General features: G+C 46.1%; 2 protein-coding genes across 4 annotated transcripts in view; one reads left to right on the top strand and one right to left on the bottom strand.

Annotated features, from left to right (window-relative positions):
- nrp1 (neuropilin 1) overlaps nt 1-41,483 on the top strand; it is a 265,706-nt gene extending 224,223 nt beyond the window's left edge. For both annotated transcript variants that reach the window (XM_033042001.1, XM_033041992.1), the window contains exons 14-18: nt 20,121-20,291; nt 32,932-33,203; nt 35,906-36,002; nt 38,052-38,105; nt 40,714-41,483. In XM_033042001.1, the coding sequence (XP_032897892.1) occupies nt 20,121-20,291; nt 32,932-33,203; nt 35,906-36,002; nt 38,052-38,105; nt 40,714-41,000 (881 nt within the window). In that variant the 3' untranslated portion in view covers nt 41,001-41,483. The remainder of the gene's footprint in view (nt 1-20,120; nt 20,292-32,931; nt 33,204-35,905; nt 36,003-38,051; nt 38,106-40,713) is intronic.
- Nucleotides 41,484-135,689: 94,206 nt separating this feature from the next.
- LOC116986433 (integrin beta-1-like) lies at nt 135,690-271,905 on the bottom strand. 2 transcript variants are annotated; one of them, XM_033041972.1, is made up of 15 exons: nt 271,770-271,905; nt 248,724-248,793; nt 242,984-243,069; nt 234,632-234,839; nt 223,604-223,774; nt 222,091-222,284; nt 214,711-214,866; nt 211,777-211,872; nt 196,644-196,730; nt 196,358-196,498; nt 175,055-175,263; nt 167,313-167,551; nt 163,364-163,586; nt 162,085-162,289; nt 135,690-135,929 (listed from the first exon to the last, which is right to left on the bottom strand). In XM_033041972.1, exons 2-15 carry the CDS (start codon nt 248,791-248,793, stop codon nt 135,864-135,866), a joined length of 2,151 nt encoding a protein of 716 aa, XP_032897863.1. In that variant the 5' UTR covers nt 271,770-271,905; the 3' UTR covers nt 135,690-135,863. The 2 variants fall into 2 exon arrangements, with proteins under 2 accessions (XP_032897863.1, XP_032897870.1); XM_033041979.1 differs by lacking the exon at nt 271,770-271,905 and adding an exon at nt 250,916-251,233.
- Between the last annotated feature and the right edge of the window lie 16,453 nt (nt 271,906-288,358).

The raw sequence follows: 288,358 nt of genomic DNA, 5'->3' as shown, positions 1-288,358 counted from the left end.
GACTTCCATGGCCCTATTTCTATCACCTATTAAAGTAGTTCATGGTAAGGCATCTTATGTTATTATTAAGCTTGTATACTGCTTCAACACAGCACAGTATGCAGTAGACGAGGAATCAAAGTTCAGGGCACATCACACATCTCTCTCTCTTCCCTCCCCCACCCAATTAATTGTACTAGATTCAAAATCGTCTTGTTGAGTCTCATTGTCTGTAACTCGTTTTCACCTAGCCCACAGCTAACAATGGCCTGTATCCTTTATCATCATTATGTGTTTGCACACCTTTCATTCATTTGCTCTATATCTCTCTACATCACCGTCTATATCTACTCATTTCCTTTTCCCCTGACTCTCAGTCTGAAGAAGGGTCTCCACCCGAATCATCCTTTTCTCCAGAGATGCTGTCGCTGAGTTACTCCAGTTTTTTATGTCTATCTTTGGTATAAACCAGCATTGGCAGTTTAGTTTATTTTAGTTTAGTTTAAAGATACGACACGGAAACAAGCCCTTCGGCCCATCGAGTCCGCACCGACCAGCGATCCCTGAACATTAACACTATCCTACACACACCAGGGAGAATTCTACACTTTTAGTTTAGTTTAGTTTTGTTTAGAGAGACAGCGCGGAAACAGGCCCTTCAGCCCACTGGGTCCGAACCAACCAGTGATCCCCGCCCATTAACACTATTCTACACCCACTAGAGACAATGTTTACATTTACCAAGCCAAACCTGTACATCTATGGAGCGTGGGAGGAAACCGAAGATCTCGGAGAAAACCCACGCAGGTCACGGGGAGAACGTACAAACTCAGTACAGACAGCGCCCGCAGTCAGGATCGAACCCGGATCTCCGGCGCTGCAAGCGCTGTAAGGCAGCAACTCTACCGCTGCACCACCGTAGGAGTTCCCTCATACACACTACAAGCGGTGTTGCCTTCCACTGTCCACTACTGGCTATTATGCCCGGGTTTCCTTCCTGTGTTTTGAATGATTTCCAATACGTATGGTTCTCTTTCATCACCTTTCACTGTGCGGGCTGCTCACGTTACTGGCTACAACTCAATGGAATGCAGCCAGTAACCTGATCCAGCCCAGTTGCAACACTTTTTTCAAAGGCCTGGCAAGGGGACAAGAGGTGAGCTCTGGTACGAAAAGTAAACATTGACACAGTAATGGTAGAAAGCTCAGAGGAATGCACTTCACAACGTGTTGCTGCCCCTGTCTGCCTTAAATGGAGCGCTTGTCACTAAGCTTATCTCTACACCCCTGGCCGATTCTCGCTCAGTGTTATGAATTCTTGCATTTAATTCCATCCACAGCCATTCGTTGATTGTGCGGAAGGCTACTTTAACCTGCTCTTCTTTAGAACAATAATGATAAAGAGCCTCGACTATCCTCACATGAAGCCATTCTGATCAGTTTAATACTTGCCAAAGATAGACACAAAAAGCGGGAGTAACTCGGCGGGTCTGGCAGCATCTCTGGAGAAAAGGAACGGATGACGTTTCGGGTCGAGACCCTTCTTCAGGCTGAGAGTCAGGGGAAAGGGAAACGAGAGATATGGACGATGATGTAGAGAGATATTGAACAATGAATGAAAGATATGCAAAAAAGTAATGGTGATAAAGGAAACTGGCCATTGTTAGGTGAAAACGAGTTAAGGGCCTGTCCCACTTGGCTGTTATTTGCGCACCATTTACGTGACCTCCAAAAATGTGGTTGTCGCGTTGTGCTGCACGGGTAGCGTGTGGGTAGCGCGGGACGGGCGCATGGAGAGGCGTGGAGGAGTGTGGAGTTGCGCGCGGTATCGAGCGGCGCTCCGGGATTTCGTGCTGCATGAAATCCTCGCCGGCCACCTGCGTGACGTATTGCGTATGCAAGCTGACGCATTGGCGGCACACGCTGGCGTCCCGACGTCTCACGTGTATCACGTGGTGACACATGGTTACGTCACCGTGTGCGTAACCATGCGTCGCCACGCGCCGCAGGGTATTCTAATCACGTCACGCACACCAGATGCGTGATTTGCGTGCGTGACAGATGCGTGATGATGCGTGATTTGCATGCGACGTCACGTGTAACGACGCGTCAACCTATTTTACATATAACACGTAAATGAGGCGCAAATGACAGCCAAGTGGGACAGGCCCTTTACAGACAATGAGACTCAATAAGACAACTTTAAAGCTTGTACATTGACTTGGGTGGGGGAGGGACGGAGAGAGAGGGAATGCAAGGGTTAGTCGAAGCTAGAAAATACCACCGATTATATATTCCGCTGGTTTTACATATTTTCTAAATGTTAAAAAACCCAGGCTGGCATCACTGATTCAACTGATAAGTACTTTCTTTAACGCTGATGTCTACAACAATGCTGTGAGACTTTTATCTAAGCTGTAAATCGGTTCAATAATGTTCCATTCATTTGGAGCAGTGTGATGCCTCAATCTCATTTTATGAGGCTGCCTTCCTCGGTTGGAAACCTGCTATTAGAAGCAGTAGGTGTGTGCTTCTGTGCAAATTGTTTCGTTGTTATCAGCACTGGGAATACAATGGTGCTAATAGACTGAAGATGACTAGTTTTTGTAGTTGAGGGGGGAGAGAGGGGGGTGGTGTTCCAGAAACTGCAGTTTAATTTCCACCGTGGCATGCACAAGTGAAGCCACATAATCTTTTGCGTAGGAAGGAACTGCAGATGTTTTTTTACACCGAAGATAGACACAAAAGGCTCTGGATAGACAAAACATCACCCATTCCTTCTATCCAGAGAAGCTTCCTCTCTCGCTGGGTTACTCCAGCATTTTGTGTCTACGGTGTAAACCAGCATCTGCAGTTCCTTCCTATACATGAATTATTCACATACTGGTTCAAGAAATGCTGTTGGTTGCACATAATAAATTCTGCCCCATCTAAGCCTCTTGCACTAAAGAAGTCCTGGTCAGTAGGCGTAAAATTAAAGTCACTCACTATGGCGACCTTGTTGTTTCTACATCTTTCTGTAATCTGTCTACATATCTATTCCTCCATTTAGTTTTTAGTTTTAGAGATACAGCACGGAAACAGGCCCTTCGGTCCACTGGGTCCACGTCGACCTGCGATCCCCGCACATTAACACTATCCTACACACACTAGGGACAATTTTTACATTTACTATGACTTTAGAGTGTGGGAAGATCTCGGAGAAAACCCACGCAGGTCACGGGGGAGAACGTACAAACTCCGTACAGACAGCACCTGTGGTCGGGATCGAACCCGGGTCTCGGGCACTGCAGCTCACCCTCTGTGGGTGAGCTCTTCAGTACGCTACTCACTGAGTGCAGCTCTGATATTCTCTCTGATTACTAATGCAATTCCGCCACCTCTTTTATCTCTCTTCCTCTATCACGTCTGAAATATCAAAACGCTGGAATGTTGAACAGCCAGTCCTGTCCCTCTCGCAACTAAACCTCTGTAATGTTCCCAATTTCATAGATCCAGGCTCTAATCCAGGCTCTATATTCATCCATTTCACCCATAAACCCCTTGCACTGAAATAACCACACTTCAGCGTCACCATGTTGTCAAGCTGGAGCAGGTACAGAGAAGATTTACGAGGATGTTGCCAGGACTAGAGGGTCTGAGCTCTCTAGTCCTGTAGGGAGAGGTTGAGTAGGCTGGGACTCTATTCCTTGGAGCGCAGGAGGATGAGGAGTGTTCTTATAGAGGTGTATGAAATCATGAGAAAAAAAGATTGGGTAAATGCACAGTCTCTTACCCAGAGTAGGTAAATCGAGGACCAGAGCACATAGGTTTAAGGTGAAGGGGAAAAGATTTAATAGGAATCTGAGGGGTATCTTTTTCAGACAAAGGGTGGTGGGTGAATGGAACAAGCTGCCAGAGGAGGTAGTTGAGGCTGGGACTATCCCAACGTTTAAGAAACAGTTAGACAAGTATGTAGATGGGACGGGTTTGGAGGGATATGGGCCAAACATTGGAAGGTGGGACTGGTGTAGCTGGGACATGTTGGCCGGAGTGGGCAAGTTGGGACGAAGGACCTGTTTCCATGCTGTATCATCCTATTACTTTATATAGGTTGATTATTGTCATGTGCCCTGAGAAACAGTTAAAAACATTTGTTTTGCATGCTCTCTGAGAAAATCGTATAATGCATGAGTACACCATGATCATAAACTTGTCCCTGCCCATCTTTCCTTTCAGACTTGCTTGTCATAAACCCGACCCTGCCTCCTCATGCTGACCGTATCTTGTTCGCACCCCCGCCCTTCCACTCTAGATTAAACCCTCCCAGGTAGCAAGAGCTTACCTCCCTTGGAGGATATAGGTATCTCGCCAGTTCAGGTGCAACCACCCCTCTTGTGTAGATCCAAGCTGCCCTCGAAGATGATCATACATCAGAAACCCCGCCCTCCACCCGCCCGCACCAGACCCTTATCCACATATTGAACTGCACTATCTTTTGTCTACTTGCATCCCCAGCTCGTGCCGTGGGCAGTAATCCTGAGACTAAAACAATGGAAACACTGCTTTTTCACCTGCTACCTCACACTCTTAGATTCTCCTTGCAAGTCCACATCCCGCTTCCCACCTATGTCATTGGTACCAATATGGACATGGCCTCTAGCTGCTCACACTCCCATCCTAGAGTGTGCTGTGCTTCTCCAGAGATATCCTTGGCCTTGCAACATACCATCCTGGAGTCTCGCTTGTGGCCACAGTCTGCACCTCTGACTATGGAGTGCCCCGTAACTATTGTGTGGGAAGGAACTGCAGATGCTGATTAACACCAACGATAGATACAAAATGCTGGAGTAACTCAACGGGACAGGCAGCATATCTGGAGAGAAGGAATGGGTGACGTTTCGCGTGGAGACTCTTCTTCAGACTGAGAATCAGGGAAGAGGGAGACTATAGATGATGATGTAGAGAGATATATAATGGAGAACTCTCATCAGAGAGAGGAGGAGAACTTCTTCAAAGTAGGCATACCTTGAGATTTTGTAGTGCTATATCTCTACATTATCGCCTATATCTCTCGTTTCCCTTTCCCGTGACTCTCAGTGTGAAGAAGGGTCTCAACCTGAAACGTCACCCATTCCTTCCCTCCAGAGATGCTGCCTGGCCCGCTGAGTTACTCCAGCATTTTGTGTCAATGAACTGAGCTGTTTTCAGACATTGCAGGTTTATGTTTGTCCATTGGCCAATTCAATCCCTTTCTTTGTAAGTAATGCCTCTCTGGATATTTGAAACTTGTAATAAAGACAGTCGTTGCATTAGTTCTGCAAGCTTTGAGCCTCGGAGGGGAGGGGGCAGGCGGCCATGGTGATGCACCGGTGGAGTTGCTGCCTCATAGTGCTTGCAGCGCCGGAGACCCGGGCTCGATCCCGACTACGGGTGCTGTCTGTACAGAGTTTGTACATTCTCCCCGTGACTACGTGGGTTTTCTCCTAGATCTTCGGTTTCCTCCCACACTCCAAGACGTACAGGTTTGTATTTTAATTGGATTGGTGTATGTGCAAATTGTCCCCAGTGTGTGTAGGATAGTGTTAATATGCGGGGATCGCTGGTCAGTGCAGACTTGGTGGGCGGAAGGGCTGATCTCTAAAACTAAAACACAAAAACTAAAAACTATAGGAGAAGACAAGGGTACAGGCTGGGCTGACGTTAATGCTGTCAAAGAATCCCTTGCAACTAATGAGGAAAGCTTACATAAAGATCTGTGCAGGCTGTACCACACAGCAGATAATATCACACTGTGCAATATTAATAATAAAGACCTATGAGTGAACAGGTTAATGTGCTCTCAGCCTGAGACATTTTACATCAGCTCATTTTATTGTTACCACTGCCATATATACAGGAACGTGGTGCCAAAGTGTGTGTTTGTCTCTATGAACCCCATTTGGGATGTAAAGGTTTATTAATTGTAAGAGAAATTAGCTTGATAACTGCCCCCTCCCCCCCAACTTTAAATGAGTCCAGGTCATTAAAGGGACACCGACGTGCCTTGAGGGAGTTCTGGCTTTGTTTATGGAGTTGCTGCCCAGTGGAAAATACAATTACAGCTCTCATGCTGAATGCCATGAGGACTCCTGCTGCAGCATATGCGGAGTCTGCTCCACACACACTGTTCCAGTCATCTGCCAGCCCTCACACTCTTAAAGCAATTAGGATTTTTAACGCGGCTACAGTCCTCGCACTGTGCATCTCAGTCTGCAGAAATGATCAAATGGTTGTAATAGTCCGTCCAAATCCATCCTGTCACCATTTCCGAAATCAGATACTTGGACAAAGTGGATTAAAAAACAACTTCTGTGGAATGCTAAGCAGATATGATTGGAAATAAGAAAAATATGCCTTTGTGCAGCAAATATTTCAAGTCATTCAAGTTCAAGTCATTCCAAAGACTCTTTTAAGGCAGAGATAGATAGATTCTTGATTATACAGGGCTTATAGGGAGAAGGCAGGAGAATGGGGTTGGGGGGAAGAGATAGATCAGCCATGATTGAATGGCGAAGTAGACTTGATGGGCCGAATGGCCTAATTCTACTCCTATTCCTTTTGACCTTGTGACCTCTTCAGCCAATGGTATATTTCTACTGCCACTTTGACAGAATACGCCATGTGGCAAAATGTGGAGGAAGGAACTGCAGATGCTGGTTTACACCGAAGGTAGACACAAAATGTTGGAGTAGCTCAGAAGGCCTGGCAGCATCTATGGAGAAAAGGAAAAGGTGACGTTTTGGATCGGAAGGGTCTTGGCCCAAAAGGTCATCTATTCCTTTTCTCCAGAGCTGCTGCCTGACCCGCTGAGTTACTCCAGCTTTTTGTGTCTATCTATGAAATGCAGCAGCCCATTTATGCGCAACCAGCCCCAAATACAGCAATTATGGATCAGCTAATCTTTTTTTAACTGAGGAATACACATTGACTGGCTTTCTCATTAAGCCACTGTATTTTAAAAATATCTTCTAATATCTCCCAATATCTTCTGCAAATGCATCCGAAACATCACCCTTTCCTTCTCTCCAGAGATGCTGCTTTGCCCCGCTGAGTTACTCCAGCATTTTTGTGTCTATCTTCAGTCTAAACCAGCATCTGCAGTTCCTTCCTGCACAATTCAATACCCTTTCAATACTCCATTACCCTATATCCAGGCTACTGTATTTACAGGCCCCTAACAGTAGCCTGGATATTGGGTGCAAGTTGCAGTAGGAGTTAAAATTGGCATGTAACAAAGGTAATGCCACTGTGGTTATGGGAGATTTCAATGTGCAGGTAGACTGGGGAAATCAGGTTGGTTCTGGACCGCACGAAAGGGAGTTTGTAGAATGCCTCTGAGATGGATTCTTAGAGCATCTTGTATTGGAGCCTACCAGAGAGAAGGCAATTCTGGATTTAGTGTTGTCTAATGAACCAGATTTAACAAGGGAACTCAAGGTAAAGAAACCGCTAGGAAGTAGTGACAATAATATGATAAATTTTAATCTGCAATCTGCAAAGGTTAAATCAGAAGTGTCAGTGCTGCAGTTGAACAAAGGGGACTATGAAGGCATGAGAGAGGAGCTGGCCAAGGTCGACTGGAAAAGGATCCTAGCAGGAATGACGCTGGAACAGCAATGGCAGGAATGTCTGGGCATAATCTGGCCAGAAGACGCAGGATCACTTCATTCCAAAGCGGAAGAAAGATTCTAAGGGGAGTAAGAGGCAAGCGTGGCTGACAAGGGAGGTTAGGGATGGTATGAAACTAAAATAAAAGGTGTATAACATAGCAGAGAGTAGCAGGAAGCCAGAGGATTGGGAAACTTTCAAAGGACATCAGAAGGTAACAAAAAGGGCAATACGGGATGAAAAGATGAAGTACGAGGGTAAACTGGCCAAGAATATAAAGAAAGATGGTAAAAGCTTCTTTAGGTATGTTAAGAGAAAAAGATTAGTGAAGACAAATGTGGGTCGCTTGAAGGCAGAAACAGGTGAAATTATTATGGGGAACAAAGAAATGGCAGAAGAGTTGAACAGGTACTTTGGTCTGTCTTCACAAAGGAAGACAACAAAAAATTCCCAGATGTACTAGAGGACAGAGGATCTAGGGAGTCAGAGGAACTGAAAGAAATTTGCATTAGGCGAGAAATGGTATTAGGTAGACTGATGGGACTGAAGGCTGATAAATCCCCAGGGAAGTATAGACCAGTTAGCCTGACATCGGTGGTGGGGAAGATGCTGGAGTCAATAACGATGCATTTGGATAGCAGTAAAATGATTGGTCCAAGTCAGCATGGATTTATGAAAGGGAAATCCTCCTTGGCTAATCTTCTGGAATTTTTTGAGGATGTGACAAATAAAATGGATGAAGGAGAACCAGTGGATGTAATGTATCTAGACTTTCAGAAAGCCTTTGATAAGGTCCCACAGGAGATTAGTGGGCAAAATTAGAGCACATTGTATTGGGGGTAGGGTATTGACATGGATAGAGAATTTGTTGGCAGAGAGGAAACAAACAGTAGGAATAAACTGGTCCCTGTCAGAATGGCAGGCAGTGGCGAGTGGAGTGCCGCAAGGCTCGGTGCTGAGGCCGCAACTATTTACAATATATATTAATGATTTGGATGGGAATTAAAATTAACACTAGCAAATTTGCAGATGACACAAAGCTGGGTGGCAGTGGGAACTGCGAAGAGGATGCTAGGAGGTTGCAGGGTGATTTGGACAGGTTGGGTTAGTGGGCAGATGCATGGCAGATGCAGTATAATATAGATAAATGTGAGGTTATCCACTTTGGCAGCAAGATCAAGGAGGCCGATTATTTCACCCAGAGAGCTGTGAATCTGTGGGATTCTCTGCCTCAGAAGGCAGTGGAGGCCAAATCTCTGAATGCTTTCAAGAGAGAGTTAGATAGAGCTCTTAAAGATAACGGAGTCAGGGGATATGGTGAGAAGGCAGGAACAGAGTACTGATTGTGGATGATCAGCCATAATCACAGTGAATGACGGTGCTGGCTCGAAGGGCAGAATGGCCTACTCCTGCACCTATTGTCTATTGTCAATTGCTATTATGTCAAATTAGGAAAAAGGGAAATGCAACAAGACCTGGGTGTCCTTGTACACTGGTTACTGAAAGTAAACATGCAGGTACAGCAGGCAGTGAAGAAAGCTAATGGCATGTTGGCCATCATAACGAGAGGATTTGAGTACACGAGTAAAGAGGTCCTTCTGCAGTTGTACAGGGCCCTGGTGAGACCACATCTGGAGTATAGTGTGCAGTTTTGGTCTCTTAATTTGAGGAAGGACATCCTTGCTATTGAGGCAGTGCAGAGTAGGTTCACGAGGATAATCCCCAGTATGGCCGGACTGTCATATGAGGAAATGTTGAAAAGACTGGGCTTGTATTCACTGGAATTTAGAAAGATGAGGGGGGATCTCAAGTTCAAGTTCAAGTGAGTTTATTGTCATGTGTCCCTGTATAGGACAATGAAATTCTTGCTTTGCTTAAGCACACAGAAAATAGTAGGCATTTACTACAAAACAGATAAATGTGTCCATATACCATGATATAAATATATACACACATGAATAAATAAACTGGTAGTGCAAATAACAGAAAGTGGTTGCTAATAGTCAGAGTTTTGTCCGAGCCTGGTTTAATAGCTTATAGCTTTATAGAAATGTATAAAATTATAAAAGGATTGGACAAGCTAGATGCAGGAAAAAATTTCCCAATGTTGGGGGAGTCCAGAACCAGGGGGCGACAGTCTAAGAATAAAGGGGAGGCCATTTAAAACAGATGAGAAAAAACATTTTCACCCAGAGAGTTGTGAATTTGTGGAATTCTTTGCCATGGAAGGCAGTGGAGGCCAATTCACTGGATGAATTCAAAAGAGAGTTAGATAGAGCTCTTGGGGCCTAGCGGAATCAAGACATATGGGGAGACGGCAGGCACGGGTTACTGATTGTGGATGATCAGCCGTGATCACAATGAATGGCGGTGCAGACTCGAAGAGCCGCATGGCCTCCTCCTGCACCTATTTTCTATGTTTCTATGATTGTCTGGGGACTTGAACCTATCTTCCTGGATGAGCACAATATTCGGGAGGTTTTCCAGTCTGGATTCAAGGCTATGCATAGCACAGAGTCGGCTCTGCTAAGGGTCTTCAACGACATCCTCCTGGCAAACGACTCAGGTAATTATGTGGTTCTTGTCTTGCTGGACCTATCTGCCGCCTTCGATACAGTGGACCATGGAATTTTAATTTCCAGACTACAGCACCAAGTGGGCATTTGTGGCAGTGCCCTGGGATGGTTCAGGTCCTATCTGGCAGACAGAACCATGCGGGTAAGCCTTGCTGGCTTTGAATCCTCCTCCACTCCCTTGGTATATGGGGTTCCACAGGGCTCAATTTTAGGGCCCCTGCTCTTCTCCTTATACCTACTTCCTCTGGGCTCAATTTTAAGAAGGCATGGCATCTCCTTTCACTTTTATGCAGATGATAGCCAGTTATATATGCCACTCAGGAAAGAGGAAGACTATTCTTTAAAATCACTTCTGTCTTGTCTTGAGGACATTAAGTCCTGGATGGCCTTAAACTTTCTGGGACTTAATGAAGAGAAGACAGAGTTGATTTTGTTTGGCCCCAATGGCTGCCGTGAACCTCCCTTTGTTGACTTGGGTCCACTGGCATTGTCTGTAAAGCCAACCGTCTTGAACCTGGGTTTTAGGATGGACGGTGATTTTAAACTAGACAAACAAATAGGCGCGGTGGTTAAGTCCAGCTTCTTTCACCTAAGGAAGCTGGCAAAGGTGAAGCCCATTCTCGAGCGGGAGCATTTTGAAACAGTAATCCATGCCTTTATTACATCTAGGCTGGATTACTGTAACGCACTCTACTCTGGAGTCGCACGAGCTTCATTGGCTCGTCTCCAGCTTGTTCAAAATGCTGCCGCTCGCCTTTTGACTGGAACTCGAAAGAGGGAGCACATTACGCCAATTTTGGCCTCCCTACACTGGCTCCCAGTGCACTTTCGAGTTCATTTCAAAATTCTTTTATTTGTTTTTAAATCGTTGAATGGGCTCGCCCCGCCTTACCTCTCTGAGCTGCTCCACCTATATGCTCCTGCCCGGTGCCTCAGGTCAGCTGATCAGCTGCTCCTTGAGGTACCAAGGTCTAAGCGGAAGCTCAGAGGGGATAGAGCCTTTTCTGTTGCTGCTCCGGCACTCTGGAACACCTTGCCGTTGCACATCAGACAGGCCCCCTCACTGTCCATCTTCAAATCCTCCCTAAAAACATATTTTTATTCTTTGGCTTTCGACACTGGCTGAGGCATTGCTCCTGTTTTTAGTGCTTTTAATGTCTTTTAATTTTTAGTGTGTTTTTTATAGTCCTTCGTTTTACGGTTTTTAATGGTTTTTAATTGTTTGTAATAGCTTTTTGTTCATGATTTCTCATGTACAGCACTTTGTGGCAACTGTAATTGTTTAAAGTGCTTTATAAATAAAGTTATTATTATTATTATTATTATCCTCTGGCTCAGAACACGAGTTCTAGCAAATGAACCAATGGCCAGACATTTCTTGCCACTTTTGCAAGTGATGATACTTGTGGTGTTAACCCCGCCCCCCCTGCCCCCCCCCCCCCCCACTTTAGGAACAGAGCGTAAACTGGTCCTTTGAGGCCACCGAGTCCGCACCGACCAGCGATCCCCGCACACTAACGCTATCGCTAACCTACACTAGGGACAATTTACATTGACACCAAGCCAATTAACCTACAAAACTGTACGTCTTTGGAGTATGGGATGAAACCGAAGATCTTGGAGAAAACCCAGGGGGAGAATGTGCAAACTCCGTGCGGGCAGCACCCGTAGTCGGGGTGGAACCCGGGTCTCTGGCGCTGCAAGGCAGCAACTCCACCCCTGCGCCACCGTGTTTTCATGGCGATGCGATGTGAACAGAATGGAATTGCATCACCAAAGCATCGGGGCACGGTCAATAATTACTACCAGGCTCACGGAACTGTTTGATTTAAGTGCTGCGGGAGTGTTAATCTGAGTCGCACCTTCTGAAATGCTTGAAATACTGACGCCACAAGTCGGGAGCATCACAGCTTTTAAGGAGTTAATTCTCTGCGCCAAGAAATGGTCTTTTAATTTGTTTTAGAACTCCTTGCTACTTGTCACACTTGTGCCAGAAGCATCAACTGTGTGGTAGGTGAGATTAAAGCATTTCTCCGGGCGCATTCAGATTTCAGTAAGCAAGACCCACCAGTAATGCAAAATAGCCTTCTCCCACATGTCTGGCTGCTTGTTTCACTTTGGGAAGCTGCTACGCATTGAAATGCGCAAGCACAGCCTCTGCCCAATCCTCATTCTTTCAGTGGGAAACCAGAGAGCTGCAGCTGGATGAAATGTGTGAGAACGAACTGCAGATGCTGGTTTAAACCGAAGATAGACACAAAAAGCTGGAGCAACTCAGCGGGACAGGAGAGAAGGGATGGGAGATGCTCCAGGTCGAGACCCTTCTTCGGACTCCAGGCCCTTCAGTCCGAAGAAGGGTCTCGACCCGAAACAGCACCTGCTCCTTCTCTCCAGAGATGCTGCCTGTCCCGCCGAGATACTCCAGCATTTTGTGCCTCCCTTCCACAGCTGCAGTCCAGCTCTCCATTGCCCCCTGGTGTACAGGGAAAGATGAGCCATAGCATGATCCCCCAAGGACATGGTTGAGCAACCCTGCTAATTTGGAAACCTATAACAAGATACATGCAATTTCCAGTGAAGAGTCAAAGTAACTGCCTTCACCTGTTAAGGGTCTCGACCCGAAACATCACCCATTCCTTCTCCCCAGAGATGCTGCCTGTCCCGCCGAGTTACTCCAGCATTTTGTGTCTACCTTCAATTTAAACCAGCATTTGCAGTTCTTTCCTACACACTTCACCTGTTAGCTATTGTGAATAAAACAATTCATTGAAGTCTCTTCAACATGTTGATGACAGTTACAATTAAGGGTGTCAAATATTTTCTTTGCAGCAAGAAATATACATTTACAAATGATCATTTCTGATAACTAGCAAACACATTTTGAACAGGTTTGCTGACATTTCTGTCTTCTATTCTTTCAACACCATAGATGGCATATCCACCCTAAATATAGGTTGCAGGTTCAAATGGAAAATTGCATTATGAACACTAACGCTGTAAACACTATGTAAACGGTGTAAACACTATGAATTGAGTAGTGTTGGTTACTTCAGGCAGTATATATACATATATATATATTGAAGTCTTGCATTGTTTTCAGTTTGCGTGTGTATCAGACATACAGATACGTGCCAATATGCTTCATGCCCCTGAAATCAAACCATTGAGATATTGGTGAAGTTTCTATTGTCTTATAAGAAGTATATATTTTCACCCAGCGATGCATTATCGTTAAACTCATAGTTTAGAGACCTCGAAACTGGGGCGGCATGGTGGTGCAGCATTAGAGTTGCTGCCCCAGAGACCCTGGTTCGATTGTGACCATGGGTGCTGCCTGTACAGACTTTGCACGTGACCTGTGTGGGTTGTTTCTGGGTGCTCTGGTTTCCTCCCACAGTCCAAAGGTGTACAGGTTTGTAGGTTAATTGGTTCTGGTAAAATTGCAAATTGTTCCTGGTGCGTGTAGGATAATGTTAGTGTGCGGGAATCGCTGGTCAGCGCGGAGTCGGCAGGCCGAAGAAATATAGAAACATATACAATTATCAAGGGATTGGACAGGCTAGATGCAGGGAAAATGTTCCCGATGTTGGGGGAGTCCAGAACCAGGGGTCACAGTTGAAGAATAGGGGGAAGGCCATTTTGGACTAAGATGAGGAAAGAAAATTTCACCCTGAGAGTTGTGAATCTGTGGAATTCTCTTCCTCAGAGGGCAGTGGAGGCCAATTCACTGGATGTTTTCAAGAGAGAGTTGGATATAGCTGTTAGGGCTAACGGAATCAAGGGATATGGGGATAAAACAGGAATGGGATACTGATTCTGGATGATAAGCCATAATCATATTGAATGGTGGTGCTGGCTCGAAGGGCCGGATGGCCTTCTCCTGCACCTATTTTCGATGTTTCTAAGCTAAACTAAACCTCAGTCTACAATGTAATCTCAGGGGTCATGAAGTCACCACTTTGTCTCTCTGTCATCAGGTCTCTGTGTTTGTTGACTTAACAGCTCCGTGTACTAATAGGGTCAGCTGGCAACAAAGCGACATTGCTATCATCAGGACAGCTAACTTTTGTTTTGGATGTTTGGACAGGGAGTTCTGGAATGTGTCAGTGTTTTGGAAAATTTAGCTATGCAAAGCTAAATTTGAAGGGCAGGTTGATGTGGTGTTCTCTCACGAGTCCAGAGGGTTGGAGACTTTAGTCTAGTTTAGGGGCACCCTCTGGTAAACATCATGTGTTGACTGGCTCAACTCACAGGACTACCCTTAAGTCAGTAGCTGGTGAATCTGCGGAATTCTTTGCCGCAGAAGGCTGTGGAGGCCAAGTCAATGGATATGTTTAAGGCAGAGATAGATAGTTTCTTGATTAGTGCAGGCATCAGGGCTTATGGGGAGAAGGCAGGAGAACGCGGTTTGGAGGGAGAGTTAGAATGGCGGTGTAGACTTGACGGGCCGAATGGCCTAACTCTGCTCCTATCACTCATGAACTTAACTCAGATGTGAAAAAAGTTCTGTATTTTGGAAGGTTAAACCAGGGCAGCTAAGCGTTTATGATGGGCAGCACAGGCTCGGTAGGCCGAAGAGCCTGTTTCTTTGCCGTACAGCTCCAAGACTCTATTTTAGTCCTGGCCAAGCTACATAGTATAATATTGGTGAATTAAACATATTACTTTATCAGTAAAGAATCTATTTAGATGAGATCAGAGAATCTTTGTCTTCATTACCATACATCACCACCTCAAGGGCAATTAGGGATGGGCAGTTAATGTTTATTCAGCATCTGAAGTCCATATCCCCTATACAAATAAAAAAAAGCTATGGAGGTAAAGGTAAATGAATACCAGATTATTTTACTGCTGGCAGCTCTCCAATGAAGAAAAAGTACACGGCTGTATCAGTTACAGTGATGTCTGAGGTTATGTGTAGGAAGGAACTGCAGATGCTGGTTTAAACTGAAGATAGACACAAAAAGCTGAAGTAACTCTGTGGGGCAGTTGGGTGGGCCCGGGGAAACTGGGCCAAAGGGAATGGTGACCATATCATGGCCTCGCTGGTTCCCTACACCTCACTGCCGGTCATTGCAAAAACGCAACCACACACTTTAGTTAAAGTTCCCTTATGGTGGTGCAGCGGTAGAGTTGCTGCCATGCAGCGCCAGAGTCCCGGGTTCTATTCTGACCATGGGTGCTGCCTGTATGGAGTTTGTACGTTTTCACCGTGATCTGCGAGGGTTTTCTCCGAATGCTCTGGTTTCCTCCCACGCTCCAAAGGCATACAGGTTTGTAGGCCAATTAGGGTGGCACGCTGGCACAGCAGTAGAGTTGCTGCCTTATAGCGCTTGCAGCACCAGAGACCCAGGTTCGATCCTGACTACGGGTGCTGTCTGTACAGAGTTTGTACGTTCTCTCCGTGACCACGTGGGTTTTCTCCTAGATCTTCAGTTTCCTCTCGCACTCCTAAGTATTTAGGTTAATCGGCTTGGCGTATGTGTAAAAATTGTCCCTAGTATGTGCAGGACAGTGTTAATGTGTGGGGATCATTGGGCCAAAGGGCCTGTTTCTGCACTGTATCCCAAAACTAAACTAAACTAAACTAATTGGCTTCAGTAAAGATTGTAAATTGTCCCCAGTGCGTGTAGGATAGTGTTAATGTGTGGGGATCGCTTGCCGACACGGACTCGGTGGGCCGAAGGGCCTGTATCCGTGCTGTATCTCTATAAACAACACAAACCTAGTTGTTAACACCAGAAGTCCACTGGAGGTGCGCACTGATCTCCTGGTCCGATCAACTCATTGTATAACAACACATTCAGCACAGGACACTTGGCTTGACTAGGCCTCTAAGCCTCACACTTGTTCTCAATTGGAGCTGTCGCTACGATATCAATGGGAAGTAAGGCAGTGATTACAAACCCCGTGCACTCCTTCTGTTGAAGCTGCTGCCAATGGTGATCTTCATATTCAATCTGCCTATCGATAAACAAAAAGCTTTTCAATGTACCCATGAATGCAGCGTAGGTTCACAAGGTTAATTCCCGGGATGGCAGGACAGTCATATGTTGAAAGAATGGAGCGACTGGGCTTGTCTACACTTGAATTTAGAAGAATGAGAGGGGATCTTATTGAAACATATAAGATTATTCAGGGATTGGACACGCTAAATGCAGGAAACATGTTCCCGATGTTGAGGGAGTCCAGAACCAGGGGCCACAGTTTAAGAATAAGGTGTAGGCCAATTAGAAGGAGACGAGGAAAACCATTTTCACCCAGAGAGTTGTGAATCTGTGGAATTCTCTGCCTCAGAAGGCAATGGAGGCCAATTCTCTGGATGCTTTCAAGAGAGAGTTAGATAGAGCTCTTAAAGATAGCGGAGTCTTAAGGGATATGGGGAGAAGGCAGGAACCGGGTACTGATGGTGGATGATCAGCCATGATCACAGTGAATGGCGGTGCTGTCCGGAAGGGCTGAATGGCCTACTCCTGCACCTATTGTCTATTGTCTATAATTGTACATGTGACAATAAACTAAACTGAACTGGAACTGAATGATCGGCCAAATGTGAGTGAGTACACTGCCTTCCTCCACACTAACGCAAGACGACAGCACCCTCGTGCTGCTGACTGACTAAGTTAACCCAGGTGCAGATGTTTTGATATAGATCATTTTTTTCATCTGAGGCAACATTAATCTTGACACCTTGAGCCCATCTGACCAAGTACTCATTCACACAGATCCTACGCTAATCCCACGATGTTCCCACCCCCCGCACTCCCCCACTGTATTCCCATTAACTGCTCTTCAGAATCTCCCACTCCTCCATGCACAGTGGGCGACTTATGGTGGCTATTTAATGTACTAACCAGCACGCTTTTATGGAGTGGGGTTAACCGGAGTATCCGACAAAACCCACATGGTCACACTCTGAAGGTGAAAACTCCACTTAGACAGGACCAGAGGTCAAAATGGAACCCAGATATGCACAAAATGCTGGAGTAACTCAGCGGGGATTAGACAGCATCTCTGGAGAGAAGGAATGGGTGACGTTTCAGGTCGAGACCCTTCTTCAGACTGAGAGTCAGAGGAGAGGGAGACATAGAGATATGGAAGAGTAAGATGTGAAGACGAGAGATCAAAGGGGATGAAGGTCAAGGAAAATGTAGAATAGGCCGTTGTTAGCTTGGGGAAGGTGACAACGAAGCACACAAAGATAACATTTAATCAGGAGGACAGTCAGACTGTTCGGAGAACTAGGGTGGGGAGGGATGGTGAGAGAGGGAAAGCAAGGGTGCTTGAAGTTAGAATCAATATTCGTACCAATTCGTAAGCCGCCTGTGCGAAATGTGAGGTGCTGTTCCTCCAATTTGCGTTGGGCCTCACTCTGACAGTGGACCCAGGCCAGAAAGGTCAGTGTGGGAATGGGAGGGGGTGTTAAAGTGTTGAGGAACCGTGATATCAGGTGGGTTTAGACGAACTGAGCAGATGTGTTCAGCAAAACGATCGCCGAGCCTGCGCTTGTTCTCGCCGACATATAGGAGTCCACACCTTTTTGTTTGTTTCTTATGGAGTTTGTACGTTCTCCCCGTAACCACGTGGGTTTTCTCCGAGATTTTCGGTTTCCTCCCACACTCCAAAGACGTACAGGTTTGTAGGTTAATTGGATTGATATAAATGTAAAATTGTCCCTAGTGTGTGTAGGTCAGTGCTAATATGTGGGGATGGCTGGTCGGCGTGGGCCGAAGGGCCTGTTTCCACGCTGTATCTCTAAACTAAACTAAAATTAAACACCTGGAACAGCGGATACGGTAGATGAGGTCGGAGGAGATGCAAGTGAACGTCTGCCTCACCTGAAAGGACTGTCGGGGTCCCTGGACGGGGTCGAGGGAGGAGGTATAGGTGTTACATCTCCCCATTGAAGATGAAAACCCCATATTGGCAGGACCAGTGGCCAACATTGAACCCATGGTGTTGGAGTTGTGAGGCAGCATCTCTACCAGCTGCACCCCCATGCCAACCCCATCCTATTACCTGTAGGTATCTGAATGTATTTACAATTTATCGAGCAGCAACTAACATGGAAAGTCTTCATAATCTTATTTACTTATCGAATGGAATTCACACCCTCAGTCCACTGGTGACTCAACGTGAAATTGTGGGTTAATGACACACACTTTCAGCAGTACCAGCAGACTGTTGAGTAATGAAACCTTCATCAACGTGTTCCACATAACGACCATATGAATTTTCATCCCAGCCTGTATATATACGGCTAATTTTCCTGGTGGTCCGTTAGCTAGATTGGTGGAGATTTATGAGTCTCCGCAACAGGAAAAGACTGAACTATCCTCACGGCGCTATCAGCAGCTCAGGGAGACTCGAGGAAGCTGTAATCGCCAAGGAGATAAGGTCAAGGGGGATCTAATTAGGTTCCGAGCAGAAAATGTGAAAGGTATTTTCCCCACTGATCAGTAAATCAGCAAAGGCTGGGTGGTATGTCATAAATCTGGCTCACTTCAAGCACTAAAGAGAAGGTTACTCGATATTTTCCTTTCACGCAAGCAGTTTTGTGGAAGCTGGATTGAATTAGCATCAGTGGCCATCACAGGCAGGAGGACATCACAACTTTTAGGAGATGATGAAACAAACAGCTGATGAAGAAAATTCATTCCCTGGTCTCACTTCTGTTTTTTTTAAAAAAGTTGTTATGATCTGGGACTCTTGGTTACAAAATATTCGGTTTTAGGTACAGAAAAAAGAATAAAATCAGTTTTTAAAACAGCTGTGACCACATTGTGGGTTGAATCCAGGCTTTTCGAGGTCTTGGCACAATGCAGCATTTAGACCGAAGCCGAGCAGAACACAACAAAGGTTCTCGCTGGCTAGTGTTAGCCTGTGACTGCCTCTCTCATGGCAGTCACATGTAACTCTCGGAGAGGAATCATTTTTTTTTTTAATAGCCTCGCACGTCAATGAAATAATGTGCATTGATGCAAGAAAAAGACAAGTTTAAACCTCCGATGAAAATCAATGAAAATCTATAACACTGAATTTGCACGGTAGACCCATTTGTGGTTGCCACGGCAACGTTTAACATTGAAGTCGCACGCAGCCCACATTCTTGTGAGGTGGCTAGAAAATCTTGCACCTTGATTGAGCACTGTTTACAAAGTAAAATCAATAGCTGCTGGAATCCTGGGAAGATCTCTGGGCATTCCCAATAGACTGCCTATCAAATAGAACGCCTTCACTTTGTATTCCAGGCTCTCTTTTCTTTTAACCAAAAATAATTATTTACAATAATATTTACAGTACAAAATTCCAGGACAAGGGGTCACAGTTTAAGGGTAAGGGGGAAATCTTTTAGGGCCGAGATGAGGAAAACATTTTTCACACAGAGAGTGGTGAATCTGTGGAATTCTCTGCCACAGAAGGTAGTTGAGGCCAGTTCATTGGCTATATTTAAGAGGGAGTTAGATGTGGCCCTTGTGGCTAAAGGGATCAGGGGGTATGGAGAGAAGGCAGGGATGGGATCCTGAGTTGGATGATCAGCCATGATCATATTGAATGGTGGTGCCGGCTCGAAGGGCTGAATGGCCTACTACTGCACCTATTTTCTATGTTTCTACAGTACGAAATTAGTCAAAGCCAAACCCACCACCATAATACAAGTCAAACAAATATACTAAATAAACTACGATACAACTTTATCACCATCCTTATTGAGGATGACTTCCACGCCCCGCGGTGCCCAGCGGTCCCGGGAATACCCCAGGGTGCCCGTGGACAGCGCCTAGTCCCTTGCCAAAACCGCCCGGGCACGGACGTAACCCCGGAAAAGGGGCAGGCAGCCGGCTCGGCAAGAGCCCATTGCGGGGGTCCCTTGATGTGTTGATCTGCTGTTGCTCTCGGTTGCATGAGCTGTGACGTTCTCTCTGTGTCTTGCAGACCGTCTCATTCCCATCAATGAGGTGCCCGGTTTCAACTGCAAGTTCGGGGGCACCACCCGGGAGAGCTTCTGCGACTGGCACCACGATGAATCCGCAGGCTTTAGATGGGAAGTCCACGTGGGAAACGAAGAATCCGCCGTCGCTGAGCCGGGAGGAAATCACACGATGGGTGAGAAATGCGGAAATTACGTTTGTTTGCACGGCGGGGACAGACGCAAAAACGCTGGGTTAATTCAGCGGGGTAACTCAGCATCATCTCTGGAGAGAAGGGACTGGTGACGTTTCAGGTCGAGTCCCTGCATGGCCTTCCATTGAAACCAACTTGTTACATTACTGGAGGATACATGAGAGGGGGGAATCCCAGGAACGTTGCAATTCAATTTGTGACCAAAACTATATATTGTCTGGAGGGAAGGAATGAGTGAAGTTTTGGGTCGAGACCTTTCTTCAGCCTGTGTCTGTCTTCGGTTTAAACCCAGCATCTGCATTTCCTTCCTACAACTGTTTAGTTTGGTTTCTGGGCGGGCAGATTCCTCGCTTTTAGAATTCTCATCCGCGTTTTAGGGCTTCCCTTTCTCCCCCGCTCCCGCGACTCTTCAAATCCAATCAGATTGGTATTTATGAATTTAATCGTCCACCTTTAAAATCTGCAGTCAGACTGGCAGAATCTGACATCCCGATGACCCTCCACACGCTCTCCTTTAAGATGCTCCTTAAAACCGTCCTGTTTGTTTAATCCATTGATCAGCACTCGTAATAGCTCCTTCCAGGGGGTGATGCCATTTGTATTAGTTTAGTTTAGTTTAGAGATACAGCGCGGATGCAGGCCCTTCAGCCCACCGAGTGTGCGCCAACCAGCGATCCCCGCACATCAACACAAGCCTACACACACTAGGGACAATTTACACTTATACCAAGTATACAGACCCAAGCCAATTAACCTACAAACCTGTACGTCTTTGGAGTGTGGAAGGAAACCGAAGATCTCGGGGAAAACCCACGTGGTCGCGGGGAGAACGTACAAACTCCAAACAGACAAGCACCCGTAGTCAGGATCGAACCCGGGTCTCCGGCGCTGCAAGCGCTGTAAGGCAGCAACTCTACCGCTGCGCCACCGTTATCAACGTTCTTCCCCAAAGAACATTTGTGATCTGGCTTTTCTTCAGTTTTTACTGTTACCAATATTGCTTTGAGCTTTTTATTGCAGATTTATTTAATTACATGAATTTAAATTCCATAGTAAGAAACTGTGTCTGTAGATCACTGGCCACTGTGGCTCTCACAGGTGTCGAACCGGTGTCAGAGGGCTGGTTGCTTCAACCTGAGTGGGATGCTGCTGGTAGACACAAAATGCTGGAGTAACTCAGCGGGACAGTCAACATCTCTGGAGAGAAGGAATGGGTCAAGACCCTTCCCCAGACTGAGAGTCAGGGGAGAGGGAGACTAGAGATATGGAAAAGGAGGGTGTGAAAACGACGGATCAAAGCAGATGGTGATCAAGGAAATGTGGAATTGTTCATTGTTGGCTGAGGGGAAGGTGACAACGAGGCATACAATAGGTAGAATTTAATCAGGAGGACAGTGAAACTAGTCCGCGAACTAAGGTGGGGGAGGGACGGAGAGAGAGGGGAAAAGCAAGGGTTACTTGAAGTTAGAGAAATCAATATTCATACCGCTGGGTTGCCCAAGCTGCCCAAGTTGCCTCTGGTCCTTCGGGCAAGGGTCACCTCAACGAGAGTCTCCCAATCTGCCTCTCACAAGTTGCTGGGTGTATTGCAGCTACTTTATTGAGATCCTAACACACCTCCCTGGATCAATGGTGATAATTAGGGTGGCATGGTGGCTACCTTACAGCGCCAGAGACCCGGGTTCGATCCTGACTACTAATGCTGTCCGTACGGAGTTTGCACGTTCTCCCCGTGACTTGCGTGGGTTTTCCCCGGGTGCTCCGGTTTCCTCCCACACTCCAAAGATGTACAGGTTTGCAGGCTAATTAGCTTGCATAAAACTGTCCCTAGTGTGTGTAGGATAGTGTAAGTGTGCGGGGATCGCTGGTCGGGGCAGAGTCGGTGGGCCAAAGGGCCTGTTTCTGCTCCGTACCTCTGAAACTAAAACTAAAATCAGCACCCTGCTGTACATTCCGTCAGCCCAGAACAATCAGGAATAATTGTGAATCAGGAATAGAATCTGTGTAATTCTCTGCCACAGAAGGCAGTGGAGGCCAATTGACCTGATGTATTCAAGAGAGAGTTAGATTTAGCTCATAGGGCTAACGGAATCAAGGGATATGGGGAGAAAGCAGGAACGGGGAACTGATTCTGGATGATCAGCCATGATCATATTGAATGGTGGTGCTGGCTCAAAGGGCCGAATGGCCTACTCCTGCACCTATTTTCTATGTTTCTAATTTTCACAACGTGCTCAACTTCATAATCCTCTCTGTCACATTTGTGACACCTGAATTGAGATGATTACAGGTTTTCAAACAGCTCGTTGCTGCTGACAACTATATGAAAAGAACATTACTCCCTTCTTTTTTTTAAATCCCGGTATTGAACTGAAAGGATCGTTATTGTGAGCGTTTGTCATGCATTCAGCTGGATAGGAAATTGTCTTGCTTCATGCAGGTGTCAGGTTAGATTTCTGCCCATAGAAACATAGACAATAGGTGCAGGAGTAGGCCATTCATCCCTTCAAGCCAGCACCGCCATTCAATATGATCATGGCTGATCATCCAGAATCAGTTCCCCGTTCCTGCTTTTTCTCCATATCCCTTGATTTCTTTGGCCCTATGTGCTAAATCTAATTGGCCTGTCCCACTTACGTGTCCTTGGCAAGCAAATTACGCGACCTCGTGGTCGCGTTGAAGCGTACGGGCATCATATGGCCGCGCGGGGCCGGTCCCATTGAAAAGTATGTAGTTGTGCGCGTAGTAGGGGTTCCGAAATTTTTGTAGCGAACGAAATCTTTGCGCGCCAACGGCCTGTCGTATAACTGACGGCCAAAGTGGGACAGGCCCAAGACCCTGGCGCGACGCGTCTCACCTCCAACAGCAGCAGAAGCAGCCGAACGATCGTCGAACTCAGCCTGGGGGTCACGGCCGTTGCGGTCCGGATCCGCCCCCACTTCTACTCCCAGAGCAGTACCAAGAAAATTGAAGATGGACACAAAATGCAGGAGTAACTCAGCGGCACTGGCAGCATCTCTGGAGAGAAGCAATGGGTGACGTTTCGGGTCAAGACCCTTCTTTTCAGACTGAAGAAGAGTCTCGACACTAAACCTCACCCATTCCTTCTCTCCAGAGATGCTGCCAGCCCCGCTGAGTTACTCCAGCTTTGTGTCCTTCTTCAAATGATGTCACGCGCTCCAGACGGCTATGCGTACGCATCAAATCGCGCGCGACCTTCGCAGGACGATCGCGGCTCAACGTAACCACGAGGTCGCGTAATTTGCCTGCCAAGGACACATAAGTGGGGCTGGCCCTTAACTCTCTCTTGAAAACATCCAGTGATTGGCCTCCACTGCCTTCTGTGGCAGAGAATTCCACAGATTCACAACTCTCTGGGTGAAAAGGTTTTTCCTCATCTCAGTCCTAAATGGCCTACCCCTTATTCTTAAATTGTGACCCCTGGTTCTGGCCACCCCCAACATGGGGAGCATTTTCCTGCAGTTAGCCTGTCCAATCCTTTAAGAATGTTATATATTTCTATAAGATCCCCTCCCATCCTTCTAAATTCCAGTGGATGCAAGCCCTGTCGACCCATTCTTCCTGCTTTCTCCCCGTATCCCTTGAATCCTTGCTCCCTTGCTCCAGCCAAAGTCACCTGAGAAAGCGGAAGCAAGGTATACGCCCGGATCATGAGGGCGGTAAATACCCAGCATGATGAGGAATGGTCAGCCATTGCTCGGATGCCCTCTCTCCCAACTACGCCAATTCATCCCCCAGTAGGGTTGCCAACTGTCCCGTATGAGCCGGGACATCCCGTATATTGGGCTAAATTGTTTTTTCCCATACGGGACCGCCCTTCTCCCGTATTTGACTGCTACTATTCAGGTCGAGGGTACTGTCGGGTCAGAGCGCCGCGTCCGGCCCCGCCTCACCCGTCCCGACGGAGTGCAGCAGCAGCAGCACCCCCAACCCCCTTGGCCCCGTCTGTCGGCAGCCCGGCCAGCTGTCCAACCTTCGGACCTTTGCTTTCCGCTGACACCACCACCCCTCCTTCGCTTTCCACCGACACCGGTTCATGAGTTGGATGGGGTGCTGGAAATTGCGCGCGTCGTCGTGTGGCCTGGGCCAGAACTCCTCAGCTGGCCCGCCTGCTGGGCTTGTGGGTGCAGTCCAGCACCCGGGCCAACTCATCATTCACCCAGCCACGGCCGAGTCGGTCAACGAATTGCCGTTGAGAATTTGTCCCGTATTTTGACCTTTTGTCCCTTATTTGGGAGTGAGAAAGTTGGCGACCCTAATCCCCCAGTGAACACAGTAGCTCACAGGTCACCAGCGCAGAATAATTACACGGGAGTATGTTTTCCAGAGAGGTCAGTTGCAACCAGTGGGACCGTAACTCAGCATTGGGTAAACCTTCGGGGACACGGGGAAGGAGGAAAAACATTTGTAAGAAAAATAAACGTCAAAAATAACTGGTCGATCCCCCTGTGGAAATGGCTGGGGGAGGGGAGGAGGCTTGTGTAGACAGGGATGGGCAGAGAGAAAGGAAAACTGCCTTCTGATGGGAAAAATACATTATTTAAAACAATAATAAATGTGGGATAGGGGCTTTGATCTATTTTGAAGGAATATAAGTTCACACCGTTTCTACACGTGTCCAAGTGCACAGTTGTAAGATCATAAGATGATGTGCTAGGAGCAGAATCCGGCCATTCGGCCCATCAATCTACACCGTCATTCGATCATGGTTGATCTATCTCTCCCTCCTAACCCCATTCTCACCCATAACCCCTGACACCCGTACTAATCACAAATTTATCTATCTACACCAAAAATATCCAATAACTTGGCCTCTACAGCCACCTGAGGCAAAGCATTCCACAGATTCACTACCCTCTGATGAAAGAAAGTCTTTCTCATCTCCTTGCCAAAAGGAATATCCATTAATCCTCTGGTCTTACACTTTCCCACCAGTGGAAACATCCTCTCCACATCCACTCTATCCAAGCCTTTCACTATTCGCTACCTCACAGGTTACGAACCTTCAACGGCCTAGTCCTGTGCTATACTGTTCTATGTTCTGTGTTTAATACTTGCTTTCACTTACCATAAAGCTTATTGTATAACTGAACTGTTTGCTTGGCAATTTTGAAGGGCAGCTAAGGGTCTACCACATTCCTTGGTCTGGAGTCACATATAGACTAGACCAATTAAGGATGGTCTATTTCTTCCCTGAAGTAGGGTGTCACGGTGGTGCAGCGGTAGAGCTACTGCCTTACAGCGCCAGAGACCCGGGTTCGATCCCGACTACGGGTGCTATCTGTACGGAGTTTGTACATTCTCCGTGACCTGCATGGGTTTTCTCCGAGATCTTCGGTTTCCTCCCACACTCCAAAGACGCGCAGGTTTGTAGGTTAATTGGCTTGGTTAAAAATGTAAGATTGTGTGCAGGGTAGGGTTAATGTGCGGGAATCGCTGGTTGGTACGGACTCGGTGGGCCAAAGGGCTTGTTTCCGCGCTGTATCTCAAATCTAAATTAACCTGAAGGGTATTAGTGAACAAAAAGTAAGAACTGTATTTTTTACAACAGCCCAGTAATTTCATGGTCTAATTGGTGCAAGTATCTTTTATTTTAAATTTCAGATTATTCAATTAACTGAATTTAAACTTCACAGTTGAATTTGCGCTCATATGTCTAATTTCTGAATTCGTCTCTGGATAATCATCTTATTAACTTTACCACTGATGTAATAACTGGCAATACAGATTTAGTTTAGTTTAGTTTAGTTTAGAGATACAACGCGGAAACAGGCCCTTCAGCCCACCGAGTCCATGCTGACCAGCAATCCCCACACACAGGGCTGCCAACATTGGGTGAGAGTTGAGAGTGAGAAATTGCGAGGGAGCGTAGCGACCCACGGTAGGGAGATTTTGTATTTTTCAGCTTGAAATTGTGCAATCTGGGGCATACAGTAGTGAGTCTTTTAACTAACACTTGAATGCAACATTTATGCTTTAAATTGGATTAGGTATGAATAAGGTTAGGCTAAATTACATTCCTAATTACATTCTACTGTAGAGCCAGGCTCTGATCAACAGGTACAGCACATGATTGACCTTAGTATATTCATGTATGGAAAACAGATTATAATTCATGCTGTTATGCATATATATAGAGAAAGAAACACAGAAACAAGGCAAGTCGGACTTCCATCATTGTTCTGCACAAAGAAATCAATCAACCTTACCCTTTGACTATAGAAATAAGACAAAACTAATGCCACATATTTAACCAAGTATATGGTTCAATGAAATTATGATATATATGTAAAACATATATATGGACACAGGCCCTTCGGCACACCAAGTCCACACTGACCAGCAATCTACCATACACCAGTTCTATCCTACACGCCAGGGACAATTTACAGAAGCCAATTAACCTACAAACCTTCACTTCTTTCGGATATGGGTGAAACCGGAATATCCAGAGAAAACCCATGTGTTCATAGGTAGAATGTACAAATACTGTACAGACAGCACCCGTAGTCAGGATCAAATCGACGTGCCACCCCATTAAATTATTTTTTCAGTAGTATATTTATTATGGTGTCACGTCAATAAAGATGAACACATGATTCTGATTTCTGCCCTTAGTTGGATAACACACATGTCCAGTCATTGTGTTTTACGGCTGATTTTCAACCTCATCAGTCTGAAGGTCTCGACCCGAAACATCACCCATTCTTTCTCTCCAGAGATGCTGCCTGTCCTGCTGAGTTATTCCAGCTTTTAGTGTTTATCTTCGGTTTAAACCACCATCTGCAGTTCCTTCCTAACTCTTTGTTAAGCGAAACGGATCCTATTCTCATAATAATATTGACCTCAACTAAGTATTTTCTTCACCTCCGTTGCTGCAGAGAATACAATCCCAATTATCAAATCTTTCTTCGAAGTGAAAAAAAAATTCCAGCCCCGCCAATATGTTCATAAATCGCCCCTGGATCCTCTCCAGAGCAATTGCACCCTTTGTACAATGTGTCATAGTCTTACAGCATGGAAACAGGCCCTTCATCCCAACTTGTTCATGCAGAGCAAGATGCCCCATCTAAACTAGTCCCATTTATCCGCATTTGGCCCATATCCCTTTAAACCTTGTGTGTGCCAGTGTGTGTGTGAGGGTGTGTGAGAGAGTGTGAGATTGTGTGTGAGAATGTATGTGAGAATGTATGTGTGAGGGTGTGTGCTTGTGTGTGCGAGGGTGTGTGTGAGAGATTGTGTGTGTGTCAGTGTGTGTTCGGTTGTGCGTGTCAGTGTCAGTGTCAGTGAAGCGGCGACAACACCCGGAGTGAGCGGAGACTTGGACATATCCGGGGAGTGTTTCCCTCCGGGGACCACCTATAGGTGTCTCACCTATCACACCATCTGCACGGGAGAAACTAAACTACATGCCCCCAAAATCATCCCGCGGGCCAGATTGGACCCCTTCTCGGGCCGGTAGTTTGACACACTTGTTTTTTTAAACAAATGCCCTCCAGTTCTTGAATCACATGTCCCGGGAAAAAGACTATGCATTCACCTTATATATTCACTTCGTGGTTTTTACTCACCTCTTTATTTTGAATTTCCAACACCTGCAGAGTTTGGTTCCATGAATGTCAAATGTACTGCAGTTTGCCATTTTAAATAGTGTGATTAAGAGTCTAAGACAATAAAATTGCTTGTTCTTTACGGGAAACCCGCCGATAGAAAACTATTCTCATTGGTGAGTGTGGAGGAGATCTGGAAGCCTTGGGCGAATTGAATTGTCCGCGACTTTATTTAGTTATTTATTTATTTATTTACATTTTGAACGTGAGAAATTTGTGATCAGCGTGAGAATTTCGTGAAATGCGTGAGTCTCACGCTCAATGTGTGAGAGTTGGCAGCCGTGCCACACATCAACACTATCCTACACACACTAGGGACAATTTACACTTACCAAGCCAATTAACCTACAAACCGGTACGTCTTTGGAGTGTGGGAGGAAACCGAAGATCTCGGAGAAAATCCACACGGGCCACGGGGAGAACGTATAAACTCCGTACAGACAAGCACCTGTATTTAGGATCGAACCCGGGTCTCCGACGCAGCAAGCGCTGTAATGCCCCTGTCCCACTTAGGAAACCTGAACGGAAACCTCTGGAGCCTTTGCGCCCCACCCAAGGTTTCCGTGCGGTTCCCGGAGGTTGCAGGTGGTTGCCGGAGGTTGCAGGTAGTGGAAGTAGGTAGGGAGACTGACAAAAACCTCCGGGAACCTCCGGGAACCGCACGGAAACCTTGGGTGGGGCGCAAAGTCTCCAGAGGTTTCCGTTCAGGTTTCCTAAGTGGGACAGTGGCTTAAGGCAGAAACTCTACCGTTACCCCACAGTGCCGCCCAAATTTATATTACAACACGTAATGCTGTTGATATTATATGCCTCGAACGCATTGCAGAGAGAATAATAGTAGACAAGAATCAAATTGGGACTGAAGAAGCAGTTAAAGGCTTAGGTTTTCAGGAAAACTTTAATAGTAGAAAAGCAGCCAGGCAGAGGGACAAGAGGAGCAAATTAGGAGCAGGAGTGAGCCTTACAGCTCCCTGGAGCCTGCTTTGCCAGTTAACAAGATCAAGGCTGATCTGACTTTAATGTCAACTCCACATTCCTGTTTACCTTCAGTAGCATTGCAGCCCTGGAGATCAAGTGCCTACCTACTTCTGCCTCAGAAATGTTCACAGGCTCTGTTTCCACCACCCTTTGAGGAAGAGAACTTTGAGGAAGATTCACAATCCTCTGAGAGAGAGAGAGAGAGAGAGAGAGAGAGAGAAAAAAGCTTCAGCTCTGTTTCAAATAAGCAACCCTTAAATTTAAAAATAGTGATCTCCCGTTCCTGATTCCACGACTGATTCAATTCAGTCCCGCTCACTCTTTGGAACTTCATCAGATACAAGTCTTGAACCTTCCCTCACGAGTCACTGCTCCAGTTTCAGGCTTTATTGAAGTAGATCTCCCCTGAAATGCTTCCAATGCATTCACAACCTTCCTGAAATAAGAAGACAAAAACTGTACGCAGTACTCCAGATGTGGTCTCACTGAAACATTATATAATGGAAGAATAATCTCCCTACCTTTATATTAAATCCTTCTTGAAATAAACAATAATATAGACAGACAGACAGAGAGACAGACAAACAGGCAGACAGACAGACAGACAGACAGACAGACAGACAGACAGACAGACAGACAGACAGACAGACAGACAGACAGATAGACAGATAGATAGATAGATAGATAGATAGATAGATAGATAGATAGATAGATAGATAGATAGATAGATAGATAGATACTTTATGGTACAGTGAAATTATTTGTTGTTTTGCATACCGAGGTGCCAACAAAGTTACATAAATATTGTTCGTCCCTTCTTCAAGCACCCCCCACCCCACCCCACCTTGTTCTTGGTGTCCCCCCCCCAGGTTCCCCCTTTATTCTGTTAGCTGATTGCTGTATCTTGCTACTCGCCTCTCACGAACCATGTGATGGCATGCTCAGATCCGTCTGTATCTTGGATCTTTGACAGATCTCACCATTTAGATAACAGGTCTCAATTTATTTTTCTTGCCAAAATACGATACGATAAGGATACGATATTACTTTATTGTCAGAGCAAGTCTGAAATTTGTTTTGCACCGCAGCAGCTCCATTTACAGCATCACAGAAAAAACAAAAGAGACGAGAGAAGACAAGCATTAAAACATCAAGACAGGACGCAAAAATACTTACATTCAACATAGCATTACAATAACAGAAGACCACATTTATGGCCCATCAGCGTGCATTTGATCTGGGAAAATAGTGCTTCAGTCTAACCTTATTAAATTTTGAACCCTATATCTCCGGTTTGATGGTAACAAATTGTCCTCACTGTTCAGAACGTGTTTGGGGTCAGAAGAAATGTTGTTAGCCATCCTTAGTATGTTTATATGGTAGGATGATTCATACCATTTCTGAAGTGGTTGATCTACAATCTTTGAGCAGATTTTTAATTGTTGGAACAGTTTTGATTTTGAAGTAGCAGGCAAACTCTTGTACCATGCAGTGTTACAGTAATGTAAAACACTCATTATCACAGCGGTAAAAAATAATAAAAGGATTTGTCTACTAGCTTCCGAAAGATCTAAGTCGGCGGAGAAACCAGATTCTTTGTTTTGTCTTGGGGAAATGGGGAATTCTGCAATTTTCCACATTATATCTTACTTGCCAGATATTTACTCTCTCACTTAACCTGTCTATATCCCTTCACAACTTAATTTCCTGTCTTTCTAGTAAGTAGGTAAGTAAGCAGACTCACAGTTCAGTTGATTCACAGCTTAGAATGTTAGTCGTGGCCTCTCCCTCGCTATCTTGCAGAGTGACTGAGTCATGTCCAGGCATCCGGGGTTTTATAGCATTGCCCCCCCCCTCCCCCAGAAGGGGCGTTACCTTCATTGCGGTGATTGACAGGCGAGAAGATCTCAAGGTTTTTTTAACACTCATAACTTTTTTATTTTTCATCGATGGGAAAAGTCCTCGGGGCCTGCTCAGCGGAGGAGGACTGAGTAAGATGGCCAAAAATCATAGCAATATATGGTAGTGTATTTTCTAAAATCAATATACAGTGCAGACAGGAAGTGGTCAAGATGAGACTTTTTATTATATATATATACACATATATATACATATATATATATATACACATATATATATATATATATATATATATATATATATATATACACATATACTGTATAAACACACATATTATACACACACATATATTATACACATACACACACATATGTTATATACACACACACATATATATTACACATACACACACACACACACACACACACACACACAGTATATATACTGTATATATGTAAGTTGTAAAAGTCGAGCTTTCTGCACTGATCTCTGTAATACGTCACTTCTTACCAAGCCTCTTTCTACCACCTTTCCTCATCGTTCTCTCCACACTAAGGATGAAGTAAATGTTTTGCATTCCTGGGACCAAAACCTGGTTGTAAAGGTAGAGCAAAGGCAGAGGAAAGGCACAGCAAATGCAAATCATGGAGGGCTGAAGATACTTGCAGAGATAAACAGTGTTGAAGCCGAAGAGAGATTTATAAGTTCAAAAGAGCATTGTAAAATCAATGCATTAGAGAAGCAGATTTAGAGAGGTGAGTCTAGGAAAGTCGGATTTAATGGAAAAAACAGCCAACAAGATACTGATTAAGTCATGATATTAGGTTGGGAGCGATGTTGAAATTTCCATTGAGAGAGTTTATAACTCCACTAAGCATTTTGAATTTATATCGCTGAGACAGAGAAAGTGGATTTTTTTCCCATGGCAAACAGTAGTCCTGGGCTGAGGGCGAAGAGTTAAACATAGAGAAGTGTTTCGAAAGATTAGGAATCATTTAGTACCTTCTACCAATGTCTTAAGTGTCGTGGGCTGGTTGGAGGATGAACCGGGGTAATGCCTCCAGCACCTTAAAGGTTGGCAGCAGGAGGCGCCCCACCCTCCCCCGGACACAAATATGGCCGGGCGAGGAGAGGAGACAGACGTCGGTTCGCGTGAACTGCTCCAGTACATCAAGCACGGGGGCCGACCAGACTATGGACTTTGAATAGTGGCGTCGCCCGCATGTGTAATATATGCAAAAATATTTTCACTGTGCAGTTGCCTCCGTGACAAATAAAGCACTATTCAACTATTGAGCTATTAATTAATGATATACAGGAATAATTGTTCAGCCACAGCCTTTTTTCCTTGTTCTATGCCACCGGGTGGCACGGTGGCGCAGCGGTAGAGTTGCTGCCTTAAGAGCCTGTCCCACTATATGTAATTCAAGAGTTCTCCCGAGTTTCCCCTGATTCGAACTCGGAGAATCACGGTAATAGCCGCTCGTGGGTACTCGGGGATCTCGTGGACATTTTTCAACATGTTGAATAAACTTCACGAGCTTATCGCGTTTCCCGAGTACCTGCCGTTAGCGTTACAGGCCGCTAAGAGACGTCCCGAGCTCCGACGTACCCGCTACGTACATTCTACGTGCATACCACGAGTTTGATTTTTTTTAAACTTGGGAGAGCTCTTGGGTAAACTTGTATAGTGGGACAGGCCCTTTACAGCGCCAGAGACCCGGGTTCGATCCTGACCATGGGTGCTGTCTGTACGGAGTTTTACGTTCACCCCGTGACCTGCATGGAATTTCCCCGGGATCTCCAGTTTCCTTCCACACTCCAAAGACGTACAGGTTTGTAGGTTAATTGGCTTGGTATAAAGGTAAAATTGTCCCTAGTGTGTGTAGGAAAATGTTAATGTGCGGGGATCGCTGGTCGGTGCAGACTCGGTGGGCCGAAGGGCCTGTTTCCATGCTGTGTCTCCAAACTAAACTAAACTGAAGTATAAGTAAAAACTGTATTAATCTGCAACAGTCCAGTAATTTCATGGTCAAATTAGTGCAAGTATCTTTTATTTTAAATTCCAGATTATTCAACTAACCAAATTTATACTTCACAGTTGGATTTCTCTCATAACTGAAGGCATTAAGTGTTTTGTTTTGTCCATGTAGGAAAAGACCATTTTATCTATACTGAAAAAATTGGAGAAAAGGAAGAGCAAGTAGCTCGACTATGGAGCCCTTCGTTACCACTTGCGAGTTATGGCCATTGTCTGGTCTTTTGGTACCAAATCCGCGGAACTCGTGGCAGCAGTTTCAACGTGATCCAAAGAAAACTGACAGGTGGCTTCCCTACAAATGTCCTGTGGTCCATGGGTGGACCTCAAGGAAGCCACTGGCAGGAAGGAAGAGTGCTCCTCCCACGATCCTCACATGTCTATCAGGTAATTTGTTCTACATCTTTCCACATCACCGTCTACATCTCTCGTTTCCCTTTCCCCTGACTCTCAGTCTGAAGAAGGGTCTCAACCCGAAACGTCACCTATTCCTTTTCTCCAGAGATGCTGCTTGACCCGCTGAGTTACTCCAGCTTTTTTGTGTCTTATGTTCAGCAGAAAAAGAACCATCCTCCTATAAAGCTCATCTACTTCTCTTCGGATGCCCAATTTCTAAGTATTTCAATATTATAGTTAATTTTAATGTCAATGAAGAAAAGGCAGTGATGAACAGGTTTAATAGAGCCTCAACTCGCTGGAGTTTAGAAGGTTGAGGGGGGACCTCATTGAAACCTACAGAATAATGAAAGGCAAAGATAGAGTGAATGTGGCAAGGATGTTTCCACTGGTGGGAGAGTCTAGGACCAGAGGTCATAGGCTCAGAATTAAAAAGAAGGTGAGGAGGAACTTCTTTAGTCAGAGGATAGTGAATCTGTGGAACTCATTGCCACAGAGGGCTGTGAAGGCCAAGTCGGCGAATATTTTTAAGGCAGAGATAGACAAATTTGTGATTAGAAGTTAGGGTGTCAAGAGTTATGGGGAGATGGCTGGAAAATGGGATTAGTAGGCAGAGATCAGCCACAATTGAATGGCGGAGTAGACTCGATGGGCCGAATGGCTTAATTCTACTCCTATAACCTGTGAATGTGAACATTCACAGCTAATTGAAGTGTGACACAATGACTCAGAGTGAGCTGTGAAGCCCACAAACAAAGCATATTGTGCTTTATCATTGGACAAGCATAATCGCATAACCAAAGCAAATTCTGTCATAATATCATAATATCGTTCAAATATTTGCCTGCTCAGATGTCAAAACTCTTCCGTTAATAGTTTTCAGTTCAGTTCAGGGCGACAGGGTGGTGCAGTGGTAGAGTTGCTGCCTTACAGCGCTTGCAGCACCGGAGATCCGGCTTTCATCCCGACTACGGGTGCTGTTTGCATGGAGTTTGTACGTTCTCCCCGTGACCGCGTGGGTTTTCTCCGAGATCTTCGGTTTCCTCACAAACTCCAAAGACGTACAGGTTTGTAGGTAAACTGGCTTGGTATAAGTGTAAAATGTCCCTAGTGTGTGTAGGATAGTGTTAATGTGCGGGGATCGCTGGCCGGTGCAGACTCGATGGGACGAAGGGCCTGTGTCTGCGCTAAACAAAACTAAACACTACGGACAATTTATACCACGCCAAATAACCTACAGATTTGTACGTCTCTAAACTAAACTAAACTAATTGAAAGGCGATCAGAGAAACGTCCAGTAGGTAACACTGGAATTTGCAAAAGATAGACTCTAAATGCTGGCGTAACTCAGCGGGCCAGCCAGCATCTCTGGAGTAAAGGAACAGGTGACGTTTCGAGTTGGAACCCTCCTTCAGACTGACATGTACCAGACTTTGGGATGTACAAGAATGAGACATGATGACAAGTCAAAAGCAGAAGCATAGATATTGGGAGGGTTGATTTAATTGTTATCATGGATGTGGACAACAGTTGCAAGAACAACATTTGTCGTCCGTCACTAACTAGATTGCTGCACCACTGCAGAATCAGCTGGAGTCAAACAATGACCGGAAGAGATAAGGATGATACATTTCCTTTCCTGAAGATCTTTAGTGAACCAGATGGGTTCCTGCGATGCCCTCATGAATTTGTGGTCTCCATTATCAAGTTTTCTCCGAAGACTGTGGAGGTCAAGTCAGTGGATATTTCTAAGGCAGAGACAGATAGATTCTTGATTAGTACGGGTGTCAGGGGTTATGGGGAGAAGGCAGGAGAATGGGGTTAGGAGGGAGAGATAGATCAGCCATGATTGAATGACGGAGTGGACTGATGGGCCGAATGGTCTAATTCAGCTCCTATCACTTATGAACTTAACTTTTTTTATTCCAGATTAATCTTTTACTTACATACAAATTCTGCAGCAGGGTGCATACTTACATTTCTGGATCAATAGACCACATTCAAGTCTAATAACTTAGCTGCTACATCATGAGGTCTGTGCAGGTCTGAAGGTAAAGCAAAGTCAAAAATGTAACTGGATTAGGAAGAAATAATTATTTTGTATAGATATGTGAAATAAATTGTGTAGGAAGGAACTGCAGATGCTGATTTAAATCGAAGATATACACAAAATGCCAGGGTAACTCTGCGGGACAGGCAGCATCTCTGGAGAGAAGGAATGGGTGACGTTTCGGGTCGAGACCCATCTTGAGCCTGAAGAAGGGTCTCGACCCGAAACGTCACCCGTTCCTTCTCTCCAGGGATGCTGCTTGTCCCGCTGAGTTACCCCAGCATTTTGTGTCTATGTGAAATAAATTGTCAGCTTGTTAAGACATTCATAAATTTTAAAAGTAAAATTTTAAATTAAACCCCAAAAAAATGAATTGAAGGTTACAGAAAAGACGTATGGAAAAAGGTGAAAGGTGAGGTGTCATTCCACTGAAATACAACCAGTTCAATTTGGAGTAACTTAAACTAAAATATTTTGCTGAATTTTTGCATTCGATTCAAGATTCGCCCTGAAAATGCCCCAGAATTGTCTATCAGCATGTGAAATGCAGTTTGAATGTGACAATTTGATTTTAGATGAAGCCGTCGGCTTGTGACTCTGGCGCAAACCCTGCTCATGCTTCTGAACCCCTCTGTCTCCGTAGGTGGGCTTGGAAGTAATAGTTGGGAAAGGGAAGCACGGAGAAGTGGCTGTGCACAATGTGGAGGTCGTCAGCAACCGGAATGCAAAGGAATGCAGGGGTGAGTTCCCAGCAAAGTCTTTCCTGAGCTTTGTGGTGAAATTATACCACTGGCTATCCAACTGCCCTAGTCTTGAATCTGGTCAGAAGTTCATTTGGGAAGCCACCATCAGTTTTCCGTTTACCAAATTATTTGTCTCTACTTAGGGTTTGCAGAATTACTGGTAATGCTGTCATTCATTGTTATGCCTGAAGTCCCAGTCAGAAGCTGGGCTGAATCACTTTCATATAATGGTGGATTGTTGGCCTACCACTTTCCAAAAGCTGTCCACAGCACACAAGTCTTGTGGCCACGGTCTGGTCTAGACTCTTGCTCCACCCACAGTTTACTGTAACCTTGCTCGCTTTCTTATTGAAAGATGACAAACAGATCATGAAACAGAGTTTTCACATTGTCTCTTATCTTCTGTCCTTACTGTAAAGCATGTAGCAAGAATTCAGATACATAGATAATCATAGTCAAAGAGTGATACAGTGGAAACATGCCCTTCGGCCCAACTTGCACACACCGGCCAACATGTCCCAGCTACACTAGTCCCACTTGCCTGCATTTGGCCCATATCCCTCCAAACCTGTCCGATCCATGTACCTGTCTAACTGTTTCTTAAATGTTGGGATAGTCGCTGCCTCAACTACCTCCTCTGGCAGCTTGTTCCATACACCCACCACGCTTGGTGTGAAAAAGTTACCCCTCACATTCCTATTACATCTTTTCCCCTTCACCTTGAAGCTATGTCCTCTGGTCCTCGATTCCCCTACTCTGGGCAAAAGTGTGCGTCTACCCGAACTAATCCTCTCATGAGTTTATACACCTCTGTAAGATCACCCCTCATCCTCCTGCGCTCCAAAGAATAGAGTCACATCCTACTCAACCTCTCCCTGTAGCTCACACCCTCTAGTCCTGGCTACATCCTCGTAAATGTCCTTTATACTCTTTCCAGCTTGAGAACATCCATATTCCAATTGATCTTCATTTACTTTGTATAGGGTACGCCAGCACAATCTTATCAATATCTCTTTTATAATTTATGGGACAAGGGTGTTGCTGTGAAGGCCACTTCCAATTGCCCAGTTTCCATTGTCCATTAGCAAGTGGTGGAGAGCTGTCATCTTGGATAGCTGCAGTTGCTATAACGATAGAGCACCCATAGAGCTTCAGTCCCAACAGCGATGAATTATCATCAATTAATTTCCATGTTAGGGTAGTGTGGGAGATGATATGGGTACTGGATCCTGAAGACCAAGACAAATAGGTCATGAGAACTGACTCCCAACACGGTGGCACAGCGGTAGAGCTACTGCCTTACAACGCCGGAGATCCGGGTTCGATCCTGACTATGGGTGCTTGGCTGTACGGAGTTTGCACGTTCTCCCAGTGACCTGCGTGGGTTTTCTCTGAGATCTTCGGTTTCCTCCCACACTCCTAAGACATGCAGGCTTGTAGGTTAATTGGCTTGGTGTAAATGTAAACATTTTCCCAGTGTGTGTAGGATAGTGTTGGTGTGCGAGGATCGCTGGTCGGCACGGACTCGGTGGGCCGAAGGGCCCGTTGCCGCACTGTATCTCTACACTTAACTGAAAGCAACGAGGTTGTAGTAGTTGAATGACATCCTCAAAGCACCAGGCTGGATGGGAAATTATGAATCTGGAGGACAGTGGGACAGATCTGAACCCCACGGAGGTAAGGCTCAATGAGAAATCCAGAACTTTGGTTTGAGAATCTTTGAGGATCAGGGAGTACTCGTGTAGAATCTCAAATCAATTATGTGGTAGCTGTGCTTCTGTGAATTATACATGAGCCACATATCAAAACAATTACTGAGTGAAGCCTTTCTCCAGCACTAATACAGTAGCTGGATCAGAGACTCAACCTTGTGGACTGTGTTTTGAATGGTGGACTATAAATAGAAGTGTATGTGTCTAATTATATTGATATGGATGTGTATGCCTGAATATATGCAGTGGTTTTTGCAGAAAGGAAATGTAGGTAAAAAAATAAAGCTTCCAGAAAACCCTGCGTGTGCTGATGAAGTGTTTTAACTTTCTGCAGCTCCCAATGATGCCTTTCCCGATTCAGATGGTTTTACATCCGTTTTTCCCACTGGTAAGTCTCTCTCGTAGTTGCTGTAGCAAATGAGGCAGAACATTAGCATGTTTATTATCACAAGCCGCGGGCGGAACAAGATGAAGATTTGCGCTTAGAGAACAGATTTGGATATTCCTCAACACATGGCCAGTTACGTTTTCTCCTTTCGCTCGCCAACCTTAACATTAGTTACAGGAAATTAATTGTAAGAGTAACCGTATTAGACATCTCAGACCTTGGGGGCTGATAGTCAGTAGGGTAGGAGAAAGTTCCAATGAGCCTTGCAGCAGTGGTACAAAACTACTTTAAAGAGAAGGCCACTTCTCAACAAGAAAAAACATTTCCACTTATGAGAAGCATGTTTTGCTTTCACCATACACATCCAAATACTTGCTAGTCCATTCATGACATTCTTGATATTCTTTTATACCTAAACTGCACCCCAGAGTTGGGCAGTGGTATATCTGAGCCCAGCAGTGCTCACCCTAATGTATAGTGACTGATCCATGCCATTCACACTGGTCCAGAGCTGGTTATGGATCTGCATCAGGTCCTCATAAGATCAGACTCAGCCTGACATGGCCCTTTGACTTATGATCCCTGGGAACCACATCCCTGGATGTCTGGTCGAAGAAGATCAGTGCTGAGACCTCAACAATTTACAATCCATATAATGGACATGGGAAAAGGGACTTGTAGCTAAATTTGCTGCTGATACAGAAACAGGCTAGAGAGCGATGGGGGTGAAGAAAAAACAGAGAGACTGCCAAAAAGTTATGTAAAAACAAAAAATGCTGGCCTCGGGTGCTGTTTATGTGGAGTTTGCATGTTCTCCCTGTGATTGTGTGGGTTTCCTCTGGGTGCTGTGGTTTTCTCCCACATCCCAAAGACGTGCAGGTTTGTAGGTTAATTGGTCAATCTGTAAATTGTCCCTCGTATATCGGGCGCGGATGAGAAAGTAGGATAACATAGAGTTAGTGTGACCTGGTGTTCGATGGTCGGCGTGGACTCGATGGTCCGAAGGGTCCGTTTCCATGCTGTATCTCAAAAATAAACTAAACTAAACTACTCAGCAGGTCAGGTAGCATCTGTGAGGAGTGATTAAGAATTAACATTTCAGGTCTCATCAGACCAAGCCCTTTAACCTGAAACTTTAAGTGTTTTCCTCATTCCACGAATGCTGTGCAACTCACTGAATTTTTGCAGCATTTCCTTTCTTATTTCAAACTTTCAATATAAAGTCATTTCTTTTACTTTATGCTTGACTCAATATTGGGAGTCCGAAGGGTCTCGACCCGAAACGTCACCCATTCCCTCTCTCCAGAGATGCTGCCTGTCCCGCTGAGTTGCTCCAGCTTTTTTGTGTCTATCTTCGGCATTCATAGCAATGGCTCAGTCTACCACTTACAGCACTTTATATTGCTCTTCAGATTTAGCACTGATGGGGAGGAGCAAAATGAATGAGAAGACAACAAGACACTGAATTGTTTAAAACTTGACTCAAGGGAATGGGCAGAAAAGTAAAGCTGAGGATGTGATCAAATCATTCATGATCTTTAGGAAAAGTAGGGTTTCCATTTCTCATTGTTGCCATCGTTACCCTTCACCAATGCAACAATACAACCCCTCACCATCAGTTCCCAACAAACTGGAAATATTCCTGCTCAATCCGTACTCTTCTCCACAAATTATATAATAAAGCATATGGTCATAGTCCTTCAGTTTAGTTTAAGAAAAAACTGCAGATGCTGGAAAAATCGAAGGTAGACAAAAATGCTGGAGAAACTCAGCGGGTAAGACAACATCTATGGAGCGAAGGAATAGGTGACGTTTCGGGTCAAGACCCTTTTTCAGACTGAAGAAGGGTCTCGACCCGAAACGTCTCCTATTCCTTCGCACCATAGATGCTGACTCACCCGCTGAGTTTCTCCAGTAATTTTGTCTACCTTTGGATTAGTTTAGTTTAGTTTAGTTTAGAGATACAGCGTGGAAACAGGCCCTTCGGCCCACCGAGTCCGCGCCGACCAGCCATCCCTGCACACTAACAGTGTCCTACACACACCAGGGACAATTCACAATTCAACTAAGCCAATTAAGCTACAAACCTGTACATCTTTGGAGTGTGGGAGGTAACCAGAGCTCCTGGGGAAAACCCACGCAGGTCACGGGGAGAACGTACAAACTCTGTACAGACAGCACCCATGGTCAGGATCGAACCCGGGCCTCTGGTGCTGTAAGGCAGCAACTCTACCACTATGCCATCATGCCACCACACTGTCTTGATTGTATGTGTAGGAAGAAACTGCATATGCTGGTTTAAACCGAAGATAGACACAAAATGCTGGAGTAACTCAGCGGGACAGGCAGCATCCCTGGGGAGAAGGAATGGGTGATGTTTCGGGTCGAGACCCTTCTTCAGACATGTTGAGATATTCTTCGGACAGGTCCGAAGAAGGGTCTCGACCCGAAACGTCACCCATTCCTTCTCTCCAGAGATACTGCCTGTCCCGCTGAGTTACTGCAGCATTTTGTGTCTAACCTGTCTCGATTGCATATTGTTACGCGGAAACAAGCAAATAACCCAGAAGGCGAGGCTTTGAAAAGATTGTTGATGTATTTATTGCAGCGGGGGACCCTGAGGATTCCACTGACAAAGCCTTCTATGAGAACGCTGGAGGTCCTGGAAACATGCTGAAGACTCTTGACCCCATTCTGATCACCATCATAACCATGAGCGCTCTGGGCGTCATTCTGGGGGGCATCTGTGGGATTGTTCTCTACTGTGCCTGCTGGCACAGTGCACTGGCCGACAGGAACCTCTCCGCGCTCGAGAGCTACAATTTTGAACTTGTGGACGGCGTGAAACTGAAAAAAGAAAAACTGAACTCACAGAACTCCTACTCGGAGGCGTGAGAGAGAAGCACTCGGATGGGGTTTAAATGGCGGAAGGTGGATCACGTGAAACCGTGGAAGATTTCTTTTGTAGTATATGTTTGTCTTTGGAGAGACGGGAAGAGCTCTGGATAATGCTGGTCTGTGACTGAGCCAAGCTTTTCTCAGGAGCAACAGAGTGTAAACAGTCTGCTTTTTAATTTTTAAATTAAAGTTTTAAATGAACAAAATGCTGGTGTTGAGACCAAGTGAGATCATTTTACAAGTATTTATCATTTTCTGTAAAGAGTTATAAATTTGTATCATTCTATTTGTATAATGACTTAGCTTCACAGAATATGTTTCCAAAGGGCTTTAAATACCTATGTTTTTGTATATTAGTCCAGATTTTATACTTTGAGTATGCAGTATTTTGATTTTTGTCTCGTTTTGAAAAAAACAATTAGCATTAAGCCTGACAGGACACTGAGGGCGGGGTCATATCCTTTATAACGAGGGTAAGTACTATGACTTGTTAACATGCTACACAGCAAAGATCCTATAGCGAGCAAGATAGACCACTCGACGAAAAAGACGTAGTACGGTCAAGGGCAGATTCATGGGTAATTTTCGTCCCCATTTCCGTAACCGGCTTCCGTCTCCGCACCAAAGATCCCATAACAGAGCAAAGATACTAGTGCGGAGATGGAAGCCGGTGACGGAAACATCCTCGTAAAAATAAAAGTTATTTGGTAAAAATCTTCTCATTTTCAGAATTATAATTTATTAACACAAACTGTTCCCCCGCAACGTTGATTACACTGCGAGTCGGGTCGGGTCGGGTCGGGTCGGGTTACTGAAATGGATGAAAAAAAGGCCCACGTTCTGCTCCGTTGTGCACTACACGTCAGCCCATTGGATTTAGCAGGAGTGGTCTATCTTGCTCCGCTATAGGATCTTTGCTACACAGGGCCAACTGCCTGTACGCTGATAACATTGTGATTGGCTCCAGATGAACAGGTCTGGATTAACAATTGCTTGCACTGAAACATGCGCTACAAGGTTGATTTTCCTTTTGTTCTCCTTTAGACGAGTGTGCTGTAGGAACAATGCTGGAGAGATATGATTTCATTTCTGGTTATCGGTTTATAAGTAAAGAAAAGAGAAAAAAAAGTTATCGGTAAAAAAAAAAAATGACAGATATCTATAGCGATACAGTTGATCAACATGTTTCTTGTATTGTTTCATGTTTTGTATTGCTGTGAGGGTTCCTCTTCTGAATTGTTTTCCTAAACTTTTTTAATGGCATTATTGCTTGTGTAATGTGTTGCTTTAAAAACGAATAGAAAAAAAAGCCTTAACTCAAAATGTTTGTACTCCTGACACACAGAAAGCCTAGACAATTCATACTGTTGTGTTATTATCTTGTATTCAAATCTATGACTACTGCCTTCCAAAGATCTAATTAAATTGAAACTTTTCCTACAGTACTTTTTTTGTGCATTCTTAAGATGGAACCTAAAAAAGTACAAGACGACCCTTGAACCGCAGTGTCCCATAATTCCCTGCGCCAACCATCCAGGCTGAATCAAAAAACCACAACAGCCTTGAGCAATTCCTGTTTATTTTTGCTTTTCCTGCTCAGAGAGCAGGGTCGGGGTTTGTGGAGTTTGACAGCGGCTCTTGAGCTGTTCCATCGAAATAAATGAGCAATAGAAACACTAGCTGGCTCGATCATTCATCAGCAGCAAAACTGCTGCGATCCCCACAAATCAGTACTTAAACCCGTTAAATACAGGAACAACGAATTAGCCAGTGAATCTCAAAATAACTTGGGCCACAGTATTTTTTTTTCTCGAAACCAATAATTATAGAACACTGCAGGCTTTGATGAATGACTGACTATCTGTTTGTCTTGTATCTATGCGGACAACATTCCTGTAATAATAATTCGGATTCATGTAATCTAACAGTGAAAATTTCTGGTTCATATTTGTGGAAAGTTTATAGCATTATAAACTGTGTGTGCTCTCATCTCATCTCATCAGATGAATTGCAAGAGTCAGACTGAGATATATGGTGTAAATTAGAAGAGGTGTAGGGAGGAGAGAAAGGTATTATTTATTATTTGCAAATCAAGGCAGTATTAAAATAGCATTCTGAAAGAATCATAATAGGGGCCCATTAGTGTTCTCCTTCATTCCATCTGCATATGGACCATGGAAGACCAGCAAATTCATACGTCCATCCCACCACTAATGGCTTACGTGACTGATGAATGTTGAGGGAGCTGAGATCAATATTGTTCTCTCTCTCTCCCATCACCTCCCCTCCCCCTGTGCCCCCTCGTCATCCTAATACCACGACTACCACTTTGCAGTGAGTGAGAAACAAAGAAATGCATTAGGAGGCAGACTATCCGGTCTCAATAATGTAAATCGAGGGGGATTCTCCCCTCCACCACCACTGGGAAAGTGCTTGACCTCAATTTTACAATTCTCTACAAACTGAAAGAAAGTTTATGGCGAATCGTAGAAGAGGCTTCTGTCCTATGAGTTTGTGGTGAAAAACTGACCATTGAGCCAAACCCTACTTGAGTTGATTGTCCTCAGTAGAGAGCTACCAGGATACATTCTTGATTACTACGGGTGACAGGGGTTATGGGGAGAAGGCAGGAGAATGGGGTTAGGTGGGAGAGATAGATCAGCCATGATTGAATGGCAGAGTAGACATGATGGGCCAAGTGGCCTAATTCTGCTCCTATCACTTATGACCTTATGGCATTGGGTTAATGGGAAATACCACTATGAGTGGAAAGAAAATGGCTCCCAGGATTTCCATTGATTTTGCAGATATCTGAGGTCTGGTTATGTTCTATTTGTAATGACAACTTCAACATGATGAGAGAATAAATTCTGAAGCTAAATGGAATTCTCTGGATTGCAAGATAAATACTTAAGAGTCAGTTAACACTTGATGGAAATGTCAAACCAGAACCCTTCTCTATCATAATATGATGTTCTGACTGAGTTTGGAGAGGTAATGTGAGAAAATAGTGAAAATGCTCTCACACTCATCACCTTTCCTACTCGGTTTTGAATAAAAATGTCTGGGAAGTTTCAGTGGAAATTGTGAAGACTCCTGGGAAAGTTTGGATGTAAAACTTTGAAACTATCTTTGAAAAACAAAAGTGGAGTGTTCCTTCTTTCTTTGTAATTTTCATATTTGTTTGTATTTTATCAAAGGAAGATCTGCTATATGTATATATTTCTATGCTGTGCATTAAACAGAAGGGTTTTCACAATGGTTTTCCGGCCTGATATTTGTTCAAACACACACCATGTACATATCCCTGGAATATTAAATTGTTAATCTCATAGAACAATTGGTTATTTAGAAATGCATTCGGAGATAGACTATCCAGTCTCCATGATGTAATCGAGGGGATGCCCTTGGGAAAATGCTTGATCTCAATTTCACAATTCTCTACAAACTGAAAGTTAGTTTAAGGAGAATCATGGAAAAGGTTTCTGCCATAGTCATACAGTGTGGAAAAATGCCCTTCAGCCCAACTTGCCTACACTAGCCAACATGTCCCAGCTACACTAGTTCCACCTGCCTGCATTTGGTCCATATCCCTCCAAACCTGTCCTATCCATGTACCTGAAGAAGGGTTTCGGCCCGAAACGTCGCCTATTTCCTTCGCTCCATAGATGCTGCTGCACCCGCTGAGTTTCCCCAGCAATTTTGTGTACCCTATCCATGTACCTGTCTGCCTGTTTCTCAAATGTTGGGTTAGTCCCAGCCTCAACTACCTTCTCTGGCAGCTCATTCCATACACCCACCACCCTTTGTGTAAAAAAAATTATCCCTCAGTTTCCAATTAAACCTTTTCCTCCTCAACTTAATCCTATGTCATCTGATGCTCGATTCCCCTACTCTATGCAAGAGTCTCTGTGCATCTACCCAATCTATTCCTCTCATGATTTTATACACCTCTAAAAGATCACCCCTCATCCTCCTGCGCTCCAAGGAATAGAGTCCCAGCCTACTCAACCTCTCCCTAGAGCTCACACCCTCTAGTCCTGGCAACATCCTCATAAATCATCTCTGTACGCTTTTCCAGCTTGACAACATCTTTCCTATAACATGACACCTTGTGGTGTAAAACTGACCATTGAGCAAAAAACTCCTTGAGATCATTGTCCTCTGTAAAGCGGTCATGTTACAGTTAAATCAAGACGTTGGTGAGGCCACGTTTAGAGTACAGTGTTCAGTTCTGGGTACCATGTTATCGGAAAGGTGTTGTCAAGCTGCAAAGGGTGCAGAGAAGATTTATGAGGATGTTACCAGGGCCTGAGCTATCGGGAAGGTTAAGCAGGCGAGGACACTATTCCTTGGAGTGCAGGAGGATGAGGGGTGTTTTTATAGAGGTGCTCAAAATCATGAAAGGAATAGATCAGGTAGACGCACAGAGTCTCTTGCCCAGAGTAGGAGAATTGAGGACATAGGTTTAAGGCTCAGAGGACATAGGTTTAAGGTGAGAGGGGAAAGATTTAATGTGAACACAAGAAGTAACTTTTTCACACGGAGGGTAGTGGGTATATGGAATGGACCTGTCAGAGGAGGTAGTTGAGGTAGGTAGTATTGGAACATTTAAGAAACATTTGTGCAGTACATGGATAGGACAGGTTTAGAGGGATATGGGTCAAATGCAGGCAGGTGGGACCAGTGTAGATGGGACATGTTCGTGGGTGTGGGCACGTTGGGCCGAATGGCCTGTTTCCATGCTGTATGACTCTATGACTCACTACCAGGGTGGCTGCCTCACATTTCCAGTAGCCTGGGATTCTTCCTGGCTCTCAGCGCTGTGTGCGTGGAGTTTGCACGTTCTCTCAGTGAGCACATTGGTTTTCCCTGGAAGCTCCAGTTTCATTCCACATCCCAAATACATATGGTGGGTGGCTAAATTACTTGACCATTGCAAATTGCCCGTGGTGAAGTGCAATCTGGTGGTAAATTGATGGGAATGTGGGCTGAATACAACGGGATTAGTGTAGGACTTATATAAATGGCTGCTCGAAGGTCAATATGAACCTACTGGGGTAAAGACCTATTGAGTCGATGATACGGCCACGGGTCCTAATCGTGCTTGCATATCCAGAGTCTTGTCAGTGGAGTTTTCTGGTCATCGAGCATTTGATCCATTGCAGGGCCTTTGCTAAGGGATTTGTAATAGCTTTGGCTGGACAGCAAATGAATGAAGAATCCTGGAGTAACTCCTGGAGTGACGTTTCGGGTCGAGACCCTTCTCCAAACACAAGGACTGCAGGCCTGCAAGTAAAAAGAAGGGTTGATAAACATTGTTAAAATCAATGCAGAGGATGCAAAATATTGATCGACAGGTCGGATGAGCGGTGTTTTTTTATGATGAGAAGACATATCGGCATAGAGGAGGTAGTTGAGGCAGGTACTATCGCAACGTTTATAAGACACTTGTATAAGTACATGGATACGACAGGTTTAGAGGGATATGGGTCAAACGCAAGCAGGTGGGACCAGTGTAGATGGGACATGTTGGTCGGTGTGGGCACGTTGGGCCGAGGGGCCTGTTTCCACATTGTATCACCCACTTAAGCATCATCCAGCCAAATAACATGCATATTTATAAAAGGTCTGCACCTGCATCATTTTGGTCTACAAAAAAAAAACACTGGATGAGTGCATGAAAATTTAATACCTGCAAGGTAAGAAAGTTTGGTTTTCAGAATTTTTTTTCTGTGGGAATAAAGCGTCACCATTTCTAACATTATACTTGATTCCTATAGACACAAAATGCAGGAGTAACTCAACGGGTCAGGCAGCATCTCTGGATAGAAGGAATGGGTGACGTTTCGGATTGAGACCCTTCTTCAGACCATTCGGTAAGCTGTTTATCAGTTACCATTACTTCTTATGCCATTAAAATCTTAGGTAATCCTGATTTCATTGGTACAAAGCTTTTCATCGACTATTAATGCAAGGCATCCAAACAGTGATCGGTGTGCACCCCAGAGCTGTGCCTCACATCTCCAGTGACCTGGGTTTGTTCCTGACTCTCAGTGCTGTGAGTGTGGAGTTTGCACGTTCTCCCTGTGAGCTCATTGGTTTTTCCCGGAAGCTCCAGTTTCCTTCCACATCCCAAAGATATGTGTGTTGGTAGATTACTTGACCATTGCCAATTGCCCCTGGTGAGGTGGAATCTGGCGGTAAGCTGGAGTAGCAGGGCGAAGGCCGCGGACGTCAACAGAATCAACAAGTTCATCGGGAAGGCTGGCTCCGTCCTGGGGGCGGAGTTGGATTCATGGGAGGTGGTCTTGGAGGGGAGGATGCTCCTCAAACTGAAGTGCATCTCGGACCATACAGCTCACTCGGACCATATGCTCCTGCCCAGTGCCTCAGGTCAGCTGATCAGCTGCTCCTTGAGGTACCAAGGTCTAAGCGGAAGCTCAGAGGGGATAGAGCCTTTTCTGTTGCTGCTCCGGCACTCTGGAACACCTTGCCGCTGCACATCAGACAGGCCCCCTCACTGTCCATCTTCAAATCCTCCCTAAAAACATATTTTTATTCTTTGGCATTCGACACTGGCTGAGGCATTGCTCCTGTTTTTAGTGCTTTTAATGTCTTTTAATTTTTAGTGTGTTTTTTATAGTCCTTCGTTTTACGGTTTTTAATGGTTTTTAATTGTCTGTAATAGCTTTTTGTTCATGAGTTCTCATGTACAGCACTTTGTGGCAACTGTAGTTGTTTAAAGTGCTTTATAAATAAAGTTATTATTATTATTATTATTATTACTCCCTCCGTGACACACTGGTCAACCTGAGGAGCACCTTCAGCAACAGACTGGTTCCACCAAGATGCAGCGCAGAACACCACAGGAGATGCTTTTTTTCTCTGTAGCTATCAAACTGTACAACTCCTCCCCCTTCTGTCGTGGGGTAGATTGATTCCTCCACCCCCCCCCCCCCCCCCCCCCCCTCCCCAATCTTTGCATGTCCCCAAACCTGGACTTTCCACTCGTCACTTTAATTTCATGTATCTTGTTGTGTTTTATATAACTGTCGGCTGACCAATTTCCCTCCAGGGATAAATAAAGGAGTATCGTATCGTATCATGAAAATTGATGGGAATGTGGAAAAAATAAAATGGGATTAGTGTAGGATTTAAATAAATGGCTGCTCAATGGTCAGCATGAACCTACTGGGCATCTGGAGCTATGCTCCTGGTAGAGCCACCCATGTACGTTTATTTATATAGCACGTTTTAAGTCAATTCGCATTGACACCAAAGTGCTTTACATAAATTAAATAATAAGTTCCATTACAAACCATAGAAAAAGGTTAAAAAAAAATGAATAAAATGGACACAACACATTTTAGAGTTCAACACAAACGTCCCCCCACAGCAGAATCAAAACTTTCCACTGTGGGGAAAGGCACCAGAAAGTTAAGTCCTCTTCCTCTGTGAAACACCCGAGGTCGGGGGCCATTTGTGGCCGTGCAGCCAGTCCGATGATTTTCAGAGCCCTCTTGCCGTGAAGATGGAACTTCGGCGTCGGGTGAAACATTCCTCAGCGGCTTGGAAAAGTCTGGAGCGGCTGCCTCCTCCCTGGGGACCGGGGCACTCGTAGTCTTCAGGCCGCGCCGGTTGGAGCTCCGACCCCGGCAAACTCGAACCCATGGCGGTAAGGTCAAGGGGGAGGTCTCTGACAAAGAGCAATCCGACCAAGACCTCAACGGTGGAACAGGCGGAGGACGATGGCTGACTTTAGTGGAGCATCATAACGGTGGGAAGGCGGATGAAGGCTGCAGCAGAAAAGGTTCTCCGGTCGTCTTGGACTCCACGCCACCGGATCCTGACCCAGATCTGTCAAGGACCGTGTGGTGGCAGTCTGTGCACCAGACTCCCCACGTTAAACAAAGTCATGCACAGGCGTCCTCCATGAGAGGACAGTCATACTAGTTTCGAGTGACCGCTGATGATGATGACTGGGCTGAAAGACCTATTTCTGTCCTCATTGTATCGATGACTCTGATATTCCTTTATGCACAGCAAAGATTTTCTTTCAGATTCTATAAACAAATTATATTTCATATCCAGAAAAAGACCAGGATATTACTGACAGCAGCTCCCAGATACCTGTATTAAGTTACCAATGTGCCAAAGTTGCTGTCAGTTTTACTTTGTACTAATGGCAAGTGCTGACAGTTTCACTATTATTCCTACAGCAAAACCCAGACCAATGTATCATTGAGGTTATCCTCAACATTCATGCCCGCTAAGCCAAGTGCTTGAGAGCTTGCTGCAATTGAATAGGTACAAAAGAAATCTGACAGCAGATTTCCCTGACTCTCACCCCCCTTCCCGACACTCAGTTTGATGAAGGGTCTCGACCGATAAACGTCACCTATTCTTTTTCTCCAGAGCACCAAAGCCATATCAATAACTGGGTGGCATTGTGGCGCAGCGGTAGAGTTGCTGCCTTACAGCGCCAGGGACCCGGGTTCGATCCCGACTACGGGTGCTGCCTGTACAGAGTTTGTACGTTCTTCCCGTGACCAGCGTGGGTTTTCTCCGAGATCTTTGGTTTCCTCCCACACTCCAAAGGCGTACAGGTTTGTAGGTTAATTGGCTTGGTATAAATGTAAATTGTCCCTAGTGTGTGTAGGGTAGTGGGGTTTTTTTTAATCAAAAAATGTTTTAATTTAGTTTTCAGGACATAACAAAGTGCAAAGTTGTCTATTTGTTACAGACAGAGTGTGCGAAAAGAATAAATAAAAAACAACTTATGCTAACATATAACAAGACAACAACAATAAAAGAAAAATGAGATGGTAGTGTTTTAAGTGTGCGGGGATCGCTGGTCAATGCGAACTCGGTGGGGTGAAAGGCCTGTTTCTGCGCTGTATCTCTAAACTAAACTAAACTAAACTAACGATGCTGCCTGTCCTGCTGAGATCCTCCAGCTCTCTGTGTCTATCTACAGGCATATATGCTCATGCTTAAAGTTTTAATTAAAATCTTGAGATGAGTGGTGCAGCAAGCGGAGTATATCTCTCGTTTCCCTTTCTCCTGACTCTCAGTCTGATGAAGGGTCTCGACCCGAAATGTCACCTATTCCTTTTCTCCTGAGATGCTGTCTGACCCGCTGAGTTACTCCAGCATTTAGTGTCGATCTCACAGCAGAACTATTTAGAATGCCAGCAGGCACTTAAGATATAATTATTCTCCATCATTAATGTCGATCTCAGTAACAGGAGGAACCCAGTATGTTGTGAGATGACACCTATCCCTGGGGTGGTTAATGAAGATTATAAGGAGGCCACTGTGCCTTGTATGTCGAATGAATTCCAATGAAATTTTGCCCATCTCAGCTTACATCCAGGAGAAGATGATTGCATTCCCATAAAAACACTTTCACATAATAAACATTCAAAGGAGGTGTACACATCACGGTGGAGCTGCGGTAGAGTTGCTGCCTCACAGAGACCCGTGTTCCACCCTGACTACGGATGCCATCTGTACGGAGTTTGTACGTTCTCTCCGTGACCTGCGTGGGTTTTCCCCGGGTTTCCTCCCACACTCCAGACATACAGGTTTGTAGGTTAATTGGCTTCAGTAAAAAATGTAAATTGTCCCTTGTGTGTAGGACGGTGCTAGTGTACGGTGAATGGTGGTCGCTGGTCGGTGTGGTCTCGGTGGGCAGAAGGGCCTGCTTCCGCACTGTATCTCTAAACTAAAGTAAGCTAAACACAGTAGAAACATAGAAACATAGAAAATAGGTGCAGGAGTAGGCCATTCGGCCCTTCGAGCCTGCACCGCCATTCGATATGATCATGGCTGATCATCCAACTCAGTATCCCATCCCTGCCTTCTCTCCATACCCCTTGATCCCTTTAGCCACAAGGGCCACATCTAACTCCCTCTTAAATATAGCCAATGAACTGGCCTCAACTACCTTCTGTGGCAGAGAATTCCACAGATTCATCACTCTCTGTGTGAAAAATGTTTTTCTCATCTCGGTCCTAAAAGACTTCCCTCTTATCCTTAAACTGTGACCCCCAGTTCTGGACTTCCCCAACATCGGGAATAACCTTCCTGCATCTAGCCTGTCCAACCCCTTAAGAATTTTGTAAGTTTCTATAAGATCCCCCCTCAATCTTCTAAATTCTAGCGAGTACAAGTCGAGTCTTTCCAATCTTTCTTCATATGAAAGTCCTGACATCCCAGGAATCAGTCTGGTGAACCTTCTCTGTACTCCCTCTATGGCAAGAATGTCTTTCCTAGGAGATGGTGATTCACATAGATGTTGATTCATGAAGGGACTTATTACAAAAGTGGCAAGAAGATGAGGGGAACGCTGTGACATTTAGATTTTGGCATGACCAAGTGGCTGAAGTCTAAGAGCTGAGTTCAATATTGTTCTCTTCCTCCCACCACTTCCCTTCTCCTGTGTCCTTCATCATTCTAATACTAAACCACAGCTTTGCTCTGAGTGAAAGCAGAGAACTGGGTTAAGGTCTGAAAAAGGGTCCCAACCCGAAACGTCACCCATTCCTTCTCTCCAGCGATGCTGCCTGTCCCTCTGAGTTACTCCAGCATGTTGTGTCTATCTTTGGTGCAAACCAGCATACTGTGTGCAGTTCCTTCCTACACAAGATGGATTAGGAGACTGCCCATCAATTCTCCGTAACATAATCGAGGGGTTCCGTCTGGGAAAGATTTTGACCTTCACAACTTGGTTTGGGAACAGCTCCATCCAAGACCGCCCTTCAGACAGGCCCTTCAGCCCACCGGGTCTGCACCGACCAGTGATCCCCGCATATTCACACTATCCTACACTCACTGGGGGGATGGGGAGAACATATGTACGTCGTACACACAGCACCCATGGTCGGGATCGAACCCTGGTCTATTGTGCTGTAAGCGCTGTGATGTAACATGCAGGCCACCCAACTGTACATGTCCTTGGGCCTTTCCAGCGGTTGCTGGCACTGTAAGTGTGATCCTCTGCAAGGTTGGGGATTCCATTGCCATCGGAATCTCCATTGCCAACGCTAGATGGCATTAGTGCTGATGGACTAGCAGCCTGTCAGTTACAGACAAAATGTCCGCTTAGGCATCTTACAATCCAGTGGTACGAACATTGACTTCTCGAATTGAATTTAATATTTTATTGTCCCATGTGGCAAGTCACGGTGAAATTCTTTGCTTGCACACCCAAGGAACTTCAAGTAACCCTTGCTTTCCCTCTCATTCCACCCCTCCCCATCCTAGTTCTCCGACCACTTTGACTGTCCTCCTGATTAAATTTTACTGATTCTATGCCTCGTTGTCACCTTCCCCTAGCTTTCAATGATCGAGTCTACATTTTCCCCGATCTTTGTCCTCTTTGACCTCTCGTTTTCACACCTTACCCATCCATATCTCTCGCTCCCCCTTCCCCCTTGATTCTCAGTCTGAAGAAAGGTCTGGACCCAAAACGTCACCCATTCCTTCTATCCAGAGATGCTGCCTGTCCCGCTGAGTTACTCCAGCAATTTGTGTCTGTCTGTCAGTTGCAACACTGATTTGTGCTGTTTTGCTGATTACAAAATGTCACCACGTCCCTGCATCATCTGTGTGAGTTTATGAACAGAATAAGAGCCGAATAAGGACAGAAATAAAGGGTAAGCCACTGAAAGTTGCAGGATTTGACATTGGGTTCAGCAAGCAGCAGCGTGGCTGTGAATAATGTATCATAAGGCAGCAAGGAGCAGACTGCAAAACATTGCTCTCATCAGCACAACTAGAGGCAAGTGGGAAAAGAGAAGGGCGGTAGAAGCACGGTGGCGCAGTGATAGAGTTGCTGCCTTACAGCGCTTGCAGCGCCAGAGTCCCGGTTTCGATCCCGGCTATGGGTGTTCGTCTGTACAGAGTTTGTAGTTTCTCCCCGTGACCTGCGTGGGTTTTATCCGAGAACTTCGATTTGCTCACACACACTCCAAAGACGTACAGGTTAATTGGCTTGGTATAAATGTAAACATTGTCCATAGTGTGTGCAGGAAATTACAATAAAAACTTGTGCTATAACTGCAGGATAAGCGCTCAATAAGAAATGCAAGCCCAAAGCCAACTAACTATTTATACCAACTTACAATAAATAAATCTGCATGCAAAAAACAGCCAGCTACATATTAACTAGCCCTGAAAAACAACTAATCCTGTCGATGCAAGTATATCATTGGGGTTATCAAGTGTTAATGTGTGGGGATAGCTGGTCGGCGCTGACCCGATGGGCCGAAGGGCCTGTTTACGCGCTGTATCTCGAGGCTAAACTGAATTAAACTAAGATTTTGTTGCAGTTCTTGAGACGAAGAGTGTCCAAGTAATATGGATTGAGGCAAGCTCCGTCATCTTGCAACCTACAGTACCACCAGAAGGTTGAACATCTGCTTGGAGAGGGCGGTGGGGAGAACGTTAATTCAAAACTAATTTGCGGAAGTATTATTTCAGTAGGCAAATGGTCAATGCATGGAACAGGCTCCCTAAGGAGACGATGGAAGCAGTTAGTATTGATTCATTCAAATGCAAATTACATTCATTTCTATCAGAACGTAACATTTGTGGACAGAGTACTTGAGTAATTTGAGACAGGACATATGGTTAAACGCTCTTGGAATTTAAAAAGCGGTTCCCCAAAGTCTCCACCATTGGGGTTACCGCCATCTTATTTCCAGTGCAGTTGTAGACTAATTGATCAATATTGATTATTGAGATTCATCAAAATCTCCATTTACATCTCGTTACACTTCCGGGTAGTGGAAGGTGAATAAGATGGACTTAATCTGTAGGAAAGAACTGCAGATGCTGGTTTAACTGTTTGTGTCTACCTTCCATTTACACAGTAGATACAGTTTGTAGCGACCATAAGATGGACTTAGTTCTTTTCCTTTCCAGCAATCTCGACGAAACACTCAGAAACAACGATTTTAACTGCCTGCAAAACCCTCCACTGCTGACAGTTAAACGTTGAGCTTTGCATGATTTCCCTTGGGACACGCTGGCACGGTGAATCACTTAATAAATCTTTCCAGAGGATGATTTAAACTGTATCAGAGCTGATCCATATTAAACAATGGTTGTTTGCTTTGTAACTAAGGGCATAAAGTGTAATTCACAAATACAACAACATTCAACTCCACATCATAACAATTGTCTTCCAAAGCTTTTTTGGGTCATTTCCTATATTGAAGTCATGAGAAGGCATAAATCACAAACAAGCATTACCTCTGCCAGAAATTCTATAACATGATTGTAAGGCAAAATTGGTTTAGTTTTTTCTTTAGTTTAGAGATATAGCACGGAAACAAGCCCTTCGGCCTACCGAGTCCATGCAGAACAGTGATCCCCGCACATTAACACTATCCTACCCACACTAGGGACAATTTTACATTTGCACCAAGCCAATTAACCTACATACCTCTACGTCTTAGGAGTGTGAGAGAAACCCCACGCAGGTCATGTGGAGAACGTACAAACTCCGTACAGACAGCACCCGCAGTCAGGTTGGAACCCGGGTCTCTGGTGCTGTAAAGTAGCAACTCTACCGCTGCACCACTGTGGCGCCCCAAACTCTGCTTTATTCCACTTTTAGTATTTTACATGCACTCCAATAAAAACTGTTCTATTGGAAAATATTCTGAGAAATTATCATTTCAATTTACAATAAGGAACTACAATAAGGGATCAACTGATGGATTCCACTGTTTTTTTTATATGTACTTAACATCAATGGACAAGTGAGGTGAAGCTGTCATCAAGCTGGTATTAGCGTACAAATATTAACTTGTGTAAGAAATATGTTTTATTTCTTTGCTGAAGACTTTTCTAAAGTAATTTAATGTAGCTCCAAGTGCATAGTACAGCTTGTCTCAGAGGCTCAGAGAAGCTGCCTGTCCCGCTGAGTTATTCCAGTTTTTGTGCCTAACTTCGGCTTAAACCAGCATCAACAGTTCCTTCCTACACACCAAGCCTAATGCTGTTTCAATACACTCATTAATTAGTTATGTCCCATACCTGGCTTGATAGATACTGCCAGACATTGTGACAATTTCTATTCAAAAAGGCGGATGGAAAACCCTGACCATATTTTTTTTATTTAACAAAGGAATTGCTGGCACCTGGAAGATTTCTTTCATTATGAGTCCTCCATCCTTTTCCAACTTACCGCCTGAGACCAGACAGAACAGAGTTGGCCAGGAGCAAATTGTTCCATTGCTGCTAATGAGGCACTGACGAAGATAATTGGTTGGCCTGACATTAGTGTCTCTTGTGTGGGCACCCTCCATGGGCCTAACTAACTTCAAATTGAACGCTGAAGTGCAGAAAGCAGCCAACTTGATTTTTCCATCGCTAATCTCTGGCAGTCGATTCTAATCCTGATGCAGTGTGGACTCTCGCTTCCTGCTTTAACAGTCAAGTCCCTCGATGTACTTGCATTGATCTATTGGCTTATTTATTTTCATGCTTGAAGTTGTTCTGCATTGTCCCGTAATTTCATCAATGTCTTAAGAGCAATTTATCTTCATAAAGACCACTTTGTTCTAGTAATATTGAATGATTGAGTGCATAAGCATGAGCACTTGGGATCCCATGAGTACATCACACTGTGGCGGGGAAAAACATGCACCTAGTCGCACCAGCTTCTCGTTCTCTCCTAGCAAACAGCTAACAATGGCCTGTTTCATTTATCATTGTTACTTTTTTTGCATACCTTTCATTTGTTCTACATCTCTCTACATCACTGTCTGTATCTATCGTTTCCCTTTCGCCTGAATCTGAGTCCAAAGATGGGTCTCGACCCAAAACCTATTCCTATTCCTTGATCTACAACATCCTCTCTCACTGCTCCCCCTCTGTGATTTCTCCTGCTCCCCAGCTCGATGTCAACATTTCAACCCAGACTTGACCTCAGTATGCTTCGTTGTCAACTTCCCCGGCTAATAAACGATCTGCTCTACATTTTCCTTGAACTGCTTCCCCTTTGAAGTCTCGTTTTCAATCTCCATATCTCTGTGTCTCCCTCTCCCCTGACCCTCATTCTGAGGAAGGGTCTCGTCCCGAGACGTCACCTATTCCTTCTCTCCAGGGATGCTGCCTGTCCCGCTGAGCTACTCCTGCTTTTTGTGCCTATCACTTGTTTCAGTTGCCTGACTACTTTTTTCATCTGCGCTTAAATTCTTGTGGCCGAGGCAACTTGATCAAAGAATCCCAGGAATTTCGAACAAAATTATCCCAGACAATATGAAAATAGTTTGCAATGTGTCAACAAGCTAGCTTTGTTAATCAATTCCATGCATGCTGAAGAAGGAAGGGAGGGGTCACTGGCATTCACTTCCTTTGTGATGTAATGAGCCCGTAACAATCCACCGTCATTGTTTTGAGAGTCATAAGGTCATAAGGTCATAAATGATAGGAGTGGAATTAGGCCATTCTACCCATCAAGTCTACTCTGCCATTCAATCATGTCTGATCTATCTCTCTCTCCTAACTCTATTCGCCTGCCTTCTCCCCATAACCTCTGAGAACCGTACTAATCAAAAATCTATCTATCTCTGCCATAAAAATATCCACTGACTTGGCCTCCACAGCCTTCTGTGGCAATGAATTCCACAGATTCACCACCCTCTGACTAAAGAAATTCCTCTTCAGCTCTTTCCTAAAAGAACGTCCTTTAATTCTGAGCCTACGACCTCTAGTCCTAGACTCTCCCACTAGTGGAAACATCCTCTCCACATCCACTCTATCCAAGCCTTTCACTATTCTATACGTTTCTATGAGATCCCCCCTCATTCTTCTAAAATGCAGAGAGTACAGGCCCAGTGCCGACAAACGCTCATCATAGGTCAACCTACTCATTCCTGGGGTCATTCTTGTAAACCTCCTCTGGACTCTCTCAAGAGCCAGCTCATCTTTCCCCAGATATGGGGCCCAAAGTTGCTCACAATATTAGGTCAATGTTGCATACAATGAATACACTGTAAAAATGTTACCAGTATTGATTTAATCTTTTTGATTTTGTCGTTGAATGAGCAAGTAAAACTATGACACGGTGGCGCATACCTCACGGTGCCAGAGATCTGGTTCGATCCTGACTGTGGATGTATTCTCCGGGTGCTCCGGTTTCCTCCCACATTCCAAAGAACTGCAGGTTAATTCGTTTATGTAAACTGCCCCAATTGCTTAGGAAGTGGAAGTGGGATAAAATATAACGGTGTACTGGTGATCGATGGTCGGCGTGGACTCGGTGGGCCGAAGGGCCTCTTTCCACACTGTATCTCTAAATTAACCTAAAACCTGTGTCTACATTGACGACTGCTTTGGGGCCACCTCCTGCACTTACACACAACTGACTGACTTCATCCACTTCACCACCAACTTCCATCCGGCACTCCAATACACCTGGACGATTTCCAACACTTCCCTACCATTCCTTGACCTCACCATCTCCATCGCAGGGGACAGACTCCTGACCGACATACATTACAAACCCACTGACTCACATGGCTATCTGGACTACACGTCTTCCCACCCTGCCCCCTGTAAAGACTCCATCCCCTACTCCCAATTCCTCCGCCTACGCCGCATCTGTTCCCAGGATGAGACATTTCATACCAGGGCATCGGAAATGTCCTCGTTCTTCAGGGAACGGGGATTCCCCTCCGCCACCATAGATGAGGCTCACACCAGGGTCTCATCCATACCCCGTAACACTGCTCTCTCTCCCCATCCCCGCACTCGCAACAAGGGCAGAGCCCCTCTGGTCCTCACCTTTCACCCCACCAGCCGGCAAATACAACACATAATCCTCCGCCATTTCCGCCACCTCCAACGTGACCCCACCACTCGCCACATCTTCCCATCTCCCCCCATGTCTGCCTTCCGCAAAGACCGCTCCCTCCGCAACTGCCTCGTCAATTCTTCCCTTCCCTCCCGCACCACCCCCTCCCCGGGCACTTTCTGTTGCAACCGCAAGAAATGCAACACCTGTCCCTTCACCTCCCCCCTCGACTCCATTCAAGGACCCAAGCAGTCGTTCCAGGTGCGACAAAGGTTCACCTGTATCTCCTCCAACCTCATCTACTGCATCCGCTGCTCTAGATGTCAGCTGATTTACATCGGGGAGACCAAGCGTAGATTGGGGATCGTTTCGCCGAACACCTCCGCTCAGTCCGCAATAACCTACCTGAACTCCCGGTGGCTCAGCACTTCAACTCCCCCTCCCATTCCCAATCCGACCTCTCTGTCCTGGGTCTCCTCCATTGCCAGAGTGAGCAACAGCGGAAATTGGAGGAACAGCACCTCATATTCCGTCTGGGGACCTTGCGTCCGTATGGCATTAACATTGAATTCTCCCAATTTTGCTAGCCCTTGCTGTCTCCTCCCCTTCCTTAACCCTCTAGCTGTCTCCTCCCACCCTCCCATCTGCCCGCCCTCGGGCTCCTCCTCCTCCTCCCCTTTTCCTTCTTTCTCCCCCCCCCCACCCCCCATCAGTCTGAAGAAGGGTTTCGGCCCGAAACGTCGCCTATTTCCTTCGCTCCATAGATGCTGCTGCACCCGCTGAGTTTCTCCAGTACTTTTGTGTACCTTCTCTTTGTTAACTGTTGCCAAGGTCATTAAATGGACACTTATGATGGCATATCTCTGAACTGAAACACTGCCTGCCTATTCACTCCGCAGATGCTGCCTGACCCGCTGAGTTGCTCCAGCACTTTGTGTTTTGCTCAAGGCATGTGGGCCAGTCGTTTAAAATCTCAACTAAACTTCAGATCTTCTAATAATGAAGCATTTCCTTGCTGTAACAATGAGTTGCCGGCTGGGAATATGTTTTTTGAAGTCTCTGGAGGGGGATTAAAGTTAATGGTAGTTTAACACCAAGATAACAACGCAAGCAAATAACAATGGAAAGATTTTATTTGAAGATTGTTGATACCATTGGGCAGAGAATTACATTGGACTGGAAGATGGAATTTTGTTTTCCGTGGTGCTGAGCCACACTTGACCTGCTGGTGTATACATTGATGCGGGGTACTCTAGAGTTATAAATTACTTCATTCCTTAAGCCCCTGTCCCACTTAGGACACCCGAACGGAAACCTCTGAATAGAAACCTTGCCCGTGACCCAAGGTTTCTATGAGGTTCCTGGAGGTTTTGGTCACTCTCCCTAATGGTCGAAAGTGGTTTCCACGTGGTCGAGGTTTCTTCTATGTTCCTTTGATTATTTCAACAAAATCAAAACTGGCCTCGAGTAAAAATAGGTTGTCGAAGCCAGTGGAGTGGGGTCGCTATTTACTTACAGGCAGTCGAAGGCAATCTCCTTCGCTGACCGGCCATTTTGATCGGCTCATTGGAGTTTCACGACCTAGAAGTACCCACCGGAAGGTAAAATGCCCGCTAAACTTTATTAAACTTCTTAAAACTGTCTCCACTCCTTCTCCCCCCTTCTCTCCCTCCTTCTCTCCCCCCTTCTCTCCCCTTCTCTCCCCCCTTCTCTCCCCTTCTCTCCCCCCGCACTCTCTAAAGGCTCTGTGGCAGCCGTTTGCCTTCCTCTTCATTGCACAGACAGCACTCCTCTTCTGTCCCTGGCTCCCACCTTCGCGATGTGTGTGTGTGTGTGTGTGTGTGTGTGTGTGTGTGTGTGTGTGTGTGTGTGTGTGTGTGTGTGTGTGTGTGTGTGTGTGTGTGTGTGTGTGTGTGTGTGTGTGTGTGTGTGTGTGTGTGTGTGTGTGTGTGTCCTGTAGGATATTTGGTCAGTAGATGCAGCTCACACTTCGGTCGAGGCTTTCCAGGCGAGTGACCAAAACCTCTGGCGACTCATGGAAACCTTCGGTGGGGCGCAAGGTCACCAGAGGTTTCCGTTCAGGTTTCCTAAGTGAGACAGGGAGACACCATTCCATGAACACTGATTGAACTAACACTCGAACTGGGAGGATCTGGGGGGAGCCGCCGATAACAAAGAGGGACCCAGCGTGGGGGTGGTGGTTGGGGAAGGAGTGCCGGAGTGCAAATAGGGACTCAGGGGAGAAGGAAGAGGGACTATATTGAATATCTTTGTAACTTTGTCGGCGCTCTTTATGACAATAGACAATAGGTGCAGGAGTAGGCCATCCGGCCCTTTGAGCCAGCACCGCCATCACTGTGATCATGGCTGATCATCTACAATCAGTGCCCCGTTCCTGCCTTCTCCCCATATTTCCTGACTCTGCTATCATTAAGAGCTCTATCTAACTCTCTTAAAAGCATCCAGAGAATTGGCCTCCGCTGCCTTCTGAGGCAGAGAATTCCACAGATTCACAACTCTCTGGGTGAAAAAGTTTTTCTTCATTTCCGTTCTAAATGGCCTACAGCTTATTCTTAAACTGTGGCCCCTGGTTCTGGACTCCCCCAACATCGGAACATGTTTCCTGCCTCTAGCGTGTCCAATCCCTTAATAATCTTATATGATTCAATAAGAACCCCTCTCATCCTTCTAAATTCCGGTGTATACAAGCCTAGCTGCTTGTGGTGACTCTTACATACTTGTACTGCATGCAAACAAAGATCTCACTGTACCAAGTACACGTGACAATAGACTGTCAATGAATTAAACATTCCTGATAGAACATAGAACAGTACAGCTCAGGAACTGGCCCTTCGGCCCACAATGTTAATGCCGAACATATTGCCTAACTGAACTGATCTCTTCTGCCTGCACCTGATCCAGATCACTCTATTCCCTGCATTTCCATGTGCTTATCCAAAAGTCACGGTGGCGCAGCGGTAGAGTTGCTGCCTGACAGCGAACGCAGCGCCGGAGTCCCGAGTTCGATCCCGACTACAGGTGTTGTCTGTACGGAGTTTTACGTTCTCCCCGTGATCTGCGTGGGTTTTCTCCGAGATCATCGGTTTCGTCCCACACTCCAAAGACGTACAGGTAGGTTAATTGGCTCGGTAAATAGAAAATGGTGTAATAACCTTGCCCCGTGCTGCTCCGTTAAGCTTTCCCCCTCTCACCTTACAGCTATGCCCTCTAGTGTTGCACATTTCCACCCTGGAAAAAAAGGTTTTGACTGTCTACACTATCTATGCCTCTCATAATTTTATATACTTCTATCAGGTCTCCCCTCAATCTCCGACATTCCAGAGAAAACAATCCATTAGTATCCAAACTCTCCCTGTAGATGAAACTCTCTAATCCAGACAGCATTCTGGTAAACCTACTCTGCACACTCCCCAAAGCATCCACATCTTTCCTGTAAGGGGCCGACCAGAACTGCACGCAATACTCCAAATGCGGCTTAACTCAAAGTCCTATAGAGCTACATCAAGACTTCCTGACTATTTTACTCAATGCCCCGAGCAATGAAGGCAAGCATACCATCAGCCTTCTTTACCACTCTATCTACTTGCATTGCCACCTTTAGTGAGCTCTGAACTTGGACTCCAAGATCCCTCTGCACATCAATGCTATTAAGAGTCTTGCCATTAACTGTATGTTCTCTCTTTACAATTAACCTCCCAAAGTGTAACACTCACACTTGCTCGGGTTAAACTCTATCTGCCATTTCTCCGCCCGTTTTTGCAGCTGATCTATATATACCTCACTGTATCTTCTGACAGCCTTTGTCACTGTCTGCAAATCCTCTAATCTTAGTGTCGTCAGCGAACTTACTCACCAACCTACCTGCATTTATTTTCATTTATACATGTCACAAACAGCCGAGGTCCCAGGACAGATCCCTGCGGAAATCCACTAATCACAGACCTCCAGCCAGAATATCAACCTTCCACCACAACTCTTTGCCTTCTACGGCTAAGCCATTTCCAAATCCATATGACTAATGGGCCTGTCCCACTGCGGTGATTTTTCGGCGACTGTCATAGTTGGAGGAGGTTGCCGAAAAACCGGCGGCTGGATCCCCCCTGCGACAATGTCTACAACAATGTCTACAACAATGTCTACAGCAATGTCTACAGCAATGTCTACAACAATGTCTACAACAATGTCTATGACAATGTCTACAACAACCTATCACCTAGTCGACGTCAAGCTACGGCAAGCTACCGACAACCGGCGACCCATTAGGACGTCCACCTACGACCACACCTACGACAACCTATGTTCACCCGCGACAAGCTACAACAAGGTAAGAATATTCTGTCGCCGATACCTGTCACCGGTTGACGCAGGTTGATGTAGGCAGTCGCCAATGGAATTCACTGAAGTCAGCACCGGCAACAACCTATGTCATCCTGGCGACAACCTGCGACAGCGCCTACGTCAGGAGAAGTCACGCTACGCTCATTGGCGTCAAGCCAACTGTCGCCGAAAAGTTTTGAACATTTCTAAATCCAGCGGCGACCAGAAAGACGCTATGATTCTTTGGGCGACTGAGGAGACGACTCACGACCATGCATAGCGACACCCCGACGACCATGTGGCGCCAGCCTAGTCGCCTGTAGCCGCCTAAAAAGTCGCCTAAGTGGGACTGGTGCTCCAGTCATCATGAATACAAAATCTATGTCTACAACATCCACTGCCCAACCTTGATCAATCTCCTTCATCATATCCTCAAAAAACTCAATCAAGTTAGTGAGACATGACCTGCCGTGTACAAAGTGTGCCGCACACCCCTAATTAGCCCATTCTTTCCCAAATGAGTGCAAATTCTATTATGGGGAATGCGCTCCAACAGTTTCCCAACCACTGACATGAGGCTCACTGGCCTACAGTTTCAAGTTACTCCTGCATTCCCTCTCTCTCTCCGCCCCTCCCCAACCCTAGTCGTCCTGCCAGTTCCACTGTTCGCATTATCCCTTCGTTTACACTTCTTCCGCAGCCAACAATGGACTGTTGTGGGCTCCAGTCGGATCACCTATCCATTCACTTAGCACCAGCATACACCCCCCCTCAGGAGAAATGCTCAACCCACCACCAGGACTGTTAAAACTTGGCCTGAAGGAGCTTCCTCACAGCTACAGGACTGCTTTGAAAGGACAAACTGGGACATTTTTGGAAATCAGGACTTGGAGGAGTACACATCCACGGTACTCGTTTACATCCAGAACTGTGTTGACAACGTCACCGTCGACAAACTCATCCGGGTGTACCCCAACCAGAAGCCGTGGATGACAAAAGAGGTCCAAACTCTCCTCAAGGACCGCAACACTGCCTTCAGGTCTGGCGACAGAGCCCTGTACAGCGCTGCTAGAGCCAACCTGAAGAAAGGCATCAGGGATGCCAAAGCGGCCCACAAGAGGAAGATAGAGGACCACTTTAACAACAACGATCCACGGCGGGTGTGGCAGGGCATCCAGCACATCACCAACTACAAGCCCAGCAACAGCACGACGACCAACGGCGACGCCTCACTGGCAGAGGAGCTGAACTGCTTCTTTGCTCGCTTCGAGGCAGAACCAGAAGAGCTCGTCACCATTCTCCCACCAGCCCCTAACAACAACAACTACACCCTCACTGTGCAGGAGCATGAAGTGAGGCGGGTGCTCAGGGCGGTGAACCCGAGGAAGGCTGCCGGCCCGGATGGCGTGACAGGAAGGGTTCTGAAGGAATGTGCAGACCAGCTCTCCGAGGTCTTCACGAAAATCTTCAACCTGTCCCTGTCCAAATCCATCATCCCACCGTGCCTGAAGTCTGCCACAATCATCCCACTACCAAAAAAGCCTGTTATCAGCGGCCTTAACGACTACCGACCGGTCGCTCTCACACCAGTCATCATGAAGTGTTTCGAGAGGCTGGTCCAGCAGCACATCAAAGCCAGCCTCCCGCCCACCTTCGATCCACACCAGTTTGCCTACAGAGCAAATAGGTCCACTGAGGATGCCATCGCCACTGCTCTTCACACTGCACTGACCCACCTCGAACACCAGGGGAGCTATGTGAGGATGCGTTTCATTGACTTTAGCTCCGCCTTCAATATCATCATCCCCAGCAGACTGGTCACCAAACTCATGGATTTAGGACTCTCCCAACCCATCTGCCTCTGGATCAAGGACTTTCTGTCTAACCGCCCCCAGACCGTCAGACTGGGCCATCACCTCTCCACCCCCATCACACTCAGCACCGGCTCCCCACAGGGCTGTGTGTTGAGCCCCCTCCTCTACGCCCTCTACACCCACGATTGTGCCCCCGCCCACTCCACCAACACCATCGTCAAGTTTGCGGACGACACGACTGTGGTTGGACGTATCTCAGGAAGAGATGAGACAGCCTACAGGGAGGAAGTCCAAAGACTGGCAGCGTGGTGTTCAGACAACAACCTCATCCTAAACACCACAAAAACAAAGGAAATTATCATAGACTTCCGTAAGAGTGCAGCCCCCAAACCCCTATTCATCAATGGGGACTGTGTGGAAAGGGTCTCAGACTTCAGATTCCTGGGGCACACAAATTACGGAGGATCTCTCCTGGACTACAAACACCACCACAGCAGTCAAGAAGGCCCAGCAGCAACTCTACTTTCTGAGGATCCTCAGGAAAAACAACGTGGAGGAGAAGCTGCTGATGTCCTTCTACCGGAGGTACACAAAATTGCTGGAGGAACTCAGCGGGTGCAGCAGCATCTATGGAGCGAAGGAAATAGGCGACGTTTCGGGCCGAAACCCTTCTTCAGACTCATGTCTACCGCTGCTCCATCGAGAGTGTGCTGGTGTACTGTATAACCACATGGTATGCCAGCTGCTCTGCAGCGGACAGGAGAGCCCTTCAAAGGGTCATCAACACCGCACAAAAAATCACTGGCTGCCCACTGCCCTCCCTGAAGGACATCTTCAGCTCTCGCTGCCTTGGCAGGGCAGCCAACATCCTGAAGGACCCTTCCCACCCTGGACACAACCTGTTCCACCCGCTGCCCTCTGGCAGACGGTACAGGTCTTTCAAAACTCGCACAAACAGACTCAGAGACAGCTTCTACCCCATAGCCATACGTGAACTTAACAATGCAAAATAAGAAATAACACTCACATTCAACTGAATGGTTCTACCTCAGCTGCTATTGTTATTTATCTGTAATTTTTTTTTTAATATGTATATATTTTTACCTTTTCTTATATATTTAAAATTGCTCTTGTGAATCGCACCGTGGGATTGACTTTTAAATTTCGTTGTACCATGTGCAATGACAATAAAGAGATTCATTCATTCATTCATCCACCTTTCCTTGGCCATCGGTGCCGGCTCAGATTTGATCTGAACCTTTTCATACCTCTAGTTTTCCTCTCCCCCTGACTCTCAGTCTGAAGAAGGGTCTCGAGCCAAAACGTCAGCCATTCCCTCTCTCCAGAGATGCTGCCTGTCCCGCTGAGTTACTCCAGCTTTTTTTGTCTGTTATATTGTCACAATTCAGACTGGGTTGTAACATGAAAATTAAGTGCATGGCGTAGTTAAGCCATGTTAGCTATACAGCACGAGCAGTTGCAGAATGAGAAGCCTGTAGAAGCCATTTTAATAAATGGAACTACTAAAAGAGAACTACGACACAAAGTGCTGTCTCCATTCTTTGTCTTGAAGATGGACTTCATGCCTACACAAAACATAACAGTGTCTATCTATGGTCTTTAAGGAGCTACACCTGGATGTACCTTTTGCAGATATAGTCCTCATGAACGCTGGCTGTCCTCCTGAGTTCCCCCATTCCACAGGCCAACTACCCCATAGCTTCGAAAACATATAAAACTTTTAAGGGATTGGACAGGCTAGATGCAGGAAATATGCTCCCGATATTGGGCGAGTCCAGAACCAGGGGTCACAGGTTAAGAATAAGGGGTAGGACATTGAGGAATGAGATGAGGAAAAGCTTTTTCACCCAGAGAGTTGTGAATCTGTGGAATTCTCTGCCACAGAAGACAGTGGAGGCCAATTCACTGGATGTTTTCAAGAGAGAGTTAGATATAGCTCTTAGGGCTAACGGAATCAAGGGATATGGGGAGAAAGCAGGAACAGGATACTGATTTTGGATGATTAACCATGATCATATTGAATGGCCGAATGGCCTACTTCTGCACCTATTTTCTATGTTTCTATCTCACTGTACCAGGACCAAGTTACACTCTGAAACAAACAGAATGAGACAGACCAAACTTTATCCTGCAACTACACCGCACTTTGAAGCCTTTTGAGCCAAAGCACCAATGCCGCTCTCTTAATCCGTCACCTCACATTATGAGCGTTAGGCGTTTGACATCACTGGGCCGCTACTCGCTGGGGTTTAGAAGAATGAGGGGGGACCTCATTAAAACTTACCAAATAGTGAAAGGCTTGGATAGAGTGGTTGTGGAGAGGATGTGTCCACAAGTGGGAGAGTCTAGGACCAGAGGTCACAGCCTCAAGAATTAAAGGACGTTCCTTTAGGAAGGAGATGAGGAGGAATTTTGTTAGAAGGTAGTGAATCTGTGGAATTCATTGCCATAGAAGGCTGTGGAGGCCATCAATGGGTATTTTTAAGGAGGAGATAGATAGATTTGTGATTAGTATGGGTGTCAGAGGTTATGGGGAGAAGGGGGGAAAATGGGGTTTGGAGGGGCCGAATGGCCTAATTATGCTCCTATCACTTATGACCTTATGGCTTCTTCACTAGGCCTTACCTTCCTTTTATTGGCCAATTAGCCAACCTGCGAGTCTTTTCAACTTGTTCCCGTTCTCACAGGGAAATACCGAGAACTGAACAAAAGTGTTTATTTCAGAAGATAGACACAAAAAGCTGGAGTAACTCAGCGGGTCGGACAGCATCGCTGAAGAAAAGGAATAGGCAATGTTTAGAGTCGAAGAAGGGTCTCAACCCGAAACGGCATCTACTCTTTTTCTGTCTGACCCGCTGAGTAACTCCAGCTTTTTGTGTCTATCTTCAATTTAAACCAGCATCTGCAGTTCCTTCTTATACATTTAGTACATTTTTCAGAGTTTGGTTTTGGACTAAAGTTAATGATTACTGGTCAATTAATCTAACAATCCCACATGTTTGGGATTTGCAATTGTAGGGAGAATATGTAAACTCCACTCACAGTCCAAGTCAAACCCAGATCTCTGGATCTATTAGACACCAGCTCTACTAGTTGGATATTTGTAAGGCAGAGATAGATAGATTCTTGATTAGTACGGGTGTCAGGGATTATGGAGAGAATGGGGTTAGGAGGGAGAGGTAGATCGGCTATGATTGAATGGTGGAGTCATTGAGCAATACAGTGTGGAAACAGACCCTCTGGCCCAACTTGCCCACACCGGCCAACAAGGTCCCAGCTACACTATTCCCACCTGCCTGTACTTGGTCCATATCCCTCCAAACATGTCCTATCCATGTACCTGTCTAACTATTTCTTAAAAGTTGGGATAGTCCCAGACTCAACTACCTCCTCTGGCCACTTGTTCCATACCACCCACCACCCTCTGTGTGAAAAGGTTTCCCCTCAGATTCCTATTAAGTCATTTCCCCTTCACCTTGATGGGCCGCATGGACTAATTCTCCTCCTATCACATGACCTGATGATCTTATGAGCTGTGCACAGTGCTGACTCCACCATAAAGGAGTACCAACTACATGTTTTATCCTGGTCACAGTCCAGGGATTTTAAACTCCATGAGTTTAGTTTAGTTTCTTATTGTCACGTGTACCGAGATACAGTGAAACGCTTTTTCTTGCGTGCTGTCCAGTCATCGAAAAGACTAGACATTATTACAATCAAGCCTTCTCCTGCATACAGATACAGGATAAACGGTAATCCCTGCTTTACAAGTGCTTGTAAAAAATGTCATGGTATTATTTGAGAAAGATATTGTCAGATACAATCCAACGGTCATCACACATTTAGCTCCATCAAAAAGACCCAAAATGTCTGCAAATTATTTTCTATAGTGGCCTGCAAAATATTAGAGAGTACATTTCAAAAGCAGATGGTTAGCTGTAAAGTACTTAAGGGAATGCAGAAGGTATGAACTGCGCATGTGAAAATCAATATCCCTTTTTCCTGAAGATAGACACAAAATGCTGGAGTAACTCAGCTGGACAGGCAGCATCTCTTGATAGAAGGAATGGGAGACGATTTGGGTTGAGATCCTTCTAATCCCTTTTTCCTGAAAACGATATAATTTGATCAAGAATGGGAATGAAATGTTTGAAGATATTAAATGATAAATGTATATTAGTGACAGGACCTATTCTACGATACTGAGACCATCAAGATGTCATCTGTGGAATGCAAACTCTGTGATGAAGAGCTACCTTGATCTCCTAGTGTTTAGACATTTATCTATTTTAGAAGATAGGGGTTTCAAAGAGATTTGTCTCAGGATTTAGCGAAGCTTATTTGTCTCCCTCAGGATACTGAATGGGAGGGTTTGTGATAAGAAAAATATATATTTGGTTTGCGTAACAATGTACTGATAAATCTAATAAGCCTTCTTCATACAATCTTTTGAGTCCGTTAGATGATAATAGTCCCTAATTTGTGGAAATATTATATCTAATTGACTATACTACCGAATAACAACTGACGACTGGTTATAATGTGTATGAAGGAACTGCAGATGCTGGTTTACACCGAAGAGTAACTCAGCGGGACAGGCAGCACCTCTGGAGAGAAGCAAAGGTTGATGCTTCAGGTCAAGACCCTTCTTCAGACGATCATTTGTTCATTTGTATGCTGAAGTCTTCACGTTTTTGCACAAGAAATCGCTTAAAAAAAAGGGCAGCAAAACTTGCAGGGCACGTGGACCTTGGAGCACACAATTTTATATATCTTGTATCATCATAATGAAGGATTATGAAATTGGCAGCAGAGAGACTGAGAAATTGAAGGAACTGTAAATCGATGGGTGTGAATTCATTGTCAAATTTGGAACAAAAAATAAAGAGGCATTAAAATTTGATTAAAACATAAAAAAAGAGACAAAGGAAAAGCTTTCAAAATTGCATTTTACATTTGTACTTTTATTATACCTCATAACAATTAAAATGCTAAAAAATGAGATACCAAGCTTGTAAAATTACATTGCAATCCCAGGGAGATTGTGCTGCATTTATTAAAACCTATCACAGGTTTAAAAGGTTACTGGAATGGATAAGACAGTTCCTTTGAGGTTTAGGTTATAAAAATCCTGAAGTTTATGTCACTCAATGCATTTCAGTCTCAAGGCCAGACAGAAGTTAGTTACTGAGCAGAATAGTTTGGGCATCAACTTTTGAATATTCTTGTTTTACTGCATTAGATTTTGCCTGAAGTTGCTAAATCATTAACACTTGACTAATATTGACTCCCATTGGCCTGCGCATTATTATAACAGCAAAATTTAGTTTTGGTTTAGTGTAGAGATGCAGCGTGGAAAAAGGCCCTTTGGCCCACCGAGTCTATGCTGATGTGCGATCCCTGCACACTTTAACACTATCCGAGTGACAATAGACACTCATACCAAGCTAATTAACCTACAAACCCATACGAATTAGGAGTGTGGGAGGAAACCGAAGATCTCAGAGAAAACCCACGCAGGTCACGGGGAGAACGTACAAATTCCATACAGGCAGCACTTGTAGTAGGGATCGAACATGGGTCTCTGGTGCTGAAAGCGCTGTAGGGCAGCAACTCTACCGCTGTGCCACCGTGTCACTCCATATATCAACATCTGGACTGATAAAATATCATTTAAACCAAAGATTGCTTCGACACAAAGTCAATCAGCACAGAAACAGGTTCTTCAGCCTAGGAAGTCCGTGCCCGCTATGAAACATGCAGTTACATTAAACATTATAGTTCATAGTCTTGTAGAACACCAGCTCCAGAGACAAAGTCCAATGTCCACATTGGAGTACAGGTGAATTGAACAGTAACGTGGCTTATGGAAGAACCGTTCAGAAGTTTGATAACCGATGAGAGCAATCTGTTCCTGAGCCTGGTGGTGCGCGCTTTCATAGAAACATAGAAACATAGAAAAATGTTTCAATCTTCTGTATCTTACATTATTCCCATTTTATCCTACATTAATCCCATTTATTCTTCAGTATATCAACTCCCCCAGATGCCACTACTTGCCTACACACCCAGGGCATCTGTGCAGCAGACAGTGTACCAAACAATCGATGCAAGTTTTGAATGTGGAAACAAACTGTGACACTCAGAGGATGCCCGCACATCAAAGAAAGAATGTGCAAACTACACAGACAGTACTGGAAGCCAAGATTGAGCCCGAATTACCGGATCTGTGTTGTAGCAACTCTAATAACTGCACCACTATGCTGCCTATCTCAAACTGAACTCAGAGCCAGGCCTCAACACAAGAGAATGCAGATCAGTGTGGGTGTCAGGGGTTATGGGGAGAAGGCAGGAAAATTAGGTTGTGTGTTTAGTTTAGTTTAGTTTAGAAACAGGCCCTTCGTCTCACCGAGTCCGCACCGACCAGATATCCCTACCCACACTAGGGACATTTTTTTACATTTATACCAAGCCAATTAACCTACAAAACCTATACGTCTTTGGAGTAAACCGAAGATCTCGGAATAAATCCACGCAGGTCACGCGGAGAACGTACAAACTCCATACAGACAAGCACCCGCAGTCAAGGCTGGTTCTCACGTTGCGAGTTGACACAAGAGGTACCCCGAGTGAAAGACTCGTGGTTGTGTACGAGATTGCAAGTGTATGATCAAGAGTTTAACCGAGTTCCCACGGGTATGACAAGTTTGCCGTTTACTTGTCATTTCTGCGATGTTCCAAGTTCGTCTCCCGAGTTACTCTTGAGCCAATCCTGATTGAAGGCTTGTTTTAACAAGCAACAGTGTTATGTTTTAATAAGCAACAGTGTTAAAGAAGACCTCTCCATCCTGTGGCTTTGTTTTAAAGATAGAATTCAGCGCGGCCGCATCTATTGATGTGACCTATAAAGGGAAAATGCGCATCGTCCAGTGCCAGAGCAGTTATACTTATGATTTGTTTGAAACACACAGGTTTGATATGTTTTAATTGAATTTACTGCCATGTCTACACACTGCGGGGAGACGGGAGATGAAATCTTTGAATGTGGACGGATGTGCACATCAGATTGTTGTGAGACGGAGCTCAGGGTTCGCCTCCTGAGCTGCTTTGGTGCCCAGGCGTGAGTTGAGGTGGAGAGAGGTTGGGGGGGGGGGCGTCATTAATCTGTCTGGGGTGACATGGCTCTTGGGTTAGGCTGGGATCATTCTCTGCGGGGTGATCTTAGCATGGGAGACAAGTGTAGGAGAGGTGTACTGACTGTGTGGGCAGAACTTTGGAAGTGATTGCCCACCAGTCTCAAAAGCCGCTGTGTCTCCCTGTCCCTGGGATAGTAGGGGGCGATCAAACAGCACAATACCCCCCTCACCCTCCACGCCAACACGAAGGGCAGCGATCCCAATGCTTTAGCGTCAGAAACAGCGGGCAGGCGACAATCACCTGCCATTACGCGAGAGAGATCATGCACTGTTGTAGGTCTCCTTTGCACGTCGGTGTTTCTGTCTTTCTCCACTCATTGTTGGCCCTATCTATCACCACCCCCACCTACACCCCTCTGCTTCTCGGCCATGTGTGTGACCCCTTCCCACCCCTCTCCAGCTCCCCGCCCATTGCACCGGCGCGGGGGCTTTGCATTGTCTTCACGTCGACGATGCCAGCAGGTCCGTGCCAGTCGCCCCGGGCAAGTCGCTCCCTTCAGTTTCCCAGGGGGTCAGGACGGGACTGGAGTTGGGAGGGAAAGGTGGGGGGGGGGGGGGGGTTAGGTGAGCAGGAGAGTGGGGTCGTTTGCAGTTGCAGAGGGAGGAGGCAAGGGCGGTATAGTTCCCAGTCTCAGCTCCTGTCCAGGGGGGTGGCCGGAGACGTCAGGTCCAACGGGACACCGACCCCCAGGCCCACCAGGCCCACTGCAAGCACGGAGAACCCAGTGGCCAACAGCCACCAGCAACTCCAGCCCAGCCCCGCTCCAACTCCAGAGGAATCCGCTCCCCGATGGGCCGCTATGGCGCCAAGTGGCAGTTCGCCCACAGCCCGAGCTGCGCCCCCTCATCCGCCACCCCAAGAACAAGACATTCCTTGCACACCATCAGCTTCTGCCCCTACGGGGAGCGTGTTCCTCTGGAGTTGGAGCGGGGCTGGGCTGGAGTTGCTGCTGGCTGTGGGTCTCTGGGATCTCCGTGCTTGCAGTGGGCCTGGTGGGCCTGGCGGTTCGGTGTCCCGTTGGTCCTGACGTCTCCGGCCACCCCCCTGGACAGGAGCTGAGACTGGGAACTGTACCGCCCTTGCCCCCTCCCTCTGCAACTGCAAACAACCCCACTCTCCTGCTCACCTAACCCACCCACCCCACCACCACCACCTTTCCCTCCCAACTCCAGCCCCGTCCCGAGCCCCTGGGAAACTGAAGGGAGCGACTTGCCCGGGGCGACTGGTATCGACCTGTTGGCATCGCTGACGTGAAGACAGTGCAAAGCCCCCGCGCCGGTGCAATGGGCGGGGAGCTGGAGAGGGGAGGGAAGGGGTCACACACATGGCCGGGAAGCAGAGGGGTGTAGGTGGGGGTGGTGACAGATGGGGCCAACAATGAGTGGAGAAAGACAGAAACACCGATGTGCAAAGGAGACCTACAACAGTGCATGATCTCTCTCGCGTTATGGCAGGTGATTGTCGCTGGGAAACTGAAGGGATCCACAATCTGCTGCTGCCTGCCCGCTGAGTTAAAGAGTTCCCACGGTAGACTCACGATACACTAAGGTAAACGCACGGGCCGCTACGTTATTACAACGAGTTAAAATGTTTCAATTCTTAACCACAAGAGTAAAATTGACTCGTAGAAAATTTCAAACATGTTTGATTTTTTGCAAGAGTCGACAAGTTACACGAGTACCTGCCGTTAGCGCCACGAGTCTCTAAGTTGCGTCCACGAGTTCCGTACGTTAATCGTACGTTATTACCACGAGTTTTAACTCGGGTTACCTCTTGTGTCAACTCGCAACGTGAGAATCAGCTATCAGGATCGAACCCAGGTCTCTGGCGCTTTAAGGCAGCAACTCTACTGCTGCGCCACTGTGTGGGAAAGATAGATCAGCCATGATTGAATGGCGGGGTAGACGATGGGCTGAATGGCCTAATTCTGCTACTATAACTTATGAACATGGTTACCAGTATATTGAGTTAAAAACAAACAGCTGGAGAAACTCAGCAGGTCTGGCAGCATCTGTGGAGGGATGAAGAAGGGTACTAACCTGAAAAGTGATCTGTCCATTTCCCTCCACAGATGCTACTCCTGACACGCTGAGTTCCTCCAGTGGTTTGTTTTTTTCCCAGGAATACCTAACATGAAGCAGCTCTACTCTCAGTTCTATCAACCGGAAACGTTAAGGGGCTGTCCCACTTGGGCGACCTAATTGGCGTGTTTAGAAGAGTTTAGGAGAGTTTGAAAGAATGTCATGTTGAAGACCTCCTTCGACCCCCTTCGAATATGTTGAAGACCAGCTTCGACTAAGTACGACTAACTTCGGGAAAATTGGACACCGAATAGTGGAGAGTGAAGACGACCTCCTTCGATCTCCTTTGACCTCCCTTCGACCTCCGTTCGACTATGATGAAGACTATCTATGACTACCTTCGACTACCCTCGATTACCTACGACTAACATGACAATCTACTACGAACTACTATGGCCTACTATGACTAAACCTACGAGTGAATAAAATATAGATTTTTTTCCATGGCAACCTTTTTTACTCATATGCATTTTTCAACATGTTGAAAAATACGCCGCGACCTAGCTGAGGCCTCGAGTACACGGGGACTATTCTCGAGCATGAAGAAGAGTTACAAAAACCTCCTACGACCTCGTGTCGACCATGCTGCGTGTAAGAGTCGAGTGCAAACTCGCCAGAACTCACGGATTAGGTTGCCCAAGTGGGACAGGCCCTTTACCTATTTCTCTTCCCACAGACACTACCTGACTTGTTAAGCATTTCCAAAATCTACTGTTTTAATTTTAGATTTTCAATATCTGCATTTTTTAATTTTTTTTATACATCTTCAAACTGTTTTTTCTTAAGTGTTCAAACTAAGAAGACATTGCTAAGGTATTTCAGTTTATTTATTTAAAATTCATGATATATTCCATTGTTACAGCAATTTACTATGGAAATTAAATAGGCTTTTAATTAAGTCCAGACAATTGCTATTTTCTAAAATATTCTCAGAATATAACTGATGCGTTGAAAAAGGATGCAATGTAAGAAGAGGCCATTCAGAAATCCAGTTTGTTCCTTGTGTAATTATTTTACTATGCTTTTCTCTTTGCATATCACTTGTCAAATTTATTTTGGGGGACAATTGTTTGTTTCGTAAAGATAGAAAAACTATCCTGGTGAAATAGTTGCGGACCAAGTCCGCGCCGACTAGTGATCCCCACACATTAACACTATCCTACACACTTTTGGGACAATTTACATTTATACCGAGTCAATTAACCTGCAAACCTGTACGTCTGATTCCTGCGATGCCAGGACTTTCATATGAAGAAAGACTGGATAGACTCGGCTTGTACTCGCTAGAATTTAGGAGATTGAGGGGGGATCTTATAGAAACTTACAAAATTCTTAAGGGGTTGGACAAGCTAGATGCAGGAAGATTGTTCCTGATGTTGGGGAAGTCCAGGACAAGGGGTCACAGTTTAAGGATAAAGGGGAAATCCTTTAGGACCGAGATGAGAAAAACATTTTTCACACAGAGCGTGGTGAATTTCTGGAACTCTCTGCCACAGAAGGTAGTTGAGGCCAGTTCATTGGCTATATTTAAGAGGGAGTTAGATGTGGCCCTTGTGGCTAAAGGGATCAGGGGGTATGGAGAGAAGGCAGGTACAGGATACTGAGTTGGATGATCAGCCATGATCATATTGAATGGCGGTGCAGGCTCGAAGGGCCGAATGGCCTACTCCTGCACCTATTTTCTATGTTTCTATGTTTCTATGTCTTTGGAGTGTGGAAGTAAACCGAAGATCTCGGAAAAAACCCACGCGGTCACGGGGAGAACGTACAGACTCCGTACAGACAGCACCCGTGGTTGGGGTGGAACCCGGGTCTCTGGTGCTGCAAGTGCTGTAAGGCAGCAACTCTACCGCTGCGCCACTGTGGGTAGGTTGGTGACTCTCTGATCGTTAAGCTTTGTCATCCTGAATTCACCGTTCAAGTTTAAAATCTTGCTCAAACCCACCATATCTAAACCTTTTTGCTGATTTGAAATCTTTTACCAGTCTTCCCCTTTGCTCAGTTTCCCAATCTATATCAGTGGGTGACACCGCGGCCAGAGACCCAGGTTGGATCCTGACCTTGTGTGCCATCTGTGTGGAGTTTGCACGTTCTCCCTAAGATCACGTGATTGTGTGGGTTTCCTCTGGGTGCTCTAGTTTCCTCCCACATCCTAGAGACATGTCTGTTTATAGGTTAATTGGCCTTTGTGAATTGCCCCTAATTTATGGGAATGGATAATGTAGATGTACTGTGATGATAGACACAAAATGCTGGAGTAACTCGGCGGGACAGGTAGCGCCTCTGGAGAGAAGGAATGGGCGACGTTTCAGGTTGAGACCCTTCTTCAGATTTGTCAGGGGAAAGGGAAATGAGAGATATATCACTTTCCCTTGACTAGTCTGAAGAATGGTCTCAATGCTGGTTTATACTGATGATAGACAAAATGCTGGAGTAACTCAATGGGTCAGCCAGCATCTTTGGAGAGAGGGAATAGGTGATGTTTCACGACAAACCCCTATTCAGAAAGAAGGGCTTTGACGTGATACATCGCCTATTCCTTTTCTCCAGAGATGCTGCCTGACCCGCTGAGTTACTCCAGCACTTTGTGCTTATCCACCTTGGAGTTATGCCAGCCACCTTATTTCTAAATGGTAGCCACCCGTTTAGATGTCTACATTTCTTTGAGCTAGGATGATTGAAAATAGATTCTTGTTTCTAAGTTTCTTCATTTCCTCGACTCCTAGCCTCTTGCCCCATCTTACTCTCTCCTTTCTAATTGGTTGTTCTTCGTGTCTAGTACCTTAATTCCCAACCCTCAGTCTCGACATCCTTGGTCTCACGTGGTCTATCAGTGAAGCTTTACTTTAGTAAACACTCTGGATTGAATACTTTATTGCCACATGTGACAAGGCACGGTAAAACACCCAAGGTATGCAAATAGTGGCCACATAAAGGGCGCTTACCAAGTTACAAATTCCCCCCTTCCCACTTGCCAGTTTCCCCTTTGTTCTTCGCCCTCTCCCCCTACCCTCATGGCGGTCCCGGGTCCGCCATTGTCCTTCCCCACCACCCCCCCCCCGCCCTCATGGCGGTCCCTCCACGCCAGGTCCTCCTTAGTTCCTTCCCTCGGCAGCGACGTCCTCACTTCCTGCACTCTTCTAAGTATGGTCATGTCCTCCGCTCTTAAACTTGCCAAATATCAATTTTTCTTTAAGATAAACGTACTTGTTTTGTGTTGTGCTGGATATAAAGTTGTGGCGATGAGTTTAAAGCCTCGTATAGGAATAGGTCTTGCTCTTCCAGCCTCTGACGTAACCAGAATCATAATCATTTGATCAAATTACATCTTTACCGGCAGTTCTATGTTATCCACTGTTTCCAGTAATTCTGTCTGACAACCTCTCAGTCAGATTGCTTTCTGTAGACAGAATGCACTAATTGGTTAATTTCTGTCGTTAATAATCATCAACAAGAAAAAAATCTGAAATCGCTTTAATCAACTGTCAGGAGGATAAATCTACCATGATGCCAAAATATTAATGGAAGCTGCTTTTCTTCAGTTACCGATAAAATCTCCCACCAATATCCGTTGATGGCCTCGACCGCACTAATGCGTCCGATCCTACTTGTTAAATATCTTGCATAATGTAAAACCACTTGTTGACAATATTACATTTTGTCAAGAGTATGAATTGTTAAACTTAAATCCAACAAGGTAGAGATAGAGAGTGTAGGGAGGAACTGCAGATGCTGGTTTAAGCCGGAGATAGACACAAAAAGCTGGAGTAGCTCAGCGGGAAAGGCAGCTTCTCTGGAGAGAAGGAATGGATGATGTTTCGGATCGAGACCCATCTTCAGACTAGTCTGAAGTAGGGTCTGGACTGAAAACGTTACCTGTTCCTTCTCTCTAGAGAGTCTCCCTGTCCCGCTGAGTTACTCCAGAATTTAGTGTCGAAAGTAGAGGGAGAGGATTTGCACTGTAAAATGTATGTGTGAGATACCATTAGCTTATTATTTTTCAGTGTGCTACAGGGAGGTCGTTACCGATGGTTCGCAGGTGAAGACTCTTCCTGCACCGCAACAAAAGAGTTCATTATACCATCTAGTTCACTCCGTGTCTTGCTGAAAACGTACTGTTTCGTGCCTCAGGCAGTTGAAGTCTACAAAATAATCTTGTGCATAAGATGCGGGACTCACAGTGCCATTTGAACTACCTGCCATTCAATTAGATCATGGCCGCTCTGATCTTCCTTGCTTCTCCCCTTTCCTGCATCTTTCCCATAACCTCTGACCTCCCTATGGTCCAGAGATCTGTCCAGCTCCACCATAAATATGTTCGATGATGTGGCCTCGGCTGTTCTCCTTGGTAGGCGATGCCAAAGATGCACAACTGTGAGAAAAAAAAATATCCTTCCCTTCTTAAAATTAAGTTGGCAATTCTTCTGAAATTAATTCTCTTTAATTCTCTTTATATTTTTCTGACAAGACGGGAATCATCTTTTTATCGTCCACCCGTCAATGCCTCTCAGAATCTAGTTCCAATTAAATCATTCTTTTTGGCGTCAATAATTGCAAACCCAGCCTGCACAAACATTCCACGTGAAACAACTTGCTATTTCCCTGGAATGATCCTGGGGGGATTTTCGCTGGACTGCTTCCGATACAAGCAGATCCCTCTGTAAATATAGGGACCAGATCCCAAGAGTCAAGTCCATTTTATTGTGATGTGAAATTAAAGTGACGAGTGGAAAGGATTGGGGCTGTTGAAAGATTTAGGAGGGGAGGGGAGGGGAGTCAGTCTACCCCACGACAGAAGGGGAGAGGGAGGAGTTGTACAGTTTGATAGCCACAGGGAAGAAGGATCTGCTGTAGTGTTCTGTCCTGCATCTTGGTGGAACCAGTCTGTTGCTGAAGGTGCTCCTCAGATTGACCAGTGTGTCTTGGAGGGGGAGAGCTGCATTGTCCAAGACTCCTGAACTATGGGCACTATCCCTACAGAGTTTGTACCTTCTCCCTGTGAGGGCCTGGGGTTTCTCCGGGTGCTCCGGTTTCCTTCCACACTCCAAAGACGTACAGATGTGTAGGTTAATTGGCTTTGGTAAGAATTGTAAACTGTCCCTAATGTGTAGGATAGTGCCAGTGTACAGGGTGATTGCTGGTCAGGGCGTACTCCGTGGGCCAAAGGACCTGTTTCTGTGCTGTATCTCTGAACTAAAAACTAAAGTAAACGAGAAATAAAGTTCAGTGAGTATATATTTCCATACTCACACACAGCATCTGCAGTTCCTTCCTATGTTACTTATTTACATTTATATGTGTGCGTATATATACATACATGCATATACACATATATACATATACATATACATGCATATACACATATATACATATACACATATATATATATATATATATATGTGTGTGTGTACATATATGTGTGTGTATACATATATATCTGTGTGTATGTGTGTACATATATATATGTGTGTGTGTATACACATATATATCAAAGGTTCAAAGGTTCTTTATTAGTCACATACACCAATTGGTGTAGTGAAATGCGGATTGCCATAGCAGCGCATAAAAAATAAAACAACATAACAATAATAGAGAAATTGAAACATAAAAAACATATGTGTATGTATACATATATATACATGTATGTGTGTGTATACACACACACACACACACACATATATATATATATGTGTGTGTGTGCATACATATACATATATATGTGTGTGTGTGTGTGTGTGTGTGTGTGTGTGTGTGTGTGTGTGTGTGTGTGTGTGTGTGTGTGTGTGTGTGTGTGTGTGTGTGTGTATACATATATATATTACACCATTATTATTTGTTTGTTCTCTATGTGTATAAATATACGCACATTTACATTTATATGTACTCACATACATACACACAAAGAACAAACAAAAAGCAATAGTACAATAATATTCTATATAGTCCAGCACTTATTGGAGGTTGTAGTGTTTAATAGCCTGATGGCTGCAGGAAGGAAGCTGTTTCTGAACAGTGCACAGTATTCCATCTGTGCCCTCACAATGCAGTGGGCAGTTGTCGAAAATTCTCCCTCCTTTATATTCCACTCATCTTCGTAATTAGTTTCTGTTCCTGCATGCTAACTGATTGTTTTCCATGCGTGAGATCTCCCCCACCTCTGCCCAGCAGTAATCAATAGATACACAGTTCTTCCAGTAGTTAGTTTCTTTAGCTTCAGTATGTAATAGATATTCTCCATTGAAGTAATTTTCTATTCTCTCTAGCAAAATGGATATCCATATAGCTCCCCATATTTTACTCCACCTGCCAGTTTTTTGCCACTCAGTTAACTGACCTACATCCTTCAGCAGACTCTTTGCATTTTGTTTGCAACTTGCTTTCCCACCTTGCCTCCTCCTGGAAATCCAAATATGTGTCATCTTCAAAGATAATAATAATAATAATAATAATAATAATAATAATAATAATAATAATACATTTTATTTATGAGCGCCTTTCAAGAGTCTCAAGGACACCTTACAAAAATCTAGCAATTGGAGGAAAAACATGTAAGGGGAATGAAATAAATAGTAGAGACATGACTAGTACACAAATTAAAGACAGAATTCAATTCAAAACACAATATGAGGCAATTCAAACACAGATAAAAAGGGAGGGGGACGTGGGGCTAAGGATAGGCAGAGGTGTAGAGATGGGTCTTGAGGCGGGACTGGAAGATGGTGAGGGACACGGAATTGCAGATCAGTTGGGGGAGGGAGTTCCAGAGCCTGGGAGCTGCCCTGGAGAAGGCTCTGTCCCCAAAACTGCGGAGGTTGGACTTGTGGATGGAGAGGAGACCGGCTGATGTGGATCTGAGGGACCGTGAGGGTTGGTAGGGGGAGAGGAGGTCAGTGAGATATGGGGGGGCCAGATGGTGGAGGGCTTTGTAGGTGAGGACCAGGATTTTGTAGGTGATCCGGTGGGCAATGGGAAGCCAGTGAAGTTGTTTGAGGACTGGAGTGATGTGATGCCAGGATTTGGTGTGGGTGATGAGTCGGGCGGCTGCGTTCTGGACCAGTTGGAGTCGGTTGATGTAGGTGGAGCTGATGCCAAGGAGAAGTGAGTTGCAGTAGTCCAGTCGGGAGGAGATGAAGGCATGGATGAGTCTTTCAGCAGCGGGAGATGTGAGAGAGGGTCTGAGTTTGGCGATGTTGCGGAGGTGAAAGAAGGAGGTTTTAATGACATGGCGGATGTGAGGCTCAAGGGAGAGGGTGGAATCAAAGATCACGCCAAGGTTGCGGGCCTGGGGAGATGGGGAGACAGTGGTGCCGTCGATGGTGAGAGTGGGGTTATTGATTTTGCTGAGTGTGGATTTGGAGCCTATGAGGAGGAATTCTGTTTTATCGCTGTTGAGTTTGAGGAAGTTATGTTGCACCCAGGTTTTTATAGCTGACAAACAGGAGTTGATATGGGAGAGGGGGGGGTTTGTGGGGGGATTTGGTGCCAAGGTAGATCTGGGTGTCATCGGCGTAACAGTGGAAGTCCAGGTTGAAGTGGCGGAGTATCTGACCAAGGGGGAGGATGTAGATGATGAAGAGGAGGGGGCCGAGTACGGAGCCTTGGGGAACGCCTTGAGTGACTGTGGCTGTAGCAGAGGTGTGGTTATGGAGAGAGATGAAGTGGGATCTGTTGGAAAGGTAGGAACGGAGCCAGCTGAGTGCAGAACCTTCAATGCCGAGGTCTTTGAGTCTGGTGAGCAGGATGTTATGGACACACAAAGCTGGAGTAACTTAACCAGACAGGCAGCATCTGATGGCACGGTGGCGCAGCGGTAAAGTTGCTGCCTTACGCACATGCAGAGTCAGAGACCCAGGTTCGATCCCGACTACAGGTGCTGTCTGTACAGAACTTTACGTTCTTCCCGTGATCTGCGTGGGTTTTCTCCGAGATCTTCGGTTTCCTCCCACACTCCAAAGACATATATCTTTGTAGGTTAATTGGCTTGGTATAAGTGTAAATTGTCCCTAGTGTGTGTAGAGTGTAGGTATAAATGTAAATTGTCTCTAGTGTTAATGTGCAGGGATCGCTGGTCGGTGCGGACTCGGTGGGCCGACGGGCCTGTTTCCGTGCTGTATCTCTAAACTAACCTAAAACCTAAACTAAATCTCCAGCGAGAAGGAGTGGGTGAGGTTTTGGGTTGAGATACTTCTTCACCCATTCCTTCTCTCCAGAGATGCTGCCTGTTTCGCTGAGTTACTCCAGCATTTTACGTCTGTCATCAATGTTTCTGTCATCAATGCATCTGCCGTTCCTTCCTACATGTTACTTCTTTAGTTCCCATTTATCCATCCTGCTCATTACATTTTCTCAAAGTACTCTGGCATGCTTTTCAAATGTAATTCCCAATTTCTAAGACCATGTTGACTCAGTTGAATGAAACAAGGATTTCCGCCTGCCATCACTTATATAATAATGGATTTGCGTATTTTCCATTCACTGATGTTGTTCAGTAGCCAATTTTCAGTTTTAGTTAAAGAGATACAGCGCAGAAACAGGCCCTTCGGCCCATCGAGTCCGCACTGACCAGCGATCCCCAAACATTAACACTACCCTACACACACTAGGGACATTTTACATTTATACCAAGCCAATTAACCTACAAACCTGTACATCCTTGGAGTGTGGGAAGAAACCGAAGATCTCCGAGAAAACCCACGCGGGTCACGGGGAGAACGTACAAACTCCGTACAGACAAGCACCCGTAGTTCGGGGTCAAACCCGGGTCTCCGGCGCTGCAAGCGCTGTAAGGCAGCAACTCTACCACTGCGCCACCATGCCGATAAATAGTGTCCCACTCCTTTCTTGAATAGTGTTGTTACATTTGTATTTTTCCAATCAAGTAACTTGGCAACCTTGGATAATCGCAGTCAAAGCATCCACCGTCTCTGCTGGCTATTGGGTCCAAGTGACCTGTCGGCCTTTACACTTGTTAGCTTTCCCACAACACATTCTCTGTTGAACCTTGTAAGTTCCTTCCCCTACAAGCTTTTATCCTCTGATTTTCTATTATTGGCTTGTTTTTGGGTGCCTTCTACCGTGATGACAAATGCAAAATATTTGTTCAAGTCTCTGCGGCTTCCTTACTTCCCATCGTTAACTCTCCCGTCTTGTTCTCCAATGGGCCAATGTTTACTTTAGCCACTCTCATCCTTTAACTGCCTGTCTTTTTATTTTAAACATTTCCTGCTGGTTTATTCCCATGACCTATTTACTGCCACATTTTTTTTAGTCAATCTTTTTGCTAGTTTCTAAAATTATCCCCTTTCGTCTGGCCGACCAGTAATGTTCACGTCATGCGCCTTTTCCTTCAATTTGGTGACAAATTCAACTTCCTCAGCGGATGTTTCTCTCTTCCTCATTGGAATGCCGTCAGCTTCATACCACTGCAGACGAACTCAAAAACAATGCATTCAAAGCGCAGGCTGACTTATTAGGAGAAGACGTCAGGAAAGAAAGATTAACCATAGAAACATAAACTTAGAATCTGACACTGAGCTTCAGCAGAGGATAAAACCTCCATGGCACCCTATTCATTAATTCTTCCCAACCAGAAAAAAGGCCGATTTATGCCTTCTCTGTTTCCCATTTACCAGTCAATCTTCTTGCGACAGAGGTTCACCTGCACCTCCTCCAACCTCATCTATTGCATCCGCTGCTCTAGATGTCAGCTGATCTACATCGGTGAGACCAAGTGTAGGCTTGGCGATCGTTTCGCCGAACACCTCAGCTCGGTCCGCATTAACCAACCTGATCTCCCTGTGGCTCAGCACTTCAACTCCCCCTCCCATTCAGAATCTGACCCTTCTGTCCTGGGCCTCCTCCATGGCCAGAGTGAGCACCACCAGAAATTGGAGGAGGAGCAGCACCTCATATTCCGCTTGGGCAGTTTACACCCCAGTGGCTTGAACATTGACCTCCAATTTCCGGTAGCACTTGCTGTCTCCTCCCCTTCTTAGCTCTCCCTCAGACCTCTGGCTCCTCCTCTTCCTTTCTTCTTCCCCCCCCCCCCCCTCACCCTTCATCAGTCTGTAGAAGAGTTTCGGCCCGAAACGTTGCCTATTTCCTTCGCTCTATAGATGCTGCCGCACCCGTTGAGTTTCTCCAGCACTTTTGTCTACCTTCTTTCCGACAATATATTACTTTCTATACCATGGGCAAAGTCCCACTTTAAATGGCATTAAGGTGGTTCAGACCTTAATCTTCAGACCTACGGGCGGCACGGTGGCGCAGCGGTAGAGTTGCTGCCTTATAGCGTTAGCAGCGCCGGAGACCCAGGTTCGATCATGACTACGGGTGCTGTCTGTACAGAGTTTGTACGTTCTCCCTGTGACCCCGTGGGTTTTCTCCGAGATCTTCGGTTTCCTCCCACACTCCAAAGACGAACAGGTTTGTAGGTTAATTGGCTTGGTGTATGTGTAAAAATTGTCCCTGGTGTGTGTAGGATAGTGTTAATGTGCGGGGATCGCTGGTCGGTGCCCAGGTCTCCGGCGCTGTAAGGCAGCAACTCTACAGCTGCACCACCTGGACTTCCTCCTGCACCGGCAGTAGCTTTTATTGACCAGATTGTGGCTGAGCAAGTTCCACAGGGTGCTACCAGTGTGTGTATAGAATTCAGTGTAAGATTCAAGCCAATTTAAAATTTGTATGGGATCTGAGGATCCGGAGGGTTCCACTGGGCCTGTACTCGCTGGAGTTTAAAAGGTTGAGGGGGGATCTCATTGAAACTTACAGAATAGTGAAAGGCTTGGATAGAGTGGATGTGGACAGGATGTTTCCACGAGTGGGAGAGTCTAGGACCAGAGGTCATAGCCTCAGAATTAAAGGGCGCTCTTTTAGAAAGGAGGTGAGGGGGAACTTCGTTAGTCAGAGGGTATTTAATCTGTGGAAGTCATTGCCCCAGAGGGCTGTGGAGGCCAAGTCAGTGGATATTTTTATGGCAGAGATAGACACATTCTTAATGAGAACGGGTGTCAAGGGTTATGGGGAGAAGGCAGGAAAATGGGATTAGGTGGCAGAGATGGGATTAGGGGATTAGGTGCCATAATTAAAAGGTGGTGGACTTGATGGGCCGAATGGCCTATTTCTACTCCCAGTACTTGTGAACTTGTGAAGTTGTGAGGAGTATGATTTTCACCAAGAGTGTGGTGAGTCCCTGGAATGCACTGTTATGGCGGCTTGGACTATCTCTGACATCTCTCTCCCCTTTCTTGATCTCTCGGTCTCCATCTCATGGGACAGACGATCAACTGACATCTGCTACAAACCTTCCGACTCACACAGTTATTTGGACCACAGATCCTCCCACCATGCCGCTTGCAAAGATGCTATCCCCTCCTCTCAACCTCTCCGTCTCTGCTGCATCTGCTCCCAAGATTAGGCTTTCCATTCAAGGGCACCCAAGATGTCTTCTTTCTATAGTTAACGTGGCTTCCACCCGCTGTCATAGTTCAAGTTCAAGTTCAAGTTCAAGTTCAAGTTCAAGTGAGTTTATTGTCATGTGTCCCTGTTTGGGACAATGAAATTCTTGCTTTGCTTCAGCACACAGAACATAGTAGGCATTGACTACAAAACAGATCAGTGTGTCCATATACCATAGTATAAATATATACACACATGAATAAATAAACTGATAAAGTGCAAATAACAGATAATGGGTTATTAATAATCATAGTTTTGTCCGAGCCAGGATTAATAGCCTGATGGCTGTGGGGAAGTAGCTATTCCTGAACCTGGACGTTGCAGTCTTCAGGCTCCTGTACCTTCTACCTGAAGGTAGTGGGAAGATGAGTGTGTGGCCAGGATGGTGTGGGCCTTTGATGACACTGCCAGCCTTTTTGAGGCAGTGACTCACCCATAAATGGATCACTCACCCACATCTCCTTTGTGTCCCATAGTTCTGCTCTCGATCTACCACCCCCGCCCCCCAATCGGAACAAACCTCTGCATCTGACAAACACATCATTGGTTTTAGAGATACAGCGTGGAAACAGGCCCTTTGGCCCACTGAGCCCACACCGACCAGCGATCCCCGCACACTAACACTATCCTACACACACTAGGGACAATTTACACATACACCAAGCCAATTAACCTACACACCTGTACGTCTTTGGAGTGTGGGAGGAATCCAAAGATCTCGGAGAAAACCCACGCAGGTCACGGGGAGAACGCACAAACTCCGTACAGACAGCACCCGTAGTCGGGATCGAACCCGTGTCTCTGGCACTGTAAGTGCTGTAAGGCAGCAACTCTACCGCTGCGCCACCGTGCCGTCAGCCTGTATTGTACTTCTGCTGACTGGGTAGCACGCAACAAAAGCTTTTAACTGTACCTCAGTCCACGTGACAATAAAACTAAACTGACAACTGTGTAATAAGGGTAATAAGTTGTCGGCCAGTCAATTGTACATCCATCATTTTTTTTTTTAACGAGGTTTCAACGTTTTCGACTTCAGAGGGGAGGAGAGTTCATAGTGTAAACCCCCCCCCCCCCCGCTGTACAAGTCCGGTTCCTGTAACATGGAACGCAACACTGCCCCACTCAACAGAGTGCTTGTCAACGTCTGCGATGGTAACAACAGCAGATGGATGATGGACACGGAGGGCCAAAGGGCAGGAAGGAAAAAGATCATGTAGCCACCAGGCGACAAGACACACACACCCTGGGTCAGAATCATTGTTTCCTGAGCCGCATAGGCCACTCCTGTCACATATCCACGCACACACTGGCCAATGTAATGGATAAGGGCAATAAGCCTATACAGTACACGCAGACTATCATTTTCACACATCTCCCGATGGGGATAGCCATTAGCTTTGTTACATGCTCAGAGGAGAGAGAATAAATTGTACAGAATAGTTTTTTTTATCATTTGACGGACGGATTTGGAACTGAAATAAATGCACATATTATCTTATACTTTGAAGCTCATGAAATAAATCAACTCTGAATGTACAATTACCTTTGTTGTTGTAATCCTCTCAGCACAGCTATAATCAAAATGTAACTCCCACGGGACCCTCCCAGCCGGTGCCGCTACAGAAGGCAGAGCTTGTCTTTCTGGAGGGAAGTCAGGAACACCCTCAAACTCTGCTGGAAAGTGCTGAGGAGATGTTTGTTTGGTTCCCCCGGCACCTCCCAGCTGCGGAGTGGAGACCCTGGAGGAGTCTCCTCATCAATCCAACTGCATCCTATGGAGTAAACAGGCTCCGCTGGGAAGGGAAGGAAAGATAATGATGCAGAATTATCCTCCTTCCTTAATGTTATTGATACCTCAGTGGATGTTATGGCAGTTCATGGGATGTCTGAAGAAGGGTCTCGCCCCGAAACGTCACCCGTTCCTTCTCTCCAGAGATGCTGCCGGTCCTGCTGAGTCACACCAGCATTTTGAGTCTATCTTCGGTTTAAACCAGCCATCTGCAGTTCCTTCCTGCACATGGGGTGTCGAGGGGTAGAGTGACCAAGGTGTTTGGGAACTCCCCAGCTCAATGTAGGGCACCTCACGATGCAGATGATACGAAGGTAGGCGAAGGGGCTGGTAGTGTAGAGAAAGCAGGGACCCTGCAGAAGGACTTGGACAGGTTGGGAGAATGGGCAGAGAAATGGTAGATATAGTGTAGCAAAGTGCAGCATCATGCTTTTTTGGGAGTAGGAATAAAGGCGTAGACTATTTTCTAAATGGGGAGAGGATCCAGAAATCGGAAATGTACAAATGGACTTGGGAGTGCTGGTGCAGGATTCCCAAAATGTTAATTTACAAGTCGAATTGGAATGCTAGCATTTATTTATTATCCTAGTGCAAGGGTTCCCAACCTTTTCCGTCCCATTTACCCCTGGCAACTTTAATAGCACATAGCAATGTTGTTTCACTTATTTATGAACAACTAATGATGAACAGATACCGGTATACCAGAACCAAACACAGTCAGTCAATGAGAACAAATATGTACAAATCCAGAATCAACAAATTTACCCCCTGGGTAGGCAAAATGTATCTCCTAGGGGTAAATTTACCCCAGGTTGGGAACCCTTGTCCTAGTGCAACTGCACATAGTTGGAATTAGCAAACCTGCGGAGAACTTAAGCTCAAATTCTGGTTTAGTTTCCTGCCCGTGTTTGTCACACTGACGTCCAGCTGTTACTGTGGATGGGAAGCATCTGCAGCTGAAGAACTTCCCCATGTAACACCAGGGTGGTCATAGTGAAGCTAACCTGCTGTGGTTTTAGAAGGGAGGCAAGACTCGGTACAGCTCCACAGATTGCTACATCTAACACTTCACACAATGCATTCACAGGCCCTCCAGTTCTATTTTCTCTTGAGCGTTCTGCTCCTTACATTAGTCGCTCCTCTCGTGATTACATGTGAGCGTGCTAGACTGTGGGAAATCTATGAGTCAGCCTCCAGAACCCTGGCTTGCGCAACCTTTCAAACCCTCTCTGCACTGTTGGTGTTAGTCGAACCCATGATGAGTGATTTGGGTTTTAAATCATTGCAGATGCTTCTTCTTCTTCTTGCGTTTGAGTCAGCAGAAGTCCGCAGCAGGATGATGCCATCACGGTTCGACATCCGTAGGTGCCCGCCCTAAGAAGGGCGCATGCTCCGGGTTGGCGCCAAGCTGCGGCGACTGCTGCTGTCTCTGTTTGTTGTCGTTCGCCTGACTGAGGTCAGTTGACACGGCTCACCACGGGGAGGTCGACAACATGGGCCCCATTGCAGATGCTAAAAAAACAGATGGGAGTGATTGCCTCCATTCAGTCCACTAGTATGTTCCCAATCATCCTCTTGCTCCTCACATTAATTCGCATCTCACTTCCAAGTTCACAAGTTATGGGAATAAAATTAGGCCATTCGGCCCATCGAGTCTACTCCGCCATTCAATCATGGCTGATCTCTGCCTCCTAATCCCATTTTCCTGCCTTCTCCCCATAACACTTGACACCCGTTCTAATCAAGAATTTGTCAATCTCTGCCTTAAAAATATCCACTGACTTGGCCTCCGCAGCCCTGTGTGGCAATGAGTTCCACAGATTAACTTCCCTCTGATTAAAGAAGTAAACGCGGTAACTCGTGAAGTTTTTTCAACACTGTGAAAAATGTCCAAGAGTTTCCCCGAGTTACCGCGTTTCCCGACGTTCGCATTACGAGTCGCTACGGGACATCCACGAGGTCCTACGTACCAGCTACGTACATTCGTACATAGGTGGCGACAGATGGCACAATGGGCTAAGTGTTCGGCTGGCAACCGGAAGGTAGCCGGTTCGAATCCCGCTTGGAGTGCATACTGTCGTTGTGTCCTTGGGCAAGACACTTCACCCACCTTTGCCTGTGTGTGAATGTGTGTGAATGTGTGTGAGTGATTGGTGGTGGTCGGAGGGGCCGTAGGCGCAGATTGGCAGCCACGCTTCCGTCAGTCTGCCCCAGGGCAGCTGTGGCTACAGAAGTAGCTTACCACCACCGAGTGTGACTGAGGAGTGAATGAATAATGCGATGTAAAGCGCCTTGAGTATTAGAAAGGCGCTATATAAATCCCATCCATTATTATTATTATTATTATTATTCTACGTACTTACCACGAGTTTGATTTTTTTTTAAACTCGGAAGAGCTCTTGGGTGAACTCGCATCGTGGGACAGGGGCTTAAAAGAGCACCCTTTAATTCTGTGGCTATGACCCCCGGTCCCAGACGCTCCAACCAGTGGAGACATCCTTCCCACATGCACTCAATCCAGGCCCTTCATTATCCTGTAAGTTTCAATGAGGACCCCCTCAAATGAGGTCCCCCCTTCCTCTCTAACCTCTCTCCGGACAATGAAGCAAGTGATAAACTCAGGAAACGCCACCTCATCTTCTGATCAGGCTTGTCACAGTCTTCCTGACTCAACATTGAGCTGAGCAATATCAGTCTATCACACTTCCCAGCTGTTGCAATGTACAGTTTTAACTGTTATTGTTCTTTTCAACTGGTTATTTCAAATAATGATTCATCTTCTATTAAAAACCCCCTCCAGACTGACTTTTTTTGTTATTCACTTGACTGCTCGTCTTCACCTTGCGCCAGTGCACCTTTTGTCATTTAATCTCTGCTGTGGCGCTCCTTTCGTTGTGCACTTCACCATGCTCCGAATGCCTGCTTATCTCTGACTATTCCCAGTCCCCGAGAAGGGCCGGTGAACTGAAACATGAATTGTGTTTCTCTCTCCGGAGATCCATCCATCCAGGACGCAGCAGCCTGCTTCACTGGCAGCCGAGCAAACGCTGTCAACATCCACTGCCTCCATCACAAGCTCGTGGTATCTGCTACGTGCACCATCTACACAACGCTCTCAAGTTAGTCATCCAAGTTACTCTCGACAGCTCCGTCTCCAAAATGTAGCTGATGCATACGAATGTCCCCCTCTGCAGACGCCTCTCCAAGCCGCACACCAACTTGTCTTGGAAACACATACGATCATAAGATCACAAGTGATAGGAGTAGAATTAGGCCATTCGGCCCATCAAGTCTACTCCGCCATTCAATCGTGACTGATCTATCCCTTCCTCCTAACCCCATTCCCCTGCCTTCTCCCCATAACCCCTGACACCCGTACTAATCAAACATCTATCTATCTCTGCCTTAAAAATATCCACTGACTTGTCCCCCACAGCCTTCTGTGGCAAAAAATTCCATGGATTCACCACCCTCTGACTAAAGATGCCTTTCTCATGGCTGGGTCTACATTCTGGACACCTCTCCACCGCAGGGCAGCACAGTCACGCCACTGGTTATGCTGCTGTCTCACAGTACCAAAGACCCGGGTTCAATCCTGACCTCTAGTGCTGTCTGTGTGGAGTTTGCATGTTCTCCCTGTAACCACATGGGTTTCCTCCGGGTGCTCTGGTTTCTTCCCCTATCCCAAACGTTGTGTGGGTTAATTGGCTTTGTGTGTGGAGAGTAGATGAGGAAGTGGGATAGCATAGAGTTAGTGCGAATGGGTGATTAATGGTCAATGTGGATTCGGTGGGACTAAGGGCCTGTTTCCATGCTGTGTCTCTAAACTAAACTAGACACAGCATTGTGGGCTTCCTTCACGAGAACGTCAATGGTTCGAGAAGAACGCTCACCTCCACTTTTCCAAGAGAACCAGAGATGGGGCAACAAATGGGGCATGGTGGTGCAGCGGTAGAGTTGCTGCCTTACAGTGCTTGCATTGCCGGAGACCCGGGTTCGACCCCGACTACGGATGCTGTCTGCACGGAGTTTGTACGTTCTCCTCGTGACCGCGTGGGTTTTCTTCGAGATTTTTGGTTTCCTCCCACACTCTAAAGACGTACAGGGTTGCAGGTTGATTGGCTTGGTGTAAATGTAAATTGTCCCTAGTGTGTGTAAGTTGGTGTTAGTGTGCGGGGATCGCTGGTCTGTGCGGACGCGGTGGGCCGAAGGGTCCGTTTCCGTGCTGTATCTCTAAAATAAACTGAAAAAAACTAAAATCTGCTGCTAAAATAAGTAACATCTAGATTAAAATGTGCAATATTGCTCCCTTGGCTCTAAGTACTCCCCTATCCACACACCTCATCTTTATGCACCTCTGCCTTTATCTTCCTCCCATAGAGTTTGCTAGCATGTTAATATCAAGTGTGATCTCCTGATTGCCAGGTACTCTGGTTGTGGTGGGTGGGTGTTAGACCTATGCTATAATAGACTGTATTGGAGATATGGGAGAATTCAGGGTCAGCTTGCTTGCCCACATAATCTCTGCCCTCATTAATATTAGGGTCTACATGTTTGATCATTGTGTGGGGCTTAGATGCACTGTGGTGTCATCCCCTGGTCAATAACTTACACCACACTTGTTGAATTGTATTGCATATATCACTGTCACCTGTACTGAGGTCCAATGAAAAGCTTTTATTTGCGAGCTATTGAGTCAAATCAAATCATAATATCATTTTTAGTATTAGTTTCTGAGTTACAGCGCGGCACCAGGCCCACCGTGTCCGCGCCGACCAGTGATCCCCGCACATTAACACAACCCTACGCACACTAGGGACAATTTTACACTTACAACAAGCCAATTAACCTGCATCGCTGTACGTCTTTGGAGAGTGGGAGGAAACTGAAGATCCCAGAGAAAACCCACGCAGGTCACGGGGAAAATGTACAAACTCCGTACAGACAAGCACCCGTGGTCAGGATCGAACCCTGGTCTCTGGCTCTGTAAGGCAGTAGCTCTACCACTACGCCACCATGCCGTACATGAGTGCAATCAGGCTGTACACATGTACAACAGGTAGTCCTAAGAGAAAAGTCCATAATATAGCGTTACATCATTATGGTGTTACAGTTACAGAGAAAGTGTAGGTAGCTCTAGACCACGCCTAGTTGATGGTGGACCATTCACTATTCTGATAACAGGAGGGAAGAAGCTGTGCTTGAATCTGGTGGTACCTGCTTTCAAACTTTTCTATCTACTGCCTGATGCGAGAGGGAGGAAGAGGGAATGAAATGGTGAAAATGGTCCTTGATAGTCCTTGCCTTCCTGAGGCAGCATGAAGTGCAGATGGTATTGAATGGAGAGTGCGGGGGGTCGGGGAAAGGTTTGTTTTGTGAGATGGACTGGGCTACATCTACAAGTCTTAACAATTTCTTGTGGATTTGTGCAGAGATATTCTCAAACCAATGTGTGATGCATCCCGATAATAGATGTATTCTGCGGTGCATCTGCAGAAATTGGGTAAGTGGCATTGGAGACATGATAAACCTCCTTAGTTTTCTGAGAAAGAAGAGAAGTTGGTGTACTTCCTCAGCTATAGCCTCAAAGTGGTTGGTCAGAGCCAAATTGTTGGTCATATTTATGCCTGGGGACTTGAAACTCCCTACCATCCCTACTCGTGCGCTATTGATATTGACTATTGCTTGTTTAGTTTAGTTTAGAAATACAGCATGGAAACAGGCCCTTCGGCCCACCGAGTCTGCACCGACCAGCGATCCCCACACATTAATACTATCTTTCACACTAGAGACAATTTTACATTTATACCAAGTCAATTAACCTACAAACCTGTACGTTTTTGGAGTGTGGGAGGAAGCGTTAAAGATCAAGGAGCTCATTGTAGACTTCAGGAAGTCTAGGTTCAGCACGCACACCCCCATCCATATCAACGGGACGGAGGTGGAACGTGTTTCCAGCTTCAGGTTCCTGGGGGTCAACATCTCTGATGACCTCTCTTGGACCAACAATACCTCAACTCTGATCAAGAAGGCTCACCAGCGTCTCTTCTTCCTGAGGAGACTGAAGAAGGTCCATCTGTCTCCTCAGATCCTGGTGAACTTCTACCGCTGCACCATCGAGAGCATCCTTACCAACTGTATCACAGTATGGTATGGCAACTGCTCTGTCTCCGACCGGAAAGCATTGCAGAGGGTGGTGAAAATTGCCCAACGTATCACCGGTTCCTCGCTCCCCTCCATTGAGTCTGTCCAAAGCAAGCGTTGTCTGCGGAGGGCGCTCAGCATCGCCAAGGACTGCTCTCACCCCAACCATGGACTGTTTACCCTCCTACCATCCGGGAGGCGCTACAGGTCTCTCCGTTGCCGGACCAGCAGGTCCAGGAACAGCTTCTTCCCTGCAGCTGTCACACTACTCAACAATGTACCTCGGTGACTGCCAATCACCCCCCCGGACACTCCTCCCACAGGAAAAACACTATGTCTGTATACATGTAAATAGTTTTATTTATTGAAATCATATTCTATGTCGCTCTTCCAGGGAGATGCTAACTGCATTTCGTTGTCTCTGTACTGTACACTGACATTGACAATTAAAGTTGAATCTGAATCTGAATCTGAGATCTCGGAGAAAACCCATACGGTCACGGGGAGAAAGTACAACTCCATACAGACAGCACCCGCAGTCGGGATCGAACCCGGTTCTCCGGTGCTGCAAGTGCTGTAAGGCAGGAACTCTACTGCGGTGCCACTGTGCTGCCCACCACCTCCTTCCTTCCTGTTCATCACCTCACTTCCTGAGCAGTTTCCTAGTTTAGTTCACACACAAGAATAAAAACTGGGACATTTCTGAAGAAGGTTTTGAACCTGAAACCTTAACTCTGTTTCTTTTTAGATGGTGAAGATGGTTGTGATAAATTGCAGCAGGATCTGGATCGATTGGCCAATTGGACTGAGGAATGGTTGATGGAATGTGAGGTGTTGCATTTTGTGAAGTCGAACATGGGCAGGTGAATGGTAGGGCTCTGGTGAGCATCGCAGAGCAGAGGAGTGCATGTGCATGGTGCCTTGAAGGTGTAGTAGCAGGTAGATAGGTTGGTCAAAATAGCTTTTGGCACATTGGCCCTCATCAGTTAGAGTATTGAGTATAGAAGTTGGGAGGTCATGTTGCAGTTGTGTGAGACTTTGATGAGGCCGCATTTAGAGTATTGTGTCCAGTCTGGGCACCATGTTATAGGAAAGATATTGTCAAGCTGGAAAGGGTACAGAGAAGATTTACGAGGATGTTGCCAAGACTCGAGGGCCTGAGCTACAGGGAGAGGTGGAGTAGGCTGGGTCCCTATTCTTTAGAGCGCAGGAGGATGAGGGGTGATCTTATAGAGGTGTATAAAATCATGAGAGGAATAGATTGGGCAGATGCACAGTCTCTTGCCCAAAGTAGGTGAATCGAGGATCAGAGGACATAGGTTTCACGTGAAGGGGAAAAGATTTAATAGGAATCTGAGAGTGGTCGGTGTATGGAACAAGCTGAAAGAGGAGGTAGTTGAGGCAGAGACTATCACAACATTTATGAAACAGTTAGACAAGTACATGGATTGGACAGGTTTGGAGGGATATGGATCCAATGCAGGCAGGTGGGACCCGTGTAGCTGGGACATGTTGGCTGGTGTGGACAAGTTGGGCCTGTTTCCACATTGTGTAACCCTATGACTCTCAGATTCTACCTGACCAATTATCCTTTAAACATTATTATAGTACCAACCTCAACTGCCTCCTCTGGCAGCTCATTCCATACATATATCACATATATGTGTGAAAAAAAATGCCCCAAAGTTTCCTGTTCAATCTTTCCCCTTCCACATAAACCCAAGCTCTCTAGTCCTTGATACCCCACCCCTGGGGAAAATACAGTGTGCATTCACCCTATATATTCCCTTATGCACCTCTAGAAGATCACCCCATCGCTTTTTGACGCTCGCAAAGGAATAGCCTGCCCAGCCTCCCCCTATAGCTCAGGCCATCAAGTCCTGGCACCATCCTCGTAAATCTCCTCTGCACTCTTTTCAGCTTCACGACATCTGTACTACAGATGTTATACAGGCAAATGTGTTGGAGAGAAAATGGTGCCTTTGATTATCAGAAAGTTAATTGAATGGAACATAGTGGCGCTCAGCTCCACGGAACTACAGATAAACAATGGAGTCGCAAGGGACCATTGATGCTGGAATCTGGAGCAAAAAATGAAATCTGAGGGAAGAACTCAGCAAGTCCAGCAACATTTGAGGGGAGAAAGGAATTGTTGGACTTTCGGGTCGAATCTGTAAATACGCTCTGCTAAGCTAAACCCCTGGTCCAGTTCAGTCAAAGAAGCACTGAGTCAAGCACTGGAACAACTAATCTTTATTTTTAGATTGAACAGCAAATTCCCCTATACGATACCTAAACCACCATGGGTTCGATCCTTGTCTCTGCCTGACAAGCCCTTCAGCCTCGTGCAAGCAGACACACTCCAAAAGGTCACGCAGTCCCAAGCGCTCTTCCAGAAGATCGACAAAGGACCTCGTGGGGACTGCCTTTTATAGGTCTCCGAGCCTTGAGGGGCTGAACTACATAGGGGTGGTCTCTTTACAATCCAAGCAAACAAATTAATTACAGCAATACATTATTGATGGTTCCCCAAACCAATAACAGAATCTCCCATACATTGTTTCTAGGAGAAGCTTCTGGAAGGAAGATAACTTAACTGAATAATGCAACATTTAGCCTGGAATTCAAAGCAACCATGCCAGGGCTTAACACTTTGGCCAATCAACAATCAGCAGTGTCCTGTAACATTATTTACAATATTTACAATGCTTTTGCGATATTTACAATCCAATCAACTTCATGCATTTTACACTTCTTTGAAGGTCCTCTGCAAGAATCTCATTAATTCTATCAATTGAAGAGATGCTTCTTCTTCTTCTTCTTTCGTGTGGCATGCACAGCCTAAAGTTGTTGGACAACTTGTTCTATTTGATCTTCCCTTTGTGCACGTCGAGTTGATTGCATTAGTCGAAACAGGGCGGACCACGTGAAGGTTGCAATCTTCCACCCCGAAGAGATGCTCGTACATTTGTTATCTGCAACACTGATCTGGGCCATAGACTTACTGGCACCATTCAGCAGCTTGTCTTGTTATACACAGAAACACAGACTTGGCCAAAATGGACTAACAACGCATGAATCCTTTACTAAATTTTAGTGCTATTACTGCTCTGTTTTAGCCAGGATTTACAAAACCAGATACAGTTACAGCTACAGTTTAGTTTATTGTCACGTATACTGTGGTACAGTGAAAAGCTTTGGTTGTGTGACTAGTTCAGTTTAGTTTATTATCACGTGTTCAGAGTTACAGTGAAGCTTTTGTTGCATGCTATCCAGTCAGCAGTAAGACAACACATGATTGCAATCGAGCCATTTACAGTGTACAGATGCATGATAAAGGTATAACGTTTATTATGGTTAAAGTAAGACATTTTGCTGTAGGTGTAGAGATTTAAGAGAGTGTGGAATGATAGTCGCCAGGGTTGGGCGCCATCTTCGAAGCCCTGCACCTCATCCGCAGGCAGGATCGATCCTGGCCGGGTCTCCGGCGCTGTCCCTAGTGCCCCCCCCCCCCCCACGGGTGGCCAGAGAGGTCGGGAGTTAGACTCGAGCTGTGCCCCCAGGCCCACAGCCAGCGCAGAGAAACAGCCCTAAACCCAGCTCAACTGTGCCTGTCCCGCCAGGTGAACCTACAGCCCTCCCTGGGCTTGTGGGAAATATGGCCAGCGCGGAGAAGCAGCACTGGTGTCCCATCAGTCCAGACAGGGCTGTAGTTAACCCGGTGAGACAGGCAGAGTTGAGCTACGTTTAGCGCTGGATTGAGCCTCCGAAGCCTCGCGCGTGTGTGTGTGAGTGTGCGCATGCACGCGTGGCCGCCAAAAAATTGTGTCTCCCGTCCCCTCCATGTTTTGATAGCGAGTTCCGCTCATGCCTACAAGTAACAATTCCTTACAGCCCCATGGATGCTGCTTGACGCGCTGAGTTCTTCCAGCAGTTTGTTTGCTGCTACGGATAAACAACAATGGTCATGAAATGCAAAGTTAAGGATTTTAAGGAACTGCGATTGAAAAGTTGAAAGGACTCTACCCCCTTTGAGTAAATCCAGAGGTTTGGCATGCATAAGCCGAGAAAAAATTTAACATGCAAGTCATCTCTGGGTCAAAACAAAATAATCAGTCTGAAAAATGCAGTAACACCACACTGACAAGGCATCTGGTAACAATAAAAAGACAGTCAGTAAAGCAGGAAGCCTTTACTCTGTAACGGAATGAATTGTTAGTAAAAGAGACAAGTTAGGTTTGAGGCAGTTACAGTTCATGCCTTATCACCTGCACAAAGTTAAACAACAGCGCTTTTAAAGAGACCGTTAAGTTATTAACTGCTAAGACAGCAGGCTCTGAATTGTAAAACGCACTTCTTACATTTCTGAATGAGGAAGCTTTACATTGTACTGACATCTCCCAGCTAACAATGATCTACTCTACATTTTCCTTGATCTCTATTCCCTTTATCCTATTTTCACACCTTACACTTCCTTATCTCTGTATCTCCCTCGCCCCTGACATCAGTCTGAAGAATGGTCTTGACCCAAAACATCACCCATTCCTTCTCCCCAGAGATGCTGCCTGTCCCGCTGAGTTACTCCAGCCTTTTGTGTCTATCATCGGTTTAAACCAGCATCTGCAGTTCCTTCCCACACAAATATGACTGTCGGAAATTAAAATCTGGAGGCTTATCCCAGGCAAAGGAATTATAATTAGAAACATGGTTCAGATAAATATTCTCTTTGTCCCCATTGTTTATTTACCCAATGTGCAATTTGTGAATTGTGAAATAAATATTAAAGTCATTAGGTCATAGACAGACAACACAGAAACAGGACTTTTAGTCCACTACTAGACTAAGTTGGGTCCCAGTGGTGAGGTGGGTGGGGAGGGGGGAGGGGGGGTGTGGGAGTGTGGGAGGGGAAGTGTGTATGTGGACGGGAGGGATTTGCGAGGGGGGGGAGGAAAAGGGATGTGGGGGGGATGGGGGTGTGTGTGGGCTGGGTGTGGGGGGGAGGGAGGATGTGGGAGGGGGAGGCGGTGGTTTGGGGGAGGGGTGTGTTTGGGCAGGGGGGATGTGGGCAGGGGGGTGGGCAGGGGGTGTTGTGGGAGAGGGGTGTGGATGGGCAGGGAGCGGTGTGTGGGAGGTAGGGGTGTGTGGGGGGGTTGTGCGGGGGGAGGGGTGTGGGGGGGAGGGGTGGGGGAGAGGGGCGGGGGGGTGAGGGGGAGGGGGGAGAGAGCTCGGAGAAAAGACGGGGAAGAGCCATGGGGGAGAGTGCAGTTTCACGGGGGGAGAGGGGCAGGAGCCAGCGAGGGGGACCAGAGGGGAAGGGGTTGGGGGTGCAATGGGGATTCACAATGGGCACTGGTCATTGGTCGCTTCGCTGGTCGCTGGTCATTCTCCTCCACCGGGATCAGAGTCACCGCTTTCCGTTTGGCGACATCGGCGCCATCTCCGACTGATTGGGGATGCTCAGTCATGATCACATTGAATGGCGGTGCTGGCTCGGAGTGCCGAATGGCCTACTCCTGCACCTATTATCTATTGTCTATTGAACTGCAGATGCCCGCTTAAACCGAAGACAGACACAAAAAGCCAGAGTAACTCAGCGGGTCGGACAGCAGTTCTGGAGAAAAGGAATGGGTGACGTTTCAGGTCGAGACCCTTCTTCAGACTGAGAGTCAAACGAAAGGGAAACAAGAGATACAGACGGTGATGTAGAGAAAGTAACGATATGCAAAAAGTAATGGCGATAAAGGAGACAGGCCATTGTTGGCTGTGTGCTGGGTGAGAACGGGTTACAGACAATGAGACTCAACAAGACGACTTTGAAGCTGGTACGACTTGGGTGGGGGAGGGATGGAGTGAGAGGGGATGCAGGGGTTACTTGAAGCTAGAGAAATCAATATTTATACCAAGCTGCCCAAGTGAAATATGGCGCATGTTGAAATTATAACACGGTACACAAATATAAATAAGTGATGGCTAATTCGACACACGTCTTTGTCGACAATTGTCCAGATGCCTGATTTCCCTTTGTTTTGTTCCTGCACACCATCGATGTCCTCTCCAGCTGCAGTTTAAAGCTGGACATCACTCATACATTGGACTACTGCAGAGAGGACGCTGGGGAACGGAAAGGTGAGCAACTTTGTGCTCAGTGTACATCACGAGGGTGAGAAGTGCACGAGGATTGAGCGTTGAACGGAACAGCTACAGAGGAGTTGAAGTCGTTGGTGTGAGGTGACATGGAAAATGTCTCAAGTTGAACCACTCCGCATTGAGTATTAACAACATCAGTGCTGAGATGGAAGGAGCAGCAAATAATAAGGATGGAATCATGTGCAGCCGAGTCACCGATTAGCCTGTCCAACTATCTGAGGGGGATCACAGAAGATAGACACAAAATGCTGGACACAAAATATTTTTGTGATAGTCAAGATAGGCACAAAACATTTTTGCAACAAAACTCAGCGGGACAGGCAGCATCTCTGGGGAGAAGGAATATTTTTTAGTTTAGAGACATTGCGGTAACAGGCCCATCCACATTAACGGGACGGAGGTGGAACGTGTTTCCAGCTTCAGGTTCCTGGGGGTCAACATCTCTGATGACCTCTCTTGGACCCACAATACCTCAACTCTGGTCAAGAAGGCTCACCAGCGTCTCTTCTTCCTGAGGATACTGAAGAAGGTCCATCTGTCTCCTCAGATCCTGGTGAACTTCTACCGCTGCACCATCGAGAGCATCCTTACCAACTGTATCACAGTATGGTATGGCAACTGCTCTGTCTCCGACCGGAAGGCATTGCAGAGGGTGGTGAAAATTGCCCAACGCATCACCGGTTCCTCGCTCCCCTCCATTCAGTCTGTCCAAAGCAAGCGTTGTCTGCGGAGGGCGCTCAGCATCGCCAAGGACTGCTCTCACCCCAACCATGGACTGTTTACCCTCCTACCATCCGGGAGGCGCTACAGGTCTCTCCGTTGCTGGACCAGCAGGTCCAGGAGCAGCTTCTTCCCTGCGGCTGTCACTCTACTCAACAACGTACCTCGGTGACTGCCAATCACCCCCCCCCCCCCCCCCCCCCCCCCGGACACTCCACCCACAGGAAAAACACTATGTCTGTATACATGTAAATAGTTTTATTTATTGAAATCATATTCTATGTCGCTCTTCCAGGGAGATGCTAACTGCATTTCGTTGTCTCTGTACTGTACACTGACAATGACAATTAAAGTCGAATCTGAATCTGAATCTGAGATCTCGGAGAAAACCCATACGGTCACGGGGAGAAAGTACAACTCCATACAGACAGCACCCGCAGTCGGGATCGAACCCGGTTCTCCGGTGCTGCAAGTGCTGTAAGGCAGGAACTCTACTGCGGTGCCACTGTGCTGCCCACCACCTCCTTCCTTCCTGTTCATCACATCACTTCCTGAGCAGTTTCCTAGTTTAGTTCACACACAAGAATAAAAACTGGGACATTTCTGAAGAAGGTTTTGAACCTGAAACCTTAACTCTGTTTCTTTTTAGATGGTGAAGATGGTTGTGATAAATTGCAGCAGGATCTGGATCGATTGGCCAATGATTGGATCAATGTGAGGTGTTGCATTTTGTGAAGTCGAACATGGGCAGGTGAATGGTGGGGCTCTGGTGAGCATCGCAGAGCAGAGGAGTGCATGTGCATGGTGCCTTGAAGGTGTAGTAGCAGGTAGATAGGTTGGTCAAAAAAGCTTTTGGCACATTGGCCCTCATCAGTTAGAGTATTGAGTATAGAAGTTGGGAGGTCATGTTGCAGTTGTGTGAGACTTTGATGAGGCCGCATTTAGAGTATTGTGTTCAGTCTGGGCACCATGTTATAGGAAAGATATTGTCAAGCTGGAAAGGGTACAGAGAAGATTTACGAGGATGTTGCCAGGACTCGAGGGCCTGAGCTACAGGGAGAGGTTGAGTAGGCTGGGTCCCTATTCTTTAGAGCGCAGGAGGATGAGGGGTGATCTTATAGAGGTGTATAAAATCATGAGAGGAATAGATTGGGCAGATGCACAGTCTCTTGCCCAAAGTAGGCGAATCGAGGACCAGAGGACATAGGTTTCAGGTGAAGGGGAAAAGATTTAATAGGAATCTGAGAGTGGTCGGTGTATGGAACAAGCTGAAAGAGGAGGTAGTTGAGGCAGAGACTATCACAACACTTATGAAACAGTTAGACAAGTACATGGATTGGACAGGTTTGGAGGGATATGGATCCAATGCAGGCAGGTGGGACCCGTGTAGCTGGGACATGTTGGCCGGTGTGGACAAGTTGGGCCTGTTTCCACATTGTGTAACCCTATGACTCTCTGATTCTACCTGACCAATTATCCTTTAAACATTATTATAGTACCTACCTCAACTGCCTCCTCTGGCAGCTCATTCCATACATATATCACATATATGTGTGAAAAAAAATGCCCCAAAGTTTCCTGTTCAATCTTTCCCCTCCCACATAAACCCAAGCTCTCTAGTCCTTGATACCCCACCCCTGGGGAAAATACAGTGTGCATTCACCCTATATATTCCCTTATGCACCTCTAGAAGATCACCCCATCGCTTTTTGACGCTCGCAAAGGAATAGCCTGCCCAGCCTCCCCCTATAGCTCAGGCAATCAAGTCCTGGCACCATCCTCGTAAATCTCCTCTGCACTCTTTTCAGCTTCACGACATCTGTACTACAGATGTTATACAGGCAAATGTGTTGGAGAGAAAATGGTGCCTTTGATTATCAGAAAGTTAATTGAATGGAACATAGTGGCGCTCAGCTCCACGGAACTACAGATAAACAATGGAGTCGCAAGGGACCATTGATGCTGGAATCTGGAGCAAAAAATGAAATCTGAGGGAAGAACTCAGCAAGTCCAGCAACATTTGAGGGGAGAAAGGAATTGTTGGGCTTTCGGGTCGAATCTGTCAAGCACTGGAACAACTAATCTTTATTTTTAGATTGAACAGCAAATTCCCCTATACGATACCTTAACCACCATGGGTTCGATCCTTGTTTCTGCCTGACAAGCCCTTCAGCCTCGTGCAAGCAGACACACTCCAAAAGGTCACGCAGTCCCAAACGCTCTTCCAGAAGATCGACAAAGGACCTCGTGGGGACTGCCTTTTATAGGTCTCCGAGCCTTGAGGGGCTGAACTACATAGGGGTGGTCTCTTTACAATCCAAGCAAACAAATTAATTACAGCAATACATTATTGATGGTTCCCCAAACCAATAACAGAATCTCCCATACATTGTTTCTAGGAGAAGCTTCTGGAAGGAAGATAACTTAACTGAATAATGCAACATTTAGCCTGGAATTCAAAGCAACCATGCCAGGGCTTAACACTTTGGCCAATCAACAATCAGCAGGGTAACTGTCATGCAACATTATTTACAATATTTACAATGCTTTTGCGATATTTACAATCCAATCAACTTCATGCATTTTACACTTCTTTGAAGGTCCTCTGCAAGAATCTCATTAATTCTATCAATTGAAGAGATGGTTCTTCTTCTTCTTCTTCTTCTTTCGTGTGGCGTGCACAGCCTAAAGTTGTTGGACAACTTGTTCTATTTGATCTTCCCTTTGTGCACGTCGAGTTGATTGCATTAGTCGAAACAGGGCGGACCACGTGAAGGTTGCAATCTTCCACCCCGAAGAGATGCTCGTACATTTCTTATCTGCAACACTGATCTGGGCCATAGACTTACTGGCACCATTCAGCAGCTTGTCTTGTTATACACAGAAACACAGACTTGGCCAAAATGGGCTAACAACGCATGAATCCTTTACTAAATTTTAGTGCTATTACTGCTCTGTTTTAGCCAGGATTTACAAAACCAGATACAGTTACAGCTACAGTTTAGTTTATTGTCACGTATACTGTGGTACAGTGAAAAGCTTTGGTTGTGTGACTAGTTCAGTTTAGTTTATTATCACGTGTTCAGAGGTACAGTGAAGCTTTTGTTGCATGCTATCCAGTCAGCAGTAAGACAATACATGATTGCAATCGAGCCATTTACAGTGTACAGATGCATGATAAAGGTATAACGTTTATTATGGTTAAAGTAAGACTGTAGATGTAGAGTGCTGTAGGTGTAGAGATTTAAGAGAGTGTGGAATGATAGTCGCCAGGGTTGGGCGCCATCTTCGAAGCCCTGCACCTCATCCGCAGGCAGGATCGATCCTGGCCGGGTCTCCGGCGCTGTCCCTAGTGCCCCCCCCCCACCCCACGGGTGGCCAGAGAGGTCGGGAGTTAGACTCGAGCTGTGCCCCCAGGCCCACAGCCAGCGCAGAGAAACAGCCCTAAGCCCAGCTCAACTGTGCCTGTCCCGCCAGGTGAACCTACAGCCCTCCCTGGGCTTGTGGGAAATATGGCCAGCGCGGAGAAGCAGCACTGGTGTCCCATCAGTCCAGACAGGGCTGTAGTTAACCCGGTGAGACAGGCAGAGTTGAGCTACGTTTAGCGCTGGATTGAGCCTCCGAAGCCTCGCGCGTGTGTGTGTGAGTGTGTGCATGCGCGCGTGGCCGCCAAAAAATTGCGTCTCCCGTCCCCTCCATGTTTTGATAGCGAGTTCCGCTCTTGCCTACAAGTAACAATTCCTTACAGCCCCATGGATGCTGCTTGACGCGCTGAGTTCTTCCAGCAGTTTGTTTGCTGCTACGGATAAACAACAATGGTCATGAAATGCAAAGTTAAGGATTTTAAGGAACTGCGATTGAAAAGTTGAAAGGACTCTACCCCCTTTGAGTAAATCCAGAGGTTTGGCATGCATAAGCCGAGAAAAAATTTAACATGCAAGTCATCTCTGGGTCAAAACAAAATAATCAGTCTGAAAAATGCAGTAACACCACACTGACAAGGCATCTGGTAACAATAAAAAGACAGTCAGTAAAGCAGGAAGCCTTTACTCTGTAACGGAATGAATTGTTAGTAAAAGAGACAAGTTAGGTTTGAGGCAGTTACAGTTCATGCCTTATCACCTGCACAAAGTTAAACAACAACGCTTTTAAAGAGACCGTTAAGTTATTAACTGCTAAGACAGCAGGCTCTGAATTGTAAAACGCACTTCTTACATTTCTGAATGAGGAAGCTTTACATTGTACTGACACATCTCCCAGCTAACAATGATCTACTCTACATTTTCCTTGATCTCTATTCCCTTTATCCTATTTTCACACCTTACACTTCCTTATCTCGGTATCTCCCTCGCCCCTGACATCAGTCTGAAGAAGGGTCGTGACCCGAAACATCACCCATTCCTTCTCCCCAGAGATGCTGCCTGTCCCGCTGAGTTACTCCAGCCTTTTGTGTCTATCATCAGTTTAAACCAGCATCTGCAGTTCCTTCCCACACAAATATGACTGTCGGAAATTAAAATCTGGAGGCTTATCCCAGGCAAAGGAATTATAATTAGAAACATGGTTCAGATAAATATTCTCTTTGTCCCCATTGTTTATTTACCCAATGTGCAATTTGTGAATTGTGAAATAAATATTAAAGTCATTAGGTCATAGACAGACAACACAGAAACAGGACTTTTAGTCCACTACTAGACTAAGTTGGGTCCCAGTGGTGAGGTGGGTGGGGAGGGGGGGGGGGGGGTGTGGGAGTGTGGGAGGGGAAGTGTGTATGTGGACGGGAGGGATTTGCGAGGGGGGGGAGGAAAAGGGATGTGGGGGGGATGGGGGTGTGTGTGGGCTGGGTGTGGGGGGGAGGGAGGATGTGGGAGGGGGAGGCGGTGGTTTGGGGGAGGGGTGTGTTTGGGCAGGGGGGATGTGGGCAGGGGGGTGGGCAGGGGGTGTTGTGGGAGGGGGGTGTGGATGGGCAGGGAGCGGTGTGTGGGAGGTAGGGGTGTGTGGGGGGGTTGTGCGGGGGGAGGGGTGTGGGGGGGAGGGGTGGGGGAGAGGGGCGGGGGGGTGAGGGGGGAGGGGGGAGAGAGCTCGGAGAAAAGACGGGGAAGAGCCATGGGGGAGAGTGCAGTTTCACGGGGGGAGAGGGGCAGGAGCCAGCGAGGGGGACCAGAGGGGAAGGGGTTGGGGGTGCAATGGGGATTCACAATGGGCACTGGTCATTGGTCGCTTCGCTGGTCGCTGGTCATTCTCCTCCACCGGGATCAGAGTCACCGCTTTCCGTTTGGCGACATCGGCGCCATCTCCGACTGATTGGGGATGCTCAGTCATGATCACATTGAATGGCGGTGCTGGCTCGGAGTGCCGAATGGCCTACTCCTGCACCTATTATCTATTGTCTATTGAACTGCAGATGCCCGCTTAAACCGAAGACAGACACAAAAAGCCAGAGTAACTCAGCGGGTCGGACAGCAGTTCTGGAGAAAAGGAATGGGTGACGTTTCAGGTCGAGACCCTTCTTCAGACTGAGAGTCAAACGAAAGGGAAACAAGAGATACAGACGGTGATGTAGAGAAAGTAACGATATGCAAAAAAGTAATGGCGATAAAGGAGACAGGCCATTGTTGGCTGTGTGCTGGGTGAGAACGGGTTACAGACAATGAGACTCAACAAGACGACTTTGAAGCTGGTACGACTTGGGTGGGGGAGGGATGGAGTGAGAGGGGATGCAGGGGTTACTTGAAGCTAGAGAAATCAATATTTATACCAAGCTGCCCAAGTGAAATATGGCGCATGTTGAAATTATAACACGGTACACAAATATAAATAAGTGATGGCTAATTCGACACACGTCTTTGTCGACAATTGTCCAGATGCCTGATTTCCCTTTGTTTTGTTCCTGCACACCATCGATGTCCTCTCCAGCTGCAGTTTAAAGCTGGACATCACTCATACATTGGACTACTGCAGAGAGGACGCTGGGGAACGGAAAGGTGAGCAACTTTGTGCTCAGTGTACATCACGAGGGTGAGAAGTGCACGAGGATTGAGCGTTGAACGGAACAGCTACAGAGGAGTTGAAGTCGTTGGTGTGAGGTGACATGGAAAATGTCTCAAGTTGAACCACTCCGCATTGAGTATTAACAACATCAGTGCTGAGATGGAAGGAGCAGCAAATAATAAGGATGGAATCATGTGCAGCCGAGTCACCGATTAGCCTGTCCAACTATCTGAGGGGGATCACAGAAGATAGACACAAAATGCTGGACACAAAATATTTTTGTGATAGTCAAGATAGGCACAAAACATTTTTGCAACAAAACTCAGCGGGACAGGCAGCATCTCTGGGGAGAAGGAATATTTTTTAGTTTAGAGACATTGCGGTAACAGGCCCATCGGCCCATCGGGTCCGCGCCGGCCAGCGATCCCCGCACACTCACACTGTCTCCACACACAATGGGACAATTTTTACAGTTACCAAGACAATTAACCTACAAACCTATACGTCTTGGGAGTGTGGGAGGAAACCGAAGATCTCGGAGAAAACCCATACAAGTCATGGGGAGAGCGTACAAACTCCGTACAGACAGTGCCCGTAGTTGGGATCGAACCCGGGTCTCCGGTGCTGCAAGCACTGTAAGGCAGCAGCTCTACCGCTGCTCCACCGTGACCATGGGCGACACAAATTGCTGGGGGATCTGTAGACATATATTGCAAGGTCCTCCTCTTCCTCCACACCTCTCAGTAGCCTCTAAAGGGGCTGACCCACTTGGACGACCTAATCCGTGAGTTCTGGCGAGTTTGCCCTCGACTCATACTCGCACAAGGTCGTAGGAGGTCTTTAGTTTAGTTTAGTTTAGTTTACTTTAGCCCGATCGCTAGGGATCGCCGGAGAAGAGCTCCGACCGCCGGCCCGCGGCCGATAACATCCTGAAGTCGCGGTCTGCGGAGCTTCTAGCTGCGGGCACGGCGTACACTTACCATCCGGAGCCTGGGATCCCTCACCTGGGAACAGCCGGAGAAGAGCTCCGACCGCCGGCCTGCGGCCTAGAACATCCTGAAGCCGCGACCTCCGGTAGGAAAGCGCCGATTCGGGACCTCCGGTGTTCGACCGTCCGACGTCGGAGTTCCAACCATCCCGACGAGAGGGCCTGTACATCGGGCCGTCCGTAGCGGCGACTACGGAGGTTTATGGCCCGGACCACGGGTGAACAATGGAGGAGGACTGACTGTACTTTGTGCCTTCCAACACAATGAAGAATGCTGTGGTGGATGTTTGTGTTTAATTCTATTGTGTATTGTGTGTTCTTTTTTGATTGTATCGCTGCTGGCAAATTCATTTCACTGCACTTATATTTATATGTGATGAATAAAACGGATTGATTGATTGATTGATTGATTTAGTTTAGTTTAGAGATACAGCGCAGAAACAGGCCATCTCGGCCCACCGAGTCTGCACCGACCAGTGATCCCCGCACATTAACACTATCCTACACACACTAGGGTCAATTTTACATTTATGCCAAGCCAATTAACCTACAAACCTGTAAGTCTTTGGAGTGTGGGAGGAAACGGAAACATAGAAAACCCACGCAGGTCACGGAGAGTACGTACAAACTCCGTACAGACAGCCCCTGTCGAACAGAGAAGCACCCATAGATTCTAGATCTCAGTTAATAGAAACTACATTATTTTAATAAAATCACTGTGTTGAATTCTCCAGCTACCTTTGAGAGTCCGTGTACACGGTCCTCAATGTACCCCTCTTCTTCCACACTACACAGAATCTTCCAACCCTGGAGTTTAATTCCATATTATTTCAGTCTTGCTACTTTGTCTTCTTCTTCAGAACCTCTTAAGGGGCTGTCCCACTTGGGCGACCTAATCCACGACACAAGGTCGTAGGAGGTCTTTGTAACTCTCCTTCATGCTCGAGAGTAGTCCCCGCGTACTCGAGGCCTCAGCTAGGTATTGTTCAACGTTGAAAAATGCTTGCGAGTAAAAAAGGTAGCCATGGAAAAAATCGATACTTTTTAACTCGTAGGTTTAGTCGTAGTAGGTCGTAGTAGGTCGGCATGTTAGTCATAGGTAATCGAGGGTAGTCGAAGGTAGTTGAAGGTAGTCGAATGTAATCGTAGATAGTCTTCATCATAGTCGAAGGGAGGTCGAAGGAGGTTGAAGGAGATCGAAGGAGGTCGTCTTCACTCTCCACTATTCGGTGTCCAATTTTCCCGGTTAGTCGTAGTTAGTCGAAGCTAGTCTTCTACATAGTCAAAGGAGGTCTTCAACATGACATTTTTTCTAAACTCTCCTAAACTTTTCTAAACTCACCAATTAGGTCACCTAGGTGGGACAGCCCCTTTACTTTGACCAAGCATGTTGTTCTCTTTCGAACAATTCCTTGTGATAGCACACTTGTGAAGTGTATAGTACATTTTGCAAGGTTGAAGTCCTTACGAGAATAGTCTTGAGCAACACACAAAGAGTTGGAGGAACTCAGCTGATCATGCGGTAACTGTGGAGGAAATAGTTCAATGATTCAATGGATATTTATCGTCAGATAAGCAATTGAACATTACATAGTGAACTTCATTTTGCATTGAAATCTGGTGCTGCCATGCATGCCGCCTTTTTATCAAGTTGAAAGACCCAGCCTGGCCATGAATAGCCGTGGACAGGCGATGGTTCACCTCGGATCTGAAGAAGAGTCCTATCTCGAAACATTGCCTGTCCATTTCCTTCAGATATGCTGACCGACACGCTGAGTTACTCCAGCACCTTGTGTTTTTCTCATTATGATATGTGGAAGTTATCATGGTGGCTATGAGATGCGATGAGAATTGGATTAACGATTAGTAGAAGAGTGAAAGGCCATGCAGCCGCGGGTCAGTGAGGAGTGACAGTGTTACTGCTGGAAAGGGGGGAACAGGCTAGGGGTTGGGCAGGCTAGATGCAGGAAGATTGCTCCCTATGTTGGGGAAGTCCAGGACAAGGGGTCACAGCTTAAGGATAAGGGGGAAATCCTTTAAAACCGAGATGAGAAGAACTTTTTTCACACAGAGAGTGGTGAATCTCTGGAACTCTCTGCCACAGAGGGTAGTCGAGGCCAGTTCATTGGCTATATTTAAGAGGGAGTTAGATGTGGCCCTTGTGGCTAAGGGGATCAGATGGTATGGAGAGAAGGCAGGTACGGGATACTGAGTTGGATGATCAGCCATGATCATATTGAATGGCGGTGCAGGCTCGAAGGGCCGAATGGCCTACTCCTGCATCTAATTTCTATGTTTCTATGTTTCTATGAGTGTCAGCTCATGACTAGGGGGAGAAGGTGTGCTGGTTCGATGCGAGCAGATGTGTAGATGGGAAGGAAAGATTTTGGAGTGCAATGGCGCAATCCAGCTCCCCACACTGACCTTTCTGTCCTCTCTATTGTCAGAGTGAGGCCAAATGCAAATTGGAGAAACAGCCCCTCATCTTTCGCATGGGCAGCTAACAACCCAGCGGTATGAACATAGACTTCTCTAACTTCAAGTAACCCTTGCTTTCCCTCTCTCACCATCCCTCCCCTTCCCGGTTCTCCGACCAGTCTGACTGTCTCCGATTACATTTTATCCCTGTTTGCTTTGTTGTTACGTTCTCCCAACTAACAATGATCTATTCAACATTACCCTTGATCTGCATCCCCTTTGCCCCGTTTTCACACCTTACACTTCCTTATCTCTATACCTCCCGCTCCCGTGTCTGAAGAAGGGTCTCGACCCGAAAAGTTCACCCATTCCTTCTATCCAGAGATGCTGCCTGTCCCGCTGAGTTACTTCAGCATTTTGTATCCATCTTCCGTTTCAACCAGCATGTGCAGTTCCTTCCCACACACTTTGTCCGCCCATTGTTGCTCTGATCAGTCACTGAAGCCCCAATGGCATTCTGTAGCATAGCTTAGAGCTATAGTGCTCCAGCTTCGTCCCAAGCTTGGCACTAAGGCTTGTTGAAGATGACCTGTTCTGGTGGCCTGATCTGATTGAGGGAGTCACTTCACAAGGTACAGCAAAAACTACACACGTATCAACATCAATTCTGCAGTTCTGGTGCAGCCGCAGCAGTAGAATGGGCCCTTGGAGTGCAACCCCCCTCTCCCCCCCCCCCCCCCCCCCCCCCCCCACCTCCACTCTCTCCCTCCCTCCCTCTTCTGTAATACTGCAATCAAACTCCTGTGGTGACCAATATAACCCAGCAACTACAATTATCTTGCTCACAGAAAATATCCCTACTTGACCTCCACGACATTCTGTGGCAAAGAATTCCACAGATTCACCACCCTCTGACTAAAGAAATTTCTCCTTATCTTCCGAAAGAAAGTCCTTGAATTCTGAAGCTATGACCTCTAGTCCTTGACTCTCCCACTAGGGAAAACATCCTTTCCACATCCACACCCACTCCAGGCCTTTCACTATTCTGTATGTTTCAATTAAGTACCCCCCTCGTCCTTCTAAACACCAGCGAGTACAGGCCCAGTTCCATCAAACACTCATCATAAGCTAACCTACTCATTCTTGTAAACCTCCCCTGGACCCTCTCCAGAGCCAACACATCCTTCCTCAGATATTGTGCCCAAAACTGCTCACAATATTCCAAATGCAGCCTGACCAGTGCTGACCTTATAGAGCCTCAGCATTACATCCCTGTTTTTGTATACAAGCCCTCTTTAAATAAATGGTAGCATTGAGTTTGCTTTCTTTACTCCCGATTTCCTCCTGCATACCAGTGTCATGCTGATGGGTTAATTGGCCGCCTTCAGAGACTGTTACTGGCAGAGCAAACACAGAGGTGCTGATGGATTTGCCCGAGAGAAGGTGTGCTTTATGGGGAAACCGAGGCGGTGGGAAGTGGGACTAATGGGATTGTTCCCTGGAAGGTGGCGTAAAACTGATGGGCCGAAAGGTCCCCTTTGTCTCGTCCTTAGTATGAGATTAAGGTGGCGCAGCAGTAGAGTTGCTGCCTTACAGCGCTAGAGACCCGGGTTCGACCCTGACTACGGGTGCCGTCTGTACGGAGTTGGTCCGTTCTCCCCGTGACCTGCGTTGGTTTTCTGCGGGAACTCCGTCCGGTTTCCTCCAAAGACGCACAGGTACAGGTTTGTAGGTTACTTGGTGAAATTGTAAATTGTCGCCAGTGTGTGTAGGGTAGATTTAGTGTGCGGGGATCGCTGGTCGGTGTGGGCTGAAGGGCCTATTTCAACGCTGTATCTCAAAACTAAACTAAACTAAACTAAACTAAACTAAACTAAATTCCCAGAATACATTGGGTACGCAGATGCAAGAGCTCCTCCTAGTGGCATAAAACTGCAATGTTACAACATGGTCCCATGCTCCAGAACACCTCAGTGGAGGAGTTTATATAAACAAATAAAACAACGTTTCATGAATAGTGTCGTTAAAATTAGTGCTTTATATGTTCACTGACGAAGGAATATTGCACTTGCTTAAATGCAGGTGCAATATAAATCATAAATGAGAATTAAAATGTCAGAAGATACACACAATAAGCTGGAGTAACTCAGCGGGACAGGCAACATCTCTGGAGAGAAGGAATGGGCGACCTTTCGGGTCGAGACCCTTCTTCAGACCCGAAACGTCACCCACTCCTTCTCTCCAGAGATGCAGCCCGTCCCGCTGAGTCACTGCAGCATTTTGTGTCTGTCATGAGAATACCCGTTGCATCTATGCCTTGACCGTGGTCTCCTGGTCCAGGCGCTTCTGCTAATTGCCATGGATAGTAAGAGTCATAAATAGAATGAGGCCCTCATTCATTTAGAAAGATCTCCCGTAATGATTAAAAAGATTGGCATTTACATCAAAGACGATTGTTCATCAGGAGAGAGTGCTTGTTCATCAGATGATTTATGAACTCGGCACTTTTGTGCCTCCCATTGCGGGTGACAAATATTATTTCCACTCCAGTCGCACAATGTGTATAATTACAGTTTGAGTATGTTGCTGTTGATCTTGAAAACACAGCACTCAATCTTTTTTCAAATAACCATTGTTGTACATGCACAGTCCATATTATGTTATTTCCCCAACTGTTCTCGAGGAACTAAACCCATTGTAATCGCCAAACACCACTGCTGAGTCCGCCTAAACCTACCTGATCTCCCGATTGCGAAACACTTTAACTTCCCCTCCCATTCCCACACTGACCTTTCTATCCTGGCCCTCCTCCATTGTCAGAGTGAGGCCCAGCACAAATTGGAGGAACAGCACCTCATATTTCACTTGGGCAGCTTACACCCCAGCGGTATGAATGTTGACTTCTCTAATTTCAAGTAACCCTTGCTTTCCCTCTCTCTCCATTCCTCCCCCTTCCCAGTTCTCCAACCAGTCTGACAGTCCCCCTGATTACATTTTATCTCTGTATGCTTCGTTGTCACCTTCTGCTAGCTAACAATGATCTACTCTACATTTTCATTGTACCCCATCTCTTTTGATGTCTCGTTTTCACACCTTATCCTTCCTTATCTCATTAGATTAGATTAGATATAATTTATTGCCACACAGCCAGGCTGGTGGTAATTTGGGTTGTCTGCAGCGATACAATAATAAAGAACACACAACCACAATAAAACTGTAACACAAACATCCACCACAGCATTCATCACTGTGGTGGAAGGCACAAAATTTGTCTCCCTTTTCCCTGACTCTCAGTCTGAAGAAGGGTCTCGACCCAACACGTCACCCATTCCTTCTCTCCTTCTGTCCCGCTGAGTTACTCCAGCATTTTGTGTCTAACCTTTGTAATCTCAACTGGTTCACACCAGATTGATTGGTTAATTGAAAGATATAGCATGGAAACAGTACTTCGGCCCATCGAGTCCATAACATTCTAGAATGAGGTCTAAACTTATGGTAGTTCTATATTATCCACTCCAGATACAGTGGTGGCAATTTATAGAGACCAATAAAACCTACAAACTCGCACGCCTCAGGGAGAATGTGCACCTTTGGACACCCACACAGTTGCAGAGAGGATTTGCAAACTCCACACAGACAGCACCCAAGGTCAGGATCGAACCCAGAACTCTGCCGCTATGAGGCACCAGATCACCGTCCCTTTAAGGAACAGCTTCAGCATGATATGAGATCAGCTCTGAGCCATCTCCTTAGTGGGGTGGAAGATTGCACGTGGTCCGCCCTGTTTCGACTAATGCAATCAACTCGACGTGCACAATCAAATAAGATCAAATAGAACAAGTTGTTCTACAACTTTAGGCTGTGCACGCCACACGAAAGAAGAAGAAGCTCTCCTCAGTTTTTTAAAGCAACATTCACACTGCTCTCATAATTGATTGGGCGTAATAGATTTCTTACTGCACATGGGCGCTATTAACTTGCATATATCTTGTGCTGCGGAGTGTGTTACATTTTAAAATAACCCTTTCGGTAGGGGGCGCTGCTCTGGCAGCAGCCATGTCAGCAGTGCGTCAGTTTTTTCAACTTTTAAATTTTTTTTTAGTATGTTTTAAAGTATGTGCTTAATGTTCCTTTGTGTGTTTTGTGTGGGGGGTGGGGGGGGGGGCAAGGGGGAAACCGCTTCGGTCGCCTCCTCCATGGAGAGGCGACTTTTTCCAGGTCGCCTCCCCCGTGGCCTAACATCAAGGATCGGCGCGGCCTTTCCCGGAGACGCGCCCGGGGCTTCAGCGGCGGGCGCAGCGTGGACTCTCGTTGTGGAGCGGGTGAGCCCTCGCTGGGGCTCGCTGGAGGGGAGCGCTCCGTTTCGCTGGCCCGGGGCAGCCGGCAGCCTGAAGTCGCAGCCTGAAGTCGCGGTCTGCAGAGCTCCAGCTGGTGCGGTGTCTACAGCCCGGCATCCCTCGTGGGGGACCCGGGGAAAGAAGAAGCCATCACTGCCGGGCCCGCGGCCAACTTCTACCGCAGGTCCGGCATGGACTTACCATCACCCCTGGAGGGGAGCTTCGACCGCCAGCCCTGCAGTCCACGGTGCTTCTGGCTGCGGCGGAGACTTTAAATCTCGACTGCCGGCCTGCGGCCTACAACAACTTAAAGCCGCGGTCTCCGGTGAGGAAGAGCCGATCCTGGACTGACTCTGGACTCTGGTCCTGTCCACGGGGGGGAAATGGAGGAGGACTGGCCAAATTTTGTGCCTTCCACCACAGTGATGAATGCTGTGGTGGATGTTTGTGTTACAGTTTTATTGTGGTTGTGTGTTCTTTATTATTGTATCGCTGCAGACAACCCAAATTCCACCGACCCTGGTTGTGTGGTAATAAATTCTATCTCTATCTATCTAACCCGTCTCCTAGAAAAACATCTGTTTCTGCAGATCTAGGTTTCTAAACTCAAAGAGATACCTGATTGAATATGTGTCCGGTACACACACATTCCCCCCACTGCTAATTATTTTACATAGAGGTTGGTAAGTGCTTGCAACATGCTGCTGGGGTTAAAGGTCAGGCCACCGCTGTGAGGACTCTCCCGACGCCGGGACAACACCACCCGGCCAGAACGGCCAGGAACATCGGGCCTCCGTAGAGGCAATAGCGGTGGCCTCAACAGGCCTGACTTTAGGTGAACTGGGGATGGGGACTGGACTTTGCGCCTTCCCCCACAGTGGTATCCATTGTGGGGGGATGATTTTTCTGTGTGTAAGTTAACATGTTAGCCTGTGTCCAAGATGGCTGTCGGAAGGGAGAGTGGACGCTGGCGCGCTTTGGCTGCAGCCTTGGAAGCCTTACCCCACTACTCAAACCTCACGTAAAAAACCTTGGCGTGATATTTGACTCAGCACTGAAATTTGACAAACAAATCAATGCCGTGGTAAAAGCTAGCTTCTTTCAGCTCCGGACGATAGCTAAAATAAAACAATTCCTCCAGTTTGATGACCTGGAAAAGATCATCCACACATTCATCTCTTCCCGCCTAGATTACTGCAACTCCCTTTACACTGGCATCAGCCAATCTTCACTGTCCCGCCTGCAACTGGTCCAAAACGCCGCAGCAAGACTCCTGACGGGCACCCGAAAAAGGGACCACATCACCCCGATCCTGGCCTCTCTCCACTGGCTCCCTGTGCGGTTCCGTATAAACTTCATGATTCTCCTCCATGTCTACGTAGCCCTCAATGGGCTTGCCCCCACCTACATAAAAAGTCTTCTCACCCACCACTCCACCTCCAGGCCCCTCAGATCGGCCGACTTGGGGTTGCTGAATATCCCACGGTCTAGGCATAAGCTCAGGGGTGACCGCCCCTTTGCGGTTGCAGCCCCTAGACTGTGGAACAGCATCCCCTTTCCCATCAGAACTGCCCCCTCCATCGACTCTTTTAAGTCAAGACTAAAGACCTATCTATACTCCCAAGCCTTTCCTGACGTCCTCTGAGTGAGGGCTACATGTATATATGTATGTAGTTTGTTTTGTTGTGCTGTTCTTATAACAAATGTAAAGCACTTTGGCCAACGAGAGTTGTTTTTTAAATGTGCTATATAAATAAATGTGACTTGACTTGACTTGACTATATCAGGCCAACCAGAGTTGGTGGCACGGTGGCGCAGCGGTAGAGTTGCTGCATTCCAGTGGCGGAGACCCGGATTCGACCCTGACTACCGGTGCTGTTTGTACGGAGTTTAGCCGTTCTCCCCGTGACCAGCGTGGGTTTTCTCTGAGGTCTTCGGTTTCCTCCCCCACTCCAAAGACATACAGGTTTGTAGGGTAATTGGCTTGGTATAAATGTAAATTGTCCCTTGTGTGTGTAGGATGGTGTGATCACAGATCACAGATCGGTGGGATCACAGATCGGTGCGGACTCAGTGGGCCGAAGGGCCTGTTTCCGCGCTGTATCTCGAAACAAAACTATAAAGAACTGCATACAGTAGTCCAAGTATAGTCTCACCAATGCCTTGTGCAGCTGTTGTACGATGTCTCAACTCCTGGACTCAATAGGGGTCACAGCTTAAGAATAAGGGGTAGGCCAGTTTTGGGGACAGAGCCTTCTCCAGGGCAGCTCCCAGGCTCTTGAACTCCCTTCCCCAACTGATCCGCAATTCCGTGTCCCTCACCATCTTCCAGTCCCGCCTCAAGACCCATCTCTTCACCTCTGCCTATCCTTAGCCCCACGTCCCCCTCCCTTTTCATCTGTGCTTGAATTGCCTCATATTGTGTTTTGAATTGAATTCTGTCTTTAATTTGTGTACTAGTCATGTCTCTACTATTTATTTCATTCCGCTTACATGTTTTTCCTCTACTTGCTAAGTTTTTGTAAGGTGTCCTTGAGACTCTTGAAAGGCGCCCATAAATAAAATATTATTATTATTATTTAGGACTGAGATAAGAAAAAACCTATTCACCCAAAGAGTTGTGAATCTGTGGAATTCTCTGCCACAGAAGGCAGTGGAGGCCAATTCACTGGATGTTTTCAAGAGAGAGTTAGATTTCGCCCTTTGGGCTAAAGGAATCAAGGGATATGGGGAAAAAGCAGGAACGGGGTACTGATTTTAGATGATCTGCCGTGATCATATTGAATGGCGGTGCTGGCTCGAAGGGCCAAATGGCCTACCCCTGCACATACTTTTCCATGTTTCTATACCCTGACCAACGAGGGCAAGCTCACCAAATGCCTCCTTCACCTCCCTGCCATCCTGTGTTGCCTCTCTCAGGGTAATGTACCTCCCTCCAGCACATTCCATAAAGGATATGCAACCTCTAACACACATTGAAATCGTGAGCAACTCACATGCTGAAAGTAAGGTGACTTAAGGAATTAAATTAAATGAATCCATCGAAGAAAAGAAGAGGTGCCGTGTGATTTTTCATTCATACAAAAGCTCATTGGTCTTTGCAATTAATTTCTGATTAAAATCAATACCATGAAATTTGAATATAATAATGACACATTTAACTGCCGAAAGACCTTCTGATAGTTATTCTGTAATTATATGAATAATTGATTTAATTTCCAACTAACCATGGTAGCACTGTAAAATCTTAAAATACAAAGTATATACTTCGTAATTTCTAGAAAATAGTAAATACGTTTTAGGGACTGGATGACATAACTCAATGAAGTCTCATTTCTTAAAATTGTAATTTCACAAGGTCAATAACTTCTCATTTTTTAATTATCCTACTCATAAAGAAAGACTTAGCACCCCCACAGACTCACACTACTTTCCAGACTGTGAAATGCCTTTGACCAAACGTAGACTGGGCAGTCGTTTCGTTGAACACCTTCGCTCAGTCCACCTGGACCTACCCGATCTCCTGGTTGACAAACACTTTAATTCCCCTTCCCATTCCCAAACTGACCTTTCTGTCCTGGGCCTCCTCCATTGTCAGAGTGAGGCCAACTCAAATTGGAGGAACAGCATCTAATATTTTGCTTGGGCAGCTTACAGCCCAGTGGTATGAAATTGATTTCTCCAACTTCAAGTAACCCCTGCATTCCCTCTCTCTCCATCCCTCTCCTAACCAAGTTGTACCAGCTACAAGGTCATCTTCTTGAGTCTCATTGTCTGTACCTGTTCTCACCTAGCCCACAGCTAACAATGGCCTGTTTCCTTTATCATAGTTACTTTTTTGCATATCTTTAATTCATTTGTTCTATATATCCCAACATCACCATCTATATCTCTTGTTTCCCATTCGTCTGACAGTCTGAAGAAGCGTCTCGACCCAAAACGTCATCTTTTCCTTTACTCCAGAGATGCTGTTTGACCCGTTGAGTTACTCCAGCTTTTTGTGTCTATCTTGAGTATCGATGGTATTTTTCAAGTGCCTTAAAATACCCGCTATAGGTATCCAGAGGCATATGGAACGGTATGCTGTGGGCTTTGTGCCAGGTCTTGATCATCAAATAGCCTTTCTTTTTAATCAACCAAAGACTGCATTGGCCTAATGAGTGTGATTAACAATGTCCTTATTGGTGTCTACTTCACTCAGTGATAGCTCCAAAGTTTTAGGAAATGTTATACATTTTCCAGGTTCTCGCCAGAAACTGTGTTCAGATAGTGAATCTAAGACTCACCCTCGCGTATGGTTTTGGGCAGCACGGTGGAGCAGCAGTAGAGTTGCTGCCTTACAGTGATTTCTGCACCAGAGACACTTCGAACCCGACTACTGGTGCGGAGTTTGTACGTTCTCCCCGTGACCGCCTGTGTTTTCTCCGAGATCTTCGGTTTCCTCCCACACTCCAAAGACGTACAGGTTTGTGGGTTAATTGGGCTTTTGTTGGGGTTTTTTAAAGTATGGACTGCTTTTTCTCGAGACACCACCAGCTGAGATTCCAAAGTTTAGATGGTATTTATTACAATGCAGGAGGAGGTTCATTGAGTCATCGCAGTCATTGAGTCTCCTGCCTTTTCCCCATAACCGCTGACACCCGTACTAATCAATAATGTAACTATCTCTGCCTTAAAAATATCCACTGACTCGGCCTCCACAGCCTTCTGTGGCAAAGAAATCCACAGATTCACCACCCTCTTACTAAAGAAATTCCTCCTCATCTCCTCCCTTAAATGAACGTTCTTTAATTCTGAGGCTGCGACCTCGAGTCCTAGATTAGTGGAAACATCCTCACCACATCCACTCCATCCAAGCCTTTCACTGTTTTGTTAGTTTCAATGAGGTCCCCCCCCCCCCCCCCCCCCTCCCCCTCATCCTTCTAAACTCCAGCGAGTACAGGCCCAGTGCAGTCAGATCGTTGCATTACAACAACAAACTATGCACTAAATGGGTTAGTATTTATTTTAATACCTTCCCGATGATAATAGCGAGCTCTAGCTTAAGATATTGCCGATCAAGTAACAGTGGTTTTGCCTTGACTTTGTTTGACCTTTCTGCCATACATTTGATGGAGAATTTTGGCACATTCATTATTCAGATAACAGAACTTAATTGTGCTTGGATCCTGCCAGGAGCTGAATCCATCACAATGAGGTGTGAACGTTATTACATCCCAACATGACACAGGTTATTGATGATTTCCTGTTCTTCCCTTCAAACTACTTTCACATTACAAACATTTGCTTTATTGCCGTTAGGTATGACTGTAAAGTAACGGCGGAAACATAATGAAGCAGACCTCTAGGCAGTAGGTAATGACATATTATTTTAGACATAACATCTCCAAGGAACAGTTTTATATCAGCTTCAAATGACATTCTGCAGGGTGTACTAACAGTCATATGTCACGGACAATGGCCCAGCAACCCAACCTGTCCATGCCGACCAAGATGTCCCATCTATGCCAATTCCAATTGCCAGTGTTTGGCCCATCCTGACAACATCTGGACACAAAACTATACAATGCTATGTTTTGGCATTGGCATGACATGATATGGTATGGTATGGTATGGCATGGCATGGTATGGCATGGCAAGGCATGGCATGGTATGGTATGGTATGGCATGGCATGGCATGGTAAGGTATGGTATTTATTTGTCACATGTCAGATGTATTCAAGAGAGAGTTAGATATAGCTCTTGGAGCTAACAGAATCAAGGGATATGGGGAGAAAGCAGGAACGGGGTACTGATTTTGGATGATTGGCCATGATCATATTGAATGGTGGTGTTGGCTCAAAGGGCCGAGTGGCCTACTCCTGCACCTATTTTCTATGTCTATGTAACGAGAAACAGTGAAATCCATTTTTGTATATAGTTCAGCACAAGTATCACTATACATAAGCACTTAGATACATATTAGATAAGATTCTCAGAGACAGTGCAAGTGTATAGCAGCGGTACAATGAGACAGTACAGAGAATTGCATGGGAAAGAACTGCAGATGCTGGTTTAAACCAAAGGTAGACACCAAATCAGATTCAGATTCAACTTTAATTGTCATTGTCCGTGTACAGTACAGAGACAACAAAATGCATTTAGCATCTCCCTGGAAGAGCGACATAGCATATGATTTGAATAAATATTTACATTAGCATATATACAGACATAGTGTTTTTCCTGTGGGAGGAGTGTCCGGGGGGGGGGGGGGGGGGGGTGATTGGCAGTCACCGAGGTACGTTGTTGAGTAGAGTGACAGCCGCAGGGAAGAAGCTGTTCCTGGACCTGCTGGTCCGGCAACGGAGAGACCTGTAGCGCCTCCCGGATGGTAGGAGGCTAAACAGTCCATGGTTGGGGTGAGAGCAGTCCTTGGCGATGCTGAGCGCCCTCCGCAGACAACGCTTGCTTTGGACAGACTCAATGGAGGGGAGCGAGGAACCGGTGATGCGTTGGGCAATTTTCACCACCCTCTGCAATGCCTTCCGGTCGGAGACAGAGCAGTTGCCATACCATACTGTGATGCAGTTGGTAAGGATGCTCTCGATGGTGCAGCGGTAGAAGTTCACCAGGATCTGAGGAGACAGATGGACCTTCTTCAGTCTCCTCAATGCTGGAGTAACTTAGCGGGACATGCAACATCTCTGGAGAGAAGGTGTGGGTGACGTTTCGGGTCGAGACAACCTTTGGCGCCATTTTGAAGTCCCAGTTGCTGTAAGTGCAGGGATCTTAATCTGACCATGACATTCTGATGTCCTGGCGGCATTGCAGGGTCGGCCCAACGGTCTAACAGGGAGCAACGTTGCTTAGAAACATAGAAAATAGGTGCAGCAGTAGGCCATTCATCCCTTCGAGCCAGCACCGCCACTCAATATGATCGTGGCTGATCATCCAAAATTAGTACCCCGTTCCTTCTTTCTCCCCATATCCCTTGAAGGGCTATCCTTTGCATAAGGAATGCAGGAATTGTTTTGTTTGGGAATGTAATACATTTCTCTGACTTTCCCGTTGGTCTCAAGGCTACCACAGTACGACCACCCACAGGCTCTGTAAGCATCAACAGTTTTGTCGTGCTGATGACAATTCCCATCTGCACATGGATATGGCAAGCTCACAAAATATTTTCACGTAATTTAAGTTGATGGAAAAAAAAAATCCTTTCTTTGACAGACAAGACAGATCACCAGCTCGAACCTTGTTGTGTGCCAAGGTTGACTTTAATAGAGATTACAATGAAGCAAATTGAAAACATGCTCACATAGTAAAACATAAGGATATCGGAGCAGGAGTTGGCCACACAGCACCTGGCCTTATCTTCGGGCGGCAATCTGGCGGCACGGTGGCGCAACGGTAGAGTTGCTGCCTTACGGCGCTTGCAACGCCAGAGACCCGGGTTCGATCCCAACCATGGCTGATCTATCTCTGTATGGAGTTTGTACGTTCTCCCCGTGATCTGCGGGGGTTTTCTCCAAGATCTTCGGTTTCCTCCCACACTCCAAAGACGTACAGGTTTGTAGGTTAATTGGCTTGGTGCAAGTGTAAATTGGCCCTAGTGTGTGTGGGATAGTGTTAGTGTGCGGGGATCAATGGTCGGTGCGGACTCGGTGGGCCGACGGGCCCTGTATAAACTAAACTAAACTAAACTAAACTAAACTGAACTAATGATCATGCCTGATCTCCCCCAGGCCACATGTTCTGTGCCAGTTCTCAGCATCCTCAATTTTATGATTGATCATAAATGTATCCATATGTCATATTAAATACCCCCAGAAATCTAACCTCCGCCAGCCCTCTGTTGTAGATACGTTCAGAGCCACTACCCTCTCTGAGAAGTTCCTCCACATCTCAGCTTTAAATGACTGCCTCTTTCTGTCCCCAGATCTGCACACGGGTTTTGAAGCAATCGACTTATTCCTTCCGCTTGGGTAGTCACAAGGAGCGGAAAGAGATGTAGGGGTCTCGGACCACTAATGTCGCCATGATGTGTGCCTGATCTGGAATGTTGTTGCCGGAACTACGACCTCGGGGCCCATCGGAAGATATGCTGGTGGAACAGATTGTCTCACCGGTAGAGCAAGCAATGAAGGTCAGAAAAAGGGACAAAGATGGAAGGTGGGCTCAACCCTATCCAGAAGGAGTAGAGAGTGTTCTACACATCCACTGGGTTCAAACTAGGGCTTCTTAAAATGGTACTTGGCCTCATCCATTGTTGGTGTCCAGTTGGCAGGTCTCACATGCAATGACTGAAGGTTTAGTTTAGTTTAGTTCAGGGATGCAACGCCGAAACAGGTCCTTCGGCCCACCAAGTCCGTTCTGACCAGACCCACATTAGGGACAACCTGTACATTTATGCCAAGCCAATTAACCTACAGACCTGTATGTCTTTGGAGTGTGGGGGGAAAGAAGGAACGTGACGTTTCGGGTCACGACCCTTCTTCAGACTGAAATCCAGGTTTCTATATCTCTAAGGCCAATTTCTCTAATGGTTGGATCAAAATCGTGGAAATCCCTACCCTATAGCACAGTAGGGGTAATTTCAATGGAAGGCATTGCACACTGCCAGGGGTGGTGGTTGAAGCAGGAAATATAGTGGCATTTAAAAGGCTTTCATATAGGCACATGGACATGCAGGGAATGGAGGGAGATGGGTCACATGGAGGCAGAGATTAGATTAAGTTAGCATTAGGCTCGGCACAGATATTACAGGCCAAAAGGCCTGCCCTAGGTTGTACAAGGTCATAAGGGCATAAGTGATAGGAGCAGAATTAGGCCATCCAACCCATCAAGTCTACTCCACCATTCAATCATGGCTGATCTATCTCTACTTCCCAAATGCATTTCCCCACCTTCTCCCCATAACCTCTGACACCTGTACTCATCAAGAATCTGTTCTCTGCCTTAAAAATATCCATTAACGGTCTCCACAGCCTTCTGTGGCAAAGAATTCCACAGATGTACCACCCTCTGATTAAATAAATTCCTCCTCATCTCCAACCAAAAGGAATATCCTTTAATTCTGAGGCTATGACCTCTGGTTCCACACTCTCCCACTAGTGGAAGCATCCTCTCCACATCCACTCTATCCTATGTTCTATGTTCTACTTGGACTTCAAGATCGCTCTGCACATCAAGGTGATAATGGTCTTGCTGTTAACCATATACTTTCCCCTTGAATGTAAGGGCTCCCGGAGGTGTCCCGGGTTCCCGGAGATTCTTCCGAACCGAGCAAGCCCCTGCAGCATGGGAACGTATCCACGCGTTCTGGCCACCTCGTTCGGCATCCCATCCGGTTCGGTGCCTCTGGTTCTGGGGGGGGGGGGGGGGGGGAGGTCATGTGGCGGCACCTGGTGGCAAGCCACGGGCACAACGAACCCTCGTCTCTGGAGGGAGGCGTTTCGTGTGGGAGGTGCTAGTCACAGGGTTTTTACCTGAGTGGGTATTTAAGGCCAGGCAATGCCCATGACCAATAAGGAGTAGGGAGCTGTACTGTACAGAATAGTATACGTCTCGTGCACACAACTTGTGTTCCGCTTGGTTTTTGGCCGAACTCTTGTGTCCCCGCTACAACACCCTCAGCAGCATTGATGTGCAGAGGGAGCTTGGAGACCAAGTTGATAGCTCACTGAAGAGGTGGGAGCCCCAGTAGATAGGCTGGTAAAGAAGGCGTGTGGGATGCTTGCCTTCATTGCTGGGGGCATTGAGTACAAGTCGTCAATTCATGATGTAGCTCTATAGGACTTTGGTTAGGCCGCATTTGGAGTATTGTGTGCAGATCTGGTTGCCCCATTACAGGAGAGATGTGGAGGCTTTAGAGAGGGTACAGAGGAGGTTTGCCAGGATGCTGTCTGGATTAGAGGATTTCAGCTACAGGGAGAGATTGGATAGACTTGGATTGTTTTCCCTGGAACGCCAGAGGTTGAGGGGAGACTTGATATAAATCATAACATTATGAGAGGCATAAATAGGATAGGCAGTCCAAAACCTTATCGCAGGGTGGAAATGGCCATGACTAGAGAGCACAGCTATAAGGTGAGAGGGCTGATATTTAATGGAGATGTGTGGGGCATGTTTTTTACACATAGAATAGTAGGAGCTAGGAACGCGTTGCCAGGGTGGAATTGGTGGCATTCAAGAGGCTTTTAGATAGGCACATGGAAGTGCAGGGAATACAGGTATATGAATCATGTACAAGCAAATGAGATAGGCTTAACTTGGCATCATGTTGCCGGGGATGCGATTGTTTTCCGGATCGTATCTCCAGTCGCTCTGCGGCCGAACATCATGGAGCTTGAGGCCTTGCTCGGGGCTGACTTTGAGCCCCACCGCGGGGACATGGACTTACCATCGGAGCCTGCGATCCCTTGCCTGGGTTAGCTTGCGGATTTCACCATCGAGGAGCTCGCAGTCTTGGGTAGAGACCATAGATGTCAGGAGCTCTAAACGACGCAGAAGGTTCGGCCAGCCCCGACCCAGGGTCTGATCGCCCGGCGCGGGGGAGCTGAGACCCCCCCACCCCCCGATGCAGGGGCTCCATTGCCCCGATGCGGAGGGCCCAACCGCCAGCTATGGGAGCCAAGATCACTCCGTCAACGGAAGGCTCAAGGCCCCCGACCATGGGAGAACAAAGAAGGGAAGAGATTTAACATTTTTTCGTCTTCCATCACAGTGGGGAATGTGGATGAGTCACTGTTATGTTAAAATGCACTTTGTGTGTTCTGTTGCTTTTTATTGGTATGGCAAATGAAATTCCTTGTATGTTGGAGGACCACACTTCCCGTTGGGGCTACGGGTAGGGAACGGGTGCGTTGGGGGAGCAGACCCAACGGGTCTGCACTTGTTCTAGTATGATATAAAAATATAAGCACACATACTCACACATAAAAATCAAACAATAGTGAAAGAATAACAATAATAGTCTCCATAGTTCATAGGTTATTTGAGGTTGTCGTGTTTAATAGCCTAATGGCCATAGTGAAGAAGGTGTTCCTGAACCTGGGCGTTACAGTTTTCAGGTTCCTGTACCTTCTTCCAGATGGCAGGGGTGAGATGAGTGTGTGGTCAGGGTGGTGTGGGTCTCCGATGATGCCGGCTGCCTTTTTGAGGCAGCGACTCCGGTAAATCCCTTCAATGGAGGGGAGGTCAGAAGCCGTGATGGACTGGGCAGTGTTCACCACTTTTTGCAGCCTTCTTCACTCCTGGGCTTTCAAATTGCCGAACCAGGCCATGACGCGGCCATTCAATAAACAGAACGTCAGTAGAAGGTACATGCTACCACGGAAACTGCCCACTCCCACCCATCCGGTCTTGCTCCATCTGTGACTGCAATCCCCACAATGGCCTTAGCAGCTATGTCAGAACATGCGGGACTGGATGGAAATTTATTATTAATTTTATTATTAATGTTTAATGTTTTAGGTGTCATTCCTAACTGTCACTGTATGTCATGTTGTCACTTGCGGGTGGAGCAGATTCAGATTCAGATTCAATCTTTATTGTGCAGTGTACAGTACAGAGACAACGAAATGCAGTTAGCATCTCACCCAGAAGAGCGAACATAGAATAATGGAACAGTAAAATATATATATGTACAGTACATACAGTAGCAGTAGTGCAATTTTTCTGGGGGAAGGTGTGTCCGGGGGGGGGGGTGGGGGGGGGGGTGATTGGCAGTCACCAAGGTCCAGAGTTAAGTAGTGTAACAGCCGCAGGGAAGAAGCTGTTCCTGGACCTGCTAGTCCGGCAATGGAGAGACCTGTAGCGCCTCCCGGATGGGAGGAGGGTAAACAGTCCATGGTTGGGGTGAGAGCAGTCCTTGACAATGCTGCGCGCCCTTCGCAGACATCGCTTGCTTTGGACAGACTCAATGGAGGGAAGTGAGGAACCGGTGATGCATTGGGCAATTTTCACCACCCTCTGCGGTGCTTTCCGGTTGGAGACAGAGCAGTTGCCATACCATACTGTGATACAGTTAGTAAGGATGCTCGCGATGGTGCAGCGGTAGAAGTTCACCAGGATCTGAGGAGACAGATGGACCAAATTCCTTGTATGTGAATACTTGGCCAATAAACTTATTCATTCATTCATTCATTCATTCATTCAGTTGTCCTCGTTCTTAAGGGACTGATGAGGAAGAAAAAAATGAAGGCAGTTTGAAATAAGGTTTACGCCAGTGTCGGCATTTGAGCAGTTTCAGTTTTAGATAATTATGAAGCAAAAACAGAAAATGCTAGAAATTGAATCGGGCGGCAATTATTAATAACGTGTAAGTTGTCCCATCAATCTACAGTAACGAAGGATTTCTACCCGAAACGTCACCCGTTCCTTCAATCCAGATTTGCAGCCTGTCCGGCTGAGTTACTCCAGCATTTTGTGTCTATCTTCCCTTCAATGTACTGTTGTAATTACGAGGCTGCAGGCTGCTGGAGCTCTAGATTTAGACTCCAGCTCAGAAATCGTCCACCCTAGAGGCAATATTACGCATCGCTGGTCCTGTGCCAATATGTCAGCTTCATCGCTAACCTTTAGAACAATTATTCTCACTGAACCAGTTGACATTTCTGTTCTCCTTTCGTTCTATTTCCTTTTCATTCTGCTGAATGCCAAGGAAAGTCTTGTTTGTGCAGTGTCATGAAACGTCTGCGGGGCTGTGTGATCTGCACTGCTGTTAAAGATGGTGATCTCGAGTCTGAGCCTCCAGGCAATGTTCAAACAATTCCCCAGAGACCGATGCAGTGGTTCCTGGCACTGCATAGTTATTTTCATTCTTTAACTTTTCTACAGACCAAAGCGCAACATTTCTATCGCGTTAGGGTTTTTAGCTGCAGGACAAATGTAGAACCTCTAAGTAAAATTTTCCTGGTGCGAAAGGTAATACCATGTGGATAGCTGATTTACTGCATCTGGGCGTTCAGTACAAAGGTGCCGAAGAGGAGTTTGCAATGATTTTACTGTTATGAAGCTGTGATGAATGTGACATTAACATGTGCATAGTACATAGAAGGTAAAGGAATTGCACATTCATTGGGCAGCACAGTGGGCGCAGCAGTAGAGTTGCTGCCTTACAGCGCCAGAGACCAGGGTTCAATCCCGACAACGGGTGCTGACTGTACGGTGTTTGTACGTTCCTCCTTGACCTGAGTGTGTTTTCTCCGAGATTCCAAAGACATACAGGTTTGTATGTCTTTTTTCCACCTACCTCGACTCCATCCTATCCCCCCTGGTCCAATCCCTTCCCACCTATGTCCAAGAGGCCTCACACGCTCTTCGTCTCCTTCATGACTTCCGTTTTCCAGGCCCCCACTCCCTCATCTTCACTATGGATGTTCAGTCATTCTACACCTCCATCCCCCACCAGGAGGGTCTTAAAGCCCTCCGTTTCTTCCTCGACCGCAGAACCAACCATTCTCCGTCTACTGTTACTCTCCTCCGCCTAGCAGAGCTGGTCCTTACCCTCAACAACTTTTCCTTTGACTCCTCCCATTTTCTCCAAATCCAAGGCGTACCTATGGGCATGCGCATGGGCCCCAGCTATGCCTGCCTCTTTTTAGGGTACATCGAACGGGGGTTCCCCTCCAATTATAGATGAGGCTCTCACCAGGGTCTCCTCTATATCCCGCAGCTCCATTCTCACTCCCCATCCCCCCACTCGTAACAAGGGCAGAGTCCCCCTTGTCCTCACCTTCCACACTATCAGCCGTCACATAAAACAGATTATCCTCCGACATTTTCGCCACCTCCAATGGGATGCCACCACTGGTCACACCTTCCCATTTCCTCCCCTTTCTGCCCTCTGCAGAGACCGCTCCCGCCATAACTCCCTGATCAATTCATCCCTTCCCACCCAAACCACCCCCTCACCTGGTACTTTCCCTTGCAACCGCAGGAAAGGCTACACTTGTCGCTTTACCTCCCCCCTCGACTCCATCCAATGACCCAAGCAGTCTTTCCAGGTGAGGCAGAGGTTCACTTGCACCTCCTCCAACCTCATCTACTGCATCCACTGTTCCAGGTGTCAACTTCTCTACATTGGCGTGACCAAGCGCAGGCTTGGCGATCATTTCGCCGAACACCGCTGCTCAGTACGCATAAACCAACCTGATCTCCCGGTGGCTCAGCACTTCAACTCCCCCTCCTATTCCAAATCCGACCTTTCTGTCCTGGGCCTCCTCCTTGGCCAGAGTGAGTCCCAGTGCAAATTGGAGGAACAGCACCTCATATTTAGCTTGGGAAGTTTACACACCAGCGGTATGAACATTGACTTCCCCAATTTCAGATAGTCCTTGCTTTCTCTCTCCTTCCCCTCCCCCTTCCCAGCTCTCCCACAAGCCTACTGTCTCCACCTCTTCCTTTCTTTTTCCCCATCCCCCTGACATCAGTCTGTAAAAGGGTCTCGACCCGAAACGTCACCTATTCCTCCTCTCCATAGATGCTGCCTCACCCGCTGAGTTTCTCCAGCATTTTTATCTACCTTCGATTTTTCCAGCATCTGCAGTTCTTTCTTAGGTTAGTCGAACAATTGGCTTGGTATAAATGTAAATTGTTCCATGTGTGTGTAGGATAGTGTTAATGTGCGGGGAATCGCTGGTCAGTGTTAACTTGGTGGGCCGAAGGGCCTGTTTCTATGCTGCATCCCTAAGTACGGATCCAACGCCATCATTAAGTTTGCTGACGACACCACGGTGGTAGGACTGATCAGTGACAACGATGAGTCAGCCTACAGAGAGGAGGTCCAGCACCTGACAACCTGGTGTGCCAACAATAACCTCGTCCTCAACTCCAAGAAGATGAAGGAAATTATTGTCGACTTCAGGAAGGTCAGAGGAGGCAGTCATACCCCCATCCATATTAACGGGACTGAGGTGGAGCGCGTCTCCAGCTACAAATTCCTCGGGGTACATATCTCGGAGGATTTGTCCTGGTCCCTCAACACCTCCAAGCTGATCAAAAAGGCACAGCAGCGCCTTTACTTCCTGAGGAGGCTCAAGAAAGCCCACCTGTCCCCCCAGATACTGACCAACTTCTACCGCTGTACCATCGAGAGCATCCTGACCACCTGCTTCACGGTATGGTACAGCAGCTGCACTGTTGCGGACAGGAAGGCACTACAACGGGTGGTGAAAACCGCGCAGCACATCATCGGTGCCCCGCTCCCTGCCATGGATGCCCTCCACCGAAAACGGTGTCTGAGACGGGCTGGGAAGATCATTAAAGACCCCTCCCACCCCAACCATGGATTGTTTGCCCTCCTCCCATCAGGGAGACGGTACAGGAGCCTCAGGTCTCGTACCAGCAGGATGAGGAACAGCTTCTACAATTATACCATCACATTGCTGAACTCGGAGTCCCGCCGATAGATTTCTCCGGTCCCTCCGTCCCCATTGTTTAATTATTCTGTATTTTTGATTATTCTGTATCTTCTTTTTTTTTAATTTCTATATTGCACTACTACTACGGACTGACGCAAAACTGCATTTTGTTGTACCCATACTTAGTATTTGTGCAATGACATTAAAGTTGAATTGAATTGAATTGAATTGAATGACTCTAGGCCTCTATAACTGTATGGTAAGCATCAGGCAGAAGATTTCAAAGAGCTACACACACTATTGCCTGGACTCTTTACCTAGTCTGATCTCAGTGACTTTATGTTGTCAACATGCCTTGAGACCATTACTTCATCTAACGACCAATAGTCTACCAGGTCTGTTGACGTGACTCACAGTGAAACTACATCCATACCTCCACAGGCATTTTCTCATTTAGTTTCCAGGTTTCCAGCAGCAGCAATACGACAAGCATACGCAGTTCATTGCAACGAGAGGCTGCCAGAATAAATTAGCTCAGTCCACCTGGACCTACCTGATCACCCCAATCCAAACATTTTAATTCCCCTTCGCATTCCGACACTGACCTTTCTGTCCTGGGCCTCCTCCATTGTCAGAGTGAGGCCAATCGCAAATCAGATGAACAGCACCTCATATTTCACTTACAGCTCACAGCCTAGTGGTATGAAGAAGGGTCTCGACTCAAAAAGTCGCCCATTCCTTCTCTCCAGAGATGCTGCCTCGCCCGCTGAGTTACTCCAGCATTTTGTGTCTACCTTCGATTTAAACCAGCATCTACAGTTCTTTCTTTACACATGGTATGACTGTTTACTTCTTTAACTTCAAGTAACCCCTACATTCCCTCTCTCACCATCGCTCCCCCACCCAAGTAGCAACAGTTTTTCCTTCTCACCTAGCAAATAGCTAACAGTGGCCTGTTTCATTTATCATCGTTACTTTTTTGCATATCTTTCATTCATTTGTTCTAGATCTCTCTATATCACTGTCTATATCATAGAAACATAGAAACATAGAAATTAGGTGCAGGAGTAGGCCATTCGGCCCTTCGAGCCTGCTATTCAATATGATCATGGCTGATCATCCAACTCAGTATCCCGTACCTGCCTTCTCTCCATACCCTCTGATCCCCTTAGCCACAAGGGCCACATCTAACTCCCTCTTAAATATAGCCAATGAACTGGCCTCGACTACCCTCTGTGGCAGAGAGTTCCAGAGATTCACCACTCTCTGTGTGAAAAAAGTTCTTCTCATCTCGGTTTTAAAGGATTTCCCCCTTATCCTTAAGCTGTGACCCCTTGTCCTGGACTTCCCCAACATCGGGAGCAATCTTCCTGCATCTAGCCTGTCCAACCCCTTAAGAATTTTATAAGTTTCTATAAGATCCCCTCTCAATCTCCTAAATTCTAGAGAGTATAAACCAAGTCTATCCAGTCTTTCTTCATAAGACAGTCCTGACATCCCAGGAATCAGTCTGGTGAACCTTCTCTGCACTCCCTCTAGGGCAATAATGTCCTTCCTCAGATTTGGAGACCAAAACTGTACGCAATACTCCAGGTGTGGTCTCACCAAGACCCTGTACAACTGCAGTAGAACCTCCCTGCTCCTATACTCAAATCCTTTTGCTATGAAAGCTAACATACCATTCGCTTTCTTCACTGCCTGCTGCACCTGCATGCCTACTTTCAATGACTGGTGTACCATGACACCCAGGTCTCGCTGCATCTCCCCTTTTCCTAGTCGGCCACCATTTAGATAATAGTCTGCTTTCCTGTTTTTGCCACCAAAATGGATAACCTCACATTTATCCACATTATACTGCATCTGCCAAACATTTGCCCACTCACCCAGCCTATCCAAGTCACCTTGCAGTCTCCTAGCATCCTCCTCACAGCTAACACTGCCCCCCAGCTTAGTGTCATCCGCAAACTTGGAGATATTGCCCTCAATTCCCTCATCCAGATCATTAATATATATTGTAAATAGCTGGGGTCCCAGCACTGAGCCTTGCGGTATCTTTCATCTCCCTTTCCCCTGACTAGTCTGAAGAAGGGTCTCGGCCCCGAACGTCACCCATTCCTTCTCTCCAGAGATGCTGCCTGGTCCCGCTGAGTTACACCAGCATTTTGTGTCTATCAGCATCTGCAGCTCCTTCATACAGGATAAATTATATACTGTTGTCAGATACCTTTTCTGCAATGCTATTAACAACACACTTTCATAAACACCTTGGGGATAATTATGACTTCTGGTGATAATTTAAAAAACATCCAATATTGAACCAGCCATTCTTTATACACCTCTACCCTTTTTATTGCGGGAAATGAAAGCAGTGCAATTCCATAACTTGGAACTGAATTGATTTTGCCTGTTTTTATTTTTTCGCCCAGAGTCAAAATAACTTCTCTTTTCACAAAATCGTGCATGAATCTAAAGTCAATTTAATTCAAAGCAAGAATTTGGGTCGTATCTATGTTAAATTTCCGGTGGTTCTCCTTCTGTGGCTCTATGTCGTAATAAATCCTCGAAATCACCACAAGTTTAGCGTTTAGTTTAGAGATACAGAGTGGAAACAGGCTCTTTGCCCCACCGAGACCGCACCGACCAGCGATCCCCGCACATTAACACTATCCTACACACACTGGGGGCAATTTACACTTATACCAAGCCAATGAACCTACAAACCTGTACGTCTTTGGAGTGTGCGTGGAAACCGAAAATCTTGGAGAAAACCCACGCAGGTCATGGGGAGAATGTACAGACAACACCTGTAGTCAGGATCGAACCCGGGTCTCTGGGGCTGTAAGGCAGCAACTCTACCACTGCGCCATCGTGCCGCATGTTAAATGTTTATTCGTTTTATAATTAATAGTTAACTAAAACCCCTTTCAAAGTCTTAGACGAGTCCCCGAGCCATAAACTTCCCTCTCAAATGCAGTGAAGAATGGGAAATATCTGAAACCACGGTCACAGTGTGAGTGCATGCATGCTGTGAAATGTGACCTGAAAGAAATGTCAGGTAATGACATGGACAGCAACTCACCTGTTCTGGGCTGCAAGTAGACCCAAAGCGCCCCCCAAAATAAGGGAAGGGATTCCATGCCAGTGGGCCACATGAGTGGCAAGGGTGGGGGAGAAATTTGTGAAATTTGAGCAATGTGTATAACCAGTATTGAATGTTTGTATAGCCTCCGAAAATGTCGGATGAATTTTTTTGCACGGTTCATGTATTGTATATATTTATTACCTGAATAAAGTCTATTTTGAAATAAAAAAATTAAAAATAAAAAAAAGTTTTAAATTCAACCTGACTTAAATGTTGGAGGCATTTTGAAGTACCAAACTAGTGCATCAAATGTAGTTGGGAATGATTCAGCTCCTCTGTTGAAACAGCAGGCAACTCGGCAACAACAGGTCAGAGGCGATATTAGGCAGACATGCTTCCTCCTGTCTTTGGACCCACATAAAATACAATCATTTCCGATTGTATATGTTGCTCTGGTCAGGACGTCCGATAACGTTGACAAATATCTGATGCAAAGGGCGTCCAGCAACGGCAACTGAATTCCATATTCCCATTCCGACAAGGCAGGATAGATTTTCAGATTAATCTTTAATATCTTGACCCATACCACCTTATTTTATTTTGTGCTATCCCCTCTATTTGTCATTTGATCTCTCCTGCTTTCCACGCTATTTTGTTCTCCACTTCTTGGGTCCCCAGACCTGGGATTGGTTTCCCTGGAATGCCAGAAGTTACAGGGATATCTGATAGAAGTGTATAAAAAGTTATGAGAGGCTTAGATAGGGCAGACAGTCAGAGCCTTTTTTCCGTGGATGGAAAAATCAAATACTGAATGGCATAGCTTTAAGATAAGAGGGGCAAATTTTTAAAGAGATAGACACTAAGACCTGCAGTAACTCAGCGGGACAGGCAGCATCTCTGGAGAGAAGGAATGGGTGACGTTTCAGGTCGAGATCCTTCTTCAGATTGGTTAGGGATTAGGGAAACGAGAGATATAGACGATGATGTAGAGAGATAAAGAACAATGAATGAAAGATATGCAAAAAAGTAACGATGATAGAGGAAACAGGCCATTGTTAACTCTTTGTTAAGTGAAAACGAGAAGCTAGTGCGATGGGTGGGGGAGGGATAGAGAGAGAGAGTATGCCGGGGATACTTGAAGTGAGACAAATCAATATTCATACCACTGGGCTGTTAGCTGCCCAAGGGAAATATGAGATGCTGTTCCTCCAATTTGCGTTTAGCCTCACTCTGACAATGGAGGAGACCTAGGACAGAAAGGTCTGTGTAGGAATGGGAGGGAGAAGTAAAGTGTCCAGCAAACGGGAGATCAGGTAGGTTCAGGCGAGATGAGCGAAGGTGGTCCGCGAAAATGATCACCCAGTCTACGTTTGGTCGCGCCGATGTATAAAAGAAGAGAGGTGGGTCGGTGGGAGCGCTGCGAGAAGGCTGCCCTGCCAGCAGCGTGTCCGTTATTTCTACTTTTTTTTTTTTTTTTAGTGTGTCCAAATGTTTGTTTTAGTGTCTCTTGGTGTGTCTTGTGTGGGGGGTTGTGGGGGGGGTAAGGGGGGGGGGGGGGTAAGGGGGGAACCACATTTGGTCGCCTCCTCAACGAAGAGGCGACTTTTTCCATGTTGCCTCCCTCGCGGCAAAACACCATGCGGCTTTTCCCGGAGTCGGGCCCGGAGTTTCACCAGCGGGCACAGCGTGGACTTTTCATCCCGAAGCGGGTGAGCCCTTGTCGGGGCCGCCAGAAGGGAGAGCTCCGATCGCTGGCCCGCGGACGGTTACATCCTGAAGCCGCGGTCTGCTGAGCTTCTAGCCGCGCGCGCGGCATCCGGAGCCTGGGATCCCTCATCGGGGATCCCCAGAGAAGAGCTCTGACCGCCGGACCACGGCCTATAACATCCTGAAGCCGCGGTCTGCGGAGCTTCGAGTCGCAGGCGCGGCATCCGGAGCCTGGGATCCATCATTGGGGATCCCCTGTGAAGTGCTCCGATCACCGGCCCGTGGCCAATAACATCCTGAAGAGCTTCTAGCCGGTCTGTGGAGCTTCTAGCCGGTCTGTGGAGCTTCTAGCCGCGGGCGCGGTGTGGACTTACCATCTGGAGCCTGGGTTCCCTCGCTGGGGAACAGCCGGAGAAGAGCTCCAACTGCCGGCCTGCAGCCTACAGCATCCTGAAGCCGCGGCCTCCGGTAGGAAAGCGCCGATTTGGGACCTCCAAGCCGCGGAATGTGCTCGACCATCCCAATGAGAGGGCCTGCACATCGGGCTGTCCGCAGCGGCAACTGCGGTGGTTTATGACCCCGACCACGGGGGAACAGAGGAGGACTGACTGTACTTTGTGACTTCCACCACAGAGAAGAATGTGGATGTTTGTGTTTAATTTTATTGATGTATTGCATGTTCTTTTTGGATTGTACCGCTGCTGGCAAATTCATTCCATTGCACTTATATGCGTATGTGATGAATAAAACTGATTGATTGATTGATTGTATAAGAGTCCACATCTTGAACAACTGATACAGTAGATGAGGGTGGAGGAGGTGCAAGTGAACCTCTGCCTAACCTGAAAGGACCGTCAGGGTCCCTGGGCAGAGTCGAGGGAGGAGGTATAGCGACAGGCGTTGCATCTTCTGCGGTCGCAGGGGAAGGTACCTGGGGAGGGGGTGGTTTGGGTGGGAAGGGATGAGTTAAATAGGGAGTTGCGGACTGAACGGTCTCTGCGGAAGGCGGTAAGGGGTGGAGATGGGAAAATGTGGCTAGTGGTGGGATCCTGTTGGAGGTGTTGGACATTTTGGAGGATTATGTGTTTGTAGGAGATACAGTATGCTGGTATTTTACACAGAGGGTGGTGAGTGCCTGGAACATGCTGCTAGGGATGGTGGTTGTGGCAGATACAATGATAGGGGTGTTTGACTTTTGGATAGACATAAGGATATGCAGGAAAGTGAGGGTTATGGATTATGTCCAGGCAAATAGGAGTTGGTCATGGCATCATGTTCAACACAGACATTGTTGGCTGAGTGCTCTCTTATTGTACTCTAATGTAATGTACACTCAGCAGTATGAGGTTTGATTTCTCTAACTTCAAGTAACCCTTGCATCCACTCTCGCTCCATCCCTCCCCCACTCTAGTTGTCATACTAGTTTCACTGTCGTCCTACTGAGTTTCATTGTCTGTATAACTCGTTCTAAACAATAGACAATAGGTGCAGGAATAGGCCGTTCGACCCTCCAGCCAGCACCACCATTCACTGTGAACATGGCTGATCATCCACAATCAGTACCCCATTCCTGCCTTCTCCCCATATCCCCTGATTCCACTATCTTTAAGAGCTCTATCTAACTCTCTCTTGAAAGCATCCAGAGAATTGGCCTCCGCTGCCTTCTGAGGCAGAGAATTCCACAGATTCACAACCCTCTGTGTGAAAAAGGTTTTCCTCGTCTCCGTTCTAAATGGTTTACCCCTTATTCTTAAACTGTGGCCCCTGTTTCTGGACTCCCCCAACAATTCTCACCTCCCACAAATCTCACTTTGCCCTCAGTCTGTTTTGTTGATCATTGTTACATGTTTGCATATCTTTCATTCATTTGTTCTCTCTCTCTCTACATCACCATCTGTATCTCTCGTTTCCCTTTCCCCTGATTCTCAGTCTGAAGAAGGGTCTCGACCCGAAACGTCACCTGTTCCTTTTCTCCAGAGATGTTGCCTGACCCGCTGAGTTACTCCAGCCTATTGTGTCTATCTTCGGTTTAAGCCAGCATCTATAGTTCCTTCCAATACACATAGTCTTGTTCTATGCTCCCTGACCATTATGCTGCATTTTACAAATCTTTAACTTTTCTTAATTTTGGTGAAAAGACTTATTAAATATTAAATATTTCTTTCTTCACAGATGCTACCTGACTTGCAGAGTATTTCCAGCATTCGTACAGTCATTGAGCTTTAAGTCCAGGAGGTAACCATAAACCAATAACGCCCAAGCATTTTCTACCTTTAAGTATAACTTCAAACACTGTTTCATGAATGACAAAATTGAACTTTTAATTTTTAATTTTATTACAAAAAATCTGTACCCACCGATTCATACATGACAATAATAAGGTGTGATCTCCTCAGAGCATATTTGCAGGCCAATTAAAACCATAACGAGAGACAGCACTGCTCCACAAATCCCTTGTGATTGCAACAATTAACTTCGGATGGAGACTCGAGGGACTCCAGGAGACTGCTGGAGCACTACAGAGTCAGCTTTGATCTGGAACACAATTGATATATTGAATTGGAATGTAAACTGATTTTCACACAAGTTCACAAATTCACAAGTTATAGGAGCGGAATTAGGCCATTCGGCCCATCGAAGAGGTTAATGGGTGCATGAAATGAGCTGCCAGAGGAAGTAGTTGAGGCAGGTACTATAACAACAATTAAAAGACACTTGGACAGGTAGATGGGTAGGAAAGATATCCCATTTAGCGGGATATGGGCCAAACACAGGTACAAGGGACGAGCTTAGATGGTGCATCTTGATCAATATGGACAAGTTGGGCTGAAGGGCCGGTTTCCATGTTTGATTCTATGACTTGAGGAGCCTGATGGTTGATGGGAAGAGGTTAATCATGAATCGAGATGTAACAATTCTCAGGTCTTCTTCCAAATTACAACAGTTTGAGTGGGCAGATGCATGGCAGATGCAGTTCAATGAGGATAAATTAATTAATTAATTAATTTAATTAATGTGAGGTTATCCACTTTGGTGGCAAGAACAGGAAGGCAGATTATTATCTGAATGGCGTCAAGTTAGGAAAAGGGGAAGTACAACAAGATCTGGGTGTCCTTGTTTATCAGTCACTGAAAGTAAGCAGAAATGCTGGAGAAACTCAGCGGGTGAGGCAGCATCTATGGAGCGAAGGAAATAGGCAACGTTTCAGGCCGAAATCCTTCTTCAGTCTGAAGAAGGGTTTCGGCCCGGAACATTGCCTATTTCCTTCGCTCCATCGATGCTGCCTCACCCGCTGAGTTTCTCCAGCATTTTTGTCTACCTTCGATTTTCCAGCATCTGCAGTTCCTTCTTAAACAAACTGAAAGTAAGCATGCAGATACAGCAAGCAGTGAAGAAAGCTAATGGCATGTTGGCCTACATAACGAGAGGCGTTGAGTATAGGAGCAAAGAGGTTCTTCTGTAGTTGTACAGGGTCCTGGTGAGGCCACACCTGGAGTATTGTGTGCAGTTTTGGTCTCCAAATTTGAGGAAGGACATTCTTGTTATTGAGGATGTGCAGCGTAGGTTCACAAGGTTAATTCCTGGGATGGCGGGACTGTCATATGTTGATGGAAGGGAGCGACTGGGCTTGATATACAATGGAATTTAGAAGGATGAGAGGGTATCTTATTGAAACATATAAGATTATTAAGGGATTGGACACGCTAGAGGCAGGAAACATATTCCCGATGTTGGGGGAGTCCAGAACCAGGGGGCACAGTTTAAGAATAAGGGATAGGCCTTGCATCTGGAAGCCTTGCTGCAAGTCATCATTAACTTGGGCAATTCATTATTAAAGGGCGCTCTTTCAGAAAGGAGATGAGGAGGAACGTCTTTAGTCAGAGGGTAGTTCATCTGTGGAACTCATTGCCACACAGGGCTGTGGAGGCCAAGTCAGTGGATATTTTTAAGGCAGAGATAGACACATTCTTGATGAGAACGGGTGTCTAGGGTCATGGGGAGAAGGCAGGAAAACGTGACTATGAGGCAGAGATCACCCATGATTGAATGGCGGAGTGGACTCGATGGGCCGAATGGCCTAATTCTACTGCTATAATTTGCAAACTTGTAATGCAAAGGTGAGATGGCTTTTACACTCAACATCCGTGAAACAGAAGTCCCCTGCTAGCCAGCCCCAGATGTACAGCAACATCCTCTGTGAAGCCTGCGATTAGACTCCAGGAAGTCTGGTCCACTTTCTATTTTCTACTATCCAGGAAAATGGGGCATGGCTGGTGAAATTCAACTTCGCTACAATACCATTAGCTGGCTGACAGAAAGGGTGTTTGACGATCACGATCTCTGTAGCAGACCAAATCTTATGGTCACCCAGGATGATGTAATCAGAGATGTAACGCTGAAGCTCTATAACGCGCTGGTCAGGCCACATTTGGAGTACTGTAAGCAAATGTGGGCCCCATATCTGAGGAAGGATGTGCTGGCTCTGGAGAGGGTCCAGAGGAGGTTTACAAGAATGATCCCAGGAATGAGTAGGTTAGCATATGATGAGCGCTTAACAGCACTGGGCCTGTACTCACTGGAGTTTAGAGGGTTAAGGGGGGACCTCATTGATACTTACAGAATAATGAAAGGCATAGATAGAGTGGATGTGGAGAGGATGTTTCCACTGGTGGGAGAGTCTAGGACCAGAGGTCATAGCCTCAGAATTAAACGGCGCTCTTTTAGAAAGGAGGTGAGGAGGAACTTCTATAGTCGGAGGATTGAATGGCGGAGTAGATGCGATGGGCCGAATGGCCTAAATTTACTCCTATAACATGTGAACGTGAACTCTACCTCTGTGCCACCGTGCCGTCCTACTGGTGAGACTCGTTGAGGCGCTGCAGTCCTTCGGGTGAAAGAAGTTCCACACTGCTGTTGCTCACAGTGTACCTTGCATTTGACCCAGCGATGATGAAATGACAGCAAACGCTTTGCAAGTCAGGACAGTATATGAGGTTTAGGGGAACCTATCGGCAGTGGTGTTCCACCTGCTGCTCCAGTCCTTCTTGGCGATGGAGATTGTGGGTTTATGAGCTGCTGTCAGATTAGGCTAGGTAAGTAACAGGCGTGCACTTTGTAAATGATGCACACCGCGACGATTGTGCTCGAAAGGTGTAAGGAGTAAATGTTTAGTTGGTTGACGGGATGCCAGTAAAACAAGTTGCTTGGCTCTGGATGGTGACAAGTCTCTTGGGGGTGCACTAGAGTTTAGAAGGATGAGGGGGTACCTCATTGAAACATACCAGGTAGTGAAAGGCTTGGATAGAGTGGATGTGGAGAGGATGTTTCCATTAGTGGGAGAGTCTAAGACTGGAGGTCATAGCCTCAGAATTAAAGGACATTCCTTTAAGGAAGGAGATGAGGAAGAACTTCTTTGGTCATAGGGTAGTTAACCTGTGGAACTCATTGCCACAGAAGGCTGTGGAGGTCAAGTCAGTGGATATTTTTAAGGCAGAGATAGACAAGTTCTTGATTAGTGTAGGAGGGAACTGCAGATGCTGGTTTAAACTGAAGATAGACACAAAAAAACTAGAGTAACTCAGCGGGACAGGCAGCATATCTGGAGAGAAGGAAATGGTGATGTTTCGGGTCGAGACCCTTCTTCAGACGGGTGTCAAGTGTTATGGGAAGAAGGCAGGAAAATGGAATTTGGGGTTTCTCGCAGAATGAAATTCTGTACTAAATTCCAGAACAAAGGGTCACAGTTTAAGGATAAGGGGGAAGTCTTTTAGGACCGAGATGAGAAGAACAGAGAGTGGTGAATCTCTGGAATTCTCTGCCACAGAAGGTAGTTGAGGCCAGTTCATTGGCTATATTTAAGAGGGAGTTAGATGTGGCTCTTGTGGCTAAGGGGATCAGGGGGTATGGAGAGAAGGCAGGTACGGGATACTGAGTTGGATGATCAGCCATGATCATATTGAATGGCGGTGCAGGCTCGAAGGGCCGAATGGCCTACTCCTGCACCTATTTTCTATGTTTCTATGTTTCTAAATAGTGAAAGGTTTGGATAGAGTGGATTTTGATAGGATATTTCCACTAGTGGGAGAGTCTAGGACTAGAGGTCATAGTCTCAGAATTAAAGGATGTTCTTTTAGGAAGGAGATGAGGAGAAATGTATTTAGTCAGAGGGTGGTGAATCTGTGGAATTCTTTGCCACAGAAGGCTGTGGAGGCCAAGTCAGTGGATATTTTTAAGGCAGAGATAGATATGTTCTTGATTAGTTGGGGTTATGGGGAGAAGGCAGGAGAATGGGGTTTGAAGGGAGAGAAAGATCAGCCATGATTGAACGGCAGAGTAGACTTGAGCCGAATGGCCTGATTCTGCTCCTATCACTTATGAAATTAAGTTCACCAGAAAGGAGAGTAGGTAGACAGTGCAGAAACCTCTTGTGTCTATTCCCCTCCAAAATCAGTATACAGTATACAGGGGAGAACAGCAGTCAGGTCAGTGGTACCAGGGTCTGGCATTGACACAGCAGAATACAGTGATATCAGATGTGGCTATACTGATAAGCAACTCATTAGCCGGAGGGATGGACAGGAGATTCTGTGGCAGCAAACGAGACTCACTAGAATGGAGAAAGTGGTTGGGCATTGCCCGGTCCATTATTGGTATCGAAGTGATCCACAGGAACCGTTGCCTCAAGTGTGCATCAAACATCCGAACCACCCTGGCCATGATATCAATAGACAATAGGTGCAGGAGTAGGCCATTCGGCCCTTTGGGCCAGCACCACCATTCACTGTGATCATGGCTGATCATCCACAATCAGTACCCCGTTCCTGCCTTCTCCCCATATCCCTTGACTCCGCTATCTTTAAGAGCCCTATCTAACTCTCTCTTGAAAGCATCCAGTGAATTGGCCTCCACTGCCCTCTGTGGCAGAGAATTCCACAGATTCACAATTCTCTGGGTGAAAAGGTTTTTCCTCATCTCAGTCCAAAATGGCCAACGCCTTATTCTTAAACTGTGACCCCTGGTTCTGGACTCCCCCACATGGGGGTAATTTTTCCTGCATCTAGCTTGTCCAATCCCTTAAGAATTTTACATGTTTCTATAAGATCCACTCTCATCCTTCTGAATTGCATTGAATTGCAGTATTTTGGATCCATTGGTTAAAATCGCAGCTGGTTTAACCAGCTCCAAGAACGACTCCAAGATCCAGAAGCTAATTAATGAAAAACACATGACATTCTGGGATTGGATGCTTCAAGGGATGAGAAAATATCTCCACAGGAAACTGAAGACTGCAGACCGAGAGGTAACCAGCAAACAATAGAACAGATGGTGGGTGGAAAGTGCACAAGAAGTCCAGCAAGTCTTTAGTCTTTGGATGCTGTCAAGTCTATCTATAGAACAAACACCCAAAAGCCTGCTCCACTGAGAGATGGGGAACAGACGTCAATTTATCAAGAAGAGAGAGTAGTTAACGCTCAGTGAAAGGAACATTTTGACAAAAAACGCTCAACCCCAATACTGTCCTTGATAATAGTTGCCTGGACTTCAGTCCACAGAAAACTGACCAACAGTCAAACAGGCATATACAATATGATATGATACGAAATGATAATGATATGATAATGATACAATACGATATGATAGAATTTTATTCATCCCAGGAGGAAAATTGGTCTACCAACAGTCATAAAACACAAAATACATGGAACATTAAATTAAAGTGACAAGTGGAAAGTCCAGGATTGGGGATTTGCATAGATTGGTGGGGGGGAAGGGGAGTCAGTCTACCCACAACAGAAGGGGGAGGAGTTGTAGAGTTTGATAGCCACAGGGAAAACGGATCTCCTGTGGCGTTCTGTGCTGCATCTTGGTGGAACCAGTCTGTTGGTGAAGGTGCTCCTCAGGTTGACCAGTGTGTCATGGAGGGGGTGAGCTGCATTGTCCAAGATGCTCCGCAGTTTGAGGAGCATCCTCCCCTCCAAGACCACCTCCCATGAATTCAACTCCACCCCCAGGACAGAGATGGCCTTCCTGATGAGCTGATATTCCAACTGATAAAGAACAGGCCCTGGAAACTAATGGTATTCCTACTAAAAATTGACTGGGGTCTTGCCTGCCAGAGACCGGGGACCCGCACGCTGTGGACAGAGGTCCCACCCGCCCGGTCGGCCCGACTCGCCCGTCACACATCAAGGATCTACGGGAGCCCACCTTGAGGGCCAGGGAGCAGGAGGCAGTGCGGTGCCTCGACAGAGGAGTGGGCCGCAGGAGGCCCTGCAAAAGCCTGGGGCTCGGCTGGACCGGGTGCACTGCCAAGAAGCCGTGCACATGGACCACAGGCGGCCAACAGCGGTGTAGCGGCGAAGGACTCCAACGGCTACGCTTGGCCAGGCCGCCAGGACAACAGACCTTCATGGTCAGGTCTCGATCCCTGCACTTACTACAACTGGGACTTGAAAATGGCACTAAACTGGCGACTCTGTATCCCGTTTCTGTGTACTACTGCTATACACATATTGTATCTGAGATACTAATCTAATATGGATCTCAAGTGCTTATGTACAGTGATACTTGCACTGTATACAAAAAAATTATTTATCTGTACCTCAGTACATGTGACTAACAAAGTACCGTACTATACCAAAATGAAGGAATTGAAGTCAGAAATTCTTAATATTACCTGCCACATCCTAGAAAAGGAAAATGTACTAAGGAATGCAAAATTCCCAGTGTCATAGATAAGGGTAAATATTAAGAAAATTGGCTGAGACCAGACAGGTTTAAGGCAAAGTGTAGGAAGTTTAGAGGCAAACTGAGGACGAATATTCTTCACCCCGAGGGTGATTAAGATCTGGAGCACACTGGCAGTGTAAGGGCGGAGGCAGATAGTCACACAACGTTTGAGAAGCAACTGGCCAAGCACTTGAATTGTCAATCATTATACATCTGAAGATTCATTACAGGTCTGAAGAAGGGTCTCAACCCGAAACGTCACCTATTTCCTGTCTCCAGAGATGCTGTCTGACTCTCTGAGTTACTCCAGCTTTTTGTGGCTATCTTTGGTTTAAACCAGCATCTGCAGTTCCTTCCTGCACATTATAGGTCAGAAACCAAGTGCTGGTAAATGGGATTCATACAGAGAGGTTATTGATGGTCTGCATAGATGTGGTGGAAAGAAGAGCCTATTTCTGTGGTGTATTTTCTAACGCAAATTGGAGGAACAGGACCTCATATTTCGCTTTGGCTGCTTACAACCCAGCGGTATGAATATTAGCTTCTGACATCAAGCAACCCTTGCTTTCCCTCTCTCTCTCCATCCCTCCCCCATCCTAGTTCTCCAACCAGTCTGACTGTCCTCCTGATTAAATTTTATCTCTGTGTGCTTCGTTGTCGCCTTCCACTAGCTGTCAATGATCCATTCTACATTTTCCTTGACCTTCGTCCCCTTTGATCTCTCGTTTTCACACCTTTCCTATCCATATCTCTGTGTCTCCCTCTCCCCTGACTCTCAGTCTGAAGAAGGGTCTCGACCTGAAACTTCACCCATTCCTTTTTCCAGAGATGCTGCCTGTTCCGCTGAGTTACTCAGCACTTTGGGTCTATGTTGGGTGTAAACCAGCATCTGCAGTTCCTTCCTACACATACCTGCGTCATCTTGCTGCCTCGGATCTTGTGCAAATTAGCACGAGGTTGATGGATACTGATTTTTCATTTCTGTAACTGTACACGAGCATTATAATCAAATCATGTAATCTAATAGAAACATAGAAACATAGAAACATAGAAACATAGAAAATAGGTGCAGGAGTAGGCCATTCAGCCCTTCGAGCCTGCACCGCCATTCAATATGATCATGGCTGATCATCCAACTCAGTATCCTGTACCTGCCTTCTCTCCATACCCCCTGATCCCTTTAGCCACAAGGGCCACATCTAACTCCCTCTTAAATATAGCCAATGAACTGGCCTCAACTACCTTCTGTGGCAGAGAATTCCAGAGATTCACCATTCTCTGTGCGAAAAATGTTTTCCTCATCTCGGTCCTAAAAGATTTCCCCCATATCCTTAAACTGTGACCCCTTGTTCTGGACTTCCCCAGCATCGGGAACAATCTTCCTGCATCTAGCCTGTCCAACCCCTTAAGAATTTTGTAAGTTTCTATAAGATCCCCCCTCAATCTTCTAAATTCTAAATTCTAATCATTGTACTTATAGGCTCACTGTTCTATAAATAACAGTGTGGGGTCAATTTGTTTCTAACAAATCTCTTGCTTTGAGTCGCAATTGGTACACCCGAGTTGGCACATCCAGCAACTGAAGGCTTGCATTGTGGACCTTATTATACTTCATGAAGTCAGCTCATTTAAAACCTCATTAATGCCCAGTGTAAGATGGGAGCGCGGAACAGGTGGAGAGATGGATATGTTCCAGATGCTTCGAAGAGCAACTATGCAGAACAATCTGAGGGAACAGCGGACGAGTACTCTAATAGCTCAACACTGGATGCCAGAAGATGTCTGTCCAGAACAACTCCGTGACTTTGTGAGAATGCCCTTCGCAACATCAAGCGATAGAAATTTTAAAATGTCATGATCCACTGCAAGGAGGTAACAAAAAACTTTGCTGATCATAATATTATATAAGACAAACACAAGGTTGAGACAAGGTGGGGTTTCTTACAACCCAGCTGTATAAATATTGATTTCTCTAACTTCAAGTAATCCTTGCATCCCCACTCTCTCCATCCCTCATATTTCACTTGGGCAGCTTACAACCCAGCAGTATGAATATTGATTTCTCTAACTTCAAGTAATCCTTGCATCCCCTCTCTCTCCATCCCACATCCACCCAAGTCGTACCAGCTTCAAAGTTGTCTTGTTGAGTCTCATTGTCTGTAACACGTTTTCACCTAGCCCACAGCTAACGATGGCCTCTTTTCTTTATCATCGTTACTTTTTTGCATACCTTTCATTCATTTGTTCTTCATCTCACTACATCACTGTCTCTATCTCTCATTTCCCCTCTCAGTCTGACGAAAAGTCCCAAACCAAAGCATCGCCTATTCCTTTTCTCCAGATATGCTGTCTGACCCGCTGAGTTACTCCAGTTTTTTGTGCCCTTCAAGGATAAAAAAGATGGATATTCATGGGAGTGAGACCTGCACACCTTTCCGATAAAACAGTTTCACTTCATATGGACACTGCCGGTAATGGCAATGCTGCCTTTGGTAAGCAAAATGCAGGACAAATCTCAGTGGCCCAATGACCTGATGAGGACAAGCAGGATAACTGGATTCAACCACTTGGGCAGGACTGAAGCACGATATTAATCATCTTCGTATAGGTCTTCTATCAGTTAAAGAGGCTAAATTGTGTAGGAAGGAACTGCAAATGCTGGATTAAACCGAAGACAGACACAAAAAGCTGGAGTAACTCAGACAGCGTCTCTGGAGCAAAGGAATATAGAAACATAGAAACATAGAACATAGGTGCAGGAGTAGGCCATTCGGCCCTTCAAGCCAAGACCGCCATTCAATGATCATGACTGATCATCCAAAATCAGTACGCTGATCTTGCTTTCTCCCCATATCCCTTGTTTCCTTTAGCCCTAAGAGCTATATCTAACTCTCACTTGAAAACATCGGGTGAATTGGCCTCCACTGCCTTCTGCGGCAGAGAATTCCACATTCACAACTCTGGGTGAAAACGTTTTTCCTCATCTCCATCCTAAATGGCCTACCACTTATTCTTAAACTGTGACCCCTGGTTTTGGACTCCCCCAACATCGGGAACATTTTTCCTGTATCTAGCCCGTCCAATCCGTTAAGAATTTTATATGTTTCTATAAGATCCCCTCGCATCCTTCTAAATTCCAGTAAATACAAGCCCAGTCGACCCATTCTTTCATCATATGTCAGTCCCGCTATCCCGGGAATTAACCTGGTGAACCTACACTGCACTCCCTCAATAGCAATAATGCCCTTCCTTAAATTAGGAGATCAAAATTGCACACAATACTCCAGGTGTGGTCTCATCAGGACCCTGTACAACTGCAATAGCACCTCCTTGCTCCTATACTCAATAATCTCACTATGAATGCCAACATGCCTTTAGTTTTCTTCACTGCTTGTTATACTTGTATGCTTACTTTCAGCTACTGATGTACATTGACCCCCATGTCTCGTTGCACCTCCCCTTATCCTAATCTGACACCATTCAGATAATAATGTGCCTTCTCGTACTTGCCATTAACATGGATAACCTCACATTTATCCACATTATACTGCATCTGCCACTGCATCTGCCCACTCACCCAGCCTATCCAAGTCACCCTGCAGCCTCCTAGCATCCTCCTCGCAGCTCACACTATTACAATATGTGACGTTTCGGGTCGAGACCCTTCTTCAGACAACTTATGGTCAGGGATAGAGGACAAGGTTGGGTCAGGAGGGTCATAGGTTCCCCCAATAAACATTAAACATATTATGAATGTGTGTATCCTTTCTACTTCTGAGACATGGACTACCTACAACAGGCACATCAAAGCTCTGGAAAAAATACCACTGATTCTCCCTCCACAAAATCTTCCAAATTCATTGAAGGGAGAAGCAAACCAACAACAGTAGCAAGAACAAAATACATAGTGCTGGAGGAACACAGCCGATCAGGCAGAATCTGTGGAAGGAATGGACAGACCACATTTTGGGTCGCGACCCTTCTTCACGTTGCGTGGAGTGGTGGAGGAAGCTGGAAAAGGGAGTTGGGGATTGCGACCAATCTTGGCAAGTAACAAGAGGAAGGGTCTCGACGTGAAAACGTCACCCATTCCTTCTCTCCAGAGCTGCTGCCTGTCCCGCTGAGTTACTCCGGCACCTTAAGTCTATCCTAAGTGATAAGTGGATACAGGTGAGGGAACTTGATTGGAATAGTGGCAAAGGCTAGAGGTGAAAAGGAGACAAATAGATGTCAGACAAGGAAAGAAGAGGAGTGCAATGTAATGTAATGCTGGAGGAAGGGGCGTGTGTGAGAGGGGAGGAGAAAGAGGGTGAATAAAATGGAAATGGGGGATTTGGGGGTGGGAGATAAGCACACTGATGAAGGGAGAGGAGCAGAGTAACTGGGATGGTGAGAAACAGTGGGGGGAATGTGTGTGTACAGAGTGTGGGTGGAGGACAGGGAAAAGAGCAAGCAATTACGTTGGAAGAGGTGCACATGAACCCCTGTCTCACCTGGAATAGCTGCTGGTGTCTATGAATGTAGGTGAGAATGAAGGTGTAGGACAGGTGTATCTTCTTCGAACATAGAATGATCGCAGCAATGAGTGGGTTAACATATGATGAGCATTTGTCGGCACTGGGCCTGTACTCTCTGGAGTTTAGAAGAATGAGGTGGGACCACATTGAAACATACAGAATAATGAAATGCTTGGATAGAGTGGATGTGGAGAGGATGTTTAGTGGGAGAGTCTAGAGGATTTACCGGTAGCCTTAGAATTAAAGGGTGTTCTTTTAGGAAGGGGGAATTTCTTTAATCAGAGGGTGGTGAATCTGTGGAATTCTTTGCCACAGAAGGCTGTGGAGACCAAGACAACGGATATTTTTAAAGCAGAGATAGATAGATTCTTGATTAGTACGGGTGTCAGAGGTTATGGGGAGAAGGCAGGAAAATGGGGTTCGGAGGGAGAGATAGATCAGCCATGATTGAATGGCAGAGTAGACTTGATGGGCCAAGTGGCCTCATTCTGCTCCTATCACTTATGACCTGATGATAGAACAGTAGAGCACAGGAACATGTCCTTTGGCCGACAATGGCTATGCCGAGCAATATGCCTAGAACAACTTGTATCTGCTTGCACATAATCCCTCTTTCTCCTTTGCCTGCATGTGCATGCACCTCTCCAAAAGTCTCTTACATGTAAATGCTACTATGTTTACCGCCTCCACCATTACCCCCAGCAGCATGTTCCAAGCACTTACCAACCTCTATGTAAAAACTTAGCAGTGGGGGGAATGTGTGTGTACCCGACACATATTCATTTATTTTAAAATGTAACAACCTCCGCAGCACAAGACATTTGCAAGTTAATAGCTCCCATGTGTAGCAACAACCCTATTTTGCCCCATCAATTAGATGCACAGAATTGCTTGCCCAGAGTAGGGGAATTGAGGACCAGAGGACATAGGTTCAAAGTGAAGGGGAAAAGATTTAATAGGAATCTGAGGGGTACCTTTTCCACACAAAGGGTGGTGGATGTATGGAACGAGCTGCCAGAGGAGGTAGTTGAGTCTGGGACTATCCCAACGTTTAAGAAACAGTTTGACAGGTACATGGATAGGACAAGTTTGGAGGGATATGGGCCAAGCGCAGGCAGGTGGGACTAGTGTAGCTAGGACATGTTGGCCGGTTTGAGCAAGTTGGGCCAGAGGGCCTGTTTCCACATTGTATGACGATGACTCTAATCATCAGTTTATCAGTTTAAAAAAAGTTATCCATTAAAATATAGTACCAAGCTTTGAAAAAATATTTAGCTAAACTACCTTTCATGTCTTTCTATAGAAAACACTATTTACCTAAACTAGTCACGGATTCCAAATAAACAGTTCAAATCAACATCCCACGCACATATGATGTAATTCCCAGCTGATAGCGAGAGTTCAAGAATTGCATGGTCCTGTTCAAGTGAAGGGCACGGCTGACACGGGGAGGGGACCGTGGATGACAAAAGATATTAAGGCCTTGGTCAGTAGAAAGAAGGAGGCGTGAGTCAGCTTCAGGCAGCTGGAATCAAATGAATCCCTGAAGGAGAAGAAGGGACGCAGGATTATACTTAATAAATCAGAAGGGCAACAAGTCGAATCCAAAGAGATTTTAAATATATTTGGGGAGAGAGAGAGTAACCAGGGGGAGAATATGGCCCCTCAAGGACCATAGAGTCATCGAGTGATACAGTGTGGAAACTGGCCCTTCGGCCCAACTTGCCCACACCGGCCAACATGTCCCAGCTACACTAGCCCCACCTGCCTATCCATGTACCCATCTAACTGTTTCTTAAAAGTTGGGATCATCCCTGCCTCAACTACCTCCTGTGGCAGCTTGTTCCATACACCCACCACCTTTTGTGTGAAAAAATTACCCTTTAGATTCCTATTTAATCTTTTCCCCTTCACCTTATACCTATGTAGCAATGTTACAACATTTTGAGATTTTAAAAATCAAGTCTGTAATTTATCCCATTAGATAAAGCATAAAAATAAGTTTAATTTGACACCTAATTCACTTTCATATCTCAAGTATTTAAAAAGTTATGGCCATTTTCATACTCGGAAATGAGCATCTTGTTCCCTATTGATTTTCTATGGACATAACAAAAAAGCTGTGATCGTGAACAGTCAAAAGCCCATAACTTTCTTAAAAATTAAGAGAACTGAATGAAATTTTCAGTTATCATAGATTGAAGCATTCTGAAACAAATATAAAATAATCTTACTTGGATGACCTGAAATTAAAGCATATAATTAGTTAGTTACCTAATTGTAGCTAATTTCAGACTTCAATTACTAGATCTAAACATCTATCCATTTCTTAATAAATGATTAACATTTTTAAATAGCCTAAATGTCCAAATAATATTCACAAATAATTCACAATAAAACATGATTTTTAAATCTCATTTACATTAATTTATAGACCAAATGGAAGGAATTTAGTGTTCAATTGCTGTAAATAAATGCCCATTTAAATCAGCTTTCCAGTGTGTCCCTGTGGAACGCGCTGGTTTAGAACGTTCACATTGCGGTAGATTTGTGCCCCCAAATGCCGAGAAAAATACTGCGGGATATAATGGGCCCAAAATGAGCTACTCGCAATATTAAACTTTGTATAAAGGGATCTTTAGAAGCCCTTTTTAATGTAAAAATATACAGCCTAACTTCAATTATTTGCTTTATGAGACCCTGCGGTTGCTGGCGGTCGCGGGTTTAGAGATTGATTTTTAAACTACTATAACTATTATACGAGGCCTTTAAAACTAATAATAGCTTTTGCGACGGGGTCTTCCAGCGGTTTTTCGTTAATAATTAACTAGGCTGAACATCTTCGATTTGAACAGCCTAGAGAAAATCGCGTTTTAAACCCGCCCCCCTCTAAACGGCGCCAAAATCGCGCACACCCGCAGCGGCAGATTTTCAACGACGCTTCAGGTAGGCTTTGCAACATACCTAACCTATGTCCCTGATTCACCTACTCAGGGCAAGAGACTGTGCATCTACCTGATCTATTCCTTTCATGATTTCATACACCTCTATAAGATAACACCTCATCCTCCTGCTCTCCAGGGAATGGAGTCCCAGCCTACTCAACCTCTCCCTATAGCTCACACCCTATTGTCCTGGCAACATCCTTGTAAATCTTCTCTGTACCCTTTCCAGCTTGACGACATCTTTCCTATAACATGGTGCCCAGAATGGAACACAATATTCTAAATGTGGTCTCACCAACGTCTTATACAGCTGCAACATTATCTCCCAACTTCTATACTCAATACTCTGACTGGTGAAAACCAACGTGCCAAAAGCCTTTTTGTACATCCTGTCTAACTGCGACTCGACCTTCAAGGAACCATGCACCTGTACTCCTAGATCCCACTGCGCTACAGCACTCTGCTGCACCCTACAATTCACTGTGTAGGTCCTGCCCATGTTAGACTGCCCAAAATACAACACCTCACATTTATCTGTATTAACCATATATAACCATATAACAATTACAGCACGGAAACAGGCCATCTCGGCCCTACAAGTCCGCGCCGAACAATTTTTTTCCCTTAGTCCCACCTGCCTGCACTCATACCATAACCCTCCATTCCCTTCTCATCCATATGCCTATCCAATTTATTCTTAAATGATACCAACGGACCTGCCGCCACCACTTCCACTGGAAGCTCATTCCACACCGCTACCACTCTCTGAGTAAAGAAGTTCCCCCTCATGTTACCCCTAAACTTCTGTCCCTTAATTCTGAAGTCATGTCCTCTTGTTTGAATCTTCCCTATTCTCAAAGGGAAAAGCTTGATCACATCAACTCTGTCTATCCCTCTCATCATTTTAAAGACCTCTATCAAGTCCCCCCTTAACCTTCTGCGCTCCAGAGAATAAAGACCTAACTTATTCAACCTATCTCTGTAACTTAGTTGTTGAAACCCAGGCATCATTCTAGTAAATCTCCTCTGTACTCTCTCTATTTTGTTGACATCCTTCCTATAATTGGGCGACCAAAATTGTACACCATACTCCAGATTTGGTCTCACCAATGCCTTGTACAATTTTAACATTACATCCCAGCTTCTATACTCAATGCTCTGATTTATAAAGGCTAGCATACCAAAAGCTTTCTTTACCACCCTATCTATATGAGATTCCACCTTCAAGGAACTATGCACGGTTATTCCCAGATCCCTCTGTTCAACTGTATTCTTCAATTCCCTACCATTTATCATGTATGTCCTATTTTGATTTGTCCTGCCAAGGTGTAACACCTCACATTTATCAGCATTAAACTCCATCTGCCATCTTTCAGCCCATTTTTCCAAATGGCCTAAATCACTCTGTAGACTTTGGAAATCCTCTTCATTATCCACAACACCCCCTATCTTGGTATCATCTGCATACTTACTAATCCAATTTACCACCCCTTCATCCAGATCATTGATGTACATGACAAACAACAAAGGACCCAACACAGATCCCTGAGGCACCCCACTAGTCACCTGCCTCCAACCCGACAAACAGCCATCCACCATTACCCTCTGGCTTCTCCCATTCAGCCACTGCTGAATCCATCTTGCTATTCCTGCATTTATACCCAACAGTTTAACCTTCTTAACCAACCTTCCATGAGGAACCTTGTCAAAGGCCTTACTAAAGTCCATATAGACAACATCCACTGCTTTACCCTCGTCAATTTCCCTAGTAACCTCTTCAAAAAATTCAAGAAGATTAGTCAAACATGACCTTCCAGGCACAAATCCATGTTGACTGTTCCTAATCAGACCCTGTTTATCCAGATGCTTATATACATTATCTCTAAGTATCTTTTCCATTAATTTGCCCACCACTGAAGTCAAACTAACAGGTCTATAATTGCTAGGTTTACTCTTAGAACCTTTTTTAAACAATGGAACAACATGCGCAGTACGCCAATCCTCGGGGACTATTCCCGTTTCTAATGACATTTGAAATATTTCTGTCATAGCCCCGGCTATTTCTACACTAACTTCCTTCAATGTCCTAGGGAATATCCTGTCAGGACCTGGAGACTTGTCCACTTTTATATTTTTCAAAAGTGTCAATACTTCTTTTTCTTTGAAACTCATAGTATCCATAACTACTCTACTCGTTTCCCTTACCTCACATAATTCAATATCCTTCTCCTTGGTGAATACCGAAGAAAATAAATTGTTCAATATCTCCCCCATCTCTTTTGGCTCTGCAGATAGCTGCCCACTCTGTTTCTCCAATGGACCAATTTTATCCCTCGTTATCCTTTTGCTATTAATATAGCTGTAGAAACCCTTTGGATTTACTTTCACCTTACTTGCCAAAGCAACCTCATATCTTCTTTTAGCTTTTCTAATTTCTTTCTTAAGATTCTTTTTACATTCCTTATACTCCACAAGCACCTCATTTACTTCATGCTGCCTATGATTATTGTAGATCTCCCTCTTTTTCCGAACAAGATGTCCAATTTCCCTTGAAAACCAGGGCTCTTTCCAATTTTTACTGTTTCCTTTCAACCGAACAGGAACATAAAGATTCTGTACTCTTAAAATTTCCCCTTTAAATGTCCACCATTTCTCTTCTACATCTTTCCCATAAAACAAAATGTCCCAGTCCACTCCTTTTAAATCATCTCGCATCTCATCAAAGTTAGCCTTTCTCCAATCAAAAATCTCAACCCTAGGTCCAGTTCTGACCTCCTCCATAATTATATTGAAACTAATGGTATTGTGATCACTGGACCCGAAGTGCTCCCCAACGCATACCTCCGCCACCTGTCCCGTCTCGTTTCCTAACAGGAGGTCCAGCACTGCCCCTCCTCTAGTAGGTACCTCTATGTATTGCTGCAAAAAACTATCCTGCACACATTTTACAAACTCCAAACCATCCAGCCCATTTACAGAATGTGTTTCCCAGTCTATGTGTGGAAAGTTGAAATCTCCCACAATCACTACCTTGTGCTTACTACTAATATCTGCTATCTCCTTACATATTTGCTCTTCCAATTCTCGTTCGCCATTTGGCAGTCTATAGTACACCCCTATAAGTGTTGCTACACCTTTCCCACTTCTCAGTTCCACCCAAATAGCCTCCCTAGATGAGCCCTCCAATCTATCCTGCCAAAGCACTGCTGTAATATCTTCCCTGACTAGCAATGCAACACCACCACCTCTTGCCCCTCCAATTCTATCACACCTGAAGCAACAAAATCCTGGAATATTTAGTTTCCAATCACAGCCCTCCTGCAACCATGTTTCACTGATCGCCACAACATCATACTTCCAGGTGTCTATCCAGACTCTAAGCTCATCCACCTTTCTTACAATGCTCCTAGCATTAAAATATGCACATTTAAGAAACCCCCCGTCTCTTCTTCTCTGTTTATTTCCTTTTTTTTCTTTCTCCTCTTGTGTCCGAGTGCTTCCCTTTTCTGCTTCCTGCCTCCCATTCTGTCTACTAGCTTTCTCTATTTGAGTCCCTCGCCCCAACCATTCTAGTTTAAAGTCTCCCCAGTGACCTTTGCAAATTTCCCCACCAGGATGTTGGTCTCCCTCGGGTTCAAGTGCAACCCATCCTTTCTGTACAGGTCCCACCTTCCCCAAAAGAAGTCCCAATGATCCAGAAACTTGAATCCCTGCCCTCTGCACCAGTCTTTCAGCCACGCATTTATCCTCCACCTCGCTCCATTCCTACTCTCACTGTCGCGTGGTACAGGCAGTAATCCTGAGATTGTTACCTTTTTGGTCCTTTTCCTTAACTCTCCTCCCAACACCCTAAATCCTCCCTTCAAGACCTCTTCACTTATTTTACCTATGTCATTTGTACCAATATGTACCACGACCTCAGGCTCCTCTCCCTCTGATTTCAGGATATCTTGGATGCGTTGAGACACGTCCGAGACCTTGGCACCAGGGAGGCAGACCACCATCCTGGTCTCCTGACTGCGTCCACAGAAACGCCTATCCGACCCCCTAACAATAGAGTCCCCAATTACTATTGCCCTCTTCTTTTTTTCCCTACCTTTCGGAGCAACAGGGCCGGTCTCTGTGCTGGAGGCCCGTCCGCTGTTGCTACCCCCGGGTAGGCTGTCATCCTCATCCGTACTCAAACAGGAGTACTTATTTGCAAGGTGTACCGACATTGGAGTACTCCCTCGTTCCTGCCTCTGCCCCTTGCCCTTCCTTAGCGTGACCCACATGTCTCTCTCCTGTGGTTTTGGAGTGACCACCTCCCTATAACTCCCCTCTATGACCTCGTCACTCTCCCTGACCAGACAGAGGTCATCGAGCTGCAGCTCCAGGAACCTAATACGGTCCCTTAGGAGCCCCACCTCTCTGCACCTGGTGCAGATGTGGACGTCTGGAGGGCCATCCACCACCATGACCTCCCACATCTGACATCCAGAACAGTACACTGCTCTGACTGTCATTCTCTCGCCTTACCCTGGATCCGATACCAGTATAATCCAATAGAAACTGCTGGGAGAAATCAGCAGGTATCTGACACAAACAGCTGCTCCCTCTTGCCCTTTAAACTGCACCTGAGGTTGCACCCAATCAGCTGCTTCCTCTAGTCTGCTTCCACCAATCAGCGGCTTCCACCAGAAACCCTCCCTGTGGAGTGTGGAACGTTATGGGATTTGGTAAGCCCTGACCCTCCTCCGCTGTCTCCAACGGTTATTAAATTCCATGAAAGAGGACCTTTATGTTCAGAGCCATAGGATATGGGTGAGATCCTTCATGAATAATTCTTTGTTTTTGCTGTGGAGAAAGATATGCAAACTAGGGAAGACACCAAGTGCTGGAATAACTCCTTGGAGATGCTGCCTGACTTACTGAGTTACTCCAGCATGTTTGTGTCCTTGTTTGTAAACCAGAATCTGCAGTTCCTTATTTCTACATGAAAACCTGGGAAATTGGGGGATGTTAATATTGATGTCTCAGGGACAGTGCACAAACCTCCAGTGGAGGTTGCTGGAGGTCATAAAATATATGAAGGTAGATGTAGATGGTTTATGCATGCAACCAATAAGGTAGCTACCTCAGTACCACTAACCACGCCTTAGTTATCAAGTATAATAACACTCTCTCTTCCTCTCTCTCTCTCTCTCTCCAGCATGGTGACAGACTGCATGCAGTTAGTGCTGGATCATGTTTAATCTGTGTGTTTATTAAAGAGTTAAGTAAAGTTACAAGTGTGTGAGATTGACTTCTTTACATGGTGTCGGCAAGTTAATTCTCGCGCCTCCTGTTTATCGGGTTTTATTTCTTGAGTTTGTTTCTTTGTCGGAGTTTCACTCTCCTTGTGTCACCTGGCATCCTCATGCTGCAAACCCGCGCCCCTGGTCTTTGATGCAGACATAGCGGAGCGATGGGCGACTTTTGAGATGGATTTTACCCACTACATGAACATTGCTCATCACAACGATCCTGATGCCGTTAAAGCGTCCCTTTTTCTAAATCTTGCTGGTCCTGATGCCATGAGGAGAGCACAAGCCTTCACCTACAGTCCCGCGGTCCGGGATGAACATGATCAGGTCCAAGTACCTGCAGAGTCTGCCGACGACCCGGTATGTCTGTTGCGAAAATTCGCTGAGCTTTGTGACCTGCCCTCTAACCGCATTTTAGAGAGAGCCAAGTTTTTTACGAGAAAGCAGCAGCAGAGGTGCCGGTTTGATAATATGACTGAACAGCTTACTAGAGACATTCTAGTGACAGGGATGCTCGATCAGAAATTACGATCGGAGCTATTGAGGAAACCAGATCTTACTCTAACCGAAGCCATGCACGCATGCAGGTTAGCCGAAGTCGTTGACTTGCTGTTCGGACAGCGGGGGTCTGATAATAAATTGATTAATTTAACTGGTCTCAACAGGTCTCAACGTCCTAACATAGTTAACACCAGACCCATGTCGCAGGCCATCTAGGTCCCCGGCGGCCAAGGCGTTAAAAAATGCCCTAATTGCGGTTATGTGCATTCAATGCAGTCGCAGTGCCCGGCTTACGGAAAATCCTGCAATTTCTGCAAGAAATTGAACCATTTCTCGGCTGTCTGCCACTCCCGTGGGAAACTTCCCCCAGCTTCTAGACAAGTCCTAAACAACTTGGTGCAAGTTGATAGCGAGTTTGGTTCCCAGTCCTCTCTCGACACTGCCCACGACTCTGAGCCAATTAGTTCTCAAGGAGATGCTAGTGTTTTCACACTCCTACACGAACCTGCTCGACTCACGGATCCTTCGGTCCTTGTTACTGTCAACAATTCGACCTTCTCCGCTAAGCTCGACACGGGGGCGAAGGTCAATGTTATGTCAACAAGCCTGTTCAGAAAGATTAGGCACAATGAGCAACCAAGTGCTGACTGTTCGATTTTACATGCTTACGGGGGCGAGGAGCTGAAACCAGTGGGCAAGGCCATTTTCAATTGTGTGCTGCAGAGGTCATCGCGGGCTCTCACGTTCTATGTTCTCGACTCTGATTGTGTGACTTTGTTGGGCAACCAGGCATGCCAGGACCTGGGACTAGTCTCGTTCGACCGCACTGTCCATGAGGTGCGGGTGATGTTGGATCCGATATCTGAGTACCCGGACCTGTTTGATAATGAGCTGGGCAAACTGCCTTTCGTCTACAAGATCGCCACCGACCCAAAGGTGGCGCCTGTGGTCCATGCACCACACAGAGTACCCCTTGCTATGAAGGACAAGGTTGAATCGATGCTGAAGAGCATGGTTGCGATGGGAGTGCTGGAGGCAGTTAGCGAGCCCACCAAGTGGGTCTCCACCATGGTTGCCACGCTAAAGAAGGACAAGAACGAGATAAGAGTGTGCATCAACCCAAAGGACCTGAACCTCGCAATTAGGCGACCGAACTACCCCATGAGAACCGTGGAAGATGTTGCGGCTCAAGTCGGCCAGGCCACGGTTTTCTCCGTCCTCGATGCCAAAAGTTCCTTCTGGCAAATACCACTCGACAAACGCTCCTCCGATCTTACAACGTTTGCTACTCCGTATGGCAGATTCAAATTCCTGCGGATGCCATTCGGAATCAACTCTGCCAGCGAGGTGTTCCAGAGGTCCATGGAACAGCTGTTCGCTGGCATGCCGTGCGCCATCATCGTGGATGATATCCTAGTCTACGGGGAGAATGCCGCCGAACATGACAAAAACCTGCGCCGGGTCCTGGACCGGGCCCGACAGATCAATTTAAAACTGAACATAAAAAAGTGCAGATTTGGCGTCTCTGAAGTGCCTTACGTCGGGCATATCTTCACTTCTGATGGACTAAAGCCTGACCCACAAAAGACTGCTGCAATTTCCGAGATGCCAGCCCCAACCGATGTCCTCGGTCTGCAACGCTTCCTAGGCATGGTCAATTACCTCGGTAAGTTTATTCCTAATCTCAGTGAGCTGAGCTCGCCCCTGAGGCAACTAACTAAAAAAGACACTGCCTGGTCCTGATTCCCACAACACCAACAGGCTTTCGAATCTCTGAAATCTAAGCTGACCAGCACCCCGACACTTAAATTCTTTGACCTGCGCCGTCCCATTGTTGTTACCTGTGATGCCTCCCGTTTTGGACTCAGTGCTGCTTGCCTGCAGCTCTTTGATGACGGATCGCTGCTACCTGTTTCGTATGCCTCGCGAACCATGACCGACACGGAGCAACGGTATGCTCAAATCGAGAAGGAGCCCCTCGCGGTTGTGTTTGCTTGCTCCAAGTTTAAAGATTTCCTTTTCCACAGCAGATTCACGGTCGAGACTCACCACCAGCCACTAGTGACAATTCTTAGCAAGCCCATACATGTTGCCCCTGCCAGACTGCAGCGCATGATGCTGCAGCTCCAACGTTTTGATTTCCATCTGGTTTACAAATAGGACACTGAAATGCATGTGGCCGATACTCTATCTCGTGCCCCACGGGCCTCCTGTGACCGCCACCCCTACGGGCAAGAAAACCTCTTGGTGTTGAACGTCAACATCGTCCCAACCAGGCAACTTCAGTGCCTGATCCAACACACCGCCGCTGACACTGCGTTGCAGCAGCTCGCAGCTGTCATCAAGCGCGGCTGGCCCAACAAACGGACAACTTTGCCATCGGGTGCCCAACCGTTCTCCCTGGTCCGCGATGAGCTGGTGCTCCAAGATGGTGTTATCGTCAAAGGCCACAAGGTCGTGGTTCCGGCCTCTCTGTATGATCTCTACTACAACGCAGCCCATAGCGGTCATCCTGGGGTCGATGCCACTATTTCTCACGCTCAGGGACAATTCTACTGGCCTGGTATGGCCAAATATATCAAGGACCGAGTTTCCTCCTGCTCCACCTGCAACAACCTCGCCCCGCACCAGCAGCGACAGCCCCTTTTGCAGCAGCCGGCGCCTGCCATGCCCTGGACATCGCTGGCTGCCGACATATTCGAATGGCGGGGCAAGCAGTTTCTTGTCCTGGTGGACTCGTACTCCAACTGGTTCAAGGTGGACCTACTTCCTTCAATCACCTCCGAGATGGTCATCAGCAGACTGCGCAGGCACTTCGCCACCTTCGGTGCCCCTGTCCGTTTACAAACTGACAATGGCCGACAATTTACCAGCGCTGAATTCAAATCTTTCGCTGCCAAGTGGAACTTTCATCATTACACTAGCAGCCCGGAGTATCCACAAAGCAACGGCCTTGCCGAGCGAGCCGTGCGGAGTGCTAAGGGTCCGCTTGAGCAGACCCGCCTGTCTAACTCCGATTTCTACCTGGGCTTACTTAACCTCCATAACATCTCCCGTGACCCGACCATGGGTTCCCTTGCCCAGCGTCTGATGTCGAGGACAACCAGGCCACCTATGCCGATCGCTCAACAGACCCTGCTACCCAAGGTATTCGAGCCTGCCGTTGTCCAGCAGCGGATTGAACAGAAGCGTGAGGTTCAACGGCGTTCCCACGACAGGTCCTGCCGCCCGCTGACGTCCCTACTGCCCGGGCAAGTCGTTCGGTTGCAAACTAGCACCGGCTATTCCCGTCTCGCGACCGTAGTTGGTGTGGCTGATTCGCCTCGTTCTTACCTGGTGGACTATGAAGGGACTGTCTATCGTCGGAGCCGTCAACACCTGTTGGCTGTGAACGAGCCGAAGCCTCCACCTGCGGGTCCTTGTGCTCCACCTCTGCGGTCCCAGCCTGCCCCTGCCGGCTTTCCTGCTGCTCCCTGCATGCCCCAGACCCCTCACTTGTTGCGTTCTCCTCCACCGCTGCCGCCAGGTTCTGGCCGGTTTGCCTCCCCTCCTGCACGTTTTCCCTCCCCTCCTGTGTCTCCTGCTCCGGCTGCGTCTCCTCCTGTTTTAACTGCTGCTACGGATGCGTCTCCTCCTGGTTTAACTTTCTCGCCTACTTCTGCTGCGCCTTCTCTTCTTTCTGATGGGGGGGGGGGAAGGTGTTGTATGCACGCGTTCGGGTCGCATTGTTAAGCCGCCTGTCCGCTACGGTGACTTTGTTTAGATTCGTATATTGTATATAATCACACTGCCATGGCTCTATTTCAATTCTGATTTCTAAGGGGAAGGATGTAGATGGTTTATGCATGCAACCAATAATGTAGCTACCTCAGTACCACTAACCACGCCTTAGTTTTCAAGTATAATAACACTCTCTCTTCCTCTCTCTCTCTCCAGCACGGTGACAGACTGCGTGCAATTAGTGCTGGATCATGTTTAATCTGTGTGTTTATTAAAGAGTTAAGTAAAGTTACAAGTGTGTGAGATTCACTTCTTTACAGTAGATAAATCTCCAGTACCTGAACAGGTCTATCTACGGACACTGTGGGAAGCTAGACCCTGGCTGAGAAATTGGCATCATCATTTGCCATGGGTGAGTTGATGGAAGACTAAAGGATAGCTGAAGTTGTGTTTATATTTGAGGACTGCAAAATAAAAGCTACTAACTATAGATAAATAAGCCTAAAACCTGTGGTAGGTAAGTTACTGTAGGGCATTCTGAGGTATAAAATATATGTAGGAGCCATTAAGCTTAAATCAGCATATTATAACCATGTCGAACATTTTAGTTTTTATCTGTCTGTACTTTTGTAGGTGGGATTTGATACGTAGAAGGGGTGAGTCTTTTTCTAGAGGAGACCAGCGCAGACTCATAGATTAGGAGTCAGTTGGGTCTCGGAAGGAATGTGAGAATATAGTTCTTTACCATTCACACTCATGACATGATCTTGACACACACAAGTTAATGAGACAACATACTTTTATAAGAAGAAACTTTCATATGATTCATATAAAATGAATGGAACAGCGAATGAAGTGGCGGATTATTTCTTTGCTCTGGACTACTTCAATAAAGGACCAATTAATCATGAAACAACATTTGGAAGATTCGTTTTTTACTATCTTAAGTGTGTTGTGAGTGTGTAAACTATACCTCCAACCCATCCCTGAGGAGTAATGGCGATCAAAGTTGGACTTTGACAACGTCGTAAAGACTGCCATTATAATATAAGGTAGACAAAAATGCTGCAGAAACTCAGCGGGTGAGGCAGCATCTATGGAGCGAAGGAATGGGTGACGTTTCGGGTCTAGACCCTTCTTCAGACCGATTATTAATGCTATTATAATATACATGCATTTGGAAAGACAAGGGTACATTAGAGGTAGTCAGCATAGCTTTGTGTGTGGTAGATCACGTCTTGCCAATCTAAAGAAGTAGTTAAGAACGTCAATGGGGGCAGGGTAGTAGATGTAATCTACCTGGATTTCAGCATTGCCCTTGATAAGGTTCCACAACAAGGTTACTTTAGAGCATTAGATTGCATGTGATCCAGAGAGAGCAGGATTTGTACTTGGACTTGGATAGGTAATTGGGTAGATGGTAGGAAGCAGAGAATGATGGTGGAAAGTTGTTGTTGCAATGCAGGCCTGTGACTAGAGGTGTGCCTCTGAGTTAGGTGTTGCGCCATTGTCATTTATATCAATGATTTGGATCACAGTTTACAAGGGATGGATAGGAAGTTTGTTGATAACACTAAAATAGGTCATTTCATAGACAGTGAACAATGTTACCAAAAAATACAGTGGGATCTTGATCAGCTGGGTAAATGGGCCAAGGAATGGCAAATGGAGTTCAATTTAAATAAATGTGAGGTGTTTCATTTGGTAAGTTAAACCAGGACAGGACTTACACAGTAAATGGCTCTCAAAAGAACAGAGGGATCTAGGAGTGCAAGTACATTGTTCCATGAAAGTAGTGATAAAGATAGACAGGGCAGTGAAGAAGGTTCTTGGCATGCTGACCATCAGAAAGGATATTGAGTATAGGCGTTGGGATGTTATGTTGCAGTTACACAAGCCATTTTTCAGGCCACACTTGGAGTATTGTGTTGTGTTTTGGTCATCCAGCTGTAGGAAGAATTTCATTAAGCTGGAAAGAGTGCAAGAATTGCGAGGATGTTGCCAGGACGTGAGGGGTGGAGTTAATGAGAAGTTGGGCAGACTGCATCATTATTCCTTGGAGCAGGGGAGACTGGGTGTGATATTACAGTGTCAGAAGGCTCAGAAATGGAAAGGACTCAAATGCAGGCTCACCGAGAAGTACTGAAGAAAACCCAAAATCCAAACTTGAATGGAACCGGAAGATATAGACCTGGAAACGACAGAACTCAGAACTGCTATCAGCACCCAATTGGTGATGATCTCAGGTATTGATAGCAAGTGATCGATTAGGGGAGCAGATTAAATGCAGGTGTAACTTCTAATAGCTCAGGGGAGGAGTGTGGAAAGAGTTGCAAGTGTCTGGAGGTGTGGCAAGTGTGACAGATAGAGGTTTATGAGGGACAGAGTAAGGGTGAATACACAGTCTTCCCCATATATGAAACAAGCTGCCAGAGGAACCAGTTGAGGCAGCTACAATAACAAAATTTAAAAGACATTTTGACACATACATGTTTAGAAAAGGTTTAGAGGGATATGTGCCCAATGCACGGAAATGGGACGAGCTTAGTTGGCTACCTAAAGGGCCTGTCCCACGATGCCTGACCCAAGAGCTCTCCGGAGTTAAAAAAAAAATCAAACTTGTGGTAAGTACATAGAATGTTCGTAGTGGGTACGTCGGAGTTCGTGGATGTCTCGTAGTGGCTCGTAATGCTAACGGCAGGTACTCGGGAAACGCGGTAACTCGTGAAGTTTTTCAACAGTGTGAAAAATGTCCAAGAGTAAAAAAATACTCGTGATGAGGTACGACGAGTTTGATTTGTTTTAAACTCGGGAGAGCTCTTGGGTAAACTCGCATCGTGGGACAGGGCCTTTAGTCAAAATGGGTGAGTTAGGCCAAAGGTCCTGTTTCCGTGCCGTATGAATGTCACTCCATGACTGCTGGATCTCTGTGAATCACAGTGTCTAAACCTGAAGCAAATCCATAGATTAAAATTCACTTTGTCATTCTTACATAGGGTATGAACACATTAACCATTGGAATATTTTGGTCGTTGACAAAATACGAGAAGTAGAACAAGCCATTGTCCGAATCCCAAAACGCACAAATCGGTTGTGACATCAGAACCTTGCGCTCCACCAAGCTTACTTCAAACTTGCACTGATCACAGGTATCTTTTTTGGGTCCGCTGTTAAAGGTTTTACATTGAACACAGAACCTGTATGATGTGAATATGAAGAGGTAAAGGCCACATTAGCGAAAGCAAACATAACACAATTATCTGACAGCTGAACTGCAGGCCAGTTGGGATAATAGTCCGAAATCACATTTTGTTGGGTTTAGGCATGGCTCCAAGAGTGGATGCAATGTATGGCATGATTATAACTCATGATTTAAAAAAGGCATATGAATGAATTTGAAGATGCAGTCACCTACATTTTCAAAAGGTAGATATATAACTAAAGTACTTCACATTAATTTACTTTTACTTGTCTTCTAAATTCTAAATCTAAATAAAAAGTTCTAAATTCATAATAAAAAACATTCCAACAGAGAAATATCAGATCATTACCTTCAAGCACAAAATTATGTCATTTTGTTTGAAGGAGTTAATCAACAACAGATACGTTGAAGATTTGCTGGAATAGTTTTGGGGATGATGATTTATGTTATATGGAAAAGCTGGAGAAACCCCTATTGTTCTTCACAAGCAGTAAAGGATGAGGGGGAATATGACAGAGCTGTTTCAAATTAATGGGAGATTTCGGCAGAATATAGGGGGAGTAACTATATCAGTTATATATAACAAAGTGTGAAAGTGCTCACCACCAGATTCTGGGACAGTTTCTTCCCAGCTGTTATCAGGCAACTGAATCATCCTACCACAACCAGAGAGCAGTCCTGAACTATTATCTACCTCATTGATGACCCTCGGACTACCCTTGAGTGGACTTTGCTGGCTTTACCTTGCACTAAACGTTATTCCCTTATTATGTATCTATACACTGTAAATGGATGATTGTAATCGCGTATTGTCTTTCTGCTGACTGGATAGCATGCAACAAAAGATTTTCACCGTACCTCGGTACAGGTGACAATAAACTGAACTAAACTGAACTGTTCCCCACATGAGAGAAAAGAAACGGCAGACCTGCAGGAAATGAATGAAGGATTCTCCAAGAGAGAGCCAGCATGGATGTGAAGGGTCAAATGGCTCAATCAATTTGTTATTACTCGGGCTCCATGAAGCAATGAAGGGATTACGCACGGCACACATCAATTTAGTACTCACCTTTGAATGGAGCAGACGCCTTCACAAGTGGGGCATTGCTCACAAGTTAGCCCACTAAACATTGGGCCTGTGCACCTGCATTTCCCGCATTCGCAAACTCCTTGGCCGTTACATAACATGCCGTTGGCTGAGACACACGACGACACATCCAGCGAACATTCACAGGCATTGCCCGTAAAACCTGGCGAGCAGCGACACACTCCACAATCACAAGCACCATTTCCTGCAGAAAAAAACAAATGGTCAAATGGACAACTTGTCAGTGTATCTTCATCGAGCCTTACCGCCAAACTCTACTTCCCACTAGTTCTGATAATCATTAAATTTGAAGGCAAAGTTGATTCATTGAAACAAATCCACGTCTCCACTCACCAACTCAAAGGTTCAAAGGTTCAAAGGTTGATTTATTGTCACATACACCTAGATGTAGTGAAATTCCTTTTGCCAATGCAGCACATAAGAAAGAATACAAACATAACAATAATAAATAGCTTTAACATAAAAACATCCCCCCACAATGGTTCCCATTATGGGGGAAGGCACAAAGTCCAGTCCCATCCCCAATGTCCACCCATAGTCGGGCCTATTGAGGCCTCCACAGTTGCCTCTACGGAGGCCCGATGTTCCAGGCCGTCCTCGCCGGGTGATGATGTTCCGGCGTCGGGAGAGTCCTCTCAGCGGCATGGGAACCCTGGAACGGCCGCCTCCCTACTCGAGACCGTGGCTTCCGGAGCCGACAAGGCCACGCCGAATGCTCAACTGGCGATCTCGTCGCAAGATCCTAGGCTCCCGATGGAAAGTTTCAGCGCCGCCGCCCGCAGCTCCGCGATGTTTTTAACGCCGGTCCCAGCTCACCGGAGTTCCAGCGCGGCGACCCAGGCAAGGCACCGCCCGCCCCGCAATGGCGCTCCAGCGCTGCACCGCCGTCCTCAGACCCGCAGCTCCGCCGCCGCCGCCGCCGATGCCGGTGCCGCCGCCGCCGATGCCGGTGCTGCCGCCGCCAATGCCTAGGCTCCGGGCGGTCCCCTCGCTCCTCGGACCCGCAGCTCCGCAGCCGCCGCCGCCGATGCTCCGGGCGGTCCCCTCAGGAAATACCGCTCCAGGCCCGCTGGTAGGCCGCGAGGACGGGTCGAAAGTGCAGCCCGGAGAAAAGCTGCATCTCCGACCAGGTAGGGACCCTGAAAATTAGTTTCCCCCTTCCCCCCCCCCCCTCCCCACACATAAAAAAGCTAGAACTCCTTAAAAACAAAACACTAAACTAACTAAAAATAAGAAAAAAGAAATGAAAAACAGACAGCTGCAGGCTAGGCAGCCATACCCCCTACAGGTCGGCGCCAATCCTTGACCTGCTCCACAATGTAGGCTAAACAATACAGTCATACTCCGATAATCTCTGATCCGATCTGTGATCAATCACAGGCATTTCACAGGGCATCTCTTGGAATTGAATTGAATACTTTGTCACATGTGACAAGTCACAGTGAAATTCTTTGCTTCCTCTCCTTGCCAAGGTATGCAAATAGTCGCCCATAAAGGGTGCTTACTAAGTTACAAATTCCCCCCCTATGCCAGGTCCCCCATTGTTTCCCCCCCCCCCCCCCACCCCTCACGGCGGTCCCCCACACTGGGTCCTCCATTGTTCTTCATGGTGGTCCCCTCACGCTGTTTCCCCATTGCTCGTCCCCCTCCCTCACGGCAGTCCCCCCATGCCGGGTCCCCGTTGCTCTATCTCTCGCACCGACCAGCGATCCCCGCACACTGACACTATCCCACACACACTAGGGACAATTTTACACTCATACCAAGCCAATTAACCTACAAACGTGTACTTCTGTAGAGTGTGGGAGGAAACCGAAGATCTCGGAGAAAACCCACGCAGGTCACGGGAAAAACATACAAACTCCGTACAGACAGCACCCGTAGTTGGGATCGGACCCGGGTCTCTGGCACCGAAAGCGGTGTAAGGCAGCAACTCTACCGCTGCACCACCGTGCCCACCTATCTGGACAAGTGTGAAGTGCGACACTTTGGTGAAGGTATACAGATATTGGCAGGACCCGTGACTTCATATACAAAGAGATCATGGAGTTCAAGCCCTCTAGTCCCTGAAAATTGCAACATGAGTGGTGAAGAAGGTGTGTGGTATGCTTGCCATCATTAGATGAGGCAGCGAGAATAAGGGCAAGGAAGTCATGTTATCTATATTACTAAAAGTTTGATCTTGACCATTTCCTGTTGTTCTGTATATTGATTTATTTTTAAACGCTGCCACTTACGGCAGTGATTTTTGGCCATCTTACTCAGAGTCCCCCTCTGCTGCATAGGACAAGAGGATTTTTCCCATCAATGAAAAATAAAAGAGTTATTAGTGTTTTAAAAATGTTGAGTATCTCTCTCCTGAAGGCCGTGCCCCTTCCGGAGGGACCATAAAACCCGGAAGTGTTGAGTGCCTCAATCAGTCTATGCAAGATGGGGGAGCGAGAGGGTCACGTCTCTCAGTCTGAGCTGTGAATAACACTGAACACATGTCTACTAAACTGTGAGTGGTTTTACTGAGCTGTCAGTGCCCTTAATGTGGTTTGAAAATATAGTTTGGAAATGCTAAAGATGTGTTGCCTTTGGTTTGGAAATGCTAAAGCTGTGTTGCCTTTAGTTTGGAAATGCTAAAGCTGTGTTGCCTTTGGTTTGGAAATGCTAAAGCTGTGTTGCCTTTGGTTTGGAAATGCTAAAGCTGTGTTCCCTAATTAAAGTTGTCTTGCTTAATTAAAGTTGCATTGCCTAATTACAGTTGCCTTGCCTAATTAAAGTTGCCTTGCCTAATTAAAGTTGCCTTACCTACTATATAATTAAAAGTCTAATCTTGACCACTCCCTGTTTGCGCTTTATATTGTTTTTAGAAAAAAAACTACCTTGTACGGCTGTGATTTTTGGCCATCTTACTGTCCTCCTCCGCTCATCAGGTGCTAGGGATTTTTCCCATCGATGAAAAGTAAAAGCGTTATTAGTGTTTAAAAAATGGTGAGATTCTCTCTCCTGTCAATCACGCCATGAAGGCCACGTCCCTTCTGGTGAGAGGGGGGGAGAGACTATAAAACCCAGAAGTGGCTCAGTCTCTACAAGATGGAGGAGGGAATGGTCACAACTCGCTGTCTTTAGTGGCGTTGCACCCTGCTTGAAATGGTATGAAACTGCACTTGAATTTTGTGGCCTTGCACCCTGCTTGAAGTGGTAAGAAACTGCACTTGAATTTGGTGGCCTTGCACCCTGCTTGAAATGGAATTTCAGGGAATAGCCGTGAGCCAACTGCCAGCCCACCAGCCGTGAGTGAGTGAGCTGCCAGCACAACAGGCTTGAGTGACTGAGCCGCCAGCGCAAGAATCCATTTGGCCCACAATGTCCATACTAGCCCTCTGGAAACCAGTCCCTTCAGCCCACAACACCCATACTAGTGCTCCAGAAAGGCCCTCCCCCCCCCCCCCCCCCCCCCCCCCCCACTGGCCACCAATATTGGAATTGGTGGAGAGGTGGAATATTGCATTGGGGGACCAGCCCTCCCGTGTGACGCTGGGACCTAACGGGTCCCACTTAGTCTATTCGCTTTATAAAACTTTGGTTAGGCTACATTTGGAAAATTGTGTGCAGATCGGAGAATAAACTTTTAAAGGGGAAAGTTGTGCTCAGAGAGTGAAAATAGATGCCTGAACGTACTGAGACGGGTGGATTTGCAAGCAGATCTAATAAGAGGCTTTTAGATAAACACTTGAATGTGCAGGGAATGGATACATATGGATCATGTGCAGCTAGAAGGCGTTTGTTTAATTTGGCATCATGTTCAGCTCAGATATCGTAGGCCAAAGGGCCTGTTTTTGAACTCTTCGATGTTCTCTGTTCTAAGTACATTGTGTGAAGAGTGAATTCTGGAAGGTTATTCATGATGTTGTATACTTACCTCCACAAAGCAGGCCATCGGATCGATAGCAACTAAAATTGTCACATTCACAATATTTGCCGGATATTCTTTCATCAGGGTTTTCCCTCTGTCTACACGCACATTCCCCACAGACACAATCCCCTTTGCCACTGCAGATTAGAGATGTGTTATCGTGCCTACACGAAGCGTCCGCATCCTCGATATTTATTTCATCAGCTCTGCATTCACAAAATTCCCCAAAATAACCTTCGCTACATCTGAAAATGAAGCAGAAGAATGTTATAAGCAGCATCAGTAAACTACAAAGCTGTCTTTTGGAAAAACCCTTTGCGCTCAAAGCAAACTCAATGCTTGCATTTAATTCGAAAGGGCTTGCATACAAAAACAGGGATGTAATGGCTGAGGCTCTATAAGGCGCTGATCAGGCCACTTTTGGAATATTGTGAGCAATTATGGGGACCATATCTGAGGAAGGATGGTGGATGGCTCTGGAGAGGGTCCAGAGGAGGTTTAGAAGAATGATCCCAGGAATGAGTAGGTTAACCTATGATGAGGGTTTGTCGGCACTGGGCCTGCACTCACTGGAGGTTTTGAAGAATGAGGGGGGACCTCATTGAAACGTACAGAATAGTGAAAGGATGTGGAGAGGATGTTTCCACTAGTGGGAGAGTCTATGACTAGAGGTCACAGCCTCAGAATTAAAGGACATTCTTTTAGGAAGGAGATGAGGATGAATTTCTTTGGTGAATCTGTGCAAATCTTTGCCGCAGAAGACTGTGGATATTTTTAAGCCAGAGATTGATAGATTCATGATTGGTGCGGGTGTCAGTGGTTAAGGGGGGAGAAGGCAGGAGAATGGGGTTAGGAAGGAGAGGTAGATCAGCCATGATTGAATGGCAGAGTAGACTTGATGGGCCGAATGGCTGACATCTGAAGAAGGGTCTTAACCCATTCCTTCTCTCCAGAGATGCTGCCTGTCCCGATGAGTTACTCCAGCATTTTGTGTCTATCTTCGGTGTAAACCAGCATCTGCAGTTCCTTCCTACACAAACTCTAATGTCTGCTGAAAGACAGTAAACACAGAGGCTGTATTTAATTTATTCATGAAAGACATGACTCCATATCAGATAGACACAAAATGCTGGGGTAATTCAACGGGACAGCATCTCTGGAGAGAAGGAATGGGTGACGTTTCGGGTCGAAACGGTTCTTAAACAGCATCCTTCTTACACACTGACTTCGTGTCAGACATGGAGCACATCAGAGAAGGTGCTGGTGACAGGAACAGGCAAGGAAGGTGCTGCCTGGGGAATGATGATTTTCCAAAACTAAGTAGCGGGACAGTCAGTGATGAGATTAATTGCAATGGGCCCCCTTGACAATTGTTCACCCACCCTGGAGTGGGATATGATTCCTGAAGCTGTGAGATGAGGGGGGATGATTCCAATCCCCAACCTCGAGTCCTCAAGTGGATTTGGATCATTATCTCGCACCAGGTAAGGAGGGAGATTTGGCAGGTTTCTAGGGAGCACTCCTACTATCCAAGTGCGCAAGTACCAAAGGTGCCCTTAGTTCACTGTGGTATCTGCTACTGGGTTGGCAAACCTAGACTCCGAGATAAATCCTGTGGAACAGTTTCAATGTGACCAGACACTCTCTGTACAATCTTTCATTGGGCCACCTTCTCAATTCTCCCAACCTGCCCATTTGAACTTCCGAATCCAATGTGCAGCTATGGGCACGTGCATGGGCCAAAGCTCTGCCTGCCCCTTTGTAGGGTACGTCGAACAATCTTTGTTCGAGGCGTACCATGGCCCTATCCCCAAACTCTACCTCCGCTACATCGACGACTGCATTGGTGCAACCTCCTGCACCCATGTAGAACTCACTGACTTCATACATTTCATCACTAACTTCCATCCGGCTCTCAAATTCACCTGGACCATTTCCGACATCTCCCTGCCGGTTCTAGACCTCACCATCTCCATCGCAAGTGACAGACTACTGACCGACATCTACTATAAACACACTGACTCCCATGGCTATCTGGACTACACTTCTCCCCACCCTGTTTCCTGTAAGGACTCCATCCCCTACTCCCAATTCCTCCGTCTACACCGCATCTGCACCCGGGATAAGGTGTTCCAAACCAGGGCATCGGAGATGTCCTCATTCTTCAGGGAACGGGGGTTCCCCTCTTCTACTATAGATGAGGCTCTTACCAGGGCCTCTTCTATACCCCATAATTACGCTCTCACTCCCCATCCCCCCACTCGTAACAAGGGCAGCGTCCCCCTTGTCCCCACCTCCCACCCTACCAGCCGTCACATACAACAAATAATCGTCCAACATTTTCGTCACCTCCAACGGGATCCCACCACTGGTCACATCTTCCCATCTCCTCTCCTTTCGGCTTTCCGTAGAGACTGCTCCCTCCGTAACTCCCTGATCAATTCGTCCCTTACCACCCAAACCACCTCCTCTCCTGGCACTTTCCCTTGCAACCGCAGGAAATGCTACACGTGTCGCTTTACCTCCCCCATTGATTCCATTCAAGGACCCAAGCAGGTGCGGCAGAGGTTCACCTGCACCACATCCAACCTCATCTATTGCATCCACTGCTCTAGGTGTCAGCTGCTCTACATCGGTGAGACCAAGCGTAGGCTTGGCAATCGCTTCGTCCAACACCTCTGATCTGTTCACATTAACCAACCTGATCTCCTGGTGGTACAACACTTCAACTCCCCCTCCCATTCTGAATCCGACCTTTCTGTCCTGGGCCTCCTCCATGGCCAGAGTGAGGCCCACCGTAAACTGGAGGAGCAGCACCTCATATTTCGCTTGGGTAGTTTACACCCCAGTGGTATGAACATTGACCTCCAATTTCAGGTAGTCCCTGCTTTCTCTTTCTTTCTTTCCCCTCCCCTTCCCAGCTCTCCCACAGCCCACTGTCTCCACCTCTTCCTTTCTTCTTCCCACCCCCACCCCCCCCCCCCCCACACCCCCACATCAGTCTGAAGAAGGGTCTCGACCCGAAACGTTGCCTATTTCCTTTGTTCCATAGATGCTGTCTCACCCGCTGAGTTTCTCCAACATTTTTGTCTACCAGCCCTTTTGAAGTTACTCCTTTCAATTTCTATTATTTGCTTCCTTTTCCAAAATGAGGTGCAGTGCATCTCATTTAACCGTATTGGAAATCATTTGTAGGAAATGCAATATAATTGAATTCAATGGACATTGAAAAAAAAAACACTTCCAGTGGTTAATTAAAAAAATTCTGACATATTGGGTAATATCAGCGGACATAGGTTTAAGGTGAGGGGAGAAAATGATTTAATAGGAATCCGCGGGGTAGCTTTTTCAGACAAAGGGTGGTGGGTGTATGGAACAGGCTGTCAGAGGAGGTAGTTGAGGCTGGGACATAGAAACATGGAAACATAGAAAATAGGTGCAGAAGGAGGCCATTCGGCCCTTCGAGCCAGCACCGCCATTCATTGTGATCATGGCTGATCGTCCCCAATCAATAACCCGTGCCTGCCTTCTCCCCATATCCCTTGATTCCACTAGCCCTCCCAACGTTAAGGAAGAGTTAGACAGGTACATGGATAGGACAGGTTTGGAGGGATATGGACCAAACGTAGGCTGGTGGGACTAGTGTAGCTGGGACATTGTTGGTCCGTGTGGGCAAGTTGGGCCGGAGGGCCTGTTTCCACGCTGTATCACTCTATCACTCTATGACTCCATATGAAGATGGTTATGGTTGTCTAGGATATATCTTACTAGGCCCACGACACCTTAGCAAGAGTTGGTCAGGCCAATGTCCTCGGTCAAAGCATCTTCAGCCGCTTTACCAATTAACTTATTTTGATACCATGTTGTTTTCTTTGGAATGTCAGAGGGATGGGGAGATCTGATAGAAGTATATACAGTTATGAGAGGCGTAGATAGGATAGACAGTCATAAACTTTATCCCAAGGTGGAATAATCAAAGACTAACGGGGATAGCTATGTTGAGAGGGGCAAAGTTCAAAGGAGATGTGTGGGGCAAGGTTTTTTTTACACAGAGGGAGGTGGGTATTTGGAACGCATTGACAAGGATATGATGATGGCATTTAAGAAGCTATTAGATGGGAACATGAATATGCAGATGTTGGAGGGACATGTATGATCATAAGATCATAAGTGATAGGAGCAGAGTTAGGCCATTCGGCCGAACAAGTCTACTCTACCATTCAATCATGGCTGATCTATCTCTCCCTCCTAACCCCATTTTCCTGCCTTCACTCCATAACCCCTGACACCCGTACTAATTAAGAATCTATCTATCTCTGCCTTAAAAATATCCATTGACTTGGCCTCCACAGCCTCCTGTGGCAAATAATGCCACAGATTCGCCACCCTCTGACTAAAGAAATTCCACCTCATCTCCTTTTTAAAGGAACGTCCTTTAATTCTGAGGCTATGACCTCTAGTCCTAGATTCCCCCCCCTCCCCCCCCCCCAACTAGTGGAAACATCCTCTCCACATCCGCTCAATCCAAGCCTTTCACTATTCGGAACAAGACAGAAGGGATTAGTTCATTTTGGCATCATGTTCAGCATAGACATTGTGGGCCAAAAGGATCTGTTCTTGCGCTGTAGTGTTCTACGTTCTTGGTTCCATTGAATACAGCGTTTTTCATTGAACGTGAGGTGCTGCAGGATCCCCACTCAATAATTGTTGTCCACATTATTTTAACTTTGATAACACCAGCATGCAGCAACTGTGGGGGGAAAAGCTAAATGTTTCTAAATAATATGCTCGGTGCCAATGGAAAATAAAAAATAAATGCTTGTTCTTCAAGTTTAGCTTCAACTTTTAAAAGTAGGTCAGAACTTAAAGATTCCAACATGGAAAGACCAGGCATGAAAATGCAGCATGGAAATTAGAGCTGGGCTTCCCATGGATAGTGAGTTCTGGCCAACTGTTTATCACCATGTAGTTGGATAAATAATAGCCACATAATGGGCCAATGTGGCTTTTTGTTCTGAGTCCGCTTCTCGATTCCAATTAATTCATGAGAAAAGCAGTGTTTATTGTCCATCCCTAATTACCGAAAGCAAGGAGGCAGTTTAGAATCCATTACATTAATTATTCTGGAGTGAGACATTGGCAGAGATGGAATTTTAATGATATTAATGGAATTTTTATGATAATCCAGAACTTTCATATTTAATATTTCATCAGTGACAGGAGCAGAATTAGGGCATTTGGCCCATCAGGTCTACACACCCGTACTAATCAAGAATCATTATGATACAACCCATTCAATTGCAGGTTTTATAATAATAATAATAATAATAATAATAATAATAATAATAAATGTATATGTATAGCACATTTAAAAATAGCTCATGCTGACCAAAGTGCTTCACATCAGTGCAGGTACTAATTTGATACATACAATGGTAGACAGACCCAACAATACATACATAAACTGTTTACAGCACCCCCTCAGAAATGCTAAGGAGTAGAAATAGGTTTTGAGTCGTGACTTAAAGGAGTCGATGGTGGGGGCAGTTCTGAGGTGGAGCGGGATGCTATTCCACAGTCTAGGTCAGGGGTGGGGAACCTTTTCATGTTGGAAGGCCGCATTAAGTTAGCTGTAATCTAATAAGGCCGCATCCAAAAAATTTCAATGAGATATACTTCAAAATGTACATTATTTTGTAAAAATCTAACTACTATGTACTAACTTCAAGAAAATGAAAAAAAATTGTTAATTGTAAAGCTAACTAACCGTTTAATGACTTTGTTGTGACTGTTTTTTGTGGGAAAGCATTTGAATATTTGGTTGCGACATGGAGGTACGCAGTTTCAGCTGATCTTCTAGATGGGTTTCGGTCATTTGTGACCTTAAGGGCGTCTTGATTTGGGTTAGGTAGGAGAACTAATTCGTAATTAGGTAGGAGATTCCACAGTTGCACCATCGAGAGTCTGCTGACGGGCTGCATCACAGTCTGGTACGGGAACTGTTCTGCCCACAACCGCAAATCACTACAGACAGTGGTGAAGGCGGCACAGCACATCACTGGCAACTGTCTCCCGGCCATTCAGGACATTTTCCACCGGCGGTGCCTGCGGAAGGCACACAGCATCATCAAGGACCACAGCCACCCAGCACGCAGACTGTTCTCCTTGTTACCGTCAGGCAGACGATACAGGAGCATGGCTGCACGTACCACCAGGCTGAAGAACAGTTTTTATCATCATGCCATCAGGCTTCTGAACTCATAAACACATCATATATGTTGATTATTTTATTTATTATTGTCTTTTACCTACCAATGTCACTTTTATCTTATCTTATTTTATCTTATTTTTATCCTTGTAATATCATTGCTGAGGTGACCCGTTGTCTTGTCAAACACATTTCATTGTCCCATTGACCCTGTGTTAACCTACATATGACAAATAAAACTGAACTGAACTGAACGTAGATTCGCAGCAATAAGTGGTTGAAAAGCAAGAAAGCATTTTTCGTGCATGTTGCCAAAGACGTGGGTATTCTATTGCATTTTTCCATATTTCAATCGGATTTTTCTTAGCGTCAAATAAGGACATTAAAATGTCATCTTCTGAGAGCTCAATCAATTCCATCTGTAGCTCTTTAGGAGCCTTGGACACATCAACTAGGTGAGGTTGAAATGCTAATTTAAATGCTAAAAAATGCTAATTTCATTGAATCTTCTTTTACACTTTGGTATTTTAAATACTTTCATTTTAAGATTAAATTAAAAAATAATGATGAACAAAAACATATCAATAAAAATAAAAGTCTGAAGAAGGGTTTTGACCCGAATCGTTGCGTATTTCCTTCGCTCCATAGATACTGCCTCACCCGCTGAGTTTCTCCAGCATTTTTGTCTACCAATAAAGATAAAAGGATTTGTTCCACAAAATTTTGATTCATTCAAAAGGCCGATCGTCCAGAATCAGTACCGCCTGTTCCTGCTTTCTCCCCATATCCCTTGATTCCGTTAGCCCTAAGAACTATATCTAACGCTCTCTTGAAAACATCCAGTGAATTGGCCTCCACTGCCTTCTGTGGCAGAGAATTCCACAGATTCACAACTCTCTGGGTGAAGAAATGTTTCCTCTTCTCAGTCTTAAATGGCCTACCCCTTATTCTTAAACTGTGACCCCTGGTTCTGGACTCCCCCAACATTGGAAACATTTTTCCTGCATCGAGCCTGTCCAATCCCTTAAGAATTTTATATGTTTCTATACATATAAACATCTACCTGGATCGACGGTCCAGGATTCTGGATATTGATCTATGCTACTGTGGCTATGGTCATGAACCACACATTCTTATTACAGCTCCAGATACAAGAGGGTGCAGATGCTGGAATGTGGAACAAAAACTACTTGTCGGAGGAACCCAGCGGGTCGAGTAGGAACGGAACCGTTGACGTTTCAGGTCAAAAACCTGCAATCGAACCTAGCGTGGAGAGGGAGAGAGAGAAGGTAGCTAACAGAAAGAGGAGAGGGGGAGTGGTGAGGAGGACTCACTATGACCTTTTATACAGGCTATCTTCCCTCACCACTCCTGTCTTGATGCAGGTTTCTGACGCACAACACCAACAATTCTTCCCCTTCCATACACCCACCGACCCTCTAAACACATCCAGCAGATTCCTATGACATTTCGCATTACATTTAATTCTTAATACTTCCTACTTCATTTAATGTCTGGATAAATTGATAGATAAACCTACCTACAGGCTCCACACACAAGAAGTCCATTACCATGGATACACAGGGAGCTATTCGCCATTCTGTTTCTGTGCTTTTCACAATCACAGTCACACGCAAACTTCAGTGTAATTTCAACATTCGTGTGAAATCCCAGTGGTTTAATTTCGATAGCTGCTGTCCGCTCATTGTCTGGGCATGTTTTGGCTGTGATACTTATAGTGAATCGCACCTGAAAAAAAACAAGTGATGTATTACAAATACTACCTATTTCACACATTACCGGAGAACAAGCTTTGGCTGCATGAAATGATCAATACGGTCCATAGTTACATTAGCAAATTTGCAGATGGCACAAAGCAGGGTGACAGTGTGGACTGTGAGGAGGATACTATGAGAATGCAGGGTGATTTGGACAGGTTGGGTGAATGGGTAGATGCATGTCAGATGCACTTTAATGCGGATAAATGTAAGGTTATCCACTTTGGTGGCAAAAACAGGAAGGCAGATTACTATCTAAATGTTGTCAAGTTGGGAAAAGTGGAAGTACAACGGGATCTGGGGGTCCTTGTTCATCAGTCAATGAAAGTAAGCATGCAGGTACAGCAGGCAGCGAGGAGTCGCATATAGGAGCAAAGAGGTCCTTCTGCAGTTGTACAGGGCCCCAGTGAGATCACACCTGGAGTATTGTGTGCAGTTTTGGTCACCAAATTTGAGGAAGGACTTTTCGCTATTGAGGGAATACAGCATAGGTTTACAATGTTAATTCCTGGGATGACAGGACTGTCATATGTTGATAGAATGGAGTGGCTGGGCTTGTATACTCTGGCATTGAAGGATGAGAGGGCATCTTATTGAAACATATCTATACTATTACTAAAACTCTCATCTTCACCACTTCCGGTCTGCGTTGTAATTAAATTTGCGCAAAAACGCTACCCTATATCGCTAGGACTTTTTCGCCACCTTACTCACCATTTTCCTCTGCTCCAACCTATCAAGTTTTGTTCCGATCAGTGAAATAGGTGAAATGTTATGAAGGTTTAAAAAATCATGAGATTAGTGGATTGGTCTTCTCGCCTGTCAGTCACCATAAAGGTAACGCCACTTCCGGCACCCATTTGAGAATAAAGCCCCGGATTTGGGCTGAGTAAACAAGCTGTGCTGATTGAGTCCGCAATTGAGTCCCCCTCCCCCATACCACCCCCCCTCCCCCACACCATCCCCCCTCCCCCACACCACCCCCTCCCCCACACCACCCCTCCCCCACACCACCCCCCTCCCCTGCAGCACCCCCCCCCCCACACCACCCACTCCCCCACACCACTCCCCACCCCCCTCCCCCACACCATGGTGGAATATTGCATTGAGGAGCGGGTTGCATTGGGGGACCAGGCCTCCCGTGTGACTGGGACCCAACGGGTCCCACTTAGTCTAGTAAGATTATTAAGGGGTTGGACACGCTAGAGGCAGGAAACATGTTCCCGATGTTGGGGGAGTCCAGAACCAGGGGCCTGAATAAGGAGTAAGCCATTTAGAACGGAGATGAGGAAAAACTTTTTCACCCAGAGAGTTGTGAATCTGTGGAATTCTCTGCCTCAGAAGGCAGTGGAGGCCAATTCTCTGGATGCTTTCAGAGAGATAGAGCTCTTAAAGAAAGCGGACTCAGGGGATATGGCTAGAAGGCAGGAACGGGGTACTGATTGTGGATGATCAGCTATGATCATATTGAATGACGGTGCTGGCTCGAAGGGCCGAATGGCCTACTACTGTTGTCTATTGTCTATTGTTTCATTGGGATATCAGGCAAAGATCCAGATGGCAAAGATCTGCGGTGTTGAAAATGTTATGTTAATCCTGATGGCAAACAAGATGGCGCCAGTATGTGGGCACAAGATGGCGTCTTAGCATCATGACTGTTTGCATGCCAGTCCCAGTAGAGTATCTGCTAATACACACAAAAAGCTGGAGCAACTCAGCGGGTCATGCAGCATCTCTGGAGAAAAGGAATGGGTGACGTTTCGGGTTGAGACCCTTCTTCAGACTGAGAGTCATGGGGAAAGGAAAACAAGAGATGTAGACGGTGATGTGGAGAGATATCGAAGAAATGAATGAAAGATGTGCAAAAAAGTAATAATGATAAAGGAAACTGGCCATTGTTAGCTGTGTGCTAGGTGAAACCGAGTTACAGACAATGAGACTCAACAAGACAACTTTGAAGCTGGTACGACTTGGGCGGGGGTGGGATGGAGGGAGGGGGGATGCAAGGGTTACTTGAAGTTGGAGAAATTAATGTTTATGCCGCTGGGCTGTGAGCTGCCCAAGCGAAATATGAGATGCTGTTCCTCCAATTTATGCTGGGCCTCACTCTGACAATGGAGGAGGACAGGACAGAAAGGTCAGTGTGGGAAGGGGGAAGGGGAATGAAAGTCTTTGGCCTGTTTCCTTTATCGTCATTACTTTTTTGCATCTTTCATTCATTTGTTCTACATCTCTCTACATCATCGTCTATATCTCTCGTTTCCTTTTCCCCTGATCTCAGTCTGAAACAGGGTCTTGGCCCGAAACATCACCCATTCTTTTTCTCCAGAAATGCTGCCTGACCCGCTGAGTTACTCCAGCTTTTTGTGTCTATCTTTGGTTTAAATCAGCATCTGCAGTTCCTCCCTACACAGAGTATCTGCTAACATCCATTATAATCGTTCTACTCTTACACTAACAATGCTCTCTTTAATGTCCTTTCAGGTCTGGCCATTCTCTGGCTCTCCGGGCAAGACGACCTCCCAGAACGTCTCCTGGACCCACGTGGACCTGATCAGTGAGGCCTACCGCGACCAACAAGACATGCGACCTATCACCCTTCAGAGCCTCCAACCATCTCAACCAATGCTCGTTCCACTACTGGAGCTGCCGACCCCACGACCCCACTTCTTGTCTGAAGAAGAATCTCGACCCGAAACGTCACCCATTCCTTCCATCCAGCCAGGTCAGAGGACAAAGATTTAATAGGAATCGGAGGGGTAACCTTTTCACACAATGGGTGGTGGGTGTATGGAACAAGCTGCCAGAGGAGGTAGTTGAGACTGGGAATATCCCAAAGTTTAAGAAACAGTTAGGCATGTACATGGATTGGACAGGTTTTATAGGGATATGGACCCTCCTTGAGGATGGACATTCTTGCTATTGAGGGAGTGCAGCGTAGGTTTACAAGGTTAATTCCCGGGATGGCGGGACTGTCATATGCTGAGAGAATGGAGCAGCTGGGCTTGTACACACTGGAGTTTAGAAGGATGAGAGGGTATCTCATTGAAACATATAAGATTGATAAGGGTTTAGACACGCTAGAGGCAGGAAACATGTTCCCGATGTTGGGGAAGTCCAGAACCAGGGGCCACAGTTTAAGAATAAGGAGTAAGCCATTTAGAACGGAGACGAGGAAACACTTTTTCTCACAGAGAGTTGTGTCTGTGGAATTCTCTGCCTCAGAGGGCGATGGAGGTCGGTTCTCTGGATGCTTTCAAGAGAGAGCTAGATAGGGGTCTTAAAAATAGCGGAGTCAGGGGATAGGGGGAGAAGTCAGGAACGGGGGTACTGGTTGGGGATGATCAGCCATGGTCACATTGAATGGTGGTGCTGGCTCGAAGGGCCGAATGGCCTACTTCTGCACCTATTGTTTATTTTCTATTGTCTAAGCCCAGGGAGGGGGGACTAGTGTAGCTGGGACATGTTGGCCGGTGTGGGCAAGCTGGGCCGAAGGGCCTGTTTCCACACTGTATCACTCCATGACTCAATGGTCCTTGAGGGGCCATATTCTCCCCCAGGTTACTCTCTCTCTCCCCAAATATACTTACAATCTCTTTGGATTCGACGCCTTCTCTGACAAAGTTACCTCATATCTATTTGTTGCCCTTCTGATTTATTAAGTATTATCCTGCGTCCCTTCTCTGCTTCAGGGATTCATTTGATTCCAGCTGCCTGTAGCTAACTCACGCCTCCTTCTTTCTATTGACCAAGATCTTAATATCTTTTGCCATCTACGGTCCCCACCCTCTGTCAGCCTTGCCCTCCACTTGAACAGGACCATGCAATTCTTGAACTCTCGCTATCAGCTGGGAATTACATCATATGTGCGTGGGATGATGATTTGGGATGTTTATTTGGTGACTAGTTTAGGTAAATAGTGTTTTCTGTAGAAAGAGATGAAAGGTAGCTTAACTAAATGTGTTTTTTAAGCTCGTTAATATATTTTAATGGATAATGTTTTATAAAACTGTTAAACTGATAATTGGTTAGGCATTATAGATTTCTTGCTACATATGGGTGCTATTGATTTCATAAGTGTGAGGAGCAGAATTAGGCCATTCGGCCCATCAAGTCTACTCCGCCATTCAATCATGGCTGATCTATCTCTCCCTCCTAACCCCATTCTTCTGCCTTCTCCCCATAACCCTTGACAGCCGTACTTATCAAGAATCTGTCTATCTCTTCTTTAAAAATAACCATTGAATTGGCCTTCACAGCCTTCTGTGGCAAAGAATTCCACAGATTCACCACCCTCGGACTAAAGAAATTCCTCCCCATCTCCTTCCTACAAGTACATCCTTTAATTCTGAGGCTGTATCCTCTAGTCCTAGACTCTCCCACTAGTGGAAACATCCTCTCTACATCCACTCTATCCAAGCCTTTCATTATTCTGTATGTATCAATGTGGTCCCCCCTCATTCTTCTAAACTCCAGAGTACAGGCCCAGTGCCGTCAAATGCTCATCATATGCTAACCCACTCATTGCTGCGATCATTCTATGTTCGAAGAAGATACACCTGTCCTACACCTTCATTCTCACCTACATTCATAGACACCAGCAGCTATTCCAGGTGAGACAGGGGTTCATGTGCACCTCTCTCAACCTTGTTGCTTGCCCTTTCCTCTGCCCTCCACCCACACTCTGTACACACACATTCCCCCCACTGTTTCTCACCATCCCAGTTACTCTGCTCCTCTCCCTTCATCAGTGTGCTCATCTCCCACCCCCAAATCCCCCATTTCCATTTTATTCACCCTCTTTCTCCTCCCCTGTCACACATGCCCCTTCCTCCAGCATTACATTGCACTCCTCTTCTTTCCTTGTCTGACATCTATTTGTCTCCTTTTCACCTCTAGCCTTTGTCACTATTCCAATCAAGTTCCCTCACCTGTATCCACTTATCACTTAGGATAGACTTAAGGTGCAGGAGTAACTCAGCGGGACAGGCAGCAGCTCTGGAGAGAAGGAATGGGTGACGTTTTCACGTCGAGACCCTTCCTCTTGTTACTGGCCAAGATTGGTCGCAATCCCCAACTCCCTTTTCCAGCTTCCTCCACCACTCCACGCAACATGAAGAAGGGCCGCGACCCAAAATGTGGTCTGTCCATTCCTTCCACAGATTCTGCCTGATCGGCTGTGTTCCTCCAGCACTATGTATTTTGCTCTTGCTCCTGTTGTTGGTTTGCTTCTCGCTTCAATGAATTTGGAAGATTTTGTGGAGGGAGCATCAGTGGTATTTTTTCCAGAGCTTTGATGTGCCTGTTGTAGGTAGTCCATGTCTCAGAAGTAGAAAGGGTACACACGTTCATAATATGTTTAATGTTTATTGGGGGAACCTATGACCCTCCTGACCCAACCTTGTCCTCTATCCCTGACCATAAGTTGTCTGAAGAAGGGTCTCGACCCGAAACGTCACATATTGTAATGGTGTGAGCTGCGAGGAGGATGCTATGAGGCTGCAGGGTAACTTGGACTGGTTGGGTGAGTGGGCAGATGCAGTGGCAGATGCAATATAAAGTGGATAAATGTGAGGTTATCCACTTTGGTGGCAAGAACAAGAGGGCAGATTATTATCCCCCATTGTGGGGGGATGTTCTTTATGTTTAAAACTCTTATTAATGTTATGTCTGTATTCCTTCTTTATGTGCTGCAAAATGGCAAGAAGCATTTCACTTCACTACACCTAGGTGTATGTGAATGTGACCAATAAAATACCTTTGATACCTTTGATATTATCTGAATGGTGTCAGATTAGAAAAAGGGGAGGTGCAACGAGACCTGGGTGTCTTGTACACAAGTCACTGAAAGTAAGCATGCAGGTACAGCAGGCAGTGAAGAAAACTAATGGCATGTTGGTCTTCATAGCAAGAGGATTTGAGTATAGGAGCAAGGAGGTCCTACTGCAGTTGTACAGGGCCCCGGTGAAACTGCACCTGTAGTATTGTGTGCAGTTTTGATCTCCTAATTTGAGGAAGGATATTATTGCTATTGAGGGAGTGCAGCGTAGGTTCACCAGGTTAATTCCCGGGATGGCAGGACTGACATATGATGAAAGAATGGATCAACTGGACTGATATTCACTGGAATTTAGAAGGATGAGAGGAGATCTTATAGAAACATATACAATTCTAAAGGGATTGGACGGGCTAGATGCAGGAAAAATGTTCCCGATGATGGGGGAGTCCAGAACCAGAGGGTCACAGTTTAAGAATTGGGGATAGGCCATTGAGGACTGAGATGAGGAAAAAGATTTTCACCCAGAGAGCTGTGAATCTGTAGAATTCTCTGCCACTGAAGGCAGGGAAGGCCAATTCACTCGATGTTTTCAAGAATGGTATAGCTCTTAGGGCTAACGGAATCAACGGATATGGGGGAAAAGCAGGAATGGGGTACTGATTTTGGATGATCAGCCATGATCATATTGAATGGCGGTCCTGGCTCGAAGAGCCGAATGGCCTACTCCTATTTTCTATGTTTCTAATCAACCCAACCTCAAGTATGTACCAGCAAAATACTATCAGCACGTCCCTTGTCCGACCAGGGACCAGAACACCCTTGACCACTGCTACACATCCACAATAAAATGCCTTCCACTCTATTCCCCTGCCACATTTTGGGAAATCTGATCATCTAGCTGTGCTTCTACTCCATACCTATAAACATAATCTACTAATAATAATAATAATAACAATATATTTTATTGTCATTGCACATAAGTGCAACGAGATTTGGGTATGCAGCTTCCATCCAATGTTATAACTTAAATAACTAATACAATTTAGATTTAGATTTAGATATCCCGAGAACAGGGTTTGTAAAAAGAACATTAAAACAGTAAAACAGTAAAAACAGTTCAAACAAACTAAAGTGCATATGTGTCTGTATGATGTGACCATCCGAGGGTGACAGTCCATGGAGGTGGGGGGCACTCAGCAGGTCCGGTTCAGAGCCGCTATAGCTCTGGGAATGAAGCTGTTCCTGAGTCTGGAGGTGCGGGCGTAGAAGGCCTTGTAACGTCTGCCGGAGGGAAGTAGTTCGAACAGTCCGTTACAAGGGTGTGAGGAGTATTTATGGATCTGAAGTGGGAAGATCGGGTACAGAAAGTTGTTCAGTGCTGGTCTGTGTAAACAGATGACATCCTAGAGGACTGCTTAGAATCAGTGGACTGGTGCATGGACTGGGATTCTGCGGCTAACCTGAATGAGTAAACCACTGGTGTGGCAAACTTCATCAGCAAGTGTGTAGAGCGGTGCGTGCCAACGAAGACAACCCGATGTTCCCCAACTGGAAACCATGGATGAACCGCGAGGTCCGTGCCCAAGTGAAGGCCAAGACCACAGAATTCAAGATAAACAATCCTGAGCAGTGCAAGAAATCTTTCTAGGATCTTCACAAAGCCATCAGGAATGCCAAGAGGCAATATCGGGGTAAACCCGATTCCCAACATAACCGCTCGAGCACCCGTCAATGGGGCAAGGCTTGAACAAGACAGGCCACAAAGTGATGTCAGGCAGCATCAACGGCAAAAGTGCGGCCCTCCCCGACGAGCTTAATGCATTCTATGCTCACTTTGAGCAGAGGGCCAACAGGGCGATGATATCAGTGCCAACAGACTCCAGTGTGCCTGTTCCCAGGGTCTCTATTACAGAAGTAAGATCGGCGTTCCCGAGAGTGAACCCATGGAAAGCAACTGGCCTAGACGGAGTCCCTGGCTGCATCCTTAGGACCTGTGTAGACCAACCAGCGGAGTATCCACAGACATCTTTAATCACTCCCTACTCCATTCTGAGATACTAACCTGCTTCAGCAAGACCACTATCAATGCCCGTGCCAAAGAAAAGCAATATCTCATGCCTTCTTGTCTATTGTCCAGTGACCTTGACATCCACCCTCATGAAGTGCATCGAGAAGCTGGTTAAGGCACACATTAACTCCAGCCTACCGAATAACCTTGATCCACTCCAGTTTGTCTACCGCCACAAAAGTCCACCACTGATGAAATCTCCCTGGCCCTAGATTCATCCCTGGAACCATGGATAAGAAGGATACCCACGTCAGACTATTCCTATTCATTGACTATACAGCTCTGCTTTCAGTACCATTACCCCAACGAAGCTCATCTCCAAACTTGTGGAACTTGGAGACAGCACTCCAGTCTGTAGCTGGATCCTCAACTTCCTGACCCATAGACTACAATCAGTGAAGATAGGTGACAAATCTAGCAGCACGGTATCATGTATCTTGTCATGAATCGTTACACTGTAAATGGGTCGATTGTAATCACGTATTGTCTTTCTGCTGACTGGTTAGCACGCAACAAAAACTTTCCACTGTACCTCGGTACACATGACAATAAACTAAACTGGTGGCACAATGGTAGAGTTGCTGCCTTATGCCCCTGTCCCACTTAGGAAACCTGAACGTAAACCTCTGGAGACTTTGCGCCCCACCCAAGGTTTCCGTGCGGTTCCCGGAGGTTGCAGGTGGTTGCCGGAGGTTGCAGGTAGTGGAAGAAGGTAGGGAGACTGACAAAAACCTTCGGGAACCGCATGGAAACCTTGGGTGGGGCGCAAAGTCTCCAGAGGTTTACGTTCAGGTTTCCTAAGTGGGACAAGGGCATTACAGTGCTTACAGGGCCAGAATTTGATCCAGGTTCAATCCCGACTATGGGTGCTTGTCTGTACGGCGTTTGCACGTTCTCCCCGTGACCACGTGGAGTTTTCTCCGAGATCTTCAGTTTCCTCCCACACTCCAAAGACGTACAGGCTTGTCGGTTAATTGGCTTGGTGTGAATGTAAAAAATTGTCCCTGGTGCAGGATGGTGTTAGTGTGTCCGGGGATCGATGGTCAGTGCGGACTCGGCGGGGCAAAGGGCATGTTTCCGCTCTTATTCTCTGAACCGATCTAAACAAAAATCATCCTCCGTGATAATCCTCAACGCTGGTGTCCTGCAAGGATATGTTCTCACCCCCCTGCTATACTCCTTATACAATATCAACTCTTAAAAGTATGTGCATAGCAATCTGTGGTGTGAATTTGTGGAATGGTCTGGAACAGGAGATAAAACTTAGCACAAGCATAATTCAGTTTAAAAAGATGTACAAAAACACTTGTTTAAAAGGATATTGGGATGAGGATAGGTGATTGTGAGTGGGATATTTGTTATACTGATTGTATTGGGAAGGATGATTATGGGGTGATGGGTTGTATATATTAGCAATGTTACAAAATTTTGAGATTTTAAAAATCAAGTCTGTAACTTATCCCATCAGATAAAGCATAAAAATAAGTTTAATTTGACACCTAATTCACTTTCATATCTCAAGTATTTAAAAAGTTATGGCCATTTTCATACTGGGAAATGAGCATCTTGTTCCCTATTGACTTTCTATGGACATAACAAAAAAGCTGTGATCGTGAACAGTCAAAAGCCCATAACTTTCTTAAAAATTAAGAGAACTGAATGAAATTTTCAGTTATCATAGATTGAAGCATTCTGAAACAAATATAAAATAATCTTACTTGGATGACCTGAAATTAAAGCATATAATTAGTTAGTTACCTAATTGTAGCTAATTTCAGACTTCAATGACTAGATCTAAACACCTATCCATTTCTTAATAAATGATTAACATTTTTAAATAGCCTAAATGTCCAAATAATATTCACAAATAATTCACAATAAAACATGATTTTTAAATCTCATTTACATTAATTTATAGGCCAAATGGAAGGAATTTAGTGTTCAATTGCTGTAAATAAATGCCCATTTAAATCAGCTTTCCAGTGGGTCCCTGTGGAACGCGCTGGTTTAGAACGTTCACATTGCGGTAGATTTGTGCCTCAAATGCCGAGAAAAATACTGCGCGATATAATGGGCCCAAATTGAGCTACTCGCAATATTAAATTTTGTATAAAAGGATCTTTAGAAGCCCTTTTGAATGTAAAAATATACAACCTACCTTCTGCTATTTTCTTTATGAGACCCTGCGGTTGCTGACGGTCGCGGGTTTAAAGATTGATTTTTAAACTACTATAACTATTATTCAAGGCCTTTAAACCTAATAATAGCTTTTGCGACGGGGTCTATCAGCGATTTTTCGTTAATAATTAACTAGGCTGAACATTTTCGATTGGAACAGCTTAGAGAAAATCGCGTTTTAAACCCGCCCCCTCTAAACGGCGCCAAAATCGCGCACAACCTCAGCGGCAGATATTCAGCGACGCTTCAGGTAGGCTTTGCAACATACCTATATATATGACTAAGATACTGTATAGTATATGAGGGTTTTTTCTTTTCTTTTTCTTTTTTTCTTTTTTGTATGGCTTTGTAAATATTTGATTTTACTTTGGAGTCACGTGAGTGACTACGTGAAGAAGGGCCATCCGTCTGCGTGCGCGTCATTACGTCTGAACGCAACACGCACGACGGACTGGCAGGCATTGAGCCTCCCAGGCCGTCGGGATGAGCAGGTAAGGAAAGTTGAAATCACTTACCTACGTTCTTTCGGGCTTGAAGTTTTTTTCAGAGCCCAGATGTCGAGGAGACAGCCCGCGGGGATGTCGGCTGCCGAAGACCGCAGCCTTCCAAATAGCGGGCGACGGTCTTGTTCCCGACATTAGCGCCGACAGCAGAATCGGCAGGAGACTTTGCGCGGGAGCAGGAGCTCCATGGTTGTCCTGCGGGACGTAATGCCACCCGCAAGTCTAAACAAACCCGTTGACTCAGATGAGTCCGGGGAAGAGGGATACCCTCCCTCAACGGAGAGCGTCTTAGAACGACTTCTCCCACATGGAGCAATTTATGGAGAAGTTGCTCCAACAATAATCTGCTCCGAAGGAGGAGCAGTATCAGCACGGCCTACAGCAGTGCCGTGCCGGGAGCCTCGCACATGGGGCAGCCCAATGTCTTCCCCATTGAAGGGGGAACTACATGTGGAAGAAACCACTCTGAATCAGAGTACAAAGAGAGGGGGGGAAAACCTTCCCAGGGACAAGCAGAAGAAAGGAAGTAAGTAAGTAAGTTTTACTTATATTGCACTAAGTCAACACCAAAATGCTTTACATAAAAGGAATAATAAGCTTCCATACAAACAAACAGAAAATAAGTGCTTCTGCAATCATCCAGGTTCCACTGGGTGCTTCCCTGGATGGAATCTAGCTCTTGACAGCCCGGGTATTATGGAGAACCCGCAGGCAGCAGCACCTGTTTTCAGGGCTGCACAAATGTCTCCTGCTCTAAGGAGAGGAGCATTCATGGTCCTTTTTCAGTCTGACCAAAGCTAGAATCTCATTTAGGTCCACTGGAAGGGCCATGTCAGCACAGGTATCCTCAGGGGCCTCTGGCAGCACCTGTTTTCAGGGCTGCCTACGAACCTCACTCTCAGAGGAGCGGTTCACTGAATCCGGTGGTAGCTTGAAAGCTGGGCACGGAAATATGATCAGAGTCGTCTTTCAAGGCAGACTCAAAATAATGGCCTGAATTGTCCTACAAGGCAGGCTCAGTATGATGAGGTTTCAGACCAGACCCAAGCAGAGGTCAGGAGAAACATGGAATCCACACTCCTTACCAGTCCTACTCCCAATCAAGGAGAGGAAAGGAATCCGCATCAGGGGCCTTTGGGCTTACCACAAGATCACCGGTAGCCATGGAGGTAGGTGGGTCTGGGTTTACTGAAACAAGGGATTGTGGAGCAGTTACATGTTGGTAATTTACTCTTGTGTTCTTGTTCAAAATGACAATAACAAGAAATTTCAGAACGGGGTTTTTAAAAACAGATAATAACGTGATAATTTTACTGCACAACATACACAGGTTCCAAGCAGACTTGGAACTCGGACTGGAATTGTCTTCGAGGCAGGCCCAGTATTTTTGGGCAGGATTGCCATTCAGGACATGTGACAGATGGAGGATGTCACTTCATCCAGGTGTAACTCGTACACGGTGACAGATGCTGGATCATGAATTTTTAATAACAACACAGAATGGATGTTGAATCAGACAGTATTTAACAAAATAACTACACGATTTAGCATACCAGATGTTGATCCGTTTGCATCTAGACTAACCATTAGTTACCCAGATATGTGTCCTGCGAGCTGGATCCAGGAGCAAGGCAGTGGATGCTTTCTCCCTCAATTGGGGAGGAATGTTTATGTATGCTTTCCGCCAATTTGTCTCACAAACCGATGCTTGACAAAAATCAAGCAAGACTAAGCCACAGGCATATTGGTAGTGCCAGATTGGCCTACTCAAGCCTGGTCCCCAAATATTTTGGGAATTATAGTACAGCCAGTAATGGCTGTACCCAAGAGCAGGGGCCTCCTAGTGAACCCAGTTACAGGGAGCAATCATCCACTACATGAACGTATAACTTGTTGGTCTGCAGATTCTGAGGAGGCCATTTCAAGGCATAGGACTGTCCGAACAAATACAACACAGTTCGGATAACGGATGTTTTGGAGTTCCTATCAACTGTACTATAACTATAATACATTTTATTTATTTATTTTTATTTATTTTATTTATGGGCGCCTTTCAAGAGTCTCAAGGACACCTTACAAAAATTGAGCATGTATAGGAAAAACATGTAAGGGGAATGAAATAAATAGTAGAGACATGACTAGTACACAAAGTAAAGACAGAATTCAATACAAAACACAGCATGAGGCAATTAATGCACAGATGAAAAGGGACGGGGACGTGGGGCTAAGGATAGGCAGAGGTGAAGAGATGGGTCTTGAGGCGGGACTGGAAGATGGGGAGGGACACGGAATTGCGGATCAGTTGGGGGAGGGAGTTCCAGAGCCTGGGAGCTGCCCTGGAGAAGGCTCTGTCCCCAAAACTGCGGAGGTTGGACTTGTGGATGGAGAGGAGACCGGCTGGCTGATGTGGATCTGAGGGACCGTGAGGGTTGGTAGGGGGAGAGGAGGTCAGTGAGATATGTGGGGGCCAGATGGTGGAGGGCTTTGTAGGTGAGGACCAGGATTTTGTAGGTGATCCAGTGGGCGATGGGAAGCCAGTGAAGTTGTTTGAGGACTGGAGTGATGTGATGCCAGGATTTGGTGTGGGTGATGAGTCGGGCGGCTGCGTTCTGGACCAGTTGGAGTCGGTTGATGTAGGTGGAGCTGATGCCAAGGAGAAGTGAGTTGCAATAGTCCAGTCGGGAGGAGATGAAGGCATGGATGAGTCTTTCAGCAGCAGGCGGTGTGAGAGAGGGTCTGAGTTTGGCGATGTTGCGGAGATGAAAGAAGGAGGTTTTAATGACATGGCGGATGTGAGGCTCAAGGGAGAGGGTGGAATCAAAGATCACGCCAAGGTTGCGGGCCTGGGGAGATGGGGAGACAGTGGTGCCGTCGATGGTGAGAGTGGGGTTATTGATTTTGCTGAGTGTGGCTTTGGAGCCTATGAGGAGGAATTCTGTCTTATCGCTGTTGAGTTTGAGGAAATTATGTTGCCACCAGGTTTTTATAGCTGACAAACAGGAGTTGATATGGGAGAGGGGGGGGTTGTGGGGGGATTTGGTGCCAAGGTAAATCTGGGTGTCATCAGCGTAACAGTGGAAGTCCAGATTGAAGTGGCGGAGTATCTGACCAAGGGGGAGGATGTAGATGATGAAGAGGAGGGGGCCGAGTACGGAGCCTTGGGGAATGCCTTGAGTGACTGCGGCTGTAGCAGAGGTGTGGTTGTGGAGAGAGATGAAGTGGGATCTGTTGGAAAGGTAGGAACGGAGCCAGCTGAGTGCAGAGCCTTCAATGCCGAGGTCCTTGAGTCTGGTGAGCAGGATGTTATGGTTCACTGTATCGAAGGCTGCGCTCAGGTCGAGGAGGATGAGGATGTTGAGGGAACCAGTGTCAGCAGAGGTGAGGAGGTCGTTGAGGACTTTGAGGAGAGCAGTTTCTGTGCTATGGAGGGGGCGAAAGCCAGATTGGAGGGGTTCAAGTAGGTTACACGCAAGGAGGTGGGAATGAAGTTGCGACGTAACGATACGCTCCAGGGTTTTTGAAAGGAAGGGGAGGTTTGAGATTGGGCGGTAGTTAATGAGAGAGGAGAGGTCAAGACCAGGTTTCTTTAAGATTGGTGTAACGGCAGCAGTTTTGAAAGCGGAGGGGACAATTCCTTGGGACAATGAGGAGTTGAAGAGATTAGTGAGGTAGGGGCAGAGAACGGGGAGGCAGGACTTCAACAGGGGAGTGGGGAGAGGGTCGAGGGAGCAGGTAGTGGGTTTGGAAGAGCTGATGAGTTTGGAGATTTCAATAGGGGTGACCAGGTCAAACTAGGAGAGGAAGCAGTGTGGAGGAGGGGTAAGGAGGTCAGTGGAGATGTTGAAAGGAGGGGCCTTGGTAGGTGGTGGAGTAGATGCTGGGGAGTCGGGTACAGGGGATAAAGATTGATAGATGGTGCTGATTTTATCAGCGAAAAAGTGGAGGAATGAGTTGCAGAGATCCGGAGTAGAGGTAGGGAGAGTGTTGGCTCGAGGCTTGAGGAGGTTGCCCACTGTGGAGAAGAGGGTTCTGTGGTTTAGGCAGGGATCGGTGAATATGGAGGAGAGGTAGGCAGATTTTGCAGCAATGAGGGCATCTTTGTAGTCAGTGAGGTGGAGTTTGTAAGCTTCAAGGTGGACTGTGAGAGATGATTTCTTTATAAGTCGTTCGAGTAACTATAAACTAAGTTATAGTGCATCTATAGTGCCAGAGGCGCACTCTCCTCCAATCTGATGCCGGAAGCAGGGCACAGTTCGATAGGAACGCACCCCTTTACAACAAAATTCATGAAGGGAATTTACAATTTAAGACCTCCAAGGCCAAGGTACACTGACACATGGGATGTGAGCGTGGTACAAGCCCTACTTTGACAGTGGGGACCGCCCATAACTAACCCTGAAGGTGGTATGCTGACAAAGAGTCCAGACACTGCAAAAGCTACGGTTGGACTACATGACCACCAATATGAACAACATAACATTCCTAATCAGGAACCTGATAAACAGAGCAGGCCAGGAATGCCAGGGATGGAGATCCAGTTCTTGGCATATCCAGAGGACCAACGGTTGTGTAGGTGGTAACATACTAACACCACTATCTGAGAGTCACGGAGAATCTCAGAGGCACAGAACAATTGGTCCTCATCAGCCATAAAAAAAAAAAATTTTTAAACACACCAAAAGGTGTCAACTCAAACCATCTTCAGATGGTCAAAAGGGGTAATGGCGGTAGCAGGAGTAAACATTTATATGGTTAAATCTCACTCCATCTCACTTGCTGCATCTAGCCCCTTGACGACATCCTAGTGGCTGCTGGATGGACGAATGAAATAACGGTCCACCGGTTATATAACAAACCTATAATCGGACTGGGGGTGTTTGCACGTACCATTTTAAGTTCTGTCCCTTAGTTTCCCCCCCCAAGGTTGGGAGGGGTAACTTTTTTTAAACTTTTCTTTCATTTAAAGCATCAGTTTCTTTACTTAACTACGTAATGTCTGAATGCTTTAATGATTACACGCATCCATGGTCAATCCATTCAGTGTGTGACGCCTGGATTCGTAACCGGCGTAAAATCACAGAGCTTTGAAATCTTCACGTAGTCACTCACGTGACTCCGAAGTAAAATAGTAAGATTAAAAGAGAACTTACCAGTTTGAAGTTTGATCTTGATTTTATGAGGAGTTACGATGAGCGATTACGTGCCCACCGCTCCCACCCTCATATTATCAAGGTCATATGGAAGTTCAAGTTTTTCACAATCTTACTATTCTCAGGTCTTGTTTTTTATCTGTGATTTAACACCGCTGCTTTGAAGATTGACGCGCACGCAGACGGACGGCCCTTCTTCACGTAATCGCTCATCGTAACTCCTCATAAAATCAAGATCAAACTTCAAACTGGTAAGTTCTCGTTTAATCTTACTATTAGAGTATAAATGTAAATAATTTGGTGTACATATAGTGGCTGGTGTACATATGGTGTACATATAGCTGCTAAATTTGTATAAGATAATTATAAGCAGTTGAATAAGGGGTGGGAATTAATAAGCTTTGGCTTCTTCCTGCTCCTTTTCGGACACATGCGATTTCATTTATTTATAGATATTGTTTATGACAATTTATAAATATTCTTGTTTTGTTTTTTGTATGCTGTTTCACACTTGCTTTTTATTCTTTTATTCTGTTCGAAATAAATAATAAAATAAAATAAATAAAAATAACAAATTGAATACCAATCCAGCTCAATCTACAGGTTCGCAGATGATATCACCGTAGTGGGCCGTTGTCGAATAATGACAAGGTAGTGTCCAGAAAGGAGATTGAGAACCTAGTAAATCGGTGCCAAGACGACAAACCTCTCCCTCTAAATCAGCATGACAAAGGAGATAGTGACTGACTTCAGGAAGCAAAGCAGTACACACACCACAGTCTACATTGTTGCTGCCAAAGTGGAGATAGTCGAAAGCTCCAAGTTCCCAGGTATAAATATTACCAGCAATTTGTCCTGGACCAGCCACAACAACGCAATCAATGGCTAAGAAAGCACATCAATGTTTCTACTTCCTTGGAGGCTCGGAAGATTAGCATGTCCCCAACAACCCTCAACAACTTCTACAGATGTGGCATAGAAAGCATCTTGTCGAGATGCATCATCGCCTGGCCTAGAAGCAGCTCGATCCTAGATCACGAGGAACTGCAGAGAATTGTGGACATAGACCAGACCATCACACAAACCAGCCTCCCTTCCATTGACTTCATCTACATTTCACGCTGCCTCGGCAAGGCCACCAGCATAATCAATGACCAGTCTCATCCCAGACACTCCCTCTTCTCACCTCTCCCATCAGACAGGAGATACAGAAGTTTGAAAACACATAGCCCCAGATTCAGGGACAGTTTCTTCCTAGCTGTTATTGGGCAACTGAATGAGCCCACCATTAGCTAGTGTGCAGTTCTGACTTCCCATCTATCTCATTGGAGACCTTAGAACTTGCTTTAATCAGACTTTGTCGGACTTCAATGTTATATCTGTGTGTTAAATGTTGTGGACTGACATAAAATGCTGGAGTAACTAAGCGGGACAGGCAGCATCTCTGGATAGAAGTAATGGGTGACATTTCAGGTCGAGACCTGTCTTCGGACTGAGAGTCAGGGGAGAGGGAGGCACAGAGATGTGGAAGAGCAAGGTGTGAAAACAAGACATCAAAGGGGAAGAAGCTCAAGGAAAATGTAGAATAGATCATCGTTAGCTATTTACAATATAACCCCAGCTATTTACAATATATATTAATGATCTGGATGAGGGAATTGAAGGCAATATCTCCAAGTTTGCGGATGACACTAAGCTGGGGGGCAGTGTTAGCTGTGAGGAGGATGCTAGGAGACTGCAAGGTGACTTGGATAGGCTGGGTGAGTGGGCAAATGTTTGGCAGATGCAGTATAATGTGGATAAATGTGAGGTTATCCATTTTGGTGGCAAAAACAGGAAAGCAGACTATTATCTAAATGGTGGCCGACTAGGAAAAGGGGAGATGCAGCGAGACCTGGGTGTCATGGTACACCAGTCATTGAAAGTGGGCATGCAGGTGCAGCAGGCAGTGAAGAAAGCGAATGGTATGTTAGCTTTCATAGCAAAAGGATTTGAGTATAGGAGCAGGGAGGTTCTACTGCAGTTGTACAGGGTCTTGGTGAGACCACACCTGGAGTATTGCGTACAGTTTTGGTCTCCAAATCTGAGGAAGGATATTATTGCCATAGAGGGAGTGTAGAGAAGGTTCACCAGACTGATTCCTGGGATGTCAGGACTGTCTTATGAAGAAAGACTGGATAGACTTGGTTTATACTCTCTAGAATTTAGGAGATTGAGAGGGGATCTTATAAAAACTTACAAAATTCTTAAGGGGTTGGACAGGCTAGATGCAGGAAGATTGCTCCCGATGTTAGGGAAGTCCAGGACAAGGGGTCACAGCTTAAGGATAAGGGGGAAATCCTTTAAAACCGAGATGAGAAGAACTTTTTTCACACAGAGAGTGGTGAATCTCTGGAACTCTCTGCCACAGAGGGTAGTCGAGGCCAGTTCATTGGCTATATTTAAGAGGGAGTTAGATGTGGCCCTTGTGGCTAAGGGGATCAGAGGGTATGGAGAGAAGGCAGGTACGGGATACTGAGTTGGATGATCAGCCATGATCATATTGAATGGCGGTGCAGGCTCGAAGGGTCGAATGGCCTACTCCTGCACCTAATTTCTATGTTTCTATGTTAGCTAGGAGAAAGTGACAATGAAGCATACAGAGATAAAATTAAATCAGGAGGACAGTCGGGGGAACTAGGATGGGTGGGGGACAGAGAGAGAGAGGGAAAGCAAGGGTTACTTGAAGTTAGAGAAGTCAATATTCATAAATGTTGTATCCTGTATCCTTCATTTTTGCAGGGTGGTCAGCTTGACTGGATTCAAGTGTGTTGACTGGACAGCACACAAACAAAAGCTTTTTCATTGTATCACGGTACACGTGACAATAATAAATAAACAAACAAACATGTTTGGGAGCCTGAGAGCTGTAGAAGATGAAATATGCTGCAGGTACCAGGTTCAGGCAGGTTGGGCCTTCCTATCACTACTCGGCTAAATGTTTTATCCAGGTTAGAATGACGTGCTTGGTAATTTTCAGAACGTTAAGACTTTGAGGTGGTACACAAAAATGCTGGAGAAACTCAGCGGGTGCAGCAGCATCTATGGAGCGAAGGAAATAGGCAACGTTTCGGGCCGAAACGTTGCCTATTTCCTTTGCTCCATAGATGCTGCTGCACCCGCTGAGTTTCTCCAGCATTTTTGTGTACCTTCGATTTTCCAGCATCTGCAGTTCCTTCTAAAAGACTTTAATGTGCATCCATTTGTAGTTTCCTCCTCAAACAGATCAATGGCCACAAAGTGAGCCGATGCGACTTTTTGTCTTATGTCTGCCTCTTGTTTTTAAACAATTCATGAGCTCAGTATAGCGTGTTTAAGATTGTTATATTTTCAGACATGGTCAGGTTGGATATGGAAAAAAAAAATGTACTCAGAGGGTGGTGGGTGTATGGAACGGGCTGCCAGAGGAGATAGTTGAGGCAGGTTCTATCCCAACGTTTAAGAAACAGTTAGACAGGTACATCGATAGGGCAGGTTTGGAGGGATATGGACCAAGCACAGGCAGGCAGGTGGGACTAGTGTAGCTGGGACATGTTGGCCGTGTGGGCAAGTTGGGCCGAAGGGCCTGTTTCCACGCTGTGTGACTCGATGACTTGGGTCAGGTTTGAATTGGCTGTGATCATTTTATACTTGAAGAGACCTCTGCAAGTCTGGGAGGAGGGAAAGCAATTACCAATACCTTCCTCAGGCACAAATGAGCCTTAAAGATGGACTCAATGGTTTTGTGTGCTGAAAGCCAATTTAGCTTCCAGCTTGATAAGAAACAATTGTCAGGTGGAGCATTAAGTATCTAATTGCTTCTAAATTGTCCATGAATGCTCATTAAAAAGGCTGATCAACATTTTAGTGCTTAGCACCTAAGCTGAAGCCCTCTTTCGGGTTGATGAGGAAAAGATTCATAGATGCTGAAGATTTCAGTCATAAATTAAAGGTGCAACTCTGTGCGGCATTACAGCGCTTGCAGCGCCGGAGACCCAGATTCAATCCCCACTACGGGTCCTGTCTGTACGGAGTTTGTACGTTCTCCCTGTGACCTGCGTGGGTTTACTCCGAGATGTTCGGCTTCCTCCCACACACCAAAGATGTACAGGTTTGTTAGATTAATTGGATTGGAGTATGTGTAAATTGTCCCTAGTGTGTGTAGGATTGGATTAATGTGCGGGGATCGCTGGTCGGTGAGGACTCGGTGGACCGAAGGGCCTGTTTCCGCACTGCATCTCTGAACTAAATAAACTAAACTAAACTCCTTTAACTGTTTAAGAAGGAACTGCAGATGCTGGAAAATCGAAGGTAGACAAAAATGCTGAAGAAGGGTTTCGACCCGAAACGTTGCCTATTTCCTTCCCTCCTTTAACTGTTTGCTTGCTGTGGGACTTTGAAGAGCACTTTGGAAATACATAAAGGATTCCATAGACTCTTCATGAAAACTTCATCAACATGTATTCCTGAAACAATATCTTCACTCGAGGACTGGTCTATTCCACATAAAATGTGTACTGGTTACGGTGAAGAGGAGATGTGGCCAATAAACTGTAGCTCCAGCTTCAGAGAAGAGTGGGGACAAGGGTGAAGGAGTCTTCTTCCTCTCTTTGAATGGAGGTCTGCCCCTACACTTGAAGGATGTGCTGGCTCTGGAGAGGGTCCAGAGGATGTTTACAAGAATGATCCCGGGGAGGAGTGGGTTAACATATGATGAGCATTTGACAGCACTGGGCCTGTACTCGCTGGAGTTTCCAAGGTTGAGGGGGGACCTCATTGAAACTTACAGAACAATGAAAGGCCTAGATAGAGTGGATGTGGAGAGGATGTTTCAACTGGTGCAAGAGTCTAGCACCAGAGGTCATAGCCTCAGAATTAAAGGACGCTCTATAAGAAAGGAGGTGAGGAGGAACTTTTTTAGTCAGAGGGTAGTTAATCTGTGAGGGATGTGGAAGCTAAGTAAATGGATGTTTTTAAGGCAGAGATAGACAAATTCTTGATTAGAACGGGTGTCAAGGGTTATGGTGAAAAAGCAGGAAAATGGGATTAGGAGGCAGAGATCAGCCATGATTGAATGGCAGAGTAGACTCGATGGGCTGAACGGCCTATTTCTACTCCTATAACGTGAACTCTGAACCACCTTTACCTGGGACTCCATGCTACTTCCAAGAACATGCTAAGAGTTACCGAGCTGTTCTGAAACCTGTGGTTGTGCAAGCCAACACATTTCACGTCTTTAGTGAAAGTGGACGGGTCGAGTTGTACACCTCAATATTTGTGCCATCTTCTAAAAGGGATAATGACCCAAGATGGAAATCCAAGCATACACTATATTTCAGTGCAGACGTAAACGGACTTTGATGCCTTACCTCTTCACCAACTTGAATGCCTGAGCACTTCTTGCCATGTTCCCCTGTTTGATTGATATTATTCTTGCAGTAGGCTGTGTAATGCATTGAGACTCCTTTGGGCAATTTGCTGTTATCAAGAATAACCTTAGAAGCCAAAGCCTGTAATAAAAATTAAAAATATAGACATCACTACGCTCTATTTCTAAGCAGCTCTGTACCTCAGTACACGTGACAATAAACTAAACTAAACTAATTGTGCAAGTAGAGAAAAATGTTCAAATTTCATGGAAGGTTCTGTTCTTACTTGATAAGCATCGATCAACCCGGTTGCATTTCTGGAGTTTGATGTTTGAAGTCCAACTTCAGACTTTGGAATGTAAACTTGGAGCGCCTATTCAAACATGAAAACAGTATTATTTTTCTGCATGTCCGTAACTCGCTACAAATATAATCAGAGAATAGTAAGCTCCACAAATGCTCTGTTTCTGAGTTCAAACAAAAGTAGCAACAAAAATCGCGTCATGCTTTGAAAAAATGAGTTTAAGATTTGTTCTTGGTGGAAGAAACAAATGCGATCAGTACGATACAACTTCGAAAGAGAGGTTTTTTTTTAATCTATCCCTGTATAGTTCAAGAGGCAAGAGTGTTTTATTGTCATATGTCGCAGATAGCACAATGAAATACTTATATGTATATGTGGGAGGAAACCGAAGATCCCGCAGAAAACCCACACGGTCACGGGGAGAACGTACAAACTCTGTGCATACAGCACCCGTATTGAACCCGGGTCTCCGGCGCTGCACGCGCTGTAAGGCAGCAACTATACTGCTGCGCCACCGTGGCCGCCCTTAAATTGGGATCCCTTGTTATTGGGAACTTTCCAGGAATGCACAATAACCCTAACCCAGGAATGCATTCATCGGATGGTTGATTCTGGGTGGTGGATGAAAGTTCCTCTTTATATATATATAAAAATATGTGTATACAGTATATATCTATATACACAAATATCTATGTATAGATATATACTGTATACATACAGTAGTAGAGTTGCTGCTTTACAGTGTTTGCAGCGAGATCTTCGGTTTCCTCCCACACTCCAAAGACGTACAGGTTTCTAGGTTAATTGACTTGGTGTATGTGTAAAAATTGTTCCTAGTGTGTGTAGGATAGTGTTAATGTGCAGGGATCGCTGGTCGGCGCGGACCTGGTGGGCTGACGAGCCTGTTTCCGCACTGTATCTTTAAACTAAACTAAACTAAGCAACTTATTATCAACCTAAGAGATGATGCCCACTATTCCACAAACACAAGAGGCTGAAGCCAGTGTAGGAAGGTGTAGAGTCAACAAGCAAACATCATTGGTCCTCTCTTCATCTCCACCTTATCACATCTCTTCCTTCTGTTCTCTCCATCACAACCCCTTCTCCGCAACTTCAAACTCTTTCAACTCTTCTTCTCTTTCCACAGATGCTGCCTCGCCGGCTTTATAAGGAGTGTGCAGTTAGGTTTTACCACTACGTTTCTGCAATATTCTGTCGGATTTCGGGGATAATTGCAAACCCACACTGACCTTTCTATCCTGAAACTCCACCACTGCCAGAGTGAAGTCACCCGAAAACTGGAGGAACAACACCTCCTATTCTGCTCGGGCACCTTTCAACCCAACAGTATGAACATTGAATTCTCCAATTTTAGGTAACTAACCAAATAACACAGCCTTCCCCACCCCTCTTCCCTTCACCCTTTTCTCTTCCCCTTCCCCTCCCCCTTCCCCTTCCCTCCTTCCCTCCCATTCCCCCTTCCCTTCCCCCTTTCCTTCCCTTCCCCTTCCGCCTTCCACTGTCCCCCTTTCCCATCCCCCTTTTCCCCTTCCCCCTTCCCCCATCCCTTCTCTAAGCCCCACCTGGATGCTCACCCTTTTCATTCAGAATCCCCTCCCCATCCACCTATGTCCCTCCCTCTGGCTTCACATATCACACTGCATATCTCCAGCCACTTTGTCTTTTCCTCTCTAGCCTTTGTTCAACCGGCTTCCCCTCAGTCAACGCCCCTCATCTGTATCCACCTATCACTAGCCAGGTTTGTCCTGCCCCTACCTCTCTCCCAGCTTTCACCACCCGCTCCTCCCAACTACAATCTATCTACGGAACGATCCCGACCCGAAATGCCGCCCATCCATGTTCTCCAAGCGATGCTACCTGACCTGCTGCGTCACTCCAGCACTGCTTGTCTTATTTTGTAAACTTGCTCCTGCACCACAAGAGAAAATGAAATCTCTCATCTCATTGAAAGAGCACTGCTGAAGAAGGCCATTCACACCACTGTATAGAAACATAGAAACATAGAAAGTAGGTGCGAGAGTAGACCACCAGGTCCGTCGAGCCCGCACCGCCATTCGCTCATGGCTGAACACTAAACAGACACACTTACCCACAAACAGTAGACACAAGACACAGAACACAAGACACTACCCTCCCCTTTATACCGCTATCACCCCTCTCCACCCCAAGAACCGCGTGATCTCCTGGGGGAGGCAAAAAACCGGATAAAAACCCAGGTCCAATTCGGGAAAAAAATCCGGGAAATTCCTCTCCGACCCCAATCCAGGCGATCGACACTTGTCCAGGAGATCACTCAGGTCTTACTATACTAACCATACCTAGGTCCATATCCCTGCCCTCTCCCCGTAGCCCCTTATCCCCTCGGCAGCTAAAAAACCATCTATTTTAGACTTAAATATATTTAACGTTTCTGCTTCCACTGCTCCCTGGGGCAGTGAATTCCATAAATTAACCACCCTCTTGGTGAAGAAGTTCTTCCTCATCTCAGTTTTAAAAGAGCCCCCCTTTATTCTGCAACTATGTCCCCTAGTTCTAGTTTCCCCGATCATTGGGAACATCCTCGGTGCATCCACCCGATCAAGGCCCCTCACGATCTTATATGTTTCAATGAGATCGCCTCTCATTCTTCTAAACTCCAAAGAGTAGAGTTCCAGCTTACTTAACCTTTCCTCATATGTCAATCCCCTCATTGCAGGAATTAATCTTGTAAACCTTCGCTGCACTGCCTCCAGGGCTAGTACATCCTTCCTTAAGTATGGACCCCAGAACTGTACACAGTATTCCAAATGTGGTCTCACTAATACTGTGTACAGCTGCAGCAAGACCTCCGTGTTTTTATACGCAATCCCCCTAGCAATAAAGGCCAAAACTCCATTGGCCTTCCTGATTGCTTGCTGCACCTGCATACTGACTTTTAGTGATTCATGTACTAATACCCCTAGATCCCTTTGCGTTGCATTACAACGCAGCTCCTCCTCATTTAGAAAATAACTTGCCCTATCATTTTTTTTCCCAAAGTGAATGACTTCACATTTATTAGTATTAAAATTCATCTGCCAAGTTGTTGCCCACTCACCTAGCTTATCTATATCCTTTTGCAGACTCTTCCTATCCTCCTCATCCCCTACTTTTCCTCCCATTTTTGTATCGTCCGCAAATTTTGATATATTACACTTGGTTCCCTCCTCCAAATCATTTATATAAATTGTGAACAACTGGGGTCCCAGCACCGACCCTTGCGGAACCCCGCTAGTTACCGGTTGCCATCCCGAGTATGAACCATTTATCCCCACTCTCTGCTTCCTATTTGTTAGCCAATCCTCTACCCATGCTAATATATTACCCCCAATCCCATAATTTTTTATTTTTAGCAATAGTCTCTTATGTGGCACCTTGTCAAAAGCCTTTTGGAAGTCCAAGTATACCACATCCACCGGTTCCCCTTTATCCACCCGGGTTGTTACTTCCTCAAAGAATTCGAGCAGATTCGTTAAACAGGATTTCCCCTTCACAAAACCATGCTGGTTCTGTCCGATGAAGTCATGTTTATCCAAGTGCCCCGTTAGTGTTTCTTTAATAATTGTCTCTAACATTTTACCCACCACCGATGTTAGACTAACCGGTCTATAGTTACCCGCCTTCTGTTTACTTCCTTTTTTAAATATAGGTGTTACATTGGCCATTTTCCAATCCACTGGGACCGTTCCTGCCTCCAGAGAGTTTTGGAAAATTATCACCAATGCATCCACAATCCCCACCGCTATCTCCCTCAAGACCCTTGGATGTAATCCATCAGGCCCAGGGGATTTATCCTCCTTCAGTCTCATTAATTTCCCTAATACCACCTCCTTGGTGATCTTAATAGTATTTAGCTCCTCCATTCCTACCGCCCCCTGTTTATCCAGCGTTGGAATATTTTTTGTGTCTTCTATGGTGAAGACTGATACAAAATACTCGTTTAATGCCTTTGCCATTTCCATGTTCCCCACCAACAACTCTCCAGTCTCACCCTCCAATGGACCAACGTTCACCTTAGCCACCCTTTTTCTTTTTATATAGCTATAAAAACTCTTACTATTAGTTTTTATGTTGTTCGCTAAATTCCTTTCATAGTCTATTTTCCCCGTCTTAATTAATCTCTTAGTTATTTTTTGCTGACCTTTAAATGCTTCCCAATCCTCTACCCTCCCACTATCTCTGGCTACCTTATATGCCCTTGCCTTCAGCCGAATACTATCCTTTATAGTTTTACTGAGCCATGGCTGACTGTCCTTACCCTTACCCCTTTTTTTCTTCATAGGAATAAATTTTTCTTGAAGGTTATACAGTAGATCCTTAAACGTACACCACTGCTCATGTACCGTCTTATTCTTGAGTCTGCTATCCCAGTCAACTTTGATCAGCTCAGTCCTCATACCTTCATAATCCCCCTATCTCTACTGGTTCAAGCTCTACATCGAAAACTATTGTGCAATTGTCTTTTGAATGGTGGGCTCTTTTGAATGGTGCAATTTTCCTTTGAACAGAAATGAAATGAATACATTTAATCAGAATTTTTTTTATTTTTTTTTAAGAAGGCAATATTATAGAGACTTATTCTACCTCAATCAGCTTTGAGAAAAAAAATATTGCCTTTTAAAAAAAAAAAATGAAATTTGTGATAAAATATATTATTTTCATTTCTATTGCATTCATTTAACTGTAACCCTGAGTTTGAATCCATTTATAACTACTCCACCATTTAACAATCCATCACTAAAAACCTTTCACAATTTTGGAAATTATCTATTAGATAAGGCCAGCAAACGTTATTCTTCAGTAACTTCGGTTTCTTCATAAGAATTGCCTCCCATATCTCATGCCCTTCTGACAAACGTTCATAATTGTTTTACATGATATTAAAGTTATTCCATTGATGTTGTGATTAAATCAGGAAGCAACATTAAAAGTGTGGGCAAACATACTTTGAATAAGGCACCCCCCCTCCCCCCCCAATGTTAAACAAAATGCAGAAATCCCATTTGCCTTTTTACATTCTTTCCTATTTTTGGTTTTACCTTTAAAAATTCTCTCAATTTTCTTCTTCTTCCATTCTGTCAAGAATCTTGCAATTAGAATTCTTATAATTTATTTTCTTACATGTGTAACACATTGACCTGAATGTGCTCCACTTAACCAGTCTATTTAAGTCTTCAAAATCAGGCATAAAAGGCTGGAGTAACTCAGCAGGTCAATATTGATTCCTCTAACTTCAAGCAACCCTTGCATCCCTTCTCTCTCCATCCTTCCGCCACCCTTGTGGTCATTCTAGTTATTGTGGCGTCTTCTGAAGAAGGGTCTTGACCCGAAACGTCACCTGTTCCTTTTCTCCAGTCCCCGTCTATATCTCTCATTCCCTTTACCCTGATTCTCAGTCTGAAGAAGGGTCTCGACCCGAAAAGTCACCTATTCCTTTATATGCTGCCTGACCTGCTGAGTTGCCCCAGCCTTTTGTGTCGGTCCTCAATTTAAACCAGCATCTGCAGTTCCTCCCTACACCATTACTATCATCGTTGCTCTGTGGAATATTCACACTGGGTTCATCACTGCATGCTGACTCGTTTGGTACCGTGACAATGGAGAGCTTCTGAGAAGAACCTTCTCCAGTCTACTTGAACGCTCCAAGGCAAGTTTTGTAAGTTTATGAAATAGCCATACATTAATACAGTTAATGAAGTTTCCACTGGAGGTTTCTGAACTCAAGAATCCAAATTCAAGATTTGCCATTAGATAAGGAAGGTAAAAACAGTATGAACGAATTCTGAACATTGTCACTTCGAGGCTGGGTTAGCAGGCTTTAAATTTATGTTCATTCAAATCATTATCAAAAGATCAAAAGAGGTGTTGTGGTGATCCTGTCAATTGTTGGCGCCTGTTTTTAATTTAGTTTAGTTTAGTTTAGAGATACAGCACGGAAACAGGCCCACCGAGTCAGCATCAACCAGCGATCCCCGCACTCTTATGGGCCTGTCCCACTTAGGCTATTTTTAGGCGACTGCAGGCATCATAGCAGGTCGCTGAAAAACTGGCGACTGGACCTCCACTTCGACATAAAATTTGAAATAGAATCGTTACTTTAACAAAAAAAAAAAACGAAGTCAGCACCGGCGACAACCTACGTTAACCTGGTGACAACCTACGTTAACATGGCTACAACTACGACAGCACATACGTCAGGAGAAGTCAAGCTACGCTCATTGGCGTCAAACCCACTGTTGCCGACTGTCCCTGAAAATTCTTCAACATGTTGAAAATCCAGCAGCGACCAGAAAGACGCTACGGCTCTTTGGGCAACTGAGGAGACTACTCACGACCATACAGGCAACACCCCGGCAACCATGTGGCGACAGCCTAGTCGCAGGCAGTCGCCTAAAAAAATGCCTAAGTGGGACATGCCCTTTACATTATCCTACACACACTAGACACAATTTACATTCATGCCAAACCAATTCACCTACAAACCTGTACGTCTTTGGAGTGTAGGAGGAAACCGATGATCTCGGAGAAAACCCACGCAGGTCACGGGGAAAAAGTACAAACTCCGTACAGACAGCACCCGTAGTCAGGATCGAACCTGGGTCTCTGGCGCTGTAAGGCAGCAGCTCTACCGCTGTGCCACTATGCTACCCTGTTAATTGTTTAATAATATTACCACAATTATCTAACATTTTGAATTTCAAACACCCTTGGTTATTAGGTCATAAGGATAGGAGTAGAATTAGGCCATTCGGCCCATCATGTCTACTCCGCCATTCAATCATGGCTGATCTATCTCTCCCTCTTAAACCCATTCTCCTGCCTGCTCTCCATAACCTCTGACACCAGTTCCAATAATTCTTTGGTTAGCAGGGACTATTATGAGGAAAATAGGAATGACATTGTACCTGAAGGCAGTTTGAGACATAAAGGCTGCAGTTAATATCCTCTAAAAATCATTATTTTTAGCTAAAAACATTCAGCTTGCAAGTTTAACTTGGCCTGTACACCTTAACCTAATAGTGAAGGTTTAAAGGTTTTGCAACAGCGTCTGGTTCCACAATGCAAAAAGATGCTCCACTTGCAAATGACTGTTGTACAAAACTTCAATGTTATTATAGTTAGGAATCATTTCTGATCTTGGAGCTCAGTGTATAAAACCATTGGCAGCTTTGTATCAGGCAGTTTCCAGGTCCGAGTGTGTATGAAAACAATAACAGGAAGTTGACTATGCACCTGCCACACCTTAGCCACTTTTACTGTGGTTTTCAATCTTTATCAATGGTTTTAATCTATAATTCATAAACCAATACACAAAATAATGTTTTGCTTGATTCCGTCCATGCCACAATTTTTTAGAAATACCATTTCTATATTATATATTATATATTATTATATATTATAATATATTATATATTAGAAATAGATTGGTAACCAGCATACATTTTATCTTTTATATATTTGCTACCACATTTGAATTATATATTTCATCTGGAATAATGTTTTATCCTTTAGTTTTTAGATTAGTTTAGTTTAGAGACACAGCGCGGAAACAGGCCCTTCGGCCCACCAGCGATCCCCGCACATTAACATGACGCACACCAGGGACAATTTTACATTTATACCAAGCCAATTAACCTACAAACCTGTACGTCTTTTGGAGAGTGATGAGAAAACCCACGGGGGAGAACGTACAAATTCTGTCCAGCCAAGCACCCAGGATAACAAGTAGTCAGGATCGAGCTTGTGTCTCTGGTGCTGTAAGGCTAGACACAAAATGCTGGAGTAACTCCGCGGGACAGGCAGCATCTCTGCATTGAAGGAACGGGTGATGTTTCGGGTCGAGACCCTTCTTCAGACTAAGCATCAGGGGAGAGGGAGTTACAGAGATAAGGAAATGTAAGAGATCAAAAGAGGTGAAGGTCAAGGAAAATGTAGAATAGACCATTGTTAGCAAGGAGAAGGTGACAACAAAGCAAACAGAGATACAATGTAATCAGGAGAACAGTCAGACTGGTCGGAGAACTGGGAAGGGGAAGGCATGGATGGAGAGGGAAATCAAGGGTAACTTGAAGTTAGAGAAGTCAATGTTCATACCGCTGGGGTATAAGCTTCCCATGCCAATATATAAGGTGCTGTTCCTCCACTTTGTGCTGGGCCTCACTCTGACAATGGAGAAGGCCCAGGACAGAAAGGGCCAGTGTGGGAATGGGAGGTGAGTTAAAGTGTTTAGCAACCGGGAGATCAGGTAGGTTTAGGTGGACAGAGCAGAGGTGTTAAGCGAAATGATCGCCGAGCCTGCGCTTGGTCTTGCCGATATATAGGAGTCCACACCTAGAACAGCGAATACAGTAGATGAGGTTGGAAGAGGTGCCAAATGAACCTCTGCCTCACCCTGAAAGACGGTTAGGGTCCTTGGATGGAGTCGAGAGGGGAGGTAAAGGGACAGGTGTTGCATCTCCTGCAGTTGTAGGGAAAAGTATCAAGGGAAGGGGGTGGTTTGGGTGGGAAGGGACAAATTGGCCAGGGAGTTGCGGAGGGAACGGTCTCTGCGGAAAGGGGTGGAGATGGGAAGATGAGGCTAGTGGTGGGATCCCGTTGGAGGTGGCGAAAATGTCAGAGGATTATATGCTATATGCAACGGCTGATGGGGTGGAAGGTGAGGACAAGGGGGACTCTGTCCCTGTCGTGACTGGGGGGGGGGGGGGAGGGGGAGGGGGAGAAAGAGCGGAGCTGCGGGAAATCGAGGAGGCACTAGTGAGGGACTCATTTATGATGGAAGAGGGGAACCCCATTACCTAATGAGTGACGACATCTCAGATGTCCTGGCATGGAAAACCTCATCCTGGGAGTCGAGGATAGAGTCTTTACAGGAAGCAGGGTGGGTAGTCTAGATAGCTATGGGAGTCAGTGGGTTTGTAATAGACGTCAGTCGATAGTCTATCTCCTGTGATGGAGACAGTGAGATCAAGAAATGGTATGGAAATGTCAGTGAAATTTCACTTGGACCATCTCCGACATTTCCCTACCATTTCTTGATCTCACCGTCTCCATCACAGGAGATATGCCCCCCAAGTCCATGTAGTTCAGAGCTTATTTAGAGGTTGTAGTGTTTAATAGCCTGATGGCTGCAGGGAAGAAGTTGTTCCTGAAGCTAGACGTTACAGTTTTCAGGATCCTGTACCTTCTTGCCAATGGCAGGGGTGAAAATGAGTGTGTGGCCAGGATGATGTGGGTCTCTGATGATGCTGGCTGCTTTTTTGAGGCAGTGACTCTGATAAATCCCTTTGATGGTTGGGAGGTCAGAGCCGGTGATGGACTGGGCAGTGGTCATCACTTTTTGCAGTCATCTTCGCTCTAGGGCATTCAAGTTGCCGAACCAGGCCACGATGCAATGGCCATGATAATTAAGGGAGTAGAGGCGGTATATCCCAGCTGCAAACTTGGCTCCAAAGTCTTGCATCCTGATTCTAGTGAGTGGAAACTCAGTCTTCCACAAGCAGAGGATAGACACAAAAAGCTGGAGTAACTGAGCGGGTCAGGCAGCATCTCTGGAGAGAAGGAACGGGTGATGTTTCCAGTCGAGACCCTTAAGTCAGAAGATGACAGTACAACATACAATGACTAGGGTAGAGAAGAAATGGAGAGAGAGGGGATGCAAGGGTCACTTAAAGTTAGATAAATCAGTACTGTTCCACCGAGTTACTCCAGCCTTTTGTGTCTGATTTTGAAGACTTGACTGGTTAAGTAGAGCATAGAAACATAGAAAATAGGTGCAGGAGTCGGCCATTCGGCCCTTCGAGCCTGCACCGCCATTCAATATAGTCATGGCTGATCATCCAACTCAGTATCCTGTACCTGCCTTCTCTCCATACCCCCTAATCCCTTTAGCCACAAGGGCCACATCTAACTCCCTCTTAAATATAACCAATGAACTGGCCTCAACTACCTTCTGTGGCAGAGAATTCCACAGATTCACCACTCTCCGTGTGAAAAATGATTTTCTCATCTCGGTCCTAAAAGACTTCCCCCTTATCCTTAAACTGTGACCCCTTGTTCTGGACTTCCCCAACATCGGGAACAATCTTCCTGCATCTAGCCTGTCCAACCCCTTAAGAATTTTGTAAGTTTCTATAAGATCCTATAAGATTCTATAAGAGCACATTCAGGTCAATGTGTTATACATGTAAGAAACGAAATGATAAGAATTTTAAATGCAAGATTCTTGACAGAATGGAAGAACAAGAAAATTGACGTCCGAAGAAGGGTCTCAACCCAAAACGTTGCCCATTCCTTCTCTCCTGAGATGCTGCCTGAGTTACTCCAACTTTTTGTGTCTATCTTCAGTTTAAACCAGCATCTGCAGTTCATTCCTGTGCACTTCCACATGCAGCCCAGGCAAGTGTTTGAAGGTGCATGAGATGTGAGGAGAAAGTGGCAGACCAAGTTCTGTTCAATTTTACTTCGGAGTCACGTGAGTGACTACGTGAAGAACCCGCTTACGACGCATGCGTGTCATATCGCTACACGCATTCGAACTCGTCATCGCTGGAGGAAGGACGTTCCTCCAAATCGGCAGGGGTTGAACCTGCAACAGGAACGTAAGGGAACTTCGTTTTCTTTACTTACACTTTTTTATCTAGAAGGCTGATGAAGCTGGCTGGGGAGAGTCTGCAGATTTGCAGGCAGCCAGCAGCGGCCGGGGCCCGTTAATTGCTTTTAAACAGGAACGGAGCCGACTTTAGCGCTAGGACAAAGGTCGCTGGAGCAGTTTTCCCGACAACCCGGAAACAGCCCACAAGTCATTTAGTGGATGTAATAATTCATGGTTCCGAGGGGCTGGAAGGTGCGGAACTGGTGCGTTAACAGGGGTTCCGCAGGTCTAAAAATAGCGGCGAGCGGTCAGTGCCCGAGAGCACTGAGTACACGTTGGACCCGCTGGACCCGCTGGAGCACCGCAGAGGCAGAGGCGGGGGGGAGGGAGGGGGGGGGGGGGACAGACAGCAGCAACAGGCTGAACTCCCGTAATGGGAATAGCTGTGCCAGACTTACCCCCCCTCCCCCGACCTTTGCTCCCGACTTTCCCTCCCGATTTTTTGCTCCCAACTTCGCTCCCGCGCCGGCCCCGGCTGGTCAGGAGAGGTAGGCATAATCAGTCGTTGACTTCGAGGAGTCCGACTCTGAATAGCCGCGAGCGACCAGTGCCCGTGCGCACTGGGGGTCGGTTGGAGGGGTTTTAGGAAGGCAGAACCATTCATCACCATCCATCATAGACCTAACTTACTGGTTCTTTCTAGCAACATGGAGAGTTACCCATGTTACTATCTATATTAACCTATTTATTGTACAATTGAAAGCACCTCTTGTACACCTAGGACTGACGGACCATAGGCGGAATCTTTTCAGCGGGTCGCAGACAGTCCACTCATTCGACAGTACTTGGTATTCTCTAGAAATAGGAAGTACGTTCATAACTATTATCACCCACAGATCTATAAACAGCCATCTGTTCTGGAATTCCTGGCAAGCCTCCATTACGATGAGAGGCTTAGTCATAGTACCACAATTGCGCCAGGAGTGCTCTGTCTACATACCTGTCGAAGGTACAGAGCGACATTCTGTGGGACACACACACTGGTAACAAACTCATTAAGGGCATGTTAAAATTAATCCCCAAGAACTAGGTACATTCATATATGGGATGTGAGTTTTGTACTGACCAAGTTAAGAAACTGGTCTCCAGCTACAGCTCTGTCATTACAGAAACTGACTATGTAAACAGTCATGCTGATGGCCTTGGTCACGGCGCAAAGAGTCCAGTCACTACAGAAACTAAGGCTGGACAACATGATGATTTCATCAGGGAATTAAACCTGTCACATCAATCAAAGGGTCAAACCGAACAGACAGGGGTCAGCAGGCCTAAAAATAAAGTACAGAGCCTATACGACAGATGGTCGTTGCTGTATTATAACTCATTTACTATCATACATGAAGTATGCTAGATCATCAGAGGGAAGAAATGTCACGTTTATCAGCTACTAATAGCCACTCAAAACAGTGACAGTCCAGATCATCTCTAAATGGCTAAGCTAGTCCTGACAAAGGCTGGAGTGGACTCTAAGGAGAAATTAAATCTTACTCCATCAGGGCTGCAGCTACATTGGCAGCTATGAAGCTGGACGTACCAATGGACAAAACCCTCAAGACAGTAGAATGGTCAACGGAGGAAACTATCCAATGACTTTATAACAAACCAGTTATTGAACCTGGCAGAATTGCAGAAACAATTTTAAGTTCTGCATATAATTCACTGCATAAATAGGGGCAATAATTGGAATTAATATTTTACAGTTGGGTTTCAATATCGTATTATGTTTAATGATGTTAACATCATTCTCCCCACAACCAAGGCAGTTGTGAAGCATGGACTCGTTCCACGGCATGAGGTCACAGAGCTTTGAAGTCTTCACGTAGTCACTCACGTGACTCCGAAGTAAAATAGTAAGATTAAACGAGAACTTACCAGTTTGAAGTTTGATCTGTATTTTATGAGGAGGAACGTTGAGGGAATACGTGCCCTCCGCTCCCACCCTCGATTAGTCATATCTTAAACTGGTATCTCTTTGATAATCTTACTATATTAGGTCATTATAGTGTTTCTGTGACCTCACACCGCTGCTTTGAAGGATGACACGCATGCGTCGTAAGCGGGTTCTTCACGTATTCCCTCAACGTTCCTCCTCATAAAATACAGATCAAACTTCAAACTGGTAAGTTCTCGTTTAATCTTACTATTCTACCAGTTGACGAAATATCTTACAGATATCTTACAATAAAAGTTGGATTGTAGGGATGAAGTTCAAAGTACAGATGCACTTTTAATTACAAAAAGTAAATGTCAACACTGCTGAATGCTCTAATCAGACTGCAACATCAGCTTTATCTGTGACTTTGACAGCAATGACATGGATTATAATTGCTTGATTGTTACAAGAGGGTGTAACTCGTTTCAGTAAACCTTGTTTAGTCTGCCCACAACAATGTTCTGAATCTGCTCAATTACTGGTCTAAAGTCACCCACCACAACATAGTTTTAGTACTATGCATGATTTATTTTAGTCTATACAATATAGAGCGATGAAAACAGACTGATTGTTGTGCAAGGTGTTGATTCATTCCAAAACAAAGTAAGTATTAGGTTACGTGAACAGACCAATTTCCTTCCTGCTTTTTAAAAAAGAATGAGCCTAATGGAGTCTTGAGAGCAATTAATATTATATTGGCATTCAAAGGGCTGGTGGGAACTTTGTCCATGGGTTATCAACACGAGGTGAGCTCAGAAATGGGCCTGTCCCACTTACGCAACTTTTTCGGCGACTGCAGGTCATTGCAGGTCGGCGAAAAATGTCAACATGTTGAAAATCCAGCGGCGACCAGAAAGACGCTACGACTCTTTGGGCGACTGATGAGACTACTCACGACCATACAGGCGACACCCTGGCGACATGTCGCGGGGTGCAGCCAATATGGTCGTGAGTAGTCGCCTAAAGAGTCGTACCTTGTTCTGTTCGCCGCTGGATTTTCAACATGTTGAACATTTTCGGCAACCTGTAACGACCTATAACGGGTGCTGGCAGTCGCCGAAAAAGTTGCGTAAATGGGACAGACCCTTAAGTCTGGGTTTGTAGGAGCGGCATGCTACAGTCACATCCGTAGCTTGTGTGCACAGTGAATCATAGGAAAGATGATGTCAGCTGCATAGTGAACATGCAGCAGATAGACAGAAGATGCTAGAGTCAATCAGCTGGAGTAAAAACGTTCCCCATGTTGGGGGGAGTCCAGAACCAGGGGTCACCGTTTAAGAATAAGGGGGAGGCCATTTAGGACTGAGATGAGGAAAAACCTTTTCACACAGAGAGTTGTGAATCTGTGGAATTCTCTGCCACGGAAGGCAGTGGAGGCCAATTCACTGGATATTTTCAAGAGAGAGTTAGAATTAGCTCTTAGGGCTAACGGAATCTAGGGATATGGGGAGAAAGCAGAAACGGGGTACTGATTCTGGATGATCAGGCCATGATCATGGCTGGCTCGAAGGGCTGAATGGCCTATTCCTGCACCTATTTTCTATGTTTTCCAACTCAGCGGAACAGGCAGCATCTCTGGAGTGAAGGAATGGGTGACGTATAGGGTCTAGAAACTTCTTTGGTTGAAACCAGCATCTGCAGTTCCTTCCTACACATGCAGCATATATATGCATCAGAGCATGCATGGAGGTATTAATCAGCATTTACTGCAATACCACTTTGGTCTAAACATAGATAAAAGAGCTGATGTCCAGGAACGAGATAAGATTGATATTACCTATGATATTCGCAGCCTACAATTGAATTTTTTTCATTGAAACTAAACAGATTTAGATTTTCCACTGAAAAGCTGCCAAAGTCAAAGTCAATTTTATTCGTCACATGCACCCAAAGGTACAGTGAAATGAATTTGCCAGCAGCGATACACTTAAAAAGAACACCCAATACACAATAGAATTTAACACAAACTTCAATTAAATGCCGTAATTTCTCACAGAATTAAATTCTTGGATAGAGTGGATGTGGAGAAGATGTTTCCACCAGTGGGAGGGTCAAGGACAAGAGGTAATAGCCTCAGAATTAAAGGATGCTCGTTTGGGAAGGAGATGACGAGAAATGTCTTTAGTCAGAGGGTGGTGAATCTGTGGAAGTCTTTGCCTCGGAATGCCGTGGAGGCCTAGTCGGTGGAAAATTTTAAGGCAGAGGTAGATAGATTTTTTATTAGTATGGGTGTCAGGGAGAAGGCAGGAGAATGGGGTTGGGAGGAAGAGATAGATCAGCCATGATTGAATGGCGGAGTAGACTTGGCCAAATTCTACTCCTATTCCTTCTGACCTTCCGACCTTATGCTGTCAATTATGGTTCGATCTTCCTGCCTAAAGGTGTGTCCTGGAGGCAGCAGGACTTCTACCCAGACATACCCAGACAAGGGATGTGTCACCCTCTTCACCAAGCAACCTCAGAAAATGAGCTGAATCTTTAGGCTTTCTTACCTTGTAGGCATCTTTGAACTCTTCCTTAACCACAAAGAGAAGCTGGATTTTATTGTCGTTAAGCTTCCGTGCCAATTGAGTAATGGACGGATATCTCTGCGATGAGAAACATTTCAAAATTATACAACAGCAAAATGCAAAGAAAATACCAAATGCTCGATACCAGCTGTTTTGTTCAAGATGAGATGTTTGTCGGCACTGGGCCTGTACTCGCTGCAGTTTAGAAGCATGAGGAGAGTCCTCATTGAAACTTACAGAATAGTGAAAGGCCTGGATAGAGTGGATGTGGAGAGGATGTTTCCACTAGTGGGAGAGTCTAGAACCAGAGGTCACAGCCTCAGAATTAAAGGATGTTCCTTTGGGAAGGAGATGAGGAGAAATTTATTCAATCAGAGGATGGTGAATCTGAGGAATTTGTTGCCACAGAGGGCTGTGGAGGCCATGTCAGTGGATATTTTTAAGGCAGATATGGATAGATTCTTGACTAGTACGGGTGTCAGGGATTATAGGGAGAAGGCAGCAGAATGGGGTTGAGTGGGAAAGATAGATCAGCCATGATTGAATGGCGGAATAGACTTGATGGGCCGAATGGCCTAAATTCTGCTCCTATCACTTCGGAACTTATGTGGTCACATTAGGCCCGAGACATTTTGATTTCTACTCGAATAAATTGGTGTTGAGGAGGCAGGTGAGGGGGTGAGGACAGGGGATAATTAAATGCCAGGGCATTTGAGGCACTCAACCAGGTCCTCGAATTTAGGACCAATCTAGGAGGTTTGAAAATCCTGGTGGAAGGTTCAAAGTTGTAAAGTTTATTGAAAATGGAATAAACTCAATGGCATATGGTTTAGAAAAGTCGTCTCATTGCAGGTGGGTTCTGGGTAGCTGAGGGGAAATAGTAGCCTCAATCACTGAACTAAGTATGGAAATGGAAATCACAGAGAAACGGCTGTGCTGATCTTTCAGATCAAGTTCCTTGAATGCACACAGGCACGGAAATCGCCAACAAAACATGGGGGGGCACAATTTCTTGGCAGCCGCGCACACACACAGACACAGACACAGACACACACACACACACACAAGGCTTCGGAGGCTTCAGCCGTGGGCCCTGTGGACAGTAATTATGGGAACGACGTCCCAGGCTTACGGCCAGCGTGGAGAGGCAGCGTTAACTCCATCTCGCCGGATTAACCTACAGCCCTGCCTGGACTCACAGTCCGGAGCCATGGAGCTAGCGCTGCTTCTCCACGCTGGCCATAAGCCTGGGCCGCCGTTCCCGTAAATCCAGGCAGGGCTGTAGGTTAACCTAGCGGGACAGGCAGACTTGAGCTGGATTTAGCGCTGCTTCTCTGCGCTAGCTGTGGGCCTGGGGGCACCGCTCCCGTCTGACTCCCGATGTCTCTGGCCACCCCCGTGCGTGTGGGTGGGGCACTCGGGTGGGGGCGGGGATGGTCCACTGGCAGTTCGGCAGCGAATTCAGCGCTGGAGACCCGGGATCGATCCTGGCTGCGGATGAGGCGCAGGTCTGTGTCCAGGGCTGCCTAGAGTGTTTTTCGCTTGTGACCCTATGACTGGGGCATGCAATTCAAGCTCCGCTCTATGATCTTTGCTCCACCAGGACGTCTCCCTCCTCCATTCACCGCGCTCTATCCTCAGTCCCATCCCCCTACTTCCGCCTCTGACCGACACCTCCCTCCTCCAATCATCGCGCTGAATTATCATGTCCCGCCCTCATTGCCTGCTGACCGACGTCTCTCTCGTCCAATCGGCGCCCTCGATCATCAGCCCCACCCCCACTGTCTTGCGGAAAGCAGAGATTTCACTGGGTTTTAAAATCCGGATAACAAAAAATGGGGGGGGGGGGATTGTCCCCACCTCTCAAAACAGGGGGGGGGATGTGTCCCCCCTGATCCCCCCCCCCCAGGGATTTCCACCCCTGAATGCACAGCACATGTTAGAGCAGCAATTCAGCCTCAGGTTCACAAGGCTCATGATATCAGAGCATCCAAGTGCTCTCAAATAAAAGTACTGCAAATGTACAAGAATCCACCTCCTCAGGTTCCCCACCAGTTTATCGCCCCCAACCTAGATTTAAGTTTTAGTTTTTCTTTAGTTTTAATGTTTAAGTTTAGTTTAGAGATACAGCGGGGAAACAGGGTCGCACCGAGTCCACGCTGACCAGCGATCCTCACACACAAGCATTATCCCTACACACACGAGGGACAATTTTCAATTTTAACCAAAGCTAATTAACCTACAAACCTGCGCCTCTTTGGTGTGTGTGGGAGGAAACCGGGGCTCCTGGAGAAAACCCACACGGTCACAGGGAGAATGAACGTACTATCTCCGAACAGACAGCACCCATGATCAGGAATGAACCCGGGTCTCTGGTGCTTTTAGGCAGCAACTCTACCGCTGTGCCACCATGCCGCCAGTTAAAAGAAAATTCATTGGAATAGATCATCGGATATTTGTCATTTTTAATTATTATTTCAGAGTCTTATCTAGCATCTCCAACCTAAAATACTTTGCAAATGTTACAAAGTCTGGTGGTTCACCCAAACCCCCCACCACAGCTTCTCAGATGGTCAATTGACCCAGGCCTGCCCTCATTTCCCACATCACAAGTAAACATAATACCCACCATTGTATTAAGTGGTCGCCTGTGCTGTGCTACTATCTAATATCCCATTAGACTAATACGGTTACTATCACCAAATATCCCATTAGACAAATATCTTACTTAAGTGAGAGCACTTGAATCATGTTAATCAATATTAAGTTCAAACTAAGGTTGAAGAAGGCAGTGGAAATTGTTCTAGTGCTGTGCAACTCAATATGAAACATGCAAGGATTTTCCTTGACGATGTTGTTGTATTGTCTGCCGGGGGATTTTTATGCTGTATCCGTCAACATCAAAAGCCAGCCTACCTGATGGTGACCGGAGGCGTAGACACCCTGTGTGTCAAGCTGGCAGTTCCCATCACTGGGCAATCTTCCACCACGTGTGTTATTTCCCGCAAAGTGAAGTTCCGTGTTACTGTAGAAGACCAGGAGTCGTGTGGCATGCCGCCAACCAATTATATCCTGTCACACAAAGCAGAATTAGACTAAAGATGCGTGATTATTGCAGTGAATGGTTATTCTCAGTGGGTTATCCAAACTGACGTTGGATGGGAATATTACACGGATTTGTACAAGGCATAAATGTGCCCGTGCATGACATAGGGCGGTAAGATGGCGCAGCAGTAGAGCTACCGCCCGACAGCGCCGGAGACCCGGGTTCGACCCTGCTATAGGTCTTGTCTGTACGGAGTTTGTATGTTCTCCCTGTGACCTGCGTGGGTTTTCTCCAAGATCTTCGCTTTCCTCCCACACTCTAAAGACTCAAGATTCAAGATAGTTTATTGTCATGTGTCCCAGATAGGACAACAAAATTCTTGCTTTGCTTCAGCACAACAGAATATAGTAGGCATCAATACAGAACATATCAGTGTGTCCACAGTACAGGTTTGTAGGACAATTGGCTTGGCATAAATGTAAATTGCCTCTAGTGTGTGTAGGATAGTGTTAATGTACGGGGATCGCTGGTTGGCACGGGCACAGTGGGCCAAAGGGCATGTTTCCGTGTTGTGTCTCTAAACTAAACTTAACTTAACTAAACTAAACATGCATTTTTAATGTGCCAAAGATTAATTGAAGAGGTGAAGGCCCATGCTCCATTCACCACCCCCACTCTGAGCACAGCCTGGTAATACTTAGAGAATACAATATGTCAGAATAAGTGACAAGTCATTTGCCACCTCATGCCTACCCCACCGTTCATGACTGATCTTGAACTTGCCATTGCTTCCCTGCACTGAAAGATTTTAACTATGGGTTTTACTGGAGCATGTTAGACATTTGGAAAAAAGTGTTCTTCCTGCCAACTGGGAATTCTTTCCAATGATAGGCAAAGAATAACTAAAGGTAGACACAAAACGCTGGAGTAACTCAGCGGGACAGGCAGCATCTCTGAAGGGGAGGAATGGGTGATGTTTCAGGTCGTGAACCTCCTTCTGACCCGAAACGTCACCCATTCCATCGGAATGGGTGACGTTTCGGGTCAGAAGGAGGTTCACGACCTGAAACATCACCCATTCCTCCCCTGCATATCAACCCTCCCCTCACCTGTTACCTAATACCTCTCCCGAGATGCGGACTGTCCTGCTGAGTTATTCCAGTGTAAACCAGCATCTGCAGTTCCTTCCTTCACCTGTATAGAGATGGATTCACAGCCCGACTGTGTGAATGACAGACCAGGCTACTGTCCAGCACCACACTGCCCTCATTAATCCTCTTTTAAAAAAACCTAGTCCAGAAATAGTTATTTTATCTCTTGCCCATCAACTGAGCCTCTGCACATAGATACCTTTTTTTTCAGGTATCCCTTACAACACAGTATCCCGCACTCCATCCCCTTTCTCCCTCATAACACCCCCCCCCCCCCCCCCCCCCCCCCCCCCCCCCCCCCGCGCCTTCCCTACCATGCCCCACAGTACCCACACCTATTTCTCCCCCTCCACCCACATTCCTTCCCCCGGCATCACAAATCGCAACTCTTCAATCCTCTTCTCTCACGCCTTCTGTTTTAATCTCTGGCCTTTGTTCAAACCACCTGCATATCAACCCTCCCCTCACCTGTTACCTAATACCTGCCTGTTCACCTGTTACCTGTCGTGCTTTGACCTGCCTCTCCTCCCTCCCAGCTTCCTTTCCCCTCCCCCCCCCCCCCCACAATCAGTCCGAAAACGGGTTTCGGCCCAAAACGTCACCTATCTATCTTCTCCAGAGGTGCTGCCTGACCCATTGAGAAAATCCAGCACTTTTTTAGATGACGATTGACTTGTTGATTTTTAAGGGGACCTATTCTCTCCCTGTTTCGCCACTGATCAACTGGACTCTGACTTCCATTCATTTTCCACACGCATTCTATTTACTTGTGCGTAAGGAGAGCTGCACAGACCCAGTTACCGTACTGCTCTGAAATCCCACAGAGGCAAAAATACTTGGGTATTATCTAGATTATGAAGTTCTGCAAGAACAAATCTAATCTAGCATCTGCAGCATCAATGTATTGACCAAACCCAATTGCTCTTGAGAAGATGGCAATGAACTGACTAACTATGGTCTCAGATTGTTATTGGACTGGAAGAGATCACACAGAATTTTTAAGAAGGTAGTCAAAAATGCTGGAGAAACTCAGCGGGTGCAGCAGCATCTATGGAGCGAAGGAAATAGGCAACGTTTCGGGCCGAAACCCTTCTTCAGACTGATGGGGGGTGGCGGGGAGAAGAAAGGGAAAAGGAGGAGGAGGAGGAGGAGCCCGAGGGCTGAGGGATGGGAGGAGACAGGAAGGGCTAACAAAATTGGGAGAATTCAATGTTCATGCCCGCAGGATGCAGACTCCCCAAGCGGAATATGAGGTGCTGTTCCTCCAATTTCCGGTGTTGCTCGCTCTGGCCATGGAGGAGACCCAGGACAGACAAGGTCGGATGGGGAATGGGAGGGGGAGTTGAAGTGCTGAGCCACCGGGAGGTCAGGTTGGTTATTGCGGACCGAGCGGAGGTGTTTGGCGAAACGATCGCCCAGCCTCCGCTTAGTCTCACCGATGTAGATCAGCTGACATCTAGAGCAGCGGATGCAATAGATGAGGTTGGAGGAGATGCAGGTGAACCTCTGTCGCTCCTGGAACGATTGCTTGGGTCCTTGAATGGAGTCGAGGGTGGAGGTAAAGGGACAGGTGTTGCATCTCTTGCGGTTGCAACGGAAAGTGCCCGGGGAGGGGGTGGTACGGGAGGGAAGGGAAGAATTGACAAGGGAGTTGCGGAGGGAGCGGTCTTTGCAGAAGGCAGACATGGGGGGAGATGGCAAGATGTGGCGAGTGGTGGGGTCACGTTGGAGGTGGCGAAACTGACGGAGGATTACTTGTTGTATGTGACGGCTGGTGGGGTGAAAGGTGAGGACTAGGGGGGCTCTGCCCTTGTTGCGAGTGCGGGGATGGGGAGAGAGAGCAGTGTTAGGGGTATGGAATGAGTGCGGGGATGGGGAGAGAGAGCACAGTTGGCAGGATGAAGGAGGGGTTTGTAAATAAGTGTGAAAACGTAAATTTGAGGTGTTGCTCAACCTGGAACAATGTAGATCAACAAATTAAGAAATCCGCGCACTTTAATCATGGACGAAATGTAGAGGAAGGAATTGCAGATGCTGGTTTACACCAAAGAAAAACACAAAATGTCGGAGTAACTCTTAGTCTGAAGAAGGGTCTCGACCTTAAACTTCACCTATTCCTTCTCTCTGCAGATGCTGCCTGTCCCGCTGAGTTACTCCAGCATTTTATGTCTATCGTCACTTTAATCTGGGATCAATCCTATGCACCATAGATAGGAAATATAATTAGCACCTTTCAGAGCCAAGGCAGTCGACCAAACTCACTGCAAATTGTTCCAACTAGGACGCCCAGTTCCCACAAACAGCAAGGCAGATGTGGGATCAGAAGGCCATGCTTTGGCCCCACCTTTTACTGTTTCAGAACTCCAGCTGAAGCTAAGGAGAAGGTGTGGGAAAACTTTGGGAGGAAATGCAATTAAAAAGCAAGTATGCTGTGCAAAAACTGCTGCCAGGATGACGGCAGTGTTTCCAGAAGGTTGCACTTGAAGCAGAGCAATGGGTTACTCCCCGCATTCTGGGAGTGAGAGATGCTGGCAATGATTCATTAGTCAAGTAATGATTTCACTGACCTCAGAGCCCGGCACCTCAGCTCAAGAAGCTTCGGGGATAGCTTGCAGACAGCTGCCATCACTCGTCACCAGCACTATCTCAAGTGCCATGGGATTTTATTCCAGACACAAGCAAATGACAGGACAGCCATGTGTAGAAATGGCAGTGTGCAATTCAACTGTCACAGCAGATTCTCTGCAGTTTCCGTGAAAAAAAGTGCCAATTTACATTTGGTGCGTGACTTTTAGTTTAGTTTGGAGATGCAGCGCGGAAACAGGCCCTTTGGCCCACCGAGTCCGCACTGACCAGCAATCCCTGCACATTAACACTATCCCACACACACTAGGGACAATTTTACATTTACTGTATACCAAGCCAATTAACCTACAAAACTGTACATCTTTGGAGTGTGGGAGGAAACTGAAGATCTGGGAGAAAACCCACGCGGGTCACAGGGAGATCTATATTTACATAAAATAATGGGAAATTAAACATCAACAGTAATCTGAATGGAAGTTCACATAAACTAAGAATTTTATGATATCCATTACTAATTCCAAATGATACAACATTGTTTAGTTTAGTTTAGTTTAGATATACAGCGCGGAAACATCTGCAAACTCACTAATCAGCCCATTGATTGAGTTTAGTTTAGTTTAGAGATACTGCACGGAAACAGGCCCTTCGGCCCACCGTGTCTGCACCGACCAGCGATCCCAGCACATTAACACTATCCCACACACACTTGGGACAATTTTATATTTATACCAAACCAATTAACCTACAAACTTGTACGTCTTTGGAGTGTGGGAGGAAACTGAAGATCTTGGAGAAAACCCACGCAAGTCACGGGGAGAACGTACAAACTCCATACAGACAGCACCCGTAGTCAGGATCGAACCAGGGTCTCCGGTGCTGCATGCACTGTAAGGCAGCAACTCTACCGCTGCGCCACCATGACGCCCTGAGTTCTACATTTAAGTTCTGAAGACATGGGAGGTGGGAATGGGCTGGAGAGATGGCTTTTTAAGATGTTTCTCCGCCTGCACAAGTTGCAAGACTCACTTAGCGTCCCAGCTGACAAAACGAAAGGGAATAACTCCCACGTGGAAGTCCCGAGGCTGAGGTGCGGTGCCAATTTGTCGGGATTAATATTGAGCACAGATGGGACATTTTTCTAGCAGAACAAATGCTTGAAATTGAAAGCCCCCTGACAGAATATGGAAATAATTAATTTCATCCATAAAAATGTCTACAAATCCTCTCCGGGTCACAATCTCACAAAGAATGGCACCCAGTCAAGAAAGTTTTTCAAAGGCTCGACAAAGAGCCAGGTTACAAGGAAGGGGTCCCAGAGGAAGGGAGGGGTGGAGATGATAGAACTATAAGGGAGTGAACTGGATCTCTCTGCAAATCAAGGGCCGACAGCTCAAATCCAGCCTCTCTGTGTGAGAGAGTGATAACTGAATTACTCCATGGGACAGAAAATACTGGAAATGCTCAATGGTGGACCAGGAGCCACGGCAGAAAGAGAAATAAATCAATGGCCTTCCATCAGCATTGAATTCATTTGAATTGCCCCTTTCATCCACATTCAATTGTTGCAGCTATGTTGAATCCATGTCCACTTTTCTCACAGCTTGTTTATTGCACATTGGGAAACTCTCTGTGTGTGAGTAGGAAGGTCTGAAGAAGTGTCTTGACCTGAAACGTCACCCATTCTTTCTCTCCAGAGATGCTACCAGTCCCGCTGATTTGCTCCAGCATGTTGTGTCTATCTCTGTATATGAGAGCAGAACAGAACTGGAAACTTGAGCAGGCAGAAACTATTTAGCCCCTTTGGCCCCAGATCCACCATCCAAACAAGATCACAGCTGATTTTCTAGCTCAACATCGTTTCCTGACTTTCAACGCCACATTCTTCTTCATTCCTTGAATCTCCTTGAATCTATGAATCCTTGCTTTTAATTCAATCAATGACTGAGTCTCCACAAGGGTGGCCACCGTGGCACAGCGGTAGAGTTGCTGCCTTACAGCGAATGCAGCGCCAGAGACCTGGGTTCGATCCCAACTACGGGTGCTGTCTGTGCAGAGTTTGTATGTTCTCCCGTGACCTGCGTGAGTTTTCTCAGAGATCTTCGGTTTCCTCCCTCACTCCAAAGACGTTAATTGGTTTGGTAAATGTAAAAAATGTCCCTGGAGTGTGTAGGATAGTGTTAATGTGTGGAGATCACAGGTCGGCACGGACCCGGTGGGCCGAAGGGCCTGTTTCCGTGCTGTATCTCTAAACTAAACTAAACCCTCTGGACTAGAGAATTCCAAAGCGTCACCACCCTCTGAGTGAAGAAATCTTTCCCTTTCCCGTGACTTTCAGTCTGAAGAAGGGCTCGTCCCGAAACATCACCTATTCCTTCTCTCCAGAGATGCTGCCAGATATTCTATCTTTGAAGAGATCTTCTTCTCCTTTCACTCCCGGTGATACAGCACTTATTTTGAGACTGTGCATCCACGTTCTGGACTCTTCAGTCAGGGAAGACATCCTCACCGTATCTGCCTTATAAAGCCTCCAAAGAACTTTGTACATCTCAATGAAGTCCTTTCATATTCCCCCAAGTTCTCAAGAATAGAGCTCGAGCCTACTAAGTCTCTCCTCATGTGGAAAGCCTGTCATGCGAGTAATGCAGATTATGAATTGAACATCTCCTTAATTTGCCTTTCCCTCATATCAATCTGTCTTCCATTGCACGTTTAATTCAGCTGAATGTTAACTCTAGTGAAGGTAGACAAAAAAGCTGGAGAAACTCAGCGGGTGAGGCAGCATCTATGGAGCGAAGGAATAGGTGACGTTTCAGGTCGAGGCCCTTCTTTAGACTGATGTCGGGAGGGATGGGGGCGGGAAAAAGAAAGGAAGAGGGGGAGACAGTGGGCTGTGGGAGAGCTGGGAAGAGGAGGGGAAGGAGGGAGAAAGCAAGGACTACCTGAAATTGGAAGTCAATGTTCATACCGCTCGGGTGTAAACTACCCAAGCGAAATATGAGGTGCAGTTCCTCCAATTTGCGGTGGGACTCACTCTGGCCATGGAAGAGGCCCAGGACAGAAAGGTCGGATTCGGAATGGGATGGGGAGTTGAAGTGCTGAGCCACCAGGAGATCATTAAGGGAATCTCCACAGCCCACTGCTTTACTCTATGAGGTAGTGCAACTCAGGAGCAGCAAGTCAGGTTCTCAGTCAATGATTTAAAGCCACTTGTGTTTCCCAAGATGCTCCAAACACAATTTGTAAGACACAAGAGTCATCTACATGCAGGCAGAAAGTTACAAATAATTGCCCTGATATGAATAAATACTTTGTTGTCACACGTGACAGGTCACATCGATATTCTTTGTTTTGTATACCCAAGGTATGCAAAGAGTCACCACATAAAGGGTGCAGACGAAGTTACAAAGTATCCAATGACAGCTCCACCTTTGTTCTCTCCCCCTTCCCCCTCCCTCACGGCGGTCCCCCCATGCCGGGTCCTCCTTATTTAGACATTGAAGTGTTTTCACTCACCCCACAGACAGCAGCCTGCATTACACCATCAACAGCCCGTGAAGAAGAATTCAGGCCTGCACTAATGGCCTGCTTGCGTACACTTCTGTTGAATTCTGCCATATCATTGGTTAAAGGCAGCACATTTCTGAAGCGAGATTGACCTGTGCACTTATTACCAGCCGGGCAAGGAGTTTCCTCTGTGGTACCGAACCCTGAAAGGGAGCGCATTGACAATTGGCAAATGTTATCAGAATTAGTCATGACAAAGAAGACATGAGAAGAATGATTTGCGATGGGTACGCAATAGGAAAAGTCACTTGGGCCATCAAACACTGTGGTTTTAAAATGAATTGAGAAGAATAGTATTTGTACTTGATGCTCCACATCGGTGCAGATTAGGCGACCACTTTTCTGAGCCCCTGCACTTGGCCCGACGTGGCCACTTGGACCTCCCAGTCGCTGGCCATTTTAATTCCCTTCCCCATTCCCACACTGACCCGCCTCTTCAGCAGCCAGGGTGAGGACAGACGCAACCAGAGGAGCAGCGCCCCTTATTCCGCCTCGGTAATCTATAAGGCGGAGATCATAAGGCAGCGATAGATAGATTCTTGATTAGTACGGTTGTCTGAGGTTATCGGGACCTCATTGAAACATACAGAATAGTGAAAGGCTTGGATGGAGTGGATGGGGAGAGGATGTTTCCACTAGTGGGAGAGTCTACGACTGGAAATCGTAGCCTCAGAATCAAAGGACATTCTTTTAGGAAGGAGACGAGAAGAAATTTCTTTAGTCAGAGGGTGGTGAATCTGTGGAATTCTTTGCCACAGAAGGCTGTGGAGGTCAAGTCAGTGGATATTTTTAAGGCAGAGGTAGATAGATTCTTGATTAGTACGGGTGTCAGAGGTTATGGGGAGAAGGGAGGAGAATGGGGTTAGGAGGGAGAGATAGATCAGCCTCATTGAATGGCGGAGTAGACTTGATGGGCCTAATGGCCTAATTCTAATCCTATCCCTTATGACCTTATAACCTGGTAATCCACTGGCATGAACTTTGATTTCTCTAAATTCTGCCAACCCGCCTCCCTCTCTTTCCCTCCATCCACCCGGATCCTCCCTCACACACCCATCTATCCCACTACACCCCACCCCCTCTCACCCAGCTACTTCCCCACCCACACCATATAACCATGTCCCACACATTTCTTTCATCAGGCCCCTTTCTCTCCCCCCCCCCCCCCTGTCATCCCCTCCCATTCCCACCTACAGTTCCTTCCTCCACCTATTGCATGCTATCTCTTCCCCCCCACCCCCTTCTTTACAATGGTTATCTTTCTTCCACTCTTTCTGTCTAGAGGAAGGGTTTTTGTTAAAAATTACAGCATCTGCAGTTATCTTGCGAAACAAATTGTTCCACTATAAATTAGGTGGGGGAAGACATGTTGCCTTAGCTCATGATTTTTTGTAATGCGTACATACGTATAACCTCAAGTAGCTCAATCTGGAGAAACAATGAATGTATGTTTTTTGTTTACCAATTCTGATATCACACGTTATCTTCCTCATTTCCTTCTTCAATGCAATTCCCAACATCTTCATGTTTTCCAAATCATTCTCCGAAGAAAATGAGAGATCCACAAGAAAATACAAATCGATGGGATGATCTTCAGCTCTCTTAATATACAATGAGAAGGTTTGTGGTTCTCCTGAAAAGAGTAAAGAAAGGCTAGCATTGAAAATTCTTCTTCCGAAGGCTGGTGAACATATGGAATTCCCTCCCTAATGGGCCTGTCCCACTTACCCGACTTTTCCGGTGACTGCCGGCACCCGTCATAGGTCGTTGCAGGACACCAAAAATGTTCAACATGTTGAAAATCCAGCGGCGACCAGAATAAGGTACGATACTCACAACCATACAGGCTTCACCCCGCGACATGTCTCCAGGGTGTCGCCTGTATGGTCGTGAGTAGTCTCCTCAGTCGCCCAAAGAGTCGTAGCGTCCTTCTGGTCACCGGTGGATTTTCAACATGTTGAACATTTTCGCCGACCTGCGACGACTTATGGCGGGTGCCAGACGTCGCCGAAAAAGTTGCGTAAGTGGGACAGGCCCATTAGGAGGGTTGTGGATACTTGAGGTATTTAAAGAGGTGGTAGATAAAATTCGACACACATCCAGGTCATTATTTATATTTTGATAAATTACATAGATATAAAGACACATAGACAATAGGTGCAGGAGTAGGCCATTTGACCCTTCGAGTCAGCACCGCCATTCAATGTGATCATGGCTGATCATCCACAATCAGTACCCCGTTCCTGCCTTCTCCCCAGACTCCTTGATTCTGCTAGCCCTAAGAGCTCTATCTAACTCTCTTTTGAATGCATCCAGTGAATCGGCCTCCACTGCCTTCTGAAGCAAAGAATTCCACAGACTCACAACTCTCAGTGTGAAAAAGTTTTTCCTCATTTCATTTCTAAATGGCCTCCCCTGATACCTAAACTGTGGCCCCTGGTTCTGGACTCCCCCAACATCGGGAACATGTTTCCTACATCAAGCGTGTCTTAAAAAATTTACTGTATATGTTTCTATAAGATCACCTCTCTTCCTAAATTCCAGTGAAATTGTTATTAATAACTTGGAATCGATGCCAACTACTTGGTGTTTCACCTATAGTGCAGGAGGATGAGGGGTGATCTTAAAATCAGGTGTATAAAATCATGAGAGGAATAGATCGGGTTGTTGCACAGAGTCTCTTGCCAGAGGACATTGGTTTAAGGTGAAGGAGAAAAAAGATTGAACAGGAATCTGAGGGGTAATTTTTCACACAGAGGGTGGTGGGTGTATGATACAAGTTGCCAGAGGAGGTAGTTGAGGCTGGGACAATCCCAACGTTTAAGAAACAGTTAGACAGGTACATTGATAGGACGGGTTTGGAGGGATAGGAGCAAACGCAGGCAGGTGGGACTAGTGTAGCTGGGACATGTTGGCCGGTGTGGACAAGTTGGGCCGAAGGGCCTGTTTCCACACCGTATCATTCTATGACTCTGAGGATGACGGAGAGAAAAGTTCACTACCCTCCTTCAAATTAGCATCAGCAAAGTAACCAGGGGTGGAAATCTGCCTTTGTGCAATAATGTGTGAGTGACATTGTGCTCAGCTTCCAAGATTTGCATCCATTGCAGTCAATGCTGCAGGGGTTTTCATTAACCACACCAAACTTACCATGGGAGGGATAACATTTTAAACCCCAAAATATGACCACAAGCAACCAGTTTGGATATTGAATATAAAAAACAAAAAATAGTACAGTGTAGAAACAGGCCCTTACATAGTCAATGGTCAGTTGAGTGATCAGAACTAATGATGATTGGGTGAGACTGTGCAAGCAAGTGGGAAGCTTTTAAAGTGCAATGGGAAGAGTTTAATTTTGAGATACAGCGCGGAAACAGACCCTTCGGCCCATTGAATCCACACAGACCAGTGATCCCTACACGCTAACACAATCCTACACACACTAGGCACAATTTAGACTTATACCAAGTCAATTAACCTACAAACCTGTACGTCTTTGGAGCGTGGGAGGAAACCGAAGATCTCGGAGAGAACCTTCGTGGTCTAGGGAGAACGTACAGGCTCCGTACAGACAACACCTGTAGTCGTGATCGAACCCGGGACTCTGGTGCTGCAAGCGCTGTAAGGCAGCAACTCTACCGCTGCGCCACCGTGCCACCCATGCAGGGACGGCGAGTTACTGTTAGGGTTAAGGGCAAGGCTGGAAAGTTTAGGAAACCCTGGTTGAGGAGCAATAGTCAGGCTCTGGTTAGGAACAAGGAGACATACATCAGATTTAGGCATTTGGGTCAAACAAATCCCTTGTTGAGTACAAGAAGTGCAGGAGGGCATTTAAGAGGGAAATCGGGATGGCAAAATGAAGACATGAAATGAATCTGGCAGGCCAGGTAAAGGAAAATCACAAGAGATTCTGCGAGTATATTAAGTAAAAGGGCGGGTAATAATAATAATAATAAATTTTATTTAATGGGCGCCTTTCAGACATCTCAAGGACACCTTACATAGTAATCGGAATAAAAACATATAATCGGAATAGAACAAATAAAAAAGACATCACAGAGACACAAATTAAAAACAGAATTCAATCCAAAAACAGAAAATCAAAAACACAGTGTGAAGAGAGAGCAGCGGCAGCCAAAGCGCGCCAGCGTCCACTCCCTCTTCACGGCAGCCATCTTTGACACAGACCTACAGGACTACAATTAGACAAAAAAATCATCCCCCCACAGTGGATACCACTGTGGAGGAAGGCACAATGTCCAGTCCCCACCCCATGTTCATCCCAAAGTCAGGCCTATTGAGGCCACCGCAATTGCCTCTACGGAGGTCCGATGTCCCTGGCCGTTCTCACCGGGTGGTCTTGCCCCGGCGTCGGGAGAGTCCTTTCGGCGGCTGGGCCACCTGGAACGGCCGCTTCCTGGTTGGAGCCCGCGGCTGCCGAAGCCGACAAGGCCGCACCGGTTTGGAGCTCCCAGGCTCCCGATGATAAAGTCGGCGCCGCCTCTCCGCACTGCCGCCTCTCCGCACTGCCGCCTCTCCGCACGCCGCCTCTCTGCTCCACAGACCCGCAGCCCGGAGATGTTGCTCTCGGCGGTCCAGCTCGCCAGAGCTCCAGCGCGGCGACCCAGGCAAGGCGTCGTCCGCTCCACTCCGCTCCGCTCCAGCGCTCCAACGCTGTGCCGCCGCCGAGGCCGAGGTGCTGGGCGGTCCCCGCCAGGAAACGGCGCTCCAAGCCCGCAGGTAGGCCACGAGGACGGGTCGACGGGCAGCCCGGAGAAAAGGCTGCCACACCGACCAGGTAGGGACCTAGAAATAAAGTTACACCTACCCCCCCACATTAAAAGAGCATTAAAAGGGTAGGGAGAGAATAGGTCCCTTTAAAGATCTGCATGGTTGTCTATGTGTGGAGATAGACACAAAATGCTGGAGTAACTCAGCGGGGCAGGCAGCATCTCTGGATAGAAGGAATGGATGACATTTCGGGTCGAGACCCTCCTTCAGAGATGGATGAGGTTTTTAATGAGTATTACTTCGTTTTTTTACTGAGGGGAAGATTGGGAAAGTTTCAGGCAATTGAGTTGTGAGGCCTTGGAGCATAAATAACCATATAACAATAACCATATAACAATTACAGCACGGAAACAGGCCATCTCGGCCCTACAAGTCCGCGCCGAACAATTTTTTTCCCTTAGTCCCACCTGCCTGCACTCATACCATAACCCTCCATTCCCTTCTCATCCATATGCCTATCCAATTTATTCTTAAATGATACCAACGAACCTGCCGCCACCACTTCCACTGGAAGCTCATTCCACACCGCTACCACTCTCTGAGTAAAGAAGTTCCCCCTCATGTTACCCCTAAACTTCTGTCCCTTAATTCTGAAGTCATGTCCTCTTGTTTGAATCTTCCCTATTCTCAAAGGGAAAAGCTTGCTCACATCAACTCTGTCTATCCCTCTCATCATTTTAAAGACCTCTATCAAGTCCCCCCTTAACCTTCTGCGCTCCAGAGAATAAAGACCTAACTTATTCAACCTATCTCTGTAACTTAGTTGTTGAAACCCAGGCAACATTCTAGTAAATCTCCTCTGTACTCTCTCTATTTTGTTGACATCCTTCCTATAATTGGGCGACCAAAATTGTACACCATACTCCAGATTTGGTCTCACCAATGCCTTGTACAATTTTAACATTACATCCCAGCTTCTATACTCAATGCTCTGATTTATAAAGGCTAGCATACCAAAAGCTTTCTTTACCACCTTATCTATATGAGATTCCACCTTCAAGGAACTATGCACGGTTATTCCCAGATCCCTCTGTTCAACTGTATTCTTCAATTCCCTACCATTTATCATGTACGTCCTATTTTGATTTGTCCTGCCAAGGTGTAACACCTCACATTTATCAGCATTAAACTCCATCTGCCATCTTTCAGCCCATTTTTCCAAATGGCCTAAATCACTCTGTAGACTTTGGAAATCCTCTTCATTATCCACAACACCCCCTATCTTGGTATCATCTGCATACTTACTAATCCAATTTACCACCCCTTCATCCAGATCATTGATGTACATGACAAACAACAAAGGACCCAACACAGATCCCTGAGGCACCCCACTAGTCACCTGCCTCCAACCCGACAAACAGCCATCCACCATTACCCTCTGGCTTCTCCCATTCAGCCACTGCTGAATCCATCTTGCTATTCCTGCATTTATATAAATATATAAATGAATTACCGAAGAGTTGATATTGGCCATCTTAAACAATACATTGAGGCTCAAACGAAATTCTGTTTCCACAGCCATACAAACAAAGACAATTCCTAGACATACACACAATTTAATTCACACAAACATCCATCACAGTGGACCCACTGTGATGGAAGGCAAAGTCTTTTCTCTCCCCGGTTCTCCATGACTCTCCCGATGTCGAAGCCCCAGGCGGGCGATGATAAGTCCCACGGCCATTTTAGGCCGTGCCGGGCGATTTACGGCCCCGCTCCCGGTCTAGAAGTCTCGAAGTTGGAACCCCCAGCGGGCGCTGGAATGTCCCACGGCCATGAAGCCGTGCGGGGTGATGTATGACCCCGCTCCGGGTCGTTCCAACCCCGCGACACGGGCTGGAGAAGTCGCGTTGCGGGAGCTCCGGGAAGCGGTCTCTCTCTCCCCCCGGACCCGCGAGCTCCCGATGTCCCAGTCCACCGGACCTGCGGCTGCGTTGCTGGAGCCTCCGAGCCCCAGGAGTCGAGTCGCAGCAGCGAGTCACCACCGCTCCCCACGCTCCGAGGCCGGCCAGCCCCATGATGGTGAGTTGTCCGCAGCTCCGCAGCTCCGCAGTCTCCCGAGCCCCCGGGTCGTTCAAGCTGGAGGCCGCTCCACGGTGCTAGGCCCCAACGACAACGGAGACCCGACAGGGAAAAGGTCGGGTCTCCCAGACAGGGAAGAGATTTTAAACAGTTTCCCCCTGCCCCCGCCCCCCACATATACACATTTAAAACCAGTATTAAAAAAACACCAACACTACATTTAACTAGACAAAAAATAAAAAAAAGACAGACAGGCTGTAGGGGCCACTGCAACGGGTGAGTACATTAGGGTGGATAAATCCACACTGTCTGACCGTGTGCACCCTCGGAACCTGTAGGATGTTATGGAAGAAAGTGTAGAGGATCCAGCTGAGATATCTCCATCATCTTTAGCCACAGGTGAAGTTCTGAAGTACTGGAGTCATACCATGACTTGAGAAGGGCAGCAAGGAGATGCTGGAGAACTCCAGGCAGATTATTGCTCCTCAAACAGGGTTTCCTAAACTTTCCGAGTCTGCTACATTATTGGATTCTGACAGAGTTTACCGGCATTTGGATAGACAAAGGCTAAATAGAGATAGTCAGTAGGAAGGAACTGCAGATGCTGGTTTAAATCGAAGGTAGACACAAAATGCTGGAGTAACTCAGCCGGGCAGGCAGCATCTCTGGAGAGAAGGAATGGGTGGCGTTTCGGGTCGGGACCCTTCTTCAGACTGATGGACATCAGACTTAAGAAGGGTCATGGCCTGAAACATCACCCATTCCTTCTATCCAGAGATGCTGCTTGTCCCGCTGAGTTACTCCAGCATTTTGCATCTACCTTAGAGATAATCGGCATGCGTTTATGAACGGGAAATCATGTCTCACAAATCTGTTAGCGTATTTTGATGAGAGCCATGAGGATTAATGAAGGAAGTGCAGTGGATGTTGTCTATATGGACTGAAGCAAGTCATTTGGCAAGTTCCTGCATGGCAGGCAAGTCTGGAAGGTTAGATCACATTGGATCGCAGGTGAGCTAGACAATTGGGTGCATCATTGGCTTTGTGGTAAGAAGCAGAAGGTGCGATGGGCATCATGATGGGAATAGATGGGCAAGTTGTTCCGGATGGACAAACTTCTTGTAGCTTACATGGACATCTTGAACACCATGGACAAGTTGGGCTGAAGGGTCTGTTTCTGTGCTCTATTACTCGATGACTATGATCTTGGTGAGGCTGTACTTGGATTATTGTGTTACCCAGCTAAGGGAAAGACAGCATTATGCTGCACAGACTGAGAAGAAGATTTACAACAATGTTGCCAGGATTCGAGGGTCTGCGTCATAGGACGAGGTTGGGCGCGTTAGTCCTTTGGGTTTAGGAGACTGAGGGTGAATTTCTGGAGGTGTATAAAATCTGAGAGACATGAATAAGGTGCATGCACGGTCCTTTTCCCAGGGCAGTGGAATTACAAACTAAATAGCGCAGGTTCTACATGACATGAGAAAGATCTAAAATGCACCTGCAGGCCAACTTCCTCACACAAGATATACGGAATGAGCTGACGCAAAATGATATTATAAAGACATTTGAATAGGTATATGGATAGATCATAAGATCATAAGTGATGGTAGAATTAGGCCATTCGGCCCATCAAGTCTAATTCGTTATTCAATCATGGCTGATCTATCTCTCCCTCCTAACCCCATTCTCCTGCCTTCTCCAAATAAACTCTGACACCCGTAATAATCAGGAATCTATCTATCTCTGCCTTAAATATATCCACTGACTTGGCCTCCACAGCTTTCTGTAGCAAATAATTACACTGAATCACCACCCTCTGACTAAAGAAATTTCTCCTCATCTCCTTCCTAAATGAATGTCCTTTAATTCTGAGGCTATGAGCTCTAGTTCTAGACTCTCCCACTAGTGGAAACATCCTCTCCACATCCACTCTATCCAAGCCTTTCACTATTCGGTATGTTTCAATGAGGTCCCCCCTCATTCTTCTAAACTCCAGCGAAAACAGGCCCAGTGCCGACAAATGCTCATCATAGGTTAGGACAGATGGAGAGGAATATGGGCCAAATGCAAGCAAATGAGATGAGCTTAGATGGACATCTTGGTCGGCATGGATGAGTTGGACAAGGAGTCTCTATCTGTGATGGCGGAACTGACATATGATGAAAGAATGGGTCGATTGGGCTTGTATTCATTGGAATTTAGAAGGATGAGAGGGAATCTTATAGAAACATATAACATTCTTAAGGGATTGGGCAGGCTAGATGCAGGAAAAATGTTCCCCATGTTGGGGGAGTCCAGAACCAGGGGTCACAGTTTAAGAATAAGGGGTAGGCCATTTAGGACTGAGATGAGGAAAAACGTTTTTATCCAGAGAGCTGCGATTCTGTGGAATTCTCTGCCACAGAAGGCAGTGGAGGCCAATTCAATGGATGTTTTCAAGAGAGAGTTAGATAGAGCTCTTAGGGCTAACGGAATCAAGGGATATGGTGGGAAAGCAGGAACGGGGTACTGATTTTGGATGATCAGCCATGATCGTGTCGAATGGCGGCGCTGGCTTGAAGGGCCGAATGGCCTACTCCTGCACCTATTGTCTATGTTTCTATGTTTCTATGCTGCATTACTCCATGATTCTATGGCATGGTTTCCAATTCAAGACCAACTTTAGAACTTGAAAAGTGACTTGTAACAAGTGATTTCCAAAAATGGTATCACGTTTCTGTAATCAGTGTCCTAATTAGTTCTTAGAAAGTGGTAGAAAAAAGCACAACAAAATTCCATCAGATCGGTTCTGAGGATAGTGCTATATATAGATCATACTACATTAATATCATTGTCAACCAACTCAGCTTTCCCCATCCCTGGGCATTCCATCTGTAATGAAATTAAAATTCTTTTTTTTCTTTCATTTTCAAAATTATATTTGAAATTATAATTTCTAAATTTTGCTGCCTCACAGCGCTAGAGACCCGGGTTCGATCCTGACTTTGGGTGCTGTCCATGTGGAATTTGCACATTCTCCCTGTGGGCATGTGGGTTTCCTCCAGGTGCTCCAGTTTCCTCCCACATCCCAAAGACATGCAGGTTTGTAGGTCAATTGGCCTCTGTAAATTGAAACTCAACTCTAGGAAGTGGATACGAAAGTAGGATAACCTAGAACTGGTGTGCATGGGTGATTGTGTAGATGGAACTGTATATACTGGTTTAAACCGAAGTTAGACCCAAACTGCTGGAGTAACTCAGCGGGACAGGCAGCATGTTTGTAGAGACCTAATGGGTGACGTTTCAGGTCGAGACCCTTCTTCAGACTCATTTACATTTTTGGAGAGAATGGATGATTAATGGTCAGCATGAACTCAGTGGGCTGAAGGGTTTGTTTCAATGGTGTATCGTTCAATTCAATTCAATTCAATACATCTGAAATATCTTCTTAGCTCTTCAGCTCTGAATGGGCAATCCATCAATGCCAGCCCAGGGTACACATTAATGCATTTGTTGTTGACTGTCATTATTCTGGAGTTGGGAATGAGAATGTGAGGTGACCACAGATATAATACAAGTGCATAGGAAGGAACTGCAGATGCTGGTTTAATGCTGGAGTAATAGCCCTGTCCCACGGTACGAGTTCATTCCAAGAACACTCCCGAGTTTAAAAAATAATCAAACTCGTGGTAAGCACAGAGAATGAACGTAGCGGGTGCGTCTCTTAGCGGCTCGTAACGCTAACGGCAGGTACTCGGGAAGACTCGCTAACGGCAGGTAAGCACGGGAAGACTCGTGAAGATTTTTCAACATGTTGAAAAATGTCCACGAGAGCCCCGAGTACCGACGAGTGGCCATTACCGTAAATCTCCAAGTTCGAATCAGGGCAAACTCGGGAGAGCTCTTGGAATGAACTCGTACCGTGGGACAGGGCTTTAACTCAGCGGGACAGGCAGCATCTCTGGAGAGAAAGAATGGGTGACACTTTGGGTCGAGACAATAACAAGTGTTGGTTGAGACAGAAAAGAATACAAGCTAAAGTCAACCCTATCGGAAAGCAATGTCTTAAAGAAAACTGAAAGATTTGAAGGATAAAGAGCAAACTAAATGAGGGAAAGAGTACTGTCTGTGAAAGAATAACCTGGAAGAGTTGAGATAAGGAGAATCACTTCACAAATTAAACTTTTTCATCTTCTGCCACAGCTGTGATTCAATTGTACGGCAGACCCCAGCTGGGGCTTTTGATTCTTAAGCAATAACAGACATCATGTCCAGACAAGAACAGCTGAAATCATAGTTTAAACCATCAAAGTCATCAAATTACATGCAGGCGTTTTTAAAATGCTTTTATCTACAATAGTTCTTGTGCAGCAATAATGAAGCTGTGAATTGGAATTCATAGAATCATAAAATCATAGAGTGAAGATAGACACAAACAGCCGGAGTAACTCAGCGGGACAGGCAGCATCTCTGGAGAGAAGGAATGGGCGACGTTTCGGGTCGAGACCCTTCCTCAGATGTCTCGACCCGAAATGTCACCCATTCCTTCTCTCCAGAGTTGCTGCCTGTCCCGCAGAGTTACTCCAGCATTTTGTGTCTATCTTTGGTTTAAACCAGCATCTGCAGTTCCTTCCTACACGAATCAGAGTGTGATACAGCATGGAAACAGGCCCTTTGGCCCAACTTGCCCACACAGGGCAACATGTCCCAGCTGCACTACACTAGGAATTGTATAGGGATTCATGTTAAGGTACTGTGAAACCACAATTGCAATCATATGTACATGGCAATTTTAAAACTGATCGTTTGTAGCTCTGATATCATGGGGCATTAACCTGCTGATCAACCTCCATGAGGCCCTCTGGTGATGACACTGCCAGGTCTATGTGAGGCCAGCTTACTTACATATGGTGGTTAGACACAACCCCGAGCAGAACTACAGCAGCAGGCTGCAAGAAAATCTGAGGGAGTTCATAGATACGGACTTAAAAGGAAATCTGACGATCATTGGATAAACTGAAATGACGGCATTTAACGCGAGAGATCAACTTTCATAATGAGAATAATAGATTTAGAGCATTGCTTCCAACTCATTATGATAAGTGTGCATGTCAGCTTTTGTTAAAAAATCATAAGGTCATAAGTGACAGGAGTAGAATTAGGCCATTCGGCCCATCAAGTCTACTCCACCATTCAATCATGGTTTATCAATCTCTCCCTCCTAACCCCATTCTCCTGCCTTCTCCCCATGACCCTTGACATCCGTACTAGTCAAGAATCTATCTGTCTCTGCCTTAAACATATTCACTGACTTTGCCTCCACAGTCTTCAGTAGCAAAGAATTCCACAGATACACCACCCTCTGACTAAGGGAATTTCTCCTCATCTCACTCCTAACAGAACATCATTTAATTCTGAGGCTATGACCTCTAGTCGTAGACTCACCCACTAGTGGAAACATCCTCTCCACATCCACTTTATCCAAGCCTTTCCTTATTCTGCATGTTTCAATGAGGTCCCCCCTCAATCTTCCAAACTCCAGCGAGTTCAGGCCCAGTGCCGTCAAACGAAAATGTACATATTTCTTGTATATTTTAAGGTGCAGAATAGATAATGATGAATCAATAATGATGACGAATAACTCATCGACACCAGATACTATTTGGATTTGCACGTTATATTACAGTTGAATTACCTGATCGTAGGTTTAGGGTTAGCTTTTGTGGTGCTATTTGTATGATGTCTTCCGACTCTATCATCACACGAGCAGTCAGAAGTTTATTGATATCCAGTCTCAATGAACCTTTGGGATTTTCAATATTTTCCATCGTACATCCTCTACTTTTCAGAGCTTCTATATCATCACAGCGTGCTGATGTCAATTCTCCTGGCTGTAAGAAATCCTATCAATAAAAAGGGATCACTTGGATTAGGTTTGTTTGATTGAATAGTGATAATGCACGGTCAAGTTTTCCTATTGTTTGGAGCTGAACAAAATGAGTCTTTTCTGTTTGTGATTCTTGTGTCCATCGGGATGCATCGCAGCTTGGTTTGGGAACAACTCCATCCAAGACCGCAAGAAATTGCAGTGAATTGTGGACACAGCCCAGACCATCACACAGACCAACCTCCCTTCCATTGACTCCATTTATACCTCACGCTGCCTTGGCAAAGCCAGCAGCATAATCAAGGACCAGTCGCACCCTGGCCAATCACTCTTCTCCCCTCTCCCATCGGACAAAAGGTAGAGAGGTGGAAAAACACACACCTCCAAATTCAGGGGCAGTTTCTTCCCAGCTGTTATCAGGCAACTGAACCATCCTAGCACAACCAGAGAGCAATCCTGAACTACTATCTACCTGATCGTGGGCCCTCAGACTATCTTTGATTGGACTTTGCTGGCTTTACCTTGCACTAAACGTTATTCCCTTATCATGTATCTGTACACTGTGGATGGCTCGATTGTAATCATGTGTTGTCTTTCTGCTGGCTGGAGGTTCCCTATACCTCAGTACACGTGACAATAAACTAAACTGAACTGAACTAATTTTAGTGGGAATAAAACAGACACATTCTCATTATCCTGATCTTTCCGTACATCATCTGAACTGAGCACTGACATTTTATGTGTGCCAAACACTCTGTTACAGCTGTTTCCCATCACCAAAGATAAGAAGACCATCCAGCTGAACATCTAGTGGCTCAGTAGAGGGCTCGGTGAACAAACAGAACAAATGAAGCACTAATACCATCTTTCTACACAAAACACTCCACTCGCTGTTTGAAACATAGCAACATAGAAACATAGAAGGTACACAAAAAAGCTGGAGAAACTCAGCGGGTGCAGCAGCATCTATGGAGCGAAGGAAATAGGCAACGTTTCGGGCCGAAACCCTTCTTCAGACTGATGGGGGGTGGGGGGGGGGGGGCGGGAACAAGAAAGGAAAAAGGAGGAGGAGCCCGAAGGCGGGGGGATGGGAGAAGACAGCAGGGGGACTGAGGATGGGGAGGAGACAGCAAGAACTAACAAAATTGGGAGAATTCGATGTTCATGCCCCCAGGATGCAGACTCCCCAATATGAGGTGCTGTTCCTCCAATTTCCGGTGTTGCTCGCTGTGGCCATGGAGGAGACCCAGGACCGAGAGGTCGGAGATGGAGTGGGAGGGGGAGTTGAAGTGCTGAGTCACCGGGAGGTCAGCTTGGTTATTGCGGACCGAGCGGAGGTGTTCGGCGAAACGATCGCCCAACCTCCGCTTGGTCTCACCGATATAGATCTGCTGACATCTAGAGCAGCAGATGCAATAGATGAGGTTGGAGGAGATGCAGGTAAACCTCTGTCGCACCTGGAACGACTGCTTGGGTCCTTGAACGGAGTCGAGGGGGGAGGTAAAGGGACAAGTGTTACATCTCTTGTGGTTGCAAGGGAAAGTGCCCGGGGAGGGGGTGGTACGAGAGGGAAGGGAAGAATTGACAAGGGAGTTATGGAGGGAGCGGTCTTTGCGGAAGGCAGATATGGGGGGAGATGGGAAGATGTGGCGAGTGGTGGGGTCACGTTGGAGGTGGCGAAACTGACGGAGGATTACTTGTTGTATGTGACGGCTGGTGGGGTGAAAGGTGAGGACTAGGGGGACTCTGCCCTTGTTGCGAGTGGGGGGACGGGGAGAGAGAGCAGTGTTGCGGGGTATGGAAGAGACCCTGGTGCGAGCCTCATCTATGGTGGAGGAGGGGAACCCCCGTTCCCTGAATAATGAGGACATTTCAGATGTCCTGGTGTGGAACGCCTCATCCGTGGAGCAGATGCGGCGTAGACGGAGGAATTGGGAGTAGGGGATGGAGTCCTTACAGGAAGCAGGGTGGGAAGAAGTGTAGTCCAGATAACCATGGGAGTCAGTGGGTTTATAGTGGATGTCGGTCAGAAGTCTATCACCTGCAATGGAGATAGTGAGGTCAAGGAATGGTAGGGAAGTGTCGGAAATGGTCCAGGTGTATTTGAGTGTGACATAGAAACATAGAAAATAGGTGCAGGATTAGGCCATTCGGCCCTTCGAGTCAGAACCGCCATTCAATATGATCATGGCAGATCATCCAAAATTGGTACCCCGTTCCTGCTTTTTCCCCCATATCCCTTGATTCCGTTAGCCCTAAGAGCTAAATCTAATTCTCTCTTGAAAGCATCCAGTGAATCGGCCTCCACTGCCTTCTGTGGCAGAGAATTTCACAGATTCACAACTCTCTGGGAAAAAAAGATTTTCCTCATCTCAGTTCTGAATGGCCTCCCCTTTATTCTTAAACTGTGACCCTTGGTTCTGGACTACCCCAACATGGGGAAAATTTTTCCTGCATCTAGCCTGTCCAATCCGGTAAGAATTTGATATGTTTCTATATGATCCCCTCTCACCTAAATTCCAGAGAACATAAGCCCAGTCGATCCATTACGTTGGACGTTTCACTGGAAGCGCCAATGGAGAATCACATAACAGGAATAGTGATCAAGATGCACCTCCCTGCTAACTCAGAACATAGTGGGAAAAAAAGTCAGCAAGGCTATGTCGGCTAGTTACGTCTGTACTCAATGACACAAGAAATAAACACTGGAGCATCTTGACCCTGATTCACCATTCAATAAAATTATCACATCTGATCTTTGGCCTCAAGGGTGGTGAATTGGTGGAATAGTGAAAGGCTTGGAGAGACTGGATGGAGAGGGTGTTTATACAAGTGGGTGAGTCTAGGACAAGATGGCGTGGCCTGGCCCAGTCGCCGTTGTGTTAGCTCCGCGGAGACTGTGCGTACTTTCATTTCACTGCTCATCTTGTATGTGTATCTGACAAATAAACTTGACTTGACTTGACTTGACTAGAGGTCATAGCCTCAGAATTAAAGGACATTCCTTTAGGAAGGAGATGAGGAGTAATTTCTTTAGTCAGAGGGTGGTGAATCTGTGGAATTCATTGCCACGGAAGGCCATGGAGTGGATATTTTAAGACAGATATAGATAGATTCTTGATTAGCATGGGTGTCAGGGGTTATGGGGAGAAGGCTGGAAAATTGGGTTGAGAGGAAGAGTCTGAAGAAGGGTCTCGACCCGAAATGTCTCCCATTCCTTTTCTCCATAGGTGCTGCCTCACCCGCTGAGTTACTTCAGCATTTGGGTCTACACCCGAGAGATAGATCAGCCATGATTGAATGACGGAGTAAACTTGATGGGCCGAATGGCCCAACTCTGTTCCTATCACTTATGACCATATGAACTCCACTCTCCTCCCTGATTCCTATAACTTTTGATCGCTGCATAGTCAAAAAGAAAATCTTATCCTTGAATAAGTTTAATGAATCAGAATTCACAGCTCTCTAGGGTAGGGTAATTCCAAGTACTCCTAGCCCTCTGTGAGAAGAAATTCTCTCCTCATCTCAAATTGAAAATGTCAATCCCTTGTCTGGAGATCATTCTCAGCCCAGTCTAAAGAGGATCTCAACCCGAAACATCACCCATTCCTTCTCTGCAGAGATGCCGCCACCTCCAACGTGACCCCACCACTCGCCACATCTTCCCATCTCCCCCCATGTCTGCCTTCCGCAAAGACCGCTCCCTCCGCAACTCCCTCGTCAATTCTTCCCTTCCCTCCCGCACCACCCCCTCCCCGGGCACTTTCCGTTGCAACCGCAAGAAATGCAACACCTGTCCCTTCACCTCCCCCCTCGACTCCATTCAAGGTCCCAAGCAGTCGTTCCAGGTGCGACAAAGGTTCACCTGTATCTCCTCCAACCTCATCTACTGCATCCGCTGCTCTAGATGTCAGCTAATTTACATCGGTGAGACCAAGCGTAGGTTGGGCGACCGTTTCGCCGAACACCTCCGCTCGGTCCGCCTTAACCTACATGACCTCCCGGTGGCTCAGCACTTCAACTCCCCCTCCCATTCCCAATCCGACCTCTCCGTCCTGGGTCTCCTCCATTGCCAGAGTGAGCAACAGCGGAAATTGGAGGAACAGCACCTCATATTCCGTCTGGGGTCCTTGCGCCCCTATGGCATCAACATTGAATTCCCCCAATTTGGCTAGCCTGTGCTGTCCCCTCCCCTTCCTTCACCCTCTAGCTGTCTCCTCCCACCCTCCCATCCGCCCACCCTCGGGCTCCTCCTCTTCCCCTTTTTCCTTCTTTCTTTCCCCACCCCCCATCAGTCTGAAGAAGGGTTTCGGCCCGAAACGTCGCCTATTTCCTTCGCTCCATAGATGCTGCTGCACCCGCTGAGTTCCTCCAGCAATTTTGTGTACCCTGGTGCCTGTTCCGTTGAGTTACTCACATCTTCAGACCTATTCAGAAATATATGTCAATTCAGAAAGAGACTTATGAGCCTGTCCCACTTAGGCGATTTTTTTAGGCGACTGCAGGAGACTATGCAGTCGCCACATGGTCGCCACATGTTCGCGGGTGGTTGCCGGGGAGTCGCCTTCATGGTCGTGAGGAGTTCCCGCATTCTGGGAACTAGTCGCGGCCTCATTATGGTCGCGGCAAATTTTTCAACGTTGAAAAATTAGTGGCGACTAGAATGAAGCCGCCATGGAGAGTAGCGAGAATTGTCGAGCCGTAGGTGGGTCGCCAGGTGGTCCTAGTGGGTTGCCAGGAGGTCGAAGGTTCTCAGAGGTTCTCGTAGGTTGTAGCCGATGCTGACCGGTGAATTTCATTGGCTCATTGGGGAAAATAAAGGTAAGCAGTAGTTTTCAGAACCAAGGATAACCAACGGGTAATGTTAAATGTCCGCCGAGCTTCACAGCCGTGTATCTCTGGCTTCTTAAAAGTTGTCTCCACTCCTTCTTCCCCCTTCTCCCCCCTCTTCCCCCCCTCTTTTAAAGGACTTACCATACACTGTGCTTTCACCGTCTTAATTACAGCGCCAACCTTCCTGTTCATCGCGGTGTGTGTCTTTATCACCTTGGCTTTGCACCGTGTGAATTTTGCACGGGCTGGTGAAGGAAGCGATGTGTTTGTGTGTGTGTTCCACTCTGACAGTCGCTGGTCCAGTTGCCGGTTTTCAAGGCGACTGCCGGCAACTTGACAAAATCGCCAAAGTGGGACAGGCCCATCAGTAGATCAATTGTCCATTGTAAATTTCCCGAGTGCGTAGATTATTGGTTGTATATGGCAACGTAGATGGGAATGTGGGTAAAATAAAATGGCATTGATGTGGAATTGGTGTCTCTGTCCCCATTCATCCCACTGCTCCTACGGCGTTTCTGCCAGAACACTCGGTCCTTAGCGCTTGGGTAATCACTGCCAAAATTAGCTGAGTGATCAGCTTTTTCACCCAGAGAGTTGTGAATCTGTGGAATTCTCTGCCACAGAAGGCAGTGAAGGCCAATTCACTGGATGTTTTCAAGAGAGATTTAGATATAGCCCTTTGGGCTAACGGAATCAAGGGATATGGGGAGAAAGCAGGAACGGGGTTCTGATTGGGGATGATCAGCCGTGATCATATTGAATGGCAGTGCTGGCTCGAAGGGCCGAATGGCCTACTCCTGCACCTATTTTCTATGTTTCTATGTTTCTCTGTTTCCTGACAGCTTGTAGAAAGATGGTATTAGTGCTTAATTTGTTCTGCTTGTTCACCGGGTCCTCCACTGAGCCACATTACATTACTCCTATTTTGTTCTCCATAGCTTGTTCTCCATTTTGTTCTCCATACATTCCCTTTAACTCCCACCCCTCCTAATTCTACCACTTACTCTTGCATGTTTGGCAATATACACTGACTGGTTAACCTTCCAGCCCATATTTCACTGTGGAAAACAAAGCCCCAGGAGGAAATGTTTGCAGTCAAAGGTCAAAGTGCAAATACTACGCAGACACCACAGAGGTCAGAATTGACCCCAGATCATTGGAGGTGTGAGGCAACAACCCTACTGTTGTGCCACTAGGCCACCACTTTGTGTCTATGTAAGCATTAAGACCTAACAAGGGGAAATTTCTGCAGAATCGACATGGGCTGAGAATACGTTACGTCCATTAATCTGCATGACCACTTGTGACCTGCAACTAGAGCAATTGTGGCCTTTTGTGTCTTTAACCAAGTTGCCGAGTGCTTTGTAAGGAATGTGGGAACCAACGCAAGGGCACACGCAAAATGTACCATATCCAATTCAGATCACAAGGGGGTACTATTGTTACAGGCTGGGTTATGACATTAGATGTTGAGTATTACATCCTGTATGCAAGATGCTGAAATGAGAAACATTTCTGACCTTGAGGGAATATCTTGTAACAATGCGGGATATTTGTTTTACATTGCCAGTTATTAAATATCCATGCAATTTGATCAAATATCTGGGAGAATTGCATCATTCACATAGCTTACACAACTTTCATATTTTTATTATTTCACAAGCTGGGCAGGAAAATATAATTATATTGTTTATATAACACTATTGACTCTTGTCTCTTGCTATTTGGTTTACTGGAAACAGCTCCCCACAATTCAAAATAGTCTGAAGTGTTATAATAGTATTGAGGTGTTACTATAAACCCCGACTTAAGTACACAGCGTTTTGTCACTTCTGATATATCTCGTCAAAAGGTGTTATCCTCCCGTGAACAAGGGTCTCGACCCGAAATGTCACCCATTCCTTCTCTCCAGCGATGCTGCCAGCATCTCCGGCATTACTGAGTTACTCCAGCATTTTGTGTCTGTCATCAGTTTAAACCAGCATCTGCAGTTCCTTCCGACACTTATCCTCTCGTGTGTTGGTCTGTGGCTTATTACAGAAACTGGGGGTCACAGACTGTGAGGAAGGCTGTCAGAATATACAGCTAGGTATAGATCAGCTACAGAAACGGGTGAATTAATGGCAGATGGGCTTTGATCTGAGCAAGTGTGACCGTGTTGCACTTTGGGAGGTCAAATGTGAGGAGAAAATATACAAGTAATGGCATGACCGTTAACAGCATTGATGTACAGAGGGATCTTGGGGTCCAAGTCCACAGCTCCCTTGAAAGTTGCAACACAAGTGGTGATAAAGAAGGCATATAGAACGCTTGCTTATATAGGTTGAGACATTGAGGGAGGCAAGAGTTAGAAAGCCATGATGCAACTTTACAGGACTTTGGTTAGGCCACATTTAAAGTACTGTGTGCGGTCTGGTCACCATATCAGGAAGGATATGGAGACATTGGAAAAGATGCAGAGGAGGTTGAGCAGAATGATGGAGAAACAAAGAGCAGATGCTAGTTTATACCAAAGATAGACACAGAGTGCTAGAATAAATAAGTCAGGCAGCATCTCTGGAGAAAAAGGATAGGTGACGTTGACCAGAATGATGCCTGGATTAGGGGATTGGTCACAGCCTCAAAATTAAAGGACGTTCTTTTAGGAAGGAGATGAGGAGGAATTTATTTAGTCAGAGGGTGGCGAATCTGTGGAATTATTTGCCACACAAGGCTGTGGAGGCCAAGTCAGTGGATATTTTTAAGGCAGAGATAGATAGATTCTTGATTAGTATGGGTGTCAGGGGTTATGGGGAGAAGGCAGGAGAATGGGGTTAGGAGGGAGAGATAGATGTTATCATTTCTCTTCTTCTTGGGTATGGCGTGCACAGCCTAAAGTTGTAGGACAACTTGTTCTGTTTGATCTTCTGTTTGTGCACGCCAGGTTGATTGCATTCGTGGAAACAGGGTTGACCACATGAAGGTTGCAATCTTCCTACCCTAGCCATAATTGAATGGCGGAGTAGACTTAATGGGCCGAATGGGGTAATTCTTCTATCACGTGATCTTATGAATATCACTTGCTAGCTCTCACCGCTGCCCTCCCCCTACCCCTTTACACTCGCTACTTCCCTCTCCTCTTTCAGTCTAGATGAAGGGTCTCTATCCCAAATGCGATCTGTCCATTTTCCTCCCCAGATGCAGCCTGACCTGTTGAATTCCTCCAGCCATTCACCTATTTTTGCCAAATCCCGAGCTTTTGATATAATCAGACTGTGCTGGTGAAGTTTCAACGGTGCAGTAGATGGAACTATCTTCATTTTTCATCGGATAGGTCGAGTAACTTACATCCTTTGTGCACCATCCGCAATCCTTTCCAATGCGTATACATTCTCCACATGATGATGCTTTGGCTCCCAAACACTCACTAGGATCTGTAACGTGAAAGGAAAATTCAGACCTCAGCAATGCATATTTTACACTAACGGCAAAGGAGTTAGTAGTGGCCTCTAGGAGGAGAGGAACCCCCCTCCCCCATGTTCCCCTGTCTCCATCAATGGTGTGGATGTGCAGTTTACCAAGGAGTACAAATACCTCGGAGTTTACCTGGACAGTAAACTGGACTGGTCCAGGAACGCTGAGGCCCTGAACAAGAAGGGACAGAGCCGGCTCTACTTTTTGAGAAGGCTCCGCTCCTTCAACGTCTGCAGTAAGATGCTGCAGTTGTTCTACCAATCGGTGGTAGCCAGAGCCATCTTCTTCGCTGCCGTGTGCTGCGGCAGCAGGGCGAAGGCTGCAGATGCCAACATGATTAACAAGCTCGTCAGGAAGGCTGGCTCCATCCTGGGGGGGAGGTGGACTCATGGGAGGTGGTCTTGGAGGGGAGGATGCTCCTCAAACTACAGAGCATCCTGGACAATACAACTCACCCCCTCCATGACACACTGGTCAACCTGAGGAGCACCTTCAGCAACAGACTGGTTCTACCAAGATGCAGCACAGAACGCCACAGGAGATCCTTCTTCCCTGTGGCTATCAAACTGTACAACTCCTCCCCCTTCCGTCATGGGGTAGACTAACATCCGTCCCTTCTCCATCCTTCCCCTGTCCAATCTTTGCACTTGCCCAATCCTTTCCACTCGTCACTTTAATTTCATGTTTCATGTATCTTGCTGACAATAAAGGAAATCTAATCTAATCTAATCTTGTTGTGTTTTATGATTGTTGGCAGATCAATTTCCCTCCTGGGATAAATAAAGTTCTATCGTATTGTATCATGTCGTATTGGATCTCATTTTGTGCAATAATAATAATAATAATAATAATAATAATAATAATAATAATAATAATAATAATAATAATAATAATAATAATAATAATAATAATAATAATAATAATAATAATAATAATAATAATATATTTTATTATCATTGCACATAAGCTCAACGAGATTTGGGTTTGCAGCTTCCATCCGATGTCATAACATAAATAACTAATAACATTTAAATTTAGATACCCCGAGAACATGGATTGTAAAAAGAACAGTGAAATAGTCAAAGGTACACAAAATTGCTGGGGAAACTCAGCGGGTGCAGCAGCATCTATGGAGCGAAGGAAATAGGCGACGTGACGTTTCGGGCCGAAACCCTTCTTCAGACTGATGGGGGGTGGGAGAAAGAAGGAAAAGGGGAGGAGGGGGAGGAGCCCGAGGGCGGGCGGATGGGAGGGTGGGAGGAGACAGCTAGAGGGTTAAGGAAGGGGAGGAGACAGCAAGGGCTAGCAAAATTGGGAGAATTCAATGTTAATGCCATAAGGACGCAAGGTCCCCAGACGGAATATGAGGTGCTGTTCCTCCAATTTCCGCTGTTGCTCACTCTGGCAATGGAGGAGACCCAGGACAGAGAGGTCGGATTGGGAATGGGAGGGGGAGTTGAAGTGCTGAGCCACCGGGAGTTCAGGTAGGTTTTTGCGGACTGAGCGGAGGTGTTCGGCGAAACGATCGCCCAACCTACGCTTGGTCTCCCCGATGTAAATCAGCTGACATCTAGAGCAGCGGATGCAGTAGATGAGGTTGGAGGAGATACAGGTGAACCTTTGTCGCACCTGGAACGACTGCTTGGGTCTTTGAATGGAGTCGAGGGGGGAGGTGAAGGGACAGGTGTTGCATTTCTTGCGGTTGCAACGGAAAGTGCCCGGGGAGGGGGTGGTGCGGGAGGGAAGGGAAGAATTGACGAGGGAGTTGCGGAGGGAGCGGTCTTTGAGGAAGGCAGACATGGGGGGAGATGGGAAGATGTGGCGAGTGGTGGGGTCACGTTGGAGGTGGCGGCAATGGCGGAGGATTATGTGTTGTATTTGGCGGCTAGTGGGGTGAAAGGTGAGGACCAGAGGGACTCTGCCCTTGTTGCGAGTGCGGGGATGGGGAGAGAGAGCAGTGTTACGGGGTATGGATGAGACCCTGGTGTGAGCCTCATCTATGGTGGCGGAGGGGAATCCCCGTTCCCTGAAGAACGAGGACATTTCCGATGCCCTGGTGTGGAATGTCTCATCCTGGGAACAGATGCGGCGTAGGCGGAGGAATTGGGAGTAGGGGATGGAGTCTTTACAGGGGGCAGGGTGGGAAGACGTGTAGTCCAGATAGCCATGTGAGTCAGTGGGTTTGTAATGTATGTCGGTCAGGAGTCTGTCCCCTGCGATGGAGATGGTGAGGTCAAGGAATGGTAGGGAAGTGTCGGAAATCATCCAGGTGTATTGGAGTGCCGGATGGAAGTTGGTGGTGAAGGGGATGAAGTCAGTCAGTTGTGTGTAGGTGCAGGAGGTGGCCCCAAAGCAGTCGTCAATGTAACGGAGGTAGAGGTCGGGGATGGGGCCCTGGTACGTCTCGAACAAGGACAGGGAGTGAAATAGTCAAAACAGTTCAAACAGAGAAAGGGTTGATGTTCTTGACATCGAGGGTGTTTCAAGGAGAAAATGATCATAATATTCTATAATTTGACATTGAGTTTGAAAGTGACGTGATTCGATGAAAAAATTGGGAAATCCGAATTAAAGGGAACTATAAAAGGTGTGAGGGGAGAATTGCCTGTGTTAATTGAGAGAATATATTGAGGGATGTGATCGTGGACAGACTACTGTTAGGATTCAAACAAAAATGATACGTTTCACTGAAGTGTAATCTTACAATAGGAAAAAAAAAACAAAAGGAAAAGTAATTTTCCCGTGGCTAAGAAGAATTAGTGATAATTCAGCCCAAAAAGGGTCTCGACCTGAAACGTCATCCATTCCTTCTATCCAGGGATGCTGCATGTCCCGCTGAGTTACTCCAGCATTTTGTGTCCATCTAACCTACAAACCTGCCCATCTTTGGAATGTAGGAGGAAACCGGAGCACCCGGAGCAAACCCACGTGGTCACGTGGAGAACGTACAAACTCCGTACACACAGCAGCAGGAGTAATGTACACACAGGACAACGTAGAGCAGGCAAGTGGGGACTATTACAGATCAACACATGATCTGTAATGGTTGGCATGAACGCCAAGGGCTAAAGAGTCTGTTTCTGAGCTGCTCATCTCTATCTATATAATTAAAAGTCTCATCTTGACCGCATTCTGTCTGCGCTGTATATTGATTTTAGAAAAAAATACTACCCTGTATCACTGTGATTTTTGGCCATCTTACTCACAGTCCTCCTCCGCTGCGGCAGCCCTGATGATTTTTCCAATCGATGAAAAATAAAAAAGTTATGAAGGTAACGTCCCTTCCGGGGGGGGGAGGGGGGCAGGACTATAAAACCCCGAATGCCTGGACGTGAGTCAGTCACTCTGGAAGATCTAGAGAGAGAGGCCACAACTGTGATTCTGCTGTGAGTCAACTGAACTGTGAGTCTACTGAGCTGTAAGTCTGCACTGTACTTGCAATAAATGAGTTGTTAGCCCTTAATGAAAATAAAATGAGTTGTTTGGCCTGCCCTGTGCTTGAAACTAAAATGGCAATGGAAATGAAATGAAAATGAAATGAGTTGTTTGGCCTGCCCTGTGCTTGAAACTGAAATGGCAATGGAAATGAAATGAAATGAAAATGAGATGAGTTGTTTGGCCTGCCCTGTGCTTGAAACTGAAATGGCAATGTAAATGAAATGAAATGAAAATGAGATGAGTTGTTTGGCCTGCCCTGTGCTTGAAACTAAAATGGCAATGGAAATGAAAATTAAATGAGTTGTTTGGCCTGCCCTGTGCGTGAAATTGAAATGGCAATGGAAATGAAATGAAATGAAAATGAAAATGAGATGAGTTGTTTGGCCTGCCTGAAACCACTAATTTCGGCCCACAAGGCCCCTATTAGCCGAGAAACCAGTCCCTTTTGCCCAAAATGCCCGTAGTAACCCTGGAAGAGCATTTTGGCCCAAAAGGCCCATGCCAGGCCAGGAAAAGTCCAAACAAAGTGCCTTTCACTGAGATTTCACTCAAACAAAATTGTCCCTTCAGCCCATCAGGCCTGTACTAGTCCAGGAGGGGTCCCTTTGGCCCATCAGTTCATATTCCCCCTGCACGTATTAAACCACACCCCAGTATTTTTCTCCCTCCCTTCATTGGCTCCCTGTGAGATCCAGGCCAGGATAGACATTTCTCCTTCATTGCTGTGATCTGCAGAAATAGATGAAAAATGGCTAAAATTGATTCTCCACCCTCTCCCCTTTCTCTCTTACAGTCTGTCACCTGTTTTGGGAAGGCTTTCTAGCAGTTTCTGAGCTGCCAGTCCACCAGGCCTGAGTGACTGAGCTGCCAGCCCACCAGGCCTGAGTGACTGAGCTGCCAACCCACCAGGCCTGAGTGACTGAGCTGCCAACCCACCACCACCATTCGGCCCACAATATCCATACTAGCCCTCTGGAAACCAGTCCCTTCAGCCCACAACCCCCGTACGAGCATTCCAGAAAGTCCCCCCCCCACTGGCCACCAATATTGGAATTGGTGGAAAGGTGGAATATTGCGTTGGGGGACCAACCCTCCCGTGTGAACATGGGATCCAACGGGTCCCACTTAGTCTAGTGACTCTATAAATGCCTGATGTCATTTGCAAAGAAAATGCTGGAATGTATACCAAAGTTTGTTACAGTAAAACACGGTGGTGCAGAGGTAGAGTTGCCGCCTTATAGCGCTTACAGCGCCAGAGACCCGGGTTCGATCCCGACTACGGGTGCTGTCTGTGCGGAGTCTGTACATTCTCCCCGTGACCTATATGGGATTTCTCCAAGAGCTTCAGTTTCCTCCCACTCTCCAAAGACGTGCAGGTTTGTAGGTTAATTGGCTTGGTGTACGTGTAAAAAGTGTGCAGGGTAGTGTTAATGTGCGGGGTTCATCATTTGGTGGGCCGAAGGTCCTGTTTCCACGCTGTATCTCTAAACTCTAACCTAAACTAAACTAAGAACACATTAAAAAAGAATAATAAAATTGAGCAGGGCCTATATGGATTTCTGAAAAGAAGATATGTTTGAAGATTTTTGTATCTGGTGCAATGGACAAGGAGGAACTAGTAAATGTACTGTATTCAGATTTTAGGAAATAATTCGATAAACTCTCACGCACAAAAGGCTGATCAATAAAGTTAGACCATAGTTAGAGTTGGGGTAACATACTGATTGGATAGAGAAATGCTCATTAAACAGAAGTCAAAGAGTAAAGAGTCTTTTCGGACCGAGATGAGAATTTTTTTTTCTTACAGAGAGTGGTGAATCTGTGGAATTCTCTGCCACAGAAAGTAGTTGAAGCCAGTTCATTGGCTATATTTAAGAGGGAGTTAGATGTGGCCCTTGTGGCTAAAGGGATCAGGGGGTATGGAGAGAAGGCAGGTACAGGATACTGAGTTGGAAGATCAGCCATGATCATATTGAATGGCGGTGCAGGCTCGAAGGGCCGAATGGCCTACTCATGCACCTATTTTCTATGTTTCTATGTTTCTATGTGACTGACTGAAACCAATTTCCCTCCGGGGGAAGTTTCATCGTATCGGATTTTTAAATTATAGCCAAGATGCTAAGCTAAAACAAAGCTGCTTTGCTTATACTATATAGCCAGGAATTAAAAGTACTACCTGAATGAACAAGACCCTGCCACATCGGGAAACAAATCAGCATTGTATTTATGATAAGCTTCAAATCCATCTGAAAGAAAAAAATAATATTGAAAGTTGCTTTATTACATTTATACATTAATTACATTTATTAATTACATTTATAAATTAATACCGCCTTTCAAATATTATAATCTTTGGATTAAAATACCAGATCAGCTTGGTTTACAAATTTAGAAATTGTATAATTTTCAATAAATAGCCTATGTTCAGGCTTTCACACCGTTTCTTTTTGGCTCTATTGTATGTTATTTTCACCCGTACTGATCAATGTTGCAGTTGTATAAGACACATTAAAATATTGTTTAAGAAGGAACTGCAGATGCTGGAAAATCAAAGGTAGACAAAAACGCTGGAGAAACTCAGCGGGTGAGGCAGCATCTATGGAGCGAAGGAAATTGACAACGTTTCGGGTCGAGACCCTTCTTCAGTCGACCCGAAACATTGCCTATTTCCTTCACTCCATAGATGCTGCCTCACCAGCTGAGTTTCTCCAGCATTTTTGTCTACCTTAGATTATTGTGTTCAGTTTTGGTCACCATGTCATAGGAAAGATGTCGTCAAGTTGGAAAATGGTGCAGAGAAGATTTACGAGGATATTGCCAGGACTCGAGGGGCCTAAGCTATAGGGAGATGTTGAGCAGGCTAAGACTCTACACCTTGGAGTGCAGGAGGATGAGCGTTGATCTTATAGATAGGAATGTTACAAAATTTTGAGACTTTAAAAATCAAGCCTGTAATTTATCCCATCAGATAAAGCATAAAAATAACTTTAATTTGATACCTAAGTCACTTTCATATCTTCAGTATTAAAAAAAGGTTATGGTCATTTTTTTACTCGGAAATTAGCATCTTGTTCCCTATTGCTTTTCTATTGACAACACAAAAGCTGTGATCGAGGACAGTCAAAAGCCCATAACTTTCTTAAAAATTAAGAGTACTGAATGAAATTTTCAGTTATTATAGATTGAAGCATTCTGAAACAAATATGAAACATCTTACTTGGATGACCTGAAATTAAAGCATATAATTAGTTAATTACATAATTGTAGCTAATTACAAAATTGACCGTTGTGACGGAAATAGTAATAAACACCCAGACTGCCTTGAAAATTCAAAAATGTGATTTCCTCACGATCAGAACTATAATATTATTATATTATATGCTGTAAGTTCATAACAGATAGGTAAATAAATTACAATTTCTAGCAATAGACCAAGTCTTTATGGAGAAGATCTGGTGCATTGGCATATCTGGTAGCTGGTACATTGACATATCATAATCAGTAGCATCATCATACTCCTCAGATTGTAACCAATAAGCAACTTTGTACACCTTGTTTTTCCTCAACTTTTCAATTTTGGCATTGTAAACTACAAGTTTTTGCTCTTCAAACCACGTATGACATGCCTTTCTGCCCACTACTTTCCCATTAAGAATGTCCTGTAGATCATCACATTTGGAGTAGTCCAAATTCGGATAATCTCTGCGGATGCTGTCTAAATCAGTCTCTTTTGCTGAGCATTTGGATTGACAATTTTGCGTTTCTTCTTCGGACACATCTGTTTAAAATGTAAAGGGAAAAAAACACTGAACAGCATTAACATAAACAAGTTATTATTTGCAGTTTTAGGGAAAAAAAGGTAGAAATGATAAAGTTAAATGCTAAAACAAATAATAAATACCCAACAAAAAATTCATATTCATCAGTTTCATCAAATCGATTAAATTCATCTAATCAATTAAATTCATCTAAATTCAATTACTAGATCTAAACACCTATCCATTTCTTAAGAAAAGGCTAATTTTTTAAATAGCCTAAGTATCCAAATAACAAATAACAAACTGATCCCTTTCACACAAGAATTCACAATAAAACATGATTTTTTTAAATCTCACTTTGTCATGAATTTATATGTCAAATGGAAGGAATTTAATGTTTAATTCCCATAAATTAATCCAGAAACATCCACGCTCAAGATAAACAAAATCATTATTTTTTGCACAATACATCTGACTAAAATTGTACTGTGAATATTTAGTATGAAAATATTGATCATGGATGGACAATAACACAACATATAGATGATTTAGATGTTCTCATTACATGATTGTGCAAAAAGCAAAATCATATGTTAAATAAACGACATACCTTTTGTTTTGTCCTGATATTGATATCCGTGATGTTGAAGGCGTTGAAGTCGTTTTTAGTCGCGTTTAAGTTCAAATCCAGTGACGCAACTGGTCCAGGCAATTTTTTTTTTTAAAAACTGGGAAGGGAAGAGGCATTCGATGTTTTCTTCTTCAGCTCGCAGGGCCGAGGTAACTCCCTTCTCCAACAACCAATAAAAACCTGGCAATTTAATCCTGCCCCCCCCCAAAGCCTCCGGAATCGCACGCACAGGCAGTGGCAGAGCTGGAGCGCCGCTGATGGTAGGTTTTATAACAGCGCTAATATTTTAATAGAGGTCTATAAAATCACGAGAGGAATAAATCGTATGAATATTGACTTCCCTCTCTCTCCATCCCTCCCCCATCCTAGTTCTCCGACCAGTCTGACTGTCCTCATTAAATTTTCCATTGTATGCCCCGTTGTCACCTTCCTTCCCGTAGCTAACTATGATCTGTTCTCCATTTTCCTTCATCATTGTCCCCTTTGATCCCTCGTTTTCACACCTTACCCTTCCATATATTTTGTTTCTCACTCCGAGGACTCTCAGTCTGAAGAAGGGTCTCGACCCGAAACGTCGCCTTCTATCCAGTGATGCTTCCAATCCCACTGAGTTACTCCAGCATTTTGTGTCTATCTACAGTACATCTTCTTTACTACCCTACCTACTTGTGTGGCCACTTTCAAGGATCTGCAGACTTGTATCCCAAATTCACTCAATGTCCCTAAGGGTCCTGCCATTTACAGTATACTCGTCCCCTTACATTTGGCCTCCCAAATTACAACCTCATACTTGTCTTGATTAAACACCATCTACCATTTCTTTGTTTATATCTCCAACCGATCTACATGCTTCTGCATTCTCAGGCAAGATTCATCACCTTCCTCAACTACACTGATTTTTGTGGCATCTGCAAACTCACTAATCAGCCCATTGATTGAGTTTAGTTTAGTTTAGAGATACTGCACGGAAACAGGCCCTTAAGCCCACCTTGTCTGCACCGACCAGCGATCCCTGCATATTAACACTATCCTACACACACTAGGGACAATTTACATTTATACCAAGCCAATTAACCTACAAACCTGTACGTCTTTGGAGTGTGGCAGGAAACCAAAGACGGGGAGAACGTACAAATGCCATACAGACAACACCCGCAGTCGGAATCGAACCCGCGTCTCTGACGCAGAAAGCACTGTAAGGCAGCAACTCTACTGCTGCGCCACCATGCCGCCCCATTGATATACATCACAAACAAATAGTAGAGAATGGTAGGGCTCTGGCAAGTGTTGTAGATCTGAATGATCTAGGAGTGCAGGCACATAGTTCATTGAAAGTGGCACCACAGGTAGATAAGGTGGTCATAAAGGCTTTTGGCACATTGGTCATCATCAGTCAGAGTATTGAGTATAGAAGTTGGGAGGTCATGTGCAGTTGTATAAGACGTTGGGGAGGCCGCATCTAGAGTATTGTGTTCAGTTCTGGGAACCATGTTATAGGAAAGATGTTGTGAAGCAGAAAGGGTGCAGAAAAGTATACTAGGAGCCAGGACTCGAGGGCCTGAGTTATAGGGAGTGGTTGAGCAGGCTATGACTCTATTCCTTGGAGTGCAAGAGGATGAGGGATGGTCTTACTGAGATGTAGGGTAGACGCACGGAGTCTCGTGCCCAGAGTAGGGGAATCGAGAATCGAGAACCAGAGGACATAGGTTGAATGTGAGGGGGGAAAGGTTTAACCTCATGGGTAACGTTTTTACACAAAGGGTGGTGGATGTATGGAACAAGCTGCCGGAGGAGGTAGTTGAGGCAGGGACTATCACAACATTTAAGAAGCATTCAGACAGGTACATGGATAGGACATGTTTAGAGGGATATGGATCAAACACAGGCAAATTGGGAATAGTGTAGCTGGGACATGTTGGCTGGTGTGGGCAAGTTGTACCGAAGGGCCTGTTTCCACACTGTATCACTCTATGACTCTAAATGCAGATTATAGTCCCTGAAATAAGTGGAATTCTGCAGATACTAGAATTACTTCCTCAAAACTTATGTATAGCGTATTGATTCTGTTTGGAAAGTAGCGAGTTTTATCTAAAAATATACCATTATCAATTACTTAAATACTTCCTGGAACAGGATTACATTTGACGTTAAGTATATCAATTCAAGTACCCTTACATTCTCCAGTCTAATTTTAATGTACGTGGAAATGTGTTCAAGGAAGCCACCTCACAGACCAGTGCACTGCATAAAAGATGAATAAACGGTCTGGCATGGTCGATATTTGCCTTCAAGCTGCCAACATTTAAACTGTTTCAGATGCCACTGAGTTTATTTGTATATATTTGGTTGAGCTGCTGCAGTCAAATTTCGATTCTATATGCGTGTAAAATCTGATCCAGTGAGTTCACAGCACTTTGGACAGACATTTCTCAGAATAGGGCCCTAAAATTAGAAAATGTCAAGTGAACGGCATCTACAGTGTGACCAACCGGCAACCGGACAAGGGGCCAGTAAAGTTGAATGTACCAGTGCCACAAAGTTTCAAAGTTTTACTAAAGGGCCTGTCCCACTTAGGTTAATTTTTAGGTGACTACAGGTGACTAGGCTGTCGCCACATGGTCGCCGTGGTGTTGCCTGTATGGTCGTGAGTAGACTCCTCAGTTGCCCAAAGAGTCGTAGCATCTTTCTGGTCGCTGCTGGATTTTCAACATGTTCAAAAATTTTCGGCGACAGTGGGTTGATGCCAATGAGCGTAGCTTGACTTCTCCTGACGTGGGCGCTGTCATAGGTTGTCGCCAGGTGACGTAGGTTGTCGCCGGTGCTGACTTCAGTGAAATCTATTAACGAATTGTCTATCTACTATCTACGTCAACAGGTACCGGTGACTGAATTGTCTTCAGTTGTCTTCAGTTGTCGCCGACAGGGTCGTAGCTTGTTGTAGCTTGTCGGGGGTGGACGTAGGTTGGCTTCGGTTGTCATAGCTTGTCGCGGGTGGTCGTGGGTTGTCGTAGGTGTGTTCGTAGGTGGACGTCCTAATGGGTCGCCGGATGTCGGTAGCTTGCCGTAGCTTGACATCGGCTAGGTGGTAGGTTGTTGTAGACATTGTCGTAGAGATTGTCGTAGTGGGGTGAGTCGCCATTTTTTCAACGACCTGCTACGACTAGGAGAGTCGCCTAAAAAATCGCCTAAGTGGGACAGGCCCTTTAATGCTATTTATAACAAGTTGGCTCTCCTTACAAAAGTAAAACCTGGGTACCAGAATTCATGAGATGCATGTCTGGGAAAGGCACGACTGCCAAGTCTAAACAGTGGGGAGAATGAAGACAATCCAGGATTTGGAATCTCCCAACATTTCATTGCCCACATACTAACTCAGGACATGGAGATTGAAGAAGGGTCTCGAGGCGAAACGTCACCCGTTCCTTCTCTCCAGAGATGCTGCCTGTCCCGCTGTGTTACTCCAGCATTTTGTGTCGATCATGGAATCCTTTATTTGTCATTCAGACCTTTCGGTCTGAACGAGATGTCGTTGCCTGCAGCCATACATGTAATAATAACAAAACACAATAAACACAAATTAACATCCACCACAGTGAGTTCACCAAACACCTCCTCACTGTGATGGAGGCAAAAGTCTTAGAGTTACTGTCTCTTCCCTCCTCTTCTCCCTCTGCGCTGAGGCGATACCCCACCGGGCGATGGTAAGTCAGTCCCGCGGTTCAAGCTCCGCTGCCCGGGGGTGGTCGAAGCTGCCGCCCTCCAGTCCAGCGGACGCAGCTGTTGCAACAGGTGCTCTGGAAAACAGGCACCAGCCTGTGACCTGCGAGCTCCCGACATTGTCCTCCACTGGCCCGCGGCCGAGCCCTGGATCCAGGTCGCCGCCGCCAGAACAACGCCTCAGCCGCCGGAGCACCGTCTCCGCACTGCACCGGGCTGCCCCCACGGGAGCACCTTCCAGCCGGGAGCCGGTCCGCCCTCACCGGAGCGCCTTCCAGCCGGTAGCCAGGCCACCCATACGGCAGCGTCTCAGCCCCGCACCGGGCTGCCCCCACGGGAGCACCTTCCAGCCGGGAGCCGGTCCGCCCTCACCGGAGCGCCTTCCAGCCGGTAGCCAGGCCACCCACATGGCAGCGTCTCAGCCCCGCACCGGGCTGCTCACTCGGGAGCGCCTTCCAGCCGGTAGCCGTGCCGCCCGCACGGGAGTGTCTCAGCCCAGCGCCGTCCGCCCTCACCGGAGCGCCGAGTCGTGCCGCTACCCGGACGTCACCACAGCTCGAAGACGGCCAGCCTCGCGTTGGTGAGTCCTGGCTGGCTCTACCTCCGGACCCTCGAGGTCGGTCGCAGGTTGGAGGCCGCCAGCTCCGCCATTAGGCCTCAGCGCAGACGGTGGAAGAGAAGGGGGATACGACAAAAAAGTCGCATTCCCCCGAAGGGAGAGACAGAAAGCCCTGTTTCACCCTCCCCCCACACACATAACACCACATAATAACAAAAAAAATTACTAAACTATACAAAAAAAACAACACAAAAAAGTAAAAAAAGTAAAAACAGACAGACTGCAGGCGAGCCGCAGCCGTATCACAGCGCCGCCACTTCCGGACCAGGAGAGTCGCCTAAAAAATCGCCTAAGTGGGACAGGCCCTTTAATGCTATTTATAACAAGTTGGCTCTCCTTGCAAAAGTAAAACCTGGGTACCAGAATTCATGAGATGCATGTCTGGGAAAGGCACGACTGCCAAGTCTAAACAGTGGGGAGAATGAAGACAATCCAGGATTTGGAATCTCCCAACATTTCATTGTCCACATACTAACTCAGGACATGCTCCCGACATTGTCCTCCACTGGCCCGCGGCCGAGCCCCGGATCCAGGTCGCCGCCGCCAGAACGCCGCCTCAGCCGCCGGAGCACCGTCTCCGCCCCGCACCGGGCTGCCCCACGGGAGCACCTTCCAGCCGGGAGCCGGTCCGCCCTCACCGGAGCGCCTTCCAGCCGGTAGCCAGGCCACCCACACGGCAGCGTCTCAGCCCCGCACCGGGCTGCACACACGGGAGCGCCTTCCAGCCGGTAACCGTGCCGCCCGCACGGGAGTGTCTCAGCCCAGCGCCGTCCGCCCTCACCGGAGCGCCGAGTCGTGCCGCTACCCGGACGTCACCACAGCTCGAAGACGAAGACGAAAACACAATAAACACAAATTAACATCCACCACAGTGAGTTCACCAAACACCTCCTCACTGTGATGGAGGCAAAAGTCTTAGAGTTACTGTCTCTTCCCTCCTCTTCTCCCTCTGCACCGAGGCGATACCCCACCGGGCGATGGTAATTCATGGATTCACGGGTATCATGGAGATTGAACCCTGGGTTTCCCTTGAGTTACGGTGCAGAACTGAAACTTCCTTTGCTACAATCACAGACTTAAAGGTGCGCCAAGCAGTGGCAAAGGTTAGAAGAGAAATTAGATCTCCCCATGAATGCTATTGTAGCACTTGTGAGCAGCTGGATGTCTCTTATAGAGATCTGGAAGGAAACTAGTTTGATCCTGGCGTGAACTGAAAGGCAACTCCTCAGCCAAAGTACAGACCAGGCAGAATATTTGCCAGTGTCTTCAAAGTAATTTGTGGTTGCAGTCCAACCTGCACTGGTTGGATGATGGATTTCAGATAAAGGAAGAGATTAAGATTCAGCTGCTTCCAGGAACTTATGTCCTGCCAACATTTACAGTAAAAATCTCACACAAATAAAAGCCAGCAGGTGATATTTTTAGACTAAAATATTCAAAAATAAAATTCTAGAACAAATAGTAAAGTCAGGCAGCATCGCGGGTGGTAGTGCGGCCCACACTGATGAACGATGCATTCTATGCTCGCTTTGAGCAGAAGGCCAACAGAGCGATGACAACCATCCCGACAGCCTCCAATGTACCTCTTCCCAGGGTCAGTGTTGCAGAAGTTAGATGGACCTTCCCGAGGATGAACCCACGGAAAGCAACTGGAATTCCAGATGGAATACCTGGCTGCATTCTTAGGAACTGCGCCCAGGACCAACAAGCTGGTATGTTCATGGACATCTTTAATCTCTCCCCACTCCATTCTGAGGTTCACACCTGCTTCAAGACGACCACTATAATCCCGGGGCTCAAGCCTTAATGACATCCGTCCAGGGGCCTTGACATCCACCATCATGAAGTGGTTTAAGAGGATGGTTCCATTCTAACAAGCAAACGTGATCCACTGCAGTTCACCTACCGCCACAGCAGGTCCACAGCTGATACCATCTCCCTGGCCTACACTCATCCCTGGAACACTTGGATAAGAAGGGCACCTACATAAGACTCATATTCATAGACGAGGCTCTGCTTTCAATACCATTATCACATCCAAGCTCATCTCCAAACTCACGGTGACAGAGTCAGCACTCCCCTCTGCAACTGGATCCATAACTTCCTGACCAACGGACCACCATCAGTGAGGATAGGGGACAAATCATCCTCTACCATAATCCTCCACACTGGTGCTCCGTAAGGATGTGTTCTCAGCCCCCTGCTGTACTCCTTGTACACCCACCACTGTGCAACCAAATATCAATCTGACTCAATTTACGCATTAGCAGACGACACCACCGTAGTGGGCCGGATATCAAATAATGATGAGACAGAGCACAGGAAGGAGATCGAGAACCTCGTAACCTGGTGCCAAGACAACAACCTCTCCTTCAACGTTAGCAAGTCAAAGGGGATTGTGATAGACTTCAGGAAGCAAAACACACGTACCCCGATATCTCCGAAGTGGAGATGGTTGATAACTTCAAGTTCTTCATTTGTCCTGGACCAGCCAAATCTAAGCAATGGCCAAGAAAGCACATCCACGCCTCTACTTCCTCAGAAGGCTTAGAAAGTTCAGCATGTCCCCCAACAACCCTCACCAACTTCTACAGATGCGCTGTAGAAAGCATTTTATGGGGATGCATCACAGCCTGATTTGGGAAACGGCTCCATCCAAGACCTATTACAAGCATGAGGTGCAATAGTAATTTTAAAAATAAATAAATAAATAAATAAATAAATGGTATCAGGACCTGGCAATGGGAGGTAAAACAACAAAAACTTGGTTGGTAGTCCCCTTTCTGCGGAGTTTAATGTTATAATAGAGCGAATGTTCCTAATTTCTTTTTCTTTCTTTTCTAGGGTCTACTTTCTTACTTTACTTCCTTCTCTAACTTCTTTTCTAAGGGGCTTTCTTTTCCCAACACTCTCTTGCACTTCACGACTCTTGCGCACTTTCTTTACTTTCCTTACTTCTATCTTTTTCTTAAAGCTCAAAAAAATGATGCGGTACAAAAAATGTATTAAGATATAAGTGTTGTGTATTATTGTAATTTACCGTACTTCTAATAAAAATAATTTAAAAAAAATTAAAAAAAAGAAATCGCAGAGAGTTGTGGACACAGCTCAGCCCACATGCAAACCAACCTCCCTGCCATTAACTCCATCTACATTTCACGCTGCCTCGGCAAGGCCACCAGCATAACCAAGGACCAGTCTCACCCTGGTCACTCCCTCTGTTCCCCTCTCCCATTAGGCAAGAGACACAGACGTTTCAAAATGCATACCTCTGGATATAGGGACAGTTTCTGCCCAGTTGTTCTCAGGCAACTGAACTATCCTTTCACCAACTAGAGGGTGGTCCTGACCTATCAACAACCACACTGGAGACCTTCAAACTATCTTTCATCGGATTTTACCAGACTTTATCTGGCACTAAACATTATACCCTTTATCCTGTATTACACTGTGGACGGTTCGATTATAATCATGTATAATCTTTTTGATGACTGGATAGCACACTCAGAAGAATGGTCTTGACTTGAAACGTCACCTATTTCTTTTTCTCCTGAGATGCTGTTTGATCCACTGAGTTACTCCAGCTTTTTGTGTTTATCATCTGTTCAATCCAGCTTCAATAGTTCCTTCCGACAGCTTTACACTGTACCTTGGTATGTGACAATAACAAAGTGAACTAAATTCATTCTCAAGCTGCGCATTGCAGGATGGCCTGGCTTGATGTGAGCCTTCTCTTGAACTGATACAGCCGGGTATGTTACTGCTGCTAACACTGTGTAGAGTTCTTGACCCAGCGATGATAAAACAACAGTAATGCACATCCAATGCCAAGATGATGTGTGAAATGCAGAGGTGGAAATGAAGAACGGAGCACACCCCAGAGAGGGGCAGGGACTGAAAACCTGGCCAACCAGCTGCTGTGTTAACCCCACCTCCCAGCCTGAGACTAGCCAACCTGTCTGAATAGACTTTATCCCAGCACACAAGAAATTGTTCAACAGACTGGTGCAGCAAGCAGACTGAATCTCTCGTCTCCCTTTCCCCTGACTCTCAGTCTGAAGAAGGGTCTCGACCTGAAACGTCACCTATTCCTTTCTGCCGAGACGCTGCCTGAGTCTCAGTTTAGTTAAGAGATACAGAGCGATACAGAGATACAGACCCCTGCACCGACCAGCGATCCCCGCACACTAACACTATCCTGCACACACTAGGGACAATCTTACATTTGTACCAAGCCAATTAACTTACAAACCTGTACGTCTTTAGAGTGTGGGAGGAAACCGAAGCTCTCGGAGAAAACCCACATGGAATTATTCCAGCTTTTCGTGTTTATCTTCAGTTTAAGCCAGTGTCTGCAGTTCCTCCCTATACATCTTGAGCTGCTGCTTCACAGCTCCAGTGACCTAAGTTCAATCCTCAGACTCCAGTACAGTCTGTGTGGTTTGCATTTTCTTCCTGTGATGGCCTGGATGTCTTAATAATAATAATAATAAATTTTATTTAATGGGCGCCTTTCATACATCTCAAGGACACCTTACATAGTAATCGGAATAAAAACATATAATCGGAATTAAACAAGTAATTAAAGACATCACAGTGACACAAATTAAAAACAGAATTCAATCCAAAAACAGAAAATCAAAAACACAGTGTGAAAAGAGAGCAGCGGCAGCCAAAGCGCGCCAGCGTCCACTCTCTCTTCACGGCAGCCATCTTGGACACAGACCTACAGGACTACAATTTGACAAAAAAATCATCCCCCCACAGTGGGTAGCACTGTGGAGGAAGGCACAATGTCCAGTCCCCACCCCATGTTCATCCCAAAGTCAGGCCTATTGAGGCCACCGCAATTGCCTGTACGGAGGCCCGATGTCCCTGGCCGTTCTCACCGGGTGGTCTTGCCCCGGCGTCGGGAGAGTCCTTTCGGCGGCTGGGCCACTTGGAACGGCCGCTTCTTGGTTGGAGCCCGCAGCTGCCGAAGCCGACAAGGCCGCGCCGGTTTGGCGCTCCCAGGCTCCAGATGAAAAAAGTCGGCGCCCCGCTCTCCGCACTGCCGCCTTGCCGCCTCTACGCACGCCGCCTCTCCGCTCCGCAGACCCGCAGCCCGGAGATGTTGCTCACGGCGGTCCAGCTCGCCAGAGCTCCAGCGCGGCGACCCAGGCAAGGCATCGCCCGCTCCACTCCGCTCCGCTCCAGCGCTCCAATGCTGTGCCGCCACCCAGGCCGAGGTGCTGGGTGGTTCCCCGCCAAGAAACGGCGCTCCAAGCCCGCTGGTAGGCCATGAGGACGGGTCGACGGGCAGCCCGGAAAAAAGGCTGCCACACCGACCAGGTAGGGACCTATAAATAAAGTAACACCTACCCCCCACATTAAAAGACCATATCCCCTACAAACAAAAAAACAGGACTCACTAAAAACTATTAAAAAAAAACGAATTTAAGACGGACGGCTGCTGGCTAGCAGCCGTTCACCAAGATGGCTCCTCCTCCTCCACCTTAAGGGTGCTTTGGTTTCCTCGCACCATTAAACAAAGACATATGGATTGATAAATTACTTGGCCAATGTACGTAATTCCCTTAGAAGGGGCGGTAGAATCTGGGGGAGTAAATGATATTGCGGGGATAATAAAATGGGCTTCATGCGACGTTAGTGTAATATCGATTGTAATCATGTGTTGTCTTTCTGCTGACTGGTTAGCACGCAGCAAAGGCTTTTCACTGTACCTCGGTACAAGTGACAATAAACTAAACTCAACTAAACGAAACTGTAAAGCTTGGTTCTGTGCTGTTTGAGTCCCTTGCTCTAACTGACTCCTCATCGATAACATTTCTCGATGCAAAATCATTCAAGGAAGGTGGTTTACATACAATTTATTTGAAAATGAAAAGCACCGGCCTGAGCAAATAAAATAAGCACTTTGAACATTTCAAAGCAGTAGCTGAGGCTCTGTAAAGCCCACAACCACGGGGTGGGATTATACTTGTTGTTGCTTTTAGCGCTGCAAACTCTGCAGAACAAAAAAGGATTATGCAATTTGTAGAACAATCTCACCAGCGATCCAGTGAGTGAAGGGCCTGTCCCACTTGGGCGTCATTTGCACGTCACGCAGATGGCGCGCGAAGATTTTGTACATACTAAAATCCTAGGGCACCGCATGTGACCGCGCGTCACTGCCTACGTCACCACGCACCATGCGCACCCTGCGCGCGTATTGCGCACCATGCATGCATCACGTGCGTTGTGGGTCGTGCGTCGTAAAGCGCAAATGACGCCCAAGTAGGACAGGCCCTTAAGAATGGACGTTACCTGCTATGGCACACGTGCAAAACTTTTGAAAAGAAAAAGAATTGAGATTAAAATATGATTAATAGCTGATATCCCCACTGACTGGAAACCATTTCCAAGCACTGAATCCAAAATAGAACAGAACAAATGAAGAAAATATGTCTGACTGTGGCAGCAGTTTGTACTCTGGCAGTACGACGCGCAATAAAACGTTTTTCTGGCACAGAATGTGCATAACACTCCATCATCGAGCAGTGAAATTGTTTCCATATAAGGTCAGAACTACACGATCTGATCAAGGGTCATTCTTTACCGCCCCCTTAGCTTCCTTTAGTTAGTAAAAACATTGAAGCTATTAGCAAACATGCTGGGGGAGAGGGAGGACAGTCTACATTATGATTAGAAGAATACAGTATGCTATATGTATATGTGTATACTGTATATATATAAAATATATATATGTGTGTGTGTGTGTGTGTGTGTGTGTGTGTGTGTGTGTGTGTGTGTGTGTGTGTGTGTGTGTGTGTGTACATATATGTAGATATATGTAGATCTGTAGATCAGTCTGAAGAAGGGTCATGAACCGAAATGTCACCCAATCCCTCTCTCCAGAGATGCTGCCTGTCCCACTGATTAACTCCAGCATTTTGAGTCTATCTTGAGTTTAAACCAGCATCTGCAGTTCCTTCCTACACACACGTATATATATATATAAGGTATATAAGGTAGACACAAAATGCTGGAGTAACTCAGCGGGATAGGCAGCATTTCTGGAGAGAAGGAATGGGCGACGTTTTGGGTCGAGACTCTTCTTCAGACGGGGATACATATACACACACACACACACACACACACACACACACACACACACACACACACACACACACACACACACACACACACACACACACACACACACATATATATATATATATATATGTGTGTGTGTAAATTCATCAATCTTGCAATTGTGATTCTTTAGAATGTCACAGTTTGTTATTGTTACAGATGAGTTTTAACAGATTTTCAAAAAGAATGTCAGTCATTTCCTGTTGATGTTTTCTCTCTATCTTGCATCTTGATAAGCTGACCCCCACTAACAACAGCAGCAGAGTAGTTTGCTGCAGTGAGTGTAAGGTTTTGGCATATAAATTATGCTACTGGCCTAATGAGCCAAGAAAACCTAAACTGTCAAAATCCAAAACTTGAGATCAATGCCACAGTGGCAGCTATGGAATTTAAGTTCAGTTGATAATTTGTAACCTTCAAAGAAAAGCAACTTAGTACAGCGATACAGAGCGTAATCAGGCCCTTCGGCCCACCGAGTCCGCGCCGACCAGCGATCTCCATTCACCAGCATTATCCTACACACACTGGGGACAATTTACTACTTTTAGTGAAGCCAATTAACCTACAAACGTGTACATCTTTGGAGTGAGGGAGGAAACCGGAGCACCTGGAGAAAACCCACACGGTCACGGGGAAGGTAAAACTCCGTACAGACTACACCCATAGTCAGGATCGAACCCAGGTCTCTGGCGGCATAATGGCAGCAACTCTAATGCTGTGCCACCGTCAAGATGATGACCACAAAAGCCCACCTGGTCTCCCAATGCCCTTCAGACATGACATCCTTACTTGTAGATGGACAAGAAATGCTGGAGAAACTCAGCGGGACAGGGATGAGAAGGAATGGGTGACGTTTCGGGTCGAGACCCTTCTTCAGAACTGAGAGTCAGGAGAGAGGGAAACGAGATACAGAAGAACAAGTAAGGGTACAAATCGAAGATAGACACAAAATGCTGGAGTAACTCAGCAAAACAGGCAGCATCTCTTGAGAGAAGGAATAGGTGACATTTCAGGTGGAAACCCCTCGGGCTTGCGGCATCCCTCTCGAGGACGAGCTTCTTGGCTGCGCGGTGGGTGAGCCAGGCCTGCACCTGGCGGACAGGCACGGCATCACGGACTGGGGTTGGAGCAGTGTAGGACGGAATTGCAGATGCTGGGTTTAAACCAAAGATTGACACTAAAGGCTGGAGGAACTCAGCAGGTCAGGAAGCATCTCTGGAGAGATGGAAAGGGTGACGTTTCGGGTCGACACCCTTCTTCAGCATCTTACCAGCATCTGCAGTTCATTCCTACAAAGAAAGAACTGTGATACATTTCCTCTTCTGGATGGTGTGAGCCTTAAAGGGGAATCTACACGTGATGGTTTCCCCTGGACCTGCTGCCCTTGTTTTTCCGAGTGACAGAGATCGTGGGTTTCAACAATTAACTTCATATTTCAAAAATGTTCAATTTCTTTAGTCAGGGGGTGGCAAATCTGTGGAATTCATTGCCACAGAAGGCTATGGAGGCCAAGTCAGTGGATATGTTTAAGATAGATTCTTGATTAGTACAGGTGTCAGAGGTTATGGGGAGAAGGCAGGAGAATGGGGGTTAGGAGAGAGAGATAGATCAGCCATGATTGAATAGTGTAGTAGACCTGATGGGCCAAATGGCCTAATTCTAATCCTGATACTTATGACCTATGACCCTGCAGCATGTGAGCAAGCGAATGGCCTAATTCTGCTCCTACCTCTTATGACCTTATATCTACCAGTCAAGGTACATCAATCAAGAATGTAGACACACAAAATGCTGGAGTAACTCAGCAGGACAGGCAGCATCTCTGGAGAGAAGGAATGAGTGACGTTTTGGGTCAAGACCCTTCTTCAGCCACCCATTCCTTCTCTGCAGAGAGGCTGCCTGTCCTGCTGAGTTACTCCAGCATTTTGTGTCTACCTTCGATTTAAACCAGCATAGAAACATAGAAAATAGGTGCAGGAGTAGGCCATTCGGCCCTTCGAGCCTGCACAGCCATTCAATATGATCATGGCTGATCATCCAACTCAGTATCCTGTACCTGCCTTCTCTCCATACCCCCTGATCCCTTTAGCCACAAGGGCCACATCTAACTCACTCTTAAATATAGCCAATGAACTGGCCTCAACTACATTCTGTGGCAGAGAATTCCAGAGATTCACCACTCTCTGTGTAAAAAATGTTTTTCTCATCTCAGTCCTAAAAGATTTCCCCTTTATCCTTAAACTGTGACCCCTTGTTCTGGACTTCCCCAACATTGGGACCAATCTTCCTGCATCTAGCCTGTCCAACCGCTTAAGAATTTTGTACGTTTCTATAAGATACCCCCTCAAACTTCTAAATTCTAGCGAGTACAAGCCGAGTCTATCCAGTCTTTCTTCATATGAAAGTCCTGACATCCCAGGAATCAGTATGGTAAACCTTCTCTGTACTCCCTCTATGGCAGGAATGTCTTTCCTCAGATTAGGAGACCAAAACTGTACGCAATACTCCAGGTGTGGTCTCACCAAGACCCTGTACAACTGCAGTAGAACCTCCCTGCTCCTATACTCAAATCCTTTTGCTCTGAATGCTAACATACCATTCGCTTTCTTAACTGCCTGCTGCACCTGCATGCCTACTTTCAATGACTGGTGAACCATGACACCCAGGTCTCGTTGCATCTCCCCTTTTCTTAATCGGCCATTATTCAGGTAATAGTCTACTATCCTGTTTTTGCCACCAAAGTGGATAACCTCACATTTATCCACATTACACTGCATCTGCCACGCATTTGCCCACTCACCCAGCCTATCAAAGTCATCTTGCAGCCTCCTAGCATCCTCCTCACAGCTAACACTGCCCCCCAGCTTCGTGTCATCCGCAAACTTGGAGATGTTGCATTCAATTCCCTCATTCAAATCATTAATCTATATTACTAAAAGTCTGATCTTGACCACTTTTGGCCCACTGTGCTGCGATTTCCGAGAGAACATCGCCACCTACGGCCGTCATTTTTGGCCACCTCACTCAGAGCCCCCTCCCCCTTCCTGGACTGGAGGATTTTTCCCATCGATGACAAATCAGAGAGATATTAATGTTTTTTAAAAATTCACCATGCTCTCTGATGTCCCTGCTGGAGGGAGGGGGAGGGACTATAAAACCAGGAAGTGGTGTGCCTCACTCAGTCTCTGCAAGATGGATGAAGCCAAAGGGTCGCGTCTCTCTGAGCTCTGAATAACACTGAACACATGTCTACTCAACTGTGAGTCCCCTTAATGTGGTTTGAAAATGAAAATATGGTTTGTTTGAAATAAAAAGGCACTGCCTGCAAATGGTTGTTTGGGTGCTTTGGCTTGAAGTTGAAAGGCACTACTTACTGCAAATGGTGGCTTGGGTGCTTTGGCTTGAAGTTACAAGGCACTACTGACTGCAAATGGTGGCTTGGGTGCTTTGGCTTGAAGTTAAAAGGCACTACTTACAGCAAATGGTGGCTTGGGTGCTTTGGCGAAGTTAAAAGGCACTACTTACTGCAAATGGTAGCTTGGGTGCTTTGGCTTGATGTTGAAAGGCAGTATGACTGCAAATGGTGGCTTGGGTGCTTTGGCTTGAAGTTGAAAGGCACTACTTACTGCAAATGGTGGCTTGGGTGCTTTGGCTTGAAGTTGAAAGGCACTACTTACTGCACGTGGCGGCTTGGGTGCTTTGGCTTGAAGTTGAAAGGCACTACTTACTGCACATGGCGGCTTGGGTGCTTCGGCTTGATTGAAAGGCACTACTTACTGCAAATGCCGGCTTGGGTGCTTTGGCTTGAAGTTGAAAGGCACTACTTATTGCAAATGGCAGTTTGGGTGCTTTGGCTTGAAGTTAAAAGGCACTACTGCAAATGCACTTACTTCCTGTTTGCACTGTATATTGATTTTAGATAAAACGCTACCACTTACGGCTGTGATTTTTGGCCATCTTACTTAGTCCCCCTCTGCTCAGCAGGTGCAGATAATTCTTCCCATCAATGAAAAATAAAAGTGTTATTAGTGTTTAAAAATTGTTGAGAATCTCTCCTGTCAATCACGCCATGAAGGCCACACCTTTTCCGGTGGGAGGGGGAGGGGTTATAAAACCCGGAAGTGTGGGTGTGGCTCAGTCTCTGCATCATGGGGGAGGGAGAGGTCACGACTGTCTGAGCTGTGAATCAACTGAACACACTGAATGTCTACTGAACTGTGAGTTTGGTGTTTTGTTTGGTTTTATGGTGGTTTCACCCTGCATGAAATGGTATGAAGCTGCATTTGAATTTGGTGGCCTTGCACCCTGCTTGAAATGGAATGAAACTGCACTTGAATTTGCTGGCTTTGCACCCTGCTTGAAGTGGAATGAAACTGCACTTGAATTTGGCGGCCTTGCATCCTGCTTGAAGTGGTATGAAACTGCACTAAACTTGGTGGCCTTGCACCCTGCTGAAAGTTGTATGAAACTGCACTTGAATTTGGTGGCCTTGCACCCTGCTTGAAGTGGTAGGAAACTGCACTTGAATTTGGTGGTCTTGCACCCTGCTTGAAATGGTAGGAAAATGAATTTGAATTTGGTGGCCTTGCACCCTGCTTGAAATGGAATTTCAAGGAATAGCCATGAGTCAACTGCCAGCCCACCAGCCATGAGTGAGCTGCCAGCAGATCAGGTTTGAGGGACTGAGCTGCCACCCCAAGAACCCATACCAGCGCTCCAGAAAGCCCCGCCCCCCCCGCCCCCCCCCCCTCCAACCCTCAGGAACTACTCCAGAATCTAAAGAGTTTTGAAAAATTATCACTAATGCATCCACTATTTCCAAAGATTCAGACTCTTCTCATCAAAATAAAAGAAATATCATTGACATAGCAACTGATCGAGAGTAACCGAGGCTGAAGAGCAGTATCATAACCAACAAATACCGCTTGCCAACATCTTTGTTCCACTTTCATGATTTATCTAACACTGCACCATGCTTGGAATGCTGTTCTTTCATTACCACACAGTGTTTGACTCATGCTCGCTGATACCTTGTTCAGTTAGCTCTTGCATTAATGACAACAGTAAGTCCCTCCCCGCCCTGCTTCCAGTTCTGATGGGGGTGAATGCAGAGTCTTTTGCCCAGGGTCTGGAAATCAAGAACCAGAGGACATAGGTTTAAGTTTAAAGGGGGCAAGATCTAGTAGGAACCTGAGGGGGCAATGTTTTCACTCAGAGGGTGTAGGGTATATGGAACGAGCTGTCAGAGGAGGTAGTTGAGGCAGACACTATAACAGCATTTAAAACACACTTGGACAGGTGTATTGATAGGAAAGGTTTAGACTCTAAACTTTAGAAAGATGTGGCCAAATGCGGGCAAATTGGATTAGCTTAGATGGGGCATCTTGGTCGGCATGAACGAAATGATCTAAAGGGCCTGTTTCCATATTGTATGACTTCTTGACTTGAAATGTCAATAAGTACACTCATCCTGTGGTGGTTTAATGTAGGTTGGTGGCACAACTGGCAACTTTTATTATAACATTGACAGTATGCTAAACAGCTGAATGTATTTATCATTCATTCAATCATAAAGCATGGAAACAGGTCCTTTGGCCCAATTTTCCCATGCTGACCAACATGCCCCATCTACCCTAGCCCCACCTTGACCTATAATCATGGGCCCATGGCCAGGAACCGAGCGGGCAAGATCATCTCTGACCCCTCTCACCCTGGCCACAAACTCTTTGAATCACTTCCCTCTGGAAGGCGACTCCGGGCTGTCAAAGCTGCCACAGCCAGACATAAAATCAGTTTTTATCCACGAGTAGTTGCTCTACTCAACAGCCAAAAATCTGTAGCCTCCCTTTGATCTGGTATTTTGTTGGTTCACATGCTTGATCAATAGTGTTTTATCATTAATGTTTTATTATTATTAATGTTTAGTGTTTTCTGAGTCATTTGTAACTGTCACTGTTGTCATGTTGTTACTTGTGGGCGGAGCACCAAGGCAAATTCCTTGTATGTGAATACTTGGCCAATAAACTTACTTACTTACTTAATCCTCTAAACCTATCCTAGCCTATCAATGTACCTGTCCAAATGTATTTTAAATGTTATGATGTGTGAGAAGGAACTGCAGATGCTGGTTTAAACCGAAGAAAGACACAAAAAGCTGGAATAACTTAGCAGGACAGGCAGCACCTCTGGAGAGAAGGAATGGGTGACGTTTTGGATCAAGACCCTTCCTCTGAGAGTCAGGGGAAAGGGAAACGAGAGATATAGACAGTGATGTGGAGAGATATAGAACAAATGAATGAAAGATATGCAAACATGTAACAATGATGAAGGAAACAGGCCAACGTCAGCTGTGGCCAAGGGGAAAACTGGTATAGACAATGGGACTCAACAAGACGACTGATGTTATGATAGTCCCAGCCTTAACAACCTCCTCCAGCAGCTTGTTCCATACACCCACCACCCTTTGTGTAAAACGTTACCCCTCAGGTTCCTATAAAATCTTTCCCTCCTCACCTTAAATTTCCTTCGCACAAAGGATACACCTGGGCAACCGTAGAAGGGTCTCGACCCGAAATGTGACCTGTTCCTTTTCTCCAGAGATGCTGTCTGACCCACTGACTTACAAAAGCTTTTTGTGTCTATCTACAACCACCCACTTAGTTGGATGGGGGCCAGTGGTCATAAGGTCATAAGGTCATAAGACCATGTGACAGGAGGTGGAATTGGGCCATTCGGCTCATCAAGTCTACTCCACCATTCAATCTATCTCTCCCTGCTAACCCCATTCTCCTGCCTTCTCCCCATAACCTCTGACACCCGCACTAATCAAGAATCTATCTATCTCTGTCTTAAAAATATCCACTGACTTGGCCTCCACAGCCTTCTGTGGCAAAGAATTCCACAGATTCACCACCATCTGACTAAAGAAACTTCTCCTTATCTCCTTCCTAAAGGAATGTCTGAGGCTATGATCTCTGGTCCTAGACTCTGCCACTAGTGGAAACATCCTCTCCACATGCACTCTATTCAAGCCTTTCACTATTCTGTATGTGTCAATGAGAGATCCCCCCCTCATCCTTCTAAATTCGAGCGAGCACAGGCCAGGTGCCGTCAAACGCCCATCTTGGAGGGAGGAGCTTGGTTAGAGGGTCAAACAGTTTCTCACGCATTGGTTTTCATTGCAATGGCCAGGATGTCGGCAGGTGCTTTCGCCTTTGCTGAGATCGATACTTACCTTCACGCAGAATGAACAATTCACGTGAAGTTGGAGATGGGCAAGACCAAGACCACAAGATCTGCCACAGAGCACAAGACCATCTGTCATGCCAAACAGTCAGATCCAAATTACAAAAGGAAGCTATTTGCCGTGCCTGGCACTGTACCAAGACATTTAGATACATATGACCAGGGAATAAGTAGAACAGACTCAGAATTTCCATAGGTAGACACAAAATGCTGGAATAACTCAGCAGGACAGGCAGCATCTCTGGACATCTCTGGACAGATCTCTCCCCCCCCCCCCCCCCCCCCCCCCCCCCCCCCCCCCCCCATCTTTCTTCAAGATGAAAATTATGAGTGAGTCACTCCAGCCCTCAGCTTGCTCTGCAGGTGAATGAGATCACGGCTGATCTGAATGAAACCTCAACTCCACATTCCCACCTATTCACAACAGCCCAGTCTGAAGAAGCGTCTCCACACGAGACATCACCCATCTCCTTCTCTCCAGAGATGCTGCCTGTCCCGCCGAGTTACTCCAGCATTTTGTGTCTTTCTTCTGTTTAAACCAGCATCTGCAGTTCCTTCCAACTCAGAATTTCCATGATGGTCGCTGATTGGAAACAGGATGACATAAGGTCCACCAAAACCATCTAATTGCCCAGTCCCCGTACAGATACAGATACTTCTTAGTCAGGCAAACTACATGCAAGTTCGCAAGTTATAGGAGTAGAATTAGGCCATTCGGCCCATCGAGTCTACTCCGCCATTCAATCATGGCTGATCTCTGCCACCTAATCCCATTCTCCTGCCTTTTCCCCGTAATCCTTGACACCCTTTCTAATCAAGAACTTGTCTGCTCTGCCTTACAAATATCCACTGACGTGGCCTCCACAGCCCTCTGCGGCAATGAGTTCCACAGATTAACTACCCTCTGACTAAAGAAGTTCCTCCTCGCCTCCCTTTGGCAATGGGTGACGTTTCAGGTCGAGACAGCTACAATATGACTTGCCACTATATTTATTAAATGTCTTGCCATTTTGGGACACTTTCGACTTGCACCCCAACATCCAGTTGTAGTTAAATGTTCCTAAGGGTGCTGGCATTTACTGTATACTTCCCTTGAGCTTTCAACACAGCAGCATGAATATTGATTTATCTAACTTCAATTAACCCTTGCATCCCCCTCTCTCTCTGTCCCTCCCCCACCCAAGTTGTTGTATTGGCTTCAAAGTCGTCTGTAACTCGTTTTCTCCTAGCCCACAGCTAACAATGGCCTGTCTCCTTTATCATAGTTACTTGTTTGCATATCTTTCATTCATTTGTTCTATATCTCTCCACATCACCGTCTATATCTCTCGAATCCCTTACCCCCGACTCTCAGTCTGAAGAAGTGTCTCGACCCGAAACGTCACCTATTCCTTTTCTCCAGAGATGCTGTGTGACCCGCTGAGGTACTCCAGCTTTTTGTGCCTATCTTCAGTTGAAATATGTTGTTGCCAAGAGGCTAGTTGTAGAGTTGAGTTTTATGGTCAAGATGCAAAATCTTTGTTAGCTTTGGTGCGATTCCAATTTTTTAAGAAATAACTTTGCATTAGTTGGTTGGATTGGCTGGTAATGACAGATGCAAAAAGCTCAAATTATCAATATTAAACCAACAGAGAAGCAAATATCTAGGAAGGAACTGAAGAGGCTGGTTTAAAATGAAGATAGACACAAAATGCTGGAGTAACTCAGCGGGACAGGCAGCATCTCTGGATCGAAGGAATGGGTGTCTTTTCGGGTCGAGACTCTTCTTCAGAGAAGCAAATATAAAGGTTGCAATAGGAGTTCAATTAGTATTATAGAAGTCAAGATAAGGGGCAACGATTAGCTTGTGGAATTCTCTGCCACAGAAGGCAGTGGAGGCCAATTCACTGGATGTTTTCAAGAGAGAGTTAGATAGGGCTCTTAGGGCTAACAGGATCAAGGGATATGGGGAGAAAGCAGGAATGGGGTACTGATTGGGGATGATCAGCCAGGATCATGTTGAATGGCGGTGCTGGCCTGAAGGGCCGAATGGCCTACTCCTGCACCTGTTTTCTAATTTTCTATGTTTCTAATATACAGACAGAGGCATTGAGAAAAGTGATATCCTCACCACCTTACGGTTAGTGTCGGCTGTACTCTGACCACATTGTCCGTTGGTCGTGGCGATCAATTTCCTGTGGATTAGAATCCACACAGGCGCAAGCGGACACAATCACATACGTAAGTAATGTCTCCGCAGCTTCGGTCCAGCTCTACCTCTGTTTATTTGGTTACTGAATGATAAGGTAGCCCTGACCCCAACTCCACCTCCCGTATGTGTAACATTGGACCCATTGCATAGTGTGTAGACGCTGAGGATAAAATCATTGTACAAAAGTCATTGGTAGACAAAAATGCTGGATAAACTCAGAGGGTGAGGCAGCATCTATGGAACGAATGAAATAGGCGATGTTTCGGGTCGAAACCCTTCTTCAGACTGATGTGAGGGTGCGGGGGCGGGGGGGGCGGGGGGGGGCGGGAGGAAAAAAGGGACAGGTGGAGCCAGAGGCTGAGGGAGAGCTGAGAAGGGGAGGAGAAAGTAAAGGGCCTGTCCCACGATGCGAGTTTCCCAAAAGCTCTCCCGAGTTTAAAAAAAAATCAAACTCGTGGTAAGTACGTAGAATGTACGTAGCGGGTACGTCGGAGCTCGGGACGTCTCTGAGCGGCTCGTAATGCTAACAGCAGGTATTTGGGAAACGTGGTAAGCTCGTGAAGTTTTTTCAACATGTTGAAAATTGTTCATGAGAACCCCAAGTACCTACGATCGGCTATTACCGTAATTCTCCGAGTTTGAATCAGGGGAAACTCGGGAGAACTCTTGAATGAACTCGTATAGTGGGACAGGCCAATAAGGACTACCTGAAATTAGAGAAGTCAATGTTCATACTGCTGGGGTGCAGACTGCCCAAGCGAAATATGAGGTGCAGCCCCTCCAATTTACGGTGGTCCTCACTCTGGCCATGGAGGAGGCCCAGGACAGAGTGAGGTCAGATTCGGAATGGGAGGGGGAGTTGAAGTGCTGAGCCACCGGGAGATCAGGTTGGTTATTTTTGCGAACCGAGCGGAGGTGTTCGGTGAAGCGATCGCCAAGCCTACGCTTGGTCTCACCAATGTAGAGCAACTGACATCTAGAGCAGCTGATGCAATAGATGAGGTTGGAGGAGGTGCAGGTGAACCTCTGCCGCACCTGGAAAGACTGCTTGGGTCCTTGAATGGAGTCAAGGGGGGAGGTAAAGTGACAAGTGTGGCATTTCTTGCGGTTGCAAGGGAAAGTGCCCGGAGAGGGGGTGGTTCGGGTGGGAAGGTACGAATTGACCAGGGAGTTACTGAGGGAGCGGTCTCTGCGGAAAGCAGACAGGGGAGGAGATGGGAAGATGCGGCAAATGGTGGGATTGCGTTGGAGGTGGCGAAAGTGTCTGAGGATTATTTGTTGTATGTGACGGCTGGTAGGGTGGAAGGTGAGGACAAGGGGGACTCTGCCCTTGTTACGAGTGGGGAGATGGGGGGTGAGAGCAGAGTAACGGGGTATAGAAGAGACCCTGGTGAGAGCCACATCTATGGTAAAAGAGGGGAACCCACTTTCCCCGAAGAATGAGGACATCGCCAATGCTCTGGTGTGGAACACCTCATCCTGGGTGCAGATGCGGCGTAGACGGAGACTACGTTGCCTATTTCCTTCGCTCCATCGATGCTGCCTCACCCGATGAGTTTCTCCAGCATTTTTGTCTACCTTCGATTTTCCAGCACCTGCAGTTCCTTCGTAAACATCTTGTACAAAAGTCATTGCTGCCTGCCAACAATTGCTTAAATACTTCTTCTCGAGGGCTGAATTATCTCACACTTCCTTCTCAGAAAACAAAACAGATTTTTAGTTTAGTTTAGTTTAGTTTAGAGATACAGCACGAAAAACAAGCCCTTCGACCCACTGTGTCCACGCCGACCAATGATCTAAAGGGCCTGTCCCACTTTGCGATTTTTTTCGGCGACTGCGAACGTCAGCGCCTGACACCCGTCAAAGTCGCCCTAAAAACCATCAAGTTGTACGACACTCCCCGTCACCGACACGTCAAGCTACGACACTCCCCGTCTCCCGCCTTCACAACACAAGAAGGTTACACCGAAATATAATAATCACATTGGAAATGAACTTATCTGCAATAGATCTAAGGACCAATAACCTTTTAAAGAAATAAATTGTTTATTTAACGTCAGCGTCACCGGGCGTTACCCACAGGACAGCGTACATCAGTGTGTGACAGGGCGCACGACATGATGAGACACCCAGATGTCACCTGAAGATTTTGAAATCCAGGGGTGGCAGGGAGACACCGCGCGTTACTACATGCGTCACGCCGCGTCACGCTCCGACCACGCCGCGACAACCTCTTTTCAGGCTGTCGCCGAAAATGTCGCCCAAGTGGGACAGGCACTTAACACTATCCAACACTAGGGACAATTTACACTTGTACCAAGCCAATTAACCTTCAAACCTGTAACTCCTGACTTTGGAGTGTGGGAGGAAACCGAAGATCTCGGAGAAAACCCACGCAGTCACGGAGAGAACGTACAAACTCCGTACAGACAGCACTCGTAGTCAGGATCGAACCCAAGTCTCTGGCGCTGTGATCGCTGCGCCACCATGACACCCTGCATCTGCATGTAATTCTACCTTCTCTCCAAATAGCAGAAGTCTATCCAGAAGTCTCCCTGAAGACAGTGACATTCTAAAACTGGGAATTATCAGTCAGCGCCATTGATAGCCGTTCATTCTTGACTAAACTAAATCTATTTTTGCATGTATCAAGCATAGAATCACAGTGTGGAAACAAGCCCTTTTGGCCCAACTTGCCCACACCGGCCAACGTGTCCCAGCTACACTAGTTCCAACTGCCCTCGTTTGGCCCATATCCCTCCAAACCTGTCCTATCCTTGTACCAGCAAACTAAATCTACCAATCAAATCCATCTGCAGATTCCTGCGTCACATTTGCTTTGCACTAAAGCTAATATGGCTGTGTCTAAACATTTAAATGATAGGGAGCGAGGAACCGGTGATGCGTTGGGCAATTTTCACCACCCTCTGCAATGCCTTCCGGTCGGAGACAGAGCAGTTGCCATACCATACTGTGATGCAGTTGGTAAGGTTGCTCTCGATGGTGCAGCGGTAGAAGTTCACCAGAATCTGAGGAGACAGATGGACCTTCTTCAGTCTCCTCAGGAAGAAGAGACGCTGGTGAGCCTTCTTGATCAGAGTTGAGGTATTGTGGGTCCAAGAGAGGTCATCAGAGATGTTGACTCCCAGGAACCTGAAGCTAGAAACACGTTCCACCTCCGTCCCGTTAATGTGGATGGGGGTGTGCGTGCCGCCCCTGGACTTCCTGAAGTCTACAATGAGCTCCTTGGTCTTCTTGGAGTTAAGGGCCAGGTTGTTGTCAGCGCACCATGCTGCTAAGTGCTGGACCTCCTCCCTGTAGGCCGACTCATCGTTGTTGCTGATGAGGCCAATCACCGTTGTATCATCTGCATACTTGATGATGGTGTTAGTACCATGTACAGGTGTGCAGTCATAGGTGAAGAGGGAGTAGAGGAGGGGGCTCAGCACACAGCCCTGTGGAACGCCAGTGTTCAGGGTGAGGGTTGAAGAGGTGTGCTTGTCTAACCTAACAGACTGGGGTCTGTTGGTTAGAAAGTCCAGTATCCAGTTGCAGAGGGAGGGGTCGATGCCCAGGTTACCGAGTTTGGTGATCAGTTTTGATGGTATAATGGTGTTGAATGCTGAGCTGTAATCGATGAACAGCATTCTTACGTAAGTGTCTCTGTTGTCGAGGTGGGAGAGGGCGGAGTGAAGTGCCGTTGAGATGGCATCCTCCGTACTCCTGTTCTTGCGGTAGGCAAACTGATAGGGATCCAGTGTGGGGGGTAGGCAGCCTTTGAGGTGTGCCAGGACCAGCCGCTCGAAGCACTTGGTGATGATGGGGGTAAGTGCAACTGGGCGGAAGTCGTTGAGGCTTGCCGCAGTGGAGTGTTTTGGCACTCAATTCTCCAATAAAATATGGGACCCAATATTTCGCCACAGATACCTGCACTTGAACCTTTCTTTTATTATTTCAATAAGTTAGTCATTTAAGTAGGATTCCCAATATCTAATACACCATTACAACTGCAGTATCCCCGGCTGATTTCCTTGAGAGGATTTCCTCGGGCACGGTGGCGCAGCAGTAGAGTTGCTGCCTCACAGCGCCAGAGACCCGGGTATGATCTTGACTACGGGTGCTGTCCGTACAGAGTTTGTACGTTCTCCCGTGACCTGCGTGGGTTTTCTCTGAGATCTTCGGATTCCCCCCACACTCCAAAGACGTACAGGATTGTAGGTTAATTGGCTCGGTTAAAAAAAAGGTAAAATTGTCCCTAGTGTGTGTAGGATAGTGTTAATGTGCGGGGATCGCTAGTCGGCGCGGACGCGGTGGGCCGAAGGGCGGTGTTTCCGCGCTGTATCTCTCAACTAAGTTGTTTTTTAAATAACCTCTTTTTAATGCCCATTTAAATTGTAATGTCCCCCCCCCCCCCCCCCCCCCCCCCCCCCCCATCAGCCCCCACTGCACACAAATAGAGAACCGTTTCTAAAAGAGTGTTCTGACAAACATTTGCTTGAGGTCTTCATGTGCTGTCGTTCTATTGTGTACACGTCACCTGAGACTAACAATATTTAGTGAAAACCATGATCCCAAGAAATAACTTCCCCAGATCCACCATTAGGTCTCCCGATGCATTTTTATTTCATAGGTAATATGAAATATTTTGAAAGAAAGTCCTGCAGGAAATATAAACACACCAAAATCTCAGCGTAGACCTTTGGACTCAGTACATAAATTGTGTTGATCCACTTTCCTGAAGTAGACCGTTGAGATTTTTTGCTATGTTTGACAAACTAAAAGGTCAAAACGTGATAATGAATCAAGTACGCCTGTCTGTACCATATATCTCTACATAGGAAGGAGCAGTACAAAGATGCAGCTGGTAGAGCTGCTGCCTCATAGCGACAGAGACCGGGATTTGATCCTGACGTAAGGTGTAGCTGTATGAATGGTGGATGTTTTCCCTGTGACTAGGGTTGCCAACTGTCCCGTATTAGCCGGGACATCCCGTATATTGGGCTAAATTGGTTTGTCCCATACGGGACCGCCCTTGTCCCGTATTTGACTGCTACTACTCGGGTCGAGGGGACTGTCGGGGTCAGAGCGCCGCGTCCGACCCCGCCTCACCCTGCCCGACGTAGTGCAGCCCATGGAGTGCAGTAGCAGCGCCTCGCCCGTGGCCCCGTCGGTCGGCCAACTCATTATTCACCCAGCCATGGCCGACTCGGTCAACGAATTGCTGGTCGGGAATTTGTCCCTTATTTTTACCTTTTGTCCCTTATTTGGGAGTGAGAAAGTTGGCAACCCTACCTGTGACCGTGTGCCTTTCCTCCGGTTTACACCACATATTCCAAAGACTTTTGGTTTTATAGGTTGGCCTCTGTAAAATTGACCCTAGCAATTGGGAGTGGATAAGAAAGTGGAATAACATAGAACTAATGTAAATGGGCGATTAATGGTCAGCATGGAATTGGTGAGCTGAAAGGCCTGTTTCCATGCTGAATCTCTAAAACTAAAACACTAAAGGGCCTGTCCCACTTGGCCGTCATTTGCGCCTCATTTACGTGTCATATGTAAAATAGGTCGACGCATCGTGATGCGCGACATCGCGTGCAAATCACACGTCAACACAGCCGTCTGGTGCCCGTGACGTCATTAGAATACCCTGCGGCGCGCGGTGAAGCATGGTTACGGACGTTGACGCACGGTGACATAACTATGCGTCACCACGTGATACACGTGAGGCGTTGGGACGCCAGCGTGCTATGCCAATGCGTCAGCGTGCGTACGCGATACATCACACAGGTGGGGCGCGAGGATTTCATTACACTACGAAATCCTGGAGCGCCACGCGATACCGCGCGCCACCGCATGCAATTCCAAGCCTCACCATGTGCAATGCGTGTGTCACCCACGTGCATTGGGCGCTATATCCTTCTTAGCTGTGGGACCCCAGCAGAAACAGACAACCAAGCTCTTTGATAATTTAGCAGTGCTTAAGTGTGGGCCAGTTAGCAAGACACAGTATTCTGTAGACTCAAGTGCATTCTGTTTTGGATCAGTAGCATGAAAGGCTGGTGTTAGCGAAATGACTGGAGCCAATTGTATGATAGCCGGTTGCCAAATCTCCTTTTCTTGCAAACAGGATCCACTAGAAAAGTCTGAAGAAGGATTCTGACCCGAGCCGTCCCCCACCAATGTTTTCGAGGGATGCCGCCTGACCAGTTGAGTTACTCCAGCTGTCTGTGTCCTTTCTCTAGTAGAAAAGGTGAATAGTCAAGGGGGAATGAAACAGGTAAAACTAGACCACATATCATGTGTTATTCCCCCTGCCCACTCCTACATAATGCATGTTCAAGAACCTATCAGAGGTCATAGCCCCAGAATTAGTTTAGTTTAGAGATACAGCGTGGAAACAGGCCCTTCGGTCCACCGAGTCCACGCCGACAAGCGATCTCCGCATATTAACACTATCCTACACCCACTAGGGACAATTTTTACATTTACCAAGCCAATTAACCTATATACCTGTACGTCCTTGGAGTGTGGGAATTAAAGGGAGCTCTTTTAGATAGGAGGTGAGGAGGAACTTCTTTAGTTGAAGGGGAGTTAATCTGTGGAACTCATTGCCACAGAGGGCAGTAGAGGCCAAGTCAGTGGATATTTTTAAGGCAGAGATAGATAGATTCTTGATTAGAATGCGTGTTAAAGGGTCATGGGGAGAAGGCAGGAAAATGGAATTAGGAGGCAGAGATCAGCCATGATAACATGGCAGCATAGACTCGATGGGCCGAATGGCCGAATGCTATTAAAACTTGTGAACCATCATAATTCTTCTATTTATCTCCTTCCTTCAGCTTTTCCTTCCTGCAGTATGTTTCGCTCTTTTAAATCCCATTATTCATAGATTTGCAGAGTGTGTTCAGGGGCATTCTAATCACTCCAGGCAGGTGGGCCGTGAATGGGAGAGACCAGACAGTGCCGACCAGCACAGGAACATTTCAATCAATATCTTCAGAATCTCATACCAATCTCCTGAGTGATTAGACAACTACATTCTGACCTGTGACCTGTACTTTAGTTTAGTTTAATTTTAGAGATACAGTGTGGAAACAGGCCCTTATGGCCCTGCCGAGTCCGCACCGACCAGCGATCCCCGCACATTAACACTGTCCTACACGCACTAGTGACCAATTTTACATTTATACCACACCAATTAGCCTACAAACCTGTACGTCTTTGGAGTGTGGGAGGAAACCGAAGATCTAAAAGGAACAGATTAAAATATTTAAAAGGAATCTGAGGGGTAACTTTTTCACACAAAGGATACATTCTCAAAGCCATGATATGCCATTTGACCTGCAATGGCAGTGAGACTAGGGAAGTGACAACAGCAAAACCAGAAGAGATACAGTATGCAGCTGGTGGCCTGAGGTGAACAGACCTGCAGCATACAGCAAAGGCCCATCCATGATGGATCACATGCCTATAATTACTCTGAATGAATGGGTGTGATTAGTTACAGCATATGCCTAGTTAGGGATATTACTTACGTTAAAATCAGAAAATATGAATTTAAATATAGTTTGACATTTTTGATAAGTCTCCAACAACAATTAACAGCTTTGATGGTTAAATGGCTTGCAACAATTAACAGATGACCACATCAATAAGAGGGCATGTACATTTATTTTGTTTCTATGGAAGGTTTTGTGCTTATCTATTGCTGAAATATAATAACTACGCTGTTCAGTGCATTTCATTATAGAGGTAGAAAATAAGAGATTCTTCTCCGGAAATGGAACTGAAACTTTAGTTACAGTTTGCATTGCTTACAACGAGGATGTTGCCAGGACTCGAGGGCCTGAGCTATGGGGAGAGGTTGAGTAGGCTGGGACTCTATTCCCTGGAGTGCAGGAGGATGAGGGGTGATCTTATAGAGGTGTATAAAATCACGAGAGCAATAGATCGGGTAGATGCACAGTCTCTTGCCCAGCGTTCCCGATGTTGGGGGAGTCCAGAACCAGGGGCCACAGTTTAAGAATAAGGGGTAGACCATTTAGAACAGAGATGAGGAAACACTTTTTCACCCAGAGAGTTGTGAATCTGAGAAATTCGCTGCCTCAGAAGGCAGTGGAAGCCAATTCTCTGGATGTTTTCAAGAGAGAGTTAGATAGAGCTCTTAAAGATAGCGGAGTCAGGGGATATGGTGAGAAGGCAGGAACGGGGTACTGATTGTGGATGATCAGCCATGATCACAGTGAATGGTGGTGCTGGCTCGAAGGGCCGACTGGCCTACTCCTGCACCTATTGTCTCTTGTCTAATGTCTAAATCAAGAACCAGAGGACCTAGGTTTAAGGTGAGGGGGGAAAGATTTAATAGGAACCTGAGGGGTAACCTTTTCACACAAAGAGTAGTGGGTGGTAGTACAAGCAGGTACTATTGCAACATTTAAGAAACATTTGTACAGGTACAAGAATAGGACAGGTTTAGAGGGATATGGGCCAAGGGGGGACTAGGGTAGAAAGGACATGTTGGCTGGTGTGGGCTAATTGGGCTGAAGGGCCTGTTTCCACACTGTAACTCTATGACTCTCACCATATTATCATACAGCATGGAAACAGGCCGTTTGGCACAACTCATCCATCATGCCAGCTTCCCCACATCTTTCCCATTTCACCTTAAACCTCTGCCCTCTAGTTTTAAACTCCCCTTTCCCCGTGAAAAAGACTGATCATCCACCTTATTTATGCCCTTCAAGATTTAATGAATACATATTTTTTTAAACATTCTATACTCAAGACAAGTCAAGTCAAGTCAAGAGAGTTTTATTGTCATGTGGCCCAGATAGGACAATGAAACTTTTGCTTGCTGCAGCACAACAGGATATATAAACATAGTACAAAACGGAAGATAAAGGCTCAGTGTGTCTATATACCATAGACCATATATACACAATAAATAAACAGATATAGTGCAATAATAATAATAGACTGCTATTCGGAGCTTATTTGATGTCGTGTTTAATAGCCTGATGGCTGTGGGGAAGTAGCTGTTCCTGAACCTGGATGTTACAGATTTCAGGTTCCTGTACCTTCTTCCCGATGGCAACGAGAGATGGCCAGGATGGTGTGGGTCTTTGATGATGTTGGCTGCCTTTTTGAGGCAGCGACTGCGACAGATCCCTTCGATGGTGGGGTGGTCAGAGCCGGTGATGGACTGGGCAGTGCTTACAACTTCCTGCAGTCTTTTCCGCTCCTGGACGTTCAATTTGCCAAACCAAGCCACAATGCAACTAGTCAGTATGCTCTCTACTGTGCACCTGTAGAAGTTCGAGAGAGTCCTCCTTGACAAACCGACTTTCCGTAATCTTCTCAGGAAGTAAAGACGCTGATGTGCCTTCTTTATAATTGCATCAGTGGGCTGGGACCAGGAAAGATCTTTGTAAATATGCACGCCCAGGAATTTGAAATGTTTTACCCTTTCCACCTTCACCCTGTTGCTATAAATGGGATTGTGGGTCCCTATCCTACCCCTACCAAAGTCCACAATCAGTTCGTAGACAAAAATGCTGGAGAAACTCAGCGGGTGAGGCAGCATCTATGGAGCGAAGGAAATAGGCAACGTTTCAGGCCAAAACTCTTCTTCAGACTCCACAATCAGTTCCTTGGTTTTACTAGTGTTGAGAGCCAGGTTGTTGTACTGGCACTCACACTGCTGTCTGGAGACCAACCACACTGGCACTATGTCAGCTCAGCCAAAATGCCAAGAGTGTTCAATTTTCCCATGTACCGACAATGGAACAATGAAATTCCTACTTGCATGATGAAATTGTTAACTTGGGACACAAATCGAAGGATCTTCTTTCATACCACAGCTGGACACACCAATGCCAAGGCAATAAGTCATTCTAACATCAAGTACAAAAAACATTCCAGGCTCACCTCTGGCCAATGAACTGCAAATGGGATTCAGCTCCCCCACATCTGTGTCCACTTCACTTGCAAGATTGGCTATGTTCCAGCAAACGCAAGCATCTTATGTATGTGCAGAATAGCATTTAGATTTGAAACTATCGCATGATGGATTGCTGCTATTTTCTCCATGATCGCAAAGACATTCCTCACAACTGCAGTTGCCAGATTGAGAAAAACAGCTTCGCATTTTACAGTTTGTTAATTCAGTTGTCACTGCGGGTGACATTTCCAACAGGCTTGCTGCGAATATTCTCGGTATAATTTCCCTAATGTTCTCATTTTCTTCAAAGTGCTGTTTCAACATCCCAATTGGGAGGTTATCCAGCCAGCCAAAAGAAGCCTTTAAGAAAACTGAAGACAAATATGGCCACATGGTGTCAAGCCTTTCTTTATGCAGTTCCTGACTTTGTCCACTGGATGGAGTGCTCACTCATCTGATCATGTTTGCAGATTCAGAAGATGTTCTCCAGCATGCTGGAAACCAAATAGAGTGTTCTAAAGCAACATAGTTAATTAATCTAAAGTATTTCTCAGGCCAATACCTCTTCCGGATTTTCCTAGTATACAAAGACAGGCCTTGTTTTACTCCTTCCTACTTTACCGAGGGCTGTGGAGGCCAAGTCAGTGGATATTTTTAAGGCAGAGATAGACAAATTCTTGATTAGAACGGGTGTCAAGAGTTGTGGGGAGAAGGCAGGAGAATGGGATTAGGAGGCAGAGATCAGCCATGACTGAATGGCAGAGTAGACTCAATGACCTAATTCTACTCCTATAATTTGTGAAGTGGTTGGCTTTGAAAATATACAGCCAAATGGCTCATTTCCATGCTCTATTACTAAAGAGAGTCAAAAGTGTTAAATACCCTCTCCCCTGATTCTCAGTCTGAAGAGGGGTCTCGACCCAAAACATCACCCATTCCTTCTCTCCAGAGATGCTGCCTGTCCCGCTGAGTTACTCCAGTATTTTGCGTCTATCTTCGGTGTAAACGGCATCTGCAGTTCCTTCCCACACGCGTTTAATTGTCATATGCTGTGGAAAGGAACAATGATTTTTTACCTGCTGCAGCTTTGAAGACGTATTAATGCAACAACATAACGATTAAAAACACTCTAAACAATTATACAATAAAATACCAGTTATACCAGTTACCCAGACCCGAACAGTGCAGGTTGAAATACGTAGTGCAACATATATAAAGCCCATAGTTGTTCAGATAGCATTGTGGTTTGGGTAGTGGCAGCATGTTTCAAGAGCCTGATGGTTGATAGGAATAAGCTGTTGTGGAGGTAATGGTTCTCAGGCTCCTGTACCTTCCTCACGATGGTAACAATGAGGAGAGAGCATGGCCAGACGTCCTGAGGGAATAAGCTGGCTTCAAGGCAATCTTCCTGCAGAACCCCTTGATGATGGAGAGGTCAATACCCATAATGGACCAGGCAATGTCCACCACTTAACATCGACACAAAATGCTGGAGTAACTCAGCAGGGCAGGGAGCATCTCTGGAGAGAAGGAATTGGTGACGTTTCGGGTCGAGAGTCAAGTCAAGAGAGTTTATTGTTATATGTCCCAGATAGGTCAATTAAATTCTTGCTTTGCATCAGCACAACAGAATATAGTAGGCACGAATACAGAACATATATCAGTGAGTCCATATACCATTATATAAATATATACACACATCAATAAATAAGCAGATAAAGTGCAAATAAACAGATAATGGTCTATTAGTGTTCAGAGATTTGTTTCAGTTGAGTTTAATAGCCTGATGGCTGTGGGGAAGTGACTATTTCTGAACCTGGACGTTGCAGTCTTCAGGCTCCTGTACCTTCTTCAGACCACTTTCTGCAGCTTTGATCGTTCTTGGCTGTTTGAGTTAACGAGTTAGGCCATGATGCAACCAATCGGTATGGTTTCTACTTTACACCAGTAGAAATCTGTTCTTGGCAACAGGCTGAATCTCCCCTAACTAACGATTTTTAATTTGTCCCCTCTTTATTATTTCAAAGTAATTATTTTCAAAATGTTAATACTTTTAATATATTTTACAGTGCAATTGTAAATTTCCCCAATCCTTTTAATTCACTTTTAGTTTACCAATGGTGTCTTATTTTGCTTCACTTAACTTCCTCGATTCAATTTGTAATACATACACAGGGGTTCCACTTAGCCCTACCCCATGGAGCTGTTGTGCTATAATGCCCTTGGTCCTCCATTCCAAACACACAGACATAATAATAATAATAATAATAATAATAATAATAACTTTATTTATAAAGCACTTTAAACAACTACAGTTGCCACAAAGTGCTGTACATGAGAAGTCATGAACAAAAAGCTATTACAAACAATTAAAAACCATTAAAAACCGTAAAACGAAGGACTATAAAAAACACACTAAAAATTAAAAGACATTAAAAGCACTAAAAACAGGAGCAATGCCTCAGCCAGTGTCGAACGCCAAAGAATAAAAATATGTTTTTAGGGAGGATTTGAAGATGGACAGTGAGGGGGCCTGTCTGATGTGCAACGGCAAGGTGTTCCAGAGTGCCGGAGCAGCAACAGAAAAGGCTCTATCCCCTCTGAGCTTCCGCTTAGACCTTGGTACCTCAAGGAGCAGCTGATCAGCTGACCTGAGGCACCGGGCAGGAGCATATAGGTGGAGCAGCTCAGAGAGGTAAGGCGGGGCGAGCCCATTCAACGATTTAAAAACAAATAAAAGAATTTTGAAATGAACTCGAAAGTGCACTGGGAGCCAGTGTAGGGAGGCCAAAATTGGCGTAATGTGCTCCCTCTTTCGAGTTCCAGTCAAAAGGCGAGCGGCAGCATTTTGAACAAGCTGGAGACGAGCCAATGAAGCTCGTGCGACTCCAGAGTAGAGTGCGTTACAGTAATCCAGCCTAGATGTAATAAAGGCATGGATTACTGTTTCAAAATGCTCCCGCTCGAGAATGGGCTTCACCTTTGCCAGCTTCCTTAGGTGAAAGAAGCTGGACTTAACCACCGCGCCTATTTGTTTGTCTAGTTTAAAATCACCGTCCATCCTAAAACCCAGGTTCAAGACGGTTGGCTTTACAGACAATGCCAGTGGACCCAAGTCAACAAAGGGAGGTTCACGGCAGCCATTGGGGCCAAACAAAATCACCTCTGTCTTCTCTTCATTAAGTCCCAGAAAGTTTAAGGCCATCCAGGACTTAATGTCCTCAAGACAAGACAGAGGTGATTTTAAAGAATAGTCTTCCTCTTTCCTGAGTGGCATATATAACTGGCTATCATCTGCATAAAAGTGAAAGGAGATGCCATGCCTTCTTAAAATTGAGCCCAGAGGAAGTATGTATAAGGAGAAGAGCAGGGGCCCTAAAATTGAGCCCTGTGGAACCCCATATACCAAGGGAGTGGAGGAGGATTCAAAGCCAGCAAGGCTTACCCGCATGGTTCTGTCTGCCAGATAGGACCTGAACCATCCCAGGGCACTGCCACAAATGCCCACTTGGTGCTGTAGTCTGGAAATTAGAATTCCATGGTCCACTGTATCGAAGGCGGCAGATAGGTCCAGCAAGACAAGAACCACATAATTACCTGAGTCGTTTGCCAGGAGGATGTCGTTGAAGACCCTTAGCAGAGCCGACTCTGTGCTATGCATAGCCTTGAATCCAGACTGGAAAACCTCCCGGATATTGTGCTCATCCAGGAAGAGTTTCAGCTGCGCATAAACTACCTTCTCCATGATCTTGGAGATAAAAGGCAACTTGGAGATCGGCCTAAAATTGGACAGATCAGTTTGATCCAGGCCTGGTTTTTTAAGTAGTGGTTGCACTACAGCATGTTTAAAATTTATGGGGACAACCCCAGAACACAAGCTACTGTTTATAATGGCGAGAACCGACTGCCCTATACTCGGGAAAACCTCTTTAAAAAGAAGAGGAGGGACAGCATCACAGGGGGAACCCGACGGCTTAATATGCCTAACCACATCCTCTAGACCCGACAATGTCAGAGGCACAAACTTTTCAAATGCCACCAGGCATGGGGCCGGAACAGAGGGGTCAGAGGCAGGAGCTGAGATGAGAGCCCTTATAGAAACGACCTTTTTGATAAAGAAGTGCAGGAAGTCATTGCACAATTCGGACGATGCTTCCAAGCAAACAGGCTGTGGGGCATTTAAAACATGTGTGTATCTCACTGTGTTTCAAAAAAAGACACCAGCTTGACTCTGAGCTAATATGCAGGAAACAGGTACATACCCTGCCCTCTGCCAGCACTCCCGCGGCAAAGAGTCAAAGGGTCAAAAGGTCATAAGGAATAGGAGCAGAATTAGGCCATTTGGCCCATCAAGTCTATTCCATCATTCAATCGCGGCTGATCTATCTCTCCCTCCTATTCCCATTCTACTGCCTTCTCCCGATAACCTCTGACACCCGTACTAATCAAGAATCTATCAATCTCTGCCTTAAAAATATTCACTGATTTGGCCTCCACAGCCTTATGTGGCAAAGAATTCCACAGATTCACCACCCTCTGACTAAAGAAATTCCTCCTCGTCTCCTTCCTAAAAGAACATTCTTTAATTCTGAGGCTATGACCTCTAGCCATAAGGCAAAGATAGATAGATTCTTGATTAGTACGGGTGTCAGACGTTATGGGGAGAAGCAGGAGAATGGGGTTAGGAGGGAGAGATAGATCAGTCATGATTGAATGGTGGAGTAGACGATGAGTCAAATGGTCTCATTCTGCTCCTATCATTTATGAACTTATGGTGATGTGGAGAGATATAGAACAAATGAATTAAAGATATGTAAAAAAGTGACGATGATAAAGAAAACAGGCCATTGCTAGCTGTTTGTTGGGTGCAAAAGAGAAGCTGGTGCAACTTGGGTGGGGGAGGGATGGAGAGAGAGAGAATTCCGGGGTTACTTGAAATTAGAGAAATCAATATTCATACCACTGGGCTGTAAGCTGCCCAAGCGAAACATGAGACGCTGTTCCCCAAATTTGTGTTTAGCCTCACTCTGACAATGGAGGAGACCTAGGTGTTAGAAGTTAGAGTAATCAATATTCCTACTTGCTACTCACTGTGCCCAGCAGGTGAGTTGCAAGCCCCAGGTCTCACCAGCCGCACCATCCGTTCCTTCCCACCTGGGCAGTCTCTCCACGCCGAGACGTGAACAAGTCATTGCTGGCATTAGTGCCAATGGAAGGCAGGAGTTGATGCCAGTAACCAAGCCCAGCAATGTGCAGCAACACAGAGGGCAGGGATTCATGCCAGCTTCACAGCAGTGGGGAGGGCAGAGATAAGTGCTAGGTTCCAGCACAGCAGCAGGAAGAACTGGGCTTGGCAATGGGTTCCCAGCACAGCAGTAGAAAGAGCATGGGTTCACACCAGGTTCCTGGTTCAGCTCTGATGGGAGCTAAGGGGATTGTACCAGTTTCCTGACACAGCAACGCATTTATCTATTTATGATCGCTAATAGTGATTTATTCCATTAGCCCTCTCATTCCTGAGAACAAAGTGAGGTACCAGCGTAGTCCTTCAGAAACACAAAGTGGTTACAGCAAAGATGGACACAAAACGCCGGAGTAACTCAGCGGGTCAGACAGTATCTCTGGAGAACAGGAATTGGTGCGTTTCGGTTCGAGACGCTTCTTCAGACTGAGAGTCGGGGCAAAGGGAAACGTGAGATATAGACGGTGATATAGCTTTATGTATATAGTATATCACCCACTGTATCTCATACCTATATATATAGAGGAATAGAGACATTGATAGCCCGAGTCTGTATCCCAAAGTTGGGGTGTCTACAGGACAAGAGGGAATTTGGTTGAGATGGGGAGGGGGAGTAGTTGGTATCTGGAAATAAGGTTGCTGAGGAGGTGGGGAGGCAGGAACAGTAACATTTACACAGGAACTTGAATAAGCAAGGCATAGAGGGATATGGAATTAATGCAGGCAATTGAAATTACTATCAAAAGGCATGATGTTTGGCAATGACATGATTGGTTGAAGGCCCATTTCTATGTTGTACAAATCTCTCATGTATTCTGTTTCCTTGGAACATCATAATTGAATGTTTTAAAATGATTTTCATACTTTACTCCCAAACTTCATGCTGCATGTCTCATTGACAAATGAAACATCAATATAATAATGGAACTGACGGAAATATCATGGATTCATGAATTGTATTTATAATCAACAAATCCATTATGATTTAACGTGTTTCATCCATCCCATAGAGGAGTCCATATACTTAGTTCATTATTGTCCCTAATGACAGGTCGATCCAGAAGATTAACATGCATGGGATCCATGGTGATTTGGTTGTTATAGAGTGATACAGCGTGGAAATAGGCCCTTCAGTCCAACATGCCCACACAGGCCAACATGTCCCAGCTACATGTCCCACCTGCTTGCATATGGCCCACATCACTCTAACCCTGTACTATCTAAAGAATGTACCTGTCTAATTGTTTCTTAAGCGTTGCGATAGTCCCAGCCTCAACCACTGTACCTCCTCTGGCACCTCGTTCCATACACCCACCATCCTTTATGTGAAAAAG

The sequence above is a fragment of the Amblyraja radiata genome, chromosome 2 (assembly GCF_010909765.2).
Source record: "Amblyraja radiata isolate CabotCenter1 chromosome 2, sAmbRad1.1.pri, whole genome shotgun sequence".
Taxonomy (NCBI): domain Eukaryota; kingdom Metazoa; phylum Chordata; class Chondrichthyes; order Rajiformes; family Rajidae; genus Amblyraja; species Amblyraja radiata.
This window is presented reverse-complemented; position numbering and strand designations above follow the sequence as displayed.

Bases quoted from the DNA above. Each gene is read 5' to 3' on its own strand.
- LOC116986433 (XM_033041972.1), bottom strand. From the start codon at position 248,793: ATGGATTTGAAGCTTATCATAAATACAATGCTGATTTGTTTCCCGATG. The intron at 243,070-248,723 runs GTAGTACTTTTA...TTCACGTTACAG, and splicing joins GCAGGGTCTTGTTCATTCAG to ATCCTAGTGAGTGTTTGGGA. The intron at 196,731-211,776 runs GTAAGAAAGCCT...ATGTTTGAATAG, and splicing joins AGTTCAAAGATGCCTACAAG to GCGCTCCAAGTTTACATTCC.